This window comes from Meriones unguiculatus, chromosome 2, assembly GCF_030254825.1.
Source record: "Meriones unguiculatus strain TT.TT164.6M chromosome 2, Bangor_MerUng_6.1, whole genome shotgun sequence".
Taxonomy (NCBI): domain Eukaryota; kingdom Metazoa; phylum Chordata; class Mammalia; order Rodentia; family Muridae; genus Meriones; species Meriones unguiculatus.
Genome location: NC_083350.1, coordinates 7,338,167 through 7,605,942, shown reverse-complemented (window position 1 = coordinate 7,605,942; position 267,776 = coordinate 7,338,167). Strand labels below are relative to the sequence as shown.

Here is a 267,776-nt window from a genome sequence, read left to right as displayed (position 1 = left end):
GTAAGGCAAAGGATACCATCAATCAGACAAAGCAGCAGCCTACAGAATAGGAAAATACTCTTACCAATTCCACAGCTGATAGAGGACTAATATCCAAAATATACAAAGAACTCACGAAACTGAATCAAAAAAAAAAAACACAATAAAAACAGAGAGTTCTTTTGAGAAGAAACTCAAAGTGGCAGAAAAACACTTAAACAAATGCTCAACATCCTTAGTCATCAGGGAAATGCAAATCAAAACTACTTCATCCTACACCCATCAACATGGCCAAGACAAAAAACAAAAACAAAACAAAACCACGACAGCTCACGCTGGGGAGGATGTGCAGCAAGGGGAACACTCGCCCGTGGCTGGTGGGCTGCAGGCTTGGACAGGCACTATAGAAATCAGCATGGTGGCTTCCTCAGAAAGTTGGAAATCGATCTACCTCAAGATCCAGCTACACCACACTTGGGTTTATATCCAACAGTCACTTCATCACACCACAGAGTTATTTTATGATCGTGCAAGGCCGGGCACCAACACAAACAAAATGACAAGCACAGAGACTGAGCACAGAGAAGTTGAGGGCCCTGAACACTGGTGCCTCCTCTTCTTCCTCACAGGCTGAGGACTGAGGAGAGGGCATAGAACCATACAGCTGCCACTTACATTTGTCTTATTTCTCAACAAAGACCATGTGTGAGTTATCTCTGTTTTACATCCTGTTTACTTTAAAGCTTTTCAGGTGCCTGAAAAGTTTGTCATGTCCTCAGCTGGTTAGCATGCTTTGCGGTTAACAAGCTTCTACTCCACACTTATAGTTGAGTGAGATAGCTAGGCTAGGAGAAACCACAGGAGACTAGTGGTTTTTGTTCATCTGTAGTTAGACCTAAGCTCACTCAAAGCACTTCTGTCTTGAAAATAAGGCTTTTTCTTTTTCTTACAAAAGTGAGGCACAGAGAGCAGTGAGTGTAGAGAGCCAGAAAAACCTAGCAGGGACCCTGATGAAAAGATGAACAGAATCTTAGTTCTGTATCCTTTTTCAGTAGACTTAGCAAGTCTGGGCTGGGGCTGGAACTAATGCCTTGAAGGATTCAAGGTTGCAGTTTCTGGGAACCTGACTCTTTCCATTGGCCTCTGGTTTTCAGTCCTGAGGCAGCTGTATCTGAGGTATCCTGTGCCCTTTTTGCCAATATTGTCTGATCTAGCTCTCTGCTGACCTTGGCCATCTTCCCCCTACAAATATTATATAAGATTTTCTTCTTCCTCCTCCTCTCCCTCTTCTTCTTCTCCTTCTTCTTCTTTCCCTCTTCTCCTCCTCCTCATCATCATCATCCTTCTTTTTCTTCTTCTTCTTCTTCATCTTCATCTTTGGTCTTCTTCATGTTTTTCTTTTCACTTTTTTCTGAGACATGATTCCTCTGTGTAGCCCTGGCTGTCCTGGAACTCACATTGCAGACCAGGCTGGCCTCAAACTCAGAGATTTTTCTGCCTCTTCCTCTTCAACTGCTGGGAATAAAGGTGTGTGTCGCCACCACCTGGCTGATGCTGTACTTCTTAATAAAGTTACTTGGTATAACTCATCAGCTTATGCAAGACATCACAGTCCTAGATACTGCTTTTGTCTTCTTTATTCCTCAATCCCAAGTCTTTACACTCAACTCACTGTTCAGGACCCTGTGGGTTCAGGTCATGTGAGAAACTGTTGGCTGTAGAAGCAGGAAGTGCAATCTAAGAGTGGACAGTCAAAGCTGAGGGTTCCCAGCTCATCCCCCTGCCAAACTCCTAACACACACACACACACACACACACAGACAGAGAACACAGGTTCCCCCATGCTGCATTCTCCTTTATCTACACAAAGGCCCTCTGGCCCCAGACAGGGGGAAAGGCTAAGGGAGAAGCATTCCTGGGAGGCTGTCCTGACTCTGTTCACTCAGCCTCTGAGCCAGTTCTTCTTGCAGCAAGGGCTTTCTTGGTTAGACAGAAGTACTACTAGGCGGCGAGGCTTGTGTGGCATTGTTCTGAAGATTTGATGAGCTTATTATACAAAGTGTCAAGAATGATGCTAATAACAAGTACGAAAGAACTGCCATTTGGAGGTCTCACATTGATTTTAATTGTTTGCTGTTAAAGGTACTTGCATTAATCATGCTAGCATTTTCTGCATTTATAACAGACTCAATCATGTTGTTGTAGGATCCTTGCATCCCTCCTGACAGCATTAATTTCTCCATATTCACTATTCATGACCTATCAGGTAACTGTTGGCAATATAAACATCCAAATACAGGTAATTCAAAGCAGAGTCTCAAGTAGCTTGGTAGAGCCTTGGGGTTAATGTGTAGACAACCTTGAACTTCTGATTCTTCTGCTTTTACCACCTTAGTGCTGTGATCATGTGCTGAATTTACGTGGTACAGGGGATTAAACCCAGGGCTGTAACATGCCAAGCAAGCACTCTTCTAGCTGAGCTACATCTCCAGCCCTTGGAGCTCAAGACATCTTAGGGTTTTAAGTTTTATATCATTTCACTTCAACATCACTCCATATGTATTTCCTTACACTTATATTGAAGTAGATTTATTTTCTCTAGACACATGCACTCTTAATACAAGAAGTAGCCTAGGCACACAAAGAAAAAACGATCCATGTTACGATAGCTGTTGGCTCTGGTTAGACCACGGTGTTGGAGTGATTCAGTTAAACAGAAGAGGCTTTGTTAGGAATTCTAAGATGTCGCTCATCAAAGCCTTGCCCCAGTGATGGGGAGTGGGGGTGGGGGCTTGAGCCACATTGTCTTACATGTGACCTTACCTTCTCTTTCCTACATCTGTCTTCATCTCTCCCTTTGTCTCTCTTTTTTCCTGGGTTTTAACAAGCTGTAGATTGGCTGGGCCACAGGAGCCGCATTACTGCAGAACAGTGTCTGCTGTAGTAGCTAAGATAAATAAACCTGATTAATTTGTCATTCGATGCTGCCTTTAGCAGAGAGCATCTTAGTGAGGAAGAAGACATGTCTCTCTCCCAAGTTGCTGCAAATATCAAAGTGAGCTGAAAGACTAGCAGTCCAAATGCTATCGGAACCTTGAAAGAAGGAAGCTGGACAAAGGTGACCACAAACACTTCATTAAATGCCTTCAAAGCATTGCAGCAACTAGGGAAGGAAACAAGGAAATGGACTTAACAGTCTCCACAAATCCTAGCACTTCCCTGCGCAAAGCAGGCAGACAAGCTAGAATTCTGGATGATGATCCCCGTTGTCCGAGAGCTGAGCAGCACTTCACAGAAGATACCTACCTGCACTCTGCTTGCACCCACTCAACTCTATCTCTGTCTCTGCCCACAGGTGATGTCATCAAACATCTGGAAAATAAACGGGACAAAGTGAAGCAGAAAGAGGTGGCCTATTATAGATGGTCAGGGGATCTGCTCAAAGGCAGACCGTGCCACCTGTGGGACCAGAGGTCAGGGATCATAGCATCCATAGACACAGAGGGGCCTCCAGTGAGTAAAGAGAAAACATGTGTCCACTATGCAAGTACCCAGTGTGAAAAACTGACAGCCCTATGCAGTATCTGCTGGTTCTCAACCTGTGGGACACAACTCCTTCAGCAAATCTGTCTCAAAAATATTTAAATGACAATTCATAACAGGAGCAAAAAGTTACAGTTATAAAGTAGCAATGAACATAATTATATGGTTTGGGGGTCACCATAACATGAGGAACTGTAAAAAAAAAAGGTCACAGGATTAGGAACGTTGAGAACCACTGGTTTAGAATAATCATCTCAGTGTAAAGAAATCATCAAAATCATTTGATGGATTGGTGTTATGCAAGAGCGATAGAGAGAAACGCTGGCACAGGGCTAAACAGAGCCACATCCTTCCATGGTATGACTAAAAGCAGTCCTTAAAAGAGACAACGGGAGAAGGAATTTCCTAAGAAACAGAAAGAATGAAAAAGGGGCTGCAGTGAAGAGCATGCTTGTTCACATTGAAGGAAGCCACCCCACACCTAGAATCCAAGTTTCTAGGTCCTTGTACCAAGAAAACACCTGGACTGCCCCAAGGTCAACATCACCAAGACTAGTTAGTGCCTGCCCTTTGTCCATGGTGGGCTATCCGTCAGAGGAAAGATTACATTCAACTCTCCAAACAGGGAAGAATTTGCAATTTGTTTTCTTTCCTCCAAAGCTAGCTGAAGGGTGTTACAGAAAAGCATTCCACCTGGAAGGAAGGAAGGAAGGAAGGAAGGAAGGAAGGAAGGAAGGAAGGAAGGAAGGAAGGAAGGAAGGAAAGGAGGGAGGGAGAAAGGGAGGGAGGGAGGGAGGGAGGGAGGGAGGGAGGGAGGGAGGGAGGGAGGGAGGGTAGAAGGAAGGAAAAGATACAGTGCAGTCCACAGTAGAGAACACGGGTATATCCCTTGAGACACTGGAGTCTCCTAATTCTCTTGCAAGAAAAAGACAGGTAGGAGCTCACAGAAACCAATCAGCTTAGCAGAATTTCAAGCCTGGGGTGGAACACATTTGGTGTCTATACACAAGCCAGTGCCCTGACTCCAGCAGGGAGCAGCCTCTTTGCTTCCTTCATCCCCTCTGGCAGTCGGCAGGTGGGCACCAGGTATGTGCCTCTTCCCCACGGGGCTGTCTCCGTGCTGCACCTGGATAGAGTCCCCCATGCCTACCCACCACCTTCTCACTGTGGAGTGGTCTGGTAACAGCTACATCTGGATTGCAATACTGCTGCGCCACAACCTAACAGAACCAGCACTGAAATGAGCAGTTCTCCATACTGCACAGACAGCACCAGAAGCCACGTACCTGGGAACAAACCCAGCGTTGCGTGACATAAAGATTTACTCAACAGTTTGAGCAAACACATTCTGTCTAACGATAATGACTTGGGCTGATCATAATAACCTAATAACAGTTTAAGAAAGGGAAATTGCTTGATCTAATTTGTTATGTCAATAAAGATGACATAATGACTAATATTAAAATATATGTTAAGAATAAATTCCCACTTACGATTGTAGTATAATAATCTGAACAGAAGTTCCCATTTCTGATTTCTGATGCAATCCCCAATTATTTTTCTTTATGTGAATGTTTTTTACAAAAGCCAAACAACACCACCACACTGTAAGGGCAGACTTTACCTAAGATGTTCCCATAGAAATTGGGAAGGGAACAAAGGTACCTCCCACAGCCATGTCACAGAACATTGTTCATGCAGGAAATAGCATAAACGCATTGTCCCTTAACTGACTAGCCAAGAAGAAAAGAGCTACATTTGTCAAAAAATAAAATAAAATAAGGATGCAGAAGCTCATAAACTTCTCATAAGCTCATAAACACTGGGAGAGAAAAATGAATTAATATTTTTCCAAGTCAAGATTCAAAACATCCCCGAAGCTCCAGATTAGTTGTATTTGATGCTGTCACAATTGCAGCTGCTGATCCTAAGGAGAAAGTCAATGTGCATTAAGATATACCATTAAGAATATCCATCAAAAGTCTGCTTATTATGCTGACATTTACAAATTAGTGTACTTTTGTTGAGAAGTTTTCCATTATAGCTTTGTAACATAGAAAGTGGCGTTACTTTTCTAGAATTTGAAATTCTTAATATTGTGCTTAAAAATGGGAAACAAAGGTATATTAGTCACCCTTCTCGTTGCTATGAATTTTACTAGATGTTAAAAACAAGCAAACAAACTCAAGGGAGGAGGGGTTCATTTTGGCTCACAGTTCAGAATATCACAGTCCACCCTGGAGGAGAAGAATCTGCAGTTGAAACAAGTTGGTCCCCAGCACTAGCCAGAAAACAAACAATAAGAGGTTCCAGGAATCAGCTAGCTTTTTTCTTTTTCCCTTTCTACTCAGCCTGTGCCCCCAGTCCATGAAGCTGCCTTCTCTCAGAGTGGGACTTCCCTTTTCAGTTAAATCTTCCTGTTCACTGGCACCCATCCTGGGTGTTCCTTGGAAATCACACGTTTCTGCAGGCACTTCCTTGGGATGAGAAAGTCACTGTAAGAAGAGAAAGGTGGTTGACTGCCCACAGTGGAGCAGTGCCAGGCACAGGCAGCATCTGTCAATCATGTGAGCTTCCTCCAGGTGACTCTGACACCTGCATTTCCTCTGGATACACAGCCATGGGGGCAAAGGAAAGGGGAAGCAGAAGGAGTGGATGACTAGCCTGCCCACAGGAACTCTGTACTCACCTGTACTGAGAGCATCAAGGTACATGCATGGAGTAGACACTAGTAAGGTTTCTCGAGAAGAAAATGGCGATGCCCTGGGCCTGCTCCAGCCCCATGGGGTTTGGGGTAAGTATCCTGGCTCCAGAATGAGTTCCTCTTGTTCAGTGGCCACTTCATCATGTGTTCAGAGAGGCAGAGCTAGCTGATGAGGGTGAAAGGAAATAGTTTTCCCTGAATGCTGCAGAATGTGTCCCTAGATTCACCCCAAAAACTCAACTGAGTTACAGCTCCTTTAAGTCCCAAGGATTATTCAGAGAAAGTGGATTATTCAGAAAAGTAAATCGCTTTCAGAGAGAGGATGCTACAGACTTCAAGGCATCCTTCTAACTGGATGCTTTGAGTGAGCGAAGCGCACCTCTCCCTTGCCAGACTCCTCTGCATGCTCTGGCCCCCTGGTGTGAGTGTAAAGATAACTCCTGTGCTAACCTGGCACAAGTGGCCATCAGGCTACAGCCACAGTCCTGCCCCACACACTCAAGGACAAGACCACTGCCTGCCCTATACCAGGGCTTTCTGATCTTGAGTAGGCTTGCTTTCCCCCATTTTGACTGTGCCTTCATAGCTTTTAGTTGCTCCTGCTTAGTCTTTTTAAGCTCTCTTTCAGGGATCTCAAAGCTACAGTTCATGGGCCACATGCATCTGCAAACAGCTGTGAAGGTAGCCGAACGTGTAGTTAACGGCACTTTGAACCCTCAAGAGACTGAACACCCCTACTAGCACAAACGCCAAAGCCGGCAGCCTCCGCCACCTGAACACAGTTCATAGCCATCTGATCTGCTGCTTCTCACTCAGCACATGCAGCTCGTCCTGGCAAGCAGCAGTGTCCATCACAGTAACACATGGTGGTCACCCTCTGTGATGGGCTTGCCCCACCAGCCCTGCTCTGAGGAAGAGGGCTGAGGGGGAAGCACACGCAGTGTCTGTCTGGTCAGTTCTCCCTCCAGCACCACAGCCAGAAGAGCTTAATCTAGAGCAACATCTAGCATATGGACCCTTCCAGACAGGGGCGGCCCAGGAGCAGCTCCTATCCAGGCCTCAGTGAGATGCCTGGAGTGTCATACCCAGGGCTAGCCCCAGGCTGTGGGGACACAGCTGGTGATCAGGGCTCACGTTACTGATGTCTGCACCAAGGCTTCTGCTGGCTCTACACCCATGCCCAAATGGAGATCCCTTGTCCATTCCTGTCTACTCCGAGGCCTGCCTAAGCTTACACACATAAGCAGATTTGTTAACTCTAATAAATATCACCAAAAGATGCCTAAGAAGGACTCAAGCCCTCTACTAATAAACTTTTTCCAAAGTGAGCTAGGTTCTAGGGGGACACCTCGTGTGTTCACACATGAAGTGTAAGTACAGGAATTCACAGTAGGACTCGAAGGTCCGCCAACTGTAATGCTTAAGACAGCGTTCATGTTGTTATTCTTGGACCGAAGTCGAGAGAATTCTAGTTTAATTAATTTTTTCTTTTTTTCATAATACCATTATGAAGTCATAATACCATTACGATATCATAGTACAATTATGATGTCATAGATCCGATATTGTGTAATAATACCATTATGATGTGACAGAATACAGATGATGTCATAAGACCATTATGATGTCATATGACATTTATGATATCAAAGAAGCCAGATAATGTCATAGAATCTAGATTGTGTCATAATACCATTAGGATGCCATTAGACCATTAGCATGTCATAAGACAATTATGATGTCACAAAACCATTCTGATATCATAGAATGCATATAATGTCATAATACCATTATGATGTCATAATACCACTATGATGTCATAAGACCATTATTTTGTCATAGAATGCAGACAATGTCATAATACCATTATGATATCATAATACATGATTTCTTAAGTCCGTTATGATGTCATAGAGTCCTGATGATGTCATAAGACCATTATGATGTCATAAGGCCTTAATAATGTCATAGAATACAGATGATGTCATAAGACCATTGTGATGTAAGAAGACCATTATGATGTCATAATCCTATTATGATGTCATAAGATCATTATGATATCATAATACCATTATGATGTCATAGAATCCATATGATGTCAGAACATCATTATGATGTCATTAGGCCATTATGATGTCATAAGACCATTATGATTTCTTTTTTTTTTTTTCAATGCAGTTTATTCAGGAACCTTGAACAATCCTCGGACCCTGGGGAAAGCCAGCCCACAGCTTAAATAGCCTCTGGGTAGCCAACCCAGGCATGCCACGTGGGCAATGCAGATAGGTCCACATACATGGAAGCAAGCCAGATCCTCAGCCTTAGCCAAATGTGGAGTTGTTCGTGACAGAGAGCACTCACCATCGGGAAGGTGGAAGGCGGAAACCAGCTCCATCTTTAAGGCATAGCATTCCGCAGCTCTCTACAGTTCCCCCTTTTTGTTTTAGATGCATCAGGCAAGAGTAGAGGTCTGATCTCTGATATTAGAAATAAATTGGGACTTTGTACTGATGTTCATTTAGGTGTCATCCACCCAAAGAGCATCAGACCTGTCTGATACCTTTTTCTCAGAGGCGGGACCTGGGGCATCAACCCTCATGCAATCAGACATGCTCTTCTCTGGGTCGAAAACGGCTGACCCTGAGTGCAGTGCTTAGCCTCGCATCCTGAGCATATCATTTTAGCTTTTTATGGTATCCAACCATGCTTGGGGAGAATGTCCTGCTTCAATGGCTGTAAAGGCCTGAATGATCATGGCTGCATCACACTGTTGTGAGACTCTAATCTTGCATATATACCACAGGCAAACCAAGGAGACCAACACCAGAAGGCCTGCTAACGCTCCCATGCCCGCCCATTCCTTCAGATGATTCATGGCTGCAGCAATCCATGTTGATAATCCTGTGGCTAGTCCTGCATCCACTCTGGTAGAATTTACTGTGACAATGGCCACTCTCAGCTGCTCCATCGTAGTATCAAACATCATTATGATGTCATTAGGCCATTATGATGTCATAAGACCATTATGATTTCTTAAGACTATTATGATGTCATAGAATACAGATGATGTCATAATACCATTTGTGACAGCCAAAACAGAGTTGGTAGCCGAATTGGATTGAGTTTGCTGTTTGGTGCTGAGTTTGAGCAGTGGAATTTTGCCTCCTGGCCCTGGTAGACATGGGTCTAATCTAAAGCTCAGTGTCTCAGAGACTGACCTTGGCTTTCCTATAGTGGAGAGCTCTGACCCTGAGAACCAGATAATAAACTCCATGCAACCATGGAAACCAGACAGCAAATTCTGTGTAGCCTTGAGTGAATCCTCAGATGCTTTGCCAAGTAAAGTTGCTACCATGAGAAACTGCTTGTAATTTTGTGCTATGTAAGTGCTGGTTTACTATTATTAAATCGACACCTTGATCAGAGTCTAGACTTGGTGTCCTCTTTGGGTCACCCTGCTCTTTTTCCCCAGCCCTCACTCAGGTGATATTCAAGTGTCATTGCAGGCAGGTAACATCCATTATTATGTCATAAGTACATTATGCTGTCATAAGACCATTATGATGTTGTAAGATCATTATGATGTCATAAGACTATTATAATGTCATATAATACAGATGACATCATAATACCATTAGAATGTAATAAGATATTTATAATGTCAAAGAATCCAGATGATGGCATAATACCATTATGATGTCAGAACACAATTATGATGTCATAAAACCTTTCTGATGTCATAGAATCCAGATGATATCACAGAATCCTATCAATGTCATAATCCTATTATGTCATAAGACCATTATGATTTCATAAAATACATAGGATGTCATAAGACCATTATGATGTGATAAAAACAATTATGATGTCATAGAATCCATATGATGTCATAATACCAAAATGATGTCATGGTCCAATTATGATGTCATAAGATCCAGATGATGTCATAAGACCATTAGGATGTCAGACCAAAATGAGTAATGGTATGATTATGATATCATAGGATCCAGATGATGTCATTAGACCATTAGGATGAAATAAGACCATCATGTTGTCATAAGACCATTACAATGTCATAAAATCCAGATGACATCATAATAACATTATGATGTCACAGAATCCAGATGATGTTATAATACTTTCATGAATACCATTATGATGTCATAAAACCATTTTGATGTTATAGAATCCAGTTAATATCAAAGAATCCTGTCGATGCCCTAATTCTATTATGTCATAAGGTCATTATGATTTCAAAATACCATTATAATGTCATAAACCATTTTAATGTCATAGATCCAAGATGATGTCATAAGACCATTATGATGTGACAGAATCAACATGATGTCATAAGACCTTTATATTGTCATAAAATCCAGATGATGTCATAATGTCATTATGATGCCATAAGAACATTATGATGACATAATACCATTATTATGTATTAAGACTATTATGATGTCATAGACTTCATATGATGTCATAAGACCATTATGATATCATAGAATCCAGATGATGTCATAATACTTTCATGATATCAGAACACCATTATTATGTCATAAAACCTTTTTGATATCATAGAATCCAGTTGATATCAAAGAATCTTGTTGATGTCATAATCCTATTTTGACATCATAAGACCATCATAAGACCATTATGATGTCATAGAATCAATATGATATCATAATACCATTATGATGGCATAAGTCCATTATGATGTTACAGAATCCACATGATGTCACTAGACCATTATGATGTCATAAAACCATTATGAAATCATAGAACCGAGATGATGTCCTGAGACCATTATGCTGTCATAGAATCCAGATGATGTCATAAATCATTATGATGTCTTAAGACCATTATGATATCATAAAACATTTATAATGTTAAAGAATCCAGATTATATCATAGAATGCAGACGATGTCATGATACCATTATGATGTCATAATACCATTATGGTGTCATAGTATCATTATGATGTCATAGAATCCAGATGTCATAAGACCATTACTATGTCATAAGACCATTATGGTGTCGTTAGTCTATTAGGATGGGATAAGACCATTATGGTACCATATGACCATTATGATGTCATAGAATCCAGATTATATCATAATATCACTATCATAATCATTATAATATCATTATGATGTCACAGAATCCAGATGATGTCATAATAGTTTTATGATATCAGAACATCATTATGATGTCTTAAAACCTTTTTGATGTCATAGAATCCAGTTGATATCAAAGAATCCTGTTAATGTCATAATCCTATTTTCATACGATCCAGGAACTGTACCCAGGAAGTTCTACTGGAAACTCTTCCTATACAAGTTGAAAGCGTATGTCCACAGAAATCTTACATATTCATATTTATAACATCATTATTCAAAAAACCCACAACAGAAAACAGTGTCTATTAACTGATGAAAAGACAAACAAAATATGACACACCCACAATACAGATCCTGTTTGTCAGCTCAAAGCAGGGAATGCGGACACTGGCAACAAGGCAATGAAGCATACAAGCTCTGTGTCCTGGGCAAAGCCAGGCACCGAAGGCCGTAAACTATCTGATCCACAGAGACAGAAAAGGGCTTAGTGGCTGCCAGGGCCTGCAAGAAGGAAAGGAGGGTGTGCTCCCTGTAGAGAGTTTCTTTCCAGCACAAAGAGTGTTTAAAGTGGGTTAGTGGTAACGTTTGTACAGCTCTGAACCAGCAGTAACTGCTGAGCCCTGGTCTTTATTGGGTGACTATTACAGTACCTCAATGTACCTCAAAAGTATCTCAGTTAAGCTGTGACAAAAGCGGTGGAGCATGAGACAGAATAAAGAGTTTAAGTTATAGGCTTGGTAAAGAAATATAATCAAGAATCAGGCTGGAAAGTCTATGAAAGTCAAATATTCGCCTGTCAATCAGAGAGTGCAGAGATATTTTCTGAAGCTCCAGTTCTCCCAAGTAGCAGATATATGATTCAGAGCTCAAGCTACCTTCCATCAGAATGAAAAGTAGGAAGTGATCTGAGCTGTACATCCAAGAGCAGCAGCTGGGGAGGAAGCTATGGTTTGTGCTCTAACCCTGTTCATACTTTGTTTTTGCTCTGGGGTGGGTGTGCTGCTTGCCCACTGGCTTTTGTTTTGTCTGAGGCAGGATCTCAGTTGGTAGCCGGGGTTGCCTTAATCTCTAGCACAGAATGGCTCACACCAGTGCTCCTGCACACCCTGCAGGGGTGAGACTCCAGGTGTGGGCAACCGCATCGGCCTTGGCTGAACCCTTTTCATATTGTCTTTTCATATTTGGGATATGACAAGGACACTTTTAAGTAAATATTTTAATTACAGCAGAATGGAATAAAATTATAACAAGCATATAGAATCCCAAGAGATAATGGTTTTAAAAACAAAGGCTAATCTGCATGAGAAAGCTGGCTTAGATAAAAAGGAGAAAGAAGCTGGGAGGTATAGAGCTGTCGTCCCAGCATTTGAAAGATGAAGGCAGGACCCCAAAGCCAACCCAAGCCCTACAACCAGACCCTATCTCAGAATAATGAACAAACGTAGAAAAGAAGAAATGATGATAGAAATACCTGTGCATATCTAGAACACAGACAGTTATTGGCCAAACATTGGCATTCACAGAAGGATCAGCAGGAACTGGCATTCTCACCTAGCAGGAAGAGGTTGCTGTCACCTGCAAGCTTCTGACTTTCCCAGTGTGATGTCCTGTTGCCTTCCTCATGCCAACCTTCTAATGCATCTGAGGGGTAAACACGGAAGAGACAGCAAATGACTAGTGCGTTGTATGATTGGTGAACAGAGAGGTTGAAGTGGGGATTCTTCTACAGAGACAGAAACAATACAACCACCTCCCATCCCACCTCAAGTAAAATTAAGCCTCAGTGTCCTGCTGTCACTCCTGTTATCATGATAAAATACCCTGACCAAATGCAGCCAAGGGGGAAAAGGGCTTATTTTAGCTCACAACTCCAGGTTGCAGTCCATCACGGCAGGGAACTCAAGGTGGCAGGGGCTTGAAGCAGTCCCTCATCAAGAGCAGGAACGGAGTGTGCCTACCAATCAACTCACTTTCTCCACTCTTACACAGTCCAGGCCCCACACCTAGGCCCCATCTCACATCTACTACCATAACCAAAACAATCCCCCACAAATGTGTCTGGAGGCCAGCCTCACCTGAACAATCCCCCACAAACGTGTGGAGGCCAGCCTCACCTGAACAATCCCCCACAAACGTGTCTGGAGGCCAGCCTGGCCTGAACAATCCCCCTCTGAAAGGTTCTTCCCAGATGATTCTACTTTGTGTCAAGTTGACAATTAAAACTCGTCATCATGGCTACAGAGACGGCTCTGCGGCTAAGAGCACTGGCTGTTCTTACGGTAGGCCAGATTTTAGATTCTTGAGTCCATCAGGCAACTCACCACCACCTGGAACTCCAACTCCAGGCCTCTGTAGACACCTGCACTCACGTGTGCATGCCCACAGACATGCACACGTACACGCACTTTGGAGATAATGAAGTCTTTAATCTATCACTCTGGCCTGTGTACTTTCCTCAAGGCTGTTCCTTATGGTTGTCCCAAGACTTTGAATAAAACATATGCTGAGAATGAGACAAGAAAGGCAACATGCTTGGATAAAGAATAAGTAAAAGCACACCTCAAGGGAAAGGAACACAGACGGCAGGACTGCGTTCCAAGTGCCATTGAGGGGATCCCTAACATGTTTCAACAAAGCTTTTAAAAGGTTTATCACATTCCACTTACTTGTTAATATTTGTTTTGAAAGGGGCCTCATCATGTAGCCCAGCTGACCCAAAATTCACAGAGATCTGCCTGCTCTGTTTATTTGTTTGTATTTTGTGTGCATGTATTGGGAAGTTGGGGAAAGAGGGGAATTATCATGCCACAAGTGTGAGGCTCAGAGGAAGACTGAGAGAGCTGATTCCTTCCACCCTGTGCACCCAGGAACTAAACTCGGGTCATCCAGGTTGGCAGCAAGCACAGATACCACTGAGCCACCTCACCAGCCCCAGCTAGGATTTTTAAAGCTTCAAGGGGAGGGCTTTCCTGTGAGAGAGTTTCACCATGATGCTCAGACTGACTTCACACTCCTGATCCTCCTGCCTCAACATCTTGATTGCTAGAATTGCAGATTTGAACCTTAGCAAACGATTGTTATTTGAGGTCTGATACTTCAAGGATGCATCCTACCCAGTTACTGTTTAAATTTTTTTAATAAACATATGAATTAGTCACTAAAGGGCTTGGAAGTGTGTGATGATTTCAAGTATGAACCTCAGTGGAACCACTCAGATCTTTTAAGTCTTTTCTCACCACGTGACAATAGCATAGTTAGAACGCAGGAAGCACAATGTTATTAGAACACCTCCCAGAAGGGACACATTTGAGCCCTGATGCTGAACTTTTTAATTGCTGCTTCAGGGATGACCACTCAATGAATCAAGACAGGGTTCATCAGCAGTGACAAGAGGGGGAAGCTCCATCAGCCCCTTCCGCTTAATAGCTCAGTGTCAGTCCCTGCTTCCTACAAGCCAACCTTCTTGTCTGTCCCAGGAAGGAAGGAAGAAAAGATTGCTGCCTCCAGAAACATTTTAATTTGTCTAGCTACAATAATTAGATCTTTATTCATGGGCGTATGTCGCTAATCACAATGGCATGCACTTAAATTGGGTTAAGAAGATATCTTTGAAATGTCATCTGTGACTTTCGTTTGTGATTTGTAATATTCCCCTGGCCTGACAGTAATGAGATTTGGGGTCATCCAGTTATTAACTCTTCTCCGCTTCGATGCTCATTTGGAGCTGTGGTCCACGACACATGCCTCTGTGCCTCGGCTTCATGCGGAGGCTCCAGGGTCCAGGGAAACTGGGATGTCAGATGATGACAGAGCAAGCATGGTGCCTGGCCAACCTGCACAGAGTGAGGCCGCTTGCTCTTGTCCTTAGCATATTTTCCCTTATGTCATGATACAAAGTATGCCAAGGAAACATTGCACACGGTTCAAGAGCACCAACAGGGTTCAAGAGTACCCAAATGTGTAGACTTTAAGATTGAAAATGAGGGGGCAATAAATGTAATGATTAAACTTACACTGCAGACTGGCAGCATAGCTCAGAGGTAGAGCACCTTTGGCTGACTAGCTCCAGATGAATACAGGTTTTAATAGCACCGGAGACTCTGACATGGCAAAAAATTAAAATTTGAGTCTCTGAGATAAGTGAGGAGAGACCACATTAGTGCACAAATTGTAGCAAGTGTTGTCTATACACTGAATTGTGCGTTGTGGTGTAACATAAGGACAGTGAATGTTTTATCACATCCTGTGAAATGATCCACTGAAAATTACTGAATATGAGACAAGTCCAGTGTTACAGAGAGTCCAGCGGGAAACGGGAAATGGAGAGGCTGTAAACTTGGCGTTTGATGGTGGGCTTACCTCCCGGGGTTCAGAAACACAGAATGCTGTGATAGACTGGGCAAGGGTAAGGGAAAGTAGAGAAGACAAAGATTCTTTGAACCTGATTCAAGCTTCCAGACAGTAACGTTTCAGTCTTCGAATTGCCAGCCACTGACTGATTTAAGTATAAACCAGAGGAGCAGCTTGAGCCTAAACTGACCACAAAGAAAAAAATAAGCAGGTGGCAATAAACACCATCAGTTGTGCCTTCCTGGCCCAAAGTTAACAAAGACCAAAAGATAAGCTCATGGTAATCAATGTGGTCTACTGTCTCTTAGCCCCAAACACCCACCCTGAGCTTTAGGCATATACGAGTCAGAGTTCTCTAGAGGAATGGGACTAACAGAAGACAGATGGACAGACATATAGATAGATGGATGGATATATGTCTCATATCTCTATATATATTTATAAAATCATCCTATGAGTCAATCTAATACATCCTATACATATATGTATGTATGGGTATTTCAACAGTGACTATCTCACACTAGAGAAACCGAAAATCCCAGAGTTGCTCCGTTCATGAGGCTGGAGGTCTCAGCATCTCCAGAGAAGACAGATTCATAGAGAGCTTGCTAGTCTTCAGTCTACTTTGGAGTTCCAAAGAAGTCATTTCTAATATTGGCAAAGGAATGTCCCAACAGCAGGAAAAATAAACTTGTCCACAAGAGTGAGGGCAAGCAGGTCAAGAGCAAAGTTCCCTTTCCCCATATCCTTCATGTGGGTTGCTACCAGAAGGTTCTGCCACCTTTAGGGCACTGAATCTTTCTGATTCGAGTGATCAAGAAAATCCCTCACAGAGGTGTCCAAGCAGTTTGGGATTTAGTTAATTTCAGATGCAGTCAAGTTGATAGTCAAGGCTGGACATCACAAGGCCACATGGAACAGCTGTTGCTGACTCCAAACCATCAATCATGGAGCATGGCTGCATACTGCTTCTTCAGTTCCCTGGAGAAGGTGAAGTGTATGTGTTACCTTCACAGCTCAAGCCATAAGGGCAAATCGCAGTTTTCATCCTCCTTTCAATACAAGCTTCATTCCTTAAAGCCTTGAGGCCCCTGGCTCTTTGTCTCTCTGCTGTACCCACCTTGACCCACTCCTTTCCTTTGGTCTCTGTTTCATCCTTTGGGAGGGCATCTCAGGGCTCAGACTATTCTGCTGTGGTCACAAGCTCATAGGGAACCATAACTGAATGCAGGGGATCAAGAAAACAACGGCATCAGTAAAAGGGTTTTGGGTGCGTGACAACCAACATCTAATTCCAAATCAGGAGAGACGAGTCCACGGTGTTTCTGTCAGGGCTCACCCATGTTGTGTGCTGTGACTTTGCCGTGACCTTGGCTTGAACATGCAGCACGGGCCCTTTGCCCTGGGCACACCCCCACATGAAGCGACACCAGAAGATGCTGTCTGGAATCCTTCCACTCAGATTCAAGACTGTTGTCCATTTCAAATCACTGCTGTTCTTAGCATTACATACAGCTCTCTGCTCTCACAAAAACAGTGTTTTGATCGCAGAGAAAGACTTCTAACATTTTCATGCTGTTGTGTCTCGGCTCATATCAAATCAGTATTTTTGAATTGCAATGGGCTAGAATGTTTGATTTTCAAAATTGCTGTCTGTGGGGTGTGAGAACCTGGGCTGAATCCCCAGAACGCATGTAAAAGTCAGGCTTGATGGTGTGTGCTTAGAACCCAGTGTCGGGGAAACTGAGGCAGGGAGGTCCCGAGGTTCTCTAACCAGCCAACCTACTCAGTAACTTCCTGGCAAGTGGGAGACCCTGTGCCAAAACAAACAAATAAAAGACAGCCAACAATAAACCATCTGAGGCTGAGAATGACAGTAGCGTTGGGTGGTGCCTGATGGGAGACACGAGCGGAGGCACAGTCCTGCGGTTTCTTTCACAGCCCACAGCTTCCACGCTGGAAGAAAGGACTTCTTAACATTACAGCACTTTACTTAAAGTGAATAGGCTAATAAATGACAGGCTTCATGGAGTTAGTATCAATTTCCTCACCAATCTACACCATAAATAAGAGCTGCAGAGACCTTAGTGAGAGGGAAGCACTTCAGCAATCAAGAGCATAAGCACTTGGCCATGGCCTTGTGAAAAGTACCATGACCCAGGCTGTTGTCATGGTTTCACAGAAAGCAACTGTCAGGAGACAAGGCCAAGAGATGGTGTTCAAGGATCTGATTATGGTGCCCAGAAACAATGCGCTTCACAGACAGCTTAAGTGGAAGGTGATGAGAAAATGTCAGATAAATCTTCAGGCTCCTCTGGTGGGTGGGGGAAGGGGGCTTGCAGTGAGCATCCACAGCTGGACAGGCAAAGGCTGTTCCAGAGAGACTGCATCTTGGCAGTTCTCGTTAGAAGGATGGACAAGCCTCAGGGAGCATCCTGGCAGTGTGTTTTCCTGTGTAGACAGAACATGGATGTGGACACATATCTCTCCCAGAACCACAGCCATCCAGAGTCTATATGTCCAGAATCATTCTGCCTCCCCCATCATCACCCTCATACTCTCTCCACAGTTTCGGAAGTGCTTTCTGGGGATAAAGGATGCTCTTCAAGGGGTGGTGGGTAGCTGCAAGGATGCCATGTTTTCCAAACACAGCACGGCAGTTGCACATATGAACCCATGGCAGTTTGGGCAGTATGCATGTGACCTGTGCGATCTCAAGCCAGACAAAATTCCAGCATGGAAGGGGGGGACATGTGGTCAGAGGTGGGCACCAAGTCTTACCACTAGCTTAGGAACTATTGGCAATTGAGAGGGATGAGTCCATTTTCATTGAGAGTGGGACCCTGATAAGTGGCCCACATTCCAGTGAAAGGTCACATATTTTTAAGGGCTTATGGGCAGCACAAATGGACTTTATGAGTTAAAGAAATAAAGACATAAGGTTGGATAGATAGGGAAGAGGCAGATGTGAGAGGAGATGGGGGAGTGAATAGGATCAAAATATATTGTACGAAATTCTCAAGGAACTGATAAAATTTTAAATATTTTTTAAAGATTAAAATATAGTAATTATCTCCAATAGTACCAAAGAGTCGATGGGTATAGTACATACAGCTTCCCACGTGTCAGCATAAACCACAGCAATAGCATTTGTGCCCTCAACTCCACAAGCTGGTGGTTGAGTGAGACAGCCTTGACTCTTGAGGGCACATTCTGCCTCAAAGTTCTGTGTCTCAGGCAGGAAGATCCCATGAGACGCTGTGCTTGGGATGGAAGCTATGATGGTTGGATTATAGAATGTCACCCACAAGCTTATGTTTGAATCCTGGTCCCAGCTTGCAGCACTATTGTAAAGGCTCTGAGACTCCAGGGAGTGGGTTCACGGTTGATGGAAGCTGGTCTTTAGAAGCTGGTCCTTGATGACACCTGCCCCTGCTTCCAGCCCTTGGCCCATGCCACGTGAACAGGTCATCGCTGAAGGCTCGTACTGTTGCCAGCGTTTGCTCCTTTGTGGGTTCTTCTTTCTTCCATCCCCCTCCACCCCTTTTCTTCCACCCTTTCAAGGAAAAAAGGATAAAAAGAGAAAGGGGGCAACATTATTATTAGTCTACTTCCTGCTGTTTAGGGGTGTCAAGTTCCTTGGAGCAAGATTGGTCTTCGTCATCAGGATATCTAATTTCTTCTTCTCATTTCCTTGCACAGGACTACTTAACAAACAAACATGACCAACAACAGTTTGGTTGTTGTAGTTCAGAAGCCTGTTCTCTTCTAATGAAAGACAGAAAGGGAGTGGCTCCGAAAAGGAGGGAACATGGGGAGGAACCGGGAGGAGCAGAGGAAGTGGAAACTATAATTAAGATATATTTTATGAGAAAATAATCTATTTTCAATATAAAAGGGGAAATCCAGAGCTAGTGGTACATGCTTTGTGGCTTTTTGAGTAAGAATGGCCCCCATAGACCATGAACGCTTAGGACATCAGGAGGTGTTGCCTTATTGGAGTAAGTTCGGACTTTTGGGAGGAAGTGTGAAACTGGGGGTGGGTCTTGAGGATTCAAATGCCCAAGCCAGGGGTCGTGGCTCTCTCCCTGTCTGTTTCCTAAGGATCATGATGTAGAACTCTCAGCTGCAATTCCAGCACCATGTCTTCCTGCATTCCTCCAAGCTTCCCACCATGACAACCTCTGAACCATAAGCCAGCCCCAGTTAAATGCTTCCTTTTATAAGTGTTGTCATGGCCATGGAGTCCCTTCATAGAAATAGGAACCTTAACTAAAACATCCTTTCAATCCCAGCCCTGGGGAGATGGAGAGAAGAGCCTCTCTGGGAATGACTGGCCAAAAAAAAAAAAAAAAACACCCCTAAGAGCTATTCTACATCTCTGGGGTTCCAGAGCAGACAGGATTGCATTCGCGTCCTCATGTCTGCTGTGCAGACCCATGAAAGACCTGGCATTTTATGGCGACAGCTGCATGCCCAGAACTCAGAGGGCATTTGAAGGGAAGATAACTTTTGGCTTAAGAAATCAACTCCAGAGTGGGCCACTGGGAAAAATCAAGCCCTGGCGACAGAATCACAGTGAGAAGCCACAAGGAGAAACGCTAGCAACAGGGGCTGTGGTGACTGGCATGCCCATGGTACACGGCATTTTCCACACCTACCTCAAAGCAAGCCACAGCAACAAGCCTGTGGGACCAAGAGAGGCCATAATTTGCAAGCAACCTCATCTCCCATGAAGGGATGCTGGCCTTAGTGTTTACATGAATGCTCATGGGTCTCCGTATTCGGGATGCTGCTGCAGGGGGGATCTTAGCTTACGTTTAAAAGACATTGGAATTCAGACTGTAGCTAGTCAGGTGAACCTGAGCATAGCTGTCGGCCCTCTGAGCCTTGGTTTCCCATCTTAAACAAACACCACTGTATGCCTGTCCAGTTACAGAGAAATATCATCACTATGACCATTATTTTTAATATGGTTATTATTTCCATTAATTATATTCATTTCCATTATTAATATCATTTATATCTACAGTACAGTTAATACATGCTAAGAACTTAGTATTTTCATTGTCTCATTAAATTACCACACAACCCTGCGATCTGAACACTTTCTTGTGTTCTCTTATTTATAAGTTATGTGGATGTGATGTGGATCTTTTATTTTGTGAGGACGGGTGGGAGGATGGAGGTTTTGTCTACACATATGTCTGTGTACCAGAAGCATACAGTGTCCACAAGGCCAGGCAAGGGAGTTAGATCCCCTGGGACTGAGGCTACAAATGTGTCACCCTGAGGATGTTGGGACCTAAGCTGTGACCTCTGGAAGAGCAACCAGTGCTCTTAACCACTGAGTCATCTCTCCAAGTGGGCCTGTTTTTAGTTTACTTGGAATATATATGTCATGGATCTTAAATATGTTGATTTTCAAGACAGGCTTTTGTGGAGAGAGCCCCTATGTAGCCACTGCTCACTTTGGCTCTGGTTGAACATTCTATGTGCAAATGGAGTCGCTATGGCAACAACTAGCATCACTCTTGGAGAACCAGCTTGGAGACATCCCATCCTAATACAGAAGATGAGATCTTTGTGCCCAGAAGTCCTGAGGCCTGGTGCTTAGTGAAGTGGTTAATTGACTTACCAGATCACAGACCATTTCCTGCTGAACTGTCACACGTCCTCCAGGACCTGGTCATCCCCTTGTCACACTACACAATCCCCCTCAGAACTTCAAAGCTGAGAACAAAGCCTGGGGCTCTACAGGGAGTGACAACGCAGCCATAAAGTGTCCAGCAATGACTTCGCCTGGACAACAGAATCTCCTGAGGGACAGAGTTTAAGTCTGTAGACACGTGGCCTCCGCCACTGATAGGTAAACACTGACATCTTACAGGTGGGATCAGGGGTGCTGCTGTGGACAACCCTGTCCACAGAGGGCAATGCAGGAGCAGGGCTGTTTCAGGAGGCCGGCCTCCCGGCACCCCCCCATCTCTGCAGCACCCTCTAAGCCAGTGGCTCTCAACCTGCTGGTCAAAACAACCGTTCTGCAGGGGTCACCTAAGACCATCAGAAAACACGAACAATTACATTACAAATGGCAATAGTAACAAAATCACAGTTATGAAGTAGCAACAAAAATAATTTTATGCTCAAGGGGTTCCACAACAGGAGGAACTCTATCTAAGGGTTGCAGCAGGTTGAGAACCACTGTTCTAAGCCACCTACTCACTGACTTCTGGGAGGAGCCTTTAGAGCGACCTTCCTGAGTTTGGAACCCTGTATCCTTTTGGTCTGTAGTAATGCACCCCACACCCCAATTCCCTTTGCAGCAGATGCATTTGATCAGTACATGGATGAAACTGGGGAGCATCACATTAAGTAAATCAAACCACACCCAGAAAGGCAAATATCACATTTTCTCTCACATGTGGATTCTATGTGTCTGTATGTGACATACATTTTATATAGTCACATGAGAACATACATATGGCATCTATTTATAAACAGTCATAACTGTATGACATGAAAGTACAAGTGAGATGATCTAGTAAAAGAAGATAGAGGGAAGGTATTAAGCTAAATATGGAGCCAGGCATGGTGGCACACGCCAACACGCAGGGAGGCAGAGAGGCAGAGGCAGGCAGATCCCTGTGCAAGCCCAGGACAGTCAAGGCTACACAGAGAAACCCTGTCTAGAAAAACCAAAGAGAGAGAGAAAAACTAAATATGGTTAAACTATTTGACACTTTTAAAGTGAAATACCACTATGAAACTCATTACCATCTATGATCAATATATACCAAAGAAAAGAGGCAAGAATATCACAGATTCCAGGTGATTCCTGAAGTGATACTGCCAAGCACATATTTATATCATGTCTGAAAAAGCAACATGACAACACAGGTACCTCTGGTGACAATGATATTGTGAAGACATGAAACCAATGGTGAAGTGACATGTCCATGCCAGGTTAAATCTGAAGTAATGCTGAAATAAAACTGCCACTGCTTCTACACAAAGAGTAGGAGCTTGAACCTGTAACAGAACTTTAATTAATTAAAAACCACTCAAAGCCACTCTGGTAGTTTGAATGAAAATTGCCCCCACTGGCTTATACAGAGTGGCATTATTTGAAAGGGTTAGAACCTGGGGCCTTGTTGGAATAGGTATGGCCTTATTGGAGGAAGTGTGTCACTGGGGGTGGGCTTTGCAATTTCAGAAGCTCAAGTCAGGCCCAGGGGCTCACTCTCTCCTTTTTCCTGATGCCTGCCAATCCAGATGTGGAACTCTTGGCTCTTTCTCCAGCCTCTTGTCTGCCCATGTGCTGCCATGCTTCTTGACAGGGTGACAATGGACTAAACCTTTAAAACTGTAAGCTAGCCCCAATTAAATACCTTACTTTATAAATGCTGCAGTCATAGTGACTCTTCGCAGCAATGGAACTCTAAGACAGCAACATGAAAGGTTATCTATTGTTGGCACACTAAGAACATCAAAAGCAACATCAAGGGCCTCAGTGGCCAAGCTAAGACGGGTCCAGCAGTCCTTTGGACAGCATGGCTCTGGTCATCCCTGGCCAAGCTGTATGTCTATAGTAGTCTTTCCCATGAATCAATCACACTGTTCAGCTCCTCTTACAATTTCAGGAAGGTGATAGAAACTGAGAGTAAACATTTGAAAAAGCCCCGGCTCTTGGGGAGCAAGGGTAGAAATGAGAAATATAAGACAACAAGTATTTTTTTCCTGTAGATAAGAAACATACTAATAAAAGGGAAGGTTGTATTGTTCAACCACTGAGCAAGGAGCCATGACTTAATTTCTCTTCTGGTGGGGGCTGGAGGGAGTCCAAGGTGCAGCAGGTTCCAGCTGAAATCAGGGCAATGCCATCGCCAGTGAGAACTTCTCAGGGTAGGAGTCTGTTTGGAGACTCAGTCATCACAGGTTTAGCTAACCAGGATACAGAACACAGGGGAGTCACAGAGGGTGGGGAGGGGTGTCTCCTCTCAAGGCAGGGGAGGGGAAGAGGGTGGAAAGGCAAGGGTTGGTGAGAGAGGGCATGTGAGACAGATACAGAAACTCTCTGCAGCTCTATGTCCTTGCAGTAAGGATGGAACAGAACACTTATTCTGCCTGATTCTCCTGACAGCTAGGTGCACAGTTAGAGATGAAGGGCCAGACAGGACTCTCTTCTGTATCCTTCCTAACACTGGAGAGAACCCAGGCAGGTCCAGACTGCTGCCACCTGCTGGCCACTTGATTTTGCTCTCCCTTTAATCATCCCTTGATGTATGTCAGGCCTGCTGTCCTCCATCAGAACTAAATGAGGCCCTGATCACCTGTGAAAGACAGGATCCCATAGTGGTTGTTAGCAACATCTTGCAAAGAGGAAAAATTTACCAGAATGTATCATTTTCAAGGTCACGGGGGTTGGGGAGAGGCAGGAAATGAAGTAGTAACGAACCAGAAATTGGAAGACAAGGCCAGCCCTTTCCAGAACACTGGACTGGTTAGGATGTTCTAAGCACGCTGACTCAGAAACCAGGTAGTTCTAAAGCCACTGTTGACTTGGTCAACAGCCTCTGGTAACTTCTCTGACTTATGTGCCCTTCTAGAGAGTTTATCATACAGAGGAAGAGGGACCATACCTGTATGTCACCAGGAATAATGGCTGGTACCCAAAAATGGTCACAAACAGGAGCCATCTCTGAGGCCTCTCACCATCTTGACCATAGTTACCAATATTAAGGAATAAAGGTATCACAAATCCTGGGCCTTCCTCCCTAGTAAGAGAACTTGCATTTGTGATGACACTGAGAAAGGCAAGTTCTGCTGTGATGTATCCAGGAATCCTGACATGGAGATTCTGGTGCCAAGACAATGACTTTGAGAGTCCTGCTTCAGCCTCATGGGTCACCCTTGTTAAGCATTCTCCTCTTGAAGCAGTTCTGTGCTCAGACAGCCTGACATGGTTCCTAGGAACCTCAGGACCTTGTCCTTCCGTTTCTATGGCATCTATTCTTTTTATGCATGCACATGCCTCCTAGAACTACCAGTTGAGATTTCTGAAAAAGACTCTTCTAGAAGGCCTGGCTCCGTATTCTGGAATACATACTTGAGTCAGAGAGGGCACCCAGGGCTGAGGCAGCAGAACACCACACTGTCAGCCAGTGCCAAGCAGCACAAAGCACAATCATGCATGACAAGAAAGGCTGAACCCAGTGAAATGAGGGACCACACAGGAGAGAGCTGGGTTCTCCAAGGGGCTGTGGGAGAGACTGATAGAAAGCTCACCCTACCATCGCCCAGGGGCAGCCAGCTCCGTGTTCACATTTTAATCCAAAGGTGCCTGCTGCTGTAGTGTATTGCTGACTCTATCCCCAAGAATAACATAAATATCTGAGCAGAGACCCCACTGTGAGCCCTTTCCTACAGGACACTCAGAAGTCCTCGGATAGATAGAGTTAATTCAGTTTTGAGCATTTGAGCAGAAGGTATTAATCTATTTCTTTATGTTGTGCATATATGAGTTGTAAACAAGGGCACACACAGTAGGTGTGAAATGTCCGCCCACGAAGGGTGAGGTTTTTATTGTAGGTAAGAGAACACCCAGGGGCATCTGGAAGAGTGCAAAGCAGAGAGAAAAACAAAAAACAAAAAACAAAAAGCAGACTGGCCAGGGCTAGAGAAGTGGGGTGTGGAAAATACAGGTTATAAAGGAGGAGGAGCTGAGGGGAGGGAAGCCTGTGAACTGGAGCCACCTGGGAGTTTAGGGTAGAGGAGGGGCGAGACCTTCCATGATGGTAGTGTGGACTTTGAAATGCAAACAGGCACATGTGACTAGCAATCAAAGGAGCCTGGAGTATAGTACAGGCTTTGACATGTAACCGCAGCAGTGGGCAGCAGTGAAGACAGCAGTGAGCAGCAGTGAGAGCAGCAGTGGGCAGCAGTGAGCAGCAGTGGGCAGCAGTGGGCAGCAGTGACAAGCAGCGAGCAGCAGTGAGCAGCAGTGGGCAGCAGTGAGCAGCAGTGGGCAGCAGTGAGCAGCAGTGACCAGCAGTGGACAGCAGTGAAGACAGCAGTGAGCAGCAGTGAGCAGCAGTGAAGACAGCAGTGAGCAGCAGTGAGCAGCAGTGACCAGCAGTGACCAGCAGTGACCAGCAGTGACCAGCAGTGACCAGCAGTGGACAGCAGTGAAGACAGCAGTGAGCAGCAGTGAGCAGCAGTGAGCAGCAGTGAGCAGCAGTGAGCAGCAGTGAGCAGCAGTGGGCAGCAGTGAAGACAGCAGTGAGCAGCAGTGAGCAGCAGTGAGCAGCAGTGAGCAGCAGTGACCAGCAGTGACCAGCAGTGGACAGCAGTGGGCAATCGTCGGCAGCAATGAGCAGCAGTGAGCAGCAGTGAGCAGCAGTGAGCAGCAGTGAGCAGCAGTGACCAGCAGTGGGCAGCAGTGAAGACAGCAGTGAGCAGCAGTGAGCAGCAGTGAGCAGCAGCGAGCAGCAGTGACAAGCAATGGGCAGCAGTAAGGAGCAATGGGCAGCAACAGTGAGTAGCAGTGACCATCAGTGGACAGCAGTGACCAGCAGTGAACAGCAGAGGACAGCAAAGGACAGCAGTGACCAGCAGTGACCAGCAGTGGACAGCAGAGGACAGCAAAGGACAGCAGTGACCAGCAGTGACCAGCAGTAACCAGCAGTGGACAGCAGAGGACAGCAGTGACCAGCAGTGACCAGCAGTGACCAGCAGTGGACAGCAGAGGACAGCAGAGGACAGCAGTGACCAGCAGTGACCAGCAGTGGACAGCAGTGACAAGCAATGAGCAGCAGTGAGCAGCAGTGACCAGCAGCAAGCAGCAGTGAGCAGCAGTGACCAGCAGTGACCAGCAGTGGACAGCAAAGGACAGCAGTGACCAGCAGCGAGCAGCAGTGAGCAGCAGTGAGCAGCAGTGACCAGCAGTGACCAGCAGTGGACAGCAGAGGACAGCAGTGACCAGCAGTGACCAGCAGTGGACAGCAGTGGGCAATCGTCGGCAGCAGTGGCAGCAGCAGGAGTGCTGCCTAGACTCACTGTACCTGAACAGGCCCCTGATCTTAGGACTCAGCTCCCACAGTCCAGGGTACTGACTTGGGCTGGACTCACTAGATCTGTGCCTGGCCTCCTGGTTATATTGCTGTAAACACATAGCCTTCACCTCAGAGGACAGAAGAAACGGTGTTTCCTGGAATCAAGAATGAGTGACCACAGCCTGAGAGCACAGGCTCCAGGTACCCAAATTCCGTGTTCCTGCACAGTGACAGTTTCGTGCAGTTTTTAAAGAAACAGAGCAGAGAAAATCATAAACTAAGGCATTTTTCAAATGCATTGGTGGGATATCATTCAGCAGATAAATCAGAGAAATTTCACTCTAGGCCTCCGATGTTATCTCATGACATAGTTAGCCTTTGGGGTGGTGGAAGCTAGATATTTATCAAATCCTCACAATGGGAAGCATCACTGACGTGAGCAGTGAAGGGCTATTTAGGAAAATAAGGTAGCCCAAGGTAATTTGGCTCTAGACTTGCAGCATTCCAACTCTGCACAATTGTTAATGTTCTAATCAGTCAACCAGCCTGGTAAAAAGTTTAATGCAGGAACAGCTTTTCTTTTTCCTGGGAACTCTAGTTAATATTATTTCAGAGAGTCATAAGGAACTCTGAAGAGGAGGCTCGGTCTATGATATTTAAATCTGTGTCTGAAAAGGGCTTGCCTGAAGGAGGGAGTGTCCTGTTCCCAGAACTGTAATTATCAGAGAGAAGGTAAGTGGTGATGAGGAGTCTGCCGGGCTTAAACAGTGGAAAACTGCAGCACTCCCAAAACCAAGTGACTTCTGCAGGCTGTGAAGACGGAGAATTCCTAAAATAAAGGACCTCTGACAAGCCCTTCAGGAAGATCTGGGTGTGGGAAGGAAGCAAGCTGAAAGGGTGCAGCCTGCACAATAAGGAGAGCAGCGTCTTGCTGCACATGGCATCCAACTCCATCACTCAGGGGATGGGGGAGCTGTGCTCTCAGTGGAAATCCACCTGGGCAGGCACATCCAGGTGCCACTAAAGCCCTGCACAGAGTGGCAAGAAGCCTCCAAACAAAACACAGATGAGGAGCACCGTTTCATAGAGGTCACTTAGGCTGCGTTTTTTCGCCCTTTATTTATTTATTTATTTAATCACTTTACAGCCTGATCCCAGCCCCCTCCCAGACCCACTCTCATGCTCCCTGTCCCACTCCCCCCCTCCTTCTTCTCAGAGAAGGGGAGGCACCCAACAGGTACCAACCCACCCTGGCATCTCCAGTCTCAGCAGGACTAAGTGCATCTTCTCCCACTGAGGCCAGACAAGGCAGCCCAGCTAGGGGAAAGGGATCCAGTGACAGCCCCTACTCCCGTTATCAGGAAACCCACATGAAGGACAAGCTGCACATCTGCTACATATGTGTAGGGGTCTAGGTCCAGCTCAAGCATGCTCTTTGGTTGGTGATTCAGGATCTGTGAACCCCCATGGGCCCAGGTTAGTTGACTGTAGGTCTTCCTGTGGTGTCCTTGTCCCCTCTGGCTCCCTCATCCTTCCTCCCACTCTTCCAGGAACACGCTGGAGGAAGCCTCTCAGAAGACAGTGATGCAAGAGGTGTGGAAAATGCAAGGTGTGTGACACCTTGGCTAGGGACTCACAGTCTTACAGCAGTACAGAAGCTCGCCCAGACAGGACAAAGTGATTATGAAAAGCAGACAAAGTTGTAATCAATATGACCACATGCTTTTTTTCTAAAACAGGGCAGGGAGATGCTGGGGACTCCTCCCCAACCCTGACTCCCCAAGTCCATCTTCAGGGCCCTGATGAGAGGTTTGGCTTTAAACAGAAGACAAAGGTCTGTACCGCCAAGCAGCCCTGGCCAGGAGTGGCCCTTCATTGTCTGGGCTCCTGTTTCTCCTGCAAGTTAGCCAGCAGGTGTCAGAACTTCTGTGAAAGGCAAATTCCTCCTCCATCTAACTCTGGGCTTCCAGCTTTTCCTTCTCCCAGCAGAGACTCCTGGGGAAATTCTGGTTCCATGAGGCTCAACAGTATGACAGCCAGCTGGAGGGACACAAGTATCTCTCCTTAGACTCTTACAAGAGGACAAATGGGGGAAAGCATGAAGAGATTCAGCTTTGTGTGCACGATTGACTGGTGTGGGGGGGGCGAATGTGTGTATAAGACAGAATGTGTGTGTGCGTGTGTGTGTGTGTGTGTGTGTGTGTGTGTGTGTGTGTGTGAATATACACCATATATATGCAAGCCAGAAAGTGATCAGTTCCCCAGAGCTTGAATTCCAGGTGGCTGTTGAAGAGTAGAAGGTGTCGCCACTAAGCCATCTTTCCAGCTCCCACATCTTGCATTAGAACAACCCCACTATGAACAGGGGGCCTCCTGGACCCTCTGCCTAAGTGAGGCCTGTGCTGGCCAGGAAGGTGCTGGAGCCAATCTCTTCTGACCCTGACAGATCTGCAGCTGTCTCCAGGGGGACAGGTATCCATATAATCCCCACAGCAGGAGACTGAGGCAGGAGCATTGCCAGGTGTCTGCTGTCTCCTCTGCCCCTGATGCTGGCTTTCTCTCCACCCTGGGGTTCCATTTTCCTTTCTGTGGTTATCAGACTGATGGGCACATAAGCATCTGTCAATAACACTAAGTCTTACGGAAGACATTGGCAGACAGGCCATTCTAAAACGCAGAACGTTGAAAGAGGTGTACAGAGGTCCTGACCCCCACATGAAGCCTGTCTGTGAGCCAACACCCCACCAGAGATTGCTGCCCTGACCCTCCTCACTGTGTCCCATGAAAAGTCTTCAAGGGAGATCCAAAGTGGTTTCTCCAAAATGGAAGCAGCTAATGGAGCCTACCCTAGCAGCAAAACTGTTTACCATGAATTCAGGCAATGTTACAGTGTTACAGTTTCCATCTTCAGCTGGTTGTCAGTAGCTGTTGTCCTGAAGGCAGGGGACAGACTGAAATCCCTCCAGGCTCACACAGCATTCTGAGGCTGACTTCAGCTGAACTCTCCCTGGCATGAAGCCATCCGTCACACAGATGAACGGGCTGAGTTTCTCATGAAACTGGCTAAGACTGCATCTGTCAGGGTGGGCCTTTGGAGACATATATCAACGGGGCATTGCATATGAATTCCCACCACAGGCCAGAGATAATGAAATAATTTTTGTAAAACAGCATTTGAAATTTTGCTCTTATCCATATTTTTCATAATAGTCAGCAGAGAATGGATTACAGCTCTGCCAGAAAGAAATAACTTGGCATTTGAAAGAAGCCCAGTGGCACACATTAGCACAGAAAGCTCGTTAGGTCCTGAAAATCAGGCGGGGGAGGCTCAGAGGCCACAGCTAGAGTGTCATCTCTGGAATACAGCAAATTTTTTTTTTTAAGCATCCAACTTTCATCTAGAGGGCAATTATTTCCTTAACATTCATAAAGTATAGAAAACAAATGAAAACTTCATCCTTACATTTGCATATTCATCCTCCTCCCTTCCACCACCCAAAGAAGTCAAGTTGCACTGCACTAATTGCTGGGAGAAAGAACGTTCTGTGCTTAACTTCTGCTGTTTGTATTAAACTCCCTGTTAGTCGAGGAAGTTGGTGCGAATGGTTACACGACCTTAGGAAGCAGCATCAATGCGCTCCGTAACAGATGAGTTTTACCAATCAGTGCACCTGACCTTCATCTGAGGAGGTCACCTACTGCCTATCCATCTGTCTGTGAAGGTGTCTGTAGACCTGACTGGGCTTGACACATACAGTCAGGTGACTGTGAGGGAAGGGACAACCATGGGTGAGGCGGGTAAGCCTTATCTCTTCAATTGAGTCGCTAGGTACCAACAGAGCTGCCTGGAGAAGAAGGGAAGAAGCTGCCCTTTCAAAGAAGCTTATATTAGACCCCAAGTTCCAGCCTGATCCATGGCCTGTGGGCTCTGCATTTGTGGGGTCCCCAACTCACATAAGCTCACTCCTTGAAACACATCTTTGGATGCATACATAAACAGATAATGCACATGGGTAGATAACTACACAACTGCCTCTTTGGGGTATCCTAGAGACACAGAACTGATAGACAGAACATGTATCACTAAGGAGGTATGCACCATCACACCTCCCATTGCTCTGTTTCTCTAGAGCAGGGCTCTTTAAACTCTCTCCGTTGTGACCCTTTGCCCCTGAGAAATTATGGCACAGTCCCAGACATAGAAACAAATCAAACAGATATGCTCGGCAAACACCATTAAGTGAGCCATACAGCAGGCAGAGAGCTCGCTTTTATTTCCTTCCCTGCCCGTCAGGCTCCTTAGAGTCACAGTTCCTACATCTCCAGGCATGGTCCAAGATTAATGGGGGCTCCTGTTTTGCACCCATTGTATTCCCAGACATCCCACAGCCATAGCCTGCTCACTACCTGAAGGCCTGCCATACAGGGTCCAGAGGAAGACTCTCTCTCTCTCTCTCTCTCTCTCTCTCTCTCTCTCTCTCTCTCCACACACACACATACCACACACACTACATACACACACCAATACACACACACACACACACACACACACCCTGCAACCCAGATCTTTATATAGTGGCTTGAGACTGAGGCAGGAGAATTGCTACACAATCATGGGCAGAATGAGACTCTATTTCAAAACAAAAAGTAAAAAGTGAGGGTAGCAGGGCTGGAAGGGATGGCTCAGCCAGTAAAGTGCATAGTTGGAAGGACAAAACCCCAGAGTCAGTGCCCAAAATCTACGTCAAGAGGCCAAGAACACTTGTAATCCCAGCTGGGGAAGAGGCGACAGCAGCCATGTGTCTTCACTTCTAGGAGATCCTTCGGAGATGACACAAATAGAAGCTAAAAACTCTCAGGGTTCTTGGCTTGGGGTTCAGTGGTAGAGCTCTTGCCCTGAAGATTTGAGGCCCAGACTGCTTCTCCGGCCCTGCGTGTGTGTACACTTACACACACACACACACACACACACACACACACACACTACTGGGTACCATTTGACTTGCATCATCTAGCTGTAGCTGTGTGCTTATACTTAAGGGTTGATGTGGTTTATAAATGCACTCCTGAAGGTCATGTAACCTCATTCTTTGTACCATGGAGAATGGAGAAATGAGACTAAATATTTAGTCCAAGTAGATGCCTGCAAATGTGTGGACAGGGGAAAAAATCCTGCCTAATTACCAGGTCACAGAGGTACACAAGACATACAGAAGAAAAAGAACACTGAAATACCACCCAGTGCTGACTGAGCATCAGATTTTCCTGAGTGTCCCTGGACCCTGGAACCAACGATCCACTGTCCTCCAAACTGCTAGTGCAACCTGCTACATCAAGGTGGCTTAAGTAGCCTGAATTGACACATCTGTCCTCCAGGGGGCGCATGAGGCCCACAGGCTGGGTTTCCTGGCTCTGTAACAAGGTGAAGTTAGGTGATGTTTCCACAGCCAGCCTGGAGCTCTTGTGATATTAGATCTGTGTGTAAATGACATATCACTGCCAGGCAAGTGAGCAAGCCTTGCCACCACTTTGAAGTCAGCTGGCCTGAGCTGTGACAGGAGCCCAGCCACGCGGCAAGGGAGCAACTGCCTCTATGCTGGAGATGGCAGCCTGTGGTTCAGAGGGGAGCAGAAGACCCCCTGCAGTCACACAGACACACAGCCCAGCCACCCTGGCGTGGCTCACAGGGTGAAGCAGTCCCCAGATGCGGAGAGAGGACAGGAAACACCAGGCCAGGAAGGCAGGGGGCCCTTGTACAAACATGTTGTTGTACGTTCCAGAGAGCCTAAATGGGTTTAGATTTACTGGGTGGGTCAGCTGCCCTTCCCCAGTCTTCTCCAAAGGGGGACAAGAACTCCTTTAGGGGCTCCAGACTATGCTGGCGACGCTTCTCTGCTGTTCTTTGTGCTAAATCAAAGACGGGGCTGCTCATACACTGGTGCAAAACATCTTCTGCCAAGCATGAGATGACCAGGGGTCAAACTGTCTGCTGCTGTGAGTGCGGAGCTGTCCCACGCATCTGGGATTTGGGGTGATCTTGTCTCCAGCTCCGGCCCCTCCCAGAGCCACTGAGCAGGCCCGCATGGCCTCTGTGTGACACATGGGCTCTGCTATGAACCCACTGCCTGATCCTAAGTGTGCTTTGCTGGCTCCTTTGCTCAGGCTCCTTCTCTGAATAACATTCACTGCAGGAATGGACTGAGTTAATTCCTCAAAGTGCTAGGTCTCTGGCAGGTGTCAGCCAAACATGCGTTGTGACATGATTGCTTTGCTAAGGTTCCCTGGGGCTTGGTGGCAGGCTGGGCCCTTTGACCTCCTGTTTCTAGCAAGGTCCCCACATGTCCATGCTCCCTTTCTTCCACCTGGCCAGCTCCCATGCTGCTTACCACTCGCTCCTCCTCGGGCTCTTGGGGCTCTGGGGCTCTGGGGCTCCAGCCTGTGGTACGGACGCTGTCTTCCGGGCACATGCACCTTTCCCTGTGTGCCCAAACCTAGGCGGATCATGTTCCACAGAGGCACCTTCTTTTCAGACTTAATGAAAGTTGTTTTTGTTGTTGTTTTTTGTTTTATGAAATAAATAAATGAGCACCCGGAAGGGAGGCGTGTTTGCTGATCAAGGTTGGCATTTACCAGAGAGAGTGAGCACAAGAAGTAGGTGTGGAGAGGGAAATAGAGGCAACCCGTCCTCAGCATCCTGTCACCACCCTCCTCTTCCAGCCACCCCAATGCACAGCCAAGCTTGATGGACTAGAGTAACAGCCAATGAGTTGTGTTCACAACTTCTGTAGGCTGGGGCTTGGGAGCAGGAGGAGCAGAAGGCTTGTTCCTGCTCTGCGCCCTCAGAGCTCAGCTGAGAGGACTCAGATGACCTGAGACAGACATCCTGGAAAGCTTGTCCCCACCCCCACTCACAAGTGCATCTCCCGAAGCTGTCAGGCAGAGGGTGTGCAAGCCTGAAGACCAGGTGACGAGCATGACAGCTCAACCAAGAGAGAGGGCACCCTCAGTGGCGTTGCTGTGATCCAGCCTCCAGCATGCAGGGCCTTTACAGGGAGGCATAGCTCGGTGGAGCAGTGTCTGCCCGAGGGTGGAAGAAAGCACAAAGTTTCTGTGAGGTTCTGGGGCGGGGAGGAGACAGACACTGCACCCCCACAGCGTGAGTGCCAAAGTCACACAGGAAGAAGACACAGTGAGGCTGGAGATGGTGTGGGGCCACTGCGGAGAAACAAAATTACCAGACCAACTCCAACTGAATGTGTCCATTTGTGACTGCAGAGAGGTCCAGGAGATGACAGAGGTGTACCGAAGACCAGCAGACATAGTTAGCTATCACACTAGAAAATCCAGAAACGAAAAATAAAATAGTAGCTACCAACCATAGCACAGCACCTGTGGAAAGCATGGGTGCAGATTAGTCCAAGGATTTCTGAAGGTCACTGAGAGCCTTTGAGCCCTATCGATAACTCCATGCTTTGTTTTACCAACTGAATGGTGAAGCTATTGTTAAATGAAAATATGTGTTTCACACTTTGTAAAATAATAACAAACTGATGGTAGTAACCCTTTCCTCTCAACCAGAAGCCCCTGCCCTAATTTTAAAAGAAGAGCAGCAACAGGGGTTCTGACAAGCACACAGCTTGGGCCTGCAGCCCTGCCTGCTCTCCCTGTTCACATCAGGTCCTTCTGAGGCTGTGTTCCTGTCACTCAACTAATTTTCTTACAGTCTGCCAACACGGCCAGTCACACTCAGTGTTTGCCAGAACACTTAGTGAGACAGCAATGCAGTCCCAAGTCCATTCTCGGCTTCAAGAAGACCTCAAGCAAACTGCAAACCACAGACCAGAGGTGAAAAAATGAAATCCAGTTTCTCACAACTGAAATAGAGTTAAAAATGTTGTTTTGAAAAGTAAAATAGAAAACCCAAATTCAAGCATCCGGAGAAGTATTTAGGTCAGTTTGCTTCTGCATGTGTGTGTGGTGTGTACATTTCTGTGCACACGGGATGTTTGCACGCACAAGCCAGAAGAGGACGTCGGACGCCTCTTCTCTCGCTCGCTGCTTTCTTCCCTTCTTGGGACTGCGTCTCTCACTGAATCAGAAACTTGCTGTTTAACTCTGGCGATGCAGCTGCCTCCTCCTTCAGGGCGGGATTACAGACCTGCGGTCACACCTCGCTTTCACACCATCAGGGAGACCTCAGACTCAGGCTCTCCAGCTCACACAGCAAGCGCTCTAACCCTGACTGTCCCCAGCCCTAATTTGCATCTTGATTCACCAGGTGCATTTGGAGTCTGACGCAACAAACATGTGCTCAGTGCAGGTGGAACTCAGAAGCCGGTGCTGCCTCCTGAGGCATGAGATGCTGACAGGGCTCTGCAGACACCCCACCTCTAGAGGCCTGAGGTTTTGAGAAGGAGGCAACTGTACTGTGCACCATGGCTTCTTAAAAAAATATATCAAAGACAACAGGAGGCATTGTCAAGACTTGGCAAAAGGAGATTTTTAGTTTTACACAAAGGGCCGAATCTCAGCCATTTTGCTAAGGGCTAGAGTCTTCGAGAAAGTGTTAACTCCACAGTGAGACTTAGTTCACCTCCCCTGGTCCTTGGGGCCTTGAGTCCTTTCCTTAACCAGTAGGGCAGGAAACTGCTGAACCATGGCTCTTCAGATACTGACGAATGGCCTTATTGAACAGCCCACTCGACACTCACATCTTTCTCTGAAGGTCCTCTTCATGTAGTTTGAATATCTGGCTGCCTATCTGCACAAGCATTGCATCCCACCAACCCAATGCAGGCAACATTTCCTAAGTCCTTTGCAAAGGGTCTAACTGGCCTGGCCACGCCTGCCACAGGAGGGAGGCTTGCTGTTTCTGGCAATGAGCAGAGCCTTGGAGGGCAGGAGGCTGTGTGGGCAGCTCCCCGAAGCCCACATTCACTGACACCTGCAGGCCAGGGATGCTGGGATACATCTGCCTTCTGGCTGCTGGCGTGGAGTTTTGATGCACAGACTTTGATGTATGGAGTTTGAGAGCTAGAATTCCAGCATCCTCTGGTGGCCCAAGCATTAAGGGTGAGCTGACCAGCTGCGAGCATTGGACATGACTGTCCTAGGTGACCAGCTTCCTTAAAACAACCTTAAGGTCACTCCATCTTCAGTTGGACCAGCACCTTTCTCCAAATCCCAGAATCTACATGTTCCTGCACCACAAGTTCCCCAAGTAAGGACCAATCAGGTATACCTAGACTGCTGTGGAAATGTTTGCCTTAGGAAGACTGCCATTTAGACGAAGTCACTAGATTCTCCATCTTCCACAGGATGTGAAACTCCCTGGGAGTCAGCTTCAAGTCTTCCTGCTCTCCTTTGCATGCATGCCATGCGTGTCCAGGTTGTCCGACTGACTCCCTAGTAGGATTATGTCATGAAGAACTTGAGACTTACTCAGTGTAGTCGCCATCCACTAGTCCCTCCCACATCCCTGGAGTCAGGCTGACGGAGTCAAAAGATCCACATGACAGCCAGGAAGAACCTGTGTTCAATAACGCATCAACTGCTCAGCAGGTTCCTGAGTGACAGAAAGGGGGAGCTTCCTTTTTGGAGTCAACAGGCGTTCTGGGTCCTCCAGCCAGCACCTGCAGTTCAGCTCCAGCTTCAAGCCCAGAACACAGAGATCCACCTCAGGCCAGGCTGACTTCTTCATCCGGGACAGATTCCAGGGCTCACGGTAACCCGTGGGGCAGGGCAGTGCCATCCTAGACTTCTCTTGTGAGGTCCTGCTCTCCAGATTCCTGCAGCAGGAAAGTCCCGGGAGCAGCCGTGCCGGGCGTTGGGCGGTGACGAACAAAGGCCCGCCCCGCCGCTGGGAGGGCTGCCCTGCCCCTGGGTCCCCACGTGTCCCCCGCCCTCCCAGTGGCGCGCGTTTACCTGCTCGCTGGCCGAGGGAGGAGGGGCGGGAGCGGGGTGCGTGCCCATCCCCAGAGCAGCCGCTGTCAGTCACGGTCGCTGCGCGCCAGCGAGGAAGAGCCTCCGGCCCAGGCGGCGTGAGCCTCGAGACCCCGGAAAGCAGTACCCGCTCCCCAGCCACCCCGAACCCAGCGTTGGGTCACTCCTGCCAGGCTCCCCGGCCCGCCTTGGCCTCCGAGCCGCAGCCAGCACCGGTAAGTGATCATTAGCGGGGACGCGCTGGGCGGCCCTGGTGCCTTTGTCTCTGTGCCCCTAGGAGCGGGAGACCCCAGCACCGAGTCTGTCTCCCAGAGAGGCGAGGGAGGGGGCGCTCCGTGCGGTCAGCAGAACTCTGCCTCCTCTCCCAGGCCAGGAGCCCCTGGGTCACACCTAACCGGAGGCGCAGGTGGCCCGGCAGGTGGCAGCCAGGCGACCTCCAGGACGCGACACCACGTCGGCAGCCCAGATGTTTCTTAGGAAGGGCTGGACGCGAGTGTAGACCTAGGTCCACATCGGGGAAACTGGAAGCCTGGGGAGATCCCGGAGTGCTCTCCAGCCAGCCCGGGGTACCCTGGAGTCGCCGAAACTCCAGCGGCCTAGGAATGGTGGTGGGAGATCGGGGGAGGAGTTTTGGGGTGGGAGGTGACCTCGGTCTAGAGAGGCCGCCCTCAGCGTGTGGAGAGGGTCTGACGCTCTCTGAGGGCGCCTTTGGGGTCCTTTCAGGCCTGCGGCGCGTGCTAACCACGCACCTGCTGCCCAGCGGGCGATCCCTGCCCTGCCCTGCCCTCCCCCATAAGGAGAAGCAGTTTCTCTTTGAGCTGAGGGCGGCGACAGGCACTTGTCCAGGCTTCCGCCTTCTTGGGGCCCGTCGCAGTCTCCTGGGCCCTTGGGCGCCGCGCGCAGCCCCCACCCACCCTGCCCACCTGCTGGCACTGGGTCCAGCCTGGCCTGATCTTCCCGCGGTAACTTGATCTGGTCCTGCTGAAGCTCCTGGCCAGTGGCCCCAGGGGCAGTCCTTGTTTCCTGCCATGGTTTGTTAAAATTCTATTTTTTAGAGATGTGTGTGCCCCGCTGAGGGTTTTGGGGTGGTGCTCCAGCCTCCTGGTTTGGAGCAAGGCTTGGACAAGGGTTAGTGGTTCTCGGAGGAATCAGTTCTTGCTTGCCAGCAGCAAGAGTGTGTCCATGCATTGGGGAGAGTCTTGGAGCTGGGGCGGTGGAGGGAGGGGGGCAGACAACAGGCAGGCATCATCTCTGCCTGAGCACACGCAACTAAGAACGACTTTTGCAGAGGAAGGAAACCTTGGGGAGGTCTCAGTTAAGACCAGTGGCTTTAGAGAGTCTAACTAAGTTCAAAGGACTACCCACTCACTACCCATGGCTCTCCCAAAGAGAGATTACCTGCCAGGACTTCTGGGGTGGGTGGGCGCCTGTTCAGAACATGGGGTCCTGGGAAGAGGAGATCCTAGGCCAGAGTGCCGGATAGCCAGAGACCTGTAGTATGCTCTCGGCCAACCGCGCAGGTGCACACAGCCAGCTAGTTGAGACAGCCTCAGAGAGATTCTCAGTGGCATAAACAGAAACCCGAGAGAGAAACTACAGTTTAAAATAAACATGAATGGGAAATGCAGCTCCTAGGAATTTAATCCTTCTGCAGCGACTTTTTATCAACTTGAGATAAAAAAAACAACTTGCATGTTCAAATCCACTTTGTAAATCCTTTTAATGCCTATCTAGAGGCGGAGTGTTGGTTCTTTGTGGAAATGGTGTGAGTGATTAAAAAAAGATGTGTGATCACAGAGAAAGAACAGAGTTCCGTCTTCTTTCGCGGATGCCCCAGTTTAGTCTGGGTGTGGGAGTGCTCAAGTTTGCTTTGTTTAACTCTTGGTTTCCTCTTCGCGTTCTGTTTTTAATTTTCAGATTACATTTATTTATTTATTTATTTATTTATTTATGTGTCTACGTGGGTGGGCATGTATGAAGGTCAGAAGGTAACTTTCAAGGAGTCAGCTCTGCCTCCACCATCTGGGTTCCAGGGATCAAATTCAGGTTGTTGGCCCTAGTGGCAGGTGCTTTTGACCACTGACTCATCTCCAAGTTCTCTCAAAGGGTGTCAGCAGCTGTCTCTACCTTCCCAATAGCAAGTGGCATTGGCTAACAACTCACTCCACACCAGGCTCCCTACTGAGAGCTGGTAACTGCTGTGTTTAAGTCTTACCTGCCTTGGGAGAGAAATGAGTTCCCCATCACTGTCCTATTAGTTGCCACTCAGGGCACCTAGAGGAGAAGTGGAGTGCCTCTGTGAGATTGCCTCCTGGCCCCATTTGGTCCCTCACGGCCACTTGAAGGTGCCCCTTCCTTTCTTCTTAAATATCCTGTAGGGCTGGGGAGATGGTTCTGTGGCTAAGGATGCCCTACTGCTTTTGCAGAGGACCCTAGTTCAGTTCCCAGCACCCACGTCAGTTGGCTCACAGCTGCTTGTAACTCCAGCTCCTGAGAGTCCAACACCATCTTCTGGACTCAGAAGGAGCCAGCACTTACAATACGTGCATACCCCATGCAAACATACTTATAACCAAAACAAAATTTTAAGTCCACCACTAGTGAATAACCATGCCTATTAAAACATCCAGTTTTCATCTCCAGGCGACCTGACCATAGCGACACCCATCTTTCTTGATATCCTGTTCTTAGCTTTCTTTCCAGTCAATATAGAAGAAAAGCAAATGCTCCCGTGATTTAGCATTACTTTAAAAAGCTATTGCTCTGCAGAGAAAGGCTCTTGTAAGTCCCTTAGAGAGCTCTAAAGGAAGGCTGCAAGGTCCTGTTTTTTGCGGGGGGTGGGGGGTGTTTTTTTTTTTTTTGTGGCCAGAAAAAAAAAAAAAGAGGGAGGACAAGAGAGGAAGAAAGGAAAGAAGGAAGAATGTAAAGAAAGGAAAGAGGGAGGCAGGAGAGAAGGGAGAAGAAAATTAATAATGCAGATCTCACACATCAGAAGCTCCTGCATCTTCCAAACAGAACTGAAGACCTGCCAGAACATTCTCCCAGAAAAGCTTTAACTCTTTGTTGAAATCTGTGGTGGGCAGACATTAGCCAAGAAACAAAGTCAGTGGAGATACCTGTTACAGTCCAGTTTGCTCCTTTTGGAGGCAGCAGCTCCACCAGACGGGAGCCTGCTCTACCTAGAACAGGCTGACAAAGAGGTAGCCTGCCTCTCGGAGGCACCCCAGGCTACTAAGCATGGGACCTGCTCTGACTGACTCTGCTGGCTGCTCAGGACAAGCTGCATGTTCTGAAGCCACCGGGACATCTCCCACTCAGGAGTAAAGATGTGGCGCTGTGCTTCTGGAAGTTCTTTTGTTCCAGGCTTTGTGTGCAAAACTGAGGAGCTCTGGGGGCAGTATGTGAGAGAGGAGAGAGAGGGAGGGAGGAAGGGAGGGAGGAAGGAAGGAAGGAAGGAAGGAAGGAAGGAAGGAAGGAAGGAAGGAAAGTCAGTGGGCTGAGATGTACCTTGGTTAGTGGAACCCTTGCTTAGCAAGCACAAGGCTCTGGGTTCAATCCCTAGCATCCCATGAAACCTGGCAGGGTGATACATGCATGTCACCCAGCACTTGGAATGAAGGCAAGAAGATAAATTTTCAAGGTCTCCCACACAGAGAGTTTCAGGCCACTAAACAACATGAGGCATGAGACCCTGTCTCCAAAATTAAAAATAAAAATAAAAAATATGTCTGAATAGTAGAGCTCAATCTTTGGACATATGACATTAGATGTGTGACTGAACTCTCTCTAAGGTCGAAGAAATCAACCCCAAATTGATTAATAAGGTGTGAGAAAAATTTTAACCCTCAGCTAATCAGAGGGGGGAAAAAATAAAGCAGTGATAAAACATGGTTTCACATTCCGTATGCCAGTGAGACCCGGATGTGCTAAGTCTAAAGGAAGATGCGGAGGAAGGACTCACATTATTGAGTGGTGGTGTTAGCAAGAAATGAAGGTTTTACCAAATGACACAGAAAAGCATGTTCTCATGCCCAAAACAGGTTCTCACTTCTAGCTATCCAGAATAGGGCCCTAACCTTAACCCTAACTCTACCCAAACCCCAACCCTAACTCTAACCCTCAAGGGAGCTTCTGGAACGATGTGTAAGACCATGGATACTCAGCTGAAACAATCTGTTACATTTTCTGTTTGGAGAGAAAATTTATTTATTGCCTTATTGCAACTGCAAGATATCACATAGAGAGCTAAGGCTGATGTGATTCTAGCACTCAGAAGGATGGCGAGTTGTGGCCAGAAAAAAAAAAAAAGAGGGAGGACAAGAGAGGAAGAAAGGAAAGAAGGAAGAATGTAAAGAAAGGAAAGAGGGAGGCAGGAGAGAAGGGAGAAGAAAATTAATAATGCAGATCTCACACATGCACCCTTCACCTGGTCTCCCCAGTGATAACATCTTCCAAACTACAGCACAGCGTCACAATCAGGGATTTAACCAGATACCAACCGTTAACCTTGCTCAGACTGCAGACTTTCCCCAGTTTCCACGCCAACATCCTGCCTCTGTGCTTGTGCATCCAGCCGTGTCTGTGTCTCTGTGTGTGAGTGTGTGTGTGCTTTGTGTCTTTGTGTCTGGCTACATGTATGTGATGTTACCATGTAGAATCATCTGACTGCCAGTACAATAAAGGATGGATCCAGTGCCGTCTCGGCCTGCCTCCTGCCACCCGTCATAGATGCGGCCAACTTCCTCCATCCCCTCCCTCCTTGCAGACCACCAGGATGCTGTTCCCCCGCTTCTCTGGTGCCATCATCTCTGCACAAATGCATCCCTGTGGCACCTCCTGCGCGCAGCAGTTTTGGTTCGAGCTCCACCATCACACAGGTGGTGGAGTGTGCACGCCGTGGCTTAGTCTTCGCTGTGGCTGCGGCCTCCATTGTTTGTTTACCCGGCCTCCTTGGAACAGTGCTTGGGTCTTTTCAGAATGGAGTCGTTGCACACAAAGCTGCTATGAACATCCAGCATCACTTGTGTGAACATAGTTTTCTTATCTCTGGGATGAAGCGCCAAGAGTGCAGTTGTGAAAGTCATGGTGAGCACCTGTTTAACCTTCCAAGGAATGCCGCAATGCTCCACATTCCACCAGCACTGTCTGAGAGACCCGGATCTCACACACATTCAGGGTTGTCACTGGTGTGGGGCTTTGTTTGCTGTTCTGACACACAGATGGTTTTGACAGTGTGGAAGCGTCTGCCATCCGGAAGTCCTTGTCAGCGAAAAGGTTCCTTGTTTCTTTCTCTCACTTCTGAATCAGATCGGTTGTTTTAATAGTATTTACTTTGGCTCATTCGTGTACTCTCTAGACCCGGTCTCCTGCCTCCTTCCTGACAGTTTCGCCTGCATTTTCATCTCCTCCACGGGGTTGCTCAGAGAAAAAGTTGTTTTTAATCACTGTTTTGGTGCATTTCGGGGTATTCATTTTCCCTTTAATGGACTGTGGGTCTGGGATTTTTGCTCGTCTGTTTTGCTTTTAATGTAAAGTTTTAAGAATTATTCATCTAGCAGGCATGGTAGTGCACACTTTTAAGCGCAGCTCTTGGGATGCAGAAGCAGGGGGGATCCTCATGAGTTCAAGGCTAGCCTGGTCTACATAGTGAATTCCAGGCCTGCCAGAGGTACATAGGGACTGAGACTTTGTCTCCCAACAAACAAATAAACAAAAAGGAAAAAGGAAAAACAATTCAAAAATCCTCCACCTAGCCCAAGGCTCTGAAGATTCCCTCTGCTCTTCTGTTTCTCTTTTTTCTTTCATCGACCGTTTTTAGTAACTTTTGTGTAAAGTATGAAGTTTAGGCTGAGGCCTTTTGCTATATTACTTTGGGAGTTTGATGAAAGACTATCAGAAATGTAGTTTGTTGAATTGCTTTTGCCACTGTCAAAAAATTATTTTCATATGTCTCTGGACCTTTGGTCTAACTAAAGGAAGGAAAGGTACAGTGACAACCTACACATCTCGCTCTGTTCAACAGGTCTGAATGCACGTGCGCGCGCATACACACACTCACACAAGTAACCATTTCGTCAAGATATCCTGTGCATACCAAGCTGAATTTTTGTGGACAGAACTCAAAGAGTTGTTGATAAAGTTTTATGTTAACGACATATCCATATTTCTGACATTTATTTCTAATTCTCTAGCCATACTTAGTCTTATTTCCTGCTCGTACGGGGCTGTGTCTGTCTCCCAGGGATGCTGTGTGTGCTCACATCCTTTGATTCTTGATCTGCTTGAGGTCTCAATAACCCTGCTAGCTAGAAATTACAGAGATGCCCTGAGGGTTCTCCTGTAGGGCAAAGGGGCGGTGCCTCTGGGGCCCTTCCACTGTTCTCCTGGCACCAGATAACGTGCAGTGTATCTCAGGCTGCATCAAGAGAAAGCAGATGGAGTTCTTGCCTTCCAGTTACTATGGTTTTCTTAGGAAGCTCAGGAATAAGTTTCCCAAGGCAAAGTACTCGCTCAGCACCTTGCAGTATGTTCAGACAATGGCCACAGAGTTTCTGAAGCAGAAGGGCTGCACACAGCAGAAGCGCCTCTGCTGCCTGGCTTCTCAAGTGCCGAGGCTGCACTCCGAAGCCGCAGGCCCGGCTCTCACCTGGTACTAACTGATGATAAGCTGCAGCCTCATGCCCTCTGCTCCCCTCCATTTACCCTCCAGCTCTGTTAGCCTCTGCCTTCCCAGCAGCTCTTGCATCTTCCCAGAGACCCTTTGTGAATGTCCTCACAACTCATGCTGGGACTCCTAGTTCATTCCTGGCAGAGAGGAGCTGGCTTCCTCTCCCTGTTTCCAGGCTGCATTAGAACGCCGGCTCTCATGGGCCAGAAAGCTCAGCTGGTACCAGTGCTTGCCTTAAATACATGAGGTTCCTTCCCCGGTACCACATATACTGTATGGTGCCAGGGTCTGTGTCCCAGCACTAAAGATGGAGGTGGGAGACTCTGCTACACGAAATTGGTAGTGTAAGAAAACAAACGAAAGTGATTCTCACGTATTTTAGGAACTAGACTTCCTTTGTTGTTGTTGTTGTTGTTATCTTGGGGTTTTATGGTAGTGATGGTGGTAAGGGTGTGTGTTGTTGTTGTTGAAATTGGCTCTCATGTAGCCCAGGCTGACCTCAAACTCATTATGGAGGAAAGGATGATCTTGACCTGATCCTCTTACCTCTAACTTTCAAGTGCTGAGATTACAGGCATGTGTTACAACTAGGCTTCTCTTGTGTGTACGTTTGCGTGTGTGTGTGTATGTGTGTGCATGTTTGCATGTGTGTGGTGGGTGGGGACAGCATGTATACGTGGTGGGTAAGGACAGTATGTGCGTTGGAGCAGGAGTGTGCACACATGTGGGAGGGGAAAGGTGTGGGGGAGGTTTACTGTTGGTTGTTTTTATTCCCACTCCTCCAGATGTCTGGAGACATACAGCCTTGGAGGCTCCTAAGCTAGGATGTGAACTGGCTGGGGCGGTTGTCCTGTAGTAGCGAGAATATCACCAGATTTCAGAGGCAGGCGTGCCGCACTGCACGGATGTCACCGCACATTGCCGTGTTCGGGGCACTGGGCTAAAGGGGAAGGTGATGGCTCTTAATGACCTCATCATTTTCCTGTGTCCAGGCCTGTCGCTGCAGAAAGAGGGATTTAAAGCAGATGCTAAAAGCTAGCCCTGCCTGCTTCCAGACTGCTGGTTGAGAATTGCTGTAGAAGCGGAGGAAAACACAGAAATGCAGAGATCAGCATAAGGAGCAATAAGTGGATTATATAGATAAATAGAAGACAGACAGACAGACAGATAGATAGATCATACATACATACATACATACATACATACATACATACATACATAGACACACTGGTATCTTGCTGAGCCCCAATCTCCAGGACTTCATTGATTGATCCTCCCTACACTGGTAGAGTTTGTGAGGCTTACATTCCACAGTCAGAGGTTTACATCTGACCTCTTAATACTGAACTGACTATAGTATCAGCTGCCCTCCAAGCTCCAGCGTCTGCCCAGCCTTCTCTGGGGAATAATCCTCCCAGTCACTGCCTCGGGCGGGCGTCTTCTGCGCGCTGCTGCTGTGAGGCGGTCAGAGATTAATTGCACCATTTCCTAACACTAAGCTCCTTTACTCACAAGGGGTTGCGGCCAGATAAACCCAGTGAAAACTGAAAGTCCCTGAAACTGGAGGTCATTCAGTGTAGCCGGCTTCAGAGCAGCATGGCCTGGCCACTTATTCTATGATAAGGCTGCGGATAGCTCATGGAACTTACAAAACAGACCTGCCGTGTGGCTGTGAGTTCCCTCCATCTAGTGAAACCACACACTCATCAGAAGGCACATGTACGAGGCAGAGCCAGAGAGCAGAGATGAGGAGGGGCCACAGCCCAGCAGTGTCTGCGGGCTTCTTGAAAGAGAAAACAGCACCCAGGGGCGGGCTTTGCGGCACAGCAGCTGCAGGCTGCACCTTGCCCCACATCACAGCCTGCACCCTGTGAAACGGGTCACGTGTCTGCAGTCCCCTGGTGTCCCAGCTAGTCACGGCTGTGCCAGACGCTCTGTGGACTGACCCAGTTTTGGATGCTTCTGCTTCAGCAAGGTCTGGCTGGAGTCTCGGGAGAGTGCGCTCCCCTCGCTAGGACAGGGGAAAGCGATTCCTTCTTCCACAGCTGTGACAGAATTAACATATGTTGACTGAAACATGCAGAGTGCAGGCAGGAAACTACAAGTGATCCTTTCTGGAAGGTGGAGTCCCACCTGTGGAGACGTAGCTCTGTAGGTGTCTAAGCCTGAGCCTGACAATGGTCACCAGTTAGCACACCTGAGGTGCCAGCCTCCTCCTCCCCCTTTTCCTCCTCTTTCCCCTCCCCCTCCTCCTCCTCTTTCCCCTACCCCTCACTGGGTTCTGGCATGGAAAGTTGTCAGCTCAGTGTGAGGGAAGGCCCGCTTCTCTGCCTTGAAGATACCCAGAACTTCTTGCCTTTGTTCTGGCACCTACCTCTGCAACACGTTTCCCGTGGGAGCTCCCCTTGGAACAGGGTGTGCTCAGGTGCACCTGCTTAGACAGAGCCTCCACTTCGGGTGGGTCTCCAGCCCTCAGCTACTGCTCTCTCCCATGCTTCGTAAGGTTGCATGGATCACAGCTGCCTCTGTAGTCCTGGGTCCTCATGACATGTGTCCCTGATCTTCACAGTACCCAGACCCTGGTCCCCACAGTACTCAGCTTTTATATTTACAGCACCCAGACTCTGGTTCTCACAGTACCCAGACTCTGGTCTTCACACTGTCCTATACCTGGCCCACCCAACCCCACTTGCCTACACACTGTTTAGGTGTGATGCCATGCCACTACCCAAGGAGTAGTCGTGTATGTGTGTGTGTGTGTGTGTGTGTGTGTGTGTGTGTGTGTCTGTCTGTCTGTCTGTCTGTCTGTCTGCAGTGTGTGTCGTGTATCTGCCCTGTTCTCGTCTGGGGTAAGAGAAAAATGACTTGAGAATTTCATTTGCACTTCTTTTTATTCGCTGGAATGAACACCTACTATGTGCTAGCACTGCTGCAAGTACTGAGGACACCTCAGTGCGCACAAGTAGGACCTGCCTTGCTGTCTTCCCAGTGCGGTGAGGAGAGGGCAAAGCCCTGGGTGTTATCAGAGAGTAGGTGGCACCCAGGGTTTGGCTCAGTTACACTTGAGTAACACTCAGTAACACTTGTTTGCAGGGGCCTGCAGTGGCAGAGGCCGGCTTGGCACACTCTCAGAACACTCAAGGCTGAGTGGAGGAATACAGCGCTGCTTCCTGCGGTCCCTGGGTCTTCCCTGCCCTCCGTTACGCGATGGGCAGAGCTCAGGGGCAGCCCAGCAAGGTGGCAGGCAGTCCTCATAGTGACGGGTGGGAAAGCAGGCATGCTGTTTGTGTCTTCTGGCCCCTCACCTCTCTGCTGTCACCGATCACGTGGTGGACACTGACACTGAGAGCCCAGAGCCAGCAGCTGACTCCATGGAGACAGCTTTGCTGACACCTCCTCAGGAAGTGCTGCATTTCTAAAGATCCTTCCCCCTGTCCCAGAGCATTCACGGCAGCTTCACACCTAGACAGAAATCAGAGCTCTCTGTAGGCCGATGGGAGCTGAGCCTCCCAAACCCAGTCCCCACGTTCTGAGAAGAAAACTGAACCACGCTCAGAGAGACCAGGGGACTACCAGAGACAGGCACACTCAGAGAGACCAGTGACAGGGACAGGCACACTCAGAGAGACTAGGGGACTACCAGAGACAGGCACACTCAGATAGACCAGGGGACTACCAGAGACAGGCATACTCAGAGAGACCAGTGACAGGGACAGGCACAGTGCAGATGTCTTCTCGAAGGCCATCTCTTCCTGCTCTGTCACATACCCGTGTAAGTAGATCACACACACACACACACACACTTCACTTGGAGTCTACGATCGGGATCAAAGAGCATGTATAGATTTTGTAATTTGGAGAAGGACGTGATCACCCTAAACCAGGCAAACGACACATTGCATTTCTCAGGCCAGCTTCTTCCATTGCTATGAAAGGCATTCCTTAATCCTCTTGATTTCATTAGAGCAATAAAATCATCAGACCTCAGTCTCCTGACACTCAGTCAGGTCTTCAGAAGGATCCTCACTTGTCTAGGCCTGAAGACATTATTTCAACACCGTGTGGCACACAGAGAGCACTTGAGAAGCCAAGACTCAAGAGACAAGCTTCTCCGAGCCACGCTGTGCCGCTATGCCGGTCAGAGCTCTGCTCTCCCAGCTCACCCCATGGCTTTGTTATTACTCAGTGGCACTTACTTTTCAATAACTATTTAAAAAGTCATCTGATTTCATGCTTCATTCTTAGAATATTTTCTTATGGGCCTAAAAGGATGGCTTGGCAGATCAGGCCTGGGGTTCAGTTCCCAGCACACACATTGTCCCTCACGACTCCAGTCCTAAGGAATTCAACAGCTCTTGTGTACTCCTCTGGCACTGGGCACACACACGGTACACAGACATGCATGTAAGCAAACATTCATGAACATAAAATCAATTTGAAAAAAACAAAACAGAAAAAAGGATTTCCTGATTTGTTGAGACCTTGTGGAGATTTTCCCCGTGAAGGAAAGGGATACTGAAGACTGCCAGTCACATTCTGCGCTGGTGTGAAATGCAGGTGGAAGCAACTCCTGCCTTTTTGTCAGAACTCCTTTCCCTCCTCAGTTCATCCCTCTTTCTGTAACAGGAAGTCGTCTGGTCAGCCTGTGCTCTTGAACAGAATCTAGAAGGCCTACATTGCACAGGAGTGGACAAGAGAGCCACACAACACTTCCGCCTAGCTCCGCCTGCACCTGCCCTGTGAACTTCTGCCACTCAGCATCACTAAACCTCACACATTTCCAAGCCTAAAAAATATCTCACTAAATCTTAAACAATAGGTTGCGTAAGAAAGAATGAAGTTCAGGCCTCCCAGCACATGGCAAGTAAGGCCAGAGTAAAGTCTACCCAGGGTTTTCTGCTCCATGTCCTACAGCCTCTTCCTGTCCCTTAAATGCCATTGTCACTTGTTGCATTCTCTTGTCAGGTATGTAGTATGTATGTATGTATGTGAGTATGCGTGTGTGCATATATGTATGTAATTTGTTTGTGTATGTGTGTGTGGAGGCCAGAGGTCATCACTGACTGCCTTCCTCATGTCTAAAGACAGAGTCCCCAGTGAATGTGAAGCTCACTGGTTCAGACTGGCTAGCCAGTGAGCCCCACCGAGCACTTCCATCTTTGTCTTCTCAGCATTGGGACTGTAGGTGCGCGGGGCCCCACGAAGCTTTTTAAATGGGTTCTGGGGCTCCAGACTCAGCCCCTCCCACTGGTACAGAAAGCCCTGGTACAGGTCTCCCCTGACCTGTCTCCTCAGTGCAGCCGCAGCACTCTTCATCATTCTGTCGTGTCTTCGGGAGACTAGCTCACAATTAGATTGCCCGGCTTTGTGAGAAGGAAGGGCTCTCAGGAGACCGGGTAGGCCGTTTCTCCAAGATCACAGTGGGCTGAGGACTTCTTAGTTGCATTCTTTGCCCTGATTGTGATCTGAAGGGCTCTGGAAAGTTCCAGAGAGCTCTGGAAGGAGGTTACACTGTAGAATGCCACATGTGCTTGTAAGACATGGCACCCACTGGGAGATGGGCTCCAGGCCAGGTCACCTGTGAGTCTCTGGTGACATCACAGTGTGGCATTCCTTCCTCTGATTAGAATCAAAAGATTTTAGATCAACAACTCTGGGACGCAGTTGCCTTGTTTCAGAGAAGGCAAGTTTGTGTTCACCATGGCTCAGATTATAGGTCTCCTGAGGTCCCCCGCAGCTGTGGCCAGTGTATGAGCCAGCCGATGGCTTCCTCCGTAAGTCATGCTGGGGCCTTGGTACTGCCTGAGGAGACTGAGCTAGAGGAGGGCTGAGACCACAGACAAACATAGTTCTATTGGCTGTCACTGGTTCACCATTCCCAGGGTGTGTGTGGCTCCTATAATTACCCTGTTTTGCCTCAGTCATGTTGAACATGCCATAGCAATGGTGTGACTGCCCACCGTTTCGGGACAGAGATGCTTGAAGATAGTTAAGGCTAGTATGGAGGGGAGAGCCCAAGCCAGGACCCCACATCCCTGTGCCTGCAGCCATTACCAGAACTCTAGGGCACTACCGGGAAGTGGAGTGTGCCGTCTGGGTCTTTACAGATGAGGAGAAACAGAATCTGAGTGCCCAGAGCATGTCAGGGAAGGTGGGACCCAGAGAGTGCTGCCCTGGCATGTCTGTTCCTAGAGCCTCAGGTGCTTCCTCTACCACCATCCCCACCTGGGTGGGGCAGCTGGGTAGCGCATGCCTGGGATGTAAAGCATTCCTGTGACCCGGCCTCACGGAAGCCAGCAGGGTGGGACATTGCTTCCTCATGACCAGTTCACACAAACATGACTTAGGAAGCACCAGATGGCATGGGCCAAAGAGGAAGGGAACATGACTGCTGATACCCGAATGAGTCGTTCCTCCCAGGAGTGCAGGCCCCAGGGGTGCGCCGCCCCAGCCTGCCTGGTCTCACAGACCTAGCAGCTTCTCGGTGACCCTGTCATTTTCTCTTGGAGAGTTCCATATCTTCCTATAAAACTCGGGGAATGAAATGCAATCAGAGTTCCAGATTCCATTTTTCTGCATTTCTGGAACTTTCCTCTAAAATGAATTTTAATGACCTCCGTCTGTTCTGCACTGTAGACATACATAAACCTAACAAGTCTCAAAAAGACAGGCTAGAGATGAGCAGATGGGTGTATTCCCTGACATTCCAAAGCAGAAATACCTGGGCCTGGAACCTGGAAGAGAAGCCATCACTGAGACATACCCTCAGGCAGAGGATGGACTGGGGCCACCTAGGAAGCACCTTGGATCCATGTGCATGCACACACATACACACAGAAAGGGGAGGCAGGGGATAGAGAGAGAGAGAACCTGTACCTTCACAGTCCCCGTAGGGGAGAGCTAGAACCAGCCAGAGAAACAGGGAGAGGACCCGCCCTGTGTGCTGCTCAGCAATGGGAGGCAGCCTCAAGTTCTGCTGTGGAGAGGACCTCAGTGCAAAGAGCCAGAGATGGGGTAGATTAAGAAGACCAGGGAGAGAAGAGCCAAGTGTCCCCAACAAGGTAGACTCAGCTCCCTCTTTAGGAAGCCTCAGTAAAGTGGAAGTGTGCAGACAGGAATACAGGGCCACTTAGGCCCTGGTGACTGCTGGCTCCTGCCCTTCACACAGGTGTGCTGTGTGTACAGGCCTGAGTGGGGAGGCTCCTGGGCCAACAGACAGCTGCCTCTCCCTGGTGAAAGTTAAGTTTACCTTCCAAAGAAGTTCCTTTTTCTGCAACTGTGAATTAGTTCATCTTTTTGTCGTGTGTGTGTGTGTGTGTGTGTGTGTGTGTGTGTGTGTGTATCTCTAGGGGGTATATGTGTGCCTGTATGTCTGTGTATATGAGTGTATATTGATTTCTGTATATGTCTGTATGTGTACATATGAATGCATGTCTGCCTTTATATGTAAGTGTATGATCTTTGTGTATCTGTGTGTTCCCATGTGTATGTGAGTGTAGTTATGACTATGTCTATGTTGTGTGTGTCTGTGAGTGTGTGGCTCTGTGTGTGTGTGTGCATACATGGTGCTTAGCTGTTCTAAGCACAGGGTGTTACAAGAATGTTGATGACGGAGTAATGATTTCGTAAGTGCTGATAAAAGTATTTTAAAAGGAGGGAAGGGATGAGACACACAGAGAGAGACAAAGAGCGAGTGAGGCAGGCTCAGAGGGCACAGACTCCAAGGCGTGAGCCCATCCCTCAGCATTTGTCCCCTTTGGGATCTTGTATGTTATGCACATCCCCTACTCTTTTGAGTTTCTTCCCTGTTTTCCTTTAAAAGTCAAGGAAGCAGCCACCAGCTCCTTCCATGTAAGGCTATCTGTGTCCACACTCTGGGTGGGGCGTCTTTTATCTGCAGGAGGACAGGCATGCCACAAAGGCACCACCTGAGAAACTGCCCACTTAGCCCAGGCCGCAATGTCAGTCTGTGGCCCTGGGGTTCTGCGGGGAGATAGGAATCTCTGTAAGAGGGCACAGGCCTGCTTAGCCTGATCACCCAGGAGAGGGGGGCCCCTGGCTTCAGACTCTAGCAGACTCCTGTCCAGCATCAGGCCTCCTTCAGAGGTGTTCCTCTCCATCTGTATTTCCTTTAGTCAAGTCTCTCCAATTCTGGGGTGTTGGTCTCTCTTTCCTACTGAACTCTATGCAGGACTTTTTTCAGAGAAGCCTTCTGACCCATGAGGCTTCAGTAACCTTCCTTCAATGGAATTCTTCTAGATTGTGTGTCTGTTTCCTCCTAAATATCACAGTATTCTCACTAGGGTACCACAGTTCCACCATCGGCACAGGGCATTTTTAATCCAGAGGATCCACACATCAGTTCACTCATCACACACAGACTCACCATCCTTTCAGGCCCAGCAGAACAGCCTCTAGGAACTTGTGGTCCAGGGATACAAAACAGAGCCATCGGGCAGGGCAGATACCTAAATCTACGAAGACTGGCAACCATGAATGACCAGTAATAAGATGTGTGGGCTGGCTGTTGAGAACTTGGCTTTAAGGACCTGAAAAGGCAGAGAAAGGAACCCCTGTGGGGGGATTTTGAGCTTTGCCAATGTTTACTCTCCCAAAGGGCCTGCTGGCATGGTTTCATGAGCTCCATCTCATTGGTGTGCTCTGTGAGGGAGCATCCTGTGCTTGCGTGTTATAGTCTACAAATACAGAGAGACATCTTGTTTATTTGGTGATTAGTTGGTACACAGAACAAACGCTTTATAAGTACCTGCTAAAAGCAAAGTGTTCCTTGCCCTGTCCACATGCAACTGTAAGGGATGCTGGGAAATGGTCTCCACTTAGGCTGCTGTGTTGGCAAATAACCACAGGTGATTCTCTGTCTCAAAGAATAAGGACAGGGTTCGAGCTGGGAAAAGGTCCCTTCCATGCATGCATTGCAAGAGTGATTCTTCCCCTCCTCCATATATGTATTTATCGTGTATGTATGTGTGCATGCATGTCCACATGTCAGACTCAGAGGACAGCTTTCAAGAACCGGTTGCCTTCTTCTACAATGTGATTTACAGGGATGGGATTCTGGGCCTCCAGCTTGGTGGCCAGAGCCTTTTACCCACTGAGCTATCTTGATGGCCCCAGTCTCTGTTCTGTAAAAACATTCACAAGAGCAGCTTTCTTGGGAATCCTAAGAGAGTGCTCTTTTGCATCACACATAGCCAGTCTGAAAGCATTTTAGGCCAGAGGTCTCCACTGCAACTTCTCAGCTGGACAAGAGCAACAAGAAAGTGGAAATCTAGCAAACCAAAGACTTCAGGCAAGCAGATTTAGAAATCTTAGATGCATTAGTCATGGCTTATTGACCCTTTATCTACATGAAAGAAAGATGGGATTCTTCAGGAATTTGGCTTAAATAAAATAAAATGATCTAATGAATTAGACCAGCTACACCTCAGACTGGCCATCCAGCTTCAGTTAGATGCCTTCAGTCATATGCCATCAGTGAGTCAAAAAACTCTCAAAAGTCACTTCCAAGTTTTGAGCCTGATGAAACTAGAAAGATCCTTGAACCCTTGCCCTCCTAAGTGTCACTTCCTCAGCTGTGCACCCAGAATAGAGTTGGCAGGGCTAGTGCTGTCACATTTCCTACTTTCTTTTTTTTTAATTTTTTAATTTTTATTTTTATTAATTACAGTTTATTCACTTTGTATCCCAACTGTAGCCCCCTTCCCCACCCCTTCCCATCTCACCCTCCCTCCCTCATCTTCTCCTATGCCACTCCCCCACTCCAATGATCCTCCCCTTCCATCTGACCTTAGTCTATCAAGTCTTATCAGGACTGGCATCTTTGTCTTCCTCTGTGGACTGGTAAGGCTGCTCCCCACTCAGGTGGAGGTGATCAAAGAGCCAGCCACTGAGTTCATGTCAGAGACGGTCCCTGTTCCTATTATTGGGGAACCCTCTTGGATACTGAGCTGCCATGAGCTACTTCTGTGCAGGGGTTCTAAGTTATCTCCATGCATGGTCTTTGTTTGGAGTATCAGTTCCAGAAAAGACCCCTGTGTTCAGTTTTGTTGTTTTTCTGTTTTTTTGTTTGTTTGTTTGTTTTTCTGGTTCTGTTGTTCTCCTTGGGGAGCTCCTGTTCCGTCCAGGTCTTTCTATCTCCCCCTTCTTTCATAAGAGTCCCTGCACTCTTCAAAAAGGTTGGCTATGAATCTCAGCATATGTTTTGATACCCTGCTGTGTATAGTCTTTCAGAGGCCCTCTGTGATAGGCTCCTGTCCTGTTCCCTGTTTTCTCCCTCTTCTGAGCTTTATTTGTAATAGCCAGAAGGTGGAAACAACCCAGATGTCCCTCAGTTGAGGAATGGATACAGAAATTGTGGTACATTTACACAATGGGATACTACTCAGGAATTAAAAACAAAGAAATAATGAAATTTGCAGGTAAATGGTAGGATCTAGAAATGATCATCTGAGGTATCCCAGAAGCAGAAAGATACATATGGCATATATTCACTTATAAGTGGATATTAGATATATAATATAGGATAATCACACTAAAATCTATACACCTAAGGAAGCTAATCAAGAAGGAGGACCCTGGTAAGATGCTCAATCTTCATTCAGAAAGGCAAATTTCAAAGGTTTACAGAAATGTGAGGGATAAAGCATACTGTGGCAAAAATAATCCCAATAGCTCCATGGAAACACCTATTTTAGGACTGCTTTCTTGAACATGAACTCAGAGAGAAAAAAGAAAAACACATTGTGCAATCAACAGCATGTCATTAAAAAAAAAAATAAGCCAAAACCTTTGAAATCTGTGAAATAGTACAGCTGCTATTTATGTCAGTGATGTATAGCATACCTGTCTCCTGCAGCATGTACAATTACACTGTACAAACCCTTAGCCACAAGCCCTGACAAGCAAGGGACTCCATGCAGTACACATGAAGAGCTCCCAGCCATTGTATATTTGATATCTGGTCAGCAGATATCTGCTCACTCCTTTCACTGGAGCAGCTTTGGGGAGGAAGTGTGGGTAGCTAGTATGCTAGCCATCTGTCTAGGACTGCTCCCAATGCGTTCATTTCCGTAAGTCTGTCTCAGTGAGGTTTGCACAGGGTCCCCTGTGCCAATATGATTATGTTAATCCCACAGATTTGGGGAGAAAGACCACCAACCCAAACCATGCCCAAATTAATTAAAGTAAGATTTTTTTTTTCCATATACATGAGGTGTCTCTCCCTAAAGGCAGGGTTCAAGAGATTAACATTGGAAATGAGTAAGATTAAGGCTTTTATAGCTTAAGAGTAAGGAGGTTTCCAGATGGGCGATTTAGCAGGCAAATAGGTGGGGATGCTAAAACATAGCAAGTGGTCATAGCAACAAGATGGTCATAGCAACAAGGTGGTCATAACAACAGGTGGTCATCATAGGGTGATCATAATAACCTTTTGAAGCAAGGACATATCTGTTTCCTGGAAGAGACAATATAGAACATTTGTAGTTAAAGTTAATGGTGGGGCACAGCCCAATCCTTGGGAAACAAAGATTTAATCATAAACAGGAATGAACCTAGTTTGTCTTTACTATAGCTTTCAAGCCCAAGATGGAGGCAGGCTGGTTTATCTATTGCACCCAGAGTTATTTTGAGCCCTATTCACACTTGTATAATACCCAAAGGTCCCTTGAAAATTAGGAGGTTGTTCTTATCTCTCTTGCCTCGACTTTCCACCCATGGCACTCACTGGGTCTTCCCCCTGCTCTCTCCTTCACTGAGGCAGAGGAGTTTGCCTCTGGGCTAATGGTGTCAGATAATGTCATGGCTTCTCAGTGCACCAACATTGCTGCCTTTTGACCTTCCCTTGGCCTTGCCTGTTTGAGTGGAGGCACTTGTAGCCAGAAAACCATGTCTTAGCCTCGGCAGTATGCTAAGTGTGTGGAGAAGATAGTGTCCTTCAGCAGGTCACCATTCTACCAGGAGGCGAGATGTGAGCACTGGAGACAACTGGAGAGGACGAGAACAGTCTACCCCTTGTAGGTCCTTACCCAACCCCAGCCTGACCAGCCCTCCAGCTCCCAGGTTTCCTGGTCACCCCAGGGCAGGAAGAGAGCTTGGATCACTTCAACTGTATAAGAAACAGGGGCTCAAATGGGTGGAGCTTTACCCAAGGTCAGCCACCTGAATCAAGAATGGGTCTCACTTGTCCTGTTTGTCCTTCAGAAAGTTCAACCCCTTGCAAAATACATGTGGGCAATTACTGAGGAGCCAGGTACCTGAGTCACTGATGCCGCCTACAGATGGCCAGCGACTCCCCTCCTGCTGGCTCCTCCACAGTGAGTTCAGATATGTGTTCAGGAGCACATAATTAGAAAGAGAAACCACAGTTAAGGCTAGGTTGCCTCCTACTACATCAGGATGACTGACCGTCCCTGAGGGTTTGTTTCAGGCTCCACTTGGCATAGGAGACAATTAAGTGCAGGCATTCCCCAAGACTTCCCAAAGTCACACATGCTGAAAAGCTAACCAGTGTAGAATGTCACCGACCCCATGGCATCTGGATGTCACCCTCGTTCCTGTCTCCTGCTCTATACAGAACATTAGATATCCAAGTGTAGCCTGCACGTCTACCAGGCTTCCTGCGGAGTCTGTGATTTCACCATTTTTTTCTGTTTCTCCAATAATTATATTCACTGCAAAACTGAACCCAAAAATAAGGCTGACTGCAGACTCAGTTGTCTCTTGCCAGAAGCACACTGGCAGCAGCTGTTGGTTCAAGTTCCTAGTCCCAGGAAGGAGCCTGCTGCAGCCTAAGCAGGGCCTAAAGGCAGTCATGGGACTTAACAAGACTAGCTGTCCACCTGTAAGCTTCCTTGTTACCACACTCTAGGCAAGGTCACAGTCCTCGAGGCCCTCGTGCACCTGTGCTTACTTTGTCTCTCTTGTCTTTCTTCTACCACTGCATATGTAATACATGGAAGGCTAGCCAAACCTAATCCCTTTTATTTGTTATTGTTGATGTTGTTCCAAAGACAGTCTCCTGTAGTGTAGCCCTGGCTATCCTGGAACCTCCTGTGTAGCCTAGGCTGGCCTCAGGCTCTCAGAAGTCTGCCTCAGCCTCCCCAGCACACCACCACTCTCCTAGCTATAACTAAGTTTATTTAAAAGTCTGGTCTGTGGGTTTGTTATTTCAGTGGCGTTTGTGCCTGGCAGCCTTGGAGTTTTGAAATATCGATGGAAATTATCACCCTGGGTATCAGCTGGAATCTTGATACAAAGTATGATGAAGCATTGGCTTGGAGGGACAACAGCTAAGTTTGCAGGGCCTGTGCCAAAACAGTTCTCTTTTATCAGGAATACATAGGTGGCCGCACAATACCAATGTGTGACACATCCTGGGGGCTTGCTTTTGGAAAAAGAAAGCATCACAGCCAGACTTCTAAAAGTTGCAAAGAATTAGTGGTCAAAATTCAGAATGGCAGGATACATTCCTAGACTCAAGGTTGACTGTGCACAAATACCGTCATGCTTGGGGCAGACCCCAGAAAATGCACTCTTTCCCTCTCCATCCATTTTAAGTCCCCAAGCCCTCACACCCACAATTCCCAATGTTAGGGTTGTTTCAGAAAAATTTTGTCAGTTTAAATGAAGAATACTGATAGACCAGCCATAAATGCTGGAATCACCTGCCTGAGCAGCCTTGCATTTTAAAGGCCACACACACCAAATATGCAAGTCTCCTGACTGTTACTTGGTAATTATTGTCAGGACCTGGTCTTTGACCTGCCAGACAGAGCATGGTAGCTATCTCCACTGAAGTGGCCTCCAGTGAGCCCTTTAAGAGCCCACTCAGACCTGGCTGGAGCTGCTAACATCTATCTACACCCTTTCCAGAAGCAGGAGTGGCCTCTTTTGCCCAGGTGTTCTACCACCCCTGTGGGTGCTGTGTCTAGAGGTGACTGCCGCCCTGTGGGCAGAATTGCAGAATAAGTTCTTGGCGCTGTTTCCAGTTGTTGAGTTGAGCAATGCTTTGTTCAATAAGCTAGAGGAGTGAGCACCCTGAGAGGCCCGCAGAGCTTGCTTATGTAGGTGGAGGAGCGGACACAGAGGACAGCCGTTTTTTAGCTACCATCCTGTATGACACTGTGAGGGAGCCAGTCAGCCCACATCAGGATGCTTGTGCTGTGTTGTTTAAGGATGGAAGGACTGGGGTGCTGCACTGTTAAACCCAGCGAAAGCTGCAGAGTTTGGGAATCGGCCCTGTACTGACTGGTTTCGTGTGTCAACTTAACACAGCTAGTCATTAGCGACAAAGGTGCCTCCGTCAAGGAAATGCCTCCTTGAGATCCAGCTGTAAAGGCATTTTCTTAATTAGTGATCAATGGGGGAGGGACCAGTCCATGGTGGGTGCTGCCATCCGTGGGCTGGTGTCCTGGGTTCTGTTTTAAAGCAGGCTGAGCAAGCCATGGGGAGCAGTCCAGTAAGCAGCACTCCTCCATGGCCTCTGCATCAGCTACTGCCTCCTGGTTCCTGCCCTGCTTGAGTTCCTGTCCTGACTTCTAGTGATGGTCTAGGAGCTGGAAGTGTAGGCTGAATAAACCCTTTCCTCCCAAACTTGCTTCTTGGTCATGTTTTGTCTAACACTCCTCTTTTCCTCTTTCCTTTCTTCTTCCTCTTCTGCATTTCTCCTTCCTCTCTCTTTCCTCTTTCTCCTCCTTTTTTTGTTTTTGCTTTTGGGGGTTCAGGGTTTTCTCTTTTGTTTTGTACTTCTGAGAAAGGAATTCATATGGCCTATTAACTCCATCTGGCTTTGAAACAGCTATGTAGCTGAGGGTGGTCTTGAACTGCTGGTGCTCCTGCCTCCACATCCCAAGTTCGAGATTACAAGTGCACGAACCCACACCTTAGTCTTCTTTTGTTACCTAAGTGACCCAGGTGTGGACAGATGGAATGTCATTTCCATAAAAAAGAGTGAGTTTTAGAGAGCAAAATGTGCCTTTTACTCAGCTGTGCTGTATAATGCTCCATCGATACTTTGAAAATCAAAATTACTTTGGCTCCTTTTGTCAGCTTTCTGGGTTTGAGAGGGAAGTGAGTACTTGAGTGCTCATATCTTTAAATGACCCTTAACTGATTTTCTGGAAGGATCAGGTCACAGACCAGACAAGTGTTACTCTGGTGAGGGATTGATTACCCATGGCCAGAAATTGCATTGTTTATGAGTTTGGCCCAATTCTTTTCAATTCTGTGCAGCTTTTAAAATAAAATTGAGTGTGTATGTGTGCCACTAAGGCTAGGGCCAGAAAATGAGTGAGGAGGACATGCTTGTCTTTATCCAGCTTTATCTTCCCTGTGGTTCTGCACATTCTTTGGATACTTGTACAAGAAGCCGCCTAGCTCTGGCCTTGGCCGGGCAGGATGGTCAGACTCTCCAGCAGGAAGCATGGACATCTGTCTATCATCTTTATTTTAAAAATTATGCAGAACATTTTCTGACATCTCAGCTCATCTTCTCACCCACCCTCCTCACACACTCCACATGACACACAAGTAAGAGTTGGAGCTCCTGATATGTGCATTTGTGTTGGAATGGTCAGTACGTCTTCTTGAATAGGCAGACATCACAAGTTTTTGCTCACTGAGCAGAGTTGGAGAGTTGGTGCTGCTCTGTTCTAGATCTTTCCATGAGATCCCAAGAACAGTATTGGTTGACAACTGTGTATGTGTCTCAGGGATTTTGCTCTGGTCAAAGACCTCCAGAAGAGTTAACTGTCCAGTTGATACCTTCTCTTCTCTTTCAGCTCTTGAACATCCCATCGATTCACTATGGGAAACCACTCTGGAAAGCGAGAGTTAACTGCCGAGAAGGCCAGCAAGGTAAGGTTCGGCTGAGGCCAACCCTCCCACTCCCACCCCGAGGCTTTAGCTCAGACAAACACAGAGCGGAATTTTAACAAAAACAGTTCCTGAATGTCTGGGTGGAGATAGACCCTTGCTGTTGTTATTAGATGTTGTTTTCACTTACTCAGCTTTGCCTGTCAGTGGCCTGGGAAGAAAATGTAGGAGGAGAGGGATGGATCGGTACAGAAGGTTGGAGGGAAAAAGAGAGGGGGATGGGAAAGAGACAAAGGTTCCACCTGAGGCCCACTGGACTCTTCTTAGGCTCAGTCTCAAGACAACAGAACCTTCGAGGTCTCTTTGCTCTCTTGGGGAAAAAATGCCTTTGTCATTCAACATTCCTTATTTGTCAGTAGTATTTCTGAATTTCACTATCTACTTGTATGTTGAAGTCATGAATATTTGGACCTGCTTGTTATCAGTAAAGAGCCCTCATTCCCTATGTGAGTTTACAGCACCTGCCTGTGCTGTAAAGGAAGGCCCTGACTTTGGGTTGAGAAGCTGGACCTGAGTCTCGGCTATGGTCAAAGGGTGGGCAGTAGTAGGGCTGTTTCCAAACTCAGACATCCGCCTTCTGAGTTCAGCTGTTCAAAATGCGGGTAGGTCCAAGGTCTTTTCCCCTTGGAATCAGCAACCAGTTCCTGCCCAGGGTCTTGCTCGGTCCCGCTGTTCCTCTCTAGGCCTCCCTCCCCACAGTTCACGCAGATGCCCAGCTGGGAGAGTAAGGCTCCCTCCTCCGCTGCGTGTTCCGTGCTTAGATGAGCCAGGTTTTCCCCAGAATCTGGATTGCCCCCTTCAGAACCTCACACTGTTGGTGACACACCAGTTGTAGCCCAGCCTCAGGCTCATTAGTTTTCGGTTCTTGTCCCTCGCCACGCCTTGTTCAGTTTGTCACAGAACGTTTGGAAAGCACAGATAAGCATGGCAGGGAAAATTAGAAACCATCCCCTCTCCAGAGAGTTGTGCACACCAACTTTCTCTCCCTGGTGGCTTCCCCTCCACGGTCCTTCCTGCTGGGTTCTGACCAGTGGTGTGACTGCTGCTTTCTGAGTGCCTCCCTTCAACATGTACACACGGGCGCTCCGTGACCACAAAGTCTAATTGTGCTCCAAATGGTTGTCTGTCCTCATCACTGAAGTCATTTCTGTTTATGAAGAAATATACTCTCTTAGTCACTTTTTTATTGTTGTGATGAAACATCATGACCAAGGCAACTCGTAGAAGGAAGGGTTTATTTGGCCTATGGTTCCAGAGTGAGTAGAGTCCACCAGGGTGGAGAAGTTTGGCTGCAAGCCGCAGGCGTGTAGGCAGGAACCAGATGCTGAGAGCTCACGCCTTGAACCACAAACATGAAGCAGAGAATGAGCTGGAAATGGTGTGGAGCCTTTAAACTCTCAGAGCCCTTCTCCGGGGACATACCTTCTCCATCAAGGCCTCACCTCCTAACCCTATCCAAACAGCACCGCCAGCTGGGGACCAAGTATGCAAATGCCTGTACCTTGGTAGGACATTCTCAGCCAAACTGCCACATACGCCAACATGCTTCAGCTTTCTGCGTCCCTCCTCCCACCTCTCCGCCACCTAATTCATAGAGGAAGAAAAACTGCTCAAATTCTTTTCCATCCATCTTGTGTCCAACGAAAAACAATGTGTCCTACAGCTGTGGACAAAGGACGACGGTGTGACCCATACAGAGAGGCACTTTTCACAGGTCCGCTGCCCCTTTCCTGCGGCCCAAATAGCATTTCTTTAATAACAACAGGCAGGCCGACTCCAGGTGAGATTCAATCTCCACATCAGCCAAGTGGGTAAATCACACACAACTTTCTGAGATCGTCTCCCCACAAGGGAGTGAGACTTTCTGCTTTCCATGCTAGGACTTCCCCTGAAACAGATTACCTAGCTTCTCCGCTGCTGGTTACGGATATATAAATGACTAACGGTGTGGAGGTGACTCATTACGGTGACACGGTTCCGTTATGCCGAGGATGGTCCTGTGGTTGTGCCTGGAATGTTGGACCCTGGCAGGTTTACTCGATGTGAGGAACCAGCTGCGGCCAAGTCTGCTTGATTAAAATCTACTCTCACCAAAATTGAAAGTGGAAAGACAAGTGCTCGCACAGTGCCAGGCTCTCACAGCCTGAGGCATCCCACCTCTCACAGCCACTGATCTGAAACCCCCGCTTCAAAAGCCTGTCTCTGCCTCCTTCCTGTGTCTGGCACTATAAAGCAAACACAGTGTGCTTTGAATTTGCTTCTTCCTGAGACAGAGCGAAACCTTTTTTTAGGCCACTGTTCTGATGATTTAAAAGCCACAGAGCTTTAAAACTACGTTTTCATGAGTATTTTCATATGTAAGAGCTCTTTCCCAATTAAACTTGGGCTTTTTGTTGCTCTTGAGAATCCAAGAAAAAGCTCCTCTGCTTCAGTGTCCTGAGCTGTTCTCTGGAGCTAGGGTAGGCCCTGCAGGTAGAATTCCCCCATTCATCATTCACCCACCAATCTGGAGCCACAACCAGGGACTGGCCCAAGGAACTCCAGGCCCCTCTGTCCCCTGAGGAATTCCCCTCCTACGCTGAGGTACTGGGGTGACTCCATTCGTCTCTCCTGCCTCTCCTTACAACTTCAGCCACTCAGCCAGATGTTGACAGTCTTGTCATTTCGTCTCTGACAGGCCACAAGACAGAAGAGACACCCTCAGGGCCGTGTCTCCCAGGCTTGAGCACCCCACCCGCTGCAGCTGACCTTCAGGTCCCTGCAGATAAAGCCTGGTTAGCCCTTCTCTGTTACGTGGAGCTCCTTCTCTCAGACACTCCAAGCTCTGGTGGTCCTAGGAAAGTGAGGGGTCCTGGTGTCTTCTCTCTGTGCACCGGGCAAGGTGTTCTCGGAGGGAAACACAGCCTAGGAATGTCATGGCCGGCATCCTCTCCTGCCGAGGAAGACATGTAGGCAGTGGGGGCAAAATCAAGTGTGCCATGCTGTGTTGTTGGTAAGGCCCTGAGACTCCTGAGACTCTGCTTGGGAACCCAGGTCCTGCCACCCAGCTGAAGGGATGCTGGAGTCCCCTAGGGGAACCAAGGCCCCTGGTGAGCGGGGATGGGAAGTGGGCTCCTGAGTCAGGATACAGTCTCCTGGATGGGGTGTCAGTTCCTCCAAGCGTCATGCCTACTGTCAGAAATGGGAAAGTCCCCATTTCTGATGCTTCTTCCCAGTCATAAACCTCTGTCCTTTGCTAACTTGACATACACACACAAATGCATGTATGTATGTATGTATTTTTTTTAACCAATCTGCCCTGAGTAGTTTAGGGAATGCGCTCAAGAAACAATATGGGGAGCCACAATCATGAGAGCGTTTGAGGGTGGGGAGGAAACTGGACCCACGGGCTAAAAGCAGCCTTCTGCCTGGGATGCCCTGTGCTCTGCAGTCCTGGGTGTTAAGGCTTCCCCCATCAGCTGCCAACTAGGGGAGGGCATTGCCACAGTTAGAGTCCATGGAGTTTCAGGCCACCGACTCCTTGGGAGGCCCCGTGTGCTCAGAATGGTGGACACTGATTCCCTGCCCCCTCCCCTTCTCCTGTTAAGTTTGCTCTTTGAAAAATTCTGGTGACAGCCATGCCTCCAGTTAATGACCCAGCAAGTGTCCAAGACCCACCAGGGGGTTTCCAACACAGCGCTGGTACTAATGTAGGCTCCTCTTGAGAACCAGACTCTGTGGCCTGGCTCAGAGGTGTCTATGGTAAAAACTTAATATAGAGAGAAGGTTAACCTCTCGAGACTATTTTCATTCTTACAGGTCACAGGGTGGATGTCTGGGGGTCCAGCGGTCATGGGGTGGGTGTCCTGCCTTCTCCATGCGTCCTCCTGTGGTTCCTCATATGCAGCTATCTCATGTTGGAGCAGGGCCCACGCTAAGAGCTTAAGCTTAACGGGGCTTCCTCGTCAAAGGGCTCATCTTTAAACAGTTACTTTCTGAGAAGCTGGGAGTTAATATTTCAGTGAATGGATTTGGGGATAGACAATTCAGTTCTCAACATATGTACTATTTGATAAGTCCTGGTGAGGACTGTCGTGGTGGAGAGGTTAGGGACGAGAGCTTTCTAGACCCAGTGTGGCCTCAGCCCCTGAGCCTTCCCCCTGGGAAGCTAGCAATACTTGTCATCCTGCCCCTCTCCAGAACGACCCTATCACAGTGCAGGCTCTACCATACAAGACACCCCAAGAACTGGCCTAACCCACAGGCCAGGCTCCTAAGGTTTACCTTCTTGGTATCCTCTGGCTAGACATGGAACTTGTAATTCCTAAGTGGCTGCATTTCTTCGAAGTCCAGATAGCTGCTGGGGTGGATTCGTCCATTCTTCCATTCTTTTGTGCATCCGCAGTTTTCTTCTTAAACACCTGGTAGGCTCTCAGCATTGCTGGATTCCGGATGAAAACCCAGCTAGTGTCACTGGCTGCTTAGATTACACTGGGCTACAGCCACCACAGGAGTTATACTCCGAGCAGAACAATGAAACAATGGCACCCCCGATCCGTAACGAGGTCCAGTGCAATTCACCTCATTCAGAGGCATAACAAGAATGCAGACAGGCACTGGTGCTGCTTGGGCGCTACCGTAAGGTGGCAGACCAGAGAATCACCAAGGGGAGGGCACCTCAGCTGAGGTAGAATCACCGAGGGGGAGGGCACCTCAGCTGAGGCATTGCATTGGTCAGACAGGCCTGCAGTCATGTCTGTGAGAGACTGTCTTGACTACTGATTGATGTGGGAGGCCCCGCCCACTACAAGCAGCACCATCTCTAGGCAAGTGATCAGTGCTGTATAAACAAGCCAGTTGTACACAAACCAATGGAGCAAGAAATCCAGTAAGTTGCGTTCTTCCATGGTATCTGCTTCAGTTTCTTCTTGAGTATGTTCTCTGGATTCTTTCAATGATGGATTGTTACCTGGAAGTCAATTCATTCAAATAACCCATTTTCTCCCCCAACTTGCACTATGGTCAGCATGTTTTATCATGTCAACAGAAAGCTAACTAGACTTGCACTGCTGTCTGAATGGGACATCAGAGCAAGCCTGAAGGAGCCACAGACCTTAAAGGTGTGGCACCTTTGCAGACTGAGGATGGGGCCAAGATCAGCATTTCCTGGGGACCAGGTCAGGCGCATTAAAATACTGTCCAAAGAAAGAAGAGACTTTGGTACTCTCTGTAGCATCCTTTCCCGCAAGCCTCCTCAGAGTGCTGGAGGCCATGGCGTCTGTGACTCTACTAACAGCTCTGCTGTGCCAGCTTCCTAGAGAGGGAAACCATCTGACCTTAAAGATCCTAGCTCTATTTGGTCATCATGACACTCGTCATAGGGACTGCTGGGAACCTGGGTCGGTTTTAAGGGTTGCTGTTATTGAAGTAGCTTCTTCACTCCCACTGAAATCTCCTTTCTCTTCATAGTGCCAGGTAGAAGGAGCCCCTGTCCCTCAGCACACAGGGGCGAGAGAGACTTTGCTGCTGAGAAGACAGCCCGAGTGACTTCCCAAAGGTCAGCTGCTTCCCTGAGGGGCATGTAGACACGGGTGCCATTGTTCCTTTTAGCGTTTCCCAGACCAGCATCCTACAGAGAAGAGTGGTCTCCCTATGACCTGCAGATGCCAGACTAGCGATGGTCCATAGGTGAAGGGAGTTGTAAGAAGGAGATTGTGAGCCAGGAAAGACAGAAGAAGTCCACTAGGGCACCTAGAAAGGAGCCTGATGCTGGCCACACTGACCAGAGCCCTCAGGGAGCCGTCCCCACCCTTATCAGAGCCCAGAGCATTTCTGCCCGCTCAACAGAGTTCACCAGCTTTGCTTCATTGGTGAGAAATCACTGGAAAGTTCTGGAGTAGTTCTGGCCTTTAGAGTCCTCTGGGTCCTCCCCCACCTTCTTGGTGGCCTCCTTTCCCACCCACAAAAAAAGACTGGGGTTCACACTGCCCCACTCATGGGAAAGACTGGGGTTCGCACGGTTCTGGGACTTTGGTTGGACATTAAAATGATCTCATGTTGGCTTTGGGCAAAGAGGTTTTGCTCCCTGCCCTGGGTAACCCCACCTTTGGCAAATAACTTGCATATTTAACCATCGTTCCAACCCCATTCTCTCGCACTGAGACTGATACTAAAGTGACATTCTGAAAGAAGAGACACTTGGTTTGCAAATATAGGCAGAGTTGTTGAAGCAACACAAAGCTTTCCCCTGAGCTGAAAACAGCGTCTTTCACTCTGACAGGGAAAATCTGTTTCTGTGGGAACACTGGCACCCCAGCTGTGAGGGGTGTGCTGGCTGCTCCTCCAGGCCACTCTGCATGTAACTTCATGCTGCACCGAGCAGCTATGTGATGCCAGATCCATAGCTTGTCAGTACGCTCTGCTCCTTCCCTCAAGCCTGCCTCAGGAACGAGAAGTGGCTAGATTCAAACCAGCTAGCCTCAGGCTGCTCTGCCAAGTCTTCTCTTCTCCCCACAGAGGCTGGGTTCAGGCAGATCAGCCATGCTGTAGGTTCTGCTCATGACCGCATCAGCAGCACCAGGACAAGCCGGTGTCTAGGCATGGCTTGCCGAATGGCCAGACACTAGCCAAGCTGCCCAGAATATTCCAGGAGGCACTGTGCTGTGCCACACAGGCAGGTGGCTGTGAGTGACACCCAAAGCCACAGTGTGAGGAGGGCAGGGTCTCCATCCTCAGTGCCCAGAAGATATTGGAAAAGGAGACAGAAGCCTGACTCTCCAGAGCTTCTAGCCTTTGGTGTTCTTTCCTGGTTCAGCCCTCACTCTTCCAGACCCATAGCACAGCACAGGAGCAGGAAGTGCCAAGGCTGCCCCCACACACAGTTAAAGACAGCCACAGCACGGTGAGAAGGCTGTGCACGGCGGGCAGCAGATTCACCGCGGATCTCGCCTTTCTGATCTGACTGACGGCAGCGTGTGGGTGGGGGTTGACCCACTGCGTGGGCAGGGCTAGAGCCATCTTACAGGCAAGTCACCTAAACACTAGGTTTTGGGAACTCAGGCATTTCTCCAGTTACTGCAGGATGTATGATTGAGAGCTTAAGAGACTGGAAGGCGGGGGCTAGGGTGACACACATGTGGAAGTGCCGGGGCAGTGTTCAGAAGGTTCTTGGTGGAAAAGTTCTCGGGTGTGTTGAGTCACAAGTGATTTTCCTCCGTGGTGAATTCAGAGCAAAAACCTTTCCCCATAGCTTCATACTCAAAGAATGACTACAGGGTAGACTCCAGAGTCTGTGCAGGTGTGCTGCTTATCTGAAAACCGGGGAACACAGGTGCCTTTGTAAACCAACGGCGGCCACAGGTCTCACCAAAGGCAATGTAATTATTAACATCATGCTGTGTAATTAGTGAGCATGTCCGGGGCTGATGGCTATGAAGCTGCCTGAGCACACTGAAAAGCCCAACCACCTGGTCTGGAGACAGCCCAGGGCTTTGCTCCTCTCAGGTTCTGGACCCAATGGCAGCCATTGTCTCCAGCTAGCCATTAGGGTGTCTGAGCCTTTTTCTCTCTGAGTTCACTGTGTGCTCAGCAGAGCCAGGTCTGTGAGTCTGAAAGTGACACAGAAGTCTAGAAGAGCTCTGAACGGCAGGTTGAGCCGGGACTTTGGGTGGTTCAAGTCTGAGAACACCCAAGGCACGCAGAGCCTGGAGGAGATAACATTTGTTCTCACCTACATTGTAGGACTTGGGCTGGCTGGTGGTTTTCATTTAGTTGACAAGTTGGTTGGTTTTGTTTGATTGGTTGTTTAATTGGTTGGTTGGTTATCTGGTTGATTAACTGGCTGGTTTTGGTTAGTTGATTTTGGTTAGGTTTTGTTGGTTGGTTGGTTACTTGGTTCACTAGCTGACTAGTTTTGGTTGGTTGGTTGGTTGGTTGGCTTATTGGTTAGATGTTTGGTTTGGGTTGGTTTGCATTAGTTTTATTAGCTAATTGACTTCATAGTTTGTTTCTATTAGAAACTGTGACACCGTTCGTAAGTATCTGTCACCAAAGTCTCTGGGTACAACAGTTATTAAGTAGAAATGGTCTGTTTAGCACTGGCTGTTAGGTGATCGCTGTAGACAGGACAGCAGCATAGAGCAGGAACAGTGGGTTGTGCTGCAGCTGCCTCCATGCCCTCCCAGATTTGGGCCCAGAGTAGCCTCAGGGCACAGAGGAAAATGGCTGACATTCACTAATCCAGAGCCTGAAGCTCTGAGGTCCCCCATGTTCACTGGCAAGAGCTCTGATAGGAGGCCGGGGACAGATACCATCAACTGTCATCCGAGCTGGGATACCTCAGCCAGAGCAGGATGTCTGGAGCCTGATGAAGAAGGGGAGTTAATGGAGAGAGTCTGTGACATCATATGTGATATTGCTTCCCATTCAACCTGCTGTTCACGCTTGACTGACAGCAGGAAGGCAGGCAAGGCAGCACAGACGTTCACTGAGAGTCCTTCCCCAGGAGTACCACCCTGCTGGCTCAGGTGGGGCTTGGCCTTCTGACCACGGGCACGTATGCATTGTCCCCTTCAGACGTCACGCATGAGAAGCCTGTGGTTGAACACATGCTGTTTCCATGCCAATCGTGCTGCTCACCTGTCCCCTTGCCCGTAAACCTCACTGCACCACCTCTATTATCCCATGCCGGGAAAGTCCAGAAATGCCACTGCTGACCATACCTTTGAGGCCATGTCTACTTCAGACTCTGAAAGTTCAGGACATGTGCTTTCTGTCCTCGGGACCCGCTTTATAAAGGTTTCCATTTGGACTTTTTAAAGATGGTTTTTATTATTCTAAGTGTGTGCATGCACACATGTGTGGGTTCTTATGAGGACATGAGTGCAGGTGCCAGAGGCCAGAAGACTTGGATCCTCAGAACTGGACTTCCAGGCAGTTATGGGCCACCTGCTGTGGGCACCGGGAACTGAACTCTGATCCTTGCAAGAGCAGTGTGCACCCACCCTCAACTCCTGAGCCATTCTCCTTCCAGTTTCAGAAGCAAGAGCTTTAAGGACAGAATGCACTTGTGGAAATGTGTCTCTTGCTTGTACATATGTAGATGTGATAGAGGGGTGAGAAGTCACATGCGCTATGTACATACGTAATGATATGAATTTTTGTTTGTGGAGATGTGTCTGCTCCTGTGTGTATTATCTGTACTCTGTGTATGTGTATTTGTGATATGTGATATGTATATACATGTATGTACATACATGTGTATGTGTGTGCTATGTTGCTAAGTGTATGTGTGCTCCGTGTGCATGTGTGTGTTCTGTGCATGTGTGTGCCTGCACTATGTGTGTGTGCGCTCTGTGTGTGATTGGGTGTGTGCTCTCTTGTGTATGCTGTGTGTATGTTCTGTGTGCATGTGTGTGCTGTGTGTGTGCCCTCTGTGTGTAATTGCTGTGTGTGTGCTGTGTGCATGTGCATATGTGTGTGTGCATATTGGGGCATTATTATATGTGGACGTGGCCTAGCAGGACTGCCCCACAGTTGGCAGGCCTGACCTCTAACATCTACTACAGGAATGGCCTCTCAGACTCAGTTTGCCATTCTGCATCTGGAGAGTTCCAACACACCATTTGCAAACTGACGCCTGCATTAATCTAAGAATCATGCTTTTAAAATGCAGTCATCAGGTAGTTGTGGAGAAAGTTCAGCTTTGAGCTTCTGCCTCTGGGACTTGGAACAGAGTCCTGGTTATTGACTGTCTCCTAATTATCCTTTCCAAGCCCTAAGCCACCACACACACCTTAGTAAATAAACAAGGCGGCCGCCACCACGCAAGCGGCCTGTGGCAATGCAGCGTCCTTGCCATGTGGGCTATTCACCCCCCTGTACAGTTCATAACTGCACTAAGGCATGTGACAGAAGAACCTTACAGGGGAATGGAGCGTGCAGGGTGGGGGAGGGGTTGAGAGGGCTTTTCCCCTCTGGCAATCCCCATGAGGAGGGAAGGGTGCTGTGGGCCCACTGGCTACCCTGAGCAGTGGCACACCAGTGTGTGGGATACAGTGACCTCACCCGGGTTCATGCCAGGGTGGGAAGAGACCAGAAGAAGGAGGTAAGGACACAGAGTAAGGCTGCCAGGAGCACCCAGCCTCCCCCAGGTTGAGAAGCCCCTCCCCCACGCTCAATGGTATAGAAAGGGGCGGAGTTCCTCATCCTGTTTCTCCGCTCCTAGGAGATGGCTCAGTGTTATGGTTGTACATTGCACTCTTAGCCCAAGAGATAAGTGCCTTGCCCACTTGCAGCCGTGACTCCATCTGTGTTGGTTAACGAACGAAAGGCCGTAGTGATTGGGGCAGCAGTTATAGTCAGGCTTCTTTAGTAACATAAACGGAAACAGCTGGAGGTCGGTTTTGACATTTTTAAAGTAGATTATTCGGTACAGTTGCAAGGAACCACGACAGAGTTTGGAGAGTGCAGGGAGAGGGAGTTGCCCTTGCCAAGCCCTTCTTTCTGCGCCTGAGTTTTATCTGATTGGCCGCTGGAAGGAGAGAGCTCACCACTCTGAGAAGGGACAGCCCAGCCCCAGCCTCGCCCTCCCTAGTGGACACCTCCTGGTTTACAGCCTTTTGTGTTTTGCTCCTGAGCGTGCAGTGCAGTACCTAAAGTTAAAGCCAGATGGAGGAGACTGACCCACGGTGATGCTTTTAAAGTCATGATTCTCTCAGTGCTTAAAAGTCACACTTCACAACTAGCTCAGAAAAGCCCATGTGCACACTTCCTGCGTCGTCACGTGGCCTGTGTGGATGAGCAGAAAGCACCAGAAGATCTTTCATAATGCCTTCACAACTTGGATCTTCTGGTAACCACCCTGCAGTTTGATTGTTATCACCTTGTGTGAACCCGGAGGCACCTGGGGTACAGACAGCCTCCCGAGCACATTTTTGCAAAGAACGCCATGCTCAGGTGGCTGCTGAGTGAGGAGCTGGCCTCAGCTGATCTTGGGGGTCAGCAGCTCCTTGCTGAGTGTGGAAAATTCATGACCCACAGTCTAGTCCTTTCGAAAGCTCAAGTGATTCACTCTGCCAGCCCTCCCACCAAGCTAAGGTAGGCTTGCTGCTCCCCACAACCCTGAGGCCACAGGACCACAGAGATGGCTTTGAAGGATGCGCTGCCGAGATAGGATGGGAAATCCATTTCACAACCTGGGTGTGGTTTTTTGAGGCAAAGGGGCAGAGTGCAGCTGCAGTGACAAAGTCCAGGGAGCTTCTCTCTGTCCCTCTGTCCTTAATCTTGTTGCACTGGTGCATTCAAGTGTGTTTTTTCCTAAGTAGCTTTTATGGTCACCTTTCCAAAGATTTGGCAGTTCAGAAACAGTGAGGAGGCAATAACTGTGGATACCTAGCAATGATGCCCACACTGGCTGTACTGGGTTTGCCCACATGAGCTTGCCTGCCTTGAGAGTGGGAGGGGCACTGGGAGATTCTGCATAATGAAGATCCGTGTATATTCAGGAACACATCTGCACTCTTGGTATATTACTCTTTTGTTTTAAGCAGAGATAAGTCTTATCTCAAAGACAAGATTTGACTTAAAGCCACTAAGTAGGGGACCACCGAGAAACCCACAGAGCTAGCCTAGAGGAAGCAAGCCAAGACGGTTCTGTATTATACAAAACCAAAGTGTTTGCCTTCAAAAGAGGTCAGAGGTTTCTGCCACTTTATTCTACTTCTACGTTGTGGCTGAATGAAGACCTTCTGTAACTTACTTCATTAATTACCATTCTGGGTTATATAAGGGCATGCTCACACAAACATATAAGGTCCTTCACCCCAATCCCTGCCACAGCCTCTGCCCTGTGGTATCTCACCACACCCCTTCCGTTCTTCCCCTTCCCTCCCTAGACAGCCTTGCTTCTGTCTTGTGTTAACTGTTTAGTTCTGTGTATTCTTCATGCAGTACAGGACCCACCAAAGAGAGAAAGGATGTGGTGCTTGTCTTTCTGAGGCTGATTCACTTAGTGATGAGTTAATTCACTTAGTGATGAGTTCCTATTAAGCTCAAGTTAGACATGAAAATCACTGAGCATCAAGCTGCAGCTGACAGCACCAGGCAGAGCAGACACGTCCCTCTCTCTTCTGCTCTCCTGAGGGGCCATCTTTCCCACCCTTCTGCCAGCCGAGGTAGCAGTAGCGACCAGGAGTAAACAGCAAGGTATCTGTGCTCCTGAAATAGAAGCCAGTTTGCCCAGTTGCATAACAGACCTCAATAAGCAGTTTCAGTGACACACTGAGTGATGCTTCTCCTGCTGCGACTTTGCAAAGCCGGTGCTTAAGCCAAATCCCCAGCACATTTCTTTGCATTCATTATTTAAAGACTTCTGCACTCTTAACCACTCTTAACCGCACCCCAAAAAGATCTCCCGACTGCTGTGCTGCAAAACTAAGACGTTACGGGATTAAGCTAAGGAGGTGTTTCCACAGAAAAGTGGCTTCGGAGCTGCATGAAGACAGACTGAGGTGCACAGGACTCTAAATCTCTCACTGTGTGCAAACTGCAAACAGACGTCTTCCGGGTGTGGGACATTTCCCTCTCATCCTTTTCTTTTTCAGTGCTAGGGGTGGAACCCTGGGCCTCTTATGCTAGACAAGTGCTCACTGCTGAGCTGTGCTCCAGCCCTGTGGGTGTATGTGTGGGTGTGTCTGTCTGTCTATCTGTGTGTCTGTGTGTAACACCTTTGTAGAGACGTAGTTCGTATACCTACAGACTAAAAATGTTCAGTGCGGTTTCAGCACACTCACAGCTGTGTGTGCCATTTAGAACATGACTCTCCCAAACCACATCTGCCCCTCAACCATCACCCCACCCTCAGAAGCCGCTGGTTCTCCAATGGTTTCCCCATTACAGAAGGTCACATGGATGAATCATCTGGGTGGCCTTTTCGTGTGTGGCTTCTTTCCAAAACATTACATTTTCAAGGTTTGTCCATGCTGTCATATGTGTCTTACTGCATTTCTATCTCCCCCGTGTCTGTCTGTCTGTCTGTCTCTCTCCTTATTCCCCTCCCCTTTCCCCTTGCCCCTCCTCCTCCTTCTCCCCTTCCACTTCCTTTCCTCCCTCTTTTCTCTCTCCTGTCTAAAGTTCCATTGTTGAGATACCTTATGTTTTGATTACCTGCTCATATGTTGATGGGTATATGGGACCCTTCCTCCTCCGAATTATCATAAATGATGCTTCTGTGGATATTTACATGCAGGTGTTTTAGGTAGATTTGTGTTTCTTTTCTCTCTCAAGAATACACCTAGGAATGCAGCCGATAATTCATTGTTCGCCTATGTTGAACTTTCTGAGGAACTGCCAGCCCTTTCCACAGCAACTGTACCACCTGCAAAGGCTCAGAGCTGGGTCTGAGGGTCCCATATTATACCCCATAGGCAGTTCTGATGGTGCTGTCTGACATGAGTACCATTTATACCCAAGGGTCCCATCATTCCTGCCCATGACTGGTTCTGAGGGTGTCATCCAACATGTCAACCAGCTGGGTCTCGGGTGCAGTTTCACTACATACTCACAGGGTCTCACTGTGGCTTTGCACATCTGGAGACATAATGGTATTGAGCATCTTTTCAGGTCCCAAGTCACCACTGGAAGAGGAACATGCTAGCCAGCTCCATCTGTTCTTTGAGAAAAATGTCCTCCACCATCTTTTTAAAATTAGACTTCCTTGTGTGGTCGACTTGACTTGTGGAGGTTTATTACAATCTCGATGCTTGATCTACATCACATAAAAGATTCCATTTTTTCCCATTAAGATCCAGGTTTCTCCTTCCATGCTGGGATCCAGGAATCAAACTTATAATGTCTGAAACAATGCTCTATCCAGTATTTTTGTTATTTTTCTTCCTTTTGTTGTTGCTGCTGTTATTCATCCTAAATCAGTGTTGAACCGGAATAAGACCAGAAGCTGCTTTAGACACAGTAAAGTGTGCTGTGGTGTCACAGCTTATAATGCTGGCATTTTCTGGAGGTTGGAATACCGAGAGTTCAAGGTCACCCTTAGCTATGTGTGGTGTTTCAGGCCAGCCTGGAATACATGGGGCCCTGTCAAGAACAAGTGAAGTGAGGGGAGGCTGAGCAATAAATCCAAGCTGTATTTTAGAGCTTTTGACTAGCACGCAAGGGAGCTTTCCTTGTGGTGCCTCCTCCATCCTTCATGATTTCAACCGCTCTATCACGAGATTTAAAGTTTAAAGCGTACAGGAGTCTTCCCATCGCATGGGACCCCAGCAGGCAAGTGTGTGCTGCACACACAGGCTGTGGGAGGCGCTGCATCTGTGCCGTACGGGGCTCAAAGTGCTGCTTCCTCATGGAATATAGAGCCGCTGAGGCCCAGAGGTGGCCCTGAGGAGGCTGGAGAGAGAACTTGAACTATGCTTTGTGAAGGAGGAAGGCAGAGGACCAGAAGGAGACCACACACCACTGAGCTTCAGTGTGTCCTGAAAGAGAGGGAGGCCTCGACTTCCTCGTCTCCGATCCCAGGTGCTGACAGTCAACACTAAACTGTTCACCACAGTGGATACGAATGTGGCCTTAGACTGCCTGGCCACTGCCCCATCATTACCGACACCTCCCTTCCCTGGCTTTGCTGTAGGCCTACCCACAGCAACTCAGCAGTCACTTTGGACCCTCTCCGTCGCTCCCTCCACTGAAGCTGGCACTGGAATCCAGGAATGAAAGCTTTCCCCCCAGGGCCACACAGTGAGTGTATACCCTTCTCAGGCATTGGGTTCCAAATCTGTGGCTCTGCAGGTTTCAGTGATGGCCCTGGGCCTGTGACTCACCTTTCGACTCAGACTTGCCTTTCTGGGAAGGCCATGGCAGGGTGCCCTGGCACAGCCCAGGTTCCACAGCCCCGTGGCTGAACCCAGCTCTCAGCCACAGGCACGACCAGAGGCCAAGAGTTCTGAGGTGATTGTGTGCTCGAGGGCTATAGCTTTGGTTTAGCTCCAGCTGAGGTCCCAAGTCACCACTGGAAGAGGAACAGCAGGATCTGAGGGCTACAGCCCACCCCTGGTTCCAGCTGAGGTCCCAAATGACCCCTGGACCATGAGGGATAACAGGATCTGCCAGGTAGAACCTACTGGGGAGAAAGAGAGAGGAAAGCTTGAGAAACCCCACACCTTCTTCACCCCTAGGCCACCAGATGGGTCCTGGCTCAGGGATTCTTGTGAGAAGACCCTCTCCATCTCTTTTATCCCAGATGTAGAGAGGAGGGTGAGAATAGTAACCTCTGATGAATAGTCTTCATATACTTTCATGTTATTTTCTTCCCCCTGACCCCTGGAAAAAAATTTTAGACACATATGTTTGCTTGTCCATTATTTCCAGACAGAATCTTTTGTAGCCCTGTACTCACTGTGTATACAGCCAAGGACAGCACTGAATTTCTGACCCTCCTGCCTTCATCTCCTCAATCTGAGGTTATGTGCATGTGTCTTTGTGTGTGCTATGGATCAGACTCAGACCTTGTGCATGCCAGGCAAGTGTCCTACCAACTGAGCGACATCTCCAGCCCGCTAACACTAACATTATCTGCAGTGGCATTGTCAGGACAGATACACAAGCTATCCTTGTGTTCTCTGCTGGCTGCAGGTGTGTGGTCCTCTGTCCAGCCTCTAGGTTCTCTAAGTGAACACCCCTGCCTCGAATGCTAGCTGCTGTTTTGGGTCTTAGGTACTTGACACAGATGCCTCAGGGTCGCCAAGGTCCTGGGCATCCGAAATGGCAGGTGAGGAGTTAACTTCCGTCCAGAACTTGTTCCTTGTCGACCCATTGGGTTTTAAGGGATTCAAAGCTCCCCAAAAAACCCATTCCTACATGTGCTTTCTAAGTTAGATAGTCTGGGGTGGCCATGTTCAGAGTTTAACACAATCAGCTCTGTAGTGCACCGCTCTGTGACATGTTATAACACCATTGTCCTCCTGAGTGTTCGCCAGTGTGAATCAGAACACGGTAGTATCTTCCTCTCCCGGGGCCTCTCCTGCCACCATCCAGAACTTTACACAGTACATAGAAACATGCTTTCTGACCATTCCCCCAAAACGTATCACCATCAGGCCATTAATCCTCCAAAACTGGAAGGAAAAACAAACAAACAAACCAACAAAACAAAACAACCCTGATACTTGTGAGTGAGTGTAGCTAGAAACACTGCAGGTGAGTGATACATGAATGTATGCGCACAGGTATGCGTGCCTATGTGTGCACCTACACAGTATGCTCGTATCTATGCCAGCTAGGTGTCTCTGAGTGGCAGGTGGCGCTCTGAGGTGGGTGTGTCACTCACACGTCCCGGCACTGATTATTTAGAAGCATGTGACTAGATGACTGGTTCAGAGTCACAGTTTCCTCCACTGTGAATGGCCTAAATCTGGCATGGCAGCTCCAGCCTGGCATGTGAAGAAGGCCCGCTGTGTTCAGGAGGTCTGGGGAGGACAAAGTGGAGGTTGGGGACCAAGACTCCCGGAGGCCCTTGGCCTCTCCTCCCATGCAAGGCCTCATGCAAGGCCCCCTCTGAGCCCATGGGAAGCTGCTACCTGACACTTGAAGGTCAGAGCTAACCACTGAAGGTCAAAATTAACCACTGAAATTTCTTTTCCCTGTTCTTCTCTTGGAGAAGATGAGACTGGCTCCTAATAAGCTAGAAGCATAAAAATCTCTTAGCAGCAAGAGTCGCCGCTTTCCTTTCTCTACCATCTCTGGCTGTGTGTGCCAACATTCTGCCAAGGCTGGCTGTGAGGATGGGTTAGCTTCCCGTGGTTTCAACTACAGTCATGTAATTCAGAAACTTACAGGCCAGGCTTTGATCACGTCAAAGGGTTAAAGAGCTTGTTTGTTGTTCTGAAAGGCCAGACGGAGTATCTCCCTGCCTTCCCTGGCTCCTGTCTGTCTTTCCTGTGTCCTGGTTTCTTTCTGTGTCCCTGCCATTTCTCCCACATGGCCAAGCGTGCCTCCCCTGTGACAATCCCACTCAACAGATTCAGCCCACACTGATCCACTGTGATCCTCCTGTGATTTTACTGCTGTGGTGAAGGCCCCATTTCCACCCAAGGTCAGAGTCCCAAACACCAGAAGTTACAGCATAGACATATTTTAAGGGACATGGAACCCATAGCCATTTGAAATCCAAGAGTGCCCATGCAGGCAAACTGTCTGCAAAAACAGGAATAGCCTGGCTACTATATTGTATCATCCTTTCATTGAAACCATCCACTTGGATGGTTGAGCAAGTGGTTAGGCAGAGCAAGAGTCTACTCTGAGCTGAGCCCCACCACTCCCTAGAAGAGAATGGCTTTTGTTGCAAAACAAACAAACAAACAAACAAAAAATGTATCTGAATGTGTCTGTGTTTGTTGGTGTGTTATTTTTTTCTCAGGATGGTGAGATTCACAAAGGAGCCGCTGAAAAGAAGAGAAGCAGCGTGGGCAAGCTTTCTCAGACCAACTCAGAAGACAGCGATGTGTTTGGTGAGTGGGAGCGTAGAGGAGAGGCCCCGGTTTCCTGCTTGGACTGTGAGCACACTACAGGGGAGCTGTATTTCAGGAGCCCGGGCCCATTCTAGTCTTTGCGGAGGTTTTGTTAAGGTTGTTGCTTCTGATTTGGCTTGGTTTTGTCTTCATGTGCATGTGTAGTTTTGAATACAAACTATCGTGTGACATAGTGCAGGCGTGGAAGTCAGCGGACAAGCTGAGTGTCAGTCCTCATGTGAAACAAGGTATCTTGTCCACTGTTGCACACATCTGACTGACTGGTCTGTGAGCTTCCAGAGGGTGTTCACCTCCCTCTCCTCTCAGACCTGGAATCACAGATGTACCCTGTTGCTCTTGGTTTTACGTGGATTCTAGGGCTCCAAATGCAGGTCCTCACATGTATGCAGCAAATCGTTTTACCCACTGGGCCATCTCCTCAGCCAGGCCACCTTCCCTGCCCTCCCACAGACCCTCTCCCACGTCACCTGGGGTTCTGGTTCATTTGTGTTCATGTTTGCTCTCTGTAGCCCTAAGGCTCCTCACAGTCTCCCTCTCTGCCAGTCTGTGGGGACGTCAGCAAGCCCCACAATGTTGAAACAATACTGATGAGGAAGTGAGTTTGCCAAAGCCTGTGCGTTGCTGCGCTGGGCTGGCTGCAGACAGTGAGTCAGCTGTTATCAGGGGAGGGTGGTCTCCACCATGCCACCTTCTTGTTGCCTCCTGAACACACACCGCTGCGCACATGCGTTTTGTTTCCTCCTCAGAAGGGACATGCATCCTCTTCTGATTTTTGTGGGATGTGGTTATCTCTTCCATGACTTCCCTCTCGCTTGGGCTCCCACAGCTGATCTGTCCCCAGGGGCACTGCTGTCTCCTCTCTTCCACTCAGACAGAAAAGGAAAGGGAAGTGTGGTAGAGAGCCAGCCTTCGTGGTTCACTGTCCTGAGAGCAAACAGCAGCCAGGCCAGACCACTGCAGGGATGGTGGCCCAGGTCACACAGTCTGGGTTGCAGTCCCTCAAGGCCGGTAACCCTTGGCCACACTCCCTAACCTGGCCTTCACTTGCTTACGCAAAGGTCTTTCTTCACACTTTCTCCACTGGGCAGTGCCATCTGCCCTGGCGTTCTGTTACTTTTCATTCTGAATAACTTGGTTACTTCAAAATTTCTTCCTTTTGTGCTTTATCCTTCTTGAGCAAGCACCTGTGGTTGAAAAACCCGTGCCAGGGCACAGTGGCACATTTCTGTAATCCCAGCGGAGGCAGAGGCAGAGGCAGGCAGAGGCCAGCCTGGTCTACAAAGCAAGTCCAAGACAGCCAAGGCTACACAGAGAAACCCTGTCTCTAAAAGACAAAAAAAGCCTGGGGAACAGTGTGACCCAAAAACTGAAAACCATGACTGTGAGATGGAACTGTGGTGGGCGCAAGCCAGTCGGGGGCGGGGAAGGTGGGTGGGGGTTCTCCTGGTTTCTTTGGCTCTCCTGGTGTCCATTTCCATGGGGATTTTCATGGGCATTCCTGTCCTTAGGAAGCGGAGTATTCACTTTTCAGTGGCAGAGGGAAGAGTAGAAGTCAGCCGTGTGGCTACCTGACAGGAAGTGCACAATGTAAAATATTCAGGGCAAGGCACAGCACAGGACACACTGTCTGCCTGAGCTGTGCTAGGATGCTGAGTGTGTCTTCAGGGGTGAATTCTTTGCCTGTGTGATCTAAGTATGTACACACAACTAATGCACATCGGTACACACAGAGGCATATCAGAAGTACCAAAGAAAAGGCAAAATACGTATTCCCAGGTTTACATTTTCCTTAAGCAAGTGCCACCTTTTGTATTAGGTTGTTTTTTTATGCTAGGGGTTGAGCTGAGGAGTTGAACACCTGCTAAGTGACTGCTTTGCCACTGAGCTGTGGCCCTAGTCCTAATTAATTGCTTTTTGGTTTATTTGTAATGGTAGCAGCCCTTACTTTACCATTAAGTCTGTGCTTACACACACACACACAATGTAAGTAACACAGGAACCATATCACATACAAGGCCTCAGTGAGCACCTCCTCAAACTGTGTAAAGGCTCTGATTCCTGAAGCTGTCTCCAAGACGGCCCTCCTTCGCCCAGACTGGAAGGTGTGTGACACCAAGGCAATGCAGAAGTTACAGGTCTCTCTCCAACACAAGCAGCAGCTGACTGCTGCTCCTGGGACCTGGGACAGGATGGCACTCATGCCTGTGGCATGCAGGCACTGAGCAGCTCCTGCTTTGCAGCCTGCAGCTGGATCCGAGTCACCCTCATGCATGCGTAGCTCGTGCTAGTCCCTCTGAGTCAGTGCCCAGGGGCATGTGAGGAAGCTGCTGCCTTTGGAAGTCCTAGCTCCACACACCCCTGAGTCAGGGAGGCTGGGAAGCCTCGTGTACCCTCGGGACTGCTCAGCAATCCTGAGTGACGCTGTGCACTGCTGGGGCTCTGCCCTTGAACTTGGTAACATTGCCTCCTGGCCTTCTCTGGAATCTACACACATTCTGGGCCAAAGATGAAAAACCACAACCGGGCAAAGAAAGCTCAAATTATCAGGGTTTTTCACTTTTTGTTTTTTGGGGGGTTTTGTTGTTGTTATTGTTTTGGTTTGTTTAGGGCTTTTGTTTTGTTGCTGTTTTGTTGTTGTGGGGTGTGTGTATATGTATGTGCTCACATGTGCCTGTGTGTGTGTGTGTGTGTGTGTGTGTGTGTGTGTGTGCATCAGAGAAGGGCAAATTTTGGAAGTTGGTTCTCTTTTTTGGCCTGTGTGTCCCAGGGATCTAACTCAGGTCACCAGGTTTGGCATTGACTGTGACCCACTGAGCCATCCCTCCAGCCTGAACTTGTACTGTAGAACCTAAGAAATATGCCAGAGGAGTCTTCATAAAACAATGGTGGTGCAGACATGGCTCCAAATGAAACCAGCGCCCTCCACTCTATGAGAGCTTCTCTGGCTGTCCAGTGGGCTTGTGGCCTGACAGGAAAGCCAGCCTCCTTGACAGTCCTCATATTTTGTGACCATTGAGCTGGCTGTGGCCCCAAGCTTTTAGAGACCGTTTCGTTTTTGTGTCAGATGAACAGGTAAATGTAGAATGTAGTGAAAACTGTCTCCTCTAGCTGACACCCCTCCCCCCCAAGGATTTCGGACATGTTGAGTGAGGGCTGTGGGATACCGTTTCCATTACGAAAGCGCTCCTGGGTGGGACGGACTAGACAGTAAAAGAGAAGCTTGCAGGCAAGGCTGGCACACGGGCTACACCTGATGGCGGCTCTGAGCCGGTCAACTGGATCCAGACACACTTCCTCAGTGACTTTTCCAGCCCAGAGGCAATCCTTGACTAGGCAGCACCACACACCCTTTGAGAGCTTATGCTTCTGGGTAAAATACCACTGAAAGGTTGTTTCCGTCTCACGGGAGCATCTCGGCAGGCACGGAGTCACACCTCCGTGCTCTTCCTCTGTCAGCCTTGTGGTTACATCTCAGGCCTGGTTGCCTGGCTACACAGGAGGAAGGAAATATTGCAGGGCACAGTAGCCTGGGGAACCGTGTTGTCCCCGTTTTGAGGAACCAGGGTATTTTTCCTCTGGCCAGTCTTTAAACTTTGTGGAGCCATACAACCGCACACACTGCGCATACCATCCTGTCACTTGAAGGCTGTGGAGAAGGAAGGCAACACGCCCCATGTGTTTCCTACAGAGCTCTCCAAAACAAGGGCTCTCCTGGGCAGGTCCGAGCAAGTCTGAGCAATCTCAACATCTTTTTTTAATTTACTCTAGTCATACATATCAGCCACCAGAAGAGGGCGCCACATCTTCGCAGGCGCGACCAGTTCCTTCCAGCTAGCCCAGGGCTGAGACGTTGCTTGAGGTTGCACAAATTGCCCAAGGTTGACAGGTGCTGCAGGCAAGGATAGCTTAATCACAGTCACACCTTCCTCCCACTGCTGTCCTTGTCACTCTGTATCTGCCAGAGACGTGCACAGGCGAGGTCAGGTTCAGGTGACGGAGATGGAGCTGATGTGTTCAGTGCAGAAGGACAGCATATTCATCAGAAATGTCTGCACGCACTTGTCACGCTGGTTCCCACAGCTTGAGTCAGACTGCAGAAGGGGACACACAGGAGCAAGAGACTGTCAAGCTGGGAGGTCTAGATCCCATAAAGACGCAGCCGTGACGACCGTGGTTGCTGTGTCCCTTTAAGTGTGAGCTCTGGCCACCTACAGGGGAAGTCGGATGCCGTGTGTCACAGGATGTGGCAGAGTTGTATGATTTTGGGCCGTTTGCCTCTTTGTCTCCTTCACCGTGAGGGGCGCTGAGGACAGGATCCCTGAGTGGTGAAGTGTCCACGTGTGCCCAGGCAGGCCATCTGGTCCTTCACCGTGAGGGGCGCTGAGGACAGGATCCCTGAGTGGTGAAGTGTCCATGTGTGCCCAGGCAGGCCATCTGGTCCTGCCAGCACGAGTATGTGTCTATTGGCCCTGTGTTCACGTGTTTGTTTGTTTATTTAGGTTTTTCATGGTTTTAGTTTTATTTATTTTATGCATATGTGTGTTTGCATGCGTGTGTGTAGAGATACCACGGTGCCTGAGGAGGTCAGAAGAGGGCCCAGGATTCCCTGGAATTGGAGTTACGGATGGTTGTGAGCTGCCATTTGAGTGCTGAGAACCAAACCTCAGATCCCCTATAAGATCAGCAAGTGCTCTTAACACTGAGCCATCTTTCCAGCCTCGTTTATTTGATGTTTGAGACAATATCTTTCTCTGTTGCCCAGGATAACCAAGAACTCATGACAGTCCTCCAGCCTCATCCTCTTGGGTACCATGGTACTGGTGTGTACCCTCCAGCCGGCCCAGCTCCTATCATTACAAAGAGCTTTACACGGGCATCTTCAAGGATGCAAAGTTTTGTTTAACAAGTTCTAAGAATTTTCCAGCTTAGATTTTTACTAGAGGTGACGGGTACATTCTGTTTATCAGCCACAAAATGCCATGTCCGATGGCTTCTCTGTTGGGATAGCCTCAGTCAAAGCCTCAGCCTTTGTCAGCAGACCCGATCTGACCCACAGACAGAGCTGGACCTTGCTCAGTCAGGGTTTGGATGGGTGTGGCCCAGGGATGCAGGTCCCTATGCTAGAAAAAAAAAAAAAAAAAAAAGAAGGTAGTCAGAAGCTGACGCCCCCTCATCCCCTGTCCAGCTAGGGGTGAGTAATGAGTCCCGGGAAAAGGACACGTGAGCGCTGTCTTAGCACAGGGACGCTTCACCCGGCCCGCTTGTCAGCTTACACTTCATTACGGTGTTCCCGTTTTTCCTTCTGTCGGAGGCGCCCACTTCTACCCAACACTGAGGGCATCAGAGGAAGAGCAGGTGGGCAGTCTGGGTGTCATGGAGCACACATAAAATTGCAGTGCTGAGGAGGTGGAGGCAGAAAGAACCCTGCTTACAAACAAGAAACTTAGAGCTCTGCCATGTTTCCACCTGTGGCAGGCCTGTTAGCATTTCTGCTGCTCCATTGCTCATAACTGGGAATTAGTGCCCATCTGTGGACGGCTTGGGAGCCAGAAAAAGAACCAAACAACATTTGGTGCTAGTACCTCCTTAGTCACTGGCATCCAGATGTCCTAGTAAAAATGTCATTTATGACAAATGCTGTGCGTGCAGCTTTGAATGGCGTAGCTGTGTCTCAGTGACGTGAGTCCAAATCCATCCGCTTTCACCACACCAGTAAATAAGTCCCCTTTGAGCACTTTGAATGTGCTTGCAGTATTCCAGGGTGGAGCCAGGGGGACCAGGGGGAAGAGGAAACAACAGAGGATTGGGATGTTTTGACACCGGTTGAACCGTGGAAAGCAAAGGCATTTTTTGATGTTGCTTTTCAAGTTCCCAGTCAGTGTTCTGATGTAGGGAAGCTTCCTCAGCAAGAGGATGAGCGGAACCGAGGGAGCAAAGACAGCTGGGAAGAGGCACTGTGCCTTAACCAGGACCTATGCTGTCCACATGGAGGCAGGAAGACAGACCTCCAGCTGAACGAACAGGACAGGAGCTGGGAGAAGAAAAGTTCGTCTCTCCAGCTGACAGAGCCGGGCTGTTCTTACACATTGAACATAGTCGAAGAGGGAGTCCCAGGTGTTCCCTGAGCAGCTCCACCCCAACCCCTAACTTACTCAGCTACTCAGTGAGGACCAATTGAGTTGCGTTTACAGGTATGCAATCTTTCTTCTTGTGTGGTGTGAGCCTCCAGCCACCTGCCCTACTCTGAGCTCTCGGTATCAGGAGCCTTGAGCACATGATATTTTAATCAACTGATAAACAGCTAAGTAGAGTCTTGGTGTCAGTGTGGACTTGCCCAGAACTTCCAAAAAACCCAAGCGTGCTCTGCACGTAGGATTTTCATTCTTTATTCACACACACATATTCACACCTTTAAAATGAAACACCCCTGTATTGATTTCACTCCTTAACATATGTATACTTAATTAACAGACTAAAATTATGGAATTTAAATTAATTGATAGGCTAGAGGATATGCTCTAACTATCTGATAGACTATCCCCTATTCAATTTTGTGCTCTGACCTGTTTTACCACCGACACTAGTGGTCCTGATTAGCATCCTTTTGAAAACTTCTTCTTCTCGCCTTTGGGAGTTTAGGACTCCAGTCTCCCTGGAAACATTAAAGATGCAAAAATAGATATGTTCAGGTGTGACTTCACTGGCCTGGTGTCCAGTTCCGAAGTCTCCAGGGTCTCATCAAAGTGACCTGCTCAACCCGATAAGCCTTTGAATTTTCGACTTTAAGACTTTAATCTTTAAGAGACTCCCATGACCTTTGCGATCCAGTGATTTCAGCTGCATATAAGGCTCGTCCACAATTTAATCCCTTAGATGAGCATATTCCTCCTGTTCTTGACTAGCTCAGCTAAATCCCACCCCCCACACACCTCCATTACTAAAGGATGAGCTAGGAAACAGCAAGGAAAGGTCAGCGCAGCAACATGGAAACCCAGCAGCACAGACACCGCCCCGGCAGATCTGTGAGTGTCACACAGGACAAGCCACGGATGAGCTTGGTTCCTCCTCAGTCCTACTCCCCAGATACCCATGAGGCAAGCTCCAACACTCCCCTGTGCCCACCCACCCAGTGTCCCCCTCACAGCTACGTTTCCTAGGCTAGAAGTGCAGTCCATTAGGACCAGAGAGCCATTCCCAGCAGTCAAATGACCAACGGGGCTGGGCATTCCACCCCTGTGTCCTTGCCATTTGCAGCCCACATGGCCTCTCTCCTGGGCTTATTGTCTGCACCTCTTCTCAGAAGATATGCCATCATTCTTGGCTCCTCTAACTTTTCAGGGGAGTCTTCATTGTATCTTTGAATCCACCCTCACACTTTCATGGCCTGAGCTTTTGGGGGAACTCCTATGGTGATCCTGACCGAACCATGCATTGTCTGGACTCATAGGCTTTACTTTGAGAAGCCTCCGTGATCCTATAGCTCTTACATTCTGCATGGCTGAAAACCCAGCACTGTGTGGACTCTGCCAAATTCTGTCTTCAGTTCAAACTTCAGTTCAGCTCCACTGCATAAGAGCCTGAGTGTCTTGGTGCCTGAGCTTATGTAAGCACAACCCTAGAGGGCGCTGTAGAAGCAGGCTAACCCACTTAACACTCACTGTCATCCTTGAGGGGAGATGTGTCTGCAAAGGGGACTGAAGTGAAGTCATATGAATGCCCAAATCTTCGGGGCTCGGAACCCAGCTGCTTTGTGTCTTGGCTCGGAGGGCAGAACACAGAGGTTCTGAGAGGCAGAACACAGAGAGGAAGGTGGCGCTTCAGCTGGAGGCTCTGGTGCCAGCCACAGTGACTTTCATCACTTTCTTCCTGGTGCTCCGACCGGGAGTGTCAGACAGTCTCTCCTCCATACAAGCACCAAGAAGAGGAAGGGCACAGAAGGGGGACACTGCCCCAGTGGGCGCTGCCTCTGATGACTTGTTGCTTGGCCCCTGTGTGACGGAAGTTGAGGTGGTGGGTGAGAGCAAACGACGTCAGTCTGTTCACTACTAGATCTCACAACAGGGTGTGTCTTAGGGCAGCTTCCTTTCTCTTCTGAGACAGGGCTTCTCTGCAGCCCTAGCCCTGGCTGTCCTGGGCTACTCACTGTGTAGACCAGCCTGGCCTTGAACTCACAGCAATCTACCTGCCTCTGCCTCCCGAGTGCTGGTATTAAAGGCGTGTGCCACTGTGCCCCCCTAGGAGCAGCTTCTTCAATACTGAGAGCATGGTGGGTGGGCACAGCTCTACCCTGTGCCTTCTGTGCCCCACTTTCCTGTTATACCTCCTTTCTCAGACATCCCCTCCCTTGGCACAGCCTCTGCAGACCCCTGAAATCCACCAAATTCCCCCCATTCTGTATCTCTGACAGCCTGGGCTATTGTGTGTGTGTGTTCATGTACATGTATGGTGAGTGCATGCCAGTGCACACATACATGTGTTTGACATGTGCATATGGGTATGTGCATGTGTGCAGATTTACATACAGGTGTGAGTATGTGTGTTTGAGTGTGTGTGAGTGTGTATATGAGAGTGTGTGTGTGTGTGTGTGTGTGTGTGTGTGTGTGTAAGACCCCTTCTGCCAGGGCTGAGCTGCCTCTGCTATGGTGCTCCTGTGGAAGACAGTAAAGTGTGTGGGGTTTAAAGTGTCCAGGGTATGCCGCTGCCTTTTTTCCCACTTGTTGAAGAACTTCTCCCGCAGAGCTGAAACTCCCAGAACAGGGTGGTAGCTGTAGTGAAGCTGTGCCATTCCAGGTGGGAGGAAGAGGAGGAGGCAAGTGGCTAGGCAGCAATTCCTGGGAGCCTGGGGCTGTGCAGGCTGACTCCCACAGAGCAGCTATGGCTGCCTGTGCCTAACGGGCTCAGATGGCCTGCCCTGGAGAGCCCCACTTTTAAATGCCTGGAGTCACTCGGGGTCAGCAGAGCCACAATAGGACAGCGAGCAGATAGTGAGAACAAAGAGGGAATACAGCCTCCCAAGGCACAAATAGCAGATGTGATGGGCTTTGGCCATTTGGGCAGCAGTGCGCCCTGCCCACAGCCCAGGAATGCTGATAGTCTTCCCCATGGAAGGGCCCACTGGAGACATCTTGTGCCCACCACGATCCCTTTGAGTATTTTAAGCGCCTTGGGTGTGATCCCCGTTCAAAAGCACCTGCATTTGGTCTTCACCAGCAAAAGGGACTATTTTACATTTGTCTGAATTTGGCACTGGACTTGGGAGCCCCAGTGTCCTGTAGGAAGGTCACACTTTTCCAGTTAACCCTTCCTGCTTATACAAACACACTGTGTGGGGACCGTCACCAGAACCAGGATGTCCCCAATCTCCCAGAAGGATCCTTAAGGAAATAGGTGGCACTTTTCTCAGGGGCACGTTCATGTCAGTATCCCTCACATGTACGAAATAAAGTGTCAGGAAGGACACTTGCCTTGCCATCCTGGCATTCGGAGAGTTTTCCTCGCTCCCCTCCCGTTCCATGATCTTTACCCATTTCACCCCAAAGCCCAACACACTCCCCTCTGCTCCCATGTTTCTTCTAAATCCTGCTGAGGAGTGTCGAATGTGAGTATTTGGAAAGCCGTTGGTAAGCGTTACTCCCAACCTTCCTGCCCTGTGCCCGGGGCAGCTCCAGCCACTCAGCAGCCAAGGCAGGCTTGGCACTACCCATGGCCCATCCTGTCTCACTCATACCTGCCGAGAAGGCATCTGGACGCAGCCCCCTCGAAGGCAGCACAGACCCAGGTTGTTTGGGCATCCCAGCAGGTAAACTCTCGTTAGCTTTTTCACTGTTAACTGAGCCAGATCAACAGTTAGACAGCAGTTTCTACAGAGTCCATTATGAAGAATGGAAAGGACAAGGTTGGAGGGGCGAGTGAAGCCTGGGTAGCTTGCTGTGACTTATGGACGTTAGAGTCGGAATGAACCATGGGTTTGCAACTTCTGACCCGACCACTGTTATTCACAGCTCCTGCTGCTCACAAACTAACTACAACTTAACCAAGAAAGCTCTCCTCTTTCTTCCTAGCTTGGAGAATTTTGTTTGTCTTTTATTATCGTGTTTAAAGCTTTCCTTTAGCTGAAAAGGTTTCATTTGAACAGAACATGCCCTCACGTTGCATTCATTTTCCTGGAATCTTTATTCAGATCCAAACGTACTAAAGGCAAGCCTAGCTGGTGTCCCCTCCCAGACCTGCTTTTTTTTGCTAGAATTAAGAGTGGCAAGCACTTCCCTGGGGTGTGTGCTTGAGATGATGGCATTAATAAATAAATCCATAATGGCTTTTCCCTCCGAAGAAATCCTATTAGTGACAATGTCATCTCTTTCCTGAAGAGAGGGCAGCTCCCGCCCCAGTGAGGCAGGATTTGACACACTCATACGCTGCTGTTGATACACTCATTTGCCACACACACTCTCATGTCCAGCCCCACCGGCTGCTTCCTAGGGACTCAAGGCTCGGATACCACACCCTGAGGTTGTCACTTCCCTGCGCTGATGTGGTACTGGGAAGGTCAGCCACACCTGGCTCCATAGCCACTCCACTCTCCTAGTTCAAGGGTAGCTAATGGCAGAAGGGCTTTGAAATTTTCCATGCAGTTAGAAGTAGAGATACCTTCCAAGGCACTGGATATGGGCCAAGCTGCTGCATTTGTCATCCTATGGATGTGGCTGAAAGAAAAACTGGTACAGAGTGGCTATGGACTCAGTCCTGGACGTCACCGGCTTTTCCTCCTGAGCAGTGGTACAGAGGGATCTTCCCAGCTGTTTCAGTGATACAGGGACCCTACCACATCTTCAAAGCCTCTCTCTCTCTTTCTCTCTTCCTCCTCCTCTTCCTCCTCCTCTCCCCATCTCTCTGTGTGTGCACGCCACACATATGCATCTATATGTGCATACATATGTGTGTATATGCAACTATCTAGGATCACATGGCGATGAGGAGCTGCCCACAATCTCAACGAAAAAGTGGAAAAAGTGGGAGTGCATTCACTCTGACCACAATCACACAGAGGGCGACACAGGAGGGAGCACAAACCACGTGACCACAGACAGGCCCAGGTCCTTCTTTTGAAAAAGCCTGGATCCTGAAGACAATGAGCAGCAACAGCCTTTGGCTCGAAACCAAAGGTCCGTGTGGATCTGATACCAAGTCGATGCAGCCTAGCAAAGTTAGACAGTCGTACTTCCTCCACTGTCCCGAGCAGTGCAGACCTCTCTCTCTGTGGGTGGAGGTGCAGCTCTAGCTTCCCCAGGCTCCTGTGCCAGCAGGAGCAGCTCACACTTACAGGAAGTATAGCAGTCCTTCAGAATTTTGAGTCTTCAATGGCCAAGGTCCCCAAATCTTTCTCCTTTTCTAACCCTTTCTTCCTCGGTTTGTTTTGTTGAGACATCATGTGACTGTAGACCAGGCTAGCGTCAGGCTCCTGGTGTTCCGCCTGCCTCAGCCTCCTGAGTGCAGAGATGATAGGCATGGACCACCACATCCAGCTTCTTCCATGTTTCCACAACTGCCTCTCTGCAGCAAGATCCCGGGGTCAGGGCAGGAATGGCCCCACACCCCAGTTAGTCAGAAATTCACTCCTCAGGGGATTTTCCATGACATGGTCAGGTGTTTGGATCAGAACATTCGTGAAGTCAGGAGATGAACAGGAAGTGAGAGCGGCTGCCCAGAAAATCCCTGTCAAGTTTGCTGCTTGGTTTTTACTCTTCCAAGAGCCCCAAGTTGAACAGCGCTTTTTTTCCACGGCATCAGGAGTACACTTCACTCAGAGAGTGTAAGGGCTGCTAGCTGCCCAGTGGCAAATGCGGAAGTAAATCACATGCAGCTAGCAGTCGTGACCCTTAAGGACAGACTTACAGCAGCCGCGCCTTGCCTTTCTCCTTTACGCATTTTGTTTGTTTCCTCTGTTTTCCTCTTCATAAGCATAGGTGTAAGGTCAACTTCTTGAATTTCATTTATGCTGGGGTGTCCAGGGCTGCTTGCCCCTGGATGGCTGGCTCTGAAGATGCCATATTGCTCTGTCTTTTGTTGGCTGAGCTTTTACGCTGACCTCTACCCATTGGGCTATCTTAGGTGTTGGGTGTTAGTTTCTGGTGCTTCCTGGAATCCTGTGGTGGGGAGAATCCCTTTGGCAGGAAGATGATTTTTCCTGAAGGAGAACTCCTCAGCTTTTTGGGTATGGTCACTGATTGGCCGGTGTTTTTCAGGAATTGCCACAGCTCACCTCAGGCGTACAGACCTAAGTGGTAACTGTGGTCTTTGTTAGTCAAGTGGGCTCTCCTCTCACCAGGAGAAGTCCTGGAGACAGCTGCCCTGCTTGTGGGTTTCTTGCTGTAAATTTAGTGAGCTGCTGCTGTAACCTGGATGGCCCGCGGTTTGGTCAGCTTAGTTAGGGATAACTGGTCGCCCCATGGAGCAGTGTCTGGGGGCTGATCATGGGGATCCCAGGCTTCTGTAGGTCTGAGGTTGGAGCTCTGTGCCCCAGTATCCAAGTGGTAATCAGTGGCAAATGAGCACAGCTCTCATGCAGGCAGCAGGAGGCTTGAGCCTGGAGTCTGCGGGTCCCCAGAATCTTTTCCGGAGCTGGGTGTCCTGAGGTAGGGCCTGATGTTTCCCCCATCGTGGGGTTTCCTCCCAACAGGGAGACCCAGTCTGTGGTGTTTGGGGTGGTGCGTAGAGCACACAGGCGCTGGCAGGTGATGCCTCCATACTGGTGACTGGGCAGGAACCTGGAAACTTTTCCTGAGAACTTTTCCGTGTGTGGTAGGGAGGTCCGTTGAGTGCTCTAAGTTCCTCCCTGCTATTTCCCTCACAGTGGGATTTTGTCCTGAAGGGAAACCCAGTCTCTGATGCCCTGGGGCCCACAGTTCTGTTTGTGATGGAGAGTCGGGTGCACAGCAGGGCTCTGGGCTGGCAGCTGGAACCCTGCTCAGGGCTGCCGATGTGTGCCCGCTGGTCTGCGGGACCTTTTCCAGGGATAGACTTCAGGACCTGAGGTCAGTCCCATTTGCTTCCTTCCTTGTGGGATTTTCTTGCGACTGGGACTCCAAGTCTCTAGTGTTTTGGTACCCCCAGTTCAGCCTGGGAGGATGGTCAGGACACGCAGGCATGTGGCTCTAGTCTGGCGATCGAGTGCCTGTGGGACCATGGATCTCTTCCGGTTTTATCTAGGTGACCTGAGAATGGACCCAATTAATTCCCACACCATGGGGTTTCCTCTTTCAATCTCTTGGTCGCTGTACCGACACTGCTGTCCTGCTCCTCAGACAGTGTCCTTCTGGTGCCGCCATCTTGGATCTCTTGCCTTTCCTCTTAATCCAAGCAGAACATCTGCAAAGAGCCAGAGTATTCCTTTCAAACCAGCAAGGCAAGGCTTCCTGTTCTCTTGAACCACCTCAGGGGCCTTTCAGCTAAGTGTGTAGGAATGTAGAGTAAAAATGGAAATGGATGGGTCTGGGAAGATGGCTCTGTCAGGTAAAGTGTTTGCCTCACCTGCATGAGGACCTCCATTCATCTCCAGAACACTCCAGAAAACATCTGGGCACAGTGGTACATGCCTGTAGTCCCAGTGCTGGTGGAGGACAGACAGGAGGGTCCCTGGGACCAGCCCAGACTACTTAGTGTATTCTAGGCCAGTGAAAGACTCTGTTTCTAAAAATGAAAGATAAGCCGGGCATGGTGGCGCACACCTGTAATCCCAGCACTTGGGAGGCAGAGGCAGGTAGGTCTCTGTGAGTTTGAGGCCAGCCTTGTCTACAAAACAAGTCCAGGATAACCAAGGCTACACATAGAAACCAAAAAAAAGAAAAAAGAAAGGAAACATGGAAGGAAGGAAGGAAGGAAGGAAGGAAGGAAGGAAGGAAGGAAGGAAGGGAGAAAATGGAAGCTAACACCTGAGGCCCTGAGGTTGCCCACTGGTCTCCATAGAGATGCACACACAGCACAAATGGCTTTTCTAGTGAAGTGATACAGGCTGGATTAAAATGCAGCTACTGAGCAGGTTGTCTCAAACAGACTTCATCTTCATTTTATTATTTTGAAATAAAATGTGTTCAGCTATTTCTAGAACAGCTCGTTTAAAGCAGCCGTCATTCTCCCCACTGGTACAGAGGTCATCTTTCTCCTGGTTCAGGTCTGGCTCCACAAAAGAAATACAACCTGAATGTTTTACAGTGGCTTCAGAAGCCTCCGGTTTTATATACGTAAAATGGAGATGGCAGTGTCCACAAGACAGGGACCATCTGTTAACAAGATTTTATTTCTCTCTTGCTTTCTTCCAGCAGGGACGTTTTTCCACCTCTGCCCCGTTGATCGTGAATCTAACCACTTCCCATAACAGTGTTCCTGTTTTTAGTCTCTGAGTATCCCTCAGAATTCCCCCAAGGTGCTACAGAAACAGGAAGCTTGCCCTGAAGCTTCTCGGGGCTTCAGGGTGGAGGTGTGCCAGGGACCAAAGAGGAAGAGCAGGAGGCATGGGAGCAGCAGTGGGCTTGATTGCCCTGAAGCTGCCCATCTGCCTGGCTCTTCCCAGAATGGCTCAGTGGCTAGACTGAAGAGCACTGGTCTGTTTGTGGCTTTTTGAATAATGGCTCTTAATGCTGTGAATTACAGTTGCAATTTGGAGACCGGGTTTTCTCTGAAGATGGAGATGTCTGACCCCTTTACTGGGCAGTAGGTGTATGACTTCCTGATGTCCAGAGGATGCCCAGTCTTGGCAAGTTTAGAATGAAATGTTAAGGATGCCTATGGCTCTTCAATTGCCACACACACACCCTTTTACAAGAACCTTCTTTTACACGCTGGTTCGTTTCCTGCTTGTTGAAATGGTCAGTGAACTGGTAGCTTAATTGCTTTGTTTTTAGAGCACTCAGCCTCCCCAGCAAGAGGGACTGGGTCCCATCCAGACACTGCCCACCTCCCACCCCAGCTTCAGCCACTGCAGCCGCAAAGCCGCCTTCTGCACTGAGGAGTCTGCAAGAGCCGCACAATTGTGTAAATGGTCTTAGCGTGTGCGGTCTCTGGTGACCATGCCCCAGCCCCCAGCATGCAGCCCTGGGGGTCCTCCTACTTGTCGATCCTGTTGTGTTGTGATAATCTAATGGCCATCACACACTACAGACATAAATGCCATGTGACACCTGAGGAGTGCCGCACGCCACACAGAGCGATGACCCACCCGACCCATCCCAGCTCACAGAGCACTCACAGAGGTTAAAGCATGAGTGGTAGTGTTCCTACGCTGCACTTGCACAGATGCAGAAATTCTAGTAAGAAGGGACTTTCTGGCCCACCGGAGCCCGAGCTGATAGTGACACTGACCTGGGTGGTCACAGAGGAGCCACCAGGGAGATGCACAGTCTTATTTTAATATAGGTGCTGACAAAAGAAGCAGAAGGAATGGCCACCCCAGGTCACAGCATCCCCTGCCACGGGCCCCTGAGAAGCTGCACACACGTGGGGTCTACAGTAGACATCTCTGATGAAATCAGAAGATGCCACAGAAAGAGCTGGGGAGGCCAGTTTCACCCCAGTGGTGGGGAGCTCCTAAGCAGGTTCATTTTCAGAACCTAGAGGTGCTGAGCTTCAGCCTGTGTTCATTTCCTGTGTGACCATCAACATATTCAAGGCTCACACGAGATGGAAATGGCTCCCTACAAGTTTCACTGTGGTCACTGTGGATGTGGTCAGAATCTTCACAAGGAGTTGAAAGTGTATTCACCTCCATTAGCTAAACATGGAGGATGCTTTTCATTTCTCCATGTTGGTATCTATGGTAGCTAAGGGGAAAGTTGCCTCAGAATGTCTGACTAAAGAGAAAACAGAAACTCTTCATAGTTAAGATGCCTTCTAGGGCTGGGTAGACGGCTAGGTGGGTCACGTGCCTACGAAGGCATAAGGAAGGACCTGAGTGTGTCTCCCCAGCACCTGTACAAAAGGCCAGGGAAGGAGGTTCACATGTGTAACTCCAGCACTGAAGGGCTTGCCAACCAGACAGTCTAGCTGAACTGGTGAGCACCAGGTCCAGGAAGAGACCCTGTCTCAACAAATAAGGTAAAGAAGTGCTTGTAGAATGATATCCAGGCATGCACAGGCAAAAGCACCTACACACACACACACACACACACACACACACACACACACCTTTCCTGAACACAATCCATATCAACAGGCAAGAGCTGGACCGGGCTTAGCCTGAGGCCATTTTTATAACCGGTGTCTCAGAAAGCGTCTGTAATTGTCTGGCTTTCTAACGTGGAAAAGGCCTGTTCTATCACCCAGAGGTTTTCAAAACTTTCACAGCCTCCTCTCTCCCTTGAAGGGGCTATTTTTATCCTTCAAGCCCAGCAGGGGCTAACACCAGCTGGCACGGAGCTGGCACGGCGGGGGCACTCCCTTGATGCTGGACCATGGACACTGAAAGATGGGCATTGTATGGGGCCTGATTGCTGTGCTGTGCCGGACATTTGACACCATTGTCCCTGTGGTGTCCAGGCACAGTAAGTGCTGCACACAGATCTGCTACTGTCCCCCAGAAGGACCTAAAAATAACTCAGAAATGCCCAGTCCGTAATGCCTCCATTTTGTTTTGTGTGGCATGTCCACACTCCTGAGAGTGCAAATCATTTCTGACTGCTTTTTTTCATATTTACAAGTGATTTAAAAATACTCTCCAGCTATGTACAACATAGCATGGCTGTTTTAGTAAGCAGGAGGCCAGTCCGGCTGACTCAGTTGTAGCTTTCCCTCCTCACTAAGAGTGGCTGGTACCAGAGCCCCTGGGAGACTGAGATCATGGTTTCTAGAATGTGTCCCTTGGATGAGACACAGGAAAAGACAGCAGCCTCCTGCTCCTCTCAGTGATCTGTACAATGGTGGGAAATGCTGGGTGTGTACACAGTCAGCAAAAACTTCAGAGAAGCCTGCAAGTGGCCATCATGTCCACTCTCCGGACTCTGGTGAGCTGGTGGCTTCTCTTTCTCTTTACATACTGGGTTTGTCTGCCTGACTCCTTTCCTCTCCCCTCATCTCCTCCCCCTCCTTTCTCCTCTCCTCTCCTCTTTTTCTCCCTCTTCATCCCCCTCTGTCTCCCCCTCACCATGTCCCTCTCCCTTTCCCCCTCCCTCCACCCCTCTCTCTCTTCCTCTCCCCTCCCTCCTCTCTCCCTCCCCTTAGTGTGCATTTATTTACATGGTTCTGGGCTTCATGATTTCTTTTCGAGCATGCTGTTCGCTTTGACCGTATTCATCCCCATGCCTACGCTTCTCTCCTCGTTTTCCTCCTTCTCACAGATCTCCTTCCTCACTGCAGTCTCTTTTGTACTTCCATGTCAGTTATTATATATATATACATATATATATACATATATACATGTAAAGAAGTGCTTGTAGAATGATGTCCAGGCATGCACAGGCGCATATATATATATATATATATATATATATATATATACCGACATTCATACAGAGAGTGTGTATGCATGCATACATGCAGAGAGTCTACAAATGAAAAACAACATCCAATATCTGTCTTTTTTGTCTGCTTTATTTTGATTTTTTTTTTTTGAGACAAGGTTTCTCTGTGTAGCCTTAGCTGTCCTAGATTCACTTTGTAGATCAGGCTCACCTCAGATTGACTGAGATCTGTATTTTGATTAATATGGTCTTCAATTACATCCACTTTCCAGCAAGCAACATCATTTCATTCTCCTTAATGACTAGAAATCCATTGTGCATATGTACAACATTTTCTTCAGCCATTCATCTATCGAAGCACACAATAACTCAGCTAGTGGGGACTAGTGAGGCAGTAAGTGTAAACACACAGGCTCAACTGTGGTACACTGTCTTCAAGCACACACACACACACACACACACACACACACACACACACCCTCCAAGAGTGGCATTCTTGGATCCTGGTAGTTCCACTTTCAGTTTGTAAGGACCCCCACCCCCACACACACACTGACTTCCATAGTGACTGGATTGGTAGGAGCAGTGCACAAACTTCTCTCCCTTATCAGCACTAGGTTTGCTGTTGTTTGTACTGTTGATGCTGGCAAGTGTGGCAAAACACTTTTTCATGTTCATCGGCCATTTGTACTTCATTTTGAGAAACCAACAGAGGAAATACTTTGGTATAAACACAAGCAACGGCTCTCTGAAACGGACCCTAGTGGCTCTTGGTGTCTAGCAGCTTGGTTGGCTTCTGCCCTGCCACCCTCCCCTCTCCCACCCACCCTCTCACCATTCGTCCTGGGTTTGGGAGCTGGTACACTTCACGGGGACCCTCCTAAGTTTCTCCAGTGGCCGTGGGGGTGGGAATTCAGTGTGCATTATCCCAGAGCACAAACTGACTGACATGACCACACCCTCATCTTCTGATTGGAAAATAATTATCACTAATTTAATTCGTAAAATTAAAATCAAATGCATCTTTAAAAGTGCCTTACTTGCTAAGCCACCAACCAGATGTCTTCTGTCTGTCTTTCTCCTTGCTTTCTTTTCTTCTTCTTCTTTTTTTTTGAAACAGTATCACATATAGCTCATTCTGACCTAGAATACTTTATGTAAATAACTTTGAATTTCCAATTCTCTTGACTCTGGGTCCAAGTGCTAGGATTATAGGAGTGTGCCAGCGTGTTTGGTCAATATGGTGTCGGGGATTAGACTGAGTTTCATGCATGCTAGTCCAGTTCTCTACCAACCGAGCTACACCCTGAAGCCACCAACTTTGGTCAATGCTAATGACCTCTCCCCTTGACACCTCACACCTAGAACCACACACATCTTAGGGCTGAGCTGACTGTCAGCTGCTGGGACTCTGCATGGTGTTTCACATTCCTACAGGCAGGCCGCTGCCCTGTGCCTGCAGACAGCGAGCAGCGAGGTTATCCCCATCACCAGTCTCTCTCAGCTCAGCCACGGCAGCACAACCACAGCAGACAATCCTACTGCCGAACAGTTGGGCCTGGCCCAACACACTTCTGTCGTAAGTGCCAAAAACTGAACGTCCCGTGCTTTTTACGTGCCACAAAACCCTGGTTTTTGTGTTCAGCCGTTTAAGAAGACAGCACGCATTCTTAGCTTCGAGGGCGGCAAACGCCAGTGGGGGCCAGGTGTGGTGCAGGATGGTGCACACCAGTCACCTTGGGGTCTGGTGCCCCGGAGGCCCTGGTCTTCCCAGTGCAGCAAGCAGAGGAGAGGACTTCAGTCCCACAGTTCCTTTCGCTACAGAAATAAACAGCGGCCGTGCCACGTAATCAGTGGGCAGGGAGGCTCCGCGCTAAGCGTTTGCTGTACACACACACACACACACACACACACACACACACACACACGTCTGTATGCCTGTGTCCGTCCACCCGTTAGCATACCTACACAAGCTGTGCGTGCACTTCAGTGCCGCGAAGTTGCTCCATGCCTTGCCCCAAGGCAGGGAATAGAGGAACATGGCTAAACAGGTCACAGAGGTGGATTCTTTTTCCACCCCCGGGAACCAGTGAAGGGAGGAGGACGGAAACAGAATGATGGGTCTGTGGTATCTGCCTCCTCCTGAGCAAGCAGGACGCCTGCCTGAGTGCCTTCTCAGGGAGGTTGGCTCCTTCGCGCTCACGTAGTGCACAGCACAGGACATGTGTGAAGAAGTGCAGGAAGTTCTCTGCTGTAGCAGTTACCCTTTCCCCACCCCCGCTCTTCCCGGCCAGACTCTTCTGATTTGGCAGCGCTGATTCAGCGCTTGCCCCTAACCCGTCACTTGATAAACCATTTCTCTTCCTTCACGCTGAGGAAATGTTCCTGATTCCATTAGCCTGGGATCTGTGGCACAGAGCCTTCCTGGTTTCCATGCCAACCACATGCAGATGTGATGGGCCCTTGGGTAGAGTGTGGAACCGGCTTCTAAGTGGCGGAAGTGACTTGTTAGATGACCGGCCGTGGAGCCGACTGACGCTGTTATCCACAGGAGCAGTGTTCAGCACTTGGTCCACAGCGCGTCTCCAGGTTATATACTGATCGCCTGGTACCTCCCAGTGGGGTATGGAAGTAATATACAGTTGCAGCAGTGTTGTGTCAAAGTCATGTGCTTCTCCATGATGGCCAGTGTGCTGCAGACTCAAGGCACCTGCCTGTCTCCAGCATGCCCTGCCCGAGGTCAAGGGTCTCCAAGACGGAGGACAAAGGGTTTCTCCAGGACAAGATCTGAAGTCTGGTTATAGCAGTACAATGCAGCTGCTAAAGGCTAAAGCTGTCTTCGGCCCCAGTCCCTGCTCATGTTGTACCCCAGAGAACCACGGAGCCAGTCCCCAAATCCTGTGGAGTGACCTCAACTCGCAGATGAGCCTGCCATCAGAGCAGCCGCTCCAGTCACCTCCCCTCCTCGGTCAGGAAGCCGGACTTCACTCTTTCCGCCTCATACACTGGCCACACATGGTATGGTAGACATCCGTGGCCCTACAGAATGCAGCCTGCTAACCAGCAGACAGGGCCTAACGACTGACACAGGTGGGCAGGATCTGATGACAAGCGGGTACGAGCAGGCCCTGCTTACAAGTAGGTGGGATTTAACGATGAGTGAGTAGGCCCTGTCCTGTTGCTCTTGTCTTTCTTCCATTTGCCATGTGTCTACAGAACAAATGCTTCAACCCTTAGATGGAGCTTGTTCTAGCAAGTTCTCCAGCGATGCAGTGGTTCACAGAGGTTATTTTCCAGGACAAAAGTCTGTTCCGGACTGAGTCCAGAGGCACACGTGTGCAAAGCCAGCTGCACAAGAGGTTGAGGAAGGAAAATGGTTGAGGCAGGTTCAAGGCTTAGTTGTGCTGAAGAGTGAGTTCAGAGCCAGCCTAAACAAATTAAAGGAGGGCTGAGTGGTTGAATACTTGCCTCACCTCATGTGCCTGAGGCCCTGGGTTTCATCCCCAATACCCGGTATAATGAGAAGCCTGGAATTTTTGTTTTTTTAAAAAAACAGAAATAGTGTAAGAACGTACTTTTGTTTTAATCCCAAGTATGGGACATGGGGCTACTTTGGGCTGTCCACAGCAGCTGACTGTGATTTGCCTGCTGCTCTAGTAGAGGCATGGTTTTGCCAGCTGCGGAGAGTTTCTGCGATTGTATGAAATTGGCAATTCTGGGAACTTTTCAGAGGCTCTATAAACACTAGAACCCCAAGAGTGGGGGTTCATGGCTGTTGGTCGTTTGGGGGTGATGGTTGCAGCTTGTTAGTAGTCGTGCTCAAAGAAGAAACAAGAAGAAAGAAATTAGATTCAAGGATGTCTATCTTCCTCTCTCCCCTCTATCATTCTTTCTCTATCTGTGATAGGAGGTGAAACTGGAGAGGTAATGGGTGGGAAAAAGAAGAATCCATAAAGTAGCAAAGTCCAGATACAATCCAAGAAGAAAGAAATTAGATTCAAGGATCTCTATCTTTCCACACCCCCGACCTGTCCTCCTTTCTCTCCTATCTACTGTTAGGGGGTGAAATTGGGTAGGAAAAGGAGAACCCACAAAGTAGCAAATACCAGCTATAACTGGGTTAAAAAACAAAAACAAACAAAAAACAGCATTAGAGCCCATAGACAGCATTCTACAGGAATTCAGGAGCAATGCTCGTCCTTTGGCCCTTTCGTTACACCTGTCAGTTCTAGGTCTCTTTCTCAGCACTGTTCACTCACACACATCGCTACCCTGAGTCCTTTAGAACCATGCTCCCCTCTTGCTCGAATGACCATCTGTTTGCCACTAGATAGTTTTTCTCATAAATTTACTGTAGACCTAGAAGTACCCCTGTTAACTCATGGAAGTTTTATAGGTGACCCCACTGATTTTGGCTTCTTGCTGTACCTCACTTCAGGGTTTGGACCTCTTTGCTATGTGTGCCTTTCTCAGTAGGATACTTCCCAAGCATCTATGTAGCAGGCTCAAGGGCCACTTACAGTGACAGGGAAAAAGGAGTTCCTTCTTCTGGTGGTCCTGGTCCCTCACTTCCTGTAGCATCAGAATGCTGGTCTGGGGGTGGTGCTGAATCAGTGGCGAACCAGTCAAAAGGCAACAACACATTTCTTGTTCCAGTGAGGAGAGGGTTCTCGCCTTCATAGCCAAGACCTGGTTTCCAATGGAGACAGCATCTGTCATTGACAGAAGCACATGTTGAAATATGAAAGAGGAGCACAGTTCTTTATGACGGTGATTATCTTCCTTGCTCAGTATTTACTGAGCATCTACTGTTTGCACAACACTCCAGCAAGAGGGGAGCATGATTCTAAAGGACTCAGGGTAGTGATGTGTATGAGTAATAGACAACACAGGCCTTGTGATGCCCATAGAATGGACAACTAGGTAGGAGGAGGGGGAGTAAGGTCAAACAAACAACAACATATGAGTCTGAGGAAGAGAAGTTGAACACTTGCTCTGCTTGATCTCGTTACAGCTGGGGCTCCTACAGCCTGCCTTCAGCATGCTGACCCTCACTCTGGGAGAACAATGCCCTGGCAGATAAGCTTGGGAAATACGTCCTTGAGCCCAGTGTCCTCTGCAGCTCAGAGCCTCTGAGGGGCCTGGAGATGCAGAATCATCTTCCTCCCTGCTAGCCACAGAGCAGCGTTTCCATAGAAGATGAGCTTTTCACTGCAGCACTGCGGGAAATGGAGTGGGGAAAGCAGAGAGAACAAGGGCGTGTGAGGCATGGGACACAGCACTGGGGTGGAGGGCCCAAAAGTAACAGGCATGTGCTGTACATTACTCAGCTGCAAGCCCAAAGTTCATACATCCACACGCCATAACCCCCGGGAGTCTGGGGGTTCAGTGGGGCGCATCATGGTCATCTGCAGCTGACATCACGTGACATTCCTGGATTTGGTGACGTATGGCTGCAGTTGATGTCGCCTAAGGTCCATGTTGGTCTCTTCTTTGTGCATGAGCATCTTTCTTCTCACAGGCTCACCCCCATTAGATTGGGGTCCTCCCTAATCCAGCGAAAGTTCCTCTTGGTTACATCTTCTCAGGCCCTATTTCCAAGTCCCACTGACCAGTGAAAAAGCATGATGTCTGAGGGTGCTGTCATTCCAGGACAACACTGCATACCTCAGGAAAGGTGGGAGTGGAGGTATATATTGAGTCTGTTGCTTAAGGCTGTTCCTTAATGGAAGCTGATTGATGCACAGTTTGGGGGTGGGGAGGTAGGTGCATGGAGCCAGACAAAAGAAGTCTCTTCAGTTCAGCCTGGGGGGCAGCAGAGGAAACGTGGACTTGGATTGTGCTTTTATTTATGGTGACAGTGACTGCTGGGATAGGATAGCGGTGATGGGTCTTGAGTAGGACACTGAAGACAAAAGGACCTTTGGAGCCTAGGGAAGCTGGGGGCAGGGGTAGTGCCATCTAAGACTGGATGCTATACTGGGGCCACACAATCCAGGGCTCAGATTTTCTGTGGTACTAGAAACCAGCATCTCTGGCAGATTTGGGGATGGAAATTCGTGACGCTTGAAGAGGCAAAGATAATGAAGACCTAAAAGAGAATGGCCACATTGGAGTGGGCAGGCAGGGCAGAGGGTGTATTGTACAGATAGGTGATCAGCAAGTGAATGAATGAATGGGAGAATAGATAATGAATAAATAGATTGTGGATAATAGGTGAATGGATGGATGAAATAGGAAGCAGGTGAATAGGTTGCTGTGTGGACGGATGGATAGATGAGGGGCAGATGGATAGTAGATGTGTGATAGATAGATAGATAGATAGATAGATAGATAGATAGATAGATAGATGCTAGATAAGTGATAGATGAAAGAAAGGAAGGAAGGAAGGAAGGAAGGAAGGAAGGAAGGAAGGAAGGAAGGAAGGAAAGGTAGGCAGACAGATATGAATGGGCATAGGTGGGTGGATGGGTGGGTGGGTGAGGAGATAAATGGAAAGGTGGATGGAGTGGATAAGAGGTAGATGGGTAGATACACATTAGATGAACAGGCCTAGCAATGTTTTGTGGCCTAATGCTGTAATGACTTGTCAAAACAAGACTATGCAGGAGCCCAGGTACTCAGATAATTTGGCATATCAGGTAGCCAAGCCTTAAAGACATGAAATCACATGCCAAAGGTGGTGGAACCAAGAATTGAGGACAGCTCTGTCTTATCTGGACCTCTGCCCACGTGTTCACATTCAGTTGAATTTTCAGCCTCTGTGTACTGAGCATTGGCTCTGCAAGGCTGACAGGATCCAGGAATCCCCTGCAGCTGTGGGCTGCCTGGGCCGCTGCTCTCTGGGGTGGTCACTGCTGTGGACTGCCTGTCCTTACAGAGCCATGTGTTCCTGGCGCCCATGCCAGGAGAAGAAACTGTGGCTACGGGGCTCCTCTTTATCGCTCATGTCTGCATAGGCAGCATTAGGGCAGCTGGATGGTGGGCCAGTGCCCTTGCTGTGCAAAGGAAATTCTCACTCAGCAATACACGGTCTGGCCAAGTATGTGGGTCGGCCAAGGAGTATAGTCCTGCCCTTGCCTGAGGCTCTCCCGTTATTGTGGCTCCTTTCTTGGTGTGGGAGGGTCCCTGAGTGAGCTATTTAGAGTACATAAAAACTATATGTTCTGGGCACACAAAAGAGGCATTGGCGTGTGATGGGTGGGCTGACAAGATTCATTTGTGGAAGTGCTTAAAGCCATCGCCGCAGGCAGCCTGGCAGGCAGCCACATGCCTTTCATAGATGCAGAATTTCTGTCATAGCAAGTCCACAGGCTTCACCATGGGCCTTTTTGTTTCCTATGCCCTCTCAGGCGACCCTGAGCCCAGCCTGACAGCAGCAGAAGTATTCCATGAACAAGGAAGGTCCTCTCTAGCCTGGCCCACACTTCCAGATTCCTTAGCTCCTCTGCAGGCCTGGGCTGCCTCTCAAGAAGGCCAAGTGGTTAGAGGCCTATAGGTGTCCCCATTCCCCTCTTCTCAGGTAGGAGCAGGGCTAGATATAGCTGTGTGCCCCAAAGCACACATTCTATAGTTTCCATCAAGGGCTGGGGCTAGTAACTGGCACGCTTAACTATGCCCTGGCTGCAGACCTCTCCACTTTGTCTGCTGACAGCAGCTGAAAGTACCGCAAAAAGCCCTGCTGCCCAGGCCAGCTGCATCCTTTCAGAGAGAATGGAACCCACAGGCCAGCACCGCAGGAAATCACCTGAAAAGACTGCTTTCCAGCCAGCACTCACTCACCCATCCCTGCTCACTGAATGGGAAGGCCCTGAGCCACATGTCTTCTTGGCTAGAGAGCTCTGAGCAGCCTTTCCCAAGCTGGCCAGACTGGCAGGCTCCAGATTTATCCGCTTATCTGTACAGCTGCTGCAGCTAAAATTCCCACAGATTGGAGCAAACAATTGGGCTTTAGAAAGACCCCAGAAGAAACTGCCCTGGCTTATTTCACATCATTGGTGTTCTCTCCCCTCCACATTAGCCTCCTGTATCTCCCCCCACCCCATATCACCACCCACAGTTTTTCTGCAGCCACAAGAAGCAGTGTCCCTCCCCAGTGTTTTGGAAGTGACTAAAATCTTTGGCTAACTTTTCTCTAGCTGAGACTCTCTATCTCCCAAGTATTTCTCACTTATAAAGAAAAGTGCTGGGACCTCAAAATTCCTTCAGCTGCAACCAAGCTGCCGCACTCAAGGGCAGGGCGGGGGAGGGGCTGGGTGCAGAGTATCACTGCACTCAGTGTGCTGTGAGGATCAACGAAGAGAGAGATGGGAACAGGCCTGTATGTGCATCCCAGAGGAAGGCTTTTTAGCAAGTCACCTGACCAAAAACATGAACACAAGGTACAGGCTTAAAGCATGAGCTTAAATCTCAGTCAAATAATGGCACCTTCTCCATGTCGCAGATGCCACAGTAATAGTCTCTCTAATCCTGAGTTAGCAACTAGGGATTGGTCTGAACGGACAGGACAGTGACCTGCTCCGGCATGTGTGGAGGATGGATCTATTTCAGGCCATACTTTCTGAAGTGACCATAAGCGAGATGCCAAAGTCACTTCTAGGAGAAATCGCCAACGCCATCCAGCTGGAATCCAGCTGTTGAGTGTGACCCCGTGATGAGCATAACCCACTGAAGCAGCCGTCACTGTGCAAAGGCTTTGAGCACCAAAGGCGGCCCATCCTGCCCAAAGTCTTCCGTGTGGTGTTCCACATGCGTATTGCCTGGGTCCCAGGTTTCCCTCCAGGGTGTTTGTGCGCGGAACCATGTGGCAGAATCGGCATTTCCAGAAGGAAGGGAAACGCACACCCACCTACCACATCCTTAGCTTTTGACATCGTCCCCTGGGAACGCAGCACCTTATGGCTGCTGTTTGCACTTTTTAAACCCCCACGTTTCCCTGGAGAGGAGTCTAGACTGTTGAGGCTGCAGAGATAACTGGAAGAATGTGTGGGGGGGGAAGGCAAAGGGCTGTTTGAGGGATATGATCTCCACGATGCAGCAGGATGGGGAGAAGAAACACAGGCTGAGAGCCAAACTCTGACGCCTTGTGGACAGCAGTGTCATCTGAGGATGTGGCTGAGTGAGACCCTCAGACTGGACTTGAGCTGCTGCTACAGGAGGACCTCAAAACGCTCTGGATGAGCCTGGTGGCACTGCTGTGCCATGTGCAAATACAGATACACCGCTGCACATTTCAACCCAGTGACTTACCAGGGACAGTGTGTGGGCAGGAGGACAAGGTCAGGCTTGGAGGCTACCGTGTGGACCTCTGCGGACCCCCTAGAAGCAGCATATGGCTGTGTAACGATGTCTATCACTGTCACACTGCTTTGCATGTGACAGATCAACTGACACATGTGAGCAGAGCACCTGCCAAACCCCAGGACCATGCAATGGTTTGTTTTAGCAGCTCTAATGCTAAATTCATTATCTGGGTAATTCTGAGCCCAGATGAGTGAGTAAACCCACAAAGCCTTCTGCAGAGCCAGTTTTTCAAGCAAACCTGGTGAGTGGCGGATTTAGAGGCTTTCAACGTTTCAGAGAAGCTCACACTTACAAATGACTCGTTCGCCGGATATGACAGTGTATATCTGTAATCCCAGCAGTCAGTGTCATAAACGCAAGGCCAATTCAGAACTACATAGAGAAACTGTCTCGAAAATAAAGGACACAGAGTTGGGGAGATGGCTCAGCAGGCAGGGAGTTCAGAACCCCAGAGCCCACATAAAGCCTGCACATGTGTGACCAGCAGCATGTAAGTGCCCAGGGAGAGAGCTGGGAGATGAAGGCAGGAGGATTCCCCAAAGCTAGCAAGCCTGGGGTAGACAGCAGTCAACGGAAGACCCTATCTTGAGGTGGACAGTGAGAACCTACATCCAAGAGTATCTCCTGATCTCCACACGTGTGCTTTGCACACATGCTATGGCCAACAAACACCCTATGCCCACATACATAAATAACTAGTCAGAGGAGCAGTGGGAAGCTAAACGGAGAACAAGGCAGACCCTGAAGTGCTCGCTGAGCACAAAGAGTCAGCTCCACACAGCACGGCAGACCTGAAGGTGTGTCGGAAGTCTTCCACAGCAGGCTTTGGTTCCAGGATTGTGAGCCGGCATTCACACGTGGCCCACGTACTGCCCTGTCAGGGAACAAGAGGAAAAACAGGTGGCTGAGTCTGTCTCCTGTGTGGAGGGTGCAGAGGAGTTGAAAGCATACGTGAGCTAGCAGCCTAGTGTTACCACACTCCTCTGGCTCACTCAAAAGGTGTGACAAGATCCTGAAGGATACGGGCTTAACAGCAGCAATGAAGCAAAAACTGCAACTCTGTGGGGGGACAGAATGAAGAAGGGGAGGAGGTCAAGGGAGAAGAGGGGAGGAGAGGAGAGGAAAGTGGTGGCTCCAGGCACAGAGAAAAGATTCAGAAGAATCACTGGGCACAGAGACCCTACACCTGGAGAATATTGGACAGAAAGACAAGGACGTAGAAGATGGACCTCTGTGACCTTTGGCTGGCCAGCTCAGCAGAAGACAAGCCTCCCAGAGTCATGACTTCAGATAGCTTTAAATAGTAAATGTCACCCCAAATGTCAGGGCTCTGCAAGTTTCTGTGCTCTAGAGCCACTTAAAACTCCCCCGCATCCCTAGACTGCTCACAAGGACACTTCCTTCCACCTTTCAGGTGGCCAGGCTGTCTTCCTGCCTAAGCTTCCTAGGACTTAGCCATAAGATGGGAGAGATTTTAGAAATCCTCTCTGCACCCATATCGGTAGGACCAGATCCGCATGTGTCACTTAATAGGTCACAGATCTGTTCCATAGATGAAGTCTGCCTGAAAAGCCTCACTGGCTTTGGTTTGGCTGCGAAGTGTTCCTCTGCTCTTCCCAGCTGCACGGCTGTGTGCTGCAGGTTTAGAGGTCTTTCCACACTTCTTGCAGGAAGGGAGGAGCTGCTGCTGGGACACAGAGGCTTCTCTGTATCTCACAAATAACTGTGTTCAAGGACACAAAGCCCAACTGTTGTAAAAATATTAGCATTCAGATGCTCTTGTGTTTTGTTAATGCTTTAGTTCCTCACAGTATAGCTCCTGTCTTCTCTCCTCCTTTGGATTCATTTCTGTCAGTTCCAGAATTTATAGCGCAACTCCAGAGCCAGGCTCCCAGGCGCTCCTGCCGCCCCTCACCCACCTGTAAGTCAGTGCCGCATCCTGCAAACTCCACCTCTCTATTGCTCCCCAGAGCGCCCTGGGTGCCTCCCAAACACTGTCCTGTCTTAGAAGCAACCGTGTTTCTTGTTACTGAGTCCAGCCAGGGTCCAGGAAGAAGGGCGCCAGCAAACATCTCCTCCCACTTGGCCTTGCCTTTCCTAATCACCCTGAACTGAGTGGCCTGTTCCCACAGCACCTTCATGATGCTATGCATCATCCAGTAGAGGCCTGGATGATACCACAGCCATCTGGTTCCCAGAGTCTACCTGGTCCTTTGTCACCACCGAATATTTATACACAAGGTGGGCCTGTGGCACTTTGTGGAACAAGGTCACACTCACCAGCTTTACCAACAATGCTCAATGTCATTTGAGGGCAGTTTATGGACCCACGTGATTCTGATGAGTCTGGAAGGCTCTGCAGTGGGGATGTGTTTATGCAAACTTCTGTTTAATATTCACAACCAAGGGACCACCAGCCTCAGGCCTCACGTCAGCTGTTCCAGCCCTGCAGGCTGTCACCCATGTGAGCTCAGGCAGCTGTGGAACACTTGGTCATTTCAACTTACCCTAGACACCTTAGGACAGTAACATGCTGGAGTCGGAAGTCTGGTGTTTCCGACCAGGAGATGTTTTATATATGTTCCTTTTCTTCTCCATCATCTTCGGAACCAGGACACCAGCACAGTGACATCCTGGCCCCATCAGCAGTTCCTTCCATGTGAGCACTTAGGCACAGCACAAAGGAGGAAGCAGAAGACCTGGGCTACACTTCTAATGGTGTTTTGTCGACCTGTGGGAGTGCACACACCTGAGTTTAACCCTCACCAAGTCTACCTGTGACTGGCGTGGGTCCCATGTCAGTTACGCTGGCCTCAAAGAGCAGCTGCTCAGAGCAAATGGGCTAGCCCAGCCAGGAGAGCCCTCCTACAGAACCATGGTGTTACCCACCAAGATTTTAACAAGTGTGAATCCTGAGAAACAGCCCAGACAAGATTTTAGCAAGCATGAATGAATGGCAGAGAGTACTTCCTTAGGGAGCGGAACGCACCCAGAGTTCACTTAAAAACCCTAGGTATGCCTCACTTCTGCACTGGTTAGTTTGCCAAGACCAAATGTCTGACCACAGCAACTCAAGGAAGAGAGGGTTTACGCCGGCCACGCCTTGAAGGTACAGCCCAGGACAGCAGGGAAAGTGTGCCGCTGAGTGAGAGTCTGTCAGTCGTGTTGCAGTCATAGTCAGGAAGCAGGGAGAAATTCTGCCACTTAGCCTGCTTTCTCCTACCTAGCCATGCCAGGCCCCTAGCTGGAGGAATGGCACCACCCACATCTGGGTCTTCCCCCTTCAATTAACCTAACCTAGAGCATCTCTTACCCAAATGCCAAAGGCTTGTCTCCTAGGTGATTCTAATTGTCTCCTGGGTGAGTCTAGTTGCTTCCCGGGTGATTTTAATTGTCTCCTGGGTGGTTCTAGTTGTTTCCTAGGTGGTTTAATTGTCTCCTGGGTGATTGATTCTACTTGTCTCTAGGTGATTCTAACTGTCTCTTAGACGATTCTAGTTGTTTCCTAGGTGATGCTAGTTGTCTCCTGAGTGACTTAATTGTCTTCTAGGTGATTGATTCTAATTGTCTCCTAGGTGATCCTACTTGTCTCCTAGGTGATTATAATTGTCTCCTAGGTGATTATAATTGTCTCCTTTGTGATCATAGTCGTTTCCTAAGTGATTCTGTCAAGTTTATAACAAACTTCAGCCATCACATCTCAGTGCAAACAAAGACCCTCCCACAGATTGTTCAGTGTGAAGCCTTATTAATCTTTTCCTCACTAGTATGTTCATGATTATCCAGCTTGCAGAAGTTGCACTGCAAGGCTGTTGGTCCTTCAGCAGGTCTGATGCCAACTATTTCTGGAATTTCTGATGCTCAGCTAAGCCCTGTAAGGTGAGCTGAGCAATGGGATGTCAGGAGTGCTCACAAGTAGCACCCTGCCTTGAGACTGAGAGTCAGTGCACCAAAGCTGGCTGTGCACACACAGTGTGACTGGGATGAGCACCCTTCTTGCAGGGTATCTCAGGTTGCTATCCTCACCACCCAGGGAGCTGGTAGGATACCCCTCTCCCCGGTACCCCAAGGACAAAGCACCCAGCAGTGACTCAGCAGACGGCATCGCACATGTGTGGCCGACAGACGGGATGGGAGCCTATGGGCACACGGGCTTCTTCACGGGCTCCTCCTCACTGTGATGTACTAGGACTGTCAGTGGTTGTGCAGGTCCTGCGGGTACTTCTGATTGGTCAAGAAGACTGGGGTGCTCATGATGCCCTGACAGTCACCAGAACACACCCTAAGGGAAACAGTGTCCTCACCCACAGCCACCTTGTTTCACCCCTCTTGGCCTTTCCCTTCTCTCTGCCTCCTTGGAATATAAACCTGGAGAGTCCGTTGCTCTGCCTGTCCCCTCAGCCTGGCACAGGTACCATCACTGCCATGTCTCCATATTCTGAACTCTTGAGCTATCAGTTCCCTTCTCTCATCCATGCTTGGAATCATCCCTAGACCAGCCGTCCTGCAACTTGGACCCACCTTTCCAAAATCAGCTTTCAACTGACAATGACTCCCCATTCTACCTGCAGGCCTCCTGCCTCCTGGATTCCATCTCCCAGGACCTGGAGCTCTTTCCCGCTCAGGCCTCCAGGGTGTGTCTTTCCTTAGGTGTCAGTCTCCTTCCTTAGGATCCAGACTGTCCATCAGTAGGGGTCGCCTCCCAAGGGCCTTCCTGCCGGCCCCTCACTTGCTGTCTGTCCTTACACAGTCTCCTGCTGAGAAAACACAGCAAGGCAGCATGTGACGGCACGGTGGGATCCGGTAACAGCTGTGGAGGGCAGGAATCCAGAATTAAGCTGTTTGAAGTCCACAGGCTTCCAGAGTCCATTCTGTAGCTCCTACATTCAAGTGGTGCCAGCATTCCTTGGTGTCCTGAGGCTGAGGCTACATCACTCAGACTCTCCTTCCACCTTCCACATTCCTGCTCTGGTGGGTCACCCTGCCTCAGTTTCCCTCTCTTACAAGAATCCAGTCATAGGATGGGACCCACCATACTACCTGAGAACTTGTCTTCACTAGCTTCCCTTCTGCAAAGACTCTGTTTCCACTTAAAGTCACAATCACAAATAGAAGGCCAAGATATGAACATTTTAGTTGGGAGAGAGGCATTTAGTTCTTAGCATACACTTTTCATATGGTTTCTCCAAATAGAATGTAAGCTTCATGAAAAAGGGACCACGTTTTATTCATCACCATAGCTCTAGCATTTACAGAAATGTGTTCCTCCTATTTAATAAGTACTAGATGGTGGGTAGATGGAGGGCTGACAATGCATAGGTGCATGCATGGATACAAGGATGCATAGATTATTGGGCAGATGGACAAGGTGGGAGTGGATTGAGAATGGATAAACAAGTAGGTAGATGAATATTGTTGAGTAAATATAGCACTGGGGGTATGAGTGGATGGATGGATGGATGGATGGATGGATGGATGGATGGATGGATGGGTAGGTGAGTGGATGGATGGATGGGTGGGTGGGTTGGTACAAGGATGGATGGATGGATGGATGGATGGATGGATGGATGGATAGGTGAGTGGGTGGATGGATGGATGGATGGATGGATAGGTGGGTAGATGGATGGATAGGTGGGTGAATGAGTAAGTAGATGGATGAATAGAACAGAGAGGCAGAAGATGGATGGATTGATAAGGTGAATAGATGATGGATAGACTGAAAGGAGGGTTGACAGCAAATGGATAAGTGAGTAGCTAGATGGGTGGTACTATAGGAAAGCGTGGTTGACCCAAATTTCTACAGGTAAGTGATAGAGTTGGGAAGGGAAGTTAAATTACATTCATTTAAACCTAACACTGGAAGTTGAGAGAAGAATGGACTCATTTCCAATACAAAACAAATGTAGTTTTGGTAGTACACTGTGAGGCAGCGAGCTCAGTGTGAAGTGTCCAGATCCCACGTGGAGCATTCTGGTTTCTAGGGCTTACGGAAAGGCCAGATCAAAATGCCCTGAGTGAGCAGTTCCAGGAGCTGGAGGCCTCCTGTGGAATCCGGGAGAGAGGAATGCTTGGTGACCTGCTCCCCTGAGGATTAGCTGCAAAGAGATGTGGGAAGTCACTAAGGCCACTCTCTGTCAAGCAATGGCTTCACATTTGGGGCTTATGTACTGGTGGCCTTTTAGACAGTAGACATCCCACAAGATACCTAAACTGTGAGGCTCTGGTAAGTGAGCAACTCAGAAGATGTTTTGGCCTGATTGCTGTGAGTACTCAGGCCATTGCCCCTGGGTGGTTCTTTTGATGAAGTCAGGAAGATGGCCCCTGAGCCTTCTATCCAAGCAAGCTCAGTCCAGGTTTGACTCCTGTTGAAGCCATCCAAGGTGCTACGAGGCTCCTTGGGCCCCCGCACATAGATCTGTGGGTTTTATAGGAGACAGCTAGTTCAAGACCCCAGGAGAAAAAGCAGCTTTGTCCCTTGCTAGGCTGTGCACAGGCCCACATTCATATCTCATTGTTGTTGCAGGGGAGGCAGATGCGATCCAGAACAATGGGACCTCGGCTGAGGACTTGGCGGTGACAGACTCCAAGCACACAGCAGACCCAAAGAATAACTGGCAAGGTTCCCACCCAGCTGACCCAGGGCACCGCCCCCACTTGATCCGCCTCTTTTCCCGAGATGCCCCGGGAAGGGAGGACAACACCTTCAAAGACAGGCCCTCCGAGTCCGACGAGCTTCAGACCATCCAAGAAGACCCCACAGCAGCTCCCGAAGGCCTGGATGTGATGGCGTCCCAGAAGAGACCCTCTCAGCGATCCAAGTACCTGGCCACAGCAAGTACCATGGACCATGCCAGGCATGGCTTCCTCCCAAGGCACAGAGACTCGGGCATCCTTGATTCCATTGGGCGCTTCTTTAGCGGTGACAGGGGCGCACCCAAGCGGGGCTCTGGCAAGGTGAGCTCCGAGGAGTAGAGGAGCTGTGGGTTTAAGTGCAGAAAGGAAGGAGAGGCGGGCAGGTGAACTGGGGCAGTCCCCATCACTGACATATCCCTGTGTATGAGATATGGGCCCTGGTCGGACAGTACTAAGCCCAGGGAAGTGGGCTTAGTCACCACTTAGCCTATTTCTACCTGTCTTGCTCCAGTTGTCCTCCTCGCGAGGGACTGTGATTGGGATGTCGCTCAGGGATGCAAGGGCCTTCTGCACCCTGGATTTTGGGGCACCTCGGATGTGGCAGCGAGACTACCGTCCTTAGGTGCATATGCCGTGTGCCTGGGGCTTCAGCGCTTCTGCCTCTGCGCAGCACTTCTGCCTCTGCGCAGTGCTTCTGGTTTCAGTCCTGATTTGTGCTCATTCTCTGCTGGGTTCAGGCTGCTGATTTCTTGCCGTTGTGAAACAATGATCCGATTGAGGCAAAGGAGGTCAAAGCCCTCCACCTCCATCCAACTTTCCCCTTTGTCTTAAATAATTTGGTGGGAGAGGGAGGGATGAATGACTGTTTGTGAGTCAAAACTGTATTGTTTTGTGATTTCATTAATTTAAATAGAAATTTGGTTTCATGATGTTTTAAAAGCTAATGTTCTGTGGATTAAAATATATCGGAAGGTAAACTGGTGTGGGTGGTCCAGTTTCCAAGGGCAACATCTGGGGTGGGTGTATGCATTAGCCTGTGGATCGGCTTTGCCTAGCAGCCGGTGCCAGGTGGCTGCCACCTTGCAAGCGAAAGGCATTTTCCGTGACCCTGTTGGGTGGCTGGGCAACTTTGGAGAGAGATGTGGATAAGCCCTGGTTTTTTAGTGCCCTCACAGCCTGGGAGATTCCTCTGCCTGTGAGTTGTGTCTGTTCCCAAAGCCTTAGAGGGCTCAAGAGGGTTTCGACTGAAGTGTGGGGCAGAGGCCTCTCTATGGCTCTAGGGCCTTGGGTGGCGCAGGGTTTCTGAAATGCTGTAGTCTCCAGCCACACTTTTGAGAGTGAAAATGACTATGAACTGCTGAAGGTGAGCTCCATGGTGGCTCTCCTGCTCTGTGGCCACCAGAGCCCTCGATGTCTCAGCAGCAATCTGGCTCTGGCTGGGGTGTCACCACGTCTCGCTTGTCACTAACATTCAGTATGTCCTGCTTGCTGACAGACTCCTTCAGGGTCGGTGCCTATAGGCGTTGCCTTCAGCCCTGATTCGTCAGTCCCAGGGCTTGCTACAAGGCTGACTTATACTGCCATAGCTTGTCAAATACTCTTCTTGAGGAGCTTCAGCTCTAGAGGCTCCTGACTGGCCCCTGAGGTCTCTCTGTGTGACCAAGCCCCCATACACACACAGCCTCACCGGCCTAGAAACCTTCACCCAGTCCCCGCAGCTGAAGGGAAAGAGCTGAAATTGCAGGAAAGATGAAATACCTGAAGGGCACGGATTCCAGAGCCAGTTTTGTGGTCATGGTTCAAGTCACGTGTAGCACTGTGGCTCTCTCAGAGTGCACAAATGTGTCTCTCCGTGCACTACTTTAAAATCACAAGCTTTTCAAACTTTTAAAAGCAGAAATTCAAAGCTCAGAAGCAGTCCAAATATTGGCAAATATATATTACATATATATAATTTTTTAAATAACTGGGGAGGGGGTGAAACTTGAAGTATCAAATTTTTTTGCACCATTACTATGCATTTTCAATATGGAGGATTATTAAAATGAACAACCTTCATATAAAAAAAAATTCCTTTGGTGTCTGCCCATGTGATCCTTATTTTCTCATCATCATTAACTTTTTACATTAGCATACAAAAATAGGATTATGGCCTCTCCATACAGGGTTGGTTTGTGCTGACCCTCCCTCCCCTGTGCCCTCCTGCAGCTTGTCAGAGCATAGCCAGAGGTACCCTTCTCTGCTGGAGGACTGTTAGGAGCATTTGTTTCTATTTGTATTTTGATGTTTATAGATGGGGCAAGGAGCCTGTTTTCCTACACTACGAAGCTCCTTAAGAAAGCTGCAAAGAATAGAGCCCAAAGGCTAGCTGGCCTTCGCTTGGGACTAAAGCCAGCATCCTCCTTGTCATTCTAAGACATTGAACACCTGCAGGGCGCTCAGGTGGGAGCAGGCACAGGAGCCACCACCAGCCACATGGAGATGCAGCTATGTGGCCCCTCTGTGTGGGGCGGGGTCTCCAGCTAAAATCCGGCAGACTGAACACCCTCCCTCACCCCGCAAAGGGACTTCTGGTCCTGTTGCCTCCTGCATCCTCCCTCCCCCAGCACGTGGTGCCTCCGTGCCATGCAGAGCCACCACCCCCGGCCCACAGAATGCAGGGACAACACCCAGCCTTTGTGTTCCCTGGGCTGACATTCAGAGGGAGCACATGAAGAACGCCCTGAGAAGGCACATTCTTCTAAGCCCCGTGGTGAAAAGTCCACTGCAGAGAGCACTCCCCTTTGTTGTGGGGAGAAAGCGAGGCTGTGCTGTGGCCTCAAAGGGAAGGAACAGGTTTCCCAGCCCATACAGTGCCCAGTCCTTAGGAGAGTGTGAGGAGGTGGCTTTGAGGAAAAGAACAAGGGCACCTGATCTGACCCCATTACCTCTCACCTATTGCCAACCCTCCCAATCTATTGCTAGCCCCCATCCTAGGGCGGTCCCCAGGCCTGCCAGCCAGCATCTCCGAACACACATCTTAGAAAGATCCCTTCCCACCCAAAGCAAGCCGCATCTCACAGAGGACCTAGGCTGACCACACACTGTCACATGCAGACAACATGCACCAGTGCCACAGGGAGAAAGACAATCTTCCATTCCTCCAGCAGGGAGGGGTGGTCTACCCTAAGCCCCCTCATGGATGGCTTTGCCTCCATCTTTTTTCTCTATCTTATCTGAAATCTCCATTCTAACCTGCCAGTGCAGGCATTTCATCAACCAAATGGCTGCTCTAGCGGTGGGATCAAGTCCATTCCCACCACTCAGTACTACTGGGTGTGATAGGCCTGTAAATTAGCCAGAGCATCTGCTTCCTGATACTTTTCCATGGTAGTCCAACTTTAATTAAATGTATCTCCATTCTACAGTTAAGTTTAGTCTTCACTGCTAACATGGCATCCAAAGGTTTGCAGATTCCGTGGCAAGGTGAGGACACACTGGAGGCCACATGAGGACACACTGGAATAGCCCATGTGATTCTCCCAGGGTTCCAGCAGAGTGCCACCATCAGAGAGGGAAGTGTTTGTCATTTCCTTCTGCTAATAGAGAGCTCAGGGGGCAGGCAGAAGCAGCCAGAGCTCCCCGTGGGGAACTAGGGAGCACATACCACTCCCATCCACTTGGCAAGCATCTCCCAGAGACTCTGGAGAAAGTGCGTCCGTGCTGGGCACGATAGTGTCTGTCCAAGTTCACGCTTTTGAGATTCCTTGTATGAACTGTGCTATGGGGCATCCCCACTTGGTCGGTCATTGGTCCCTGGTGACTAAATCTGCCTTTCTGCTGCCTTGGTGGTCACAGCCATCCACCTCCACCTGAGTAGGAACAGTCATCCCGGAGTGTGAAGGACGCTGCACCTTCTGTAGAAGGGGGACGTTTGTGCCTGGTTTGTGTGTAATGGTGAATCCCTGAGGCGGTTGTGCTGCTACAATTTGTTGTGAACTCCCTCACAATGTGTATCTCTGCCTTTGTATGCACTCATTAAACATTTTAACAGACCAAAGACGGTGTACTAATTGCATGTGGACTTTTTAAGTCGTGTTTTTATCTTATTAATGGCACTGTGGGACTGGCATTTCCATGGCCTTGGGAAACACCCGCAGGTAAGTCTTGGCGCTCCAGCTCTTGCCTCCGCTGACAATGGCACAGCCCCCAGTCCTCTGTTTCTGCCACAGACACAGGGTGGTCTCACCATGGCAGTGTGGCATCTAACTTTCCCCTATCCTGTAGCCACTGCCCCCTCCCCCCGTGTTGCTTACAATGCTTAAGGAGGGTCCTATGCATGTCAAGGGATGCAAGGGCACAAAAGAACTGACCCAGGACACCCAGCAAACAATTACCCAGTATCTTACTGATGCTGTGATAAAATACCCCAACAGGAGCAACTTAGGAAGGAAAAAAGGAAGGAAGGAGGGAGGGAAGGAAGGAAGGAAGGAAGGAAGGAAGGAAGGAAGGAAGGAAGGAAGGGGTTATTTCAGCCCGAGGTTCCAGGATATGGCACATCATGACAGCTGGTGGCATTGGGTCCACAGATAGGAGATGAACATTGCTGCTCACTGGAGTTCTCCTTTGTGTTCAGTGCAGAGCCTCAGCCCAGCGAACAGTGTCCTACCACCTCGGTTAGTCTGACCAGGACAATCCCTATAAACCCAGAGGTGTGTCCCTCTGGTGGCTCTAGATCCTGTGAGGTCTGAGGTCAGTCAGTGTTAACCATCTCACTGAGTGGGCGCACTAGGACTGCCCTCCTGGGCTCCCCAGGGAGGACTTACTCAAAGAGTGACAAGGCTCCTACAGCTGAGCTGAGAGGCTGACAGACTCCTCTTGAGGGTGACGTTTGATAAACCTAGATGGCTAAAAAAGGGGAGATAAAGGCAAAGACACAGTGGAGGGAATCTGTGTGACTTATCCTCCCCAGGGACCCTGACCCTCACTCTCACCTCCTAAACCGTGTCTACCTTAAGGGATCTATCATTGCTATGCCTTTGGGGGCAGGGGTAGATCAGCCAGATGGGGACAAGCAATTCTGCCTTGTTGATGAAAAGTACAGCTTGGCATCTAAGGGAATAGATCGTTGTAAGGGAACATAATCCCTCTTTGAGCACATGTTTAAAGTCACTGGGAGGCCAAGATACTGGCTTAGTATATAAGAATTATTGGACACTCCCATCAAACCATGGCTTAATATTTTATCTTGAGGTTGTTTTGTGGTGGTGGTGGTGGTGTTTCTCTGTTGTGTCTGTTGCCACAGTCTCTATTTTGTTTGTTTGCTTATATAGGAAAAGCAGAGAGCAAGAGCTCAGGGAAAATGAAGTGTCCCAGGGAAGCCTTGGGCTTAATGCCTGTGGTTCTTCCTGAGGAGTTTGTTGCCCTGGCCCTCATCACCCCTTCCAACCTGCAGGTATACCTTAGGCTTGGAAGCACTTGCTTTCCAGTTAGTCACTCTGATGTCATAAACCCTGGTGAAGCCACACAGCAAGGAAAGGGCTTATCATCCTTTGTCTAACCCTGTCTGGGTGTGGTGATGGCAGATTGCACTTGTGTAAGCAATCCGTAGGTCATACTTTCTCAGCACCATGATTTTGCTCCGAGCCATCTGTCCACCCTGTATGTAGGGTGGTGGGGGTGGGGAGCTCACAGTGACTTTCATGGAGGTGATCCTGTTTCACAAAGGAGACACTGACAGAGCTGCTCCTTCATCTGTTGCCAAGTGTGAAGCCTGGGCTTCCTCAGTCACACCCCCACCACCACCCCCATCGCTGCTTCCTCAGCTGAGGGGTCCCTCTCCATGGGGACAGCCAAGTCTTACCCAACAGAGGCCAACACAGCTTGCCTGTGGAGGTTTACCAACACGAATACTCCGCCCCAACACAGGGCGTTTAAGTCGCCTATTCCCTGCCGGTATTCCCTGCCGGTAGGGCCGTCACCTCTCTTTTGTGGGTGAGGACTCTTGAGATACCGGCACCTCTCTTTTGTGGGTGAGGACTCTTGAGATATCCCACTGATTTCTCACCTCAGACTTTCCTCTCTGACCCCTGCTGGGTTGACTTTCAGCGGTACTTCTAGAGGGGCTAATGAGTCACACTTACATGACACCCTGCCCACCGCTAAGAAGGCCATCCTTCTGCAACAGAGCAGGAGTCTAGAACCTCCCGATGGCTGCTCTCTCTTGGCTGACCACCCTCCCCATTCTTCTCTCCCTTTCTCTTCCCCCCCTCCCTCCATGTCTCCCACCTCCTATAGTTCTCTCCCTCCATGTCTCCCACCTCCTATCTCTTTCTCCCTCCCTTCTGATCATTTTTCTGTAAACAGTCACAAGACAGAGGTGCCTCCTGCAAGCCATTTATCTGAGCGCTCTAATTCTGTTCTGTGACACTCACTTGAATGTCCTTGATATCTCCATACTCTCTCATGGCTAAGAGAACCCTCTGAATCAGGAATAAACTGCACATCACAAGATTTACAGCAGCACAGCTGAGGGTTACAGGGCTCACGCTGGGGGATAAGTGCCTATGTGCACGGAGTCCCTGAGCTTCACCGACAAGAAAGCATGTGGCAAGAAAATGCCACTCTCTGTGACCCTGAATGACCCCGAGCACTGCAGCCATCCACTGCTATTCCCACTTGGAAATCCAGCACAAATGCTACATATTTGCCAATAAAGAAAAGGCCTGCAAATAAAATCCAGTGTAAAATGAGGCCATTCCACTGCAATTCCATGATAGGTTTCCAAAAACCCTTCCCAGCACCAGCCAAGGAAGCCTTTCTTTGCCTGCTGGGGGTCAGCTACACCAATCCCAGAGATTTTCAGAGGACTGTGGGGCTCTGCAGGCAGGTGCCCACACCGCACTCACCCAGCCCACTCTGTCCTCCTCGGCAGGTACCCTGGCTAAAGCAGAGCCGGAGCCCTCTGCCCTCTCATGCCCGCAGCCGTCCCGGGCTGTGCCACCTGTACAAGGTAAGCTGCGGCCACTGTCCTACCAGCCAAGGGTCACCTGTGTGTGAGCATGCTCTCAGCTCTGTGGACAGGTCTAGAGAGGGTTGCATGGATTAGGACCCTTCGGGGGTGCTCACGGTCTCCCAGGGGGCCAACAGGCCTTCAGGGCATCTGTGAGTGCAGAGGAAGATAGGAAACAGGCTCTGAAGGAACGCAACAGAGAAGTTTCAAAACAAGAGACCATGCAGGAGGTAGAGAGGTTGTCTTTGAGTCTGTGATGTTGAAGTCTCAAGTGACACGATGTAGCTATCAGGTCATGAGATGGGGAAAATCTGTGAACCTGTGGTGTGCCTCTGTAATGCCGCTCAGGCTGGAGAGCCACCAAGAGGACTGGCCTAGAAAGGGCAGCCCGGGTCAGGTCACTGCCCGCCTAGGTTCCCTACCTGCTCTGAAAGCAAACTCCTGTCAGACATGAAGCCCCCCGAGCATCAGCCGAGTTAAACTCAAATGGCCAGTGTCCTTAAGTTCAGTGACAAGGCATCGCCCTCTGAGCGTGTCACAGATAGCATGGCTGAGATCTTCCCTCCCTTCCCAGTGTGGAAACCACCACATTAACACACTGTGAATGAAGCTGGGGAAGGCAATGACAAGGGGGCAGCCTTCAGCCACGCTGAGCTCAGGCACTGCTTGTCATGGCCACTGAGTGTCACTGTACAGATCCTGCCTATCCGTGGCTGTTTCACACAGACGCACGTGCGTCTGAACCATGCATCACCTGTCCTTCTCAAAGAGAGAAGGTGAAAGGTTGAAAACAGATGCTCAGAGACCTAAAAACTGGAACATTCTCCCCCTGTGCTACGCCGAGCACCTATCAGGAGGGAGGATGCCAGGGATCATACAACTGCACAATTCTTCTGCAAGCTATTAAGAGTAAGCCAGTGAATCCGCTCACAGCCGTCGAGGCAGGCAGCAGGAGGGGTGCCCCTAGCCCACAGGCTTTGGACTCCCTGGGATGGACGCTTCAAAATGAGTCTGTGTGAAAGCTTGCACAGGAACTCTGCTTGAGGTAGGTGCCCTGGGGAGCAATCAGCAGGGATCTAAGGGGGTCACTGTCCATGCCATGCCATAGAGAAGTGAAGACTGAGAAGCATTCCCACTGGCCTCTAAGATGGCCAGCCAGGGGCCAGGGCTGAGAAGGCAGTCCTAGGAGCCCTGAGGGAGTTGTGGTGATGCCTCTTGAGTGGCAGGAGTGCCTGGAAGCCCCCATGCAGGGTACCTGGTGAGGCAAAGTCCTGCTCAATTTAGCTGTGCCTAGCTTCAAGGGCTACTTCAACTCTGAAAGCACAGCCCTTCCCCTGAGTAGTGTCTGAGGGTCAGCTAGGTCCTGCATCCACTTGGCCTTGCTGAACTGGGAAAGATCATGTGCAACCTGATCTGCCCACCAATCGCCTGGCCCTAGGACAGCCTGCAGCTGCTCCGACAGGTGTGGATCCTGTGACAATGGCGGGTGCTTCACCTAAGCGGAATAAGGGGCTCATAGTACCCAGGGCTAGCCATAGGGCACGATGACACCGCCTACCCTGGCCCCTGGCCCCTGGCCCCTAGGCTTGAGACACTGCTACAGAGAGCAGACCCTGTGCACTAAGAGTAGAGATTCTGACAGGACCCCCAGCGTTTCCCACAGCCAGGAACTATCAACAGAATATTTCTTCCTTCTCCTTTAAAATTTACTTAGCAGAGAGAAGCCAGCCCCTCCTATTCTCGACATTTGCATCCCAAATGAATATATTTTAAATTCTCTGTGCACATATTTGAAAGCCTGGCCAAACCTTGGGCCAGCTATAAATGACAACCTTGCATAGGCACAGAGTCCCATCTCCTGTGGACATGTGTTTAGAATGCTAAAACATGCTACAAGTTCCCAGTGTGAAGGTCTTTGCATCTAGTGTTTGTGGGTTCCCATTATTGTTCTAAAAGGGTTTGAACTCACTGGCTTGAACATACACTGAACCAAAGCATAACACACAGTGGCTATTAGGTACTATGTGTAATGTTTACTTGTCTACTGTGAGGGAAAACAGAGCAACAGAGAACTCTTCCAGGGCCTGTGTTCTGAAGCCACCCAGGCCTCCCTGATCCACCAGGAAAGGCACAGCCATGAAGCTGGGGGCTGTCCCCACGTAAGGTAAGCAGAGAGGCGGGTGTCGGCCCTGGCAGCCTGGGAGTTTCCTTGTCACAATTTCAACCCCGCAGGACTTTCCTAGTGAGTGTCCCGAGTCTTCTCTCTTCCTCTCAAAATGGGCGATGTGTTCCTCTACTGTGGTTGTCTTCATTACGTTAAGAAAGTGATGATGAATTTCAGGCATGGAGCATACGACAGAAGCCACAAGGAAAGCACAGCCAGGGATGGCCCCTCTAAGGTTTCAGAAATATGCATGCCAGTCCATGATTCAGTGACTTGGAATGAATGGGCTCACCAAGGAGATAAAGCCATTAAGTGCAAGCCACAGCCTGGACAGCAACTTCCGGCATTAGGGCAGTGTTTCTCAACTGGTGGGTTTCAGCCCCTTTGGGGATGGGGTTAAAAGATCCTTTCATGGGGCTTGTGTATCAGATATCCTGTCTATCGATGTAAATACACTGTGATTCATAACAGTAGCAAAATTACAGCTACGGAATAGCAACGAAAATACTTTTATGGTTGGGGTCAACATAACGTGAGGAACTAACTGTGTTAAATGGACCCAGGATTAGGAAGGCTGAAAACCACTGCATTAGGAGATGGAAACTCTCTCTCCTGCAAATCAAAAACTCAGAGGAGCACTGGGGAGCATGGCTAAGCTGGCAGTCCTGGCTCGAGTGGCCCAGCTTGCTTCTTCCTCTCTGTAACCAAGGAACATGTTACCTACTATGCTGAAAAGGGCATCTCTCTGTCTGTGTCTGTGGAGATAGGTATACACACTCATTCTTTGGAGCCTGGGGGCAAGTGGGAAGGAGCAGGAGACTCACAGAAGAGCATTTGAGAACAAAAGGCAAGGTTCCAGAGAGGAGGAAGGTGTGGGTCTCGGGCTGAGGAGCAGCTCCCCAGAATCACACAGGTGGGTCTCGTATGTCCCATCTGGGCAGCCATTTTCCTGCATCGTGGCTGGCTAGGCTCAAGCCTGGCATGGACTGGCACTAGGCAGGCAGCACGCTCTGCTGGAGAGGAGTGTGGTGAACAAAGCTAGGCTGGAGCTGAGGAGACGCTGTCCACGAGAACACGTCTCCGTGCATCTGTGTGGCTCGGCAGGAGCCCAGGGCGAGCTCCCTCTGGAGGTTCCTCTCAGCCTCGCCCTGCAGCCATCACCACTGTGAACAGTCAAAAGTTTCCCAAAAGGCTCTCGCTGCAGCAGACCCATTGTGCAAACAGACAGCAAGGTCCATAGCCACAAAACCAGATACATCCTGCAATCCCAGCACTAGGGAAGTGAAAGGGGATTCACAAGTTCAAGACCAGCGAGGTCTGCATAGCATGACTCTGTCTCCAAAGAAAGAAGTATCTCAGTGTTTGGATTCTACTTCTACTGTGATTTCTGTTTGCTACTTATATGAACTATTATACTTTGGTTGGTCACACTGGGGTCTTAAAAACAATGGACGCTTGGAAGCAGTGAAGAAATGAGAGAACTAAGAGCAATCCCCACTCCGCCTCCCTCCATGTGTAGAACGAAACAAGGACAAACGCCTCAGGGACTGAAAGATGCCGGCACAAGGTGCCACCGAGCTGCTGACCTACAAAGCTGGGAGGCAGCACTGCCAGGTCTGTCACTCCTCTTCTGGAGACCTCACACTGCCCAGGAGAGGTCTGGAAGCAGGCAACCAAGCCGGACCCCTTTGAGCCAGGAAAACCCAGGCCTGGAGGGCATCCAGCAGACACCAGAAGTGCTTGGCACTGCCTGGGCTTTCTCTCTGTCTTTCTGGCCAATGCTGAGTTTCAAGTGCACATGTAGGAGATGAGAAATCCAGAGGATTCTGAAGTTAACCCCTACAGTACAAGGAAAGGAGTGAAGCTTACAGAGGAGGCCAAGGGATCTTCATCCTTCAAGCAACATGAGGGAACCAGTGACCCCAACATTGCGCAGTGGCAGAGCAGCTTTCCTCTCACAACTGGCTACAGGCCAAACTCCCACTGAGGAGCCCAGCCCTGGAATGTGGCAAAGCATCTGTCTCTACAGCAGATAGCATTCTGCTCTTCAGTGTCTGAGGGGAAATGCAGCACTGTGCAGCTGGGAGGGAGGACAGGGAGGGGGGCCAGCCTGAAATCTCCACCTAGCCACACCTGTCCAGAAAATGAGAAAAGCCGTGTGGGTGCTGCCGGACCTTCCATGAAGAAAGGCTCTCTCTTTCATAAGTCATCAGCGCCTGTGAAACACATGTTCCAACTCCCAGCCAAGAACCAAAACACAGGAGAGACCGCACATCACTTTAGACCCCAGAATTTAAGAGGCATGGGTTTTTGTAGGAGAGAGAGGGGAGAAGGAGAGAGAGAGAGATAACACTCTCTCCTGAGATATAGTAGAAGCGGTTTGATCACAAATGGTGTCATAGCTTTTTCTGTAAATGTAAACAGGGTTAGACCTGGGGCCAGCCAGTGCCAAGAGGGACACACTTGCTGAAATGTCTTGAAGCAGCTGTAGCATCTGGGCAGTCAGTGTATGGGGACTCAGAAGTGGAGAAAGATGGCCCCCACACCGGACAGGGCTGCTCCATCACCATCCTGAGACTGTTGTCATGAATGCTGGTTGCCTCTGGCACTCTTCTCAGCCATGACCCTAACATTTAAATGGCTCACAAATAGGTTGGCCCCTACCTAGATCACAGTGACTGCCACTGACTTCCAAGTGGGTAACTGGGGTGAAAGAAGGATGCTAGCCTTGGCCTTCTTCCTCTGGAGACAGCATTAGCAACTAGAGCTGTTCACAGGATTTCCAAGGCATGGAGAGCGGGAACCAACACAGAAGGCAGAAGGAGCGGTAGAGTCCCTCCAGGGAGAGGCTCTGTGGGTGTCAAGCCTGGGAAGTTGAGATGGCAGGAGACATGTTTGTTTTCCCTTCGATCTGAGGAGGGGAAACACATTCTATCAAATCCCAACTCACGTGGTGGGCTGTGCTGAAAAACAGTGGTATCTCAGATCCGCAGCGGCAGCCCGGGGCTCACAGAGCAGCCTCTGAGGCTAAGTTAAGCTGAAGAGCTTAAACACAGACCGGTGTGTGTACTCACGCCCTCACCCCAGGGTGCGCTGAGGACTCTGGACTGTGGTGTCCTGGTGCCACCGTGTGGAATGGCTAGGATGTCTGCAGCGGTCTGCGAAGGTAAGTCGAGCTATGGAGGGAGGAACAAGGTAGCTGAGCGCTTGCCTAGCCTGTGGGAGGCCGTGGCTCAAAACTAAACGTAAAGGAAAGAAAGGAACACTTACTGGAAGACAACTCGTTTTGATTCTTGTCTCCCGTGGGCAGAACAGAATGCTCCTAACTGCTGGTGTTGAGGCCTAGTTTCCCGTTTGGCAGAAACTGGCAGGGTCTGCATTTAACTACATGGGAATGAAGCCATTTCAGCGATAACGGTGGGAAATCCTCCTGTCCTTAACCGTAAATGAAATTGCACTTGCAAATCCCACTTAGGACCTGCTTTCCCGGCCCAGTGGACTCCACCCATTTGCAGTCTTCAGTTCTTTCTCTCAGATATAAACAATTTCTTTCTGGCCCAGAGCTTCAGAACTTGATACAAATCTGCAGACTCTGAAGTAAATAAGTAAAACACATGATATTGGACTTGATTCTTCTCCCACATCGTGTCTTTTTGTCACAAGACAAGCTGTACCTGTCCTTACACGATCCTCCCACAATCCTCCCACACTCTCCGGGACTGGTCTGCCTGTTTACTGTGGCTGCCTCCAGCTCCAGGCCTGGACTACCGAGCGCCTCTGCGGGCAGGTCCTTGGACCCCTTTGCGTGTCAGTTTCACACTACAAATGAAGCAGAGGAGGGTGGGTTTGGTTCCAGGTCACTGAGGAGACATCGCATCTCCTGTTTAAAACTGAGTCAGCTCTTCAGTGGTCACACGGATCTGCATGGAGGCAGGAAAAAGAAGAAGTGTAACTCCAGAACCTGTGATGCTGGTTGTGCTTCCGGGCAAGCGGGGGACCCTTCTCAGGCCAGAAATGAAGTAAGAATAGGATATTTTTATTTTCGCTTGACCGTAAAACCCTAGGCCGCACTTCCCTACGTAATGGTTTTTCTTATAGTTCATGGCCTGTAATGAGCTGCAAAAGGTGAGACTGTGTCTCGGGCTGTTTTCAGGGAGCAGGCTCTCTTCAGGAGAACAAGCAGATACCCAGTCTGATGGCCAAGGACCTATGCCCAGCTCTCACCAGCAGGAAACTGGGTAACACATTAAAAACCCTTCCCTGACCTCTGCCGAGAGCGTGTCGAGCGCCCCCTGCTGGAGACGGCCCTGTTTCCTGCTGAGGGAAATTGGAATCTTTCAAAAATGGGCTAACACAGAAAGCATGCGTCTTAGAACTCAGTGACCTGCCTGGCCGGGGTCCCCCTTCCACAGCTCCAGAATGATTCTCCATAATTTTACTTTGTGTCACCTCCAAACATGTGTTGTCATCTTTGTTTGTTAATACGATGCAAAGCTCGTATTAATAAAACAAGTGAGGTTTCTGATGTGCACAGCTCATTAATAAAACAGGTGAGGTTCTTAAGAAAAAAGAAGAAAAATATGTGTAGTAGGATCTCCTTCAAAACCATCTGCAGCACACATCCTTGGCTGCCTCATGGCCCGGGGCATCATTTAACACCTTCTTGTAAGTATGTAGCATTGTCCAAACAATGGTGCTTTTTCTTTTTTTAATTTTTAAAAACAAGACTGCTTTTTACAGACCCTCACTTGTACCAAATGCTCAGCTCCAAACACAACCATGGGGTTCACTGACCAGGCCCTGGCATCAGTGGGCCAGGTGGCAAGGCCTCCAACCCACTTGGATTCCAGGAGTCGTTAGCAGGCCAGCAACCAACTGACCTTGTCACGATGCCTGTGAGATGACCGTTGTTACAGTTCATGGCCCGTTGTGAACTGCAAACGGTGAGAATGTGTCTCACGGAAGATGCACTGCAGACATGCTGGGGGAGACAGAGACTGCAGTCCTGGGAACAACAGCAGTGTTCAGAGTGGGCTCTGCCCAGCCTTAGTGGGCACAGCAGAGAAGGTGTCTGCAGGAGAACAGATCGCTGATAATGAACTAACAGAGGAAAGGCCTCCCTCCCAAAGACGCCAGCTCACCAGAATGTAGGTGACCTTGCCCATCACCAGGATCCTCTGGCAGACACTCAGATAATTCCTACATGGAGTGTGGAGTAAGACCCGTGGGGTTTTACCTGTGATGAATAATTGCACTTTGACAAAGAGACAGGGGCAACTCAACAGAAAAATGATGATCTTTTCAACAGGTGCTGTTGGAAAAATTGGACATCTGTCTACCAAACATCAATAATGTATCTCAACTCAAACCTTCATCTTATACAAAAGTCAACTGAAAATGGATCATACATCTCTACTGACACTGCAAAATTCTAAAATTTTAGATGAAAATATAGGATACAGTCGTCCTGATTGAGGTAGACAACAGTTTCATAGACCTGAAATTAAAAGCTGGTTCATCAAGAAAATAGGTAAATCAGACCCCATCAAAGCCCAACACTGTTTGCACAAAACACTGTTAGGATGGTGAACAGACGAGCTGCGCAGACTGGGAGAGAATATTCGCCTATATATTTGTATAATCAAGAAGTCAGAGTGGAGCTGTGGTCCTGGAGAGAGAGAAGGGAGTGAGGGAGCAGGGCTTAACTAGGTCAGGTTCTGCATGGGAAGGAAGCAGGAGCAGGTGGTGGCGGATTCACAGCTGCTCCCGAGCTGTATGCTCAAACTGAGACCCGTGTTGTGTACACTCTAAGAGCACAAGCTCTGATGCCACGCTGGTCCAGCCCATGCAGCCTGTTGCCCAGGCTGTTGCTACTGTGGCAACTGAAGGGCATCTGGGCGTTTGCTCTGCCTCCACGAAGCCAGGCCTAGAACTGGGTGGTGTCCCGACGTGTGACTGTCACAAAGAATTGCCGCCCTTTGTGTCTCTTCTCAACTCCACCTCAGGCCCAAGCTGCACAAAAGGAAGCCAAGGCCTGTTCCACCCAGAAGCTTTCCAAGAGCTCCTAGGGTTCTGGCATCAGTCTCTGGCGGGTGCTGTTCTGTTTCTGTGGCTACCTCTGTCATGCACACTGTCGTAGGAGGAGGGTTTTTCTATTGCCCTTCTTCATCCTCTTATTAGCTGAGTGCCACCATGAGAGTCCAGTCGCCAGCACCTTTGGAGCACACACAGGCCTGGTTTTTTGTTTTTTGTTTGTTTGTTTGTTTGTTTGTTTTTTCCTATGGAAGAGTAAAACCTAGATGAGGCATGAGGTGCCTGGAAAACTAGGAAGAATGACCCAATGTGGCAACACTTTCCAGATGACAAATGTTACCTGGGTCGGGGGCAGTGGCAAACGACCCCCTTCCTGTGTGCTGAAAACTCCCCTTTCTCTCAGCTTCTAACTACAACCACCCCTGCCTAGTGTCTCCCTCACCATAGGACAGGCCTTTCAAGAATGTCTCACAAAAAAGATGCTACATCTAGATTCTATTTGAACGGCATCTTTCATGCATCATGACTTAGAGATGCCTTATTACATGTTTCAAGATGGTGTTCGTTTCATTGCTAAGTATTATTCCATTGAATGTGTATGCCAACATGTGTTGGTTTTCTTGCTGGGGAACATTTGGGGGTTTTTATAGTTTGCAGGGATGAAAAATTCTACAAACCTTTACGTACAGGTTTTGAGTGAATAGTTTCTCATTTAAGATTTAAATTATTTTCCTTCAAAAAATCAGCGACCAATATGTTCATTAAAAAAATTTTTCAAAGATAAAGCATTTCTTTAATTCTTCAAAGCATGAAATGGAATTTAAGGGGCATACAGTAAGTATATAATTGGTGCTGTAAAAAAAAAAAAAAAGCTGCCATGTTGTTTTCCCCAAGGACTGTCCTATTTTGTATTCCCATGACAATACATAGGAAAGTTCCAGTTGCTCCCTGTGCTAGCCAACACTTACTACTGTCAGTGTTTTTTCTTAGCTATCTGAACATGTGGGTACTAACATCTCATGGGTCCTGTTTGCATGATCTTGAGGGCTGTTGTTCTTGAGCAGCTGTTGTTCATGTGCTGATTTTTTCCACACATCTTTGGTGAAATGTTTGTTCAAGTGTTTAGTCCAGTTTTTAGACAATTTATTTTCTTACTGCTGAGTTTTGAAGGTTTAATGTTTTTGTAAACATACTTTGTGTTTGAGTCTCTTTTTCTCATATGTGATTTCCAAGTATTTTCTCCCAGTCTCTCTGTAGCTCCTAATAGTGTTTTGTGCAAACAGTGTTGAGCTTTGATGGGGTCTGATTTACCTATTTCCTTGAAGAACCAGATTTTGATGACATGTTTAGGAAATCCTTGTCTACTCCTGGTCAGAAAGTCATCTCCTGTTTTCGTCTAAAATTTTGCAGTGTCAGTAGAGATTTCTCATCTATTTCCAGTTAACTTTTAGATGAAGTGAGGGTTTGGGTTTGAAGTATATTTTTATTGGTGTTTTTTGCACATGAAGATCCAATTGTTCCAAGGTCAAAAGACCATCTTCTCTCTGTTGGGTGGTCTTTGTTACTTGGTCAAAGTGCATTGGCCAATTAGGGAAGCCATATTACTGGGTGCTATTCTGTCCCATGGATCTGTGTGTTAGCTCTCTTCCAGGGCCAGCCTTGCTTGATTGCCGGGACCACTTCCAACTACTTACGAGTGTTCTGTCTGATGCTGTCTATATGAGGGCTTGTGGACTTTAGTCTGACACAGAACCTGAAGCTGTTAGCCGTTTAGTTAATGACAATGAGGTTCATGGTATAACCGACCCAGAGAAATGCTGAGTGCTTGGCAGATGGTATCCCATGTAGGTGGGGTTATAACCCAGGGAGCCACATCCATTACACACACCCTCATAAGCTCCAGAGAAGCAGCTCTTGGCTTTCTAGTGACGAACTGCTCAGGAGGGTTCTCCCAACCCACATGCAGAGAGACAGGATGCTTCAAGGGACTAGACTGCATCTCAGGTGCATAGCTGCCCTGCAGACAGGCTACGCTCATCGCTCCTGTTGTCACTCTTGCTGACGGGTGGCTGAGGTTCCCCCAGGCACAGTGGTGGTTCTAAGTGTGTGCTGGGAGCAGTGGCGGGAGAAGTGAACGCAGTCTCCTCCAGAACTCCCTGTCTGTCGTTTTCTGAGGAAAGCAATGTTGTGAAGCCTCCTCATAGGCTCTTTCCCAAGGATACCCGGCTGGGTGATAGACTCTTTCATGGCGCTGTAAATGTGGCCTGTGTTGAACACAGTACTGTGGCAGCCAGAAGCACAGCATCGGGAGAAAGCAGAGCCATTTCAGCCTACCTTCCAAGCTCATGCTCACTTGGGATAAATCACTGCCTCTGTGCTTGCTAGAGTGTCTAAGTGGCTGTATTCACTGACCTAGCACCTGGCCCAGCTGTGTCCTCTACGTCCTGAGCTGCATGCTTCTCTCTTTCAGGACTCACACACATCAAGAACTACCCACTATGGATCCCTGCCCCAGAAGTCGCAGCACGGCCGGACCCAAGATGAAAACCCAGTAGTCCACTTCTTCAAGAACATTGTGAGTGACCATGCACAGGGGCCAACGAAGCATCAAGGGAGGGGTTGCTGGATCCAGGAGGGTCCACAGCTCATCCATGGCCTTCTGGGATCCTTCTCAGGTGCAGCTGGCCTGAGGGACACTACCCTCAGCAGGATCTTGGTCATCTGAGCTCCCAAAGGATACTCTTAGCTGCGTCTGCCATGTAACAAACTATGTATTTGAATGAGAATTCAATTTTCCTGAAACCAGACAGCTAGTTGATGCTTAGTTAAAAATATAGACTTTGTAACCCCGAGAAAGGATAACGATGGGAATAGGCATTGCCCAAGAGGACTGAGGGATGCAGGGAGCAGAGACATGCAGCGCGTTTCAGGCCAGCAAAACTTCTCTGTGTGGCATTGTAATACAGGACAGGGGACGTTTGTCTATACACATAGGATGCATGCTACTACAGTGAACCCTAATGTATCTATCTGATAATAATAATCCTCCAATCACGTTAATGCTGATGCTAAGTGGCAGAAATTGAGCAGGTGTGTGGAAAAGCCCTATAGATGTCAGGGAAATGTGCGATTTCATTACAATTCCTCTGTAAATCTTAACTCTTCCATTAAATAAATGTCTTAGTTACCTCTCTGTTGTTGTAAAACGCCATGACCATGGCAACTTATAGAAGAAAGCCTTTATTTTGGGCTTACAGTTAAGAGGGTGAGTCCAAGACTATCATGGTAGGGAGCATGGCATCAGGCAGGCAGGCAGACATGGCACTGGGGCGGTAGCTGAGAGATCTCATCTTGAGACATAAACATGAGGCAGAAAGGTGGGCAGAAAGGCAGATGATGATAGAGCATAGATAGATAGATAGATAGATAGATAGATAGATAGATAGATAGAGTGAGTGAGTGAGAACGGCTTACCTCAGCAACACACCTCTTTCAACAGGGCCACACCTCCTTATCCTTCCCAAACAGTTCCACCAACTACTACCAAGCTTTCACATATATGAACCTATGGGGATCACTTTCATTCAAACAACCAAAATAAAGTTGTTTTGTTTTGTTTTGTTTTCAAACTATTAGTGAGGGGCTGGAGAGATGGCTCAGGAATTGATAGAGTACTCTATGTATCTCGTTGAGCTTTTTATTGCTTTAATGAAACACATTTCCACATCACAGTCATCATGGAAGGAAGTCAGAGTAGGAACTTGGAGGCAGAAACTGACGCTATGAAATGCTGTTTACTGAAATGCTTGCCCCTCATGGCTTATTCAACCTGCTTTCTTATGCGACCCCAGGACCACCTCTGAGGGATGGCCCCGCCCACAATTTCCTGGGCCCTCCCACATCAATCAAAAATCAAGAAAATGCACAACAGATATGCTTACAGGCAAATTTTATGGAGACATTTTCCCAACTGAAATTTCCTCTTCCCAAATGACTATCTTGTGTCAAGTTGACATAAAACTAGCCGGCACACTGCTCTTGCAAAGGATCTAAGTTCAATTCCTGTCACCCTCATCAGGTAGCTCAAAACTGCCTATAACTCCAGCCCCAGCCCCAGCCCCCGCCCCATCCGTGGTCTCCATGGGCACCTAAATTCATAGGCATGTACTCACATCGACACATACTTTTAAAAAATGGGGCATTGTGTTGAAACCAAGCACCAGTAGGTACAGCATTTCCAGAACCAGGAAGGGCATGATGGAGGCATGTGTTAGCTTCTGACGCCTGACGGACTGGAGCCACATCTGCTGACATGAGCTAGTGGGGCCCTCAAGGAGAGAGCAGGGCTGCCTACAGGAAAGTAAGTCACTGAAGCCCACATTTCTCTGTCTTCCAGGTGACACCTCGCACACCTCCTCCATCCCAAGGAAAGGTAAGACCTTAGATGTTTTGATCCATTGTCAATTCATGCATATGATCATCCTGAAATCCCAAAATGTGTTCCAAATGGAACTGGGCTCAGGGCTCCCCAAATCCACCCCAGTCTTGCTTCCAGAGGCTTCCAGTGGGGCACAGCAGCTGGGGGCTCCAGCTATACGTACAAGGCCAGCGTGTCCAGGCACTGTCCCCTGAGCTGGGATTCACATCCTGCCTCGGAGCCTCAGGTGGCCCTGCACACCCTGAATGTGGCACATTTGACGAACCTGATCCTCGTGGGGGAGGCATGCCATTTTGGTTGTTCCTGTTGGTTTCAGGACTTGGCCACGGGTGATCACCACGTCACTGTTTCTTTCGTCACCGTTTCTTTCTCTTCCTCACAGGGGAGAGGCCTGTCCCTCAGCAGATTTAGCTGGGTAGGTGATGACTACGTTTCCTCTGCTTCCTCCTCCTCTGCAGCCTGCACAGCCCACTGACTTCTAAGTTCTTCCAGTTGCTTAACACTCGGCTTCTCTTTCCGGCCCAGCCCAGCTCGCGCACCATGGTTGACAGGCTTTTCTGTTCCAAGGCAGGATTGAAGCCTTTCAGTGTGGATCGCTGCCAGGCAGAGACCGGGGCACTGCACACCCTGTGCCTCCTTCCCACAGGGCTTCTGAGCTCCTTCCCGAGGAAAGGCCACATCACAGTGGAGAAAATCCAAGTTCTTTCCTAGTCCCCCAACTGGGAAAATGAGTCTCAGAAGACCAAATATAGGACAATGCTGGCCGCTCCTTAAGACAGAACTACTGATCCAATATAAGAGATGCTAAACTGGGTCATGTCATTTCTAATAACCCCTCTCCCCATTAGTCCAGGAGATTTGGGGTTTTGTTTGCGTGTTAGTAATACCTAACACTGAGCCACTAAAACACCAAGAGTGATTCCTTAGGGGTTTTATGCTTTTAGACACAAGAGCAAAGTCTCAATGATGATTTCAGTTGGTTGAACAGCTTGGCTTCTAAATATTAGCAACTTTTGATATCTATGCCAATTTAAAGTGCTTACTCATACATCCTAACCAAGTATATTGACCCCAGCTGCTAGCAGACACTAGATACTAGATACTCTTTTCCTTATAAATTGCTGTGATTTTCAGAGCTGCACAGATGCATAAACACCAGCCTGTTAGCCAGAGTTGGGGGTGGGGTGAGAGATTGTCTATCTGTGGACAGTGTGGTACAGATCCAGCTGTGCCAGCCGAACAACTCACAAGAGAATGGGGACAGGGGAGGAAGGAAGAGACAGAGAGAGGAGAAAGAAGGGGAGAAAGAGGAAATGGGGACAGTAGAAACATCAATGAGAAGAAGATGGCGCCAGGCCTGGGGCACACACCTGTAATGCCACTAAGTAGGCAGAGGCAGGAGGATTGCTGAAAGAGCAAAGTGAGCCTATATAGTGGGGGAAACAGAGCTGCTCTGTCTCAAAAAAAAAAAGTAGGAAGAGGTGCAAAAGGAAGGATTCTTGAAAGACAGAGGAGCTCCGTTGACCCCCTGGATCATTCCAGAACTTTCCCACACTGAGCTATGAACCATTTGATAAAAATGCACATTGGACCTATTCCGTTTTTCTTTTCTTTTCTTTTTTCTCACATGGTAAATCTTCAAAACTGGTGACAATAAGGTAGGTGTCTACACAGACCTCACTCATAGCCTTTTTTTTTTTTTTTTGCCTTTAACTTTCTGTGCCAGCAGGAAACAAAGATGATATGAAGAATGACATCTACTTTAACCCAGAATTCTTATTTAGCTACTGCTGTATATATCTTCATTTTCTAGGCGTGGGTTGTCAGGGCGTTGTGCAGACTGGATGTCAAGTGGTCAGAGAGGAGGCCTTCTGGGAACTTAGGGAGGCCCTTTGTCCTACCAATGAAGGGACAGGTCTTGGCGTCTGCCTGCTTTCTCCAGTTTGTGTCTCCCAAGGGCTGCTTGGGTCTCTCTTTGTCCAAAGTTCCTCCATGTTTTTGTTGTCTGTTTTCAGTACGGCCTTCTTGTCAGGAGTTTCAGAAACTCCTTCTTGCTTTCTCAAAACTCTTGATAATGTCTAGGTTTCAGGAAGAAAGTGACTAGGAAAGTCCTATATTATTGGTCTCTGAAGGTTAAGCTGTCCTGGTATCAGGAGTTCTTGGTTTGGGAGAAAAGCCATGCTCTGGGACAAAGGGACCCAGCATCTGCCCAGAGAACTGTGTTTCTGCTACTTAGTTGCCTGTGTGTTGGTACAACGCTCCCCAAAGTGACACAACCCTTCCATGTGTTATCCAAGAGTCCAAGTGTCTGGGAAGCCTCCAGGATGCATGAGTGGCTCTGGCTGGCCCAAGTGCTCAGCATAGACCTTCTCTCCTCTCGTTCACATTCCTTACCCTGTCAGAACACCTGACACTGAAACAGCCTCCTGGCTGCCCGGGGAGGGGGGTGGCTATCTGTCCCAAACACAGGCTAAAGATAGGAAAATGATGGATGTAAGTAGCTGGAATGGGAGAGAATGTTGGCTCATATGGCCTGGGTCTAGCTTCCATCCTGTCCAAGCCAGCCAGGTACCTGGATTCTTCTTAATCCTAGTTGCACTGCTGGATGGCCACACAGATGGATTCCTTCTCAACCTCCTTCTTGCCTAATGCACTCGTGTGAATCACCATGTGTCAACAGTGCTAGGAACAGCGCAGGCTGATGGCTGGTTCTGATTCTGGAACTGTTATTGACAGCTGGTTTCCCGTTTCCTCTTGTCTAAACCCTAGGCAAAATCTTGAGCCCTGCCCTTGGGGCAGACTTCTGTGAGTAAGGAGTAAGAGTCTTTCTGGTCAGCCTCTGGGATTGCGCACTGGGGTTGGGTGAATGCTTACCCAGAATGCTTACCCAGAATGCTGGTCTCATCACTCAGGCTTACCGGGAGCATTCCTTTTTGTGAATAAGCCTGTGCTGGAACCCACAGAGACTTACACTACAGTGCTCACTGTCCATCACTGCATCCCACAGGGGTAACCGTCTCAGCACGGAGTGAGAGGGATCAATGGAGGCAGGAGGAGGGGTGATTGCCGTCCTCAATGGCCAACTGTATAGGGGCACAAGTGCCCTTATGACTCTGCTCCACCCTGCGAATGAATGCCCTGGTACAGAGCTTGCTGCTGCCTGTAAAGTTGGGGACTTGTGCCCTAGAACATTCACCACTGCCTTGCCCAGGCCCCTTGTTCTCCAGCAACACCCCCTGATGGACTTGGGGACAGGCTCTTCTCCAGCCCCTCCCCATCAGAGCTCCGTGCTGCTCTGGCTCCTGAGTGACTCGCTGGTGCCACCCGGTGGTTAACGTCCTCCTGGCTAGGCCCTGGAGGGGGCTGTGAGCAGACACTGAGCTCTGGTCTTTTCTTGCAGGGGGCCGAGGGGCAGAAGCCAGGATTTGGCTACGGAGGCAGAGCTTCCGACTATAAATCGGCTCACAAGGGATTCAAGGGGGCCTACGACGCCCAGGGCACGCTTTCCAAAATCTTTAAGCTGGTAATGTAACATTCCTACTGCGGGGAAACACCTGGGCACTGCTGCGGGGAGTGGGGGCCTGGAGCCGTGCTCTGTGTTCACTGTGCCCAAGACCTCCAGGAAAAACCATGACCCCAGAGTGATGCCAGGGGTCAGGAAGAAACAAATTCCAGAATCCCCAGCTGAGCTTAGCCAGAGGCTCACCACCTCCCCCACCCACAGCTTACCTTCCCTTTCTCTTGGCCAGCATAGCTCTGCCTTCCTTCTGGGTTTCCTAGGAAATTAATGTGGCGCCAACAGTGCCATGCACAGACATTCTGTGGGCCTCACTATGAGCCCACGCTGTGCCTTTGCTCTCCCTAGAGCCACTGGGTCCCCAGCCAAGGGGAATGAGTGACTCCTCTATGTGGAAGCAGCTGACAGGAACCCCTTGAGGGAGGCTTACCAAGATCCCTCAAGGGGACCCAGAAAACCCCAGGAAGGGGCCTGCAGCCAGCTGCCTAGCATACAGATCCAACGATAGATGCCATTGTTAGTCTGTGGCCTCTGCTCCTGACCTCTCTGAGACATGGTTTCCTTATCCGTAGTTTAAGGGGGTGAAGTGCCCACTTATCTGTTGAGGTGCTGGCGAAGGTCATGGCAGGAATGGAGTGTGGCAACAGCACAAGCCAAATGGCAGCTGTTACAGCAGTGCTGCCCGCCACAGAAAGCCTCACAATGTAGCACTAAAAAGTTCACCTACAAGTGAAGACTAGAGCTCAGAAATGCCCCGTGTCCTCCCCATGGGACCCCAAAGGTGATGTCTGTCCTGGAGGAACATGGGTATCCAGACCAGGTTTTGACTCTGAACCAAGTCCCAAATTTTACCTAATGAAAGTTACCTTCTCAGAAGTTCTATGGCCCTTTGTACCCTCAGTGGCCAAGGCGGCCTCTGTCAGCACAGGCAGGATACTCTGAGCCAGGGCTGCCTTCCTGGGAGAAGGAGGCCTAGAGGCCTGGCAGGCAAGGCCAAGACTTCTCAAATATGAGAAGTCAGGCCAGGTGCCCAGGAGCTCAGCAGTTCAAGGGAAAAGATTCTGTAGGAGAAAGAGACATGACATGTGTAGCATCTATGGGGGTCAGGGGTTGCGTCTCTAGAGCAGGGATGCGACATGTGGACAAGGTACAGAAGGGGGACCAGAATGCATGTGTAGAAGGCAGAGAAATACATGGAGAAGGCCTCAGAGGGCTGGAGGAGAAGGTTCCAGCCTTTGACATGCTGGGCCAGGAGGAGAGAGGGAGCACTCAGGACGAGAGAGGGAGCATCCAGGAGGAGAGTCTTGACTCTGACCCTGACTGAGGGTGTTCTGGGGACCTGATGGCAGATTCATTCAGGTGTCAGGGGACAGTTGCATGATTGACAGAGATAAAGAAAAATGGCAACTAGATTACAGAGTCTCTGGGCTGGGAAGAAATGTTTTGGTTTATAAAGGTCCAGGGATCTGGTGACTTGGCTGGTTCTTCAGCTATGAGTCTACACCATGGGACCTCCAGGCTGGAGGGGAGTGGGGTGAGACACATGAATGTCTTTTCTGGCAGCTGCTGGAGGTGGCTTCCCATGCTAACTTAAGGCTCTGAGGCCCTTGCCATCCCTGAGCCCACGGCTCCTGACAGAACTAGCAGTAAGTGCTACCATCTAAGTGTGGCGTCCAAAGCTACCATTTTCTCTCACTCCTTCTAAGCAAGGAGCTGCGCCTCTTAGCTCTGACGTCACAGATAGGCAACACCCGCACAGTCAGTTGTCTTCTGCTCTCCGCAGCCAGCTTCTTTTCTGGTGCAAAGATGAGCATGAACTGTGGAGGTTTGTGAACCAGACCTCCACTGCAGGGCTGGACCTCAAGGCACCACTGCCATGTGCCACCATGCCCAGCTCTTGCTGCTTTCTTGGATGGAAGATTAGTATTCCTATAGAATGGAATTCAGGCAGAGATGGCTGAGGGTTCAGAGCAAGAGTCTGTGCCAACTCCCAGATGGCAGCATTCCACACCAGCTGTGCCATCCCTGCAGACTGGCCTTGGGTGGTGGGTGGGAGCTGCCCCCCTGGGTTCCGCTCTGCCTCTCATGCTTTAGAAGAGGGTTCTCAGACCTCAGACCCTCATGCCTTTGTTTCTGATGGGAACACAACCTCCATTCTGGGGCCATCTTTCAGGCCATGGCTGACAATGTGCTGTCCAAAGGTTCCGATCTGAGGTGTTTGTTTCCTGAGAGAACCACAGCATCAAGGTTTCAGTTCCTGGCTGCTTGGGTCTGTAATGCGATCTCACTGGGTTTATCTTCCATTGCATGGATTTACTAGCAGGGCGTGTCCGTGGTCAGTCTGCCCAGAGGGCAGATGCAGGCTTCTGCATCCTCGTGAAGCAGGCGTGTCCCACCTGCTCAGCCCACACACTGCAGTTCGTGTGCGCCTCCCATTGCAGTGTGCAGTGAGAGCCACGCACCAAGGGAAGTGAGTCAGGAAGAAAGCCTCACACCTGGGGTGTGAGCAGCCAGCAAGTGACCTCCCACTTTCTGTGGCAGGAAAGCGTAGGCACTACCCGGTCCCCAAAGCAGATCCAAGTAAGAAAATGAATTCACTCTCAGGTCTTCAAGTAAAAGGCCTTTTTGACTCAGTGCCTGGATTCTGAAGGTGGTAAGGAGAGGGTGTGAAAAGGTATTTCTCCAGGACCTCTGAACACAGCCCAGAGGTCACCTGTGAATGACCTCAGTGCCATCCTGGACTTGGATGCCGTAGACTTGCTGCTCCAGAGGCTAGCAGCTGCCTTCCCAACCCTTGCTTGGGAAGCACTTCTCTGCATAACTTGTCCCTTCATACCACGTTCAGGAGGACAGGTAGAGTGTCAGAATCGACCTGGTATGGGAGGGGTCAGCTGCTCGGTGGCTCCACCCAGGAGACATGGCCCTGCTTTGAGGCAGGTATGCATGACAGTGGGCCGTTCCTAAGAGGAGTTCACCAGGCGGGACTGTCCCCACAGCTCCTCTCAGGCGCATATGTGACTTGTGTGCTGGCATCAAGAGTGTGTGAGGAGGACTTAAAATTTTTAAGTAGGTCTGACATCTTCCCTGGGCTTCTTTCTGTAAACAGCTTTGTAAACTGATTTAAAAGTCCATGTCAATCAAGGAAGCCTGATGACATCCAGGGCATGTGGTTAGAATTAAAACAGTGGGCTGACAGGCTGCGTGACCTGGCTGTATGCTTAAGGGCTCCCTGGCTCTTAACATCACTCTAGCAACACTGCTTCCTGCTTGCCTTTTTTTTTCCCCCAGTCCTAGCAGCCAGCTCTGAAGGAAGGGCTCAGATCTGCTGGTTCATTGTGGCAATTAGCACACTGTGCTGGAAAGAACGAGTGGGTCTCCCTGTCTTTGGGGCCTGCATCTTATTTCTAGGTGTGCAAAGGGAGCCTTTGCCTCTTGTGGTGTCCCACAAGGTTCGAGGGTCTCATGGGGACAAAGGCACCCGTGCTTTCAGCAGAAAATGCTCACTTCGCCCCCTCAGGGACAAGTCTAGGCCAGCCTCTACCTGCTGAGCACAGATGCATCGGTTGTGGGGCCCGAAGCCCACCAAAGATGTTTCCAGTGGCACGAGATACAAAAAGCAGAGGCAAAGGTCTTGCTGGTTCTACGCCTCACTCCCCTCTGCTAGCTGGCTGCTCTTGGGTAAATGACTCAACTTGTCTGATCTTTGACCTCCATATAAAATAAGTTCTGAACTCAGTGTTGGCTGTAAGTCCAAGAAAGAGATCAGATGGAGGGCTTCTGCTTGAGGCAGGAGCTCAGTGGACTACTGGAAAGTGACATTGGTGTAGCCCACCATTAAGCTTCAAAAGAAAAGTCAAGGACTCCCACATAAGTCATTGAGGCCTAGCTGGCCTCCTCCATTCTGGCCCAGGCATATCGTGTCTTCCAGAACAGAAATTCTAGGACTTTCCAAGAACTCAGTTCTCCGAGGGGCCCAGGCTGCTCTGCAGTTTGAGGTGCAGGGCTCTGGAGGCAGCCCCGTGCCATGTAGGCAGGGCAAGACAGGTCTCCAGGTGAGGCCATCCTGGAGAAGGACTTCACTCCAAAGCAGACTTGATAGCTTGACTTCAGTTGCAGTCCCACTGCTGGAAGGCAGCCCCTCGAGGAGCTAACATGCCAGCACCCCTGAACTGTAGCTTTAGTGCTCGGAAAGGCACCCAATGGCTTCATTTCACCCTGAGCTGCTGGTTGCTCTGTGGAAACTCCTGTGCTTATTCCACGGTAAGTGGCTATCAGCCTGGCTGAGCGCCGGCGACATTCCACACTCACGCTCAGGAATGTGACTGCCTTGCTATTCTGCTGAGGAGCGTCAGTGTATATGTCTCCATCTCCAGACTCACAATCTAGACGACATCTTTAAAAAGATCTATGTATTATGTTGAACGTAAGCTGGAAAGCAGAAGTCAAGAACAACACAGAAAGAAAAAGAGGGAAGTCCCCTAAGGTCTGTGTATGGAGTGTGACCAAGGTCGCCCTCTTGGTTTCTGTGCTGTTGCTGTCCCTGAAGGCTGTGCCACCATCGAGCTGATTAGCCACGGCTCGATTTTAATTGCAAACCTAACGTGTCTCGCACCCATTACTTCAAGGTTTCCAGAGCCTCCCCAAGCCCCACATGCAGCTTGCTAGTGGAGGTGGCGCTCTCTCTCCAAGCCTGGAGCAGTTCCCGCTCATCAGCACTGAACCCACTTTTTAGAACACACCGTGACTGGGCCCGGTGCCAGCTGCACTGTTCCCAGTCCTCTAACTGAGGAAGTAAACAGGTCATTTGGAGCAACGTAACAAAGCTACAGCATTCTCCCTGCAGAAGCAACGCTGTGGGAGCCTTGGACCTAGCCATGCCCTGTGGCTCATTGTCAAGGGCCTTTACCTTAAGCAGCAAATTCCAGTTAGTGCTTTCTGAAGAAGGGTGAAAGAAACGACTCTGCATCCTGCGATAGCGTTTTCGGCCTGAACGGCTTGTGATTGGACAACCTCAGAACTAGCTCTGTGGAGGGGAAGTGACATCACGCAGCCACAAAGGTTCTTTCCTAACCTCTGTCTTTTCCTTTTCCCAGGGAGGAAGAGACAGCCGCTCCGGATCCCCCATGGCGAGACGCTGAAAGCCCTCCCTGCTCAGCCTTCCCGAGTCCTGCCCTCGGCTTCTTAATATAACTGCCTTAAACTTTTAATTCTACTTGCACCAGTTAGCTAGTTAGAGCAGACCCTCTCCTAATCCCGGGGAGCCCTGCAAGTGGTGGGGCCAGGCCTACGGCACCCCGACTACTTAAAACTGTTTGTCCCTTTTCATTTGAAGATTGCGTTTCCTCGGGGTCTTCTCCGCCTTGCCTTGTGCCCCGTGTACCCTGGTCGACTCCGGAGGACCAGGTGCACGGACACCCTTCCCAGTTCACCCCTACTCCATCCTCGGTCTTTCTTTTCACGGCGAGGCACACCCCTCCAGCTTCCGTGGGCACGGATAGACAGGCACAACGCCAAGGAGCCAGAGAGCGTGGCACAGGGGACTGTGTGGTCCAGGCTTCCTTTGTTTTCTTCCCCCTAAAGAGCTTTGTTTTTCCTAACAGGATCAGACAGTCTTGGCGTGGCTTATACACCGGGGGCTTGTGGTATGTGAGCACAGGCTGGGCAGCTGTGAGAGTCCAGAGTGGGGTGGCCCTGGGGACGCTTCCAGGCCAGCTGTCCCCTGCACCCCACCAGCTGATTTCGAGCGTGGCAGAGGGAAGGAAAGGGGCGAGTGGGCTGGGCAATGGCCCCAACAGGAAACGGGGACTTAGGGAAACTCGCTGGAGATGCCATGTGTGGCCGCTGCACGTCACCATCGCTCCCCGGTGGCTCCCCAGAGCCGGTGCTTTTAAGAACCCCGTTTCCTCTCAGAGCCCAGGGAGAGTCCAGGGACATGGCGCATCTGGTCGCGGGACTGCAGGAGTTCTCTGGCGGCCTCGCGCTGTCTCACTGGCCACTCATTGCATTGGGGTGGCTAGCAGCAGCTCGCCATGGCAGTGCCCATTGGTACACACTAACGTCAGTGAAAAATAACCCTCCCTTGCTTCATAGAAAGGACTCATTCTTAGCTGATTTGGGAGTGTTCCTGTCACTGAGTGGCCACCCTGGATGCAGGGCCGGCCTGGGCGACCCTCAGGGATGAGGAGCTCAGAACCCCATTCTTCTAACTTCCATAGACACCTCCCCGCCCCTCTAACATACTGACAATGTCTTTTGATTCAGAGTATCTTTTATAGACCTCCCAAAGAGCCCCACACTGGCACCATCATCCCTTGGAAGGGAGGTGATGGTTGATGTAGACCAACAAACGTCTTCTTAATCTGTCTTAATTCTGAGCATAGTGTGGGTTTAAGATAACTCCTATTAATATATAGCCACAATAATGTGAGGGTAGAGAAGAGCAGGGAAGAGAATTCCAGAAACAAACCCTCCAGGTAGTTCCACAGGAGTGCTCGCTCTCCAGTGTGACGGAACGACCTTGCTCATGGCTTCTTCATCCAGACAGCACATGCTGCAGAACGGCTGGACAGAAGCACCTACTGTTCTTGAATATTGAAATAAAATAATAAACTTGCGATCATCCTTGTGCGGGTGTCTCCTTTTGTGTCCTGGCTTATAGAAATGCAGCCGTGTAAAGCACAGCCTCGCCACAGAATGGAGTGCATGCCCCTTGGTCGGGAGCACCAGGTTGCCCAGGGACATGTTGAGAAGGCCATGCCATAGTAAGCCAAGTGGGTGGAGCAGAGACAGTGACCCACAGCACACAAGGAGAAGGGTCTGCAGTCACTCTGAGGACAGTGTTCACAGCCATTGTGGTAGGAAACAGCCTCCAGAAGAGCAAGGCACAAAGCGATTCATCCCTCCGCTATTCTCTCTCTCCCTCCCCTCATTTGTTTGTTATTGTTGTTTTGTTTTTCTTGCTTTTGGTTACAAGAATTCTTTTTCTAAAGGATAACCGAAAATCCTCCTTTTCGTGTTGGAGTTGGGAGAGCTACTGGCTGCTCTCTGAGCTTTCAGGGGAAGCTGCGGAACGCCCCCACTTCTGTGAGCTGTAGGCAGAGAAGCTTGCTGCGGGCCAGCATTACAGTCTGTTTCTCTGGGGCATGTTGCTGCAGCACAAGTACCCAGTACAGGAACCTGGAGACATTAATGCACCAGAGTTCAGGCCCCTGGGCTCTACAAGCCGGAGTCCGGTAACTGACTGGAAACCCGACACCCAGGTCCGGCATAGAGGCTCATGTCTACAATCCTAGCACTTGGAAGATGGAGGCAGGAGTATCACAATGAGTGTGAGGCCAGCCAAGGTTACATAGTGAACTCTAAGAATGCAATGCTGTCTCAAAAATGCACGCCTTTAACTCCAGGAATTGGGAGACAGAGGCAGGTAGATCTCTGTGAGCTTGAGACCAGCTTAGTCCACAAATCAAGTCCCAGGACAGCCAGGGCTGTTACACAAAGAAAACTTGTCTCAAAACAAACAAAACAAAAACAAAAACAAAACAAACAAACAAAAAAAGTTAAAACAAAGCAAAACAAAAACCCACGAGGGGCTAGAGAGCTGCTCAGCAGTTAAGAGCTGCCCCTGCAGAGGACCTGAGTTTGGTTTCCAGCCCACATGGAGGTTCACACTGCCTGTGGCTTCAGGACAGACTTCTGTCCTCCCCAGGCGACAGGCATACTCAGGGGACACATACATATGTGTAGGCAAACGCTCATACACGTAAATACATTTTTAAGATCTTAAAAAAACAGAAGGCTGATGTCCACCCAACTCCTTGTCCTTTTTACTCAAAAAAAAAAAAAAAAAAAAAAAAAAAATTCCTCCCAGATAAAGGATTTGGAAATACAAAGATGTTTGCACAACTTAAAACCATATCGGGGCCACAGTCACTGTGAATTCTTAGGTGCTGATGCCCCCTGTATTCATTCACTCTGGCTTTTAAACTCTCTGACATGAACCCTGAGGGGGGGGGGAGGGCAGCCTTACCAGGCCACAGAGGAAGACAGTGCAGCCAGTCTTGATGAGACCTGATAAACTAGGGTCAGATGGAAGGGGAGGAGGACCTCCCCTATCAGTGGACTGGGGGGAGCTGAGGGAGGGAGGGAGGGAGGGAGGGAAGGAGGGAGGGAGGGAGGGAGGGTGGTAGGGAGGGAGGGAGGGAGGGAGGGAGGGATGGCAGGATTGGGAGGGAATAAGGAGGGAGGGAGCTATAGCTGGGATACAAAGCGAATAAATTGTAATAAATAAAAAATTATATTAAAAAATGAAAAAAACCTCACATCTTTGGGGACTCCTTATTTTCTTACAAAATGAAATAAAATAAAAATCAACTAGCTATTAAAAAAAAAAAGCCTCCCCACCATCGGATCTGCCATGGTCCTCCTCCGAGAAAACACCCATCTCCCATTTAGGGCTGAGTGGTCTGCCACCTGTTGGCCTCTGCGCTCTGCTCAGTTGTGGGGCTCTGGATTAGCCACCCTGTACTGTACAGGTTTTTATTCACCTGACACAACTCTAGACATATCTGGGGAAAGAGAATCTTAATTTAGAAAATATATCCATAGGACATTTTCTTGATTAATGATTGATGTGGGAGGGTTCATCCCTGAGATGGAAATCAAGCAGAGCAAGCCAAGCCGAGGGGAGCAAGCCAGTAAGCAATGTTCCTCCATGGCGTCTGCTCCAGTTCCTGCCTCCAGGTTCTCCCAATGATGGACTTAAAGCTATTCCTCCCCAAGCTATTTTTGGTCATGGTGTTTTATGACAGCAAGAGAAACCACAGTAAGTTGCCATCTACTGCAAATAGAAGCTTCTCTGATGAGGGTTGAGGGATGTATTAGCCTATGGATATAAACATAAGACCTGTACAAACCCAAGCCAGACAAAATCCCAGCATGGAGAAAGCAAACAGGTACTTCACCCATCATGACTTTGTGAAAGGCACTTATTGGGCTTGCATGGGTGAGGAAAGTCAGGATTCCTTAGCACCCGCCAGGCTTGCTGCTCTGCTTAGCACCAATCCCAGCTAGAGAGGTTTGCTATGACCAGCCACTCACTGTCAATGAAGCCATTCCTCAGCTCGACCACTCAGCAGTGTTCCTCCTCTGGCATAGGTGGAACTGATTGCTCTTTATCTAGAGTTCATCCAGGCTCCTCACAGCCAAAAGAAGGTCTGGTCTGAACACCTTCCTGCAGCCCGGCTGAGACCACACCTCTAGGAGTTGGCCCATCAGCTGCATCACCGCGTAGTTTCCTCAGGGTGGCCACAGAATGGTCTACATGCCTGGCATTAGCATAAAGACAGTCCTGTTGCCATTTAACTGACAGTCCTGTTATTCCAGCAGCCAGGGCAGGAGGGAAGAGTCTGCCAGCTGCTAAGTGTTCAAGTTACCCCAACCCCCACTATCTTATTTAAGGAAAATGAGCATCAGGAGAAATGCTTGCCCTAGGAACTCATCACTGAGCCGCGGAGAGGACTCAGCAGGTAAAGGTGACTGTTCTGAACCCGGAGACTCCATGGTAGAAGAACAAAACAGAGTTCTAAAACTTGCACTCTGACTTCCATAGTCTCTCTCTCTCTCTCTGAGAGACAGTACATTTAATATAAAAAAATTTAAGAACTCATCAGTGACACTAATAATTATTTTAATGGTTCTTAACACATGCCATGTCCAGCCCCCTTATCTATCTCATAAATACAGCAATAGTGGTAGTCACTGCTTCAAGGCATGAGTAAGGACAGCACAGTTCAGCCATAATGATTGTGTGGTTATTTTTACACAAGTATTTCTTACTCTCCTCAACCTCACACTTGGCCAGATACTATAATTAAACTCCAAGATGCCGCAGCATCAATGTCTCACCTTTGGACTGGGATTTGTCTGCTGCAGACATTGAGTGCTCACTAGAATTCTAAATGGAGTGGTATTAACGTTGGATTGGCCAAACGGGGTGTTCAGTCAAGAGCACACGGCTTGCCAGTCACACGACACACCAGCGCAAGTACGGCACAGCTTTTATGACATAAGAAAAGCCTGATGCCAGGGTCAGGTGTGAGATCATTGGGTCTTGGTGAGGTGGGGGAGGGACCCCTCCTTCTCCCAGCTCCTCTCCACTGAACCTTCCACTGCTGTGAACTATCACACAGACTTCTGGAACTCGCTGTCAGTATCTGCAGCACGCTTGCAGCTCCTGCCGGGCTCGCTCAGCATTGGGCCCTTCTCCCCTTGGATGTCACATGCGATGCGGGAAGGGGCGCAGCTGACACTTGGCCCCTGCTCAAGAAGCTGTTTTCCAACAGGCCCTTGCTGATCTTTGCACAATGCTGCTGCTGCCAGAGTTGGACATGAGCCTCCCAGTCTCCTTGGAGACAGTTTCACTTTCAATTATAACTCACCAAATAAAGGTGTGACAAGCAATAGAGGTTGCCTACCACAGAAAAACAGTAGGTCCCTGAAGATTCATTGGTGAACACGGATATTAAAAGGATTTCCCTTTCCTACCTTACATGTGGTAGGCTGGCCATATACTTCCTTGTGGCAGAGGGGAAGCAGATACAGAAGGAGGGGAGGCTAAGGGGAGCTGTGGGGTGCTGGCTGGAATCAGGGGTGCCGGATGGAGCATAGTTATATTTAAATGGTAAATGGGAGAATGTAAACAGCTGAGAAAGGTGGATGCATGAGTGCCTGTGTGTACAAACACAAACTTCGACTTCCCCCATCTTTGCTGGCCTCATAGACAGCAAAGAGCATACCTACCAGCATTTCTACACGCCTGTCTTCTGGCAGTAACGGCTGAGCCCAGGGCTGGGAAAGAATAACTGATTTTTGCTAGATTTAAAAAGTGCTTAAGAAATGAAAAGCTACTAGAAAGAGCTCCTGGTAGTGAAATCTGGGGTTATTTGAACATCTCACTAAAAGCTAAATGAAAGAAAGCAGAAGCTCAAGCCCTATCAGCAGAGGGACAAGCAAGAGTGGGAGAGAGGACTTCTGTCTACGCAGACCCACCTGCCTGAGGAGAAAGGTGCTGGAGATGTCTGCCTGTAGCCCTGGATGCCCACCTTACAACCTGGGGACATTCCGGCCACAGTGCATGTGCACACAGTCCCAATTACTTGTTATGCTTAACACCCACATGAGTGTCGTGTGCATGGCTGCAGCGGCATCTGGGGAACAGGTGAGAAAAAGCCTGCAGATGCTCCGAGCACAGTCCCCCCAAGGAGGTGAAGCTGCCCACAGACAAGATCTGTGTTTGGAGCATCTCCATCCTACAGTTTCTGAAGCAGCTTCAAAAACAAGGACTATACAGAAAGGCCTGGCCACTGTGCACCTGGGACTGCAGTTAGCTAAAACATCTCTCGCCCCTTTATGCAACTTTGTTGCCACGGATGCAAAGGTGGCACTAGCAGAAGGTCCTCTTGTCCAGTCCAAGAATGACAGTGGATCTGACAGAAGGCCTTGGCAAGCACTCCATGAGGTGCTACCTGGGGCTCCCAGCTGTGTGGAGAAAGCAGGTCATCAGACTTGTAGGAAAATTCCTTGTGGTTTGAGCCATGGGTGTCTCCAAACCCGGAGGACCTGCTTCATTCAGACAGTATCTTTGCAGCAGCTATAGCTCTATCCCACCCAGCCCAGAAAGCTGAGAGCGCCAGGACTGAGACAGGACAGTGCGAGCACTGATGCCACTACCACCATTCCAGAAGGCACCAGCGAGCAGCAAGGCGGCCCACAGAGCGCTCTGGTCACGGAGCCCTACTTGATCCCTAGTCTACCGTCACAGTCAGGAAACCAGCCTTTCAGGTTACCTCTGTCTTCCAAGGTCCTGACCACCAGCCTGGAGAAGGTGGCCAGGAGCCAGGGCAAACAGTGCTTTCCTCCCTGGACTGGTAGCCATAGATCAGCTGTGGACGGCTCCCGAAGCTCCAGGCTTTTTACCTGAGGACAGGAACACAGGCTGGGCAGGATATACCTGAGCAGCTAAGCCCACAGGTGAAGCCTTTGAACCACTCCCTGGCAGGCCTCGGATCCCCCGACATACTTAGAACAGCTGCGTTCCACAGCAGTAGGAGATCTGTCAGCAGCACCCCAGTAAGTCCAGAGCCAAATTTCTGCCAAGACACAGCATGCAGGTAGTGAGCTGCTTCTCATCAGCCCTCCCCCTATCCTGCATCTGTCCCTCCAGCTGCTCTGCCTAAGCCCCCCAGAGCACGGTGGGCCCCAAACAAGCATCGCTGTGCTGCTTAGGCAGGAGGAACGACTGTGGGTTCCATGCAGCCTGGAAAATGACAGAATAACACTGGGCCTGAAGGGCTGGTCGTCGATTCTCTGAGGAAGCCCCCAAACTGCAGATCACATCAACCAGAAGGGCTCACTTTCCTGAGTCCTCTTAAACACCATTACCACAGCAGAGGAACAAGCGTGCCCCAGAAGGAAGGGCCGGCAGCTTCACGCCCCTACAACACCCTGAGCGAGTGGCTGTCCCTCACCCCAGGCCGCAAGAAGCAAATATACAGGAGTTTCAAAATAATACAAAAACTATTTTTATTGTTTTTAAAAGCCAGCACGGTGGCTTTTGGCATAACTATCAATTTCTAATACAAAACTGGATTAAATAAATATCATCCAATGTATAAATAGACCATGAGACAATTCTGAAGATAAAAAGAGAACTTTTCTGTAAATTAAAAAATTAACTTTGAATTTTCTTAGTGGTGGCTGAAGAACAATCACTATGGCATTTTAGAACCTGTCAATATACAAATCTTGATTCAATACAAAAGTCTTCATGCCATAAGCGTTACACATAGAAAAGATTAAATAGCACGTTTTTTGTTTTATTACTGCCTATTGCTCCTGACACTCTAACAGATCTCTACCATTTAGTCCATACAAAAAAAATGACCCCAGCGCCTGTGCAGCAGGGTGTGAAATGGAGTATGTGTTCACTAAGCGCGCGCACGCCGGGGAAGCAGCCAGTTGGCACCAGCAGCAGCTTGAGCTCCACACTGCCAGGGTGCAGGCTGCCAGCTTCCCTTAAACCGCTAATTTTCAGACAGCAAAGAGGATGCAACCAGATTTCAATCATTTCACTACAGTAAGAACAAAACAAAACAGATCAAGTGCCACTAACTGGGCTATCATGGGTAGCCATTTTGAAATTTTACTTTACTTGGCTTTTGGTTTGGTTTTGTCTTGGTAGCCCAGGCTGGCCTGGAACATACTATGTGGTAGAGGATGACTGAGGTTCTGATCTTCCTGCCTCCACTCCCCAGATGTTGGGGTTGCAAGTGTTTGCAAGCACAGTCCACTGAAGACTTTGCTCTGAATTACATGAATTTTACCCACATCAGATGAATATAAACCAAGTGCAGAAAAAGAGGGGCTATGGACCAATCTCCTGTGTATAAGGTTCAGGAGTCAGCAGCACCAGACCCTGGGGTCACTCTTGGTGTGGGGCTAGGAAGGCCTTTGAAAAAGGCTTGGGAGAAAACCCTTATGCAAAGAGGCCTGAGCTATCCCTTGGCACAGAACCCGAGGGTAGACCTTCAGATACATATGTTATAAAATGCTACATACACACATCTGTGTGGTACCATTCAAGTTGGAACGTTGAGTCTTAGTGTGTAAATACAATTCTCAGAGCCCACAGGAAGAACCTCCTCTCTGCAATCTGGACCACACAGATATGCTAAACTCACTGGTGCTTGTGAGAATTCAGAGGAACAGAACTCAAATTTCCTTTAACATGATGTGAAGGGCACACAAAACAATACACATTTTCTGGTGCACACTGCTCACCATACTGGCACCTCACTATGGAAGCAATTTCTCAGGAGCCCCTTTGGTCTCCTAAAGCACGGTACTCCCTCCCTGATTTCCTCACCGCTTCGCAAGCACCTCCAGCACTGACAAGGGCCGCTTCCAGGAGACCTCACTGGTGTGAGGAGCATTTCTGTTCCCAACTCCACCTTGACCTCCAGCTTCCTGAAGGCTCCTGCTCCCTCAGCTCCTCAGCTGTGTTCATCTTATGACTGCCAGATTGTGCCTTCAGGAATGTGCTTAGCTGTTCTTCTAGCAACCAGCAGCCTCCTCTAGGAACTAAGTGGCTCCACAGAACTGAAGGGCAAACAGCACCTACGGGACCCCACCAGACACAGGATGCTCTGTCAAGGGCCATATCTGACTGCCAACTGGACATACTTCAGGGAGACACAAAGAGGATATGCATTCTCTGGACTTCACATAGGTAAAAGAAACATCATTACAGTTTTGTTTTTTCCTGCTAGAAATACCTGAATTGAAATTTATTCCCCACCCAACTAGTCTATCTTAAGCATGATTTAAAAACAAAACAAAACACAAACACCACATTTCCTAATGTCATTTTGCATTTAGTTATTTCAAAACAGATATGTTATATAGAGTTCTAAAAATACAGTTCTCTATCCTCAAGACCCTGGTTACATATGAGGCTAGAAACAACTTTCCTAAAACAGCATTTCAAACATGAAAATACAGAGACCAGCCTGTAAACCACAATATTCAAGTGAGCTACCTTCTCAGAACCTTGTACTTCCAAGGAATGTTGGTAAAAAAGCAGCTTTGATGGTAAGGAAGTAAATCAAAACACACACACACACGTCATGTTTGCTTACTAATAAACTGAGTAAAGATGCAGAATTGATTACTGGTACATTTTCTTTTTCTTAACCAAAGTAAAAGCTTCAGATTCGCCTGGTCAGACCTTCCTTACAGAGGCGATGAACTGCCGCAGTTCACCCTGCACTCACTGCGCAACCAGGAAGTAGCCAGCCCTCTACAGATGTCCTGAGATGACAGTTAATGCTGAAAGGAAAATAAATAACCCCGCAAGAACAAAAACCTTAAATCCAAAAATTTCAATTGGGGGATGTCTATTCACTAAACTTAATTAATATTTCTAAAATACTTTAATACAAAATTATAAAATAAAAAGTGCATTAATAGCAGAGACTTTAGAACTCTCGCACAATTACAATTATTCTGAAAACACTACCACGGCCAGGTGTACACAATGACATTCAGGGAGCCTCAGGTTTTTAAGTCCAGTATCACAATAAGTCAAGTAAGGCTTTTTTCTTCTTAAAAAAATATACAATACACAAATCAGTTTGGAAAAAAAGTAATAATATTTAACAGTTCTCTTGACTTAAATATTTTCACATAACAAAAGTTTTATGTCACTGTCAATATTACTTATATACAAATGACAAAAGTGAACAAAATCAAAAGATGCCCTTTCAAAGTAACAGTGAAATGTCTCTCTCTTCAGGACTCATAGTGAACAAGTCCACATAATATTTATAATAAAAATGCTCTCTTCTGAAAACCAAGGAGGCAATGAGAGAAAATAAAGGCAATTTTTTTTTTCAGAAAAAAAAAATAGAGCCCAGCTTTACGTTACAGTGAAAAAGATATCCCTTTATTAACAGAGTGAACAGACACGGGCCTGAGGTGCACCGGGGGTGGCCGCAGATGCGCTGTGAGGACGACTCGTGCTTCTATTTACAAGACACACTCCTCAGCCACATGGAGGCCCGCGTGCCTGCCTATGTACACGGTATTTACAAACAGAACACATAAACAGCTCCAAGGGAATCGATATGAAGTGGGACCGTCTGTCTTTGGAATGCTGAGGCGCGCACACTGCTCAGCGCAGGAGGATTTGGTTTGGGATGTGTCTCAGGTGGCACGGCTGATGACACTAAAGGATTCCCTGAAATGAAAACAACCTCCGAATGCATGAGAAGAAAAGTCGCAGGCTTCTTGTGGGTCCTTAGCCTTAAAATACAGATAAATTTACTGAGGTGGATAGGGACAGCCACCTGTCCCTTAGACAACTCTTGTCACTTCCTGCTCACAGAGTATGGCTTGTGCTTCTGCAGTGACCTAACACATGTGACCGGACAGATTCATGCAGCAAGCATGTGGACATCCATGTGAGCGGCTGGTCCTCACCTGCAGGTCAGATTTCCTCCGTGGCCCTGCCGTCACCCACCAGATCTTGTGTTCTTCTAACTAACTAAGGATTAGGTATCTGTGATGGAGAGAGAACTGGTCCAGCCATCTCTCAAGGCATCAGTTACATTAGCTTAAGAGTGGGCTAAAAAGAACTGATTGCTACTAATCAGCAGAGTGCAGAGTAAAAGGTGGGAAACATCCGTGTGTGACGGCACCACTTCGGAGCTTCGTGCGCTACCACACGTGTGTTTTCCGTGCTAACTTGTCTTTCACTAACATGAATCTCACTGCAATGATATTCAGATCCAGTTCACCTGCTAAGGACGTCACTGGCCATGAGAAGGTAGAAGCCATCACGGCAGTGCCAGGTTCTGTGATTTGACAAATGAGGACAGTGCATGGACATGGCCCAGTGTCTTTCTTGCTGGTCTTTAAAGGACAATGATTCTTCAGATAATTTTAGCTAAAAAACTATTGTGGTAGCTTTTTAACACTTTCGGTTTTAAAACAGAAACTCTGAGTGCTCTGATCTTCACAAATGTACTTCACGGATGCTCTTGGCCTCTTTCCTTGGCATCAGAACACATTGGTTAGGGTCTGCCATTCACCCGCCGCCTCCTGCACCACTTCCTCTAAGTGGAGAGTCCTTAGCTCTTCTCCATCCTGTTCCTGGACCACAGTGGCTGCCTGCAAGGTTCCTGCAGAAGCAAAGAGAAAGGAGGACTCAGATCTCAGAACCAGGCCCACATAAACACTTAAACAAGAGTATATGGGAACCAGAGAAACAAAATCTATTGCTTGCTTTGCTTTCCATCTCAGTGAAATGAAATAATCTGAGCCAGGCAAACTGTCTTTCAACCTATGATGCCAAGGCTGGAACCCTAGGCCTCAGGCACATAATAAACAGGTGCTGAACCCTAGGTAGAACTTCTGTTGCTCTTGGCCACTGTGATGTGGGTATTCACACCCTGAGTGCTGTGTCAATACACCACCAGTGACAAGCAACTAATAACACTCACATCACAGACGCCTTCCACACAGTTCAGCGTTCTACCCCGTGGGTGCCCAGACATGTCGGGACACAACCTCAGCAACCACACGAAGGCACCAACATACCCTACTGTCTTACTGCTAAATGAACCTGAAGTACAAGCTGTAAAACTCACTGCCTCTTCAGGGCTTGACTTGGATTTAATATCACACACTCCTGCTTTTCGTAGCTCCTGCCACTAGTGCAACCTGGCCTAAATGATTTACCCTGTTAAATAACAACACTACTGCCATGCTACTGTGAGGTCTAAAAGAGAACCTCAGGCAGGCAGGCAGCCGCTCACAACTGTAACCCAGTTCTGATGGCCACAGAGAAGCGGGGCTTGTGCGGCCTGCACTAACACACAGAATGGAGGCAAGGGTGCCCCGCACAGTCTGTGTAGACTCCAGGCTGATTCTGCCTCCCCACACTACTGTGGCCTTTGGCCTGCACACTACGGAAAGACTGAGAACAGACAGCCACGCTGCTCGCGCTGCTAGGCTCTGATCATTCACTCTGAAAGGCATTGTCTGAAGATGGGGATGGTGATAGAAGACTGAAATCCCAGTACTCAGGAGGCTACAGAAGGACATTCAGAGTTCGAGGCCAGTCTGAGCTCTACAGTTCAACTGTGTCTCAGGAGAAAGAAGAGAGAAAAGAAGAGGAGAAGAATGGGGAAGGGAGGGAGGGGGGAACAAGGAAAGCAGACACAGCACAGGTGTCAACTCCACTTAGCCTCTTCCTAATGTCCTTGTTTATCGCCTCTTTGATAAACTGCAGTCCTTATAGCAACTACGAATCCTGGCCACTGTAAAATATGCTACACTGGCACTTGGAAAATGCCCAGTGACCTAGCCATCTAAAAATGTGTGCCTTCTCTGGGAGAGATTTCTTACCCAAAAAGCTGTGTGCTCGCTTCATGTGCAGCTTCATGTTGCTCTTCTGTGTGAAGCCCATGACACAGTAGTCGCACCTGTAGGGCCGCTCACCAGTGTGCTTCTTCATATGCACCTGCAGCGCGCTCTTCTGGTTGAAGGCTTTCTCACACAGAGTGCAGTGGAACGGCCGCTCCCCTGTGTGCAGAGACAGCCATGGTCAGTGCCGTTCTCAAGACCACACATGCTGGTGGAGCACAGCTGTCACAGCTAAACGTGGAGGACAACTCAGGGACACTCCTGCTGCCACCACCAGAGATCAGCAGGACGAGGCAAAGACATGCCATGCTGAGACAAAAATGAAACCTTACTCAGCCAGTGCCCAGACTCAGAAATATTCAGAACACACATGATTAAAACAAAATGTCTTAATACAGTTTATATGTTACAAAAAAAGACATTTGAACATGTGAATATCAAGTCTACTTAAAGTATGATTTTCTTCTCTTTACAATGCTACTGAACTGCTTTCAGATGAAGGCAGAGTCTGAGAGTTGCCATGCCTGACATCTGCTGGGAGCTGCCCACAAGACGTCACTGTCTCCGTAGACAAGCCATAGTGGACTTGACTTCTGGGAGCACACCCCCAAACAATGAACCTTTTAGGGTCTTCTGGTGCCCTGTGGATGAGGTGTGGCTTCTTCCTTTTGCCTACAAGTTCTTCCCATATGCTCAGACTGGCAATTTCTTGCTGTGATGAGGGTCCTTCCCCACAAGGCCTCCAGATAGTTCCTGAACAGCGGGGACCCACACTCCTGCTCTGAGAGCATGCTGAGCTGGTCTTGTCCCTTCTCTTTAGTGGCCATGCACGGCAAGTGAGGCTTTACCTCAGTATCCTCAGGTGAAACTCCAAAACTGAAGTTTCTGCCTGATCCTCCTGACTGAGTGCAGTGATTCTGGGCTGTTTAGCAGCAGCCTCTGGAAGAAGAGATGAGAGGCAGGCTCTCGGTTAAGCACACGGCCCCTTGAAGCATTTATTTGGCTGGGGGTAATCCACATGTACGGAAGCTGGGTTCTGCCCACCTCTGAAAAGTAAGACATGGCCTTTTCTCCAGAATGCCCAACAATCAGCTGGTAGCTGACTCAACCCTGCAAGGCTCAGCAAGGGACAGAGCTGACCAGTACAGCCGCACCAGTGATCTTGAGAGAGGCAGCAAGAGATCTATTAGAAGCTGTTGCGTCTGCTACAGAACAAAGAATGGCAGCATACTTCCCACCCCTGGGTAGTTTAAGAGCTCAGCTAACCGATCGGGACTTAAGACAATCAAGGAATGTGCCTGCCTTCAGAGGGAGAATCAGTGCCAACATGGAACGCTGGCTTGATTGGAACACAGAGAAACAGCAGGACAGCAGCTGTGGAAGCACAAGGAACAGAGGGACCTTCTCACTGGCTCAGCTCCACACTGACATCCTTTTCGGGATATGCATGCTAAGGTCTCAAGCCCTCTCAGTTAAGCAGTGTCTCTACCCAAAATGACAACACGATGTAGTTATAAACCATCAATGCACATTACAGGGCATGAAGCAACCACCATCAAGTTCAGTGTTTTCCTGATGTAAAACAACAACAACAACAACAACAACAAAACCTGTAGAAGAGTTGTTCAAAGTTCAATATCCAACACCCATATAGCTCTAGAAGGTACAGTATCACTACCACCATGCCAGGAGCCAGGAATGGGCCTGAGGAAGCAACTGAGCTTCCTGCAGGTGGCCCACCATTGCACAGTCCACAATGGGTAAGCCCTGGTAAGGGAAGGCCTCAGGGACTTTGTCTCTAGCTTGCTTCTTGCTGCTAATTGTCTTCCCATGCTTGTCATTACTGTATTTCTCATATGTCTGACATAGCAAAAGTCCTCGGGGCCTTTGCTCTGGTGGAATCGCTTCACTCTGCTGGACTGATTTCTTACGGAGACAAAATGAAGATGTACATTGATAAGATAATGCTGTTTTAGGCGAACTGATGATTTTACGATTTCTGTGATAATGATTTTATAGAATAACGTCAGGCCCCACCCCACCCCACCCCCGCAGAATAGCAAAAACCTGCAAGGAACTCTGTGAGTTTTCACTTGCCACTGACCCATAAACTACACTAGGGAGAAGGTAGGTTTGAGGCTGACTTATGAGCAGAGTAAACTTTCCTCTCAGTCAGGTCTCGGTGTGCACTAGGTCAAATAACATTAAGCTTTCAATGAGCTCATAACTAGCTGACACATGATTATTTAGATGCAGTCTTAATGGAAAGCTATGTAAACAATAACCCTGCCATAACCCCTTGGAAACTGATACCTTTAAACTACATCATAAAATGCTGTTACATGGAGACATAGGTAAGTAAAGCTTAGAAGGCACAAGCAATCAATAATCCTGACCTCACTACATTTTCTCTATTTTTGTGATAATTTTTTATGGCCATTTTTCTTCTGACGTAGAGACACTGTATTAAATGCTATATAAGGGCTGAGAACAAAGAATAAATGCTGGAGGTTGAGGCTGGTTGAGCGTTCTCCATCCAGCCAGTTGGATATATGTATATATGTCTGTTTGTATGTAGGTTGGAGGTAGGAGCCACTCCAGCCTTCTCCGTCCACCAGATGTGGTGTGTGTGTGTGTGTGTGTGTGTGTGTGTGTGTGAAACTGTTAGAGCTTGCTTTACTCTATCTACCAGATATGTATTTGTTTATAGGTACATATGTACATGTGTAGGATGGTTGGGGCTTGTGAGCTTTGCTCCATCACACAATGTACACATGTGTATAAATCTACATGGCTGCATGTTCATCTATATGCATACATACAGTGTGAGTACATGTGAAGTGCTGAAGTTTCTTACTTCATTGTATGAATGTGGGGGGTTCTTTTCTTCCCACTGGCTCACAAAGAGTTAGTAAGTCACCCCCCCCCAGGTTTACCCCTTTGGGTGAAGGGGAGCCAAAATGCCCCAACAACTCACTCTACCGAGTGACTTAGTCTGAAGGTCTGAGGTTCGAGCTCATGCTTTTCACTTTTCTTTCGCTCACTTGCTGTGACCAGCAGGAATGCCCAGTGGACTTCACTTCCACCTGCCTCAGTTCTTCCCCTGGAACCCGTCAAAGCCGGACTTTAGCACCACAGTGCTTCACTACACAGGAAAACATGGTAAAACTCAGAAACAACAACATAAGTTTGAAAAAGCAAACGAAAGCATTTTCTCTATCACGTGTATGTTTCTGTGTACTTGTGTATTTGTATGTGAGAGAGTGCACAAGCATTTTGGGGGCAGAAGGGTCAGGACAAGCTCCGGTGTCATTCCTCAGGAGCTGTCTACTTTGCTTTTTACTATTTGCTTTTCTTTTCTAAAACAGGGTAATCCTGCTGGTCTGGAACCTGCTGTGTAGACCAGGCTGGCCTCACACGTACAGAGATTCGCCTGCCTGTCCAGTGCTGTATTACAGGTGTGAGCCACTGTCCAGTTTCTCTGCTTTTTGACAAAGTCTCTCACAGTCCGGAACTCGACAAGGAGGCTAGGCTGGCTGGGCAGTGAGCGCCAGGACCCTCCGGCCTCTGCCTGCCCAGGGAGGAGGTTACAAACACACTACAGGCCAAGAACACTTGTTTCTTTAACCGTTTTTTTCCTCAGTGACAAGAGGTTTGAGCAGATACAGACAGTCAACACAGTAGAGTGCAAGGTCAACAGAGAGCAGAGAGAGCAAAGCAGTGGGCTTGGAGGGCTGGAGAGGTGCCCTCTACCCTCCTAACCCACAGGAGGGAAGAGGGCCACCACATGGAAGCACTTCTATTCCCTAAGGTCACGTGTAGAAATGCCAAACCTCGAGTGGAAAAGTTAGTCAAGGTAACAAGTTGATCAAAAATTAGGGCAAAGAGGAAAACAAGGACCTTGTTTGTAAATAATTATCACACATATTTATATGCTTAACTCCACCTTCTCACTAACCGACTGTCTATTTCAATGCGCAACAGCACAGCACATCTCACTACCTGTGTGAATGCGGCTGTGTCGCTCCAGCTGGCTTGGTTTGGCAAATGCCTTTTCACAGGTGTCACATTTGAAGACCCTGGGCTTCTGAGAGCTGAGGGAGGGGCCAGCCTGGTGTGTCAGCATGTGCTCCTGGAAGAAACCAGCACATGTTAGCCTAATGGAACATGAAAGCCTTCAAACAGCAACAGAAAGAAACCATCATGCAATTCCAACAGCCTGTGAGGACAAGCTCATAGGTGACCCTCTGACAGGACTTCAGGACCCAGAGCCCACCACAGTGACAGGAAGGTGAGGAGCTCTGGCCATTGCAGCTCCATGTCCACATGAGTGGCAGTATCTCCCTCCTCAGGCTTTGAAGGCAGAGCAGGGATGCTGCCCCCCCCCCCCCACACACACAGCACACTTCAGTGGAGCCTAATGAAGCCCCACACTTTGTAAGTCCACCTAGAAGACAAGGCCCACACCCTACTCACAAAGGCTTGTCTAATGTCCAGGAAGATGGGACTGTTTCAGCAACTCTCACAGAGCACCTGTCTACCAATTACACAACTACACAGGACGAGGCATTTCACAGCTGCTGACAGCCTCAGATAATTGCACCTGGGACAGCGTGTGACTCAACCTATCAGTGATTCTCCATCTATGTGATCTGGCTTCCTCAGAAATATGGCAGCACTGTGCTGTATCCTCTTGAGGTTATTTTCAAGGTTTGATACAGTACACAATTACCCCGATAGGGGAGTCTTTATGCTACCCAAGCCCTTAAAGGAGATTCAGAGAAGCAAAAGCTTGCACTGTTTGCACCTACATCACAGATTCATGAAGAACACTACCCACACAGACAGCCTATAAGGTGGGTCAAAGGACAATGAAAACTGAGAGAGCAGTTCTTAACCTAGATGCTGAAGGTCAGCAAGAGTTAGCACAGGCTATAGAACATAGACTTCAGCAGTAATTTCCACACTGTGCGGTGCTACCGTTAATACCTGAAACTGACACTTCCCTCTTCACTGAAGCACACTAAAGCTATGTGAACATCATGCCTCAAGAGGACGGAGCTGTCTGTTTTCAGAATTCTTTCTTTTATACATCGTAGACATTGGTGTTTGAAGGCAGAGGGATACAGGAAAACAGACAATACATTATTTGAGAAGGACCATGGTGTAACTCTACAAGCCATTTCCAAAAAGGGAACGTTGCTGTGACAACTCTAGTAGTGTGCATAGTATCAGAGCTGCTTTTGAAGCTGGTGGGTTTAAGACCTAGGGGCAAGCTGCGCTCTTCAGCGGCAGGTAGTTCATCAGCAGGTAGTATTTGCTACACTGAAATTGAGTGGCTCCCCAAAAGGGAGCTCTTGTCAGAGGGCCAGTCAAGTGTGACTCTGATGTACCCACAGGTGCTGCCATGCCTTCCTCCGCAGGGAGCTCCTGCACATGTGCTGAGTACATGCATCGGGACAGAGAGACTTTCCCTGTAGCCAGGTACAAAGGGCAGACTTGGGCAGTGGCAGTGAGGGGCTTGAGAGGCATCTCTGATAAGGAGCAGAGTGAGCGAAGGACAGCATTTGCTCTTGCTGCTCACTCCTACCCCTCCCCTTACTGCAAACTCCTTCATCACCTAATTACTATCATCAGACACTCAATTCTTCCAGCACATCAAAAAGTAAAACTCAATCCTCTGCCAAGAGTGACTTGTTTAGGGGGACCCAGAGAGGGTTACCCACAGTCCCTGTGCCCTGTCTGTGGATGGCTGCTGTCTCATGATAAACTTCTTTTATGGCCTCAAGTATGGCTGCATGCTTTCCTGGAGCTCTCATGGTGAAGAGTGGAGGCTGAGCAGGCATTACCAGGAAACATGCAGTCCTCTGAGTGTGAGTGATGAGAGAGCTGAGGACATGGAGTTTCCAGGAGGGAGCAGACAGGGTGCATGTGTGTGTTGTAAGAGCCTTGTGTTAGGTAAGTGGGTTTGGGGCAGCTCACATCTCAGCCTCAACGTGCAGGGACCATATGCAGACAAGAGAAGACCATCCCTCCTGAGACAGCAAAACAGGACTGGCCATGTATGGGCTGGGCAGAAAGCAGACAGAGAGTTACCCTTCATGTCTTACTACTAGGTCATCTGCAAAGTGCCTCTTCCCGACAGAGCCTGCTCAGGGTGAATCCTGCCAGGGACCTTCAAAAGAGCAGACGAGAGCCTTTACATGTTCGTCTACCCCGTCTAATCTCTCTCTTTCCAATTCAATTTCCTCTCCTTCCCTACATCAGGCATTCTACTTCATCTTTAGTCATGGAAATGGATTGCAAGCTTGGCTTCTTCATCTCCAAGCCTTCATGTGTAGACAGTGGTTAGTGTGGCTCTGGGTAGATGAAAAGGAAGGTACCCCATTCCTACATGGTGAAGGCCAGACTACCACACATGGCAAAGACGGGGCAGTTGTCTCACCTGAAGTAAGGTCAGCCCCATGTAAAGACATGGGTTAGAGCAGAGCCTCAGAGTGCCCAGGTTCCCAGAGGACAGTGAGCTTGAGCTCGGTGCACACAGAAAAGTTAAAGCACGGTCAAGCTATATGCAGACCTGGTCCTGCTGGAGCTTCTCAGGAACACAGCCCAGGCCCACAGCAGGTCTCCATCTGTACGGGACTGACACTGCTCAACTAGAACAGGGTTAGATTTGCAGGAAAGGAGGTGAAAAGCACATGGAGAGCCCATATACATCACACTTGATGGCCACAGGTTCCCATCCCTACCTGCTACACTGGCACGGAGCACTGCTGTGATTCAGAACAGCAGTGACACAATATTGTTAGCATATGTGTATACCTAATTCTCTGACAGGAAGAACTGACCAGGCCAAACCAAGACACACATTAAGCTGTCATGTTTCCACACACTCCTCTTGGACACAAAAGGTTCTCAGCTCTCCTGGTTCAGACAGCCTTGACAGTGTGGAGGATTCTTGGTATTATGAAGAATGGCCCAACTGTGATTTACTGGATTTTTTTTTCCCAGTTAGGTCATAGCTTTGTTTTCATCACATACTAGCTTTATGATGATAGGTGCTGACTATGGTAAGCTTCTCAAGTAGCATTTGACAGGCTTTTCCACTGCAAAGGCTGTTTGGTTTTGCCACTGTCTGTCCTCTTACCCTGATATCCACAGGGTTCCTTTGAAAAAGAAACAGGGAAGACTGGGTGTGATGGCACACATCTTTAATCCCAGCACTCAGGGAGGCAAGAGGCAGCTGGATCCCTATGAATTTGAAGCCAGCCTGGTCTACAAAGAGAGTTCCAGGTTAGCCAGGACTATATAATGACACTCTGTCTTCCCCGGCCCCTCAGCTTGAAATCCGTAACCAGGATTCTTCACCCTTCCTACATACATATGTAAGGCCTTCCCTAGGGATGCTCATCCTTTATCTGACCCCTTCTACAGCGGCCAACTCGGTGCCCTATGTCCATCCTGTGTGGCCAAAGGGGTCCCTGCAAGGCTGCTTCAGTAAACACAAGTTTTGTTAGTCCCCCTTTACTTCCCCAGAAAACGTTCTGTCATGCTGTGAATACCAGCAACCATGAGTTTGTTTTCCACAGCCTCAAATGTGCTGACAGCTTCTCACATTACTGTCACTGTGATGGGTGAGACATGACAGTCTGGTGTCATTTTAATTCACGTTAGAAACTGGTTTTGAATTGCACATGAATGTGTACAGTCTACTCACATGCACGCAACAGGCAGGCCTGTTATGCCCACAACTTTGTACACACATTTACATCACTGAAATGTGGCACCGCGTGACTTCGTCAGAAACACTGTGGATCTGTAACTGGGTGGATGTACCTTGAGGTGTGTGGCACGCTTGAAGGCCTTCCTGCAGACGCGGCAGCCGTGGATGCGCTCCTTCCCGTGCAGCTCCTTGCTGTGGTGCAGGAGCACGGCAGCTGACGTGAAGGCACGATCACAGTCCAGGCACTGGTGCAGAGGGCCCTCCTTTTCAGGCTGGCTGCTGGGGGTCAGCTGGGCAGAGACATCAGTCACCTGGAGAGTCAGGAGTTCCACATTACTACCAAAGGACGCACTAATGGCTGTCACACAGCAAGATCATGCTGTGCTGCCTAACACGACCCTGGTGGCTACCTTCGTCCAGGGAAGACCTTGGATATTCTTCAAGGCCAGGAGACATGGCTGCCTTGGAATCACTGGGATGCTCACACTAAGAACCCTGGCTAACGAGGGAACCTGGGGATGACCCACCGACATCAGCCCAGCTGCCCAACTGCCCCCTGGCCACATCAGCTATGTGCTCAACCACAGCTGAACAACAATGGAGCACAGAGCACCGCCATCAGGGTGTGAGGACTAAAGGAGGCACATATGAGTGATCCTGGCATGTAAACTATCAGACGTTGCTTTAACAATGTTGTGGTTTGGACCAGCAAGATGGCTCAGCTGATAAAGATGCCTACCTCTCAGCCTGCTGAGCAGAGAGAACAGACTTCTTCAGCTTGTCCTGTGGCCTTCACCCATGTGCTGCTGCCCAAACACACATGTGCATGCACACGGCACATACATAAAATGCAAATGTAATAGAAATGCTGTGGTTTGAATTCCCATTATCTGCACTAAAAGCCTTAAAAGCAATCAGTGGTGTTTAATTACTTTGTCTGAACTAAATTATTTTCCCTAGATCCCAACTAATGAGTAGGTTTTCAAGTCAGTCTCATGGGATGCCACCAGAACTTACAGAAAAGCAAATAAGGCAGAAAAGGAAAACTGTGCATCCCACAGAAACAGTACACTTCAGTTTTATAGATAAGTAATGATCTAATGAAGCAATTATAATTTATGTGACTTGCCAATATTTTCATTACTAGTTCATCAAATACTTTTTCAAAATACCAGAATATATAGGAGCAAATACAAAAATTTTAAGATACAAAATAGAAAATAGAAGAAGAAAAGATACTGCAAAGATGGCATTTTGCAATAGGCATATAAAAGGGAGAAAAATAACTAAGTATGTGTTAAGGTCCTCACAGAAAATGTACTGCTTATGAATAAAAAAAGATTTAAAAAGCCCTGGAATAAATGATATCAAAGTTGTTCTGTAACAGTAAATAAAACACTGTGGTGATGGGAAAGAGAGATAGCTAGAGACGGCTGAGAAGCTAAGAGCACTTGATCAAAGGACCTAGGCTTGAATCTCAGTACACGGTTTATAATTCCTGTCCCTGGGCATCTGATGCCCTCTTCTTGCCTCTGCGCACACATAACACAGACAGACAAAGCACTCATAAAACGAGTCTTAAAAAGAAAGAGAAGTGACAAGCAATAACGACTTGAACAGGAGCTTGCTACCTTACTGATGGAAATACAGGAATTTGCTTCCAAACATTTTCCTCAAGAGATGCTGAGGTCTGGTATACTTCACTCACTCCTTCCAACAACCTGACCTCTCTCTAAAAAGTTTCCAATGGACCCAGCTGACATAGTGAGCAGGAAAGCCAACACCAATGCCTAACTGTTCTATTCATAAATAGCAGTGTCTTGTCACCAAGTCCTCGGCAGCTCTGGCTCTTCCCAGTGTGCTTCACCATCAAGGCTGCCCCAACCTCAGTTCCCCTGCTGGGCAGTGATGGCTGGACACAGGGGAGCCACACTCAAGTGCATGGCAACAAGCACCAGCTTTCTCTCTACAGGAAGCAACAGGGGCAAAAGAGGAAATGCCAGCGGCTTCAATGCAGGCCCTGCTAGCTGAGCCTCAACTGACGGGTGTGAATCTGCCACTATGTAGCTTCTCGACCTGCAAGCAGGGATACGAGGTACTCTGCTCTTGTAAAGGCAGACCAGTAAGAAGCCATGCATGGCTTGTAAGCCACAGATACAGATATCTACCTGAAAAGCAGCTGTCAGGTTGTTTCAGTACAGAATTCCCTTCCAAATGAATCATGAAGAAATAAGAGAAAGAAAAGACAAGCCCTTTGCTCAAGGACTCAACCACAAGACATTAAAACTCCACCTGTCAGTGCTCTGACAGCTACTGCCAGCTTAACATGGGCTCTGTTAGGACCAGGGCTGACACTCCTCACACACTGCCACTACGACCTGTTTCACACCAGTGTCAGGCTGCCCACAGCTCACCAGCCTGAATGTGCTGGCACAGGGAGGAACACACTGGCCAAGGGTAAAGCCCGAGGTCCCCACCACTTCCACAGTCTCCTCCCAAAGGCTCAGGAGCAAACAGACTGCACGCGGGGCCCAGAGGCCTCAAGGCATGGATAACTAAGCAGAGACACTGACAGTGCAAACAGTGCAGAGCCCTGGTAGAGAAACTCACAGAAAACACTAAGAGAATGCCTCAGAACTGGTCGTTTAAACACATTAGTTCCCCCCGACCCCAGCTCATTTTTGTATTTTAAACTCTGAAAAACTAATCACAAGCTAGATCAAGGTTTTGGTATTTAGTTCACTTCATTAGTACTTACTTCTCAAATGGAGTAAAGAAACTTCAAACTAATTTTGATATTGGAATGCTCTGTGGCACTGGAGCTATATAAAACTGAATGCTAGAGAAAGTCACAAGTTAAATGACAGCAGTTCACCAGCCACATAAAACAAGAATAGGTAATGGCTACCTTGGTATTGTACTGAGTTAGGAACCTGGAAACTCGGGTGATACAGAAGTCAGATAAACACACTAGAAACTGAAGTGTTGGTCAAGGAGTCAAAGCTTTCTCTGGTGCATGGTGTGTGGGCAACAGCTGAGGACTGGGAGCTGAAACCCCACAGTGAGCCTTAAGGAAGGCATGACCTAAGTAGGGGCACCCTGCCAGGCAAAACAGCATCTGACAATGATGCCTTGAACATGCCAGGCAGTCAGCTAACTGTGTCATTTTTGGTGAGTACCTGGCTTTGTTAGCCTGGGGATCTCGTCTTCCCTCTGTCTTGTGACCTGGGAAAAAATGTAGCTGGTGGCTAAGGTGGCAATGGGGCTGCTCCATAGCTACCTACCGAGCCCTAAGACTTGGCAGGGACTGTCACACCGCAGCTGCTGGGACAGTCAGCACTGCCTGGAACACTGCACCTGAGAGTGAGATCCGAGCTCTTTCCTGCCCCTTCCTTGTGCTGTGTCTACTCTGTACCCTTCTACTGGGGCAACAAAACATGAGTTAACAGGATTCCACCAGATCTCTCTGTCCTGCGAGTATTGGTGATGGGTACTGGAGTTTGACACAAATGAGTTAGAGCTACACACACTGAGATGCCTCTGTAAGCTCTGGTCACTGAAACAAGATTAGGGAACTCCTTGGGATTGATAACTTTCAATCTCTTTATGAAAAAAATTAAGTCCCTGTCCCACTGAAAAACTGGTAGGCTAGTAGATGTCTCATTTCCTAAGAATATTCAAAATGTTCCCCAAATTCAGAGGCCAGCAATCATCTATTCTTTAGTTCTGACTCAGCAAAGTATTAGAAAATGATTGTACACTTTTCTATGTTCAGACTATCATTTATTACAATTTTGGATCTTAAAACATGCACTTTAAGAAAAAGACCTATCAGCCAGGTGGTGATGGTGCACACTTTTAATCCTAGCATTTATATATATATGTGTGTGTGTGTGTGTGTTTGCATATATATATGTTTACATATATATATATATATATATATATATATATATATATGCAGATAATGTATACATGAAGATAAAGGAAGAAATAAAAGAACCAATAAGTGCTTCAAGAAAACATATCAAAAGAAATAATAATTACAAGGAAAAAGTCGTAAGACCGAGCCAGAAGCAGATAGCAGACACCAATTTGCAAGCGTATCCATTTACTGTTGGCCACATCAAAGTTGATGGTTCTAAACCACAACTACTACTGACCAAGATCTGGGAGCCACCACCTGCCACGCCCATAAGACCCAGAGTTCAGTGCTTCTGCTCTGAGTCTGACAGGGACTACACTCCAGAGGCTGGCTCCATTCACTAGGCCACCTGGCAAGGTCCCGTTCCCTGTTCCTGATGCTGAGTGTGAGTCATGCTGGGGCCATACCTGGTAAGCTATTTCTTCTCCAGCAGCAGATGAGGACTGTGGAGTGTGGCTCACTAATATGACTTGTGGTGAGCCTGTTCCACCTTGGCCTGAGAGAGAGGGATCCGTGAGCAGTGCTGGGAACTGCTGACCCTGCCAAAAGATAATTATCACTTGAGAAGTTGTCACATTATCAAACCATGTAGTCTTTTAAAAAGACCTTTAAGGGTTGGCAATATGGCTCACTGGGTAATGGCATCTGCTGTCAAGTCTATGGCTTAAATTTGATTCTCAAGACCTGCACAGTGGAAAGAGAAAACTGACTCCCACAAGTTCTTCTCTGACCTCCACATGAGTGTCACACACATGCCTAAACACAAATGAACACACACACAAATAAATATAATGTAATCAAAAGAAAACTCTTTTATGGCACAATCACTTTGGAAAGCAAGATTCACTGTATGACCCACAATCAAAGAGAACTAAAACCTAGATGCACTTGAAAACCGGCAGAAGGTCTCAGCAGGTCTTGTTCACAGCAGCCTAAAGGTGGGACTGCTCAATTCTCATCAACTTTTAGACATATAGATGGACTAAGGGGTATTCGTGCAAAGGAGTGTCATTTGTCCTTGCTGTATAAAGAAATATTTTCTGCACTAGAAAGGATGAAGTAGATACATGCTATGTAACATGGTGAAACCTGTGAACTCATCCAAGTAAGAAGAACCATTCACAAAAGACACCATGATGCATGACTAATTTACATAAAATAAACACAACAGACAAACCTGAAGAGAGAAAGTAATGACTGCAGAGGTTGCAGGTAAGATAAGGCTAATGACAATTGTTAACTGCATCTAGAATTCCCCAGCAGACAAACCTCTGGATACTTCTGTGAGGGAATTCTAGACTGAGTTACTTGAAGAGGGAAAATTCACCTAAGGGTAGGTAACACATGCCCCCAGACTGAATAAAGACAAGGAAAGAAGATGGGCAGTGGCACTCACCTTGATCTGCTTCCTGACTGGGGTTGTCATGTGACCACACTGAGGAACTGACAGGGGGCTAACTAGGGCTGGACTGACAGACAGCAACTGTGCTGGTTTGAATGAGGATGGCCCCCATGGGCAGGCTTATATATTTGAAGGTTTGGTTCCTATTTGGTGGACTGTTTAGGAAGGATTAGGAGGTGTTTCCCCCTGAAGGAACTCACCTGAGAGGTGATGTTCAGCGTAACGGTATCCAGACCTCCAGACAGCATGCCCTGAGTATCAGCCAGGGTTAGGGTGACACTGGCATCACCACCCACGCCTGATGAAGACATGACCAGGTTCTGGGCTGAAATGGCTGATGGCGACATTGGTGTTGTAGAAGGAAGATTCCCACTCGTAGGATTAAGTTCTAAAGAAGAAGCAAAACAAATAATCAGCAGAAAGCTGGTAAGTGCTCTCCTGGGACCTGGGAAGAGCAGCCTGAAAAGGAGACAGTGTGAAGCCACTACAGCAATCCTCCGGTACCACAACAAGGAAATCACAAATCTCTGATGCAACAGTATGGCCGAGGCTTTCTTTGGTTTTTAAGTGCATACAAGACAGCATACTCTGCTTCTTCTGCATAATCCTGCAGGTGTGTCCAACCTTTTGACTCCTCAACACATTACCACCTATAAGGTTCATGCTTACAAACCATGCAATCAAATTATATAAAGGAAAAAAAATCAGGTTGTGTAAATTCATAATTGGTCTACACTTAGTTATCCTGTGACACATACAGCTTTGCAAGTTAGAAATGCTTGATAGAAAAAAAAAAAAAACAGAAGAGGGAAGATACATCTCTGCCCTTTGTCACTGCTAGGACTCTAGAAAGAAAACTCAGCAAGGATGTCTAAGACCGCAGAAGGAAGAAACCAGGTGGGACCAAGGAAGCAACTAGTCACAAAATTTAGTAGACAAATTTGACTCCATTGCTATTTCCTTATACTCACCATCCTAAAGAAAATGTTAAATCTAAACAAACAACAACAACAAAAATGATCAAAACCAAGCGGCACTACTTATTATTACTACTAGACAGCCCGGCAGTCAAGCTCACCCTGCCTGCTGAGCAGAAGAACCAAGGGCCTCTCCCATCCACTGGTAAAAGGCACATCACTTGCTAGTATATCACAAACAGAAAGTTCCAGCACAGCACAAGAAATCTAAAGAGGAAAATCTAAGTCCACTTCTTCAGGGAACAACTTCAGGCGGCGCCACAGCTCACGTCCAGCACAGATGAGGAGCATTCACAGAGACAAGCCTGCCAAGAAAAGCCACGCTGAGCACCGCTGAAAGGACGCAGCGCTGCACCAGGAAAGCAGAGATTTTTCTTAAGCTCACAACTGGAATCAGCTATGAACAGCTCCTGGTTATTATCTATTAAAATCTCAAGAAGATACAAATGAAATTTAATAATTAAGTAAGGATCAGACTATTTCCTACTTATTTTTTCTGAAACCATTGTTCCTTCAGGACACAACTCAACAAAGTCTTATTGACTTTGTGTTTATGATTTTAAAAGTGACCTTTAAGAGGTATTGGATAAATTAGATGTGGTACAAAATGCCTATAATGCCAGCATACAGGAGAACAAAGGAGGAAGGTGAAGAGCTCAAGGCTAATTGTGGCTATATAGCTAGCATGAAGCCAGCCTGGGCTACCTAAGATCCTGTTTCCAAAAAACCAAACAAACAAACAAAAAACAAAAACCATATTCTATGAAGTCCCACTGGTCAACTGTAGAACTTAATTCTTCGGCAAATGGAGTCCAATTCAGGAAGTCTTTTCTGCACCTATTTCATGTCAGGTACCTGCCCTTGTTTTCTTCTAGTGGTTTCAGTGTTTCAGGATTCATGTTTAGGTCTCTGACCCATTTTGCTTACATTTTTTTTTTCACAGAATTACAGATACGTGTATAACTTTATTCTTCTGCATGTAGAAATCCAATTTTCTCAGCATCATTTCTTTTCTTCAGCATATATTTTTGGCATCTTTATCATATATTATATGGTTGAAGTTAAATGTACTCATGTTTGGGTCTTCAATTTTGTTTCACTGGTGTACACATCTGTTTTATGCTAGTATCTTAATGTTTTTATTACTATAGCTCTGCATTATATCTTTATAAAAAGCTTCCACACAGCTGAAGAAACAATCAGCTGAGTGAGAAAGAAGCCCACAGACTAGGAAAGCATCTTTGCCAGCTTTACAACTGGCAGAGGATTAATATTCAGAATATATAAAGAACTTAAAAAAATGAGACAATAAAAATTAAAAAACTCATGGGCCTGGTACCTGAACAGAGTTCTCTTATATTTTTGGTTGTGAGCCTAGCCTTTAATGGTTGAGCCATATCTCCAGCCCTTAAACAGAGTTCTCAAAGGAAAAAAAAAACATGATTAAGAAATATCTAAAAAGATGTGCATTATCGATAGTAAATCAAAACAACTTTGAGATTTTATCTCACCCCAGTCAGAATGGCAAAGATCTTCAAAGCAATCAGTAACAAATGCTGGACAGAAAGTAGGGGAAAGGGACCCCTCACTCACTGTTGGTAGGACTACAAACTGGTACAAGCACTCTGGAAATTAGTGTGGAAAACTCTCAAAAAGCTAAAAATCAACCTACTGTATATCCCAGCCTAACATTCCTCAGCATATACCCAAAAGACTCAGCATCCTACCTGCAAAGAATTTTACAGGTAAATGGATATAGCTACAAAAGATTATATTGAGTGAGGTATTCCAATCCCAGAGGGAGTGCGTGTTCTCTTTCATTAGAAGGTCCTAGCTCCAAATCTTCAGATGTAAAGACATATTCTGGAATAACCAGAGAAGCCAGGAAGGTAAAAAGGGACCACTGACAGGGTAGGGGTAGAGAGAAGAGAGAGGAGAATAGCAAGGTACAAGGGAATTGATCAAAGAAACAGGGAAAGAGGGCTCTTTGGAAAGGGGAAGGAGGTAAATACAGAAGGTGGGAAAAGGATGAAGGGGACTAGTGGGATACAAGTGCTTTGATCAGGGAAATGGGGTAACTCTTTCAGAATAGGGAGGGAGTTGAATACAGAAGGATAGAGAGAGTAGAATAACAATAAGCATGTTTGAAAAAGTCATAAGAAATCATACTATGAACTCTTTACCTTAGAAAACGAAACCTATAAGACACATATTCTGTGTATAAATGTACATACGCAGTTTAAATGAACTTTTTTCACCTGGGCTGAAAATGTTCCCTTGAAGAGTCAAAGAACACCTAACAACCCCCCCCCCCCCAATACCAGACATGAAAAGCCCTCTTACAAGTTGTTGGTCAAGGCTCTCTGTGAGATTCCTAAAAGCTATTGCCCTCGGTTGGTCCCCCACCCCACGCTGCCAGAGGTTGCTGTGAGTCTCTATTGCTGAAGACACTATACACTTCAGAAATGGGGTCCAGAGGCCCCTGAGCTGGAATGACTTGTATGACTCCTCTCTGAAGCTCAGAAAACATTGCGGAAGGGTGTGCAGGAAGAAGAGGGAGGCAGAAAGATTTTAAGAGCCACAGAATCAGGGAATTCTCTAAGATTGGATCTACTAGTCCCAGAAGGCACCAGGCAAGCTTCCAAAGGGTAAGCAACCACCTCTAGTACCTACGAATGTCAAAAACTAGCATGGCACAGCAAGTCTAAGGGCACAGCAAGTCTAAGAGCGCAGTAGTGGCTCACATGCCTCGGCAGTAACCAACAGCCCTCTAGACTCCCCTTAAGACTCACTCAACAAAAGGGAAACCATGCCTGGGACTGCTAACAAGGAAACTTGTCTTCAGGCACAGGCCACGGAAAACCACAGCCAATCAAAATTCAGTGTGAGGTCCAATGCCAGTGGACACAGCTACAAAATATTCCCACCACCAAGGCTTGGGGAACACTGTTTCCACAGTGGAGGTGTAAAGATTGTAAGGACTTGAGTATCAGGGAGTTTGCTGTGAGACTGCGTCTATTTGTAATGTCAGAAGCTCCACCCATAAGGCCTCAGCCTCACCAACATGACTGCCTAGATATACACTAAACAAGAACAACAGCAGACAAAACTGAGAGAAAAGTTCATGAAGCCTATACAAAGAACTACAGGCAACTAAAGAATGCTGAGAGTAGGAGAAATAATCTTCAGGAAAAAGCAAACCAATTAATTATCTAAATAGAAAGAGTCAGTCCTAAAAATATATACACTGGTAACACTATACAGACTGCTCTAGTCATTAGGAATGTATACATACATAGAGATATATATGCATACATGCATTTAAAGCCAATAATGAAAAAAAGCGTGGACTGAAAAGGAGCAAGGAGGGGAGGGCTTAGAGGGAGGGAAGGGAAGGGGAAATGGTGCAATTATAATCTCAAAAAAAAAAATAAAAACATGTTAATAAAAGCAGGTACCGATTCCAATTTGTAGAGACAGGGTCTTGTCTTAAGATAGTGTAATAGAATTTTATGAAACCTCAGAATTAGTTTGAAAAATACTAAGGTTTTTTTTTTTTTCATGCAATTAATAAAAACAAAAGCATACAGATGGGTGGACAAAACAACTCAGCTTGGCCTTGATCGCTAGTATTCATATCATTTCTATGGCGTAGCTACAAGCACAGGGAAATGTTTGCCTCTATTGTAAAAGTTGGAAAATTTGGGGTTTTTTGTTCTTAAATCTAGAGGAAATTAAAAAAAAAAGAAAGAAAAGCTAAAGATAAAAAAAAAAGCTAAATACCCTCATCCAGTACCAGCAAACAAAGAAATGACCTTTACTTTCACTAAAAAATGAACTCTATTCACCAACAGAAGCTTAAAGTAAAAAGAGGACTAAAGTAAGAACAAAACAATGACCCTCCATTTAGTTAAACTCCTTAAAATGTCTTGATGAATTTGAAGTCTATGACCCTGCACTTTGCTTCTGGAGGCTGCCTGCATGACAATGGGAAATTTATTTGGTTTTGGGTTTGGGGTTTTGGTTTTGTTTATTTTGAGATAGGGTCTCTCTATGCAGTCCTGGCTATCTTGAAAGTCACTTTTTAGAGCAGGCTGGCTTTAAACTTACAGGATATCTTGGAGGAATATAACAATTTAGTGGAATTTCATGACTGAAAAAGTAATGAGTGAAAGGAAAATATAAGTCGGCCCTGTGAGCTCATATACTACAATTTATTCCAATGCTAGAGATGGAATTCTAAATTACAAAATTTAATGTTTACTCTTTGGTTTGAATCTTGCTTTACTCAGATTCTTCCTTGCTATTTTCTTTTCCTATTCCTGTCTTTTAGAATGAAAATTTGTATTCTAACCTACCACTGTGCACTACAAGTATATGACTGCTTGTTTTTAAATTTTTTAAAGGGTCCCATAACTATACTTCACCTTGAGTCTCAAAGGAGATTCTGTTTTTGAACTTGTGAGCAATATTGAAACTACTGAAGAAATTACTGATGTCAGCTATAGACAGAGTAAGTATGACATGTCAGGCAGAATGACTACTACTTCATTTACTTGGAGATTAGGTATGGATTAAAGGGATGCATTTATCAAAGTGGCAACAGGTGGACTTACAAAAGCTAATACTATCAATTTGAATGGCCTGAGAAATATCTGTGACACTGGGTGTTTCCCGAGGGGGGGTTATATTACAATGACTCTAACCTATGCAATGGCTTAATCCAATCAAACTATTTAAAAATAATTAGTCCACTGGACAGAGGTGGAACTATGAAAGATGGGGAGTCTGGTACAAGGAAGTAATTCTCTGGTGGTATATAGCCTTGGTCACCTCCTGTCCTCTCTGATTCCTGGCTGTCATGCATTGAATACCTCTGCTCTACCACAACACAATATTCTAACTCATGCTAGAACCACAGAATCAGCTAACTCTGGATGAAACTTCTCAAAACCATGAATCTTTCCTCCTACTTGTTAGGCAGTTTGTCATGGTGCCCAAACCAGACCAGCTCGGAAACCTGCTGAGAGAACTTCCATGTAAACTATGCTAACTACTTTTTAACGTCATCTTGACATTAGGGTCATATGGAAAGGAGGAAACTCAACTAAAGATTGACTCCATCAGACTGGCCAGTAGGACACTGTCTTGATTGCTGACTGATGTAGGAGAGCCTAGCCCACTGTGGGGAAGGACAATCCCTAGAGACATGCGCCTGAACTGTAGTTAAGACATTATTAGCTCATTAGTCAGGGGCAAGACAGCAGGCAGCTCTCCTCCAAGGCCTCTGCTTCAGCTTCAGTTCCTGAGCTGACTTCCCTCTATGATGGGCTGTGACCCGGAAGCATAAGCCAAACTTTTCCACTGCCTAGCTATCTTCTGGGCAGTGTTTTCTCACAGCAGCAATAAACAAGTCAGACAAAAACATAGCATTTCACTGTGGATAGCCAGTGTAATCCTTGCTGAATCAACCTTGGGGTTGGGAGGGAGGGCACAGAGCCCCAAGGACCTACTCTCTGAGTCCCCCATACAAGGAGCACAAGAACCATACAGAGTAGTAAAGATAGCAAATATGGTTAGACTTATAGAGATAAGCAAGAATACACTTGTTTTTTTTTTAAAATACACACATGCACACCTACACACACAAGCACACACATATACAAACATGTACACTGACTTTAAGAGAAAGATTACAGAGGAAAGCATGTTGCATGTTTTTAGTAATGCACAATGACACACACACACACACTTTTTCTCTCATTGACATTTAGAAGGTCACAGAGGAAAGTGTGCTGCTTGCCTTTAGTAACACACACACACACTGATGTTTAGGTCACCGAGGAAAGGGTCCTGTCTTTAGTAATAGACAGTGAATGGTGACCATATTACCCATTACAGATTAAGCTATAACCTGAAAGTCTAGACTGTAGTCAACTGAATATATGAAGAAAATTGACTATAATGAACAAAACTGAATATACGAATTGAATATAATGAACAAAATTCCCCCTAAATTGAAGGGGGGAAGCAAAACAAAACACAATAACTCTTCCATTTCAAATCAATAAGTAAAAGAATTAAGTTCTATGATACTGCTTTTTAGAACTTTAAAACCAAGCCCATGAGCAGGGCAGAAACTTTATAGCAGACAGGAGGAACAGTGGCAAGCCAAGGAATCAGAGTGAACGACCAAGGCCCTTCCCCAAGCTCTGTTTTTGGAAACTCGCATCTGGCAATCCAGGCAAGGCTCTCAGCATTCTCTTGACCATGAGAGAGACAGAAAGCAGGTGAGAGTTCTGCTTGAAATCCTGTGTAGCCATGCCTATGCCTTCAGCCAGAGTCTTCCTCAGCTCAGCAAAAGCCAAAAGAGCTAATCAAAACTATAGCACAGACTTCCCAGAATCCACTTCAGCTCACCAACACACTATCACCTGACAGTTGGTGTGTATGTCAAGGATCAATAAGCAGAGGACTCTCCAACTGTCTATGTACTTTCAGGTTGGTTTGGTACCTGTTTTAGATAGTTTTACGTCAACTTAACACAACTAGAGTCATTTGAGAGGAGCAAGCCTCAATAGAGAAAATGCCTCAATAGGACCCAACTATAGGCAAGCTTGTGGGGCACTTTCTTAATTAAAGATTGATGTGGGGGCAGCCCATTGTGGGTGGTGCCATTCCTGGGCTGCTATCCTGGGTTCTAGAGGAAAGCAGGCTGAGCAAGGCATGGGGAGCAAACCAGTAAGCAGCACCCCTCCATGGCCTCTGCTTCAGCTCCTGTCCTCAGGTTTCTGCCATTTAAGTTCTTTCCCAGACTTCCTTTGATAATAACTATGATGTGGAAGTGGAAGCCAAATAAACCCTTTCCTCCCCAAGGTGCTTTGATCATGGTGTTTCATCACAGCAATAACTCTAAGACAGTACCCCACTGCTGAAGTTGGCTTATTCAACCGCCTGCCTGTTTATCTGTTTAACAATCTGGATGTGAACTCACTGTTTTCTGTTCTCAAAACCTGGTTCAGCATTTTACCTCACTATCAACCTACACTCATCTAATCCAGGTGACCAGGGTAGGCAGGACTATACACCGAAGTGCTGTCATAGAAATGGGCAAACCTTATGTATTTGTTGTTATTTTTAAAATTCTGAAATAGCTGGGCAGAGGTAGTGCACGGCTTTAATCCCAACAGTCTGGAGCAGAGGCAGGTGGATCTCTGAGTTCCAAACCATGTTTACCTGTTTCTGACATAGTTTGTCTCTATACCAAGCCTCCAGAGTACTAGAATTACAGGCATACGCCACAATGCCCAGACCTAAAAGGCAGTCTAGTACCTTCATTAATTAAATGCTAGCTAGCTCTTTGCCTAGATATGTCTGTTATAGTTAAACCCCTCATGGCGTGCCTAGTCTGATACAACAATGCTCCATGAAGAGCCACTTAACAGACTGCTCACTGGTGACAGGAACCAGCAAGCTTCTAGACTCAGAGCAATACAGAGCATCCCTGTTCTGACAGCTTCCCACGAGCATCCTGCCACTGCTCACCAGCATGCATGCATGCAGCATTAGCATGCTGCTGACATATTCCTATGAGAAACGTCTGCTATTGGTTCAAAACCTGCTTGGGCAGCTCTACTGCCTACTGTACCTAAATGATGTACAACACAATGAAAACATACTTAAGCTTTGATGAAAGCCACACAAGTGCTTTGGAAAACTTGAAAATGGCAAGATGGCTTGGAAACTCTGTTGTAATATTAGGAGTGAGTGAGATTAAGAACTAAGTGAGTATCAGAGGATGAAGATGCTATAGTGCAGTTCTGAACTTGACCTACTCCCTACACACTCCAGACAAGATAGGAAGTGCAGCTAGGCATCATAAACATGAGCAGAGGCAAAACAAAGAGAGAGCACTGCTGTTATTGGCAGAGCAGGTCAGTTATTAACAGACCCCAGCAAGAATGCTCCGAATATTCTGGTGTCACGTCACGGATTCTTACTTGACAGGTCTTTTTATTAATAACTGGCTACAAACACCCAGTCGCAGCCACCTGCTGTGTATGCACAAGCCCAGTTTGGAGAGGTGAAAGACAATCCTTATATTTTATACAGTGTTTTAGTTTTTGTCTCCAAATGCTAGGTCTTATATACGCCTATAAATCTGCACAACTTAAATAACACTTCTTTTCACAGTATATCGTACTATGCATGATACAAAGCAAGGGACAATTTGCAGATGGCATCAAGATGCATTCGACAAGTGGCACAGAAAGCTCTGAGTAACTGGCCAGAAAGTGTCTGACACAACAAACCTTTCAAGTGAAATTAATATTTAATGTTATAAACGGCTACCCTTTTACTATACCCATAAGCACCAGTGTTAAGAACATGGCCACTAGAGAATAACAGGAAACTCAATAGCAAAGAACTTGATTTCTAAGATAGAACAAGCATTCTGCATATGTTTTTGATAGAGCTAGCACATATCCAACACTGAGAATACTAAAAAAAAAAAGTTAAAAAAAAGCTAAAATACCCTTTTATATTTTTAAAATTAAAATTCAATATGTATATTCAAAGAAGGGTTACTGAGTCATACAAAAGCCAGTATTAACGTGTGTTGTCCTCAGCAGGTAAAACTTATAGCACGTCCTTCAAAAGTGTATCTACATACAGAAGGAAGACCCTCCTAAAAAACAAAGCTTTTACTTTTTAATTTCCTGCTGTGTAACTTTCATTTCAGTTCCACTCTTAATTTTTGTGTAAATCTCATTGAAACTTATAAAAACACAATCTTGGATTGACCTCGTAGTCGCAATTCTTTCATATGTTCAAAAGAAAACTTGGACGCTTTCCTCCTTCATAGCAGATCCTCCCAGAAGTAAGCAGTGTTTCAGGTAAGAATGCTCTTGTTTTTAACTACAGGACTGTAAGGGGCTGGGCTAACCTCTGGCAGTCCGGCACGCACAACACCCTGCAGCTGGCTCCCTCACAGTGCACTTACTGAAGGTGGTGCTTTGAACAAGAGATGGCTCCAGTAGGCTCGAGTGTTCCAGTGCTTATTCCCCATGGGACATGCTGTCTGAAAAGGCTGTAGAGCCTTTACAGGGAGCAGCCTTGCTGGAGAAAGCAGATCACTGGAGTAGGCTTTGAAGGTTTACAGCCTCACCTGCCTTGGTCCCAGTGTGCTATCACATCAACAACAAAAAGACTAATATGGGGCAGAGTGGTACATGCCTATACTCTCAGCACGGGGAGCAAAAGAAGGATCATCAGAGCTTCAACATCATTCCTGGCTACACAGTGACTGAGACAGACCTGGGCTACATGAAACCCTAGCTTTTTGGTTTGGTTTAAAAATTAGTTTACATGAAGGGATTGAAGGGTGCAGAGCAAGGAAATCACATGGACAAAGCATACTAGCCCCAGGCTACACAGGCCACAGCACATTATGAGAGTAAGCCTGCCCGAGGAACAGACAAGTACAGCAAGGAGGGAGTGACATCTTAAGCCAGTAACTAATGTTCGGGTGACTGGTTAATGTCACATGCACTTTACTGCTGACAGTATTTTCCACCTTTGGAAAATTTATCAAATTTTCAATGCTCTAACATATTTGAAACTTTCTACCAAACCTTAGTAGTGTTCTAAGGATACAAGAACAGGTGACACCATGGAGGCACTTTTACAATTTCTTACTGTGCACAGCTCTGGTGAGTGATGCTTCTTTAGTGTACGGAACAGGAACAAGAATCAGGAAGATACATGCTCTGCTCTTTGCTAAGCCAAAAATATATGGCAAAAGTAGCCAACTCTAAACTTGAACATACAATCACCTCTACAGAACTAGGAAGTGATGTAAGAAACCAACGGTGTTTTGTTCTGATACTAGATATCACTAGATCTGAACCTGCCACATAAATGAAATGTGATGTTTTTATGCAAAACTGAGTGTTGGAAAAGACACAAATAAGATGGCCTTACGTCGGAAGCCAGTCTCTACAGTGTGAATTTACTAACCAGAGATCGTTAGCGTAATCTCCTGTGGTGAGCCCGAGGACGACGAGGCAGTGGGACCAGCGGCCTGTGCAAGAACCTGGCTGAGACTTGAGTTGTTGATGGTCAGGGTAATCTCGTGGGGGCCCGTTGAAGTAGACACGAGGCCTTGTGAGGTCATCACTTGCGTGAGGTCCTGGGTCCCTGCTCATCATCACAAAACAAATAACACTGAGATCTAACAGACACATTTCTCCTGGTTCATGTGAAAAGGACTTAGTCAAAGGATTATTTTTAAAAGACAAAGACACAGGATAAATGATCAATCAGTTCTTATTACTTTATGTGAAAGGATAAAGCACCCTAGAGTTCACAAGGCCCTACCTCTGATTCCCAGTGCACAATAAAAAAAAAGAAAGAGAAAGTGAGTGAGAAAGAAAGAGGAAGGAAGTAAAATGATGAAAGAAAAAGCCAGGTTGAGAAGCAAAATTCCATGAGCAATAAAATGAACTTATACTGAATGAATACTACTGAAACTAAGGAAACTTCCGAGTTTTTATTTCATTGGTAAGCTTTACAAAGACATGAAAAATGTCATTCTACTGGCCTAAAACCAAATGTGTCTTCCATATCAACAACAAGAAACTACAGCTTCTACAGTAAAAGAGCAATGGGCTCTTACCACTGCTGCTGGTTGTCAGCACAGAGTCCTGTTCAGAGAGTGGGCCAATGGTCAGATTGGCAGACGTCACTGTGGGCTGTAAGGACAGGCCTGAGATGGGCTGGATGACAACACTGGCTGGGACTGTGCTGTCTGATGTCTGAAGAGAATTGTTCTGTGAGGCCGTGCCAGGCTCCCCTGTGACTGGCTGAGCAAGCAGGTTGCCCTGTTGTAGTGTCTGCTGCAAAATGCTCGGATCAATCTGTAAAGCAACAGACACTTGTAGTGAAAACTTTGTGCTTCCGTGTGATTTAGCCTGCATTAAAGCATAGGAAACCATGGTAGTCACCATACCTGCAGTGTGATATTGTTGATGCTGGATGCATCGAGTCCAGAAATCTGAACATTTTGTCCAACCAAGTTAGCAGCCAGCTGTAACTGGATGCCTTCCAGGGTAGCCAGACTCCCATCGGTCAAAGACACTGTCAAGTCCCCACCAGCTGGTCAGAGAATGAGAAACGGAAGGACTTAATGCTGCAAATGCTTTAAATCTAAAAGAAACACACTAAAATAGATGACTGATTAGTCCACAGGTTAGTGTGACAGCAACCACTGAGTGGCAGCGTGGCTCACGCACGGCACATGTGAAGAGACACAGAAGGAAAAAACCATGGGATGTCAAAGAGCTGCAAGAGCCGTGGCATTTGCTTTTAAGTACACAAATGCAACTGGTGTAAACCTAGTACTTTTTCAGCATCGTGTGACCAAGGACAACAGGCCAGCCCCACTAGGCTACAGGTGAGTTCTGCTAGTCACATAACACTAACTGGGAAACTTATCCAAAGTACTCAAGTGATAAAGCAGATACAGGGGGAGAAGAAATGGGAACTCAACTTCCCCTACTGCCTTATTGGGAAAGGCTCAAAAGACTGCTGGCTGTGGGAGGGGATGAGAGGGATACATGTTGGCTTCCTACCTGAAACAGAGGCGGGAAGGATGGCCTGACCCACCAGCCCCTGCTGAAGCACATTCTGATCAAACTGCCCTGTGAGAACGGAGTTGTTCATGATGAACACATTGGGGTCTGTGGAAGAGGAGTTGAGGAGGTTCACAGACTGGAGACTTTCTGATGAGCTTCGTGTCACAGGCTTCCTGGCCTTCTTTGCATCTGATTTGTAATGAAACTGCATATGAGTCTTCCTCCGCCCTGAAGTACGGAAGCGCAGCTCACAGTGAGGGCACTTGAACGGCTTTGCCCCTGTGTGCAGGCGCATATGCACTTTCAGACTTCCTTTTGTGGAGAAGGCGTTGCTGCAGACATGACAGCTGAACAGCTTCTGGCCTACAAGAACACCAGGAGGAATCAGCAGGAGCGAGTGGCGAGCTGGGCCACAGACACCCTCTAGCAGGCAGTATGGACACACTGTGCTGGCTTATGGCCCTCTGTGCTTTAGGCTCTCAATGGATGCTAGGACAGCAGATATCTGTCTACAATCTCAAGTTAATGTTCTCACACCCCTCTGAGGCTCTGTCCCCAGAAATTACCACATTCCACTTGGAAGACTGTGCACAGGGAACATCGTGACGCCACAGGCCCTATGTCCAGTGTTATGTCCCTATTGCCTCCCGTCTGGAAGAATTCAGAATCAGATACCCAGGAGAAAGTGCCACTTGCTTCCACGATGTTCAGGCAGACTCACAGAGGCTTTAGTAAATCTGTGATCCTATATTGCTCTGGGGTCTCCAAGGCGGAAAAACACCTCTTCTTCTCTACGTAGTCTGAGCTGAACTCCCACCATAGCAGAACCTGGAACTAGGCTGACCTCAAGGGTCACACCAGGCACCTAGATTGGGTGCAGTGTTGGAGGGATGCTTTTGTTACGGTGTAAAGGTTGTCTTTGTATACTCAAATGCCAACTTCTCCACCAGCTGAGAACAGACCTAGCTTTGGCATTGTTAAGCATCACCTGTCTCACTTCCTCCACCACCTTTGATGGTTAAATAAAGAGCCCAGTGGCTGATAACAAAGGCCTGAGAAAACAGGCAGGACTTCCAGAGATAGAAACTCTGGGAAAGAAAGGCATGAAAAGATTCAACTATAAGACATGGAGCAAGTTGGGCATATGAGGAGGGGTAAACAAGCATGTAGCAGAACATACATAAAACATAGACCAGAAGAGCTAGACCATACATAGAACATACACAAAACATAAACCAACAGCAAGCCAAGGCCTAAAGCTATTATAAATAAATATAAGTGTCTGTGTCATTATTCAGAACTGAGGCGGAAAGTCCAGTGTTACAGTATATAGGAAGCTAGCCCAAGCTAGCCCATTCACCCTCAGCAAGTTCACAGTACAACGTAAGAGAGAGAGACACCGGGAACCTGATGAAGCAGCACGACGGCTGCACATGACAATGGGAGCTTATCCATGTTTAGTTGCCAATAATAATCCATCAGGAAAGAATGAGAGCTTTACAGAAATGTCTGAAATTCCACCTGTAGTTATTTATTCAATATCATGACCAAAAATTTGGGAATGTGGGTTAATGTGACGACACTACCCAGTGGAGCCTATCAATGACAGCTAGCGAGTACTATAGTGTTCCTGTGTTCCAACATGCTACACACACTCCTGGGTAGTTATGTCTTAGTAGAGGGCTGTGCTGCTACTAGCCTCATGCACACAAAAGGAGCTGCAGGACTCAAGGGACAAAGGTCTGTACTTTCTTCTTCTTCTTTTTTTTTTTTTTAATACAACTGATTTTCAGATTCTCAAATCAGATGAAGAAAAAGGCTCAGGAAATAAGATACCATGTTCCACTTGATGAGATCTTTCTCTTCACATAAAAAGATAGTATAACCTGGTGACTGTCAACAGAATCAGAAATACCAGCAAACTGCCTCTCTCTGGCCCAAACGAGACTAAACGAACCTCGTGGAAAAGGAGGAGTAAGCTGAGAAAGAGCATGTATAATTTGTAACTCGGTTTTTGAGATTTTTACCCCTCCCCCTTTTAGAGCTAAACCATTTTCTTTATATTAGAAATAACAAAGCTTTTGTAGCTATTTCTTCACGGTTCCTGATTCTGAGCTCTCTACACTATTGAAGCATCTGTGTACAAAGTACGCAGACATCCCCAAGCAATCGCCAAGGTCACTCCTTACCTGTGTGAGTCTTCACGTGGCAGTCTAGTGTGGACTTCACAGTGAAGCTCTTCCCACACTCCTCACACTTATACGGCTTTTCTCCAGTGTGGATTCTAACATGCCTGTTAAAAAAGCATTTCTAATTAAGGGATTTTATTTTTTAACTACATGCATGTTTACAAATAACTTCATCAATTTAAAATCATAAAAATAAAAAGCGGTATGCTCCTATTTCTATTAGTCTGGCCAAAGGAAGCCCTGACACGTCACTGCGTAACACAGTGTGCAAGCACACATGACGCGCTGTCAGAAGTCTATGGCTGTGCTGGCTACTGAGGCTCTCTACAAGCCTCACGTGCTGGCGGCAGTAGCTCCCTGACCGCAAACTGGAGGTCAGGTCTGCTTCCGGCTTGCTTGCTGCTTCCCATTCTACATGGCCCCAGGGCTCCTCCACCTTCTCCAAGCTTAGGGTCCAGGGTGGTTTGAATAGGAATGTGTGAATGCTAGGCCCATAGGCCATGGCACCATTAGGAGGTGTGGCCTTGTTGAAGCAGGCGTGGTTTTGTTGGAGGAAGTGTGTCACTAGTGGTTGGAACAGGCTTTGAGATCTCAGAAGCTCAAGCCTGTTCAGTTCCTGCTCCTTGCCAATCTGGATGTGGAACTCTCATCTCCTTCTCCAACACCACGCTGCCATGCTTCTTGCCATGATAATGGTCTAAACCTCTAAAACTATAAGCCAACCCCAATTAAATGTTGTCCTTTGTTACAGAGTGCTGTGGTTATAGCGTTTCTTCATAGCAATAAAACTCGAACTAGGAGAAGGTCCCAGGCTCTGCAGTATGTTGCTACACTCTATCCTGCACATCAGTTGCTGGTCTGACATCTGGTGCTCTGTGCTCCCACTCTGACCACGAGCCCTCGGTAAGAAGATATCTGCCAGTTTTCTAGACCTATATAGCCCAGCACTCTGTGCTCCTCAATTAAGGTGACTCATTTTCTGCTTTTATCACAATCACACAGAAAAATGCAGAAGCAACAGAGCTCTTCATGACTGTTCCACGTGACTTACTACCCAAATAATGAAGGCTCAGGCCCGCATGCTCCGCAGGTGACTTCCCACACTGGGGAAAAGCACCTACACACATTCAGGTCTGTAGGAGCACTGGCGTCCGCACCTCACCAGGTCGCTGGGCTTCTTGAAACTCTTCGGACAGTATGTGCAGCAGTTGGCATGCTTGGGCTCAGCCTCCAGCTCTGCCTGCTTGTCCTTCATCTCACTGATGCGGTCCTTCTCTGCAGCCGACTGCACCAAGACCTTCTCAGATACCGTAGCACTCTCCTGGGGCTGGATTTTGGCCAGCTGGGCTGTCTCTTCCTCTGTGAAAGTAATGACCTCAGGACGAGGCTTTCTTGATGCACTTCTGTCAGAATTTTCTTCCTCTTCCTCTACACATGTATCTGTTAAAAGCATAGAATAAAAGGGCTGAATCAACACTGAATACTGAGTTTCAACAGAAGAAAAGACAAAGCATGAAAGAATGGAGTTAGTAACTTAATTAAGCCACATTTCAGACAGCAAACAGCTGCTTTCCCCACTGGGGTAATGGGAAGTTGCCTGATGAGGGAGAAGGAGACAAGCGAAAGCCACACCAAGGAGTCCCTCTGGTTGACAGTAAGCTTCTGACAGGCCAGCAGCAACTCAGAACCATCCAAGCCCACACAGCCACTGGGACTCATGCACATCCACACTTGACTACGGACCAATTGATTACTAGGTAAATGAAACCACATGATCAAATACCAGATGCCAACTTACCAAAACAGAGAACCCTCAATTAGAAAGAATGACCACAGACAAGATACTCACACTCACACATACACACAGACACACACACACACACATGAATCTCTCATTATAAATTTCAGCTGCTTGAACAAAATCAAAAGGCAATGAAAATATAAGAATAGTAGGAAAAAAAAAAAAGAATAGTAGGCACTGGTGGTGCCTGCTTTTAATCCCAGACTTGGGAGGCAAAGGCAGACAGATCTCTGCGTTAGGGGCCAGCCTGGTCTACAGAGTGAATTCCAGTACTGCCAAAAAACAATGTCTCAAAAAAAAAAAAAGGGTTCTCAACAACTGCAGAAATGACAGTAATAGAACTGCCAATGCAACAGCACGTTTCCCTGTCACATGGCTGTACCCTCCCAAACGGTAGAGCGAGGGTGCGTGTGTGCGTGTGTGTGTGTGTGTGTGTACACACACGTGCGCGCACGCATAGCAAGGGACTCATAACTGAAACACTCAAATCCAACATAAAGGGGAACCTGGACTCAGTGGCACATGCCTGTTTTCCCAGCACTCTGTTCAAGGCCAGCCTGGTCTACAGAGCAAGTCCAGGACATCCAAGGCTACACAGAGAAACCCCATCTTGAAAAACAATAGGGGAAGGGAAGGAGTAGTAGGGAAGTGAATAGTGTTAATTCCAGTTAGTAAGTGTGAAAAACAACTGGATTGATGTTCCAGAACATAATGTGCAAAAGAAGAGGGGACAGACAGAAAGAAGCTAGGGACTGAGAGAGATCAGTCATGAAAGATGGAGCTAGAAAATTTAGTATCTACTCACAAAAGTTCTAGAAAAGGAAAATGGCACAAATAAAACTTTCATAATATATTTATAAGGTCTGAAACATTTAGGAGTTAGCTACAGATAGTGGCCCTCACACACACTGAAAATGAAATATGGAGAGAACTGTATTGAAAATTTTCAATAACCAACATACGTAGAGAACAATATAAAACAAGTCATGAAACATACAAAGACAATAAAATTAAGCAAAGTATATAGCAAAAATAGAAAATGGCTCAAGTAAGGCCAAACAGCGAAACATCCCAAGCATGAAGAAATAAAATCTTTATCACAAACAGAACAACCAGTGACTCTTCTCCTTTGGCTGAGAGATGCAGGGCAGGAAAACAGGACACAGCACCATGTCTATAGATGTCAGTGCAGCATGACAAAGCGCCAAGAGCAGAAGCCAGCCCTAGCACTGACTCAGCACTGACTGCTAAGAAGGACTGTGACTGGCCTCAGGTGTTAATCACATTAGCTGTGAGTGGACATTACCCAAGCTATACTAGCAAACTACAGAGGTGCAAAGTATGGCGTCTGCTAGCCTTTACCCCACAGGAAGGAGAGCTGACTTGCTTTTCATGATTCATACAGCTCACAGCAGAGTGTGACCCTGGAGACAAAGGCCACACCAAGTCCTAGCAAACACATCTACTTCTAGAAGCACAGAAGCCCAGGTCCTCAGAGCTGTCTACTACAGAGGCTGACCAAATAACTGCTCTTGCAACACCCAAGTTGAGGCTGTTGTAATTTACAGCGGTCTAGGCAAACTTTAAGCCTCACTTTTCAAACTGTGGGACAAAGCTACACTATTCCCATCTTAGCGTAGCACAGAGAGGTCCTGTGGCCTGGTGTGCAACCGCTGGGGTAGACAACTACAGGCAAATGGCAGACACACAGCTGAGAAGAAGGCAGAGTTCTCCAGCAGATCTCATCCCTGAGAAGACTGACCAAAAGCCCTATATGGCACGAACAGGACACTGAGCACTGCTGTTCAGTGACAGCACAGCTGCAACACAAGCAAAACTGAGATACATACACACACACACACACACACACACACACACACACACTTCATGGCTGTATGAAAACTGCACTCATTAACATGACAGTGCTGAGTGCTGGTACCACCTGTGGAAAACAACATGCACATTCTAACACCAGCTTCCTTTGTGGGCTTTACTAAAAGGAAGCCATCCAGTAAACAGAAGAAGCATGAAAATAATAAACTCAAGGTGCCAGAGTTGGACAAATTAACTGTGTAATGCTCGGCAGAAAATGAGATTAGTCTCTCAAATCACACAGTGCCTAATGTGAATAAAATGAGATAATGAAGTATGACTCTGAATGTACCTCTGGCCAGGGGGAGATTCTCATAAGTGTGGCTCTACAATTTCAGGGAAAATAAGAAATTAGCTCTGCATTCATTTGCAGCACATCATAATAAACTACATGTAAGCATCTGATAAAAAATAAAACACAACTCCACATATGCACCCAGTGCAATCTCCACTTTCTTTGTCAGCTATATCTGAAGGTCTCAGAAGAGGGAAATCAGCAAGAATTATGACATCCAGTACAGCACAAGCCGGGACATGAGCTCCACAAGGGCTGAGCACAGCAACAGCACACGCTCAACTGGAAGCCAAGTCAGGGCCTGGACACTGGGAAAGCTGAACACTTTTTCACTGGGAGTCTCTGGACTTTTTCCCAAAGTGCAAATCGCATGGAGGCTTACATAGTGACTCTGTGTGTGTGTGTGTGCGTGTGTGTGTGTGTGTGTGTGTGTGCGCGGGCGCGAGCGCGTAAACTACAGTTATATTAATTCAGGGGCGTCTCAGAGGCAGGTAAAGCGCCTGCTGTACGCCTGGCCCACGTTCAATTTGCATGCGAAGGTCGAAGGGGAGCCTGTCCGCAGAGCTGCCCTCTTCCTCCACACATGTGCCAGGGGTGCACTGACATACACGCATCATGTTCACGCAACAATACATTTTTTAAGTTAAAAACTGAAGGTACTACTAAGCTTAATTTATAAGACTACAATATCCAAATCAATTTGTAATTTATAACTAAACTGACATTTGGCCATAAAAATTTCAATGCAAACCAGAAACTACCTCCTCCCTCTGCGTCTGCAGCTGCGGAGGCTGCCGACGGGACAGCCTGGTGTCTCTTCATGTGCTTCCTACAGTGGATCGCAGTGCGGAAGCCCTCTTCACAGAATGGACACTTGTAAGGCTTCATGCTCATGTGCGTGGCCATGTGGCGTGTGAGGCTCCCGTTGGTGGTGAAGGACGCGTTGCAGATGCTGCAGCTGAACGCTTTGACGCCTGTGTCACAGACAAGAGCACAGCAGAGAAAGCGTGATTCTCCAGCCCCGGGACGGCAGAGGTGCTCAGGGACAAACAGCTCCTAACAGTGGCGTATACCTAGCTTACAGTTCCTAAGGCTTGGCCTGGACACCGCTGGAGACATAAGACACTGACAGCACGTGTCTGATTGTACTCTCTACTAAAATAAACAGCCCTGAGAAGAAGCTGCTCAACAAACTGGACTGTGGTGTTCCCATCGCTGACATCCCAACTGTAAACTTGTTTCTAGATAGAACAAAATATTTCTGTAGCTCTATCTTTGAGCCGTTCCAGAGCAAAGAGCTTGTTAGGTAGGACCCAGCAGGGGACTGTGGAACCTTCCTACAGCCTCATTTCTGATGGCGTTCAATGTGACAGTCCCTGACTGACAGAACAGTGCCTCAAAAGAAGCACCTAGCCTGACTGTGCCTTCCCTCAATAAGCTGTTTGCCCTGCCTCCTTCCTACATACCAGTAATCTCACAACTTTTCATCAGCCCTTACCACCACTCCCTAATCACCAACAGACACACCCATAGGCTTTTGTACACCATCATTTTCAAATAAAGCCTTACACAGAATACATATTGATATTAAACAGAATACGTTCAACACATAACTGTAATTTAATCACAAACCATATATCTGGTAAAGATCCAATGGCCATGAATGGTCATTCTATATTTTTAAAAGATTTACCAAATTCATGATAATAAAACAAATAATCTAACTTTAAAATGAAAAAATGGTTAGAACAGACAATTCTCAACAAGAACACCGGAAGAACTTCAACACCACAAACCACTCAAGATACATAAATCAAACCCCAACGAGAGTTTGCTTCCCACCCAAGTACACTGATAGCAAAACACAGACAAGACATGTACTGAGAGACATCAGGAAGGATCAGAACCTACATACATGTGCTGGTAGGCACGGTTACTTGAAAAACAGTTTGACTGAACTCGAAAGTTTAAAAGTGTGTTTCCTTTCTGGTGTTTGGAACCCAGGGCTTTGCACATGCTAAGTAACATCATCCCCACACAGTCATCCACAACCCTAAAAGGTAATTATTACGGCCCAACAACTGTGTTCCTGGGTGATAAAGCCATACCCATAGAGAATTATTCAAAGTCAAACAGCAGAGCTAATAAATAGATAAATTAAAAACTTGTTTATCTATACAACGAAACACTATGGACCACAATAGGATCACAGTGCTAATACATGCTACACTGCAGGTGAGCCTTGAACAACACACTGCACTAAGCAGAAGAGCATACATGAGCCACTCGTGGGCAATTCTACTGTACGCAATCCACAAAGACAGAGGCAAGGCAGGTCAAGGATTATGTAGGGTTGAGGACATTAAGAGAACATGGGAGTGACAGATAAAAGGCAGTGAATTTTTTTATGCAATAAAAACATGCCAAGATTACATATGGATGTTTTCAGAACTCTACAGACATGCTAAAAACCATGAATTGTATAGTGAGTGAACTGAATGTGTGGATTACTTCAGGAAAGCTGTACCATGAAAAGACAAAAAAAAAAAAAATCATCATTTCTACAGAAAACAAACAGCAACCTGTGTGTGTCTTCTCGTGGGACTTGAGGACACCAGAGGAGACAAAACCACGCCCACAGAGCTTGCACTTGTAGGGCTTCTCCCCCGTGTGTGAGCGCACATGCTGCTTCAAGTGACTGGACTTCTTGAAGCCTTTGTTGCAATAGTCACACCTGAAATGAAGCACAGAGAGCTCAGCCGCTGCTCACTCAGGGCTGATTACCAAGCAGCCCGACCCTGGCAGCAGAGGGAGCAAAGCAGCTGCAGCAGCTCAGCAGGTGGTCAGGGCTTAGAGAAACCGCTGCACTGTCCCACACTCAGGGACTACATCGAGCAGTACAACAGAGAGGCAAGGACAATCACTACATCAAGTTCTGTATAGGGTACTTGTACTGTTACATGTATTATTTTGAAATTGCGCTAACTTTCCAGGAGACAAAGTATTTGGTGTAGTCATTATATAACAAGGACACCCTTCTGGATGCTTTATAAATTGGAGTGATAACAAAACCTATTTCATGAGCAGAGAAAGCAGGAGGTATAGAGCACTCGCCCACTGCAAGAGTGCAGTCAGCACTCAGCTTCAGGAGCTGGATCTGTACAGTCATTACCTGTAAGAGCGCCTGCTCTGGTCCTCGCTGTCCTCCAGGAACTGTGGACGCTGTGTTTGTAGGTCCAGATCCTCTTGAGATGACTCTGGAAGCAAACGAGTTGCCTAAAATGGTCAGAAATATACAGCAAGAATATATAAATAGCTATAAATTAAGTATAAGATGACTCAATAATAGCAAAGATGTAACTGCTCATAATGCAGCCTTAAAAGAAAAACCATGCGTTAACCCACTGTGATCATCTGACACAGGGAAAGTCTAACTCACTCACACAAACATGACTAAGTACGGACTTATTTTCTACTAAGCCATTTATTCACAGGTTGTTTGAGACAGTGTCTAAGTCCAGTCAGTCAAAGCTGGCCTGGAATTTGCTGATTAAGCTTGTCTCCAACTCAAGCTCCTCCACGCTCAGCCTCCCAAGTGCTGGGATTATAGCTGTCAACCGCCATGCCTGACTAATAAACCACTGTAGTATAAAGTATAAATAAACATGAGGACTCTCTCATCAGCGTGCCCCCACTACCTGTGAATGACCGGATCAGAAACACCCTGTATTCTTAAGGACTGGCTGCTACTCTGTGACATACTGGGAGTGGCAGTACCTTCAGGGAAGGACTACTGGAGAACACGATTATGGAGGGCATGCCCTTGTAGGGGAACTGGAACCCTCAGCTTTCTTCCCTACCCCAAATGCCATAAGGTAAGCATTTTCTTCCTGCACACGACATATGCCCAGGGTAATGTTCTGCCATGCCAAAGGACCCAAAGCAAAAGACCCAGCAATTCATGGACTAAAATCTTTGAAATTGTGAAGCAAAATAGCCCTTTTCTGCTTTTAAGTTCGTTACCTGGGTATATTGTCACAGCAGTGGGAAGTCACACACTGGTGTGGATAAATACACTATGTTCTGAAAAGAGTAAGACTTCTTTGTCACAAGGGCCCCAAGGAAAGAAAAGCCACCTCTACCTCTCAGAGACAGTACCTCAGAGTCAGCTACCCTGACTCCTTTCCTGACCTAAGGACCACAGCCCAGCGCAGCAGAGCAGCACTGAACCCGCTGCGAGTTCTCTTCAGAGGGCTGTGCAGTGAAGCTCAGCCAGCACACAGCATGTTCTCCACATCATCTGATCACCTGCTGAAACCATGTGCCCCACCTCAAAGCAAGGGCTCTGTTAAATGCCCACTACTAACACTGCTAGAGATGGACTTGTCTGTCATTTTTAAAACTTGCAAAAGGAAAGAAAACCGAACACTTCAGTATCCCTAACCTGAGTAAGAAAAACATTAATTATGAATGAAAATATTATTTTTCCAGAAACCTATTATTTAAAGAAATGAATAATAAAGCTTTGTGTAGTTTTTGATTTAATATGACATTATTTTTATTTTCCTTCTAACATTTATGATTTCAGATACAAAACACATCTTGTGCCCAAAGCAACATTCCTATAATAACACACTCGCTAATTCAACTTCTTACATAACACACTAGTGAATTTCTGGCTCCCAGTCAAAATGGCAAGGCTGCCCATGGTGCTACTCATGTGAAGTTAAGATGCTCTAAGAAAAAGATGTCCTTGTGCACTGCACACGGTGCACCCCGTTTACGGCCCCAGTGCACCAGATGTCGGTGTGCTGTGGTAAGCAAGGGCACCTGGGTTACCACAGCAGACGACGCAGAGGCATCTGTGAATAAGGAGCTGCTCAGCCCTTCTGCACACACTCACCACATTAATGGTGTCAGAGCTTGGGACCTGCAGTAAGTTTTGCTGGTGGAAACTCGTGGACAAGGCCTGGGACTCAAGTGTGCTAGAATCCTGCAGCTGCTGCACAGGTGGAAAGGGGGTCTGCTGATTGTACGTGTCAGCCACTGTGAAACCTGAAACAAATGAGGTATAGGAGCTCTACAACAAACGTTAATTATACAAAAGGTAAAGTTATAAAGAAAACACGTTTAGGCAACTTCTGCTTCCTGAATGAGAATCAAGATTAGGATGTTTTTAGCAGCTCTGAGTTGTCTGTTAATAAGCAACAGGCTGTGCCCAGTCCAAGTCACAGGTTTTATACTCCAGCCATGAACACAGTTCCCACCAAATTTTCATTTCAACCCATCACCTTCTCTGAGACGGAGACCCCTCATAGAGTGGCTGTAAAAGTCACTTTTTAGGAGATATGAGATGTTATAAATATTGTATACAAAAAAATCATACATGCACGCAATTATTAAGTTAAACCCGTAAATTTTACAAGAGCCCTCAAAGAAACACCTAAGTTTTGCAAACTAAATCCAGCACAAGTCAGCTGGTTTGCAACTGTACTGACCTTGCGGAAGCCCTGCAGACTCAAAGGACTGCTGTGGAGTAGGCTGCTCCTCAAACTGGTCCATGTGCCCTGGGAGAGGATCCTGGGGAGCTGTAAACCCATCTAGGGGCAAAGAGAAAGGAGCGCACATAGTCGAAGTTCATTTCCCATCTACTGATCCATCCAAAAGTATGCTAGTGAGTTTGCAAAAGCTAGCCTCCTCATTTTGAAAAGACAAGAGAAGGTAATGCTCATTGATCTAACGTGTTATATATAAAACAATACTCTGAAATGCAGTTATATGTAGTAATTATGTAAAACTCAGGCTTCATAGGGGATAAAACGTGTGCAATCCTACCCATAGGCTAAGTAAAGTTTTGGGCATCCACAGAACAAAACCTTAATAAATCGGCCAGCAAATTGTCTGCTAACAAGCTTGGGGCTGGAGAGATGGTTCAGAAGTTAAGAACACTCCACCAAGGCACATATGCAGACAAAACACCAACGCACATTTGAAAAAGGACTGCAGACCATCAATTAAATGAGCACACTGATGCAGCTGAGCTGGCACTTTTTGTTGACCAACACTGCTGATGAAACAAAGCAACATATTGCTTTATATTCTGCATGAAGAACCCCATCCACTGTGACCAGTAACAATTACTAGCCTCATCAGTCTGAGGATCTACATGGCGTCCTTGATGAGCACAGCTAAAAGGAAAAAATGTTGACAATATATCAAACTAAGTTTCTAAAAATTGCATAAAGATCCTATTTTTAAAACCATCATATATTCAACATGTATACAACAGCACACGGGAGACCCATTTGCTTAGAAAAAAATTGGAAGATTTACAACAAAATGTGGCCAGCAGATTTTTCTGTAGGCCTAAGATTTTAAATAATTTTAATATTGCCCACAAGGAGTCAAGATTGCTTTGTATTTAAAACAGACAACAACCCTGATCCACACAAGAAAAACCAAACAAAATACCAAAACTCACGCACTCCCTAAAGGAAGCCAACAAAACTGAGAAGCTGCTGTTTGGCTAAAGAATGTAAGGGCAGAATTAAGGGTCCAACACCACAGCTGCATACACACACACTTGGCACAGACTGTGATTTTAAAAGGCAAACAGGACAGCTGGTCTGGCTCAGTGGCGAAGGGCTTAGCCTACACAAGGCTCTGGATATTATCCCTAGCACCAAGCAGAAGGCAACAGACGCTGCACTGGGATCATTAGACATAGTACCTTCATCAGCTTCCAAGGGCTGATCTGCCAACTGCTGTCCAAGTGCCGCATCTTCTGTGCCGACCACATGCTGTGGCCCCAGTTCTAGAATAGCCTCGGGGTCTGCCGCCACGGTCTCTGGTGTCTGCTGCAGCTCTGCACTTTCAATCTCCACAGGCATGGGAGCTGACACTTCCATGCTCTGCTGGTCCACAGTGCTGTCATCCATGGAGGAAGACTCTTGATGCTGCTGGAGCTGCTGGGCCAGTTCAAATCTTTGGAAAAGCAGCAACAGTTCATAAAGGTAGACACTATCAGCAGCAGACACAACCTCGAAAGATGCCATTCACTAAAACAGTGTTTTCTTTCTTCAAATGTTTCATTTCAAAGTGATGCTGTCAATCTAACTAAAAGTTAACCACTTTATAATCCTAAAGAAAACCCTGCTGCCTTCAACTGCTGTTTGCAATCATAGGACATGAAGGCAAGAAGAGACAGGAAGGACAACACATGCCATAATCAAAGTTTAAGAAACCAGACTACTAATGCACACCTGTAATCTCAGCTCTTAGGAGGCTGAAGCAGAAGAGCTGTGACTACATAGTGAAAGGATGTCTCAAAATATACTCCTTTAGAAAGCAGTCTTGCCATGTGCACACAAACAGTATTTGTGGTATGACATGATAAAGTACCCACCCACAAGTCATATGCTGAAGACTTCGTTTCCAATACAGCAATGATCAAAAGTGAGACTTTGAGGAAATGACTAAATTAGGACAATCTGACTTGCTCAATAGAATAATCCCTTAATAAATTCCTAATATATTCGGAAGAAGTGTTGGACAGTAGGAAGTTGGTCCCCATTGCAGGAAGCATGCTTTTGAAGATTGTCACTTGTCCCCTAACCCTTCCTTTCAGCTTCCTGAATACCAAGAATGAGCAGACTCTGTCACTGTCTCCCCTGCCATCAAACTGTGCTGAACATTAAATTGTGCAGCCTCAGCCCAGTTTAAGTTAAGGTGCCTATAGACCACCATGAAGCCTCTGAAACTGCCTAGGAAGATAAAGGGTTTATCCTTTAAATGGCTTTTTAGGAGACAATCAACTAACACAATCAGCTAATCGTCATATTTCAGAACATGTAATATGTGTCCATTCTGATTTTCATGTTAATGTTCTGAGTGATAGCTACGTATACAAAACATACACAGTAAATATTCATCATGATCAACAATTTCTCTTTCAAAGAGAAAGATGAACAGTAAATTTAATGAAAGAATCCACAAGGACTTAAAAACAACTACATCAATTATATGATTAACTGGCTAGCCACCATGCAAAGACTCTAGGATACTGAGTCCCCCACTCTCTCTCATTTGTGCATGGTAAGGCCCACAGCAGTAACACATATGTTGTATGTTCTACTCCAGAATCCCAATGGATCTGCCTCCTCTGTATTCCATACTGAATTCCAAAGTCTTGCCTTTTCCTTTCCTGATGACCAACAATCAGTTCTCAACTACTTTTACTACAGAACAGACAACAGAAAGTACACACAACATCAGGCAGGCCGAAAGCGAATCACTCTTTACAACAGTTTCTGTGCTGCAGTGGCCACCTGTCTGGTCCTTCCTGAGACTGTCTCACACGAAGCTTCTGCTTCCTTGCCTACATATTTTGGTTTTGTTTTTATGATTTTATTTCTATAATCATGTTTGTCTATTTTTAAAGATATTCCTTTTATTTTTTGAGGTTATAAATATACATCATTTCCCTCTTCCTTTTCTTCCCTATCTCCTTGTTCTCTCTGTCAAATTCATGGCCTTTTTGAAAAATTAATTGTAGCTACATAACAGATGTATATGTGCATATTCCTCAATACATACATAAAACCTGCTCAGTCTGAATAATGCTCCTCATGTGCATGTCTTCAAGGTGACCATTTGGGACTGAATCACCAATTGGTGTGTTCTTCCCTGAGGGGAGACCACGACTCTCAGTAATCCTTATTGCCTGTAGTTTGTACGCAAGGTTGAAGCCGCTTGGGCTACCTCCTGTGTTTTTTAATATATATGTGCGTTACATTTTGGGAATCTCCAAAATGGACAAAGGAGAAAATATGGGATATATCTCTCCTTGCAGGCCTGAAGGAATCTATACAAAATCTGTCAGAGGGCCCAACACCTACGGCGCAGAGTAATGGCCTGCTTAGTCTCTGACACACTGCAGAGCCACACAGTGCTGTGTGACCCTCATGTCACCCTAACCAAGAGACACTAAAAATATCTGAGCTAGTTCAAGAGACCCAGTAACATGCCACCGAGCATCAGGCCCATCCACAGAGGGCCTTAAACCTTGGATTCTCAGCATGTTCACAGAAGGCAAAAGCCTGGCTTCCTGGCACAAAGAGCACTTAACATGCCACAGGGCACTGAAACTCCCAAGCTCCAGGCCTTTCTGTAGCTTGTGGAGCCAACCTGTGGAGAGGAGATACCAGCCTGCTACCTGAGTGGGATGGGGCACTATGCATTCTCGCCCACAGGGACTGATGGGCCCAAGCACCCCATAGCTCAGAATTACTTCCACAAACTGCAGTGTGGCACAGCAGACACATGACTGTGAGGTCTCCTACATGTCCCCACCAATAAGATGCTGTCTGGTGGTCTGCAGCAGCAGCTAACTTCTTTGCTAAATATTTCAAAATCAAGTCAATTCTGTAAAATATGTTTAGACAACAGGTGAGAAAAACAGCAAAACAAAACAAGTAAGAACCCACAAAACAAGAAGGGTCTGCTATGCTCAGCTTGTTCTACCATGAGTTTACATCTGTAGACGTGTGCAGCAGATGCCCCTGAGCTGAATGCTACCTGGCTACAGGCCAGTATTCCGGGCAGCGAGTTTGACGCCCTTCCATGGTGGGCCCAGCCCTCACTTCAGATGAGCCAAGACGCTCTACACAACACTACTGCTACTGTGGCCTCATAGCAGTGCTGGCCTCAGTTCTAGTCAGAAGCATGCATCTTTTATGCTGTGCCCACCACTGTTGGGCTAGCGTTTTACCAGATAAAAACATAGGTTACACTGAGTAACAGGTTTACAGCATATCTGAGACCTATGGTCTACAATTCAACACTAGAACATCACTAAAATTCACTTATAGAATCTAGCGATCAGGCCAGAGAGGTGCTGGGCAAGTCAGTGCTCTGTTCGTTCAATCCTGCCAATCTGAATTTAAACCCCAGAGCCCACATAGGGGAAAGAGAGAACCAACTCCTACAGGCACTCACACACATGAAAAAACATCTTTAACCTATACATCACAGGATTGACTAACACTTTCGGGTTGACTAAGACTTTCTTTTTAAAACTCTTTCCCACCTAACTATCACGGTCTAGCCTTTGAGTATCAGCTCTTACAAAACATTAGCTGAGTAGAGCATCATCTACATGTGTAACCCTCACCAACTGGGACTTTGAGGCCAGCCTGAGCTACATTAAAAAAAAAAAGGAAGGAAGGAAGAGAAAAAAAAAGTGTGTGTGTATGTGTGTGAGGGTGTGCATGGAGGACTGTCTTGGTGTCCTTGTCTGTTGGAGGCAGGGTCTTACTCTCTAGTCCAGTTGGCCCTTGAACTGACAGCAGTGCTCCTGCCTTAGCCTCTCATGTCCTTAGATGATAGGCATGAGCCCTCATACCTGGCTAAAGAAAAATAAAAATAAAAACACTCACATAAGTTCATGCTGTCTTCTATGGCTCTCATTAGGTCCCTAAGCACAGTCAAATTTCTCAACCCGACACTCTCCACATTAGAGAAGGACACGACAATGAAAAGGCAGGCAGGTCAGCAGCCGGTACCTCAGCAGCCCACCTACCTGTGTGTTTTCATGTGTTTCTTGCAGTTCAGTGAGGTCTTAAACGTTTTCTGGCAATAGGGACACATGTAGGGCCGGAGGTCGTTATGTATGCCCATGTGCCGCCGCAAGCTACCGCCTGTGGTGAAGGCTCCATTACAGATCAGACACTTGAAAGACTTGAGTCCAGTGTGCGTGCGCACGTGGGCTTTGAGCACTCCTGCAGAGACGAAGCCTCTTCCACACTGAGAACATTTGAAAGGTTTTTCACCCGTATGTGATCTAAAAAGCAGGGAAAACCTTAATCCATTCTTTACACATTTGTAACACTGTAACAAATGTAAACTCAGAGACACTTCACTCTGTGATACTCTTTGTAAAGCAAGGGTTGAAAAGATCTCCCTCTCTACAATCTGTAATATGCAAATCCAAGTGGCCTGCCCAGAGACACCAGCTACACACACTGAGGTGAAAACTCACCTCTTGGGGAAGCTCTATTTTCAGAGTGCTACACTACCTCTTGTCTCACTGATGCTAACAAAGATGAAGCTCTGGTAAGAACATCTGAGAGTTAAACGTTCTAATTAAGTAAAAACAAGTCTTTAATACATGCTGGAAATTGCAAACAGTACAATATAACTGGAATATAAATAAGACACGGGCAATGTCTGACTAAAATATTTGAACAAATATATTTAAGAATAAAAAATATCAGAAAATATTTGGTCAAGTAAAATACTTTACTCCTAAGCTAACAACACCATGCTGAACACTAAGTCATCAGATCATTAAATCTCTGCACCTGCACCAATTTTTCCCACCTAACCCCAGACCTTACCTGATGTGTTGTTTCAGATGGCAGGACTTTTTATATGCTCGATGACAGTAAAAACACTTGTATGGTCTATCTGCTTCATTGCCAAAATTATTATTAAAATAATTTTGGAAAAACTGGTTTTTTGGAATGGGCTGGATAAGACCTACAAACCAAAAGAAAAGCAGGATGTGCATGGTTAGTGGGAGTACTAGCATGTCAAGAGCATTTGTTTTAAGGTAAAGAAAAACATTCTGAGGAGTACAGACCCCAGTATCACAACAAAGACTAATTTAATTATATCATGAATTATTATGCATTTAATCAAGTCATTTCCATGCCTATGGCAAAAGGTTTATCAATCACTATCTTCTGGCAATGAAGGGCATGTATATTGTTATAAATATATCCTGGATTCAGAATCATTTTTAATGGCCTTCTACATTTAATTTCAATATAAGCATGTGTTAACATGAAATTTACATGTTTACATCAGGATATTAAATCTCTCTATATGCAGTATGAGTATTCCATAAGTAAAATAATAAGCTCAAAATATAAATACTTCTAACATGACACTTTGTTCTGTAAAGGCCAGCACTTTTCCCAAAGTTTTTTCTTGTTGTAGTTTTTGGTTTTGTTTTTAATTAAAAAGATATTTGCAAAGGGCAAGATAATTAGTCTAGGGGCTAGAGAGATGTCTGAGCAATTAAAAAGCCTTTGTTGTTCTTGCAGAGGACCTGAGTTCAATTCCCAGCACCCACATGGTGGTTGACAAGCATCCCTAACCCTAGTTTCTGGAGTCAACAACCTACACATATACACCTATATGATGCAGGCAAAATATGCACATAAAGTGAAATAAATACATCTTGTTTCTTTGTTTGCTGGGGTTTTTTTTGGGGGGGGTTGTCTTTGTTTTTTGTTGTTGTGTTTTGTTTTGGTTTTGAGACAGGGTTTCTCTGTGTAGCCTTGGCTGTCCTGGAATTGCTTTGTAGACCAGACTGGCCTTGAACTCAGAGATCCGCCTGCCTCTGCCTCCCCAAGTGCTGGGATAATATTAGGCCACCGCACCTAGCAAATCTAACTTTTAAAAATATTATTGACATACGGATTTCAGGATTTACATGCCTTTATTAAATTAAGGAGTTCTTTGGTGAGCTTATCTATAAACACAAAATGAAATGTCTTTGGGCTATCTACACAATTCAGCACAAAGTCTGTTCTTAGAATTCACTTACTGAATAGTTGTCTGCAACACCAAGGGGAAGACTAGACTTCCCTCCTGCAGCAAGCACTTGCTGACACTCTCCCCTCTACCTCTCCATTTCCCACCCTCCTTCCGCCCTCAGTAGTATCACTAAAACTTCTACAGAGCAATCAGGCATCTTTTAAGACATTCCATTTTTACTGACCTTCCCTAAAAGAGCAAGCTGTGTTCCAATTCTTTTCCCTAAAACTCACTGCTTATACATGATACCGACCTGAATACCCTTCCAAGTTATTTCCCTTGTTCTAGAATCATCTGCCTTGTTTCCCTAAGTCATGCAAGCCCTTAACACCTTTTCCAAGTCTTTAAAGGTAGCATTATCTTCCTCATATGTCAACACAGATGTCTACTGTAGCCATGGACTGGGCTCTCAGGAACTTTGAATGGATAAACAATATTAAAATGAACAACTCTGCACCTTAGTGTCTTCCCTCTTGCATGCAGTTACAATTTCTGAAATGGTTTCCAAGTACATGATTTGTGAAAAAAAGACCCTTAAGTTCTCTGAGGGAAGGGGAAGGCCTTCCTCTGAGTCATTAAAGAAATCAATATTCATTTTTATCTCTGCTAATTTTGTTCAGACAGGGTCATAAAAACAAAGCAAATTAAAAGCTTTCAATCTTTAAAGAAAAAAAATGGATAAATAAAACGCTCATCAAGTCCTAACACGCTGGCTCTCTCAGTCATTTCTGTCCCACTTCTGGCTCTTTAGGAAACTACTAATCTCAAACAAAAGCATGCATAAATTTGATTCAGCATAAGTCAAAAGCAAACTAGAAGTGACTTTAAGTTCCTTGAAATCTCTTCTATAATAGCAAAGAAAAATGGAGCTTAGGCAAAATACAACTGCAAAATGACAGGATGTGAAAAAACATACATCTCACATATAATACACTATAATAAACTGTGATATATAACATACATGTGTTTAGTACATTTAACAATGGCTAAAACAGCAAACATAAACTTGAAAGATCAAACACAGTAACACTGATGTTTTAAAATATTTTAAATACTTTAAAACATTTTAAAAATAGTATACATGCCAATTAGCCAGATATTTATGCTGAGATGCAAGTTTTATTTTCATACACCTATGTCTATATACTACACACACACGGAGTTTAAAAGGAAGCTGTAACTGTAGATAATGATACAAGTTGAAGATCCCTAAACTTAAGTATGAAATGTTCCATAAGGCATTCTGAGAACCAAAATGATATTTTAAGTGGAAAATTCCATACCTGTTCTCTTGTGACAGACAGGTCACAGTCAAATGACCGATATTAAAATTACTATATAAGATTATCTTCACGTAATGTGTATGCAGTAAAGATTAAAAAAGAATGAAATTTGTCTTTAAACTTGAGTCCCATCCTTCCCTCCCAAATACTTTATTACATCTGTGTAAAGTATCTGAAATTCAAGACATTTGTTTCAAATTGTTTTGGGTAGAAATTATTCAAGCTGTACTGAGATTATCCCAACCCCAATACTCTATTTAAAGCCTAGATCCTACTTTCAGAGCAAATGCACTTAAAGTATAACCGAGAGCCCAACTGCTGGAGACCAAGCAGTGCTCAGCTAAGTGCAGCTCAGAGTGCTTTGCACTTAGAACCTGGGTCCAGAGGCAGTGGACACAGAGAGGACACAAACTCTAGTGACACACTAGTCCAGCCTAGAAATCACAATCTTCTCCAGGTTCTAGAAAAGCCAGCTACATGACCCAAAGCAAAGGTAACAACTGCCCTATACCCAGTGTTTAAGTCTATCAACACAGGAAAGGCAGTTTTGAGAGGTTGGGGGATATATCTAAGTTCTTACACAGCTCTAAAAGTTCTGAAAAACATATGGCTATATAATTCTATACCAACAAACAACTGTCCTTAATAAGAGATTAAATTATTTGTTACAGTATGTTAATGTACTGACACTACGTAAGGTAAAAATTCCGATAAGCTAAATGTAACCGGCTAACCTAAATAGCCCATCTACTTCCTAACTGTAACAATGCCCTTCCAAAACCCTACCTGAACTGTATCAGAATTGACCCCACAGCCTCCTGAGAGCCTCCAAAGAGCTATCATGCACACATCCACTAAGGAAGAATAAAGATGGTTACAACAGCCTACACTCTGCAGTTAGCACCGTAACTAAGAACTGTTTTCCCATGTATTTCCGTATACCCTAAAGGAAAATTCTGTGAAGAAAAAGAACAAAATGTTCCACTTTAACCTCAGGAAAGTTCTGTACAATAAGAGATTCACAAACTTGAAGTCAAGAAACCCAACATTGCTTAATCCAATTAAACCAACCTGAGAAAAGACTGAAGTGCCTATTGGGACAATTACACTCCCACAAAGCCTAGCAGAACTCATATAGTCATAATAGACTAGTGTGCTGGAGATGTTCTCCAACTGTCTGTTATGTGTAGTCTTCATTTCTTCCAATATCAATTCTGGTAAGTATACGCTCCAGGAAAAAAGCCATTTCACCTAAATTTTCAAATGCTTCATCAACTAGTTATAGAACATTTGCAAATACTTTTCAGTCTCATTTAAGTTTGTATTCATTGCTTTTTTTTGTTTTTAACTTCCTATAGGTTTTCTCAGTTTCTTGTTAGTTCATTGGGAACATGTCATATCTATTTTACTATTAACTTTTTTAAGTTTTATAAAACCACTACTTTATCTTACACAGTAATAACTTTATTTTACACACTAGTAACTTTCTGCTACTTTTTCATTTTATCATTTATCATTTATCTATAGTTATTTCATTCTTACTTTTTAATAAGAAGTACTCAAAAGCCTTATTTTCTGAGGACAGCTTTAGCCCACACACTATTTTTATTCCAATTGTGACAGATGACTTCTGTTTTAAGTCTTTCTTCTAAAAAATTTAACTATCGTCAAAAATGAGCCAGGCATGGCGGTGCATGTCTTAATCCCAGCACTCAGGAGGCAGAGGCAGGCGGAGAGTTTTGATTTCAAGGCCAGCCTGGTCTGCAAAGCAAGTTCAACACAGAGAAACCCTGTCTTGGAAAAGAAAATACAATAAAATATATATATATAACTTACACATTAAGCTACCAGGATTTTCTCAAGTTTTTCTATATCTTAGAATGTGAACTAATTTATGCTTTTCTTGTTTTGTTTTCTGACACTGGGTTTCTCTGGGTAGCCCTGGCTGTCCTGGACTCATTCTGTAGAGCAGGCTGGCCTTGAACTCAGAGATCGTCCTGCCTCTGCCTCCCGAGTGCAGGATAAATGGTGTGAGCCACCAGCTATTCTATGCAGATTCTTAGGGTGCCTCTATGGGGACTGCATGGAGGTGGACGGTGGGATGCTCGTTTAACAGGCACGCAGCTCCAGGTCCAATCCCTCACACTGCGTGAACTGAGAATGACTGTGCATGACACAATTCCAGCACTCAGGCACAGGCATAAGGATAACAAGTTCAAGGTTATCTACAGCCTATAATGTAGGATACATGTCTCAAACTGTCTGGCCCCTACATTTTTATGTCATAATCAAGATATGTGAAATTCAAAAGGATTCAGAAAGGTGGCTCATCAGTTAAAAGCACATAATGTAGCAATGTAGCTGTAAAAAAAAAAAAAACCAAAAAAACCTCAAGTTCAGTTCCTAGCACCTACACCAGGTGTCTTATAACGACTTGTAACTCCAGCTCTAGGCCCTCAGTGGGCACCTGCACTCATATATATGCATCCCACAAGATAAATACGCACATACATATAATTTTAAAATAATAAATCTAAAAGAAAAAGTTCATGGCTGTACTGACCATCTCACTGTTACACTATGACTTACATCAACCTAATATATAATTCCATATGCCCCTTAACCCTGGCCATACTAAGTCACAGTATGGGATTAACTGTGCTCAGGGTAGAATACCTTGAGAAGGACAATTATGTAATACAGAGACTCCACAAATGTAAAACTGAGTGAATGCTACAGTCCAAATGCTTACGTCCCCACACAAGTCCCATGTTGAAATCTAGCCTACAACATGACAGGGATGAGGAAGGAGCTCTCTATGAGGTGACTAGTTCTTGGGGTGGGGCCCTCAGGAAGGAAATTAATGTCCTTATAAGAGGCCCTGCAAAGGTTAACTAATAACTGGGCAAAATGTTGAGACTAACTGACAGTTGAGACATCTATAACAGCCCGTCCAAGATCTAGAGACATCAAGGAAGAGTGTGGGTGGTTGGGGGTGGAGAGATAAGAGCTGGAGGATAGGAAGAAACACTGTGAACACGGACCTTCTAGGGTTGGCATGGCTGTTGCAATTATGGACACAGAAATGAACAGCAGAGAAGAGTCCCTGCATGCTGCCTGAGTAGAATAAAGACATAAGTAGAAGGGGCTCACTATGGATTGGAAGACAATGTAAGAGCCATAATTAGGAACACAATGTACTGCACACCCATAGGAAACTGATTAAAAAGAAAAAGAAGGGAGGGAGGGGGGAGGGAGGAAAAAGTGAGACCCTGGAGAACTGCATGGTATTGTATCTGTAGGAGGAAGATCCTCAACACTGAATGTGCCACTTGCTAATCAAATCACAAATTACACCTTCATTATACTACCACTGACAGTAAAACAAACTTAGATAAGGGTGAAATTTCTTTTTCTTTCCAATGCAAAGACAGAGTAAGCAGAATAGTGATCCATAACACACCCCATGGAAATTCAAGAATACAAATAACAACTTGCACTGGGGTTCCACATTAAAAATCCCTCTTCACCTTGATGGGCCCAAAGAGACAGAAGTACATCTTTAATGAGGGCTATTTTTCCCGTTATACTATTTATCTAAAACAAAAACCACAATTTGAGCAGTACTTTAGGACTTTAATCTTGACTGTCCCAACAAAGTAATTCCTAATAAAGACTTCATCAATGCTGTGCCTACCAGCACCTTCCTGCATATACCATCATGTATTTAGCCCTTCACAAGGTCCCAGAGGAAAAAGTGTATGATCAGCCACAGCTCTCCAGGACCCATCTTACCTAAGTCAGTTATAAGGATTGGTTCTTGCAAAGGAATGTCAGGGACAGGAGCACTGCTCTTGCCAACTCGAACCTTGGCAGGCTTGCGCTGGTGCCTCATCTTCCTCAGCTCCGTGTGTTTAAAGTGGGAGGCTACATGGGTCTTCCTATGGCCTGAGGTTCGGAATTTTTTATCACAGTGAGGACAAGCAAAAGGTCTAACTCCTAATAAAACAAAAGCACATTTTAGAATTATTCCAAGCAATTACATGTCAACAACAACAACAAATGTCCATATAAACACTTCAAATACTTGAATACTTGCTCCTCACTTAGTTCATTTATCTTACAAATCAGCTATATATACCCTCTTGCCTTTAAATACTACTATTATAGAGGTTACGCTATATAACCACTTTTCATTCAAGAAAGGACATATGCTACTTTAAGGACAAATCCATAAATTGTAAAATATACACATTCAGTAACAAGTCATCCTGAAGAAGTCCAAACTATGTCAGATCAGCTAGTTTCTTCAACTGATGTCCATAAAATAGAACAGACAATCTTCCTGGGAGGCAGATGAGGTTACACACTCCAGGGTTCAGACAGCAATTAGTATCTTGTAAGGAAACGGTGTCATTAAGTAGTGGTGATGAAGGAAAGATACCCCCATCTTCCTCCACTACAGTAACCACTCTATAAAAAATCACTTCCTCTCATAATGTTACTAGTAAGTAAAAACTCAGCCTCCCTGGACAAGCATGTAACAAAGAGCCAATTGAAGCTTCTTCAACAGCCATAGATTCATGACTGCCAATCAATATGGAGCTTGGGGTCGAAGAAGTAACAGAAATGTTTCAGTTAGAACTGTATACTTCCTCCCACAGGAATCTCTTCACCCACTGCAAATAAGTGTTCATTTATAAATATTACTTCCTAATCCTTTCCCACCATAGACTTGGTTCCATGAGCACTGAGGTCATAAACCAACAAAAGGAAGAGGAAGGGGAAGGAAAGACCTTTGAGAGAGTTCAGCCACCACCCTTTCTACACCCAGAAGTAGCATCTGCACACCTGTGTGTAGACGGATGTGCACCTTGAGGCTCCCTGAGGTGGAAAAGCTCTTCATGCAGTACTGGCATTTGAACGCCTTGATGCCAGTGTGAGTTTTAATGTGAGCAGTCAGGGTACTCTTCACGGCAAAGGCCCGGAAACACTGTGGACACTTGAAGGGCTTCTCGTGGGTGTGGATGCGGATGTGGCGCACGAGGTCACTGGGCTTCCGGAACTCCTTTGTGCAGTAGGGACACACGTGCCACCGTACCCCATTCTCCTCACGAATGGAGCCTGCAGCGACATAGAAGAGAGAACAGTCTAGATGGCCTAGAAACCGCAGTACCACATGAAGGTCCCGCAGTGTCCTGTCCTTCTGGGAGGCAGGCTAAGGCAGCTCACTGAAAGTGCTAAGCTTTCTGTCAGGAACGCCCGAAGATTCCATGAGGATGCAATTCATAATGCCTCACTTAAAGCAGCTAACTGACCAGGCAGGAGTGGGAAATCAGGGTTCACAGATCACAGTTCAGCTTGGAGGAGAGTACAATAAGGTGTGAGCAAATGACGGCATGAGTGCAGAGTAAGAGACTGCAGACTGCTTAGCCCTAAGTGGAAGTGCACCCCCAGTGATTCCAGGATTCCAGAGGCAGAGTGTAAAAGTGTATACTTACATGGAACGAGTGTAAGATGGGGGATTACCCATAAGGAAACTGTGTGTTCTGGACACAGCACAGCAGCTATACACATAAAGTCAGCAGGTACATCAAAATCTGTACAAGCCCAAGCCAAACCAAATCCTAGCTCGGAGACAGAAGTTAGGAAATCCTACCCCTCAGCCATGTAGCTGTTGGCAACTGTTAACCGTAGGGAGAGGGAGAGACACTTTTCCTTAAATAATAATTAAAAACTAGACACAAAGCTCAGTAGAAAGGAAAAGGGGAGGGCAGTTCTGGGCAGAGGTATGGAAGGGGGTGAGTATGATTCAAAGCACACCATATGAAACTCTCAACTAATGGATACAAAATTAACTAAAAAAAAAAAAAAAAAATCAGTAGCCCTCCTGTATACAAAAGAAAAATGATCCGAGAAAGAAATTAGGGAAACAACACCCTTCACAACTGCCAAAAAAGAGATAAAGTACCTTGATGTGACCAAGCAAGTGAAAGACTTGTATAAAAAAAACTAAAGAAGAAACAGAAGAAGATATCAGAATATGGAAAGATCTCCCATGCTCATGGCTTGGCAGGATTAACATAGTAAAAATGGCCATCTTACCAAACACAATCTACATATTCAATGCAATTCCCATCAAATTACCAACACAATTCTTTACAGACCTTGGAAGAAAAATTCTCAATTTCATATGGAATAATAAAAAACCCCAGAATAGCTAAAACAATCCTGTACAATAAAAGATCTTCAGGAGGTATCTCCATCCCTGATCTCAAGCTATGCTGTAGAGCAACAGTAATAAAAACTGCATGGTACTGGCATAGAAACAGACTGGTGGATCAATGGAATCAAGTAGAAGACCCAGAAATAAACCCACACACCTACGGATACTTGATTTTTGACAAAGATGCCAAAACCATACAATGGAAACAAGATAGCATCTTCAACAAATGGTGCTGGTCCAACTGGATGCCTACATGTAGAAAAATGCAAATAAATACATAATTATCACCCTGCACAAACCTGAAGTCTAAGTGGATCAAAGACCTCAACATAAAACCAGATACTCTAAATCTGTTAGAAGAAAAAGTGGGGAACAGCCTAGAACTCATTGACACAAGAGACAACTTCCTGAACAGAACACCAACAACACAGGCTCTAAGATCAACAATCAATAAATGGGACCTTATGAAAATATTTGTTTAAAAATGACCCCATGATCAATCTGAAGGACAAGAATGGAAAGATGCTTAAGTCTTTTTTGAGCATCTTAAACAAAAAACAGAAACTAACGCAAATTATGAAATAACAAGCTCTAACGTACAACAGGAATTAATAGTTAAGGTAAATCAGAGCATGTATAAATATGGGGAATTCATTGACCAAATCAAAAGATTCTGTCTTTGACAACTACAGATACTAGTATGTGGTTCTGAACCTAGTTCAAAAGTATTGCTAGAAGAAAAATAAAAATGGCAATGGATAGAAACAAATGATCTATTAAAACCAAAAACTTTCAATAAAACCTATTAACAATTTTTATTTTAAATATTTTCTTTTTGAAAATATTTTAATTATGTGTATATATGGGGCAGAAAGTTGTATGTGAAAGCATCGTGTCCAGAGGCCAGAAGAGTGTGTCTGATGCCATGGAGCTACAATTACAGGCATAATGTGGGTGTTGGGAATTGAACTTGGGTCGCCTGAAAAAGCAGTAAACATTGGGACCCAATGAGCCATGTTTCTAGCCCCACTTTTAGTATTTTCAGTTAGATTTCTCTGTGAAATCAAGCGATATTCACAGCAATAACAAGATAATTCAGGTAAAGAACACACATAAAACTAAACAGACTTTAGCCAGGTAAATGAAATTTCAACTCAAACTGGTTTCAACATGTGTGTATGTACAAGAAAAAAGAAGTTTCTTATCTCCTTTTTATTATCAGAAAATACAAAGAGTTTCCATATATGCCAAAAAAATAAAAGACATTTTTTCTAATAATGTTCTTTGCAATAATAATTCAGATTAAAAAAATAGGGAGAGAGTAAGAAAGGGAAGTAGAAATAGTAGCAGAACTGTAGTATCTATTAGCTAGATACAGAAAGTTCCCCTAGAAATCAGATTAAGTTTGTAAACATAAAAACTATGTACCTAGATAAAAAAGATGACATGATATGAAACTGTCAAGTTACAATTATTTCCAGGGATAGACTGTAACAGAGACTCCAGACTAGCAGCATCGAGACTGTTTCATAATATAATATGTATGTTTGGCCAAAAAAAGAAAAACTGAATCCAGATTTCCAGTTCCAGCAAGTAGAAAGACCCAGAGAGCAAGCTCTGCATTCTGGTTAGGTAACCTCCCTGACCTGGGCGGGTGTTTTCCTCCTCGCATATGTTCGCATATTTGGGAGAGTAATCACATTCTTCAACATGAAAATTGATTTTCTAAAACTCGGCATCTACTCTACATCTAAAGCCAGGAAAAGCTGACTATGCCTTATTAACCCAGAACGGAACAGGGGAGAGCAACAGAACAACACAGAGGTGGGAAGAGCAGTCTCCAGAAGATCCATGCGGATCTGGTGGGTGACACGGATAAACAGCACTGTAATCCAGCACCGTTTATCCAACAAATGAGTGCTTTCAAGGGCATGAAGGCACGAGGGAAAGGAGGCAGCTCAGGGCCAGGGAGATGGCACACTGAGGAAAGTGCCTGTGACCACACCAAATAATCCCAAATCAATCGCTGGGACTCAGGGGACGTAAAGAAGCAACTCCACAAGCACTCTGTTGTACAAGCTCTCACACACAAGTACATTGTTGCACAAGCAACACACACACACTCACACAAATGTAATCTAAAAACTGTAAAGAGAAAGCCATGCTTCTGTCACATTCTTGAAGTGTAAAAATAACAAAGTCCAAAATGCAGAACTGTTTGAAAATCTTAGTTTCATAAGCAGGAAACATTTTTTTTCAAATAGATAAAAAGAAAAGGGCAAACTAAGAATGTGTTCCACAAAAACACATGAGAAAATATCATTTTAAAAGTACAAGGGCCATTAAACAAGGATTAGTACAACATAGACATGCAGGTCTTCTTCACATGGAGGGCAGTGCTTTCACCTGGCCCCTCAAAGAAAACATACATTAAAGTTAAAATACAATAAGGTACCATGTTTGGCTTAACAGTCCCAAAATTTTGGTAACAATCTCTTTAAAACTCTGTTAAGTAAGTATTCCAAATAAATCCTTCAACCTAGTAAAGCAAATTGTAAATACCTATTAAATTTTCAAAATTATGCACAAAACAGTCCACACACCTGTAACCTCAGCACGGATGTGGGGACAGGGATGACCTGAAGTCATAATTGGCTACAGTTCAGAGCTACACAGCTTATATGGCACACTGTCTTAAAAGCAGAAAACAATTACATACGTACTTTTCCCTCCCTACCAAGCATCTTGCTGACAAATGGTGATTCTGAATAAGGTCTGCAGAGAGCATAACATTAGTCAAATTTAATTTCCTAATATTTAACGGCTTATTTATATGGTTACACAGAAGGACAACCGTTACTTCTAGAAATGTGCATGGGAATATTAGAGTGAAAGGAGTGTGCCTGTGAATCACTTAGAAAATTGATTCTGGAGAATTTAGATGAATAGTATAGGGAAATCCTTTGTGCTCAAAAGCTGTCTACTAACACTGAAATTATTTCAAAATGAAGACTCTCATACACAAAAATAAAAATAAAATTAACAAAAAAAGTCACAGAATTCATTCTTTGAAAACTTTGCTACTCCTAGAAATATACTATGAAGACAAATTAACATGAGTGAAATGACAGCTACAACACCTGCTGCAATGCTGCGTGAGTGGAAGATAATCATGTCAATGTACTGAACAGTGATTAGGTCAAATAAACTGTGACACATCCATAAAACGGAATTCTTTTTTCAAAAATTTATTTATTTATTATGTATACAGTGTTCTGCCTGCATGTATACCTGCAGGCCAGAGGAGGGCACCAGATCTCAGTATAGATGATGCGAGCCACCATGCGGTTGTTGGGAATTGAACCCTGGACCTGAAGAGCAGCCAGTGCTCTTAACCACTGAGCCATCTCTCCAGCTCCACAAAAGTGAATTCTATTCAGGCATTTTGAAAAAATAAAGCCAGGAAAGTTTTATCAGGTGGTATAAGTAACCTGAAAAGCAAAATCCACATATTGGACCTTTCCTGCTAAAACCATTATCTGGATGTTTGCATTGTTCACAAGAGGAAGAGCACTGCTTCTCCACCTTCCTGAGGTGTGGCATGAGAACACTCCTCTTTCACAGACAGTAAGTTACCGTAAGTTCTCACTAAGCACCATGCCACACGTTACATAGATTTTCTCACTCAGTTCTCTTATCTACTCCATCATTCACCCCATTTGCAGATAAGAAAGCTGACATGTTTCATATTATGTGTTAACTAACTGACCAGGATCCAAGGAACCTCCAGGCTCATATGGAGAGCCCAGTAGTCATTGAACTGTCTCAAAGAGTCCTGTTCAAATGCCAAATTCTATACAAAGCTCCAAAGGACTCAAGCAAGTCCCTTCAAATGACAGCTGTCTCTAGGAGGGAAGGTCTAACGGTATAGCCAAGGATGTGCAGTAAAGTATTACAAGTGCCAAGACAGGGGCCTGAACTCATAACTGACTGCAGTGTGATTAACTCCAGCAGAGAAGAATGCTCAAGAACTTCTCTAGCAGAGAAATGGCTTTCTGGCAGCTGTTCCCTAAAGCCAAATAAATACTGGATGCCACGATCTTTCTGTTTCCCTCACTCTTCAAGCAGCTCACCCAAGAGACATCACCTGAGAGCATGGTGCAGGCAACTCCACCCCCAGCATTAGCAGCAGCGTTAGTAGTGGAGGACAAAAAGAGAGACAAAATGACAAGGTGGTCCCTCCCTGTTGGTTAGCCCTGACAGTTGCAAGAGGGGTGGAGAGGGAGGGAAGGTGCCTGGGTTTTTCTGTGGTAACAGAGGCATACTTTCATAATGAGAATATCCCATCACAAACTACGACAGTGTTAGCTTCCTTCTCAGCACAGGATCATCCACCAGTGCTTCGGAAGGTCAGTGCTCCATGGTGGGAAGACAAGGGCACAAGGGTTCACGTCACGGTGCTCAGGACGCAAAGACAATGCCACACACATATACGTACATAATAGTTTAAAATTTAGTTTAACTTAAAAACTAACTCTTGCTGGATACAGAAAACTTCAGAACTGAACCCTAATACACCCCAGGAGCACAACAACTTTCTTACGTCAGTCCCAGCAGAGACTCTTTCTGGTTTCCAGATGTATCTTCTCTCAGCAAACACAAGAATGCATCCCTGAGGTCTCTGAGCACAGACTCCTAGCGTTTCCTTCCTGAGGTAGGTGAGGATTTCCTGTTCATTTAGGTGAGACCAGTGGGAGCTACAGACACTGAATCCCCTCAGGAGACAAATGGGAGGCACTAAGGAGGACTCTGCTGACTCTGGCAACAGAGAAGCTTTAAATTCTGTGAGAAGAGTCGCTGCTGTCACAAGCTGAAGAAGGCATCTCTGGGAGACTTTCTCAACCAGGCTGTTACACATGCTAAATGATCCAGCGAAGCTCCCAAGAGCAGGCACACCATACAATACAAAACGTTTCTCTGGATTGCTTCAGGAGTTCTTGGCAATTCTCAGGTGCAATTCACAAAAGACAGTCTCAGCAGGGCTGGAGGGTGGCTCAGTAGTTAAGAGCATACACCGCTCTTCCAGAGAAGTTCAGTTTCCAATGCCCTGTGTGGGCATTCCTGGCAAACGGCCATTAGGGCTCACAGCCTGGGATTGCTTCTTCTGACATGACTACAGAAGTAGTTGGGCAGGCCGAAAGCATGTGACTTGGTGACCTGATACTGAAGAGCCTGCCCAGAGAGCAACAACCAGTGGCAGGCTCAGAGGTGGTGTGGATTGGTCGCCCAAAGCTATATACTGAGCTCTCTCTTCCGGAATAAAGGAGTCTGCTTCCACTTGCCCTCAGACTGCATTCACCTGACTGCCAGCGTCTGTGTGGTGACTCTGCACCTCTCACCCCCTCGGCCTGAACCCCCTGTCCTCATCCATGGGCTGGACCTTTAGGAAGAAGACTAACAGCCCTGTCCAGTAAAGCCTGGAACTCCAGCTCTGGTAACTCAGACACCCTCACTGGCCTGCACAGCACCTGCGTCCACGTGCACACACCCATACACACACACAGACTCTAAAATGAAATTTTAAAATATTCAAAGGAAAAGACATTCTTAGAAATGAAGTTAATAAGCTCCTTCAACACCAAATTATTTACTGTCTTAGTTAGAGTTTCTACTGCTACAACAAAACACCACGACCGTAACTTGGGGAAGAAAGGGTTTCTTTGGCTTACACTTCCACAGCACCTTTCAGGACAGGACAGGAACCTGCAGCAGGAGCTGCTACAGAGGCCATGGAGAGGTGCGGTGCTGCTTACTGTCTTACTCCCCATGGCTTGCTCAGCCTGCTTTCTTATGGAACCCAGGACACCAGCCCAGGGATGGCAGCACCCACCATGGACTGGACCCTTCCCCATCAATCACTAAGAAAATGCCCACAGGCTTGAGTACAGCTAAATCTAATGGAGGCATTTTCTGAAATGACATTTTCTCAGATGACTTTGGATTGTGTCGAGTTGACACAAACTATCCAGCACATTGACCTACTATAAGAAGTTCTGTCTTTGCCACCTCATCAGTCACATGCACAAAGACTGAAGGAAGAGTCCGGAGCTCCTCCTCCTCAGCAGCAGCAAGGCCAGTTTAAGACACAGGCATCCTGAGACAGCTACTCAACCTCCAGCTTAGTGCTGAGCTGTACTCCCAGGCTGAGCAAGCACCGCAAAAGCTTTGTGTTCCTTCAAGCATTTCTAGTGGTTTACTGTGCAGCAAAGAGTGTCATGGGGCTGATTATGGCCATCCAAGGAGAAGCTGGATGTCAGTGTTCAAATACCAGAAAGGTGCTATCTCCCAGTTAGGAAACGGCCTGGAGAGCCACAAGGAGAGCTGGTCACAAGTGCATCCCTGTGAGTGCTCTCTGGCACCTTTGTATAAACCTCACCCCGGAGGACACAACTAGTGCTGGCTTCCCAAGTTGCGCAGAGGCACAGAGAGCAGCCTTCTCTGGCACATGGCCTCAGCTACACAAAGCACCCTCAGCAAGGATGCCTACATATGTAAAGATGTTCTACGGATGACTCATAACTTAATGAAATGTGTCAGCAGTCCATGATGGAGTTTCAAATAATTATTCTCAGCTCTGTTTCCAGGGAAAGAGGCCAAAAGGACTAGATCTCTCAATGTTCCATGCTTCCTTCATATCAGGAATGCTGGAATTTTTTTTTTCACAAAGAGATATCTACATAAATATTATAGTAAATCTAAAATAAAAAGGCCAACCAAGTATAGCAATGTCTTAGAAAAAGAATAAAAAAGGCCAGGGGTGAGTTGAGGGGCTAAGGATGGAGTGTGCTGCTAGCATATCTGGCTCTATCCATCCCTCGTTCTTTCCCTTCAGCGTACAGGGTGGGGAAGGATCATAACCTAAATTCAACTACTATAACTCACCACCCTCTGTAATGAACATAATACAATATAATCACACAACAAAGGAAAAGGAAAAAAAAAGCTGGTAATACTCAACAGGATTACAAAGAATATACTTGGCAAAATAAGCATAGGAGAGCATTTCCTAAGTCTGACTCAATCATAAAGCATTAAAATCATTCCCTGAAAACTGAGTAGGAAGCAAACTTCTGCCAGCATATCTACAGAAGTCCATTTAAGAAAGACAAATCAACGCATTAAGATGATACTCCAACCAACTAGCATGCATGAAGATAACCTAGAACCCCTGCACAGATGTAACCCATGGCAATTCAGTCTCCAAGTGGGTTCCATAGTAATGGGAACAGGGACTGTCTCTGACATGAACTGATTAGCCTGCTCTTTGATCACCACCCCCTGAGGGGGGAGCAGTCTTACCAGGCCACTGAGGAAGACAATGCAGCCACTCCTGATGAAACCTAACAGACTAGGATCAGAAGAAAGGAAAAGAAGACCTCCTCTACCAGTGGACTTGGGGAGGGGCATGCGTGGAGAAGGGGGAAGAAGGGAGGAATAAGGGGGAGAGGGGGAGGGGTTGGGAGGGGAGGAGGGAGGGAACTACAGGGGGGATACAAAGTAAATAAAAGTATAATTAATAAAAAAAATTAAAACAAAACGAAAAAAAGAACAAAATCCCTAGTCAGGTATGATGACACCCACCTACAATCCCAGCACTCAGGAGGCTGAGTTAGACCTTTATCTACAACCAACTAATATGGAAAGAGACCCTATCTCAAAAACAGTAACCACAACAAAAAATGAATTAGCCAAAAACAGTGGTAAATGCCTTTAATTCTAATATTTGGTAGGCAGAGCAAGAAAATCACTCAAGTTAGAGAGCTGTCTGGGCTAATAGTAAGTTCCAGACCAGCCATGGCTATGCTAGAATACCATGTCACAAACAAAAAACAGACGTTGCTCTTCCACAATGAAAACGTCTACGTGTGAGCTGGAGAGACGGTTCAGCAGTTAAGACTATATATTGTTTTCACAGAAGACCCAGAGCCTACATTAGTGGCTCCGGTTCAAGGGAGACTGAATACCTGTAGCCTTAGTTGGCACCTGCGCTTACGTGTACGTGACCCACACACAGACATACACACATGCACATAACTAAAATTTTCTAAAGAATCGGCAAGATGGTTCCATGGTTAAAGGCACTTAGCACCAGGTCTGAACTGAGTTCAATCACTGGAATCCATGTGGAAGAAGGAAGAAATTCAGCTAGTAATAGTCTGACACACACACATACACACAGACACAATAAATAAGCAATCTAAAATGTTTTTGCCTATATAGAAAACACAAAGTCATCTAGAGACAAGCTGCTACAATAGCGATATTACAAGTTGCTAAATTCACAATTAATACATAAAACTCAATCACCTTTCCATATACCAACAACAAACAGGAAATGCAATCTAAAGACAATTTGTGCCAAAAAAAAAAAAAAGAAAGAAAGAAAGAAAAAGGGTGAGAGAAAAGAGTAAGTCTTATGGAAAGTTCACAAGACATCAAGAAGAGGAAAGCCATGCTTGTGGACATAAAGAAACTATGATGGTTAATTGTCATCATTATGCTAGTTAGACGCAGAATCACGCCCGCTAACCAACTGAGGGTAAGGTGGGCAGTACAGCTCCATAAGCTGGGCCCCAGGTTGAATGAGAAGAGAGACGAGCTGAGCACCACACTCCTCTCTTGCCTCCTGACTGGGAGATGCAATGTGACGGGATGCCTCATGCGCCATGATCATCTGTACTCTACAACCATGAGCCAAAGCAACACCTCTTCCAGGCTTAAGTTCCTTCTTTCAAAAACGCAGTCACAGCAATGAAAGAAATAACTCACACAGACTATTCCTCAGTCAGTGGCCTGCAGGCAGATCTGTGAACATCTTTAATTTAGCTCCATAACTAAACAAGAGTCATGATAACTCCTGTAAAAGGTTCCATGGCATGGGCTTTGAATTTGCATCTGTTCATTAGAAGCATAGACATACAAATACAGCAAATATCCCTTTCTTGTTCCCTTACAGACGTGCAATTCAGATGCTTCATTTCGCCGATTTTCACAAAGAAAGCAACTGGCCAGATCAAGGGGAACAGAAGAATGGTGTTGCAATGTCCGGCTGAATGAGAAACCAGGGCTCCCTCCTCACATGTCATTGATGACAAAGTATCTACTAATAGGAAAGATATGCCCACAGAGATGGCCATGCATGCCTTGCAGTCATGAGAGGTCTGTGTAACACAGGACTCTGAAAGAGCAACATGTAGCCTGGGAGTCAACCAAGAAAAGTACACTCCAGCCCAGAGAGGTGAAGTGCAGCAAGGGACAGTGACTGTGTTGGCACAACAGCTCCTAGCAAGGATCACACCATCCAACAGGATGCTGTACAAGATGGCATCAGAATGAGCTTAGTCAGGAGACATCACACTAAGGGCAGCCTTGAGAAACAGCTAGAGTTTCTAGAGTGACAGGAAGGGCTCAGGGAAAGACATTCTCAGTGCAGAAAAGTCCCTCACAGCATGCTTGGGATGGCAGGAATCCATCTGTAAAGTAAAATGACTTGTTGAACAACATAAGAAAGCCTGTGTATAGGCGGGGCCAGGGAAAGGAAGACTCACAACAAAGGGAAAGGCCAGGCCTGAGTAACACAGGCTGGCAGTGCAAGTAGAGCGGGGCTGGGGGCTGTCAAGTGGCAGCACCCAAGAAGAATGGGTGTACTAGGAGGCTCAGACAAGGGAGACATGGGGCAAGCAGCAGCCAAAGCAAGAATTGAAGCAATGAATCCAGCATTGGTAGAAGCACCCAAATGAAACAGTAATAAAACAAAGACACTTTGTGATCCAGCCCTGTGAAGAGACACAGGAACGAAGCCCTCTGAATTAAGGAGGCCATCAAGAAGTGTTGTCACCCAAGCAACTGTAGCTAAGATTCAGAACATGCCTTGAAAATATCCCTTCAGAAAAATGGGAGGCACATTTCCTACCACAAGCATGGCACTACCCAAGTATCTTAGAGAAAAAAACAGAGGAAATTACCAGGTAGGAATGGAGATTTCTTCTTCATGATTTTCCTCTCTTTCTTATCCGTCTTCTCAGGGCCTTCCTGCGCCTTTTCCTGCCCTGTATCCATGGGATCAGCTTGCTCTGCAGCAACACTAGAGGCATGTGGACTCTGAGGAGCCACTGTGGACGTCTGAGCATGGCTGCAGTCGCTGGGAGGTGCTGCAACTGGAAGTGAAGACAGCCCACTGTTTTCTAAGGCTTGCTGAGACAGAACAAAACTATAAGGTTAGAAAAGGCAGCAGCCCAAATGTGCCTACCAAAAGCTACCCCAAGATGCCATAAAGTTTTACCCACAGAACCGACTCCACTCCAAGAAATAAGCTCTACAATTCCAAGAGACTGTTTAAGAGGCTGCCAAACCCCTAAGAGCTGACATCTGACCCTACCCAAAACATGGTCTAGTTACAGTTCTTAAATTAATGGATTGAAAATCATTAACATTCAGAAATCTTCTCTCAGACCACCTGGGCTGCTGTAAACACATGTGAGACACAAACTATCTCAGGAGACCTCTAAGACACATCCAGTCCCGAGTTCCTGACATCCCTACCCAGCTTTTCGTGAGGCACAGAGAAAAGAGGACAGCCACCTTGTGGGAGGCCAAGCACTTCTGAGAAAGCCCAGAAAGTGGGAACGAAGAAAGTGTTATCAACTTTCTTCCTCCCTCATCTCCCAGATGTGCTGGGCCATTCATACTCTAATACGTGCTTCAGATGGTCTAAACAGCACACCTGCATCTCAGGAAGAATGAAACACTTCTTCCAACTCTCTCAACAGGGATGGACACAGGACTACCTAACTTGTCCAGTTGGTTCACTTATGGAATCACTTTAAAGTTTCCATTTTTCTTAAATGTACAGATCAATCAACTGTTTAGAACTCAGCCCTTCATGTTGGTAATGGCATAGGCATGCATCTCTATTGCTCAACAGCAAACCCGATTTCTGAGAACCCAAATGTGGAAGCCTTGCCCAGCAGGTCAGCGCGCTTCACCTGGAGGATGTCCTGGTTGATGCCCACTGTCACACTGAGTTGTCGCCCAGACTGCGGGGACTGCTGCGCCTCCACTGGCCCCGGCTCAGACAGTTCCAGAAGCTGCTGAATTACATCTGTCACTGCCTGAGAGCTCTGCTGACTGGAGACTGAAGAGACCTGGGCTTCCACCTGCTGCAGAGGCAAAGTCTGAAAGATCGTGGCCTGGAACACAGCAATGTTTCCATTAAAAATGCAACTCCAATTTAAACACAAAATATATTAAGGGAATACCCCCCTTAATGGCATTAGAAGCCACTGCTCCCCAAACAAAGTTGAAAGGTAATTCCTCAATGATTTCTGTGAGGTACAATTCTGGCTCTTAAAAGAACACACTCAACAAACCCTTCCACAACAGTCTAAGCTCTCATCTCCTTGCTACTCAATAAAATATAGTGAGTGAAGTAAAAAAGCATAATGTCAAGGACAGACAGACAAACAAACAAAGGCAAAGAAAGGGAAGGAGGTCAGTGTGGTCAAAATATTTAACACATTTCTAAGGTGCTATAGCCAAGAAAGTCCTAGAAAAATACAGTGATTCCTGCCAGAACTCAGGAACTGAAATGCCAGGTCCAAAGGCAGTTAAGGGCAGTGCAAGTTCTCAGTCTGGTACTGCAGAGGCGGTCATATTTGTCTACATTTGCAGAATGTGCATAACCAAAGGTAAGCCTACACACTTAAAAGTAATATATCCAAACTGGCTCTTCAGTTATATCAAGTGCCACAGCAATGCATGATGTTTGTTACTAACAAGAGACACTGGCAGTGTGAGGCACATCGGGAGGTCACTGTACTTACTGTGTTACTTTCCATATGTCTAAAACTGCTATAAAAATAAAGGGGTGTGGAGAAAGGGATGTGGGGATGAAACTGGAAGGGGAGGCAGGCAGGCAGGCAAACAGACAGAAAGAAAACTCATTTTAAAGCTGGCCAGCGGTGGCGCATGCCTTTAACCCCAGCTCAGGGGGCAGAGGGAAGCGCATTTATGAGTCTGCCACCTAGTCTACACAGCAAGTACTAGGCTAGGCAAGAAAAAACCAAAATAATAATACTAATAATAATTTGTAATTTATTATCAATCAATAAAATATGGTAAAAGTTACTGAACAAAGCGAAGTTTTTATAACTTAGGAAAAAACATGCAAAAATGTATGTGTTCATGTATGCATTTTTGTGGGATTGTTTGTTTTGTGGGTAATATGTCTAAGTATGCCTATCTGTATTTAGAGTCATTCCATTTCTAAATATATGTACTAGAAAGCAGAATTTGGTACCCCAAAAGCTATAAGGCTGAGGAAAATTATTATTGCCACATGAAAAAAGGAGAAATATTATCAACAAAGTAGATTAACTCTTGGATTATAATGTAAAGAAACAATATTTAATGGTTACCAGAAGCACTGACTGTGGAAATTGAATTCCATAAATTATTGATACATTTTTCATAGTTTTACAGGTTTAGATGACAAGCCATAAATCAAGACTATGTATCATTACCCTAAAGTTCAGACAGATTAATTTTCATTTATTAAAAAAAAAAATTAGTAGCACATTATTTAGAAAACTTTATCCATAATTTCTGGTACTAAATACTTTAAAAATTCATATTTAAAATAAGCCTTGGGGTTTGTTTTCTTTAATTAAACTTACCGTTATAACATGTGCGGTCTCCGTAGAACTTGTGGAATTCGGGGGTCCACCCATGTGCATCTTGCTGATATGAGTATTTAAGCTACCTAAGCTTTTAAATATGCAGCTACATTCTGTACAGTTATACGTAGGCCCATTTTTTACCTTAAAAAAAAAAAAAGGAAAAAATAGTTTTTCAAATCTTTAGGTAATAAACATATTTAAGTAATAAAAAATAAAATTTAGCAGTCCAGTCAGAATGAGATAATTATACAATACTAGTACTGGAGTATTTTGTTGTTGTTTTGTTTTAAATTAGATAGCTTGAGAATCAATGACACAACTCTTTAATCAATTAGGATCAATTGAAATGTCAGTGTTTCTCTACATGAGGAGGGGCTAGGAATAAAGAAACACTTCTCTGTTATCGTAATTTAAACTTCAAAATGTCATCATATATTCTTGTTTGTTTGTTTGTTTACCAGACAAAGGCTTGTTTTATTTTAATGACTGGTCCACGTGAGGCCACTGCCAGGCTACTACGTATAGACACCAGGGAAGCTGCATTCCTTGTCTCCTCCTCCTTGGACAGAGTCTTGAAGATCTCCTCCTTCTTGGTGCTTCCTGGCTCTTAGACCTGTGAGGTACCTCAGCTGGTCAGCCAGGAGCTTCTTACAGACCTTGTCCGTCTTCAGCTTGTGGACATGCTCCTTGGGAATCCACTTGTTTTTGAACACATTCCCTTTGACTTCTAGGTGCAGGCTGTGATACATATGGCGGTCAGTCCTCTGGGTACACGGTATCTCCTGAAAAGCCCAAATCCTCCTCTTCCTCCAGATCACCTGCTCAGGCATCCAAGTGTTGGCCGTACCCTTCTGCTTCCCTATGCCTACATGCCTGCCCTTCCATCAAGCCATAGTGTTTTTCCAGCCCGGGAGCTGGGAATGGACTGTCACAGGCTTCCGGATGGTCAACCCATCTTTGATGAGGTTTCTGACTTGTGATGGGAGTTGGCATTTGTGAGTTCATTGGTCTCCTTGGGGTCCAACCAGACCTTCTTTTTTCCACAGTGGAGGACACTAGAGGCCAGCCTCTTGTGTAGCCTGAGCATACTCATGGCTGCCTATTCTCAACTTCGTAGATTGCTAACTGTGTCCCCAATGAAGGCTGGGCACAGCTGGGTGTATCACTCTGAACACTGAGCTTCTGGGCCTACCAAGCAGGTAGACTGATTTAAAAAGCTCTACATTTCACCCATCCATGATTACCTTTTACAACTACAACTAAGCCAGAAACACACTACAAATGACATTAAAATGATTAAGAACATCTATGATCAGAGAATGTATCCAGAACATTCTCTATTATTCAAACCTAACATTAGTTATCACCATGGTTACCAGGCAGGCTGGAAAATGTACATGTCATCTCTAACCTGGAAAAAGATTCCACTCTATTTGTAGTACCATAATAGAACCAAATTTAAGCCAGCCATGGTGGCAAACACCTTTAATCTCAGCACCTGGGAGGCAGAGGCAGATGGATCTCTATGGGTTTAAGCCAGCCTAGTCTACATAGTGAGTTCCAAGACAGCCAGAGCTGCATACTGAAACCCTGTCTCAAAAAGAAAAGGAAAAGGAGGAGGAGGAGGATGACAACAACAACCAGCACCAAATTCAGTGCTATGGACCTCTCACAGGATTGAGTAATAGTTTAAAATGCATCTTTTGCGGTTCCAAGATGCCCCCATTGTACATACTGCATGGCTTCTCCTAACATGGGTCCCTTAATGAAAGGGATTTCTCAAATATATGCCACACAAACTTACCACTGTTCCTAAGTGACCAACTCTACTCAAAGGCAACTCACAAGAACAACTTTGATGCCCCCATGTACTCTTCTGAGACCAAATTATGACGTGTCACTATTTCATGTGTTAAAGATTCTGGATCTTTCCCTAAAACTACGTGAAATACGTAAGTTCTTTGTCATTTTTTATTTCATATCTTTTTTCTAAGAACTAACATCTGCCCACTGGCGCTCGCTCTCTCCCCCCACCCCCGCCCCTGTGTGCATGTGTGTGATGGAGTTGTGTGTTTGAGAGTCGAGTATGTGTGTGTGAGTGTGAGTGTGTGTGCATCTGTATGTGAAAGCCAGAGGACAACCTAGGTACCAGTCTTCAGGAGTCACCCAGCGTGTGTGAGACAGATCTCTCAATGGCCTAGGCCGTGCTGATTCAGCTGGGGTGGCTGGCCAGCAAGCCCACAGACCTCCCCCACAATGAGCTCACGTGAACGCACCACTATGCTTTGCCCCACCCCATGTAGATTCCAGTGACTGAACTGTGGTCCTCATGCAAAGCAGGCACTTCAGGCAGAACCCTACCTTTGTTTTTATTAAGGGGGGGGCTCTGTTGGGTTCAATTTGGTTTTTATTGTCATTACTGAGATAAAATCTTGCTAAGTAGCCCAGACTGCCCTCAAACTCTCAATGCTCCTGCTTCAGCCTCTTGAGTGTTGCTGAGATTACAGGTGTCAGACATTCAATGTTTATTAGGTGTTTTAGCTCCCCAGTCACTAAGGTGGTATAGGTTTAACTCCATGAAAAAGAGCTTAAATATACATATTTGCTTTTTAAATTGATAGTTTTCATTGCATAATAAACTGATTCATGATACAAGTATTTCTGTTAGGTAAATTTATATTCTATAATTATGCTATTAACTACAACATTATATCTAATAGACACAGTGCTACTAAACACAAACATCAACCTACTTAACAGAAATGTTTCCAGGAGCTCCACAATTCAGCAGGACCCACAGACAACAGCCAGCTGCAGCCGTTTGAGCTGACCCATGCAGCAAGGCAAGAATGCACAGCCAGGTCTGTGTAAAGAGCCACAGGGCCAAGCGCTGGCTTAGCTCTGCCTGCAATAAGGACAGAGCGTTCTGATGTCTTCTTACTTCTTGTCTTTCAGCCTCTTACACTCGGTAGTGCCTACTTCACGTTTATTAACTGCATGCTCACAGTCAACAGCTCATACCTAACAGAGGCATTATCTCTCTAAACATTTACTGAAAGTAAAAAGACAAGATAGGATTTCGTATTTCTTCCACATTTACTAACGAGCCTGGTACGGTGTGCACACCTGCAATTCCAACTCAGGAAGCTTAAGTAGAGGACTGCTGAATGTAAGGTCAGCCTGAGCTAAGACTGAGTGTCGTACCAGCCAAGCCTTGTCAACAATACAACACGCTCCCATCGATGGATGCTTGCTAAAATAGTTTACGGCACATACGTCGATCTGCAAAACTAAGTCGATTTTCAAAACTGTGACATAATTTCTCAGGCTAGCCACTGAGTCAAAAGACAGCTGCAAACACTGTGACAGTGCTCAGAGCCCCACACCATACTCACTTCTGAGTGGACTCTCTGCACGTGGGACTGCAGGTTCCCCTTCTGGGAAAAGGCAGCAGGACAAAAGGCGCAGGCATGTGGCTTTTCTCCTGTGTGCTTAATCATGTGGGTCTGCAGCGCCCCTTTCTGGTTAAAAGCCTTTCCACACTCACTGCATTTGAATGGCCTTTCACCTAGCCAGAGAGAAAAAGAATCACAGTGTGAGCATTATAGAGTGAGAGAAACATGCAAGGTACTCAAACACAAAACTATAACCTCTCCCTCCAGCCAAAACATCTCCCAGAGATTCTAAACTCATATACTACAAGTGTCTCCTAAAATTTCAACTGTCTCAGACAAAACTTTTCATGTTCCAAGCAAATCCCATGGCAGTTCTTGCAGCGGGCCATTCTTCCATGGCTTTCTCTCACAGCCTGCTTCCTTCCACATCAGTACTGCTCCCTGTCCCAAACTACTGCCTACCCCAGGGAACAGGCCCATCCATCCCTGACCAACCCTGCTGCTTCCACCTGGCCCTGATGGGCTGCTCTCATCTCTACAGAGAAACTGTTTCTGAATGAGATCACAGCAAGTTTGGTTTGCTCACTGACTCACGGCTTCTCAGTCTCAGCTAGCTTGGCTGGTCTCCTCACTCCACATGCTCTCTGAACCTTCTTCTGTTCCCTTGGCATAGCTCCACAGAAGGTCTCTGTCCCCTCTGCCTACCCATCCTCCCTGAGAATTCAACACGGCTCGCACCCTTGTGGCTCTTCTGGCCCTGGCACAGTATCACCTGCAAGACTTTTCTACCAATTCTAGTTGATTTCAAGATCTTCCATGTCTATCCCATAATGCTTGCTCCCCATCTCTGCTTAATTCTCTCCCTGTGACCTGTAATCACTAACTTCTGACAATTCACTTATTATTCAACTTCTTAAAATAAATGCTCCAAGAATGGAAGAGTTTAACTGTCCTGCCCATGACTCTTAACATCAGTACCTCACATGTATTAGCATTTTGCAGGCATTCACTCAGTGAATGAATAACAGGTTCAGTGTCTGGCTTACTCATGCTCAGATAGATCCCGACTGCTCTACCTGACCTGAGTGAGGGTCATGTAACTTAGTGAGACAGCCTGATGGAGAGAAGATGTGTCACTAGGGAGGTATACACAGGAAGCTCTGGAAGAACTGTGGGTCCTGCATGGGGTATCCTTGCCAGAAAGACTTTCTGTCTAACGCACCTTGTATGTCCTGGATGGAGCTCAGGCACTCAAGAGGTAGCCTATCAGAAGATGATGTTTCACTATCACATTCTCAGTGAGGTTCATCCATGCAAAGACCACTCAGAGAACAGGCGAGCCTCCCACGTAGGAGCACTGTTGACAGCCTACCTGTGTTCAAGCCGTGAAGGCTAGCAACAAGATGCTGAGGACTACAGGGAAGATGCCTTCCCCAATACTGCATGAACTCAAGAGTGCAGCCAGCATGACTATGTGTGACGAAAACTCAATGCCAGGAGGAGAACATATGTGAACTTCCAAGATCACATGAAAGTATAACAACACATAAAGTGTGTATGTGGTGAACTGTTCCCAGATGTATGTGTTTATGGATGGCACAGAAAAACAATCTCAAAGGGGCGGACATCAAACTGTTAAAAGTATGTAAGGTCTGAGAAATCTGTGCAGTACTCTGTTTTCTTTCTGTGTTCCTACTTTGATTAAGAGATGTAACACCCTTCAAGCTTTTTTTTCATTAAGGAAGATAAACTAGACCTTAAGACTCTAAAACACAATGTTTTATCACATTTTTCTTTTTGAGACAGAGTTTCATGTATCCCAGATTGGACTCAAACTTATTCTGTAATTAAGGATGACCTTCAACTTTTCTGTCCTCTTTTTGAGACAGCGTTTCATTATACGTCTCTTCTATCTAGTCTCCCCACTGTTGGCAAAGCCTTGTGAGCATTGATATTAGTGGAGTGCATTACCATGCCTACTAACCCTTGAACTTTTGACCCTCCTGCCTCTACCTTCCAAATGTTGGGATTACAAGCATGCACCACAACAACTTGTTTGTCTAGTATCATGAACTACATAAAGTAACATAAACTACATAAAGTAGCATAAAGCCAGGGTTTTATGTATGGCAGACAAGTGCTCTACCAACTGAATTATGTCCCTATGCCAACAATTGAAAGACAGTACTTTTTTCTTGCTCTAAGGTGTAAAGAATGAACCTCTAAAAATACCAACTTTATACTTGCATTTAAATGAGCTAAGAAATTATCTGAGTGATTCTACAATACAGTATATGAGACATTTCATTAAGACACTAAAAAAAGCAACAGAGCATAATCAGAACTGGTCAACAAACACAGCAGCCAACCAAATAGCGGGAAGTTCGCATTGTCTTTTCACTGTAAATGAAATGTAAATCAGGAGAACAGAAACAATGTCAAAGCGTGGATCATTGTTATTTTACTTTCACTGCATAAATATTTGCCACTCTTCATCTTTCTCTAGAGGAGAACATGTGCATTATTCACAACAGCATAGACTGTCCTTCACAAAAGGAAAGAACATTCAGCTGTGAATACTGTATCCATTTCAGATATTCAAGCAAGCCTAACAAGTAAGCAAGAGAAGGTACAGAGAAATAAGGTTTCTGTTAGTTTAATGCTATTTAGTTGGTTGGTTGATGGGCTTTGTGAGGCAGGATCTCACACTGTAGAGGAGGTTGGCTTGGACCTCACTATGTAGCTGAGATGACCCCAAGCCCTCAATCTTCCTACCTCAGCCTCCCAAGTGCAAGGATCATAGGTCTGTACTGCCATGCCCAGCTGCCTGAACATTAAAGCCAAATTGTCACAGCACAGAGAGACCCTCTGCCAGTCTCCTTCTTTAGAAGTAATTAGCCCAGGTCTAATTATAGGTGCTGCACAAGTAACCACCGTAACACCAACTCCAGCTAACTGGAGCTCACTAGACCCCAAACGCTTTTCTACATTTTTCATTTATAGCTTAAGACAACTACATGATAGACACAGACTTGGCAATTTTCAAATGAGAATGAAATCGGAAACATTAGCTAACCATACCAAGGTTGTACAGCAAAGCACAGAACAGCCAGAGTTAGACTGTGAGTTGAAGCAGCAGTACAGTACATTTTGTTTCCTTCAGGTCACACAACAAGTCATCTGAAAGCAAATATCTCTCATACCTGTGTGTATCCTTATATGTCGCGTTAACTGACTGGGCTTTTGAAACGTCTTTCCGCAGTGTGGACATGAGTATGTGAAGCCACTTCTGTCAATGTTCCGATTGTAAGATCTTGTACCTGATACCCTGGTATGACATATGGGGAAACACGTTAATGGAGTCATCTCATCCTCCTCACTTTATAGTTTCAAAGTAAAAATACTAGCACAGAGTTTAGCTGGCTAGTCACCAGAATGTTTTTTTTTTTTTAAGATTTATTTATTATGCATACAATGTTCTATCTGCAAGAGGGCACCAGATATCATTATAGATGGTTGTGAGCCACCATGTGGTTGCTGGGAATTGAACTCAGGACCTCTGGAAGAGCAGTCATTGCTCTTAACCTCTGAGCCATCTCTGCAGCCCCACCAGAATGTTTTAATGTCTGTGTCCACTATACAAACACAAAGCACACATTCATTACTCTAGTGATATAAAATTTATTTTTGTCTACTCTGGTGAAAAAGAAGCTTGGTTTGGTAACTGGGGAGCAAGGTAGAAGGCATCTTTTAAAGCACATCTTGTTGGTTTAGTCAGCACAGAGGCCCATGCAGACACAGTTCTACATTGCCAAGTCCATGTCCCCCACAGCTGTGTCTAACAGGACCTGGATGCTGACAAATGTCTATCTCTCATCACACAGCCAGAGAGCTAACTCTTTACTCGGCCTCTCTGGAGACTGCCCAGCGGTGACAGCCAAACATATCAAAAAGAACCCTGCTTCTTTCCATGTCAGGAAGTGGAAGCGCCTCAGTTCTATAGGTTTAAGTCTTATGAGACCATATAGGATTCTTCAAATCTATCTTCGAAGCTGCTGGGTTTACTTTCAAACATCTCAATACTCTCAAACTTGTCACCTTCCAGCCACCAACACTATCACAGGAGAGCAATGCCTATCAACAGAACACTATAGTCTCCTGGCACCCTGCTGGAGCCCCCTAGCACGGTCTAAGGAACCACCCACATACTGCCAATCATCTCCTACACACAGGGCATGGAGAAGGCATGCATTTTACACACATGTATACAGACACGTGGAGAGGGAATGAGAACACTCAGGCCCTCCTGCCTCCCCCTCTGCACTGCTTAGATTATACACATGCACCATCACCCTGCTGGTAGTATGGACTGAACTCAGAACCTCATGCATGGTAAGCAAGCAGTCTACCAAGTGAGCTACACTCCCAACCCACATTGCATTTTTAAAGTAACAGTAATAATGAAATAGCAATGAATGCCTATAGCTTAGTATTCATGATATAGAAGTAGGAGGATGGTAAGTTTAAGGCCAGCCTGGACTGTGCAGCAAAACCCCGTATCAAAATAATAATAATAATAATAATAATAATAGTAAAATAAAAGCAAATTAGACACTAAAATAATGAGGAATCAATCAGCAGCAGGCAAAATGATCGTGAAAAACAAGAGGTGGGAACCACCTACTCTATTATCCTGTCTACAGTCTAGTCCTACAGTACAGTACATGCTGCCTGGTGCTGTACTATTCATGAACTTTTTGAGTTAACTGGTATAAGACTTGTTAACTGGTTAAGACAAACAATAAGGTTTGTTCCAAACCTTCCAACAAGGGTTGGAAAGAACTTGTTAAAGATTTTTAACAAGTCTTATACCAGTTAACTCAAAAAGTTATACCAGTTAACTCAAAAAGGTGTGGTAGTGCATGCCTTTAATCCTAGCACTTGAGAGGCAGAGGCAGGTGGATCTCTGTGAGTTCGAGGCCAGCCTGGTCTATATAGGAAGTTCCAAGACAGCCCGGACTGTTATACAAAGAGGCCCTATCTCAAAAGACAAAAACAAAAACATATTTCCTAACTGTTACAGCGTGGCAGAGTAACAGACTAAATTGATAATATAACTGCTAAAGAATTACTAATACTGTCCTTTATAGTAGTCTGTTGAAATCAGCTTATTGGAGGCATATACCTGTTATCCAAGTACTCAGGAGGTTGAGGCAGGAGAATCCCCATGAGTGAGAGGCCAACCTGGCCTACATATTGAGACTGTATCTTTAAAATAAAACAAAAAACAAAAATAAAAAAACACCAGAGTGAAAATGATAATTGAGCTGGGCCCAGGGACACACACCTGTAATACCAGCACTCAGAAGGCAGAGGCAGGAGGATCTCTGTGAATGCAAAGCCAGCTGGTCTACAAAGTGAGTCCAGGATAGCCAAGGCTACACAGAGAAACCCTGACTCAAAAAAAAAAAACAAAAAACAAAAAATACTCATTAAGGAACTGAAGCACAATGCCAGAATAACCTCCTTAACTTCCTTTTTTATTGAAAAGCAGAGACTCCTCCCCAATCTAGGGCTCGGAGAACACTGGAAAAAGGGCATTAGAACTTAAGAGCCAGGCATGGCTTGGTGGCACATGCCTATAATCCCAGCAATCAGGAGGCAGAGGCAGGCGGATCTAGTTCAAGGCCAGCCTGGTCTACAAAGTGAGTACAAGGATACAGAGAGACCCTGTCTTAAGAGAAGAAAAAAAAAAAAAAAAACTATAAGCCAGAGGATGAGGAGGGCTGCTATGACCCCTATCTCCTAGACCAGATGTGGCCACTGCACTCAAGAACTCACAATACCGTTACTGTACAAAATCTGTACGGTACTGAGCCATTCAACTTTCCAAAACAGATGGAGGAGAGACACGCACAGCCCTGGCCCTAGCTGAGGAGCTATGGACAGTCAGAGGCTGCTTTTGCTTCAGGAGCACAGCCACTAGTAAGCGGCCCATGATCCCGTAAATAATGCCACGATCGTGGACATGCAAGCAATACTAACTACATTCAGAGATGATTTAAAACAAAACCAAAAAACCCCATGAAAGTAGGAGGGAGAAGGGTTGGAAAGAACTGCAGAGAGGAAGTAGGAAAGAAGGGAATGGTGGTGAGTGTGATAAACACACATCATATAAATGTATCAAACTGTCAACAATAAATTAAAAAATAGTTCTTAAAAAAGGGAGGAAACCACCGTAGTAAGAATAGGTAAATACAAGAACCTGAGAAAATGTTAGGTTTGTCCCATAGTATATTATGCGTTCAAATACCAGCCTAGAGACTGCACTTCCACTTGAACATGTGAGCAAGTGTGACATCACAGCAAAGTCGCTGTGTGCTCACATGGCTGCTCTTCTTCCTAGGGCACCACACACGTCACTCAGTTGTCTGTGTCCTACACAGAGTCTCTACTGTGCGAGCGGAGGAATGACCCATACCTAACTTTACAGTGAGTCTTCATGTGCTCCTTCAGCTCTGGCGCCGTCTCGAACTCCTTCTTACAGGCCTTGCAGGTGTGCACTCGGTTGTTCGCCAGTTCCTGCCGGTGCTCCTCCATGTGTATGGCCAGCTGGCTGTGTAGCGTGAACTCATCCCCACACTCAGAGCAAATGAGGTTCTGGAAAAGGAACATTTCCAAGCCACTGCTCCTTAAAAGAACCGATGGCACTGTGACCTGAGTCCACAAATGATACCTTCCTCTGGAGTAAATCTCACCTTCACCTCTTAAAATCCATGTGTCCACATTGGAATGCAGAAAATCATTACTACTAGTACAAGGATAAAAAAACAAACAAACAAAAAAACAGTTTTCAAACAAAGTGAATTCTGCATCAAAAGGCTATTGAGTACTTGGCAACTGGTCCATCTGTTCTGTGAAAACGTTAGAGAAACAGAAGGACTTCAACACAAAAAGGTCAAAAAAGAATTCTAGGTAAGAATATAATTACAGAGCACTGTCAAAGGCAGTGACAGTGGCACATTTGTCAGTAAGAATAGCTCTTCATTCAGTCTTGACTACAGGCTAACAGACCAGTATTAAGTAGAAGACCACAGGACTCAGACTCTGTGTCTAGACTAAAGTCGTCAAAAAGCCCTGTAGGACCTGAGCAGCTCGTATCTGAGTATATTTGAACAACTTCATCTTACCTGATTAATGAAGATTTTTGCTTTGGTTCTGGGTTTGGAGTTTTGCTAGACAGGATTTCATTCTGTACCTCTGGCTGGCCTGGAACTCCCTATGTAGACTAGGCTAGTCTCAAAAGCACGAGATCTGACTGCTTCTACGTCACTCGTGCTGAGATTAAAGGTGTGCACCACAGTGCAACTTAATGAAGGTTTTCAAGGTGGTTTTTTGTTTGTTTCCTATTTTTCATGTGGCTACTAGAAGGCAGTTACTCCAATCCATTCCAGTGGACAGCCTAGCCACAGTGCAGCTGAGTCTGACTTGACCACAGGGCTGCCTGTGACAGATTACATGAGTTTGCTGTCCTCCCTTCTAGCCTCCACAGTAGAGGAAAGTGAAGTGACATGACGTGATGACAAAAAAAGCACAGAACTGATAATGACTTCTACAGATGGCAACTGCTGGATTAGGACAACTTCAGGGAAAGCACAAATCTGTAGTTTCATATGCAGCATCTACTTATGTCATGACCCTAACTAACCGCCCAAACATGAAAAGTAAGAGCACTCTGTAAATGAACATAAACACTTAGTTCCAAATCACAAAAGGTCATTTCTGTTTGTTTTGAAGCATGGTCTCACGTAATGTCAGCTAGCCTCAAAATCACTATTCAGCCAAAGATGTCCTTGAATTTCTGATCCTTCCTGATCCACCCCCTGGGGTGCCAAGATGACAGGCCTATGCCACAACACCCTCTTTATGTTGTATTGGGGGTTGAACCCATGGCTTCATGCATGCTAGGCAAGTACTCTGCCATCTGAGCTACATTCCCTAGCCCCACTCTTTCTTTCCATCACAATGTCTTTATTATTCTGTATACCAGTCTTGAATTCAAACCTCAATACAATTAGGTTATTAACCGATTGTTCTTATAGCTCTACTACAGAAAAAGGTAAGAATGAAGAGAATTATCTTAAAAAAAAATCTAATGCTTTCAAGGTAATTGACATTATTATATAATAACAATGAATTAATAAACACCTACATTGTTATTAACCTGAAGATAATGAAAATTTATCCTATGAAACTGCCAAAAAGAAAAAAAAATCGCAACCCATGAATGTGTATGGCCAAGAAAATATTTATATTTTATTAATAATCGTATCACTTGACCAGGCTTAAAATTACAACACAAGGCGAGAGAGATACTGGTTTAAGAGCACTCCTTAAGCACTCTTTAAGGCTGCACTCCTCCAGAGGACTCAGCACACACATAATGGCTTACAACTGTCTGCAAATTCAGTTCCAGGAAATCAGATGCCTCTTCTGAACTCCCTGGGAACCAAAAATGCATATGGTGCACCTATTTAACTCAGCCACACATACATTCACATGAAGACAGATAGATAGTAGATAGGTAGGTAAATAGATGATTGATAGATAGATAGATAGATAGATAGACAGACAGACAGACAGACAGACAGATAACACAGATAGTGTATAGATAGGTAGGTAAATAGATTACAGATGACAGACAGTAGATACATAGGTATAGATGATATAGAGAGAAATAGATAGATAGATGATAGTAGATAGATAAGACAGATGATAGTAGACAGGTAGGTAGGTAGATACAACAGATGACAGACAGATAGATAGATGCATGCTTTTAAAATTAACAAAAACAGAACTGGACTCTGTTTGCTCCTGCTCACACCCGCCGCCTTCCCTTTCACACTTAAAAATAGTCAAATGACTATATCTTGGAAGCAGTCTACATGGATGTCACTCACACATTCCTCTGCGTGAGAACACTGGTTTATAGACTTTGCTCTGATGAAAAAAGGGTAGAGCAGCCCTCTAGAGACAGAGCCAACACATGGCATCACCACCTCTCTGCTACTGAGCTGACTGTTCAAAAGATGCTAGGACCTTCCTCCCTAACTCTAAATGTCCCAGAGATAACTGAGGAAGTCTCAGACAAGAAGAGCAACGCCTGCTTAGTAACTGCATCCTCCACAACATTGGCAGCATCATGTCTTCTAGAATGTCCTGGGTAACCACAATAACGCTGAGTAGCCAACAGAGGTCACGGGGAAAATCTCACACACAGTTTAATCAGCTAACAGTGTACCACCTCTAAAGAGCAGGGCATCCAAGGTACAGCTGCTCTCCACCCTCAGAGCTCCTAGAGTGGGAGCACTCCCTAACTAGACTTGAGCACTGCCTCCTCTCTCGCCCATGTCTCCAACCTTACTATGCTGCAATGCCCTGCCAAGGCCCAGCACTGCAGAGGCCAGTCTCCGCTAGTCTTTGTAAGGACTCCAAAATGACAGTGAGTGCACCAAGTGCTCCAGTTCACCCCATAGAACACGACTCCTCCCTTACACAAACAGGACGCACCCTACATTAAGATTCACTATACGAACTGCCAGGGATCAAGGACAGGACAGTGCACAGCCTCCCCACGAGCTGCTAGGTCTGACAAGTGTTGGGGGAATGCATCTACTATCCCAAAATCCTACAGCAGCATGTAAAGGAGATGATTAAACATAAGAAAAAACAATAACTTTATTAATTATGTGAATTTTAAGGAAATATTCTTAGTATTTAAAAGCTACAGTTACTTTCTTCCCTCGTTGGAGTAATCTGATAGAGTACTGATCTAGAGATTTGAGACTATTAGTTTCAACAGAGCAGTATAGAAAAGCTGTTTACAATGTTTTAAAAATAACGCCTCTATCACAGATAACCTTAAACTAAAAAGTAACTTATGCTTCATAAATACACACATTAAATAGTCCTTTTATGTTATTTTCAAATCAATTTATACACAAGCACACATTTCAAGAGTAACTTTAAATTTTTTATTGATTTTATTTTACATATATAAACACTTGTGTGTATATATATATGTATACATACATACATACATACATATATATGAGTGTTTTGTCTACATGTATGGAAATGTACCACATGCATGCAGCACTCAAAAAGGCCAAAAGAGGGCATCAGAGCCTCTGGAACTAGAGTTATAGGCAGTTGTGAGCTGCCACATTGGTGCTGGGGACTGACCAAGGTCCTCCCTGAGAGCAGCTCCTGCTGGGACCACTGAGCATCTCTAGCCCCAGCGGTAACTCGCCACTGCTGCATACCCTCAGCACTTGCAGCACCATTCCCAAGGCTTTGGTGACCCCAGAAAAACAGAACAAGGAAGCCAGCAAATGGAGTAGCAAACAACGGAAAGCTCCACCCTAGGAACCACCTAGGAAAGAACTTGAACAAAGTTTGTATAAGAATAAACATAATGAAAGCAAGGTTTTGAAAATATCATGTAAGAATCCAAAGTCTCTTTAAAAATGATGACTGACTGCCCATCCCTCTTTCTAGTCACAAAGAAAAGCACAATAAAGTTTAGATTGTATCTGAAGAACATCAGAAGAGAACAAAAAAATCCAGAGCCTGTTCTGGATCCTGCAGAGATGCTGGGGTTACATGAAAGAGATTTGGGCTGGTATGTAGACCAGCTGGTTCAAGTGCTTACCTACTCAAATGTTTGATACTCTGGGTTTGATCCCCACAGTCACAGACCAGGTGTGATAGAGCATACCTACTATCTTAGCACTGCTGCAGTAGATGTAAGAAGTTCAAGGTCATTCTTGACTACACAAGCATTTCCAGGTCAGCATGGAATACTCAGACCCCATCTCAGAACAAACAAAAATAGAAGAAGTGTGACCATGGGAAAGTCATGTCTGTTCTTTACGGTCAGCCTGGATCGGGGTCCTGCCACAACACAGAGTATAAGCAGAACGTCGAGGACCGACCCCACGATAGTCTTACCCTCCAATGCATTAACCTGCCCTGCATGTCCCCTCTCAGTCTGGACTGCACAGTTCATCACTCACCTTCTTCCCACCAGCACTCAGACCCCTTCTTCTTCCACAGCACTTGCCTCACAGCCCCTAACTGCAAAGACCACACCTTGTCTGCTGTTGGGCAGCACAAATAAACCCACACACCCACAGGCCTTCATAATCACTGATTCTGAACAGTGTTGGGACAATCTGTGTGCTTGCCCTTCCTTGGACTCTGCTCCCATTTCCAAAACAGAGTTCCCACCTTGCCTAGGACATCTGACAAGAATTAAGTCCACTTAAACATTTTTTTTAAATCATTAATATCAAGACATAGTGGAATAAGCCTATAATCCCAACTACATGGGAGGCTGAAGAGGGAAGGCTTCATGTTCAAGGACTGCCTGGACCACAGAGTAAATTCAAGGCCAATCTGGAAAACTAAAAACAGCCTTGTCTCAAAGAGAGAGAGAGAGAGAGAGAGAGAAAGAACAGATGACAGACAGACGGACACAAAGAAGGACACAAGGAAGGAAGGAAAGAAAGAAGGAAGGAAAAGTTAAGAGAATACAGCTCAGTGGTAGACCATTTCCTTGGCACATATGATACTCACTACTGAGAAAAGCAGAGTGCTAATATCAACAGTAGATCTTTATTGTAAGCATTCTTTGATGTTCATTTTTCCTTCAAAGGAGCTAAGCTTTTTGGGTCCAACTGGCTGACACTTGGGTTAATAGATGGCCTTTAACGGAGACAGGCTCTCCACTGCCACTGATTAGATATCATTATGGCAAGGCATTCACAGATGCTTTAAAGAAGCCATGCTCCAACTACAAAAGAGTACTTCACTCTCAGCTACTAGCCACAGCCTCTACTTCAGGATGCCCCAATCACAGTCACTCCAGAAAAACTGCACCAGCCTGGGAAGGGCACTCCAGAAAGATGAGCCTTAAGAATTCCAGATAATCCTGCTCACCCTACAGCTACTCTCAAACAGGTCAGTGGCAGATGTGACTGGTTTAAGGCATGGCCTATGATTGGTCCTCATGTGAGGTTTTGTGATTAGTGGACCTGGAAGCTATGCTGTGATTGGTAGAAATTACAATCCGACATTTGCATACCACAATCCACCCCTGGCTTTTCAGGTTACTTTTCAAGTCACCAGGAGATACTCTGGGACACTGCCATTCTGCATGCAGCCTTGGCCAGCCATTCTCTTCACGGTTGTTCCCGCTTTCTTGTGAGCTTTCTTGTAGGTAGAGCGGGCTGCACTGTTAACAGGAAAATGCTCTAGAGAGCTGAGGCTTCAGAAGTAAGAAGCTATGAAGCTTTTAAAATCTGCTCTGTAGAAAGTCAGGCAACGGTTACATGCACCCACAGTGGGTTAACAAGAACGTCTTAGACAATTACCTCTTCCTTCTCGTGGAGCATAATATGTGCTTTGAGACTGGCCACTCGGGAGAACTTCTTGTTGCACACGGGGCAGACAGGGTCTTCTGCATTGTGCGTACATTTATGAAGGGTCAGGTTGAATTCAACATTAAATGTCTGGGGGCACTGGTCACATCGGTGTGGCTGTTTGAGAGAATAGAAGGAACTGAATTATAGTCTTTCCAAAGACGCTATTAAAAGAATAAGCACTGGATGTAGTAGCACACGCCTTCAATCCTAGCACTCAGGAGGCAGCAGCAGGCGGATCTCTGTAAATTCAAGGCTAGCCTGGTATTCAGAGTGAGTTACAGGAAAGCCAAGCTACCAAGTCTCAAAAAATGAATGAATGAATGAACGAATGGTTATATATTCCCTTTCTAAAACAGTCTCTTTTGGACCAGGTCATGAAACTTCTGATAGGTTTTTCAAAGGATTACAAACAGAACATCACATATAAAAACATTTCTTTTCTTTTCTAGATGGTAGCAAACACTATCTTGTCTGATTCCAAGCTCTATCATCCTGCCTCCATGTCCCAAGTGCTAGGATAAGCATGTGCTACAACTCCTAATTTCAAAACTATTTCTAATGTGAAATATTGCAAATCTATTGGGTTGTAGTCACTACGAAAACAAATGTCAGAAAGTTCAGCCCATTAGGTTGTATTTTCCTTTTATTTCTGACAAACTCACTGGTAAACAAAATCACTTCTAGAAAAATAAATAACTATATAAGTTTTCCTCTCAGATTTTCACCAGTTGCTTCTCTCAGTCCACAGTTTCTTCTATATGGAGAACAGTCTGTCTTTTCCTTGTAAAAAGACAAAGCAATGGCTGGTGTTTCTCTCCAGCCTTTCAGACTGTGACTTGGGAAAGCACAGCACATGCCTTCCACCAGCACCAAAATATGACAGCATCCCAAGGGAAACCTAAGCCATTATCCCCTTTCTCCAGAGGGGAGACTAGCTTCCATGCTCTAAATAAGGAAAGTTGGCCACCCCCTTTAATTGTACTTCTACACCATTTTCTTTCTATTTCCATTATATCATGGCTAGAAAGATTGCATAAGATGGTTCAAGATCTCTCTTTAAAATAACACAGTTATAAAGGGCTGGAAGAAGCAGCTCAATGGCAAAACACATGCTGAACACACACAAGGCCTACGTACAACCCTCACGCCCAGCCATTCCCAAAAAGACAGTACTGACCACTGTGAAACAGAGTTTAAAGCCTCAAGAACGCCATAAAGACAACTTGAAAGCAAAATGCCCTCTGAGGAAAAACCATTCAGAATAACCACCCTGTATTCAGTTGTATACAAAACTAAGGCACCCAAAGGTGCTATTTCTCTGTCTACTCCTAAATAATTTCAATTCAGATATTCACTGGAGCGCATTCTCAGAAGGATGCCAAAATGTTTACATACTATGAAATGAGCTACAATTTTCTTAGATACTGATGCTATACCACCTCCAATTTCAGAACCCTCATCCTGGGATTCTGGAACCCTGGAGTCCTTTTGGAAATACGCACCTTGTCATTTTGTTCATGCTCCCTCATGTGACGCTGAAACTGGGACTCTTTTGGAAAGGACAGCAAGCAGATTTCACATTTGTGGAAGTTTGGAATCTGACAGTCATCATCAATGTCATCATCATTCAATGATAAAACTCCATCTGTAAAATTTCATTATGTACAGACAAAGAATATTATGTGTTAGTACCATTACATATATAATTAAATCATTTTGTTATTTTACATTTATGTTTTGCTTATGTGTATGTCTTGTGTACCGTGTGCATGCTGTGTCTGCAAGAAGCCAGAAGAGGGCACTGGATCCCCTGCAAGTCAAGTTACAATAGTTGTAAACTGACATATGGGTGCTGGGAAGTGAACCCAGATCCTCCGGAAGAATAGTAAGTGCTCTTAACCACTGAGCCATCTCTCAGACACCATCCCTCAGCTATTGTTTAAGGACACAGACTTATGAGAGACTTTTAGCTAAAATTAGTAAAATATTGATCATGAAAATGATGTATTTTAAATTAGAACTAAGAAATGTTGGAACACCTGAAATATGGGACAAGAAAATTCAAAATACTTGGTAGGATTTCTAGAAACCTGGAACTAATTCCTTAAGGCAACACACACACACATACACACACACTATAAGAAGGTTCTTTGAACTCGCTGGCTTATCCGATTCCCTCAATACAACCCACAGAGAAGACATCTAACTTGCATTAAGAGTATAACATTAAGAGTATTTATTCAGTATAAGCTGAAAAAATAAATTAATTTAAAAAATAAAAAGAGTTTAACAGCTTCTTAAACCACTCAGTAGGCTCAACTCTACAAAAATATAAGAGCCTTCAAATGCTAATTCATTTATCTCTGAAAACTGCTATAAAAAAATTAAGTACAAAAGAAAAAAAAGCCTTTTGTTCTCTCAGATAGTGAGAGACTACAATCCCTTGCTTGGCCAATTCTGTTTGCACAAACAAAAGGATTTCTCACACAGAAATAATACTTCAAAATTAAAAGTATTTTCAAATATCAAAAAAGCGGGTACTCATAAATTTGCCAAGAATGTCAAAGATGCTCTAAATAATTACAATTTTTAAAGTACATACATCCCAAGTCTTGTGATTGGTGTATAAATAAATAATGTACTAGAACTACACACAAAGATGACAAATTACATGTCATTTTGTATCAAATCTGGGGACCGGGGAAGGAGTTCAGTTGGTAGAGTGCTTGGATAGCATGCACAATGTCCTGGGTTCAATCCCAAGAGCCATATAAAATAGGCACAGTGGAGCACCACTGTAATCCCACTGGAGAAATGGATAAAGGGAGGATCAGAATTTCAAGGTCATGCTAGACCAAACCATGGCCACTGATGCAATAGTGGTGTGAAGGCCATAGGGGTAACCAAATACTCTATTGTTGGATTTAAAGACTGATCCACAGAAAGGAATGAGGCTTGGTCTGTAAGCCTGGCTCCAGAAGTCAAAAGCCTGAGTGGAGAAGCTAGGACTCATATTTTGCTAACTGAACATGTCAAACTGTTTTCTAAAAGTGTTTATATGCATATGCATACATACACACACACATATTAGTAAATACTCTCACCGTTGGCCAAACAAGTCTTTTGCTGCAGTGGGCAGCAGCTTATAAAGAAACTCTTTTTAAGTATGTGAGTGCTCTATCTGGATAGTACACCTGCACACCAGAAGAGGGCTTTAGATCACGTTACAGATGGTTGTGAGCCACCTGGGAATTGAACGCAGGACCTCTGGAAGAGCAGGTGGTACACCTAACCACTGAGCCATCTCTCCAGCTCCCACAAAGATACTCTTAACTGGTCAAGGAGCTGAGAATAAATTACTGTGGGGTATTTGGCCTTAAGTGGAATATCTCTATCAACAACAAGCCCCACCCCTACCCAAGACTCAGGGAAGATGAGCCAGAAAGAATGAGAGGGCCAGGGGATGGGGGAAATGCTGTGAAAAAGGTCCTCTGGACATGTGTGGCCACTGTGCCCGCAGAAGACCTGAACAAGATTAAGCCACAAGATCAGTTAACATTCCAGGAGGTGGCACTAACTGTACTCAGTGGGTTACAAAAGAAAAAGGAGAGGACATGAAGGTAGAGAGGTGATACACTGGGGAGCACCCAGAAGAAGACAGCAGAGTTGGGAAGTTAGGGGTGGATATGATCAAGATACCACTGTATATATGTATGCAATTATCAGAAAATAAAAGATATTCTATTTGAAAAAGTTCAATCAAGATTATTTCAACTACATGGTGAATTTCAAACTAGTCTGTGACGCTAGAGACCTTGTCTCAAAAACAAAATTAATTATGATCCAAAAACATCTACTTCAGAAATCTGGAACTAGAGCTGGGACTGAATTCTCTGTGTTCTGAGTAATCAAGATGGTTCTGCTTCTCGAAAGACTTAGCAAACATTGGCACATGAGACATTTAAAGGTCTTCTTTTCCACTCCTGTTCGAGACAACAGCCTAAAGTCTCAGGGATGGCCAAGTTCCCTGCCTATGACAAGAACTTTGTAGTTCCAAGGAGAGGCGGGAGAAGAGAGTGGTGCAGAAATGGGTGGAAGATGATAGCTCAAACATTCCCCAGCAAATCCTTGAGAAACTGAAGCTTGAGAAAAATCAAATAACTCTGCAACTTTATACATTCCTAAGTAGCAAAGGAAAATATGCATAATTTTATTCTATTTATTAGTAGCTATATCCTCACATAACCAAACTTCCTAATGTACTATACTAAACTAATATTAAAAATGTTTACAACTCCTACCATTCAAGGTCTGTAGCCAGAAAGGCCAACAAATTCTTTAAGGGGTAAGTGATCTACAAAAGACAAAGAAGAAATGGATGCAGCCTCAGAGTGTGTGGGACCTGCATTCTTTTGGTTTAGTATCTTTTTTATAACTATACATGCTAACTGCCCTTATTATCAGCTTCACTGTGTATTTCCATATCTGCATAGAGCAAGCACAGATCATATACATCTTCCTTTTCCATTTCCATACCCCATCTCCCCACCTTTCACCTTTTTTAGTCCATAAAAAAATATCACCATTCTACTTTCAGGTCTACCAAAAAAAAATTTTTTTTTTTATTGAGACAGAATCACACAATCCTGACCTCTATTATACAGCTAAGAAAACTAAGATCCCAGAGAAACTATGACATTTGCCATAAGTTTCCCAATCAACCAAGAGCATAAATAGGATTAATTTCCAATAAAAAATTCTAAGGCTTCATCCTAATTCAGTATTTCTCCTTTTAAGATGGCTTCTGAGATGAGACCCCAGTCCCTACTTTCTGCCCAAATAAAAACAGCAGATCAAGCAGGATTTCTTCAGCACCACTTTATGCCAACATGTAAGCCTAAGACTGCACATGCTCTTTCAACCTTAAATATACTTAACTCAGAGCCAGGCCAAAGTTCTCCAGCTGTCTGAAGTATGTGTATTTCAGTGAAACAACTATGTTCTAAATCATCAGTATGCATGAAGACAACCTATATAAAATGTATCTTGAACACAAAACGAAATATGAATAAAGTTGAAAACCCAAGCCTGATCCTATTAAAATCAATGCACTCATGTTCTCACTGCAAACACCTTCCAGGAACAGGTTTGACCTGGGTGCTCTCCCAGTGCCCACCTGGGCAGTGTTTAGATTTGCAGTCTCTATCATGCTTTGCACTGCTCCACTCCCCCATTTGAAGCACCTGCAACTTTTTTGTTAAGACAGGCAGATATTTTTTTTCTACCTGAAAATTTTGACTAAGATAGATGAATACACTTGAGTAATAACAGACATCATCCAAGTATAACAAAACTACAAATTAAATTATAACAAAACAAAATCTGAAATGCCTACAGTTTCTTATATAGCTGGAACAGAGTTCTAGACTTGAACTTTAAATGTAATAGGACCTTTCAAAAAAGGTTGGGTATCATACTGCTAAAGCTGTGCTTCTTCGGACTATAAAAAAAAAAAGAAAAAAAGCTGATTTCCTACACACAGAATACCTTCTGGGTCTGACATGTATCATGTCATTTGGAGGTGGCATCACACATATTAAACAAACAGCCAATTCTAATGGCTATGTATTTAATGTATACTAAGATAAAGTATATGTGCTGGCAGAACTGGCATGAAGCCAGACACAGACTAGTGGAACAGACCTGCCAGTCTGGAAATTAACTTTCACGTCCTATTAAGAATGCCAATCAGTGGGGCTGGAGAGATGGCTCAGTGGTTAAGAGTGCTGTCTGCTCTTCCAAATGGACCCGGGTTCAATTCCCAGCACCCACATGGCAGCTCACAACTGTCTGTAATGCCAATTCCATGGGCTCGGACACCTTCACATTAACACACATAATAAGTTCATATCCTTACCTCATACCACTTAAAAAAGTAAATTCAAATCACAACAAATACCTCATTTAAGAACAAAGACTATAAAACTCTTGAAATATAAACAGCATAGGGTTCTCACCTGTAATCCCAGCATTCACAACTATAAGGAGAAACAAGAGGACAAGGAAAGCTTGAGCAATGATGGCAAAATCCTGTCTCAAAATTAAATGGGAACTGGAGTGTCACATGATTAGTCCCAGCCCTCAAGAGGCAGCAGCAGACAGACATGTGTTCCAGACTAGCCAATGCTAGGGAGTGAGGCCTAGCTCAAAGAGAAACAGTTAAATAAGTTTCTAAGGACACCTTCCTGACTGGGAACTTCATAATACGTTTTTGCTTTGATTTCTTTTGGTGTTTGGGCTTTATTTTGCTTTTCTGTGTTTTTTTTTTTTTTTTTTATGAGGTTTGTTTGTTTTTTGAAACAGGGTCTTACTATGTAGTTCTGACGGGCCTGGAACTCACTAACATAGACCCAGGCTGGCCTTCAACTCATAGAAATTCACCTGCCTCTGCCACCTGAGTGCTGAGATTAAAGACATGTGAGAATCATAAGGGTTTTATCTAAAGAGATCAAAGGAAAAAATATAGGCTGAAGTTCAGATTTTGTATGTCAAAGAACACTATCAATAACATTTTAATTTTTTTGCTACTAGCAAAAGAATGGGAGAAAACATTCACCAATCAGTACTAACTCATAAAACTCAACATTCAAAAGGCAAACCAATAAAGCTTGAAATGAGGAAAAAATTTAATAAAAAAATTTCCCAAAGACATAAAAGTATCAACAAACACAAAGAAAGATAGGATGGTGGTTTAGATATGAAATGTCCCCCAAAGAGGCTTGTGTTCTGAAGGCTTGATTCCCAGCTGGTTGGTTCTATTTTAGGAGGCTCTGGAAACTCTTGAGAAATAGGTCACTGGGGACATGTCCCTGGGAGTAGGGGGCACGTGGTGTCCAAGGCCCCTCTCTGTTCCTTTCCCTACCTCCTATCTGCCACTGCTTAAGATCCTGCATATAATATTCAGCCTTACTAAAGGCAAGCCAGAGGAACAAACCAGAGCCTCTGAACCCATGTGCCAAAAGAAGTCCTGACAGGTAGTCTATGCAGATGAAATGAGCCAATTCAAGCCAAGTTAAAGTATAATTTGGCAGGTTTATGGGGGGGGGCAGAGAGGATTGTCTGGATTACATAGTGAATGGCCTCTGGGTGAAAGGAAGCCCTACCCCTAGACTGGAGAGTTCAGCACAGAGGGCAGAGTGTGCCAGCCATGCCCTGTAACAGTAGGGACTGAGGGATGCTGGGAGAACTTGGAGCCCAGGTCCACTCTGGTATGTTAAACAGGTACCTCAGCCACTTGAGGTGAATCCAACAAGTCCTTCTTTCTTAAGGCATCTTCTGGCATAAGCAAAAAGTCTACAGTGATGTTTAACACCATTAATCATTAATGAAATGTAAATCAAGACCAATATGAGAACTACTCATTAGAATGGCCACACATAAATAAGAGAAAATTAACACTTTCCTGAGTTCTTAAGCATTATGATAATGATACACGTGAACTGCTCAGCAAATATGGCTCAAATCCAAATGATTAAAGCAATCACATTTGTCTTCTGACAACTGAACTACATTCAGTAACACAAAAAAAGGCAAGTGTAGAAGTTCCAAATGGTGGCTGGAGGGATGGCTCAGAGGTTAAGAACACTGGCTGTTCTTCCAAAGGTCCTGAGTTCAATTCCCAGCAACCATCACAGCAGCTCACAACGACCTGTAGTTCCAGTTCCAGGGGATCTGGCACCTTCACTGACATACATGCAAGTAAAACACCAATGAAAATAAGTAAGTCTTGGGAGGAAAAAAAGTTCCAAATGTAGCCAGGTAGTACTGGTGCCAGCCTTTAATCCCAGCAACTCAGTAGACAGAAGAGGGCAAATCTCTGAAGCCTTAACTATAGACAGACAGGCTACCCAAAGAAACCCTGTCTCCTCCTCCACTCTTCCTCTCTCTACATCCTTCCCTTCCTCCTTCCCTCTCTCAAGACAGGGTCTCACTCTGTAGCTCTGGCTGGTGTAGAACTTGCTTTGTAGACCAGGCTGTTCTAAAGATTGCCTGTCTCAGCCTCCTGAGTGTTGGGACTAAAGGTGTGCACCACACCTACTCAGGTGACTCCCTATATACCATAATCTTACTTATTTCAAAAGTGTTTTGGGTGGGTCAACATTTCTTTTTGGTTTTTGTTTGGGTGTGTGCTTTTAGAGATAAGGTTTCAAGTAGCCCAAACTAACCTGTAGCTACGGATGACCTTGAACCCTGATCCTACCGTCTCTACCACCCAAGTGCTGGCATTGCAAACTGCAGGATCATGCCCTGCTGCCAGCCTCTTTAGACTTCAATTTTCCTATGATTTTTCTCTAGGAAACTCAGACTGCTGCCACACCACATTTACATGTGTTTACTGTCCTAAGCAGTGAGTGTTTTGGCTCTGTATCCCCAGCAACTAGCACAGCACCTCCTATCCCAATGTGTATTCACAACTAGTGTGGAACAAACCTACCCACCCACATGAAGAGTACTGCCTCTATCAAGCAGAACAAAACAACAGGCATTCTAGATTCCAATGCAGACAGAAATATTCATGCCTCCAGGCTACTGGGTAGCCACACCTTCCAAATCACAATCTCTAGAGCGTCAGTTTTCCAAAACTACAAAAATCCCTCAGAGTGATCCTTACAGTTCATAATATGCCAAGTCCATGCATGGAGTTCTGGGTCAGTTAAGGTTACACTGGGCAAGGCACTGTTTAAAAAAGATAATCCTAGTGTAGTGACCAAAAGACTGGAAAATCATCAGATTGTTAGATGACACTGACTGAAGAAGCCAAAGGCCTCAAACATTTTAAATATCAGAGCCCTGCAGTTGAAACAGATTTTTATTAATATCTTCCTCCTAGAAAGCTGAGCTGGTTTTTAAATTGAATGTGGTGGTTCATACCTAATTCTAACACTTGGAAGTCAAAGGCAAGAGAACTGCCATGAATCTGAGACCATATAAACTACACACTGAGACCTAGGTTAGCCTGACCCAGTGTGAGACAGACAGACAATGACAGACAGACAGATAGACGGATGGATGGACTGACAAAATTTGATTTAAGACAAAACAGGGGGCTAGAGAGGGCTCAGTGGTTAAGAGCACTTTCTGCTCTTGAACAGGACCTGGGTTTGGTCCCCAGCATCCACAGTGGTGGTTCACAAATGTCCTTAACTCCAGTCCCAAGGAATTCCATGCCCTCTTCTGACCTCCAAATACCAGGCTGGGATGCATGACACAACAGTCACACCGGGTGTGCTCACCACCAAATGATGTGTGCTACATTGGCTGCAGTTACACCCACAACTGCCTTCATGTGACTACAGCACATAAATGCCAGCCAAGTGAAAAAGCCAAACACTCTGAACACTGTAAAATATTTACCTTACACACTTTTGAAAGTACCTCAAGGAGCCCTCAGGGTCCCAAGTACCAGCAAAGAACCAGTCCCATGGTAAGCCTGACTACGTCTTCAGAGCTCTGAGCAAGCTCTCTCTGAAGAAGCTGCATCACTTGGGGTAAAGAGTAAAAGAAGATGATCTCACAGAGAAATCAAAATCAAAACGAAAAAAAAAAAAAAACCAAACCAAAATAGGCAACAATGGGGAGAGTGGCAAAGCCACGGTTGAGAGAGCTGAACTCTAAGGGTTTTGAGGAGTGAGGTTTTAATCAGGGTGTGGTCCTAGATCACATTCGAGGAATTCATCCACAAGGAGAGTGACAACTAAAGGAACAGCAGAGCCCAGTTTGAAAACTTCACCTTATTGGGCGTGGTGGTCCCAGCAGGCAGATCTCTGTTAGTTTGAGGCCAGCCTGGACTACAAATCAAGTCCCGGACAGTCAGGCCTACATAGACAAACCCTGTCTCGAAGAAGAAAAAGAAAGAAAACTCCACTTCTGGAGCTGGGGTACCTTAGAAAGGTATGGTGGATTGCAAACCCAGTTCTGAGGATGAAGCTATGAATTTATCTATGGGGCTACAGAGAGCTGGAGAGATGGCTCAGTCAGTATGTATAAAACAAAAACAAAACTTGCCAACAAGCACACACAATAAAAAAGAATGTGATTAAAAAATGTAAAAGATAGTTATGAAGTGTCTTGGAAAACTAGAGAAAAAGAATTATCCTTTGTTGACAGTGATACGAGCTGGTAAACCATGGAGCGCTGGGAGAGGCATGAATTCTCATTCTTGTCTCAATGGAAATTTCACATTCTTCCTCTCTAAGCTGCTTCCACACTGAACCTTACATTATTACTGGCATAAAGCATGTAAACAAAAACAAACACCAGAAACACACACAACTGGGAAAACATGGTCAAGGCCAAGGAGTGAGGCATCAGCCAGCGATGAATACTGTGAGGTGTTATTCTAAGCACAGATCTTCCTACCAGCTAACATTACCACACAGCTACCACTGCTCCAAGCAATCCACGAAACAACGGTGTGAAATCGCTTCCTGCGGTTCATGAACAGTGTGCATACTGCCCTATGACACGCCTGTTGACTCGGTCAAGAGTAACAGCAGTACTTAAGGAGTAACTACTACTTTGGGTGTCCTGTTCCCAGGCTTGCACGGGTGACAACTGAGAACCAACTTAACACTGTCCTTTGTAGGTCCAGGCCGGATCTGACCGTGGGTGTCGTCTGCACCTGATCTCTCTGATCCCAGCTCTTGAACCCCAGTGTACTCATCCCCAACGACAGTCAAACCCTGAGTAACTAGGCGGCAACCGGCTACATAAACATAATAGAAGTTGGGGCGATTCACCTTCCATCTCGTCCCAGACAGGAGCCGCCTTGCCAGCGCTCAGGCAGGGCCCTTCCCCGGCCAGCTTGACTGCACAGACGGCCCGGGGCTGCTGCCGGAGCAGAAGCGCGGGGACTCCAGGGCAGGTGGGGACCGAGGCTAAACCCCGGGGCGGACGGCTGAGCTCTGCGCCTCTCCACCCGATGACCCCCCATCCCGGCTCAAAAGAACGCTGTGGCAATGGATGCCTGTTTCCTCCTCCGCGCGCTGGAGGAGGGGCCCCTCAGCGCCGGGCTGCGGGGAGGCGACGGCGCGGGTGACATCTCCCCCGCCGCTTTGCCCGCTGGAAAACTGGGCACTTCTCCTTCCCGAAGAAAGAGACCCACGTTAGCGCACCCGATTTCGGACAGAGAGGCTTAAATCTGGACAGAGGGACGCGCCTCCCGGGATCTACGGCGCACAGGAGCGCCTACTTGCGCCCTCCCCCAGGTCCCCCAGGCCTCGGGGCCCGCCGGGACAGGGTCCCCCCCGGCCGCACGGAACCCCGGATACACCGGAAGAGCCGGCCCTCCCTCGGGCCTGTGCGGAGGACGGCCGAGCGGACAGGGGCCGGGCGGAAGGGACGGGGAGACATGGAGGGAGGGGACGCGGCGGATGGCGACGCCGAGCAGGCGACATGGAGGGCGGGGGGCTGAGAGAGGCTCGGAGGAGCGGGACGCAGGAGGCCGGTGAGGCGAGCCTGAGACTCTGAGCAGCCCGGAGCCGACAGGAACTCGGGAGGAGGAGGAGGAAGCCGCCGCCCGCGCCGCCGCCCCCGCGCCGCCACGGCCCGGAAAGTAGGCCCAGCGCGGAGGGGCCCGGCCGCGGCGCCCGTATCCGTCCGCCCGCGCTGCGCCCGCCCGGCCAGTCGCCGCCGCCCGCCCTCCGCGCCGCTCCCGGCGCACCCCGCGCCCATCCGGGGACTCGGCGGCCGCCGCGGGCCTTACCGGAGTCGCCGCGCGCCGCGCCGTCCCGGGGCTTCGGGGGGCGGCCCCGCGGCATCGTCGCGGCGGCCCACCCCTCACTCGCGCTCTCGCTCGGCGGGCGCGCACGCGCGGCACCGGCGGGCGGGCGGGCGGGCTGCGGCAGCGGCCGGACCCAGCCCGCCGGGCTCACAGGGCGACGGCGCCCGGACGCGCGGGCAGCAGCGCTCGGACCGCGCCGGCCTCGGCGGGTTCCATGGCCCGCGGGCCGCGGCGGGGGCGTTGGGAGCGGGCAGTGGGGGCGGGGGCGCCGAGATGCGCATGCGCGGCCCGACAGGCGGCGGCGGCGGCGGCGTCACCTGGCTCGGCGATCCGCCGGCCTCGCAGGCCTGCAGGCCGTTGTCCCGATTTGCAGGGCCTCGGAGGCCTCTCGATGTCCCCGACTCCGTCTACACCCGGGCCCTCGGAGGCCGGCCCGGGCAGCCCCCTGCACCTACCCCATCCCCCAGGAAGTGGAAGGGTCGGAGGGTGGTTTGCTTGTCATGCGCTTGCCTGGGTTCACTTGTGTTGGTCACCTCTGATCCCAAGGTCCCTACGCGTCTTTCTGCTCCGGACTCCTTTCTAAGCATCCCTGCCCAGACCTTCTTTGGAGTGGCGAAAGGCCAGGGAAGGAAGCCTGCCCACAGAGATGGCCGAGGACTCCCGGAAACAGGCCGACAGGAATGATGCTCCTCTCCTAGGCTCCATTTTAGCCTTAAAGTGTACCATTTTGGGTGTGTCGCCTTGTATTATATGTTGTTGTCCCTTTTAACTCCAGCCAGTGATTTATTCATCGGAGCACAGCCTGAAGCCAGCTTAAGCGTCTGAGATCTAGGGAGTGTGGTGACTCACCTCTCAGCACTTGGAAGGCTGACAGCAAGATGAGAAAGCTGTAAAGCAAAGTTGAAGCATACCTGGGCTGTATGGTAAGTTCCAGGCTTAAGAGAGACCTTGTTTCAGAATGTGAAAAATGAAGATTATCAGAGAAAGAAATGACTGTTTACCCAAGCAAGCCAGAAGTATTGTACGAACTCAGAATTGTTAGCGGGGAAAGTTCAAAGTAATGTTCCATGCTTACCAGCTACATGCCAGCTTTTCTGGGCATATGAAAAAATAGTCTACAAACTGAGAGCTTAGAACTCAGAAGATGAGACAAGAAAGATACAAACTAGAACAAATGTTTAAAAAGCCTAAAGATTTGTAAGGTCTAAAAAGACAACAGATTATAAATCAAATGTTGAAACAGGAGTTTTAAAAATCTTGGGCTAGGGAGATGGCTGACTGGGTGAAGACATTTCTCACAAAAGGTTGGCAACCGGACTTCAGCTCCTGAACCCCCAGGAAAACTGGCTGTAGGGAGTTGGCCTATCACCTCCACGTGTGTGTCCTAGAACCTAAGCCCCCACATGTTAGTGATATTGAAAAGAAATGAAAAAAAAAAATGCTAGAGTAGATTTTTGAGAACAAGAGATTAGTTACAACTTAAAAAGAAGTTTTGATGTGAGTTTTAGGAAATGGTTGCATTTTAATAGGCAGGGATGAGGAAGAAATGTCCTTCTAGGTAAAAATCAGGTTACAAAGGGAGTAAAATCAAGTTTTATGTGCCAGGTGCATCATTTATGTGCATATTTGTTAACTGAAGAAAAATCAAGCAGATAAATCTAATTGAAACCTAAATTTAAGCTGGTCAAGGTGGTAGATGCCTGTAGTCTCAGCACTTGGGGAAGCAGAAGCACACGAATCTTTTGTGAGTTCGAGGCCAGCCTGGTCTACAAAGTGAATCCGGGCTATCCAAGGCTACACAGAGAAACCCTGTCTCGAACCCCCTCCCCCCGAAAAAGGAAAGGAAGAAAAAAGAAGGCTACTTCTTGAATAAAGGCATTTGCTACAGAAGCCTGGTGACCTGAGTCTCCTGAGAGAACTCACTCCACAGTTGTTCCTTGACCTCCACAGGAGCATCGTACTGTATATGCCCACACACACTCAGGCACACGCGTTATTTTTTTAAATTGTAATTGTTTTTGCAAAGAGTATTTCACTGTGTATGCAAGCTGGCCTCCAACTCATGCTCCTGCCTGAGCCTTATGACTACTAGAGTTCTTTGCATGGATTGCAGGGATGTGCCGTTGCACTGGGCAGAAACTCAGGGTAACAGGCCAGCCAGTGACTAAAAATGACTATTAACCTGCTAACTTTTTTTTTTCTTTTTCTTTTTTAAGTAAAGCTGTAGTTCTTAGTAGAGAAGACCTCTAGTCCTTCCGGGAGTCAGCACTGTGAGCTATCATTTTACAGGGAAAGAAACCAGGTGGAAAAAGTTAAGAAACTTGCTAAAGGCCACCTGGGTTTTAAGCACATCCAGGGCTTGAAACTCACTATCAGTCTATTCTAGTGGCATCTAGCAGGAATATCCTTGAGTTTAGGGAAAATTCATCTCCATATGCACTAGGGCTGAAAGAGGACATTGGCTGAGAAAACCCTTAATGGAGGCTATTGGGGAGGATGGCTGGAGAAATGGCTCAGTGGTCAGAGCAGGTACTGTTCTTACAGGAGTCCCAAGGTCAGTTCTAGCACCCATTTTGGCTTCTTCACAACCACCTGGGACTTCAGCTCCAGGAGATCTAACAAGCTCTTGGCCTCTGAAGGCCAAACCCCCACACACAGACATACATTTAAGGTTTTAAATATTGTTTTTTTGCATGTGTGAATCTACATGCTTATAAGTGTATATCCTATTTGATTGTAAGAAGGATTTGTAACAGTTTTACAGGAAATATGTGTAAGGTGATGAAATAAGTGGATTAACTATGGTGACAGGAGGAGGTGGGAAATGGAAAGCCATGAGCATGCTACCTAACTAGTAAGTTGATAGTATTTCAGGAGCATTTAAAGTTGGGCTCCAGCCTGCTTAGTCCACGCAGGGAAGGTTCACTCATGGTTGCTCACAAATCCCACCAGCACGTTGTGTGGACAGAACATAGTCTTTGTAATGGAGCTAAAAGGAACATTTTCAAGCTCTTCGAGTACGTGTGTAGTTACCACAGTTCACACGGCAAAGTTGCCTGGTAGGGCAGTGGCAGTGTTGCCTCTTCATAGCATCCCTCCTAGAAAACCAGCATCTATGTCAGAAAATCATGGGGAAACAAGAACCTTAGCAACACAGAGTAGGTGGTTTTCTCCTGATCCTGCTAAAAACACAGATATAATCTCATCTAAAGCAGGTGTGCCCAGGACCTCAGAAGTTAATCAGGGTTCAAACAGAACTGACCAGAGGTCACCTCTGCTCAGTCTTTTCTTACCATTTACTGCCAGCAGCATGTGGATTTTCCTGTAAACATTTCCCACCCTTCACTCTCCAGCCTTAAGTTTGTGTCCTCCTGTCATAGCCTGTCCTGCCAATAGTGAACATGTTTGAACTGAAAAAAGGAAAGTATGGTGCTTCTGGACAGAGCTTTTCATTCACACTGGAGACCTACTGTTAGTTCTTAAACAGTGGCCGCTGGTTGGCTCACAGCCTCGGTGTGGGCCTGTCCTCACAGAGCCCTTAACCAGGTGGGCCTCGGTCCCTATCAGCATAGTTTTCAAGTATGTGGCCATAAGAACACTTGGGCAGGAGGAGGCTGGAGAGATGGCTCAGCAGTTAAGAACACTGCTGCTCTTCCAGAGGTCTTTTGTTCAATTCCCAGCAACCATAGGGTGGCTCCCAACCATCTAGCCACTCTTGAAGGCAGAGGCAGGTAGATTGCTGTAAATTTGAGGCCAGCCTGGTCTACAGAGCAAGTCCAGGACAACCAAGGTGACACAGAAACAAAGACTCCTAGATCTTTTCCCTAGTTTCAGACCTTTTTCTGTGTCTAAATGAATGCATTCCCAACAGGTCTCTGCTATATCAGACTAAGCCGGAATAAAGCCACTGTACCTTGGCCCTTACAGCTCTCTGGAAAAGCATGTGTACTACTAACTTTTCACTGCTCGGCACAGGCGTCTCCTTACCAGACCTAAAATTTTTCCCACAGCCTTGACATTCAATAAACTAAGTTGAAAGTGTGCTGGTTCACCTGAGTTAGTGCTTACACACTGAAACTGTCACTACATGTCAAGTCAATACACTCATCACCCTAAGATGCTCCTCCCACTTGTCACCTTTTTCTCCTGCCACTTCCCAGGCAACCACTCGTCTCTTAACATCACTACAGAATTCTCTTTGAATTCACTAAGTTAAAATGAAATTGAGCATGTTGATTGGGGATGGGAGGTCCTGTCCCTTTCAGCTGGTGTATTTTGAAAACTGTTTATGCATTGGTAAGAGGTCATTCCTTTTTGTTACTGAATATCTAGAAACCATTTCTCCTTACATTGTAGACCCTTCAAACCCAAATCAAGCCCTTTCCACCTAGCCTGCCCTGTGCCACTATCACCCAGACTACAGTTACAGCCCAGGACTTGCTCGGGCCCCATCTGCCTCACTATCACCCACAGATGGCTTTATCATTCTTCAAATAAGCCCAGGGTAGTCTCCTTTTCAGGCATTTGCACATTCAGCATAATACAGTGAATTAATAAAACCCCCGGTGCTCAGAACCAGTCCTACTCAGTCACACGATCACATCCATTGCTGTTTTGTTTGCAGAAGTATTAGGGTTTTTAAGACTGGATGGAACTGGCTTTCACTCCTTTCTTGTGATGTGTTTGTTCTGGTTTCAGGATGGTGATGGCATCCCCAAACACTGGGAAACATGCCCAGTGTTTTTCACTCACAAAGAGTTTCCAGTCGTACCCTGTAGAAGATTAACTTCTGATCTATTTTTATGACTTTACAAATTCAATTTCAAAGTGTTGAACTATTCAGAATTTTACAGTTAGTTTTCATGTTTTCTAAGAATTTACACATTCATAGGTTTTCAAATATATTGGCATGGACTTCTCATAGTTTTCTTTTATGAACTGATTAATACATTTATGATCAATACAAGTGCCCCTCCCGTTCCTAATGCCCCTGATTTGTGCCTTTGTGATGAGAAATCTTACATGTACACCTGACTGGGCTAAGGAATATGTAGAGGTTCAAGGAAAACATTTTATTTCAAGTGAGGATGTGTGTCCTATGTAGGAAGACTCCTCCACGAAAACAGAACCTATCTAGTCAGCTAGAAGCCAAGGGAAAAAGAGAAGCAGACAGTACCTCACTCAGAGCCGGGCGAGCTGGCTGTCACTCTCCTGTGAACATCAGAACCCAGGGCCTACATACTAGCAGCCCCTCTGACATACGTTTTCTTTCCTTTCATGATTTTATCTACTCATTTGTGCAGGCATGGGCCAAGTAAGATACCACACATGGAAGCCAGTGCAACTGAGCAGTCAGTTTTCCTCCTTCCACTTCATGGGTCCACAGGGTCACACTCAGGTGATAGGCTTAAAGCAAGCACCTTTCTTGACTTTATCCACCAAACCATGCAATGGGGTCATCCTGGGGACTGCAGGAAAAAGAATAGATGATTCAAGCTCAGGCCAGATTCTTCCTTAGTACATCAGTTGTTCCCTCACGAGTAGAGACCAAAAATGTTTTGAGCAGAGTTACAACCTGGAAGGGACCTCAGGAAGGCGTCCAGAGGCCATCCATTGTGACACACTGGCTAGTTCAGCATGCTGAGGACCCTGAAAGAGCAGCTTGCCAGCCTCCTAAATTTGGGCTCCCAAATTTTCAACGATCCCCACAGTACTGTTCTGTCCTGGCTGGGTTTCCAAAAGGCTCAGAAGGGCCAGCTGCTCCTTTTGTGCTGCCTTTGCTGTTGAGAGACTTGAGTGACCACCTCCAGCTGCTGGGCAACAGTCTACACCATGACCCCCAGGGAAAGTGAACCCTGCACCTTGCATGTCTCTCTTCCTCCCCCAGGCTGTGGTGTCTGCCAGACTCAATGGAGTTCCCGTGTGTGGTCCTTCCAGCTTACATTCCTGGAGATTGTTTAGGGAGTCTCAGGAATTATTTTTAGAGCTTGTTTCTATAAATACATCCTCAGCCTCTTTACTTTTCTGGAATTACCCATTTATGACAGGCTTTTTTAAAATCTTATACCTTGTTTCTTTCACATTCTTTGTCTCCCTACTCTAGTTAAGGTCTTAATTTTTCTGCTACTCATTTTATACTTGTAGCCAATTAACATATCCACTAAAGTTGGCAGCTGAATTTTCTCTTTTTTTTTTTTTGATTCCTTTTAAAACATGCTTGTTCAATGAGAATTTTCAGTTTTTAACATTTATTTAGTGCAGAATTAGGCAGCTTATGTAAGAACAGAAAGGCACTGCCAGTGCAGGTGGGTAAAGGGCCCCAACTCAGAGCTTGCTTGCTTATTTGACTGTTTTTCAATTTGGGTCGTTATTAGCCCTAACTGGCTTGGATCTCACCAGGTGGCCCAAGTTGTGAACTTACAGCAGTCCTCCTGTCTCAGCCTCCCAAGTCCTGCAATTACAGGAATGATTCACAATATTCTACAATTTTTCACCTTCTAATTATAAAGTTATTAAGCATAATAACTTTAATTAAGAAAGTTTGGAAAACAAAATGAAGTCCTAGCTCCAACTTTCTTGATATTTTTGCCATATTTATTTTTCTAAGGATTTTGCTGAGCTAAATGCAGCATCTTACCTATAAACAATTCAATAGAAATTTTCTTGCACGTTCACAGTGCCATGGTTATACGTATTTAAAACCAGTAGGCTAACACTTAATATCCAGCCCACATATTTTTCCAAAATGTCTTACTTTTCAATTAGAATCCAGTAAGAGTTCATGTCTAAGTTTTTTTTGTTGTTTGTTTTTTTGTGTGTTTTTTTTTTTTTTTTTTTTTACTGTGTAGACCAGCCTGGCCTCAGACATCCGCCTCCTTCTGCTTGTGAGTACTGAGATTAAAGGCATGTACCACTTCGTCCAACCTCGTGCTTAAAATTTTTAGTATATCCTGTGAGCCACCACGTGGTTGCTGGGAGTTGAAGCCAAGTTCTTCTGGAAGAACAGCCTGTGCTCTTAACCACTGAGCTTTCTCTCTAGACCCCAAATTACGATTTTTAAAAACAGATAAAATGAAGCCACATCCAAGTTAGAATTCATAGTGATATTTCAGTCACTCACTTTCGTCTCCAAGCACTGTAGGAAAGAAAGAGGCAGAAAGTAAGAACATGATCCCTTGAAGGGGTCCTAGGGCTCTGGAGATCACTTGGGTTGATATCACCAGGGATGGCTACCAGGTGATCCCGAGAACCGCTCTGTACCAGGGGCCTGCTGAGACTTTGGAGACAGAATCCCTCCCCTGCAACTGTCAGTGTTAGCCAGAGCCATGTGCCACTCTATAAAGCTCCTCCTTGACTTGCTTTTGGAGAGTCTTGCTCTTCCCACCTTCAAAGCTTGTTAGACAGGCAGGCCACAAGCTAACAGACTCAGCCAGGAATCAGCCTGAGTGCAAGCAGGTATTTTGGACTTAATCACATGATAGAACCTCTCCCTCTGAAGCAGGTAAGAAGGGACGCTACCCTCTACCTCATGTTCTGAACTCTCTTCAGGGCCTCCACCATGGTGCTGTCCACATGTCCAGATCTTTTGTCCAAAAAGACATCCTAGTGTTCTCCTTAAGCCCAGACCCAAAACCCAGGGAGTATGCCCAGGGAGAAGCAATACTCTGAGAACTGCCTCTACTAGAGTGTTAAGACCATGCAGCCAAGCTTTTCGTGTGAAAACTTGAATCCTGAGATTAAAATATCGGCTTTGTCTTGAGAAATGGCTCAGAGTCAAGAGCACACTGGTTCCTGGCTTCAATTCCCCACACCCATCTGGCACTTGAAGCTGTCACTCCAGTTCGAAGGGCTCAGCCAGTAGGCATGTACATGGTACACAGACATACATGCAGGCAAAACATTTAGTTTTTATTTTAAGAAAAGTTTAACAGATTTGGCCAGGAAGACTGCTAAAGAAGAAACAGGTAAAACATTAGACTTCTGAATAGAATCCTTTTGTTCTGTTGTGGTTTTTAAGTAGCTGCCTGTGGTGATTTACATGAGAATGTCCCCGAAGGCTCAGATGTTTGAATATTTGGTGCCCTTGGTGGCGCTGTGTAGGTAGGCTTAGGAGATAGGGCCCGCCTTGCTGGAAGAAGCATGTCCCTGGAAGCAGGCCTGGATCTTTCAAAGCCACACCATTCCCAGTCCAGTCTTTTCTGCTTCCTATTTGTGCTTTGAGATAGGACTCTCAGCTGTTCCAGCTGCTGTGACTGCCACCTGCTGCCACCGTGCCCTGCCTGATAGACTCTTAACCTCTGGAATGGTAACCTCAAATAAACTCCTTTCTAAGTTGCCTTGGTCATGGTGTCATTTCACAGCAACAGAAAAGTAACACATGGCCTCTGCCTCCTAAGTGCTGGGAATACAGACAACACACCATGTTCAGTGCTGGGGATATAACTCTTGGCTTGGTATGCTAGGCAAGCACGGTCCTGACTGAACTCCATCCTCACCCCATGTGGTTAATAACAAAGGGATCCAGGGACCTGAAATTCAGTGTGGGGGCACTTTTCAATATAGTTGTTGGCCCTTTATGAGCTGCCCAGCTTTATCCACGCTGACACCTCCAAGAATCTAGGAACGTCCTTTTCTAGTTCATGGGGAATGTGTAGCAGAGCCATTCTCCAGATCCTCAAGCCAGTGCCTTTTCCATGTCATATTGTCTGCCCACTTCCAGTTTTCATTGCCTCCTGTTCAGAGCCCTCTGCTGGCCTTAGCAGCCCCTTTTTTTTTGGGGGGGGGAAGTGTTGGGGTAGCTTGCACTAATGGAGCCTTTAGGCAAGAGTAACATACTTTCCACCCACATTGGGATACAGTAGAAAAGAATGCTCACATTCATCAAAGGTCAGCAGCTCAGTTGTGTTTGCCTTTTTATCACTAAGGATATAGGTGTGGTGGGAAGTGGTGCTGGGCCATAAAAGAACCACAGAACTCAGGTGTCCCCTTCTTAACAACTGGCTCCTGGGCAGAGGACACAAGCCTCCCTAGGAATGAGCAGTTACACTTGTCCCTCTGCTACATGGTTTTTCCAGACTCTACAACCAGCCTCCCACCTCAGGAAAATAAAATGTAGGTTTATGCTGTCTGGCTGCACCATAAATGTTTGGGTTTCCATTTGTCAAAGCCATTCAGTGCAGTGTGCAGCATGAGCTGCAGTGGCACAGGCTACCATTGGGAAAGTAGGGTGGATGTGTATGGTCCATGAATGACAGCGTGGCATGCTGACAGTTCCGTGGACTGGCCCCTGCCTGCGTCGGGTTCCTGGCTGGTTGGCCGTGACTGACAGTGTCAGTTTGGAAAGCTGTTTTATTTTCTGGGTGGGAAGTTGCAGTGATTTTTCTCCTGGATAGACACAGACATGCTTTCCTGTTGGAGGCAGGCAACTCCCCTGTGTACGGTTGTTTCCCAGCCCTTCTGCCATCAGCTTAGGCTCACCTACCCAGGTAGGACAGGGAGGATGCACCACACCTGCATTAACTCAAATTTCAGAAAGCGAACATTCCATAAGTCACCATATAGACTACATAAAATGCATCAAGCAGGGTGACCCCAGGAAATCACTTCACGTCTGTAAGTCTCAGACTATAGAAGCCCAGAGGGCAGCAAGTAGGAAAGATGCCCTGTGATGATTTGCTTGTCTCTGCTGACCTCTGGTGTACTCATCCTCACTCTTGAGTCAAGACCTTCTGTAGCCCAGGCTGGTCACAAACTAGTTAAATGGCTAAGAATGACTGAACATACAACTTGCATATCTATTCGGGGGTGGGGGCTGTGCGCTAGTGAATACACTGAGGCAAGCCTGTAGAGATCAAAGTACAACTTAAAGAGTTAATTCTCTCCTATCATGTAGGTTCCAGGGATCAAACAGGTTATCAGGATTGGCTTCTTCTCCTGGTAAGCCATCTTTCTGCCGGTGATCTTGAACTTCTGGGCCTAGAGCTATGGTTAACAAGCGTCCTGAGGCACTATGTGGACACAATCATCCCATCAAGTCAGCATCTTGCTGACAGCTCCGGCAGGAACCATCTTGCTGCACAGTTCCCAAGATTTCTTAGTGGCGCTTCGTTTATTTCAGGCTCCCCCTACTTTCTCAGTAGCTAGACTTCATCCTCTGCCAACAGAACCACCAGGAATCTCAGCTTCCTCAAGCCCCTCCCTGAACTGCTGCCTCCTGAGAGGGGGAGGGGATGGCTCTCCAAAACACCTGTCTGCTTCATTGTCCCCAGAGAAGCTTCTTAGGGAATATAGGGGTGTGCTAGTTCTAGCACATGCTGGAAACCAGGTTTCCAGACATCTGACAGGCTCACAACTTTCACCCTCTTGTCTCTCTGTTATTTAAGGTGGTGTTCCCTATAGTAGCCATGAGTTTGCTGATCTAAACTGATGAGTGCCTTTTCCCTGCCTGTGGTCCTGTTAATGCTCCCTGCAGGTGATGAGCCTGCCTGGTGCCTCAGGATGCTTGTTAACCATAGCTCAAGGATCAGAAGTTCAATATCAACAGCAGAAAGATGGCTCACCAGAGGAGGGGCTCAGTTTTATCTCCAACTCTTCCTCTCCTGTCGGCGACCAAAGCCTGGCTTCAAACCTGAGACCTCTTGATTGTTAGCTTCCCTTGCCTCATTACTGTCGCTGTTCCATCTCCTGTTCTGCTAGCAGAGTTTCAGTTCTCAAGTCTCAGCCTGTCCTTTCCATCCCTATGCTCAAAGAATTCTGATTTGCTGATTCCTGCGCTATGGAATGGAGAAGAGTTCCTGCAGTGATGGGGGTGCAGATGTAAAGCTGCTGGCACTTGCATAGCATCGTGCTGTTTTCCAAGAGGGACAGTGGGAGCTATGCATGCACAGCAACTGTAACTCCAGGATGTTGCTGCCCAGTACAAGGTAGATAAACTGAGCCCCACAGTGGGGAGCTAAGAGTGTGACCTTTCCTGCCTCCCCCTCCAGGAAGGATTCTCACAGTCAAAGCACAGAGCTTCTTCCTAGACCTCCGTGATGGTTAGTGTTAATGTGACCTTTAGTCGACTGATTTAATTGTCACGGAGGCTCACTGCCTCCATCTACTAACCTAGGCCTAGTCCTGGAAGCTTCTGTCCTCCATACAATCTAACCTAGGCCTAGAATGTTTTCAGCCTCTGAGACTTACTGCTGAATAAGCTCACTCTTTCTAGCTCTTTCTGACCTCTGGCTGGTGAGTTCAACTCAGCTGTTCTGGCTCAAACTCCTCTCCTAGTTCATTCATTCATTCTTCTCTCTTGGCCTCTGACTGAATTGCTCTGCTTAGCCTCAAAGTTACTAACTTTGGCAATCCATTCTAATCTTCTGGCTCCTTGTTCTCTAGCTCTTTCAGTCTTCACCTGTGTCTAGCTTGTTCTCTCTTCTACAAGTCTCTGTAAAACTCTCTCAGTTTAAAAAATAAATAAGTAAAACTGCTTCTGAATTCCACAAACTGAACTGTCAGAAACTCAACTCCACTGCGCTGCCTCCCAACTGACTGCCTCAACCGAACTGCCTGAACAGCACTGACTAGAACTCAGAGATATGCTTGCCTCTGTCTCCTGGATTAAAGGCATGTCTGTATTCCAGCCACATCACACAGACTTCGATGGTCTGTGATGTGATCTCTTGCCAGAGCAGTGTTATCACATTGACAAAATCATTCGACTGGGAGAGGGTCTCTGAGAACACCCAGAGGCAATAGATTTATATTTATTAATGTGGGAAGATTCACCTTGATTATAGGCAGGACCTGGCAGTGCAGCTGGACACAGTGAGCTGAGCTCTAGCTTGCCAGCATTCATTACCTCTCCTCACTGTGTACCCTGTAACACACTTCCCCAACACGGTGGACCACAGCTTGAACTGTGGGCCAAAATAAACCCTTTCTCCTAGAAAGCGTTATTTATTTTCTCCCAGTTGCATTTGTCACAGTATTTTATGAAATCAGCAGAACAAGAAACCAACATAAGTCTTCCACTGTGTTCAAATCTTAGAGCTGTGTGGAACACCATTTAGCATGAGTATTCAGCTATGTACATTTCTGCAAACCTTTTCCGCTGTTGTGTAGACTCCATTTCATTCTCTCTCAGTGCTGTCCAAGTTCCAGTGTGTGACAATGATGCCCCAGGTCTAGACTGTTTCCTAGTGGTTCCCAGTTGGGCCACTTGCCTCCAGCTGGTGGAGAGTGGAAACTTTCTGAGGTAGTGCCTGGCTGGAGAAAGTAGGTCACCACTAGAGGGAGGTAAGCTTTTGAAGTCTGTAGCACAGCTTCCTGCTCAGGTCATATGCCTCTCAGGATCCAGCCACCGGAACCTCCATTGCCATGTGTCCCGCCACCACAGGAAGAGCTGCCCAGCCATTAGTTCTTCCCTATGGTGGACTTGAAATTTTGCTTCTAAAACTGGAACAAAAGCAATCTTTCTCCTTGAGTTGTTTCTGCCAGATACTTTGGTCATAGTAACATAAACTATATATTGTTTTCTAAGAAATTTAGGCTATTTCTGATGATTGTTTTCCTTTGTTTTGTTGTTTTGGCCATCATAAATAACAACACAGCACTCTTGCAATTGCCTCCTGCACTGTAAGAGTGCTTTGCTGGGCTGGGGTTTCATATAATCTCCAATCAGCTTGCTATATACCATTTTCCTGGCAGTCTGTGCCATCCACATCTTTATCACAATTGTCACCAGCAGATACCTTAATTTGTGACAACCTGTGAAGTTTGCCTTTGCCACTGATTTCCTGTTTTTAATTTTACCTGTTTAAAAATAGGTTCATGGGGGTTGAAGAAATGGCTCAGCAGTTAAGTTGTTCTTCCAGAGGACCTGGGTTCAATCCCCAGCAACCACCTGGCAGCTCACAACTGTGTGCAACTCCTCTTCCAGGGAATCCAACCCCTCACAAAACATCAATGTACATAAAATATAAACAAACAAATAAATAAATAGGTTTATGAATATTTGTCTTACATAGCCCAGACTGGTCTTGAACTCTCAGTATAGCCAAGGATGAACTTCTGATCCTCTTTCCTCTGCATCCTAAGTGCTGGAATTACAGGTGTTTATCCACACACTACACACATTTGTGCCCTTTTAACCCTGCCTGGATACAAGTGTGGAGGTCAGAGGAGAGCTCTGTGGAGCCATTCTCTTCTCTAGGTGGATTCCATGGGTGGCACTTCAGCCATCAAGATTTTGTGGCAAGCACCTTCACTGAGCGCTTTCACTAGCCCTGTGAGCAGACCAAGATGGGCAGAAGCCTGATCTGAACCCAAGCTTTCCACATGGGGCAGGCTGGGCTGAGAGGCAGGGCACAGTCAGACCCAGATGAGTGGCAGGGCAGAGTCCAGCACAGAAGGAAAAGAAGAGGAGCAGAGGGAGAGATCAGGCCCTCCCACCAAGTAGTGACACATCACAGCTCAGGAGTCTCAGAGATGCCATTTCCAATGCAGGCCTGACCTCCAGTGGTGGATGGCAGGGCCGAATGCTCTGAGTAACCAAATCCTGACTGAGGTTTTAAAAAGTGAGTAGACTTTAGTGTTCCCTTGCATGTTTTATATAGTTTTATATACTTTTATCCAATGTACAAAAACGGGTGGCTTTCTGTTCCTGCCCAGAGGGTGCAGGAGCAATGACACCAGCAAAGTCAGAGTTGGGAAGCAGGGCTTACGTGCTGGGTGCTATTCGCTCTCCTGTGCTAAGCCGCATCACTTTTCTGACACGCCTTCACTGGTCTGTTCCCAGTAGGCACTGTTATGTGCCATAATTCAGGCAGTTCTGCAATTCTAGGGTCCTTGAGCCTTTTACTCTGAAATGCTGAAAAGTGTTTCTCAGAAAATGACAAAAGCAACAGGATTGATTCATCTGACATCAGCTCCAAGAAAAGAAGGCATTTGCTTTATCTCCATGGAGACCCGAGAGAAACAAATTACAGGTAGATACAGAGCTGGCCCTTCAGATCACCATGACAACAAAAGTGAGAGTACAAATGTTGACAGACCAGCTGAACACATTTAGCATTGGTAACAAGTGCACACACCAGACATATGAACACACACATTCTCTCTCTCTTTCTCCCCCTCTTTCTCCCTCTCCTTCTTTCCCCCCCCCCCCCACATACAAGAGGAGGAGGACAAGGAGGAGGAGGAAAAGTATGGAGTTTAGGTGATAGAGTCCTTGACCTAGGATACACAAGGCCCTCGATTCAATCCTCATACACGTAGACTTGGCATGGTGGCATATGCCTGTAATCTCAGAACTCTGAGGGTAGAGACAGAAAGTTAAGGGGTTCAAGGCCATCCTTAGCTACATGGAGAGTTTGAGGGCTCCCTGAGATCCTGTCTCAAAAGACAAGAAAGAAGAAAGTTAGCTGGGAATCTAAAGAACAGGACAGCTATTGTGGAGCTTATATCCATGTATACCTAGTATATTATAATTATATGCTCAAGCAAAATGAATTCAGAGATATATGGCTTGAAATGAAATACACTATTAGCCCAGATACAATTTTCCCCCTGAAACTCTTTAAATATATATGGTTAAGTCTAGATGGCTGATTTACTTTTAGTGGTTGTAGTGCCATCACTTTAATTAGTATCAACAGCTCAGAGCTCACCTTAAGGACTGTGTAGTGACAACCAAGTCTGACCAGCTCTTGGGGACAGCAAGGGTGAGAGGTCATCTGTGCCCAAGTCCTGCTGTGCACATTGTGAGGCTATGAGTGCCTCCCACAGAAGAGTGATGTGACAGTGTTTTATACCAATACGTCTGATCTACATAGTGAGTTTCAGGGTGAGAAGACTATGTACTTAACCTGCTATTCTCCTGTGTGCTCAGCCTGTTTGACCTGCCTTTAAGATAGCATTCTAGCCAACCTTACTATATTTTGAATTTCTCATACAATCAACTTTTACAACCTAAACCCAAATGCATAGCTTTAATCTTAAGTTATATATTCTTCCATGCCTATGACCTAGAGTAATGTGTGTGTGTGTGTGTGTGTGTGTGTTTGTGTGTGTGGTGGTAGTCGTTTGCTGAAAGCAGCCACCAGTTAAAAGCAGCCTTAAAACAACCATCGTTGGAACCAACATGTGCATAGAGGCTGATGGCATCCGTGTGGTTGGGAATGCTTTTCTGGGTCGGCCTGGCTCAGTTACTTCTTCCTGCACAGATACCTGTAAAGAATCCTATTTTATTTGATTTTAGCACTTAGGAGGCAGAACCAGATGGATCTCTGTGAGTTCAAGGCCAGCCTGGTCTGCAAATCAAGTACAGGATAGCCAGGGCTGCACAGAGAAATCTTGTCTTGAAAACACAAAACAAACAAACAGAAAATCCTCATTTCTTCCCATGTCATCTTTTATGCAATGAACACAGAGCAAAGCCCCTTCTCGGGGACAGGCAGGAGCAGCATAGGGACAGACCATATGGACAACAGGGGCAGATCAGACATGCACAACAGACATTCCAGGAATCACAGTCTACATACAGACTGAAAACACAGGGAGAAGAGGACAATTAGAATCTAGGCTCTCGCTAGTCCACAGAGGAGGACAGTGCAGCCAGTCCTGATGAGACCTGATAAGCTAGGGTCAGATGGAAGGGGAGGAGGACCTCCCCTATCAGTGGACTTAGAGAGGGGCAGGGAGGAGATGAGGGAGGGTAGGGTTGGGAGGGGATGAGGGAGAGTGGGATTAGGAGGGGATGAGGGAGGGGGCTACAGCTGGGATTCAAAGTGAATAATTAATATAAAAATAAAAATTTAATTAAAAAAAAAAAGAATCTAGACTCTCTGGTGTTCAAATGACACCAAGAGGAAGTTTCTGTTTTCACTCCTGAATGTGACATCAACTCAGACACCCATGCTAAGACAATTTCTTCAGTTGTGGAATCTTTGGGCTTCTGTGACTGAGATGGTACGGTAGTGGTAGTGGTGGTAATGGTGGTGGTGATGGTGATGGTGGTGATGGTGGTGGTGGTGGTGGAGTTGGTAGTGGTGGAGGTGGTGGAGGTGGTGATAGTGATGGTGGTGGTGGTGAATCTGTGGTGGTAATGGTGGTGGTGATGGTGATGTTGGTGATCGTGATGGTGGTGATGGTGGTGATGGTGGTGGAGGTGGTGATAGTGATGGTGGTAGGGATAGTGATGGTGGTGTGTGCTTAGTGCAGACACACACCAGAGCAAGTAAGTACCATATCTTACACTCTGGCTGACAGAGGAAGCCATTCTCTTCCAGTCACATGTCCACAGGGCCATACTTGGACTTGTTTTCCCAAGTCACCAGGGTTGAAAAGCAGGAAACATGCGTCTCTTGCACAGGGCACACAGCTCAGCCCTCCTGTTGTCCTTGGTACTCAGGGCCCGTCACCACCCTGGCTGCCCTGGGAGGAAAAGCTGCTTCCTCAACTGAATTGCCAAGCCACAAACACAGGGATAGCTCAGAATGGATCCTGGGGCCTGTTAAAGAGGTAACCAGGCTGGAGGCTAGGGGTGCAGCTCAGTGGTCCAACACTTGCCTTGTCTGGGGTTCCATCCCCAGTACCACCAAAACAGAGCATAAAGCAGCCCAGGGAAATCTAAATCCAAACTACAGAAACCAGTGCAAAGCTGTGGCCTTGCTCAGGGCAACTTCTGCCTCATATAGGTGTGACACACATGAAACAGACAGAGAACACCATCACAACTGCTTATGCACACCAGAAGGAAAGATTTTTGTAGAGCAGTTAAGTTCATATCTTTTTTTTAATTTAAAAATATTTTTAAAACACCATAAAATAACGTTTTGTGATGGCATATCATATGCTCTGCTCGTACTCACCCTTTCTTATTCCCCTGCTTTCTGTTGGCTCCTATCCTGCTCCCAGTAGACAGTTTCTGTTCTACTTTCATGTCACACACACACACACACACACACACACACGCATGCACTCACAAACATACACACAAACACACACACACACACACACACACACACACAACACACACTTTCCTAGGTTCTGCAGAGGAGAGAAAGCACCTGTCATGTTTTGTCTTTCTGAATCTGACTCATTTCACATAACATAATGACACCCATTTCTATCTATTTTCCACAAATAACAAAATCTAACTCTTCTTTTTTCTTTCCTTTTCCTTTTCTTTCACTCCCTCCCTCCCATCCTCCCTCCCTTCTTCCTTCCTTCTTTCTTTTCAAGTTAAGGGTATTACCATGTATCCCTGTCTGGCCTGTATAGCCCAGGCTGTCTCAGAACTCACGGAGCTCTATCTGCCTCTGCCCCCTGAGTGCTGGGGGTCACTATAGAGTCACTATATTCTAACTCACCCCATCTTGCCCTTCTGTGCTCCATGTTCTTCATTGTCTTTGGCTGAATACGACTCTGCTGTGTATATCATGTTTGCTTCTTCCCACCATCTGCTGGTGGGAGCCTAGGCAATAACATAGCTCAGCTACTGTGAACAGTACTGTGCATGGACGTAATAAACACAGCTGAGCTGGCTTCTCTGTGGTACACTGGCTCTGTTTATTTTTCCACTGGCAAATAAAGCAAAAACATAACAAAAGAAGAACAACTGCATGTCTCACCTCTGCATCTTGTGGTGGCCTATGTCTCTGTGGCAGCTAACTGACCTTTGGGCAGCTGAGGGAGTCCTCATCCAGGTTGGCAGCAGGCCTTTTGAGGAGCTGAATCTGAGGGACAACAGAGACAACTGCAGACAGGTAAGCACTGTGGGCAGAGACGCACAGTGGGGTGGAACAGCAGGGCCTAGTCCAAGGTGGGAAGAGCTGCTTTAACATCCCAGGGAGAGCTTTTACCCCTGCGCTCGGCTCGCTCAGCAAGCATCAATGTCCAAAGCGCTCCGTGGGGAGAAGGGAAAGCAGCGCTTATCACGCTTCTTTGTTTACTGGCTTGTTGCTTTCACTGATCTAGTATTCATGGAAGCAAGTCCTCCAAAAAGACATGAACAGCAAGGAGGTAGAGAACGTGCCTTTTTTTCTAAATGCTAAAGTAGCAGGATTTGTTTGTTTTGGTTTTGTGGTGTTGTTGCTTTGTTTTGTTTCTATTTCCTGACTCTAAAAATACTCAGTTTTCAGTATTTATACCACTGACAGGGTATAAATACTGAAAACTGAAAACTGAAGACAAGACCATGACTCTTTTTAATCTACACCCTCACACTCTTTACTGGTTTTCCTGTTTTCCAATACAGTGACAAGATTGGGGGTTTGCTGAGGTTTTAGTTTGTTTGTTTGTTGGGATTTTTTGTTTTGCTTGTTTTTTTTCAAGACAGAGTTTCTCTGTATAGCTCTGGCTGTCCTGTACTCACCTTGTAGATCAGGCTGGCCTCAGACTCACAGAAATCCACCTGCCTCTGCCTCCCCAATTGCTGTGATTACAGGCATGCACCACTGCACCTGGCCACAATGTAGTATTTCTATAATTAGAAAAATCTGAGCTGGGTGGCAATATCTACCTATAAACCTCAGCGTTTAGGATGTGAAAGCAGGAGAGTCAGGCATACAAGGTCGTCCTTCACTATGTGGTGATTCAAGACCTGTTTGGGCCACATCAGAAGAAAGAAAGAAAGAAAGAAAGAAAGAAAGAAAGAAAGAAAGAAAGAAAGAAAGAAAGAAAGAAAGAAAGAAAGAAGGAAGGAAGGAAGGAAGGAAGGAAGGAAGGAAAGAAGGAAGGAAGGAAGGAAAGAAGGAAAGAAGGAAAGAAGGAAAGAAGGAAAGAAGGAAAGAAGGAAGGAAAGAAGGAAAGAAGGAAAGAAGGAAGGAAGAGAGAGAGAAAGAGAGAGAAAGAACGTAGGGAGCTGAGGATATGGCCCTGCTGGTACAAGCACTTGCCTAGCAAGCACAAAACCCTCGTCTGTTCCCAGCACTGCATAAACTGGGCCTGTAACCCCAGAATTCAGGAGACACAGGCAGGAGGATCAGAAGTTCAAGATCATACTTGACTACATAGTGAGTTTGAGGCTAGTCTGGGCTACATTGAGACTGTGCTTCAAGGAAGGAAGGAAGGAAGGAAGGAAGGAAGGAAGGAAGGAAGGAAGGAAGGAAGGAAGGAAGGAAGGAAGGAAGGAAGGATAGAGATAGAAGGATCTTAAAGGAGATGAAGTTGAAGAGAGTAGGATATAGGTATTTCTTTTCAGAGTATATTCTATGCATTGTCTGTCCATCTATCTACCTGTCTATCTGTCTGTCTGTCTATCTATATTTCTATCTGTCAGTCCATCCGCCTGTCTGTCTGTCTCTCTTTTTATCTATCTTTCTGTCTGTCTATCTATCTTTCTGTCTATCTATCTATCTATCTATCTATCTATCTATCTATCTATCTATCTATCTATCTATTTATCTATCTATCTATCTATCAGTCTGTCTGTCTACCTATGTCCTTCTTGCCACCCTGGAGTTACCCGCTTCGCTGCTCCCTCCACCATACATCCTACCATGATGTCCTGCCTTCCTTGCCACAGAAAGAATAATGGTGCCAAGAGACCAGGAACTGAAACCAGAAGCCAAAGTTCCTCTTTTAAATTGCTTTTCTCATCCTTGCCTGTGTGGTGAAAAGCTGGGGAACACACTGTTTTTTTCCACCAAAAGCATATAAGGTTGCACATTTTCAAAGTCTTTGCAAAAACTAAGCCTTTTTTAGTGTCCAAGAGGGTTACTCAGTAATAGGAAAAGGAACCGTCTCTGACATGAACTCATGGACTGGCTCTTTGACCACCTCCCCCTGACGGGGAAGCAGCTTTACCAGTCCACTGAGGAAGACAATGCAGCCAGTCCGATGAGACCTGATAACTAGGGTCAGATGGAAGGGGAGGAAGACCGCCCCATCATTGGACTGGGGAAGGGGCATAGGAGGAGATGAGGGAGGGTGGTGGGATTGGGAGGAGATGGGGAGGGGGCTACAGCTGGGAAACAAAGTGAATAAACTGTAATTAATAAAAATAAAATAAAATAAAAATTTAAAAAAAAACTAAGCCTTTTGTTAGAGCTAGGAGCTTGCCATGTTGAATAGACAAGGAAGATTTATTTCACTACCATTTTTTAAGATTTCTTTATTTAGCATTTATACAGTACTCTGCTTGCATGTGTACCTACATGCCACAGATCTTAGTAGAGATGGGTATGAGCCACCATGTGGTTCCTGGAAATTGGACTCAGGACCTTTGGAAGAACAGCCAGTGTTCTCTGAGCCATCTCTTCAGCCCCCTCACTACCGTTTTAATTAGTGTTTCCTTAGCCATTTGTGAGGCTGGACATTTCTCATTAGTTCACTGGCCTTTTAAGCTTTCTCTTTGGAGAATACTTGATTGGGTTTATTTTTACCATATTTTTCTTGGGACAGAGTGATGGAACTGCCTTTTAGAAATGGATCCATAAGCAGTATCATTGCCGATGTGATTAACCAGTAACTCATTCTAAATGCCATTGTCTCCGGTAGAAAATTTCCAGCCCCTGATCTTGTTCATTCTTCAGTCACCATTGCTTTTAAAAATCCACTAGAGAATTGGTGTGTGCTCTCTTGAATCCTTCTGGTGCTGAACCCAGTGCTGTGGGCAGGGCCTCTGGAGGGGCCATGCCTCTGGGCCAGTGCTCTCTTCTCACCATCGCTTCACCCCAATTCCTTCTGCCCCCTCACACAAAGAGCACTAAGACACTCAGGATTAACAAGCTGCACATTATACTCGAGGAATTATTTGACATTTCAACTGCCCTGAAGTGTGAAAGGGTTCTACTGTGTTCAGACAAATTCATCACGAGCCTTCATAATACCCTGGTTAGGGGCCCGTTTTTCATTTTCATCTATATATCCCAAGCAATTTCCTCTGTGGCTTGAAGACAGTGTTTCAGTTATACATCCAGGAAAAAATAGTTTGTGCCTGGTAATCAAATCAGCAACTGATTAATCCTCCTTAAGTCATGCTCAGTGCCTACATAAAGAATCTTTAAAGTATTTTTTTCCCAGAAGATTATGAAACTGGAGTCTGCATGTGTTAATAATCTCATCAGGGCTGAACATGGAGAGAATAGCAGACAGGGCATAACTGAACAGGAAAGTTTATGAGGTTAGGTGAAGCATCTTGCCTCCCCTAGAGGTCAGTAGTGTGAGTCCCTTTAAAGAGCAAGCTAAGCATTTTTATTCTCATTCAAATTATTTTTATAACATGCATTAGGAAGATAGTTGGTTAAGACATGTTACTTCCAAAGGGTATTGATCAAAGGAGATGAATTTCACAGCCAGCAGTATTGTACAGGCAGAACAAAGGAAGTGCAGGCACGTCAAAGGCATCCAAATAGGTCAGCTGGAGGTCTTAGGAGCAAGAGGGTCACCTGGTGCCCAGCTGGGTCAGTCAGTCCCTCTACATTTCTTGACATTGTCACCTCAAAGAGGTCGCTTATTTCTGTCCCACCAACCACCTTGCTTGTGGGTTATAGTTTACTCTCTAGTTTTTGTATTCCAACACAAGTACCTGAGTTTAGTCAGATTTTAAAAAGCCATAAAGCACGCAAGGGGTCTCAGCAGCAGTGTGTTCCCCAAGTGTCAGCCCTGTGCCTCCTTCTTGATGTGGAGGGACAAAGGTGCACTTCCTGCCAGAGTCCTGGATTCCCCATTCTCCTCTTGACTCTGAGACTGCCAGTGTCCATCGTTAGAGACTTATTGTTTTCTTTCCTTCATTTCAGCACACTGCTACTTTTGCAGTTTGTGTTGTAACAGTGCGGTTTGTACTGTGTTGTCAGACATGCTGTGTCAATCAAATCATCCTTTTGGACTCTAGGTGGCTTCTAGTATCTGATTTTGAAATACTTCATTTTTCTCAGGAAGCATCTACTAGATCTGTGACAGGATTTTCTAGATTCAGAATGAACTGTGTATCAGTCAGGATTCTCTAGAGGGACCCAACTGATTATATATATATAATATATATATTTATATATATATATTTACATGTACATATATATATATAAAGAAGATTTATTGAAGTGGCTTACAGGTTGTGGTCCAGCTAGTGCAACCATGACTATTTACAAATGGAAGGTTTAAGAATCCAGTAGTTGTTCAGTCCACGAGGCTGGATGTCTTTACTGGTCTTCAGTGTGTGCCAGAATTCTGAAGAAGTGCTCTACTGTGAGTAAAGGAATGGACTGGCTAGTGAGAGTGACAGTAAGCAGGTGGAGAGAGCAAGCTTCTTTCTTCATGTCCTTCATGCAGGCTGCCAGCAGAAGGGGTGCCCAGGCCAAAGCTGGATCTTCCCATGTCTCGAAAGATTTGAACCACTTCAAATTAGTCAGTCAAAAAAAAAAAAAAAAAAAAACCCTCACAAGTGTGTCCAGCCACTTGGGTTTCAGTAATTCCAGATGTAGTCACGTTGACAATCAAGAACAGCCAACACAAACTATAAGCTTTATTGGAATTGTATAGGATGACTTAACATTGTTGCAGAAAGAATAGGGAAATAATTTTATCAAATAAATTGCTTTACTGATCAATTTTAAAGAAACTATTGTTTTAATTTGGTTGGTTGGTTGGTTGGTTGGTTGGTTGGTTGGTTGGTTGGTTGAAGAACACACAAGCTCCTTATGGAAGTAAGAAGCTGGTTTCCTGAAGCCCACATGGTGGAAGGACAGAACTGACTCCTGCAAGTTGTCCTCTTACTTCCACATGTGGCTTGTGCTTCCTTCAACCAAACAACCAACCAACCAACCAACCAACCAGTCAGTCAGTCAATCAATCAATGAAATCATCTACCTCCCAAATGCTGAGATTACAGGCATGCACCTCCACCTCTGACAGTATTGCATTTTGGTAAGTCAGGATAGCTCTTACATAGTCCAGGTTATGTTAGCAACCAGTCATCTCCACATCTGCCCCAGGGACCCTGCAACAGCAGGATATGTCATCACTGCCGACACATTACTGCTGTCACCACATGTTGTTCTGTGTCCAGAGGTAACCTGGGCTGGCCTGGGGCTTAGCTGTAGTACTGTACTTCCCACACAAAGCTACCATGAGGGAAATGAACATTCATGTTTCTCCCTCAGGCTGAAGGACTGTCCAGGTGTAGTTTACTTCCCAGTGGGAAGAGAGGAACCCCTGGGATCCAAGATTCCATTTCTCTAGGAACGATTAGTGTGCTCAGGATGAGGCCCATGTGCTAAGCCAGGCTCCTGTTCTCACTGGGGGAGATGAAAATGAGTTTTCCACTGGGTGTTTCAGTTCATTCTTTTAAAGTGAGATTGCTGGCACCAGGCAGCAGCGGAAACTAAGATGTTCCAAAGCCTCTGATGATACCTCTCTGTTACAGCCCTTTGGTTAATCCACTGTATTAACAGCAGGGGTGCAGGCAAAAGCCTGTGCCTGGTTGACAGGTCCAGTGAGATGCAGGCCCTGATGGTGCTTTGCTGCCAGTCAGCACAGAGCTCAGGGTAGTTGGGCAGGCTCCAGAGGTGACAGAGACAGCTATGGCTGGCCTGGCCAGCAGCCAAGCAATGGGAGTTCAGCAGCTAATTTCCAGGGAGGAGGGTAGTCCTTCCTTCCCCAGAATAAATGATGGGTCTCAGGCTATCACAATGGAGTAGGGGAGTGAGAGTTTGTTTCATGAATCAGGGACTTATAACCTTTGGGTAGTGGGAAGGGTTCTGAGGGTGACTGTGTTTGGTTTGCTGGGGTTAGAGGCACCAGAGATGCTTGGCTTAGCATAAGAGGGGAAAGCAGTACTTAATTATCCTGTGGGTATGGGAAGGACTCCAGGTATGGTTAAAAGTCATTGGTTGAAAGCCAAGACATCTCATTAGCATAGGGTGGGTATCTCCGGGAATCCCCAGGTGCTGACTGGTTTCTTATCAAGGAAGGGTTGGGTTTATAATCTCCCTGAGGACTATGTGATGCTCCTTAGAAGATCGGGGTTCCCCAGATCAGGTGAAGAGGGAACCCCGCTGAGAAAGGGAGTTTGTCATAATGCACCCAGATCAGAGACTATCCAAAAATGCCAGATTTTGACCTTAATAGCTGGGTCCCATAGCCATGAGTTCTATATCCTCTCCTTCTGCAAGCACTGTATCCCCTTATAAAAGGCCTGTCCTTCCTTCCCTGGCTACCTCTTTTCATCCACCCTTGCCCAGTGA

At 46.6% G+C, this 267,776-nt stretch overlaps 2 protein-coding genes and 1 pseudogene across 8 annotated transcripts; 1 reads left to right on the top strand and 2 right to left on the bottom strand.

Annotated features, from left to right (window-relative positions):
* The first annotated feature begins 59,170 nt into the window (after window positions 1-59,170).
* Window positions 59,171-139,915, top strand: Mbp (myelin basic protein). 6 transcript variants are annotated; one of them, XM_021658724.2, is made up of 9 exons: window positions 59,171-59,236; window positions 76,659-76,749; window positions 110,044-110,474; window positions 117,067-117,144; window positions 127,812-127,916; window positions 129,738-129,773; window positions 130,162-130,194; window positions 133,180-133,302; window positions 138,390-139,915. In XM_021658724.2, exons 1-9 carry the CDS (start codon window positions 59,186-59,188, stop codon window positions 138,432-138,434), a joined length of 993 nt encoding a protein of 330 aa, XP_021514399.1. In that variant the 5' UTR covers window positions 59,171-59,185; the 3' UTR covers window positions 138,435-139,915. The 6 variants fall into 6 exon arrangements, with proteins under 6 accessions (XP_021514399.1, XP_021514400.1, XP_060232971.1 ...); XM_021658725.2 differs by lacking the exon at window positions 117,067-117,144; XM_060376988.1 differs by lacking the exons at window positions 59,171-59,236; window positions 76,659-76,749; window positions 130,162-130,194 and having other exon boundaries at window positions 110,096-110,474.
* Window positions 139,916-145,850: 5,935 nt separating this feature from the next.
* On the bottom strand, window positions 145,851-243,768 carry Znf236 (zinc finger protein 236). 2 transcript variants are annotated; one of them, XM_060376986.1, is made up of 31 exons: window positions 243,592-243,768; window positions 233,330-233,472; window positions 231,777-231,941; window positions 225,821-225,999; window positions 222,543-222,667; window positions 219,340-219,512; window positions 215,942-216,085; window positions 214,253-214,456; window positions 213,233-213,461; window positions 201,833-202,105; window positions 200,777-200,980; window positions 194,492-194,633; window positions 193,675-193,935; window positions 189,826-190,079; window positions 188,594-188,695; window positions 187,999-188,150; window positions 186,268-186,371; window positions 185,678-185,829; window positions 183,857-184,069; window positions 180,285-180,567; window positions 179,128-179,231; window positions 176,936-177,301; window positions 176,314-176,459; window positions 175,981-176,221; window positions 175,323-175,502; window positions 164,526-164,713; window positions 163,331-163,462; window positions 159,115-159,312; window positions 155,281-155,410; window positions 151,261-151,437; window positions 145,851-150,032 (listed from the first exon to the last, which is right to left on the bottom strand). In XM_060376986.1, the coding sequence occupies exons 1-31, from the start codon at window positions 243,644-243,646 to the stop codon at window positions 149,911-149,913; spliced, it is 5,541 nt and encodes a 1,846-aa protein (XP_060232969.1). In that variant the 5' UTR covers window positions 243,647-243,768; the 3' UTR covers window positions 145,851-149,910. The 2 variants fall into 2 exon arrangements, with proteins under 2 accessions (XP_060232969.1, XP_060232970.1); XM_060376987.1 differs by lacking the exon at window positions 243,592-243,768 and adding an exon at window positions 242,627-243,127.
* LOC132652263 (large ribosomal subunit protein eL19-like) lies at window positions 216,394-217,654 on the bottom strand (annotated as a pseudogene).
* Window positions 243,769-267,776: the final 24,008 nt, after the last annotated feature.

Bases quoted from the DNA above. Each gene is read 5' to 3' on its own strand.
- Mbp (XM_021658724.2), top strand. From the start codon at position 59,186: ATGGGAAACCACTCTGGAAAGCGAGAGTTAACTGCCGAGAAGGCCAGC. The intron at 129,774-130,161 runs GTAAGACCTTAG...TCTTCCTCACAG, and splicing joins CTCCTCCATCCCAAGGAAAG to GGGAGAGGCCTGTCCCTCAG. The intron at 130,195-133,179 runs GTAGGTGATGAC...CTTTTCTTGCAG, and splicing joins CCCTCAGCAGATTTAGCTGG to GGGGCCGAGGGGCAGAAGCC.
- Znf236 (XM_060376986.1), bottom strand. From the start codon at position 243,646: ATGCCGCGGGGCCGCCCCCCGAAGCCCCGGGACGGCGCGGCGCGCGGC. The intron at 184,070-185,677 runs GTTGCTGTTTGT...TCTGTGACACAG, and splicing joins CCACGAGAAGACACACACAG to GCGTCAAAGCGTTCAGCTGC. The intron at 164,714-175,322 runs GTTAGTAAATTC...CTTCTTCTTTAG, and splicing joins GATTACGCTAACGATCTCTG to AACTTAATCCTACGAGTGGG.